The following is a 288,358-nucleotide window of genomic DNA, read 5'->3' on the forward strand; positions in this document are numbered from 1 at the left end:
TGAGATTCAGGCGGTTGTTGAACCTGATTTCCAAGATATATTCTGGGAACATCATCACCAGAGCAAGGAAAAATTTTCAGATTACTCAGCGATGCAAAATTGTTAACTCAAAAACGCATACCTAAAAAAACGATAAAAAAAAACGCAACCGTTTTTGCAAGGGTGCGTAACGTCGAATAGGGTCGAGTAAATGACGTCACGTGGCCTGTTTATCTTCTGATTTTTCGGCTCGGAACGATCATAAGCTGGGAAGTTTTTTTTTAGGTGAACGTTCTTAGAAAGTTTTGAGCAGTAATAAAGAACCATGCAGAGAACCGACGCTTTTTGTGGAGCCCATGATTGGCGCTTTGCAACTCCATGATTAGTAGGCAGATACGTTCAGAGCGTCTACTTACATGCACATTTCAGGCGTCCGTACTTGTGTAGTATTCGGAATATTTAGAGTAGCACATCCCCGAGGTTGCTTAACAGCGAAGATTCTAATCGTTAATTGGTCCGCTGAAACGTGCGTCGTCCAGGTCATTTTTGTGCATAGCTAAGTAGTTACTAAGTTACTAAACGTCAGCATCTAACTGAAATCAAACGGAAACAAAAGCGGTCGACTTTTTTCTGTCTAAGTGAAATGTTCAAGGTTAGCATGTTCAGGACGTTTCCATAAACCTAGGACAAAAATAGGACCATTCACTAAACTGTCATGCAATCAAGTAACCGTACACGCTTCGACGAAACGACTGTGGTCACATCGTTCGAAGGGACGGTACTCGTTAATACAGTATGTGCCCTTGGATGTTGTGTACCGAAGAATTACAAAATTATTCGTTTAACTCGATTAAACATCTGTTGTCTTTTTTTTTATTTCAGTAGTGTCCGGTTTGATATTACAGTGACCTAAGTACTTCGAAAACAGAATAAAGAGGGTCCGTGAAATCCAGAAACTATGAAATACCGTGGTTCGTTTACTCCGCCGAATAAACTTATTGGAGCAGCAGAAGCGCAATGTAAGGCAAAATCTTCGCCACATCATACGCCCCAGTGAAGGGAAAGCGCTGCCTTTAGAACCACAATCACATTTGCAATGCATGGGCAAATGCAAGAATGAATAAGCGCATCAACACTTCAATCAACGCGCTAGTGACACTTTTTATGAACTAATTTTTTTTCTATAGTCCTTACTGCAATATGATATAGTGTCCTTCTCAAATTATCTATGTCATCAACCTCACCATAGAAATAAAAATATTTATTTACGTTGTTCTTTAGAGTAACGTTGATTCTTCGACTGCCTCAAAGACGAAAAGCAGTCGTTTTTTTTCGTTCGCTGTTTGCTGTCAGCAAGGAGGTTATAGTGGACAGGAGGTGGCGTCTGTATTTTCTGTACATGAAGCGAAGTGTAACGAAAGTAGGCGTGACCACGATTTATTTCTTCAGTCTTGGCAAATGGCACAATACTTTTCCTGCGCTCTTTTTTTTCTACTAAGTTTCCCATCGTTTACCACAGTCTCTAGTAATTTTTATCGCAATCAGAAAACTCAGTTACTGAACGTCGCATTGTAATTTGGGGCCAAACAACCACGTTGACATGACATTGCCACGGCAACGCTGTTGAGGCGTTTTCACGAAATGTCCCTTAGTTTCTCAGTCAATGAGACGATAATTTTCCTGGGTCTTCTTTCTTCTACCAGGTTTTCTATCTTTTTAAAATCATCTGGTGGGCTAGTTGGCTAAACATAATGAGAAAATTAGCGCAAATACAAGGAAGGAAGGTTCAATATCTGCAGCAAAACAACACGTCTGTTCGCTATGGGTTTTCCCTGGATGTTGAAGACTTGTTCTACTCCATTCCGCACGTCAAGCTCTTCACAGCCGTAAGGGAATCCATCGAAGAAAACGGGACCATCTCCTTTCAGAATCAATGTGGCGTTCAGGTCGATTCTTTTTTAGAACTACTGAGGTTCTACTTGTCAGCCACAATTGTCACGTTCAATGATGCACTTTACCTGCAAAAGAAAGGTATATGCATAGGGTCGTGCGTGGCGCCTGTCCTCTGCGACATTTTTCTGGCCAAATGTGATAGGGCTATAGCCGACAGGTTCACTGACGCACATGTCTCACACATTTTTCGCTACGTGGACGATTACCTTGTCCTCCTTAAACAACGACCTGTTAGCAACGAGAAGCAGTTTTTGAGCCACATACGATCCACCTTCATCGAGCAAGCAGAGGGTCTTAAGTTCACTGATGAATCACCGGAGAATGCCACCCTCCAGTTTCTGGATTTGAGACTGTCGTTCCTGCAAGACCACACCTGTTGGATGTATTCCCCACGCTCCAAGAAACGACTTTTACCGTATGACTCTGCTCATTCTAAACTCATCAAGAGAGCTATTGTCACTGGATGCTTCAGCACGGCTCTTAAAAAGTCATGTCTGCATTCAGCGGGGGAGAGCTTTGACGCTCAAGTTCACCGACTGAGGTGTTCAGGTTTTCCTGACTCAATCTTATTTGATGTTGCAGAACGTCTGCTCACGTCACAGAAAAGACAACGAAAATCAGAAAAGACACGGCGTCCTGCTATTGTTCCCTATATCCATTGCTTGGCACACAATCTCAAGAGAGTAGCCTCCAAGTATGATGTACAGGTAGCACTTTCAGCACCGGACAAGCTCAAAAAACTTTGCCCAAGAATAAACAACACAAAAGAAGAAAATGTTCAATGCCAAACAAGACACCAACATAAGTACGTGGACTGTAAGAGTCATGTCGTTTATGAAGTACCTTTTTCCTGTGGAAAGGTCTATGTGGGGCAGTCGGGTCGCTGCATCAATGTTAGATTGAGAGAGCATGACCTCTCACTGAAAGCCTCTCCATCTGGACATCTTGCGGTGCATGTTCGTGACTGTCATTGTACCCCTTTGTTTAATCAGACGAAGGTGTTAAAACATCTCAATGACAAAAGAGCTAGAGAAATCTATGAAGCGTACAAGATCAAGAAAGAAGAAAGCAAATGTGTTAGTGCCCCGTCAGTCTTCCTTTCAGAGAAAGAGCTGAGATACCTCGACACGTGCCCCTGATATTGCGTCCTGCTGCTCGGTTACCGGCAACAGTGTCGCCACTTCATGCTGGAAGAATTTGCCGGTGTCCCGTGTGTGTGTGTGTGCGGCTACTGCAAGGGACTCGTGTGTGACCACTAGATCTGAGGGATGGTCACCGGCAGCAGTTCGCCTCTTCATGCTCGCAAAGGGTTTGCCGGTGTCTCGTGTGTGTGCTGCTAGTGCTGCTGCCTGCGCATTTGCCGATGCGATTCTGCAGATCTGCCTTTAATTTATTTTATTCTATTTTATTATTTTATTATTTTATTTTGTATTTTCACCTTAATTATTTTCGCTCTCTGTATCACTTCTTTTTTGTCAGTACTTTGTTCCCCTCTCCGGGTTTTGTTTTCTTTTTTTTTTTCACCTTATAATTAAAGCCAGTTGTAAGTAGCGCTCTTTCCTGTCCTAACGTTCTTCCTTCCTTGTATTTGCGCTAATTTTCTCATTATTTCTATCTTTTACCACAGCCGCGAGTAATTTTCGTCGCAATCAGCAAGCTCAGTTGATGAACGTCGCCGTGTAAATTGGGGGCAAACGACCGCGTTGCTATGGCATCGCCGTGGGAACGCGGTTGTTTGCCCCAAATCTACATGGCGGAGTTAATCCGTATCGAACAGGTGATATATAGAGCCGAACACTCGCCTGGTCAGCAGGAAGTCGGCGTGTGGCGGACGCTCTCGATACCGCACCGGGAGCGTATTCTAGAGCGAGTCGTCATAGCGCGGCTTTGGAAAGCTAGCGTATCAGTCGTCGTACGCACGAACGTTGAGAATGGCACTTTGTTGAGAGAGCACATACAAGCCACGCTTTTATCGGATGTTCGTTTCCCTCGTCCGCGATGAGAGTGAGCGTCCGCATCGGAACTTCTTTTGGTGCGCCGATCGTACTGAATAGAGCCACTAAATGGGTCTCGCGTAGTGTATCAGAACTTTATTCCCCGACATTGTTGTGGGCGCCGCCTTTTTGGTGCTTGTGCAGAGCAGACGGAACTGCCGATCGTCATGATTCAAAAGTGCGACTTCCTCAGCTTTAGATTTGGTGTTAGCAAGCTCATGTAATATTGCTTTGCTCTGTCGCGAACTGTTTAAATATTTGTGGAGGGCGGAGAAGCGTTTCCTGGCATTTCAGATAAAGCTTAAGATAACTTGCAACCATGATTTTAAGCCACGACATGGGTAAGTGTCGTTACTCTGAAGCGTAGCTTATTTAGTGGCGCTAGTACCACAAGCCAGCTGCGACAACGGGCAGCCAAAGCAGATTGCAGGCAAGTAGCAGACGTAGCCTAAGCCAAACGCAGCTATCCGAGCCGCGATCGGACAATGGGAGCTTGGATAAGAGCGTGTCGGTGGCGTCGGTGCGCAAGGCAGTGTCAGATTGAGGACTTTTTGCGGCGTGTCTATGAGCATCACCTTATTCCGGGTCCTGGGACATTTAAACGTCCTTGGCTGTCAGCTAATATCAGCTAAGGGCCGAAACGAAGTAAATCCAGGGAAAGGCTGAAAATAAACCAGACCGTATCAAAACCGATGCGGTAGCTTTACTAACATTGCCACGTGATTTTACCCGGTGACGTAGGAGAAAAGTTACTCCGGTAAGATTCGGAACGTAGCCTAAGCGTTCGGAGCGTGCTTGACGCCGCCATTACGTTAATTCTCAGGAGGTAGGCGGCAGTTCTACTCCGTTTACCCATAAGCGATGCAACAAGTTTTGTACTTCGGGTAAATACCGCGAACGAATCCCTGATGTTAATACTTTGACATGCGCGTTCGCTTTTCACCACACGCAGTAGAAGTTGTAGAAAAAATAAAGAAAAACAAGCAGCGTTCACTTCCTCAACTCGCAGCAAGAACAAGCGGCCATGTGATCAGGAGTCGATTATATGCCGCCAGTGTCAATCATAGCCGCGCGCTGGTGTTGGCAAAGCACAAGGACTCGCGCTGAGTTGCAGATATTGTTATGATTCGGCTATTTCGACATTGCAGCGGTTCTACACGGGCCACTACGCGAATGTTTGTTGAGATATTGATTATCACGAGCACAAATCGAGGGCTCACGTAATGCGTGGGCTCAATCTATGAACCGCATTAGAATGTCGTCCCTGGGGTCTCCAGCTAGTTCATCATGTTTTGCGAAGGAGAGATTGAAAGAAAACGCTCGCTTTTTTTCATTGAAATGACACCGTAACAAAGGACTTTCTTGGAGAGTGGTGTTGCGTGCGAGTGTACTTGGGTACCTCTAGTTGCGGTAAGGTCGCGTAAAGTGAAAAACCTTCCAAGCGAATATCGTAGCATGGCCCCTTTAAGGGGGATTCACCCGCGATTTATATGTAGCCTTTTTCTCATAGATGACGCAGAATGTTTCCGGAACAAATAAGTTTCACGCTCGCAGCTGCGCATGCAGTTCGGGCGTTCGGGGTGAGTTCAGGCCATGGGCTGGTCGCCGCCGATCTCGGCGAGCTAAGGTTTGTTCGCTGGGCGTCCGCTACCACCGGCAGAGGTCAACGGGCGGCGTGGAGCACGAGCAATGTGGATAAAAACATGGGTCGGATTTCCGACGGGCTCCGAATCTGGAACCACGTTCAAACTATTCAAACATATTTTGCGAGTACCCTATTTGCTGATGTGGTGCGCCGGTTGGCACTCAGCTTTTCAGCGTTTACAAGTGCGTCATTTGTGCGCAGATGAAGCCGCACACGCAACTGACGCCTTGACATCATGTATTGGCTTCGGCGGAGTACATCGCATGAATTTGGTTTCCGGCGAATACGTAGCGTCGTGTCGTAATATATTTTGGCAGCGCGAGTTTTGCTGTTCACCTTCGCTCCGCCGAGTTAAACCTTTAGATGCAAGCTTGTATTGATTAGCGCCGAATTATGCACGAGTCACGGCCGTAGCTAGAGAATGGCTTCTTACCGTGGTGCCATTTTCAGCGCTTGTGCGTGCGGTGCGTGCTTTGCTCGCTTTCGGAATCAACGTACACGTGCGCGCTGAGCTGTGAAGATCGCATGCTGAGCAGTGCGATCTTCGCAGCGCAGCGTTTTGCAAATGAAGAGCTTTTGGCCAGTGTGATCCTCAGCGCTCGTGCGTATTGCATGTGATTTGCTTTCTTTTTGAAACGACGTAAAATTATAGTTGTCTGGGCTGTGATTTTGTAGAAAGAGAAACTGTTTATGAGCATCTTTTGAGCATCTGTTCATCAGCACCACTAAAGCATAAAAAAAGAGACATAGTGCACCACAGTTCACATTTTATCAAAACGCTAACAATGATTCACTTTTGGCTTTTTTTTTTCTGATTCTTAATTTTATTTCAAGTTTATTGCTCGCGTCCATCGTGAGCGAGCGTGCTGAGGCGCGGGGCATTTCTGAAGAACTGAAAAGCTCGCTGGTACAGTTTAAAAAAAATTGGTTGTGTGTTAGTGGTGCAAAACTATCGATAAATTGACTATCGATACTATCGATAGTTTCTCCAAAGCTATCGATAGTGTCGCAGAACTATTGAAAGTTGACTATCGATAGTACTATCGATAGTTTTTCGATAGTCAACTATGGATAGTACTATCGATAGTTTTTCGATAGTAGACTATCGATTACTATCATTAGTTTTTTGATAGTTGACTATCGTTAGTACTATAGATAGTTTTGCAGTACTAGAGCGAACACAGTTGCCGCACCGCCGCTCGCATCCCTTTCTACTCTCTTCGCCCAAACTCCCGTCTTCGGCATCACTGAAAGCTGAACCAAAGTTGGGATGGTAAGTGCATGGGCTAGTTGGTGTCCCATTTGAAAAAAAAAATAAAGCGAGAAAAAGAAGAGGGGACGTCGCAAACTACTAGTGTCGCAAAACTATCGATAGTAAACCGTCCACAGTACTATCGATAGGTTTACGATTGACGACTATCAATAGTTCTCCGATAGTCCATTAACGATAATTTTCCTATATTCAACTATCGATAGTACTATCCATAAATTTCCGATAGCCGACGATCGATAGTACTATGGATAGTTTTTTGATAGTCGACTATTGACAGTACTATCGATAGTTTTTCGAAAGTCGACTATCGATATACTGTCGACAGATTTTTCTATCGATAGTCAGGTTTCTGGCGACTATTGATACTATCTATAGTACTATCGATAGTTTTGAATTACTATTTTGTGTATGTTTATACAGCGTAGAACTTAGTCTGCCTCAACGGGCGAATCGTCTCTTAGCTGTAGATGAGAAATTTTGCCACTGCAGTACAACCGCTAGCCCAAGGTCTTTAACGTGTACAACGTAGTACGGTTTGTTCGTAAAGCGCCTAAAAATACGTGGACACAATGAAGAAGAGACAGGACCAAGCGCTAACTTGCAACTGAAGGTTTTATGAATGCACACTAACTATTTGTACACAAATTCGGGCTCCCCGCACAAAAAGGCAAACTCTCGGTTAAGTGCATAACGGTGCGCTTACGCAGCTATCCTTTACATTTACCCTTATGCAGTAGGCCTCAAACAATTATTTCAGTTTTGTTTTTGTGTTTTCTAACTATTTTTGTTTCGTCAAGATTAGGCGCAGTGAATTGCTTGATTGCCCGATGGGGAGCTTCTAACAGATAGGGCATGCTCGCGTGCCCTGTCGTTAATGCACCTCCCCGTTTGACCTGCATTAACTTTACCGTAAGTCATAGGTATTAATGCGAAAGCATTAACTGTCTCATGGAGCAAGCTGACGTCATCAGTTTGAAGCGCGAAAACGGCTCCTAGTTTCCGCGATCCCAATAGGAGCGATTCGCCTTCGGCTTTATTGGCTGGCGTGCGTCGACGGGGCTCCCATTGGTCGCTGCGCCATGGCCTCCGAGATCTCGAAGCGCGTGCGCGGTAGTACGCAGCAGACGACAAAGGGAGAGGACGAGCGGCTTGCATGCATCGCATTCACAACTCATAAGAAATGCTGAGGTGTACCTCCAGCTTTTTTTCGTAGACAACTTACGTTGCACATTGAATGTACTGCCTGGCGTGTTGATTGGCGCAAGCCCCAGTTTTCTTTTGCTAACTCTTGAGCACAGCCTGCAAACATTTGACGGCGCAGAGAGCACCAGGGACACTTCAAAGTGTGCAGCAACTTTTTTTAAGGCTGTAAAACAGCCCGTGGATTGAGGAAATTACCACCGGTCTTGTGTTTTTGCCTGGTCGGCTGCCTTCTTCTCCGTTTCTTTTTTTTTTAATCCTTGACTTCTTTCAAAAAAACGCTCTGGATAGCCTGCCATTTTAAGGCGTCGCACCTCATCAAAAAACCTTTCGCCCATGTTATGCTTGCACGACTTGTCGAGCGAGCCTCTCATCAACAACAACACAATACCTCGTTTTACTAATTTTGAGTAAGCAGACGAAAATGCAAAAAGCCTTTTTTTTGACCGTAGGTCGTACTTCCAGCATACGTGGTCCTTGTTGATGTGCAAGTTTAAATCCAAGAACTGCAGCCCTTTTCACACCATAGTTCGGTGGGTGAAGGTGAGTCGTGTGATTTAGAGGAAAAAACATCTATCGTTGTATTTATAATGTCGTCGTTACAGACATGGGGATGTGGCACAAGCACCAGAAAAATCATCCACGTATCGGAAAACCCTGAGGTTCAGTCCCATGTCTACGCCCTTGGATATTCCTCTGTAAGATTCAGCTAAGAATATGTCACACAGCACTAAAGCGACTCGTGACCCGATGCTTTATCAAACGACACAACAGTTGAGAATAATACAAAGTTAGAATTTCCGTAAAAGTTTACAAAGGTAGCATTTCCAGACGACATTATCAATAGACGCCAATAGCTTTGGCCATAGCCTTTTATTATATGTGACTATGCACTGGCTTCATAGCCACAGAAAGTGGTGTCAAGCAGACGGTGTGTTGCTCGCGCCGTTTGCTTGAAACCGGTTGCGGCTGGGATCCGCTTTTCCCAAGCTTTGCCCAGAGGGTATGCTGGAGAACTTCGAGATTTCTTTGCCGTTTAAGGCCCCTACGCACAGTCGCGTTTGAGAGCGTTTGAACGCGTTGTGTCTACGAGAAACCAGGGAATTCCTGCTTCATACGTCGCGTGCCAAGATGATTCCTTGAATTCACGCTTCATACGAAGCACAGATGTGCCAGTGACTCGCTTTCTTTTCTCGAAGCAACGCAGTGAAACGCACTCAAACGCTCTTAAACGCAACTGCGCGTAGGAAAGGGCTGTTTATACTCCAACGCGGTCCAGCGCGCTCCGGTGCGCACTTCCCGCTGCGCATGCGCGTCGCCATGGCAACCGCGACATAAGCTGATAGTCTATTTTCGTTTCCGTTTGCATTCTGTCCAGATTTGTTCAGACTGGAGGAACCAGGAGGAACCATGGAGAGCCGATTCGCGATGTATTTATATCATCAAAGAAAGAAAAAAATTGCAGCGGTGCTTTTATGGCGCCGAATCCGGCGCCAGAGTACATGCACAATGTACTTACGAGACATATTTGATAAGCGCACAGTGTTTGGAGAATTTTACCCTCTAGCACAGGAGCTGCGCGAGTCCGACCCAGAATACCACTTTAAGGCCACGGTCGATAATCATGTCGCGTATCAGAGGGAATCAATTCTGTCGTTTCCTTTTCTGCAGGATGACGAAGTCTTCATTCGACGAACTGCTCGGCCTCGTCCACGGCCGTCTTCTACACGCGCTTACACATCGCTCTCCCATCTCTCCCGCTGAGCGGCTGGCCACCACACTGAGGTATGTAATGCCTTCATGTGCGCTTTGCTTGGGGGCGATAACATCTGGCCATTTTGTTTTGAACGCTTATTTTTTTTTCTGAAAGCGTGAAAGAGCGTGTCCCTGCACGCGCTCGTAACGCTGACTGTGCTGCGGCGACATTTTGTTTCCTGCGATTTCTTTGTGTTTGGCTGTGAGCGCGTGCTGTCGGCATCGGGTACTACAAACGATGGCATCACCAAAAACAGGACATTCAGGCACTCTATGCACTACATATTTCATATGCACAGTGGCGTACCAACTTATTTTTGACCGGGGGGGGGGGGGGGGGGGGGGGGGGGGGGAAGCAAGCCAGCCACTCCCCCCTCCCCCCAGGGACGTGGGGCGGTGCCTCTGGTATCCCTTGGGCGCCGCCCGCCAGTATTTGCCCTGCCCAGTGGCGGCTGTTTCAGGGGGGGGGGGGGGGGGCAAAACACCATGCTTTGCCCCCCCCCCCCCCCCCACTCTGATAACTGGGGGGGCGAGCGCCGCCTTGCCCGCCCCCCCCCCCCCCCCCCCCCCCCACCGCGGTTGGTACGCCCATGGATATGCACTTCCTTTTTGCGGATGGTCGATTGACTAGGTAATGCCTCCCTAGAAGGTGTGCTACCGCCGTCCTCACTCCCAACTCGTATCAAAATACCGCAAAACGGGAACTTATCCGCTCTGATCTACTCCAATATTTTCAGAGGCCCGGGCTCAAAAATGCCTTTCAAAATAAAGTTTTGGCTCTAAAATCGCCCGAAAAAATCAGGGACGCCACGTTTCAAGCAGAAACTTATCTCAAATGCTTCCTTTACTGGTCGAATGCACGCATTGAAATTTTAGGTCTCAACTCCTAGAAAAAAAAAAGCCTCAAATGGACATTCTTTTTTTTCGTACTTTAAATGTAGACTTCAATTTTTAATGTGTAAAGGGGACCAGTGAAGTATGTATTCGATATAAATTTCAGCTTGATAGGTTCAGTTGCTAATGTTTGACGGGTCAGTAGTGCTAGCTTGTAACTTTATTTTGAGAGACCCATAAGTAAGCGGATCAGCGTATTAATGTAACACTTACTACATCAAATACATATTTAACCAAATAAAAAAGGCGCTCCATTTGAGAACATCGGGCATTCTTGTTTTTCTTATTTTTGTTCTTAAGATTGAGACTTAAAATTTTAATGAGTAAGTCTGGTCAGTAAATCCCATATTTGAGGTAAATTTAGACTTCATGTGCCGATTCCCTGATCTTTGCGGGCGATTTTAAAATAGAAACTAATTTCAAACACCGTAGAACGTCAGTCGGGCACATTTAGTACAAAGTTACATATTCCGTGTATAGCAGTATAAGTCTGACGGAGCACTCTCGTACGTCATTCTCAACACGCGGTCACAAACAGTGGAAATAACTGACCAAAAAGTTGCTCTGAGTTAGGTACTAAGTCTCACAATTTTTATTTTACATTTCTACGTTCCTTGCATCACCAAGATCTCTGGGCCATGTGGCCATAAGTTACCGGATGGATAAAGCAACATTATCGGGGATCCTCCAGGAAACGCTGCCAGCCATCTGGGACTGCCTCTCCCCGTTAGTGCTACAGCCACCCACATCACAACAGTGGGAAGAGATCCGGAGGGGGTTCTGCGTCAACTGGAACATTCCTAACGCAATTGGATCAATAGATGATAAGCACGTTGCAATCAGGTGCCCATCAAACTCCGGCTCATTTCATAACTACAAGAAATTCTACTCGATGGTGCTGCTGGCGGTTGTTGGCGCCCACAACAGGCTTCGACTGGTGTACATTGGGGCTGCCGGGAACCAGTTCCATGGCGGTGTGTTGAGAGAGTCTAACATCGGAAAGGCGTTAGCTGCCAACACCCTCCAGATCCCTGTAATCGCACAGCCTGCACCACCTCTGTGCCTCCTGGGGTATGAAGCCTTCCCGTTGAAAACATGTACCTCATGCGACCTTTCCCCGGAAGAGGTTTGGACTACCTAAAAAAGATCTTCAACGACAGACTTTCCCGGAGCAGGCGTGCAGTAGAAAATGCCTTCGGAATCCTTGTGTCTCGCTGGCGTGCATCTCTGGTTCCGATGCATGGCACTGTTGAGCACTGTGAAAACATGATAAAAGCGTGAGTCTGCCTCCACAACTTCCTGACACGGGATGAAGCCTACTGCCCTCCTGAATATGCTGACAGTGAAAGGAGGGGGGGGGGATGGTCAGTAGCGAGCTGACATTTGGAATCTTAGTGTCAACAGGAGCTTAGTTGGAAATAACAGCCCAGCAGCAATCAGCATCAGGGACCAGCTGGCAGACCACTTCATCTCCCCTAGGGGAGCCGTCCTGTGGCAACACGACATAGTGACGAGGGAGTAAACGACACCACTAGATTGTTATCAACAATGCTGTTCGATGGTTTCCGTTTCTTGCAAAAACATAGTATATATTTTCTCTTCTCTGCTTGCTTAATAGTGTTGACCTGTGAGATATATTTTGCAACCCCTCGTTGTTTTCACCTTCAAAGAGCTCACCTGCCTACCTTGCTGAGTTTTGTTGCACAAGAAAGACCGGGGTAATTTCAGCTAGGGAGGAATATTGGTTCAAATTATGATTATAATGCAATTAAATGCAAAGGTGCAAACGAGCTGGACAAGAATGGCGGATTGGCCATCCATGTTTTCACTTGCCACTGTAGACACTGGAACGCATGCCAAATGATTGACTTCTCATTAAGTGAACCCGCTGGAATGTAGTTGTCGCTCACTTCAAAAATAGGACAGCTTGCGTGTTAATTGCAAAAGTCGGGTTCAGAATTTTCATTTACACTACAGAAAAGTAAAATAACATTCTAGATGCCCTTCCGATAAGCCTGCTTTTCTACTCGCATTTCTTTCTTTCGGAAGTATAAACAGGTTTCGAGCAATGCGTGCCACCCATGAAGCGAACGTAATGGTAGAAAGCATGTTTGATTACCGGTATTAGTGCAGGCTGTGTGTCTGAGTAGCAGATGATGCTATTATGTGCACTAGGCCTTTTGCTAATTTACACAAGCACCAAAAATCATGCCAGGTTTGTAGGTACACTCGTTGCGCTAGCTAGCGTCTACATTCGTGTGTACCTACATTCCCAGCCGCTTCCTTGGCGCTTGGGGTGAAGTTGCAAAATGTCTGAAGGTGTTTTTACAAGCTATCTTATGCGATAGGCATCCCTGCAGGTTGCCTCCAAGAACCAATTCTAAAGTCTTGCACTACAGAATTAACATTATTCAGATTAACGCAGACTGCTTCACAGATTAGGTTTTCCTCTAACGATGTCTGGTAAAATTTCATAAGCAGAGATTGGTCTTCGAAAATATAGTTCATATTAACAGGATGTGTATTTTTCAAGACATAAGTGGACAGATGTGCCTTCAGCTGCATAAAGGTCGGGGACGTTTTATTTCTGCTGAAATTTACATTCATATTCATACAACATCTGCATTACACAAGCCCTGAACTTCGGGCACTTGTCACCTCGTCCCAACGATCCAGAGATTGTGCTACAGAGTAAGCAAACGCCTTATTCTGTGTCATTTTGCTCCTTAAATGATTTCAAAGTTCTCTCTCCATTGTCTCAGCTTCCCTTCTGCGTGTAGAACGGAGGGGGAGGGAGGCGGAGGGGTGTCCTGGGCACCTTTGTGACTGGCCTGATGACCTCCTCGAGGTGCTTAAAATTGATTCACCCGAGGTGGACGGCGTGGCTGCGACAGAAGCCTCAGGGCTGCACTGCATATTGTTGAATTAACAGCGCAAATACGACAGGAAGGAGAGACAAGGGAGACAGGATAGAGCGCTGAACTAACAACTGACGTTTAATAAAAAGAGAAAGAGGAAGAAGAACCGAAGAATGCTTTTAAAACATGCATAATGAAAACCCGCAAAAACATATGCTATAGCTTAAGTTGCCTGAAAATGAATTGCTAAGAATACCAAGCTTTAAGCTGGTCGCTTAAATGACTTGTTGAAAACAATTGAGTCCTGAGACGACGTGAATAGAAATTCCGGTAGAAAAAAGAAAGAGGAAGTTTACATTTAAAATATTCACACAATCTAAGGACCGTTAAAGATCGCGACTTAAAAAGTAAATTTCTTTTTGTGACAAGGCCACGGACGGCGCGCTTATGCAGGCATCCCCACAGGACAGCTATAGCATATGTTTTTGCGGGTTTTCATTCTGCATGTTTTAAAAGCATTCTTCGGTTCTCCTTCCTCTTCCTCTTTTTATTAAACCTCAGTTGTTAGTTCAGCGCTCTATCCTGTCTCCCTTGTCTCTCCTTCCTGTCGTATTTGCGCTGTTAATTCAACAATATGATCAACCAACTAGCCCACCAGATGATCGTGATGCTGCACTGCAGCTCGTCTGGGGCAGGCTCGAAGTCAGTGGGAATGGCCGAGTCGTCAGGAGAATATTCCGCCATTTTTATTACTAGACACTGTGCTGTGTCGCCCACAGGGGGTGCCTTTAGGATGGTGGTAGCCCTGCAAGTGGGATTAACTGATGGGAAAGAAATTTAGTTAGGAAAGGAAGGCTGCAAGTTTTATTTATATACTTAATGGGTAGGACATGTTTCTTGTAAAACGACATTATTTCCAGGAAGGCCCATTGTTTCTTCCGGACGGAGCCACGGCTACTCCTTGTGGCAACTTCAACGGCGCGGATCTCCCGAACGTACCTGTCGCGTACATGCTTCCACGCTTTTTGTGCTTCCTCTCTTGAAATAATTATGTCAACTTCAGATCTCCCAAATGCAGACCTAATGAAAAAATAAAATGCTGAACTATTTGCCATGTCAGTTAAGCTGCTTCCACTGCTTTTTCATTTGAAGTCCTAAATAGCTAGAGCGCTTCAATGTCTTTCGCACATGAAGGCACTCTTGTAAAATAACCGGGCTTCATGCGGCAGGCAATGCGCACGGACTCCCAGGCATTCTTTTTTCGCTTAGAATTCCTGTACTTTAGAGAACCGATGTCGTAGAGACACTCGCGCTTTCTCACCGCTTCAATGAGCCGCTGAACCTTGTCCGTCGTCAGATCGCTCGGTTCGCACTTCACGGCACCTCCGTTTGCCTTTTTTTTTTGCGACTGACACTCGCGCGAGGAATTCTGCGTAACGACCGTCGTCGGCCGACGCCGAGATTCGAGCAGCGCCTACCTCGACGTGAGCTTCGCCGGCGAGCGCCGAGGCGCGTTACGTTGCGAGGCGTTCCACTTGTCGTCGGTGTATAAACTCTCCTTTCGCAGCAACGTCACGCAGAGCGGTCGGGCGTGCACGCCCGTCGACGTTACGTCGGAATATAAACAGCCCTTACCTCGACGTGAGCTTCCCTGGCGCGCGCCGGGGCGCGTTAGGTTGCGAGGCGTTCCACCTGTCGTCAGAGTATAAACTCTCCTTTCGCAGCAACGTCACGCAACGCGGTTGGGCGTGCGCGCCCGTCGACGTTACGCAGGAGTATAAACAGCCCTTTAAGGCCGGTTCAGGGTTTGAGTGCGTTTGACTGCGTTTCGTTGAGAACCGAAAGCGAGTCACCGGAACATATGTGCTTCTTATGAAGCGAGGAATCCAATTCAAGGAATCATCCTTGCACGCGATGTAAGCAGCAGGGATGTCCTGGTTTCTCGCAGCCCCAACGCAGTCAAACGGAACTGTCGGAACGAGACTCGAGAGAACGGTTTTAAGACGATGCATGTAGGACGTAGTGATGCCATGGCAACGCGCAATGCCTTGTTAGATGTGTCGCGCGGCCGTCTTTCACTTTCAGCAGTATAACGCCACGCTCGTCGGCGAGCGACCGCGTGCGTGGCCGAGTGATTTCGAAGCCAAAGGACGTGTGAGCATGAGCTCCGTCGGAGCGGGTTCAGCGGCCGTTGGCCGCGGTAACAGGAACATGGCTTCTGCCGAATAGGACTACCAAGTTATCCTGCCAACGCTTCCATCAGGTACAACAATTTTGAATACTGCTTTTTTGCACGCCGATATGACCGTGAGGCCATACCGTCTGGAACATTTTCGTGACGCCCTGGTTGGCCTGGCGCTGCTCCCCGAGGTAGTCGCCTTGGGGGCGTACCAGTACATTCACGTTTGGGCCGTCACTGTCAAGAGTGTCGAGGGCAAGAAAAAACTGCTCGCCGCCGGGGACTTCACAGTCAAGGATGGACTGTGCGTCGTTGTCGACCCAAGCAACCAGGACACGTGGCTGAAGCTCCACTGGCTGCTGCACCACGTTCCGGACGACGAAGTGCGAGTGGCCTTGGCGCCCTACGGAAAGGTGACGGAAGTCGCCAGAGACATGTGGCGGGCACAGGGGTGCGCCGGCATGGGGTCCACGACGCGCTCGGTGTCCATCAGGCTCAAGGGCGGACTAACCGTGGACTCCCTCCCTCATCAGCTGCGCGTCGCTGGGGACCTGGCGCTCGCGGTTGTACCGGGGAGGGCGCCGCTGTACCTCCGGTGCCGAGGGAAAGGCCACATTCGTCGAGAGTGTCGGGTGCCGCGTTGTGCTCTCTGTCGGCGCTTCGGCCACGAAGACAGCCAGTGCGTAAGGACGTACGCTAGCGTCACGGGGCCCGTGGGGAGTGAGGACACGTCCGAGCTACTCATGGATGTGGTCGAGTCCCAAGAAGCAGCCGGCGGCGAAGGTGGCGAGCCTTCCACAGAGGCGACGCCCATCGAGCTTTCCACCGGGGGCTGAGCCGACAGCGGGAGCGACGGTGAGCGACGCCGTCAGCCTGAGGCGCAGCCTGTGGGCGATACCCCTGCTTCGAAAGGTGTCACAGAGACCGCAGTTTCGGCTGTGGCGGCGACGCCCAGCGAGGAGTCGGAAGCCATGACCGTCGAGGAGGCAGGCTCCAGCGGCTCAGTCCCCAAGCGGGCTCGTGAAGACGTCGACGAAGGTCTAACCGTAAGTGCGGCCCTTCCCGAAGAACCACCCCGAAAAGCGGCTCCTGTGCGTCGGTTAAGCATCAAGCCTAAGCCCAACATATCCCTCCGGAGAGGCGACCGCCGGCGTCACCGCCCCCGTAGTTGCAAAGGCCCCCGTTTTTTTGTTGTTTTTTTTTGTCGGGCTCCTCTTCTCGATCTGGAAACCGACAGGACTCCGAGGGGACGATGTCCTCGTGCCGCCGCTTTGTGGACCGAACTTTCGGCGAACCCTCTCGTCGGACCCACCGGGCGGCACACCGGGACTGTGAGTCTGTCGCCGGTTTTTCGCGACTTGAGGTGAGCACCATGCGGCCCGTTTGATCTAGTTTTAGATGGCAGTAAGCCTTTAGACAGCGCTTCGCGTCGCCACGCTGAACGTGCGAGGCCTGGGAGCAAGGCGGCGGCAGTACCAGCTGAGCCGCCTATTCCTAGAAAACGACCTTGATGTAGTCGCTGTCCAAGAGACAAAGGTGGAAGGTGAAGAGCAAACGGACCGCATGGTGCAACCTTTCAGATCGCGATACAATATATGTGTGTGCCACTCCGTTCTTACATCAGGAGGTTGTGCTCTGTTTTTGCGTAATTCTTTGGGAATTGTAGAAGAAACAGTGATTGTCTGTGAATCAGGTCGCTTGATTGTTTGTGATTTTTCTTTTTCGGGGTTGCTGTGGCGAGCTATCTGCGTTTATGCGCCAAACCGGGAGAGTGATAGGAGAACGTTTTTCGAACGCGTTGAATTTTACCTAAACTGTGAAAGATTTGTTTTTTTTTGGGGGTGATTTTAACTGCGTCTGCGCAATAGAAGACAAGGCGCGACAGCTGCCGCTTCGGGACCAGAGTGCTTTATTTTTGAAATCGTTAGTGCAGGAGTGCAATCTAGAGGACGTCGGGTTTGTTTTGTCGAAGGCAGATTTTCCCCAGTTTACCCACTTCCAACGCGAGAGTCATGCGAGGTTAGACATAGCGTATATCTCCGCAGCCCTGGTTCCACTATACAAAAATTACGAAGTGAAACACGTTTCTTTCAGTGATCATAGCCTGGTAATTTTTTCCATCGGATCAAAGGAAACAAAATCGCAGTTCAACTGGGAATTGTGGAAATTTAATGATAAGCTACTGAGAAATGAGATCTTTATGGACGGGGTAAAACAAAGCATTGCGAAATTGCTGGAAGCTGAGTCGGGAAATGCTGTTGAACTGTGGGAGCACTTTAAAGACGAAGTCAAAATTAACGCGATTGAAAGATCGTGTATCTTACGCCGCCAGGAAAAGCAAAAAGAAAAAGAGCTACAGTGTCAGTTAGATTTCCTTTTAAGCGTTGAATGTGCACAACCCGGAAAGTTTACGAGGGAAATAAAAGAAGTTAAAAGTAAACTGGAGCTTATCGATATCGAAAAATATAGAGGAGCCGTGATAAGAGCCCGCGCCGAACGTCTGTGGTTGGGTGAAACGCCAACGAAGCGTTCACTTGGGGACGAGAAAAAATATGCGACGCAAAATGAAATAAAAGAATTAGAGCATGAGGCCGTGGTGACTCGCGATAAAAAGATCCTCGAACGCGCTTTCGTGGAATATTACCAAGATCTTTTGGGTCGCCGCAGACACGTGGAAGAAGGATTTGCCAGCGTCCTTTTGCCGCTCGTACCAAAATTAGATGATGAAATTAAAGCCGGCCTTGAGGCACCGATTAGCGTGAGAGATATAGAGAAGGCTATTGATGAACTGACTCCAAGGAAATCGCCCGGTCCCGACGGCTTAGGTGTCGCCTTCTACAAGGCTTTCAGAGCTGATGTGGCTGAGGTCCTGCACCGCACGATAACGGAGGCGTACGATAGAAAAGCAGTGCCTCCATCCTTCCGGAAAACGCATATAGTATTAATCCCCAAAAGTGATGATCCCGCGAGACTGTTGTCTGTTAAGTCCTACCGTCCCATTAGCCTAACAAACGTAGACTATAAAATCGCCATGAAGGTCTTAGCGCGACGCCCGCTCTGCCACCACTGTGGGGAAGCCGACCACATCTACCGCAGCTGCCCCTACCGTCGACTTGGGCTGCGATGTTTCCACCCGAACGATCCACGCCCGAGGTACGGCGAACGCCCTCGCGATATTGAGGAGTACCTCCGACGCTCGCCCTCTTCAGTGCCGTCTCTCCGCCGTGAATCTCGCTCGCCATCGCCACGACCTTCAGCGTCCCCAGCGTCACGACCCCGCCGAGAAAGCGTGTCTCCTCTGTGTCGCCGGGAAAACTAAGTGCGACAAAGCCTGGAGGTGGCGTTGCCGAAGACGACCGTAGTAAAGAGCGTCCAAGAACGACCGAGGACTCCCACTCTCTCGACGCTACGGATCACAACGACGTCCCTGCATCGGTATCCAGCAACCTAGACGTTATAATCGACGGCCACGACGTATCGGCACTTGTGGACACAAGAGCAGACTACTCAGTCTTGAGTGGGAGGCTCTCCCGCCGCCTTCGAAAAGTCATGACGCTGTGGGATGGACCTCAAATACAAACCGCCGGAGGACACCTCATTACACCCGTCGGGAGATGCACTGCTCGGGTCGAGATCCACGGTGAGACGTGCCCTGTGAAGTTCGTCGTTCTACAAGACTGTTCCAGAGACGTCATTCTCGGCATGGACTTCCTGTGTGCATATGGCGCCGTCATCGACCTTGGTGAGAACAGATTGACGCTGCGCAAGCCTCTTCTGCCTTCAGAGAAAACCCAAACAGCATCAGACGCCGTTTGAGTCACTGCCGACCACGTGAACTTGCCACCGCGATCAAGTGTTGTCGTACCCGTCGTGACCGATGCAGCTACCCGCGGCGAAGTTGTTCTGGAAGGCAACCTCCAGTTGTTTCTAGGAAGTGGAATAGGCGTCGCACGAGGAGTAGCTGAACTTCAGGATGGGCGCACTGTGGTCCTTGTGACGAACTTCCGGAATGAAACGCAACACCTCACAAAAGGTGCAGCCGTTGGCCACGTCGAGGAACTCCGAAACTCCGCCGAAATCGCTGCCATTACTGATGAATCCTCGCCACCTCAGCAAGACGGTACGTCGCCAGCGCAACTCGATATCGACCCTAAGCTTCCGGACCCGAAACGACGGCAGCTGATTAACCTCCTCGCCGAATACATATAATATAATAGTAATAGGTTTATTTCCAACAAGAAAGGTACAGTGTTGGTGGGGGCTTTGGAAAAAAGCTGTGTGTGCAGCTTGACTAGTCCTAAGCCCCCCTAAAGCAGGAGCTACAAGCAGCGTGCATGCAAAAAAAAGAAATACACTGAGAACACTAAACAAAAAAGAGATTGAACAGTTGGCAATGAGATATATGAAACTGAAGAAAATAAGCAGGCACTATAGCATAACGTCACTTGCTCATCGTTCAAGGCACTATAACAAAAAATACAATATCTAAGAGTAGACAAGAAATAGCACTGCCGCACATCGTTCAAGGAAAAACCAGAAAAATAGTCTACGTTAATTAATTGTACAATACACAAAACACAAGCACATTCCCCTTTACAAAAAAAAATACTCAGAAAATACACACAAAGGCACCGTTCAATCGTGGCCGATTTGCCCAGAGAGTATCATGTCCCGCAAGGTACCCACCGATAACGTGTCAAGTTCTATGTTGTGCATATGAAGGTGGTTAAGGATGGTCGGTAGTGTGTATGCTATAGTATAATGGCCATAATTTGTTCTAAAAAGAGACACTTGCCAGGGCTGCAGAATGCGCGTTTGGTACGAGTGTACTTTTTGCGTTAGATTCGCTAAATATTCAAGATGATGTACATGCATGTTTTTTTTCAATCATATATTTTGCGCAAAGGCAATATCTACACAAATCAAAAATTTTAATTACACCCAGTTGAGTAAAAAGTGAATCCATTGGACATTCGAGTGGGACTTTGCAAATACTTCTAAAAATCTTTTTTTGCAAAATGAATATTTTTTTACAGTTAGTAAAAGTAGTTGTGCCCCATACTAGATGACCATAGTTTAGATGGGAATAAAATAATGAATTATATATTAACAACTTTACCTTAAGGGGAAATATGTGTTTATTACGATATATCAAGCCAACAATGCTGGACAATTTGGATATAATGTGGTAACGTGATCATCCCATGACATTGTCTCTGAGAGAAAAAATACCCAATGTTTTAAAAGAAGAGACTAACTCAATTCTAGAAGAGTTTAAACATATGGTCTTGTTTATGTCAACTTGTTTATTCTTTGGGCGAAATAGAACTGCCTTAGTCTTATTTATGTTTATTTTTAAAGCGTTACATTTGCTCCATTTCGCTAGTTTTTCTAGCGTATCATTCGCGGTATCTATGAGATCTGAGGCGGTATCACCAGTAAAAAATAAACTAGTGTCGTCAGCATAAATGATAAACTTCGTTGATCGGCTGATATTTACAATGTCATTTACGTAAAGGTTGAATAAAAAAGGGCCCAAGAAGCTTCCCTGGAGAACGCCTGACCGAATAGATTTTATTGATGATGAATGACCATTAATATGTACGTATTGCTGACGGGAAGACAAATATGAACTTATAAGTAGTAACAGTTGACCACGGAAGCCATACATTTCTAATTTTTTAAATAGCAAATTATGATCAAGATAGTCAAAGGCTTTCGTAAAGTTAATGAATACACCGAGAGTTAGTTTTTTTTATTTTCAAAGTTCTTAAGGATATATTCTTTTTGTACAGGAAGAGCAAGCTCAGTGGACCGTTGTCTGCGAAAGCCAAATTGAGATGAACTTACTAGATTATGATTATCTGCAAATGAAGTCATTTGTAGTAGTAAAATTGTTTCTAAGCCTTTCGAAAACACTAGCAAAATTGAAACCGGTCTATAACTACCTAGTTCATCTTTATTGCCTTTCTTGTATAAAACCGTTACTTTTGCCAGTTGCATTCGCTTGGGGAACACGCAATTTTGCAAGGAGAGGTTGAATATATGAGTCAGACAAGGGGAAATAATATCTATCACATACTTTACAGGCTTTATCTGTCAACCGTCGGCGTCACAACTTTTACTGTTTTTTAATGCACGGAAGACAGATATTACCTCTAAATTAGTAACGGGACTAAGAAACATGGATGCACAATTTCGAAAATATATAAACTTGCAAGAATCTGAGTCTGGGTGTCTTTGACTAAACTCACGAAATAATCATTGAATACATTCGCTAATGCTTTTCCTGTCACTTCCTCACCATCCCATTTTATCGTTTCTACTTGTTTCGGGGTACATGTACGATTCAGGACGGAGTTTAGTTTTTTCCACAAAATATCAGTTCTATTACCACATGTCGAAAAGAAATGAACAAAATATGTTTCTCGAGCGTTTCGAAGTTCTCTGTTTAACTGGTTGCGATAACGTTTGAAAATTGAAAGTTCTTCTCTCTCCTTTGTTTTCACAAATTTTTGATATAGCGCGTTTTTTATACGAATTTTTTTCAAGTAATTTCTTTGTAACCCATGGTTTACGAATTTTTCTAGAAGGACTTATTGATTTATATGGAAAACAGCTTACATAGAGTTTTTGAAATCGAATCAAGAACATATTGTACGCTTTATCTGGATCTGTTTCATGAAGAACGTCACTCCAGTCCATAGAAGAAAGTTTTCGTCTAAAGTCATCCAGGCTATCTGACGTTATATTCTGAAACTTTACTACCGCCGGTTTATTCTGTCTTTTATTTATGTTTATCTTCACACACAAAAATACACCTAAGTGGTCGCTTATGTCAGTGATTACTACGCCAGATTTAGTTTGTGAGGGTTCAAAGCTGGTAATAAACAAATCAAGCAGTGTGGAAGATTCATTAGTGATCCTAGTAGCCAAAGATATTGTGTTCATACATCCGCCTGCTTTAATTAGCATATCCATCTGTCTTTTATCCGCAGTTTCTAGTAGCATGTTTATATTGAAGTCGCCCCCCAGGATTATATTGTATTTATTTTCATTTGCGAACTCAAGGAAAGATTCTAGGAAAGCAAAAAAAGACGAAATATTACCAGCCGGCGGACGATAGCAAACTGCGATAATACTGTGGCCTATCAATGCAGACAGAATCTCGTAATTTTGGTGAACACAGCAGTAATCAGTAAGCATCTCGCAGGACAGGCTCTCTCTTAGCAAGTGCCACGCCCCCTCCCCGACTTGCGGTGTGGTTTAAAAAACACGTATTATACATCGGTAACTTTAGAACGTCATTAGCATCAGAAAACCATGTCTCGGTAAGCATTATGATGTCAAAGTCAAAGCTGAATTGATGAAAAAAAAAAGTCAAGTTCGTTTGCTTTACTTCGTGCCGATCGAGTTTTTAAGTGAAAACATTTGAGGGAACCGTGACTGCTTTGCGACGTCGTCGAAGGTACGCCAAACAGCCGTTGCGAACCACCGCATCGTTACCGAGGACAACGCGCGCCCTGTGCATCGATCACCGTACAGAGTCTCCGCTAAAGAAAGGGAGGTGATCCAGGAGCAAGTTTAAGAGATGCTGAACGACGACATAATCCGGCCATCAAGCCGTCCGTGGGCCTCTCCAGTCGTACTGGTTAAGAAGAAGGACGGAACGCTTAGGTTCTGCGTGGACTACCGACAGCTGAACGCGGTGACGAAGAAAGACGTCTATCCACTCCCCCGCATCGACGACAGTTTAGACCGGCTGCGCCACTCTCGATACTTTTCATCGATGGACTTAAAGTGCGGCTACTGGCAGATCGAGGTCGACGAAAGGGACCGAGAAAAGAGAGCCTTCGTCACGCCGGGTGGACTGTACGAGTTCAAGGTGATGCCCTTCGGACTGTGCACGGCGCCAGCAACTTTCCAGCGTGTAATGGACACCGTACTGGCAGGACTGAAGTGGCAGAGCTGTCTCGTCTACCTCGACGACGTCGTAGTGTTTTCCGGTGACTTCGACGAGCACTTGCGACGACTCCAAGCTGTTCTTCAAGCCATACGGACCGCCAGACTCACCCTGAAGCCGTCAAAGTGTCGGTTCGCTTATGACGAACTAAAGTTCCTAGGTCAAGTGGTTAGTAACGAAGGCGTTCGCCCCGACCCAGAGAAGACTCGCGCCGTCGTAGCATTTCCAGCCTCGAGAGACAAGAAGGCCGTGCGAAGGTTCCTTGGACTATGTGCCTACTATCGGCGCTTCGTTCGACATTTCGCAAGGATTTCCGCACCGCTAACAAACCTCACAAAGGACGCCGAGAAGTTCGAATGGGCCGAAGAGCACAGGAAGGCATTCGACGAGCTGAAGCGACGACTGCAGACTCCTCCTGTTCGTGGACATTTCGATCAGGATGCGGAAACCGAAATTCACACGGACGCAAGTAACGCCGGACTTGGCGCGGTACTCGTTCAAGTGCAAGAAGGCACCGAGCGAGTTATCGCCTACGCGAGTCGGACACTGTCCAAGGTGGAGAAAAATTACTCCACGACTGAGAAAGAATGCCTTGCGGTCGTCTGGGCAATCACAAAGTTTCGTCCGTACTTGTACGGGCGCCCGTTCCGTGTAGTCACCGATTATCACTCGCTCTGCTGGCTTGCGAACCTCAAGGACCCGTCAGGACGCCTCGCTCGATGGAGTCTCCGACTACAGGGGTTCGACATGACTGTGGTCTACAAGTCAGGCCGCAAGCATAGCGACGCCGACTGCCTGTCCAGAGCCCCCGTCGAAACGCCTTCCGGCAGCAGCGACGACGATGACGACGAGTGCTTCCTAGGCGCAGTGAATACCGACGACATGGCACGACGTCAAAGAGACGATCCTGATTTGCGCGCTCTAATCGAGCACCTCGAAGGACGAGGGGGACTATCCCCCGTGTCTTCTCGAGAGCCCTGTCGACATTCGTCCTCCGACAAGGTGTGCTTCACAAGGAGAACTTCGGAGACAACAGCTCGCCACGGCTGCTGGTAATCCCTACCGACCTTAGAGCGGAGATCTACCAAGCCTTCCACGACGACCCGACGTCCGGACACCTTAGTTACAGCCGTACGCTGGCCCCAATTCGTGAAAGGTATTGCTGGCCCAAGTTGCCGAAGACCGTTCACCTCTACACACGATCATGCCACGAGTGCCAGCGACGCAAGAAACCACCGACGAAGCCGGCAGGGCTCCTGCAGCCGATTGCTCCCCCGACCGCACCGTTCCAGCAGATCGGAATGGATCTACTTGGTCCTTTTCCACCATCGACGCAAAGAAACAGATGGATTATCGTCACCACCGATTATCTCACACGGTAAGCCGAAACGAAAGCCCTTCTGCAGGGACTGCTGTGGAAGTCGCCAAGTTTTTTATCGAGTCCATCGTTCTCCGGCACGGCGCTCCCGAAGTTCTGATCTCAGACCGTTGATCATCTTTCATGGCCCAGCTAACGCAGGAAATCCTCCGTCTCAGCCACACCAACCATCCGCGCACAACGGCGTACCACCCGCAGACCAACGAACTGACGGAGAGACTCAACAAGACCATTGCCGACATGATCTCCATGTACGTCGACGTGGAGCACACGATATGGGACGAGGTGTTGCCGTACGTCACATTTGCCTACAACACGGCCGTGCAAGAGACCACCGGGGTGACACCCTTTCAACTGGATCATGGTCGCAAAGTAACGACAATGCTGGACGCGATGTTACCCCACGAACAGACTGTTGACAGAAGAGACGACTCCCAGGTGGTTGCCCAACGGGCAGAAGAAGTCCGCCAGCTCGCCAGACACCGTATTCAAGCCCAACAACGTGTCGACACTGGCCGCTACAACCTTCGTCGTCGGGACGTCCACTTCCATCCCGGAGACAGGGTGTGGGTGTGGACACCGATCCGCCGCGGTGGTCTCAGCGAGAAACTCCTGAAGCGCTACTTCGGACCCTCCAAAGTACTTCGTCGACTCGGGGATCTGAACTACGAGGTGATGCCCGACGGAACACGGACTGCATCACGCGCCCTCCACGACCGGAAGTCGTCCACGTCGTGCGCTTCAAGCCGAACTACGCGCGATAAGACTGCGAACTGTGATCTTGTGCAAAAAAAACAAAAAACGCCATCTAGTGAATTTTGGATTTGTTATCAAATTTCCGCCATATTGGGGGCTCCCGTCGCGATGGTTTCGCCCGAGAGACAATGGTCACGACAAAGTGGGATTCGTAGATCTAAAATATGATCACGGCAGGGCCGGATAAAGAGATTTTGGGGCCCTGGATTAATGCTGACCAGGGCCCCGAAAGCTAGGATCAAGATGATGATGATGATGATAATGATGACGACGACTATGATGATAATAATGTTGATAAAAAAACAAAAAAGTCAGCAAAAAAATAATAAAAGAAATTACTTTATTAAAACGTCCAGGCTTCGAATGCACAAAGTTAGCGCAATATATTATACGCATATTTACAATGAAGTTTTTAACCATACAATATATACAATAAATATCATACAGAATACAATCTTGTGTGTCCATTTTTTGTTTTATTTCATTCCAAGGGAAGTAATACCCATAGAGAAAACCATCACTTTTAGTTGTATAATACACCCCTTAACACATGCGTTCGCTTCCTTGCAGAGCAGAGTGAATCGGGAAGAACTCGGCGAAGGAAGAGGTCAAATATATGCAGAGACATAAAAATAATGTCTTTGAAATGACATTAAGCATGACATTTCGCATGCTTACAAGTGCCACAACGCTGATTTTATTATCGTAATTTTATATTTTTCGGTTTGTAATTAACCGAGTTCACCTCGTAGATCGCAGCCATCGGCTTTCCCGGTGTTCTGCGGGAAAGTAAACGCACGGGCAATTTAACGAATAAGAAAAAGCGAGAATAAAGAGAAAGTGTTTGTTACACACGTTTCAAGTGCCGTAAAACAGAATGAAAAGAACTCACAAAACAAAGGAACGCAAACAAACAACATATTAAAGCGGCAGCTTCCTTTTCTTCAAGATTAAAAATTCCTAGATTGTTTCATCGAAAGATATTTTACGCAAAAGGTCCCTATTGATACACATTATGGTGAGAGAATTCAAGTTTACCATCGCAGAGAGTGGAGCGAAGGCAATTTAAAATCAAGTGGAGTTTTGAAAAGGATCGTTCGCTCTCGCCGTTTAATACGGAGATGCACAGGTACATTCTATGAGCAATGGAAACGTAGGGAAAATGCTTTCAATTTATCTAACGCGCATCTCTTCTCCTCAACGTTTTTTTTTTCTTTGGCTTCGTGGTGGACCAACCATCACAGTGCTGATTGGATTCGGTGGAAGATGATGCAAGTGTGCTTGAGACATTTCCACTTCCATGGTCAGCAACCGCCTCCGATGCAGTTGCGTGCAGGCCTGGGGAACACTGTTGAGCACTCAGTTGGGGGGGGGGGGGGGGGGGGGGGGCTCCTTGAGATTGTTCTCCGTGGGAATGGCGGGTTGCTAGGTGCTTCGTGGCAGATGCTCACACGCACCATTGACCGGGCAGGATAGAGGAGACGGGATAGACTCTTCGCTAGTTTCTCTGGCCTGATCGATGGATTGTCCCCGGTTGTCAGTATTTAGACTTTCTGGTTATCCAAATGATAGGGTTTTATTTGGGAATGTCTTGGGGCAGCAGGTTTTAAATACTGCGTCAATATTGGCAGCTTTTTTTACTTTCCTTCTTTTCTTCAACTTTGCTTTTCTCTTAGATGCTCTACTTACATGCCTGTGACCTGGCATTTTTGCAAATTCCAAGGAGCTGTCCCACGGGAAATACCAGGCCTGGTCGTATAACGAGTTTTCAAGACTCATACCTAAGCAATAATATGGGACTGGTTCAGGCGAATAGAGTGATCTGGTTGACTAAATTCTACTTGCACTCTCTAGTTCAATAAAATCGGTCATTCAGAAGCAGAAACACAAAGCCCATGTTGTGACCGAGCAGTTCCCCAGGCAGCCTCAGGCAGGGCCAGGCGAGGACAGGAACCGCAGGCCGACTCTAGGCAGGGACATCAGGAGACGGGAGGGTGTCTCGCGATAAACTCTGTTTAATTACATATGTACAGAAGTTTCTTGTTCGTCGGAGAGCACACCTTGCGGCCTCTCGTTTGCTCTTTTTATACAGTCGCTGTTGATTTTCCAGCGGTTGGCAGCCAATGGTGGCCGAACTGCCAACGAACGTTATGTTCAGGCCCCGCCCCCACTCATCCTCTCGAGCGCGCACACACATACACGCACATACTGCAGCGTCGGACGGGCTTCCCAATCCGGCGCCGGGGCATTCTTGACCTCGATAAGCCGCGCCAGGAGTTGGTGACGAAGGGTCCGCTGTCAGCTCGTGAGACGTTGACCGTGATGGAGATGATCCCCTCATTATGCGGCGTCGTGGCTCGGGAAAGGTTTAGCGGGATAATCCGCAAGTGGCGCCGGACGAAAACTTGAGCCGAACGTACTCGGCCGGAAGTCCCGCCGCCGGCGTTGTCCCCGGAATCCTCTCCCGGTAGGGCAGCTGGTTCCTGGATGGACTGACCCCCGCAGCCAGAAAGAAGAGTCCGGCTCAGCTCCGCTCCCAGGTGTGGCGGCGTCCACGCGGCGCCGGGCGACGTGTTCTGTCAACAACGGCTCAGACGGCCGATCGCCGATCCTAAATGCGAAGGCCAAACCCCGCCGGGTGGAAAAGAAGGGAAGACGAAGGAAGGACGTGACCTTCGCCAAGGCCTATCGCAACAACACCTCCGCCGCCACTGAGCTCATCAGGAGGGCAGCAGTCCCACACTGCTGCGCTGACTCGATGAGTGCCTCGCTTTCTTGGGAGAGGGTCCGGTGATCATCTCCTGCCTTGAGACATAGGCGAGGGTCGGGCCCAAATCTCTGGAGTGGGGGACCTCAACTCAGGTCACAAGAGGAAGGCGTGGGCGAGACAAACACAGCAAGTCACGATCCCAGTAGCGACAAGTGCTTCGCTTTCCTCCCCCGATCCGCCAGACCAAAAAAATAAAGACAACCCCCCTCCACCTACTACCTAAAATCTCCCTCACTCGATACTCGAGCTCAGGCTGTCAATAAGCCCTTTTAAGTAAACCATGCCCCAAACCAGGCAAACAGAAACAAAAGTTATGGTAGCGTGCTTTGACATAAAAACACAATCACAAAATCAAGATGACCCTTTCCAAGGATTTGAAACAAACAAAAAAACTTTACAAATTTGTACAATCCGATCATGGAGCTCGTTCACGTCTTAGAAGCCCCGGCTTAGATAATCAGCGTTCCTCTTTTAGCTGTGCCCCTTTTTACCTCGCCTCGAAGGCTTACTACCGTGAATCGAGATAAACTTTAGAGCTTGCTAACACATCGCACAGCGGCTCAACAAAACGCGAAAACGGACTCCCGTGAAAAGAACACATTACGTACCGTTACGTAACTTACATAGGACATATCCCTATTAAATTCAAGCACCTCCTCCATAAGGCAAACTATACCGAGGATAAAGCCGCTTTAAAACAACTCTATCGCCGACACAACGAATTGAAGTCGAACAACATGCAAAATTCAGACTCCCGAAAAAAAAAAAAGCTGTTCATACCACTTGCTAAGCCGACTTCAGGAAAAGACATTCAAATTAAGCCTTCCCCTTTTCTGGCGGCCTCTGCCTCGTCTGCTTTCACTGGCGAGAACTTGCGCTCTAACCTACACCCAGTCTGTTCTCGGTGCCACTCTCACCAGAAAAGCCCTGGTCCCCAGACTCGAAAGTTTCCTCAAAGCCACAGTCAGAAAGTTCTGACTTGATTTCCGCATCTGACTTAATCTCCCGCTGAAGAACAAGCTGCGAGGCGAGCACGTACTCATAGGACCCGAGGTACTTGGACGAGATTGAGGATTTGTCCAGCAAGGTTCCTGCATTATGTTGATCATCTCTTCTCGTCGTGGAAGCATGAGACAAATGTGACGGCTTGACTCTCGGCTTCCTTACGCTGGGTGACTCCTCGCAGCCCTCGTTCTTCTCGTCCGAGCGGCTCTGTCTCCTCATTTCCGCATCTAGTGTAGATTTGCTGGTGTCGCCTCCAGGCCCGTTGCTCGCACTTCTGGTCTGGATCGATGGCTCCTTGTGATAGGTGTTCTGGCGTTTGCTTTCTTCCGGTCTCGAAGAGAACTTTCTGGAGTTGCGCGCACTGAGCCTCTTAAAGCGCCGCTGCTTCGAACCTTTTTGCTTTTTCAGCTTTGGCTTCCTAGCGTCACCGCTGTGCTCCTTGCTCCTCCAGCCGCTGTCGGTTGGTGCTTTCTTGGGGTGGATATCTTCACGATTTCCGTCTCCCAGCCCAGACGACGGCTTTCTCTTTCTGGAGTTGCTCCTCTTCAGCTTTTGGTGACGTTGTTGATTGGATGGGGCCGGGCCGGATTGGAAGGCACCGACCCTGCGCAGCCTTCTCTTCTTGTGTCTCTTTTGAGTGAACGGCCCGCTCATGTCGGCGCCTGAATTGTCGCCATCAGACTTGCCGTGCCATAATCGGGATGACCTCTCGGACCGCCTGCGCTTCGGATCCTCTCGCTTGCCCAGACTTAACTCTTCCTTGTCGCAGCCAAGCCCCTTGCTTTCGCAGCTGCTGTCGTAAATACTTCCTTGGGATGAATATCCGCGGGATTTCTGTGTCCCAGTCTCGACGACAGCTCCCTTCTGCGAGACTCGCCTTCGACAGATTCTCAAAACTGCCCTTCATCAGAAATGTCCGCACCAGGACGGAGAACGCTGATCTCGGGCTGCCTCTTCCTCCTATGTCTTTTCCGTCTGGACGGACACCCGATGTCGTTCTGCGATGGAGACGAGGTTTTCGAGGGACCCTGCTCCGGATTTTCCTCATCCAGCCTGGTTCTCTCCGCGCTCCCCTTGGATCCCTTTCTCTTGCAGCCGCCGCCGGCTGATGGATCCTTGGGATGGCTGCCTCCGCGCTTCCCCCTTTCCGGCCTGGACGACTTCTGCTTCTGGCTCGACGGGTCGCGCCTCCGTTGACGTTGCTGATCAGAATCGTTCGGAGCAGGACGGAAAACACTGACCCTGCGCTGCTTCCTCTTCTGTTCCTTCTTTCCAGAAGGACGGCTCGAACAGGACGCTTATTCTGAGCACCCTTAACTCTGGTCTCGCTCGTCCAGCCCCGGCTTGGTCTCGGAGTTCCACGGGGGACGGCCAGGACGACCCACTTCCTGCTCCGCCTCCCCATCCGCTGACGTCTCCACGTTGCTTTCCTCGAGTTGGATAGACTTCCGCGGCGGCATCACCATGCTGGCCTTGTCTTCGTCCCCCAGGAAGCAGACGTCAGATGCTTGAGAGGCCTCTTCTCTTCCTTCGGCGGGATCCCCTCCAACTTCCAGCGCTTCAGGTCTGGAGTCGGCGTTGTGCGGAACGGCGTCGGTAGTCCCGTCGGCACGAAGACCCTGGTCGTCGGTTAAATTGAACTCTTCCTCTTCAACCTTTTCTTTCTGACCCACCGTCTCTGCCGCTACCTGACGCGTTGTAGCTCCGCTTAGTGCAACCGCTCTTTCCCTCCTGGACACAAGGTCTTTTTCTCGTGGCTTCGGATCACCCTCGTACGTGAACCAGTGAGGAAATGTCGCTGCTAGGTACTTCGAGTCTGTGACCTCTACTACTACCGTTCTTCTTTGAGACCGAACTTCCTGCATCAACGTTTCAATCTCGAGCCTTTTCTCCGCCAATTCACGAATCCGCTTCTCGCGTTCACGTTCGCGCTTTTCGTCCCGCTCCTGCTTTTCAGCCTTCGCTCTTTGGTCCCGCTCCCGCTTTTCAGCCTTCGTTCTTTCGTCCCGCTCCTGCTTTTCAGCCTTCGCTCTTTCGTCCCGCTCCCGAATCAGCTCCCAAGCCTCCTGAAGCTCTACGTCGGACACTTCCTTTTCGCGAAGTAGCTCCATGATCGGCTTCCTTCGCTTTGCCTGCCCCACGCTTATACCAAGCTCCTTGCATACCGCCACCAACTCAGGAATGCGTAGCTTACTGACTTCCATGATCCCGAGTGTCGCAATCTCCCTCCCCTATCTAACTCAGTCAGCGTGAACTTCGCGTTTTCTGAGCCGAAAGGGCAGCCTTCTACTCGCGTACCTAACACTGAGCAAAAGGTCTGGCAAATCAAGGGAAAATTGCAAAGCACTCACCCGTACCAGGAACCATGAGCAGGCACGTCATCCCGCCGCTGCCAACCAGTTGTTGTGACCGAGGAGTACCCCAGGCAGCCTCAGCCAGGCCCAGGCGAGGACAGGAACCGCAGGCCGACTCCAGGCAGGGACATCAGGAGACGGGAGGGTGTCTCGCGATAAACTCTGTTTAATTACATATGTACAGAAGTTTCTTGTTCGTCGGAGAGCACACCTTGCGGCCTCTCGTTTGCTCTTTTTATACAGTCGCTGTTGATTTTCCAGCGGTTGGCAGCCAATGGTGGCCGAACTGGCAACGAACGTCATGTTCAGGCCCCGCCCCTACTCATCCTCTCGAGCGCGCACACACATACACGCACATACTGCAGCGTCGGACGGGCTTCCCAATCCGGCGCCGGGGCATTCTTGACCTCGATAAGCCGCGCCAGGAGTTGGTGACGAAGGGTCCGCTGTCAGCTCGTGAGACGTTGACCGTGATGGAGATGATCCCCTCATTATGCGGCGTCGTGGCTCGGGAAAGGTTTAGCGGGATAATCCGCAAGTGGCGCCGGACGAAAACTTGAGCCGAACGTACTCGGCCGGAAGTCCGCCGCCGGCGTCGTCCCCCGGAATCCTCTCCCGGTAGGGCAGCTGGTTCCTGGATGGACTGACGCCCGCAGCCAGAGAGAAGAGTCCGGCTCAGCTCCGCTCCCAGGTGTGGCGGCGTCCACGCGGCGCCGGGCGACGTGTTCTGTCAACAACGGCTCAGACGGCCGGTCGCCGATCCTAAATGCGAAGGCCAAACCCCGCCGGGTGGAAAAGAAGGGAAGGCGAAGGAAGGACATGACCTTCGCCAAGGCCTATCGCAACACCCAGTAACTAAGAACGACGTCCATTCGTTGTTTGTACTGCAGCATCCCTTTTCTTTATTTTTCCTTGGGGAATCTAAAGACATGCTACCATATGTGCAACTATTTTCCGGAGAGCTCATGGCATTTCTTCAGGTAGATCCTGAGCGCTTTCCGAAATCCGCGAGGGAGGGAAACTTCCGCTCCGTAGGACCCGCTCCGAAGCGACGAGCGGAAGATGGACACGCATTTTTAGAGCGACCCACCGACCCGGTCGGCAGTTCAAAATGACCGCTGCTTGAACTTCACAAGCCGACCAACGCCTCAGCCGAGTGATCTTGCCGACGACCAGTGACAACTGTAACAGCTTAGCTGCAGGAATAACACGCGACATGGGTCGGGCGAAAATATTCGTATCACGAAGCCCTTGTCACACATAACGAGGAAGACGTTCGCGTTCGCCACCCTCACAAACCTTTCGGCAGCCTCGAAGTGGCGGGGAACACACAGCGATTTCCGTGACTGGAGTTCAGATTGCTGGTACAACTTTAATGAACAAAAAGAGGTTACAAACCATCAATTGCACCGTGATTGCCTAATTTGTTCTTGCTTTATTGCACGAGAAAACGCCGGTAGCATGCAGTGTGAAAAAGTAAACAATCAGTAGTGGCAAAATGAACAGGCCTAAACTTGCGTCTCCCTACTTCCGATTACAGATGTCAGTCCTTGCGATTTCCCACGATCCAGGAACGGCTTTGCATCACTTGTCTACGCGAGGTAGAAGAGTTCTAGCCCTTAACATCCGGCTTAAACAGTTGACGCATCCGAACACATCGAACTTGACGGCGGTCCGGCGACACGTCGCCCATGCGCACCGCCGAGTTAAAACAAAAGACGTAGCGCGCTTCTGTCAACTTCCGTGTAGATCTCTGAAATCTCGCGGATCATGGTCGGTGGGGTTGGAGGCACTTCACGGGGCGGGCGGTGCTCGAGGTCTATGAGCTGAAGATGACCAACTTGAGCCAGATCGGCGAGCGGAATATGTGCGCTTCAATTAAAGCGCTTTTGGAGCGCTCGAGATCTGCGAGCGGAATTCACCATATGCCGAAGACCAATGAGGAAAAGAAGCTCGGCGCTAGAGTGTGCCTTCGGTTTCACTTGCAGTGTCATTATCTTTGGCATGCCTCTCTTCTTGAATACTGCTGGAATATTTCCAAAAATCTTATAATGGAAAATATAAATTTTGTTCTTCCAATTTTGATTTGCAATATATATAGGTATATATATATATATATATATATATATATATATATATATATATATATATATATATATATATACAGTAATGAAGTCGCACTTTGAACCGTTGTTGGAGTTTTAAAGCATTTAGTGAGTCGACGTTTCGGCCTGAGATAGGCCTTCTTCAAGACTGGTTGCCAGAGTCGGTTACAGAGTTGATTTCGGTTTCCACACCCCGTCCACGTCACCTGTCAGATCACGTGTAGAAATGCCCAAGTAAAAGAGCCCAAGCAAAAGAACCGCTGCTGTACACCCCCCCCCCCCCCCCCCCCCCCCACTCCACGCACGGCCGCAGCAGACGCCGCCAGCCATTGGAGCCAACCAAAGGCCACGTCAGATTTTGTGACCCCAGGAACGTCACGTGCGGAGGGCGCAGTAACGTTCCCATAGTTGAATTGGCCCAGATGGCCTGCAACGCACGCCACGGAGGGACGCAAAACCAAACAAAGCACAGTCACAAAAAAGGCAGGAATGTAATAAGCGCACACAGTCAATAACAACAAAACCCATAGAAAAAACATAGAAAAAACCCGGCATAGAGAAAGAAAGGGTGAAATAAGCACACAGAGAAAATCAACGCCAAAGCGCACAGACATTTCACCTGCATTGAAAAAAAGCCTAAAGAAAGCGCACACAGTAAATCAAGCAGCGCTCGGCCAAAGCGCATAAACAAATCTCCTGCACACGAAAAAAAAACGTAATTATAACAGTGTTAACCATGGTCCCAGAACATTCAACAAGGAGAAACAGGTGGAAGATGCCTGTTGAAGGTCATGATCCGTTGACTCATCGACAGGTTATACAGAAAGGTACACGAAAAAATTAAAGGGTTGAACGAATGAGATTGAATTAGCTGCAGTCACTCCGCTGCAGGGGGATCAAGGTCGATTGCATGCATAGATGACATTATACCTGGATCTTCATTAATACCGGCGCGAATTGAATTAAATTTGTAAATAAGATATGATTCTTTCTGCTCGTGATCTCGGTTGCTCTTGAAATTTGGATTGTAAAAATGTAACGTCCAGTTTTTCAAACGTGTGTTTGGGTAAAGCCATGTTTTGAAAGTGGGAGTTTGGGAAATGAATTTACATGCGCCCTGTGATTGTTAAACCTCAATCGGAAAGGTGTGCTGGTTTGGCCCACGTACTTACTTGGGCATTTTTATACGTGATCTGACAGATGACGTGGCCGGGGTGTAGAAACCGAAAAGAACTCTCTAACCGACACTGGCAACCAGTCTTGAAGAAGACCTGTCTCAGGCCGAAACATCGACTCACTAAATGCTTTAAAACTCCAACAACGTTTCGAAGTGCGACTTCATTACTTTATAGTCTTCGGCATCCTACGGTATATTTTCTTTATCTCTCTCTCTCTATATATATATAAACGAAGATGTGCAGATGAATGAACCGTACTTAATCCAATTAATCAAAGAATCAATGTTTTCAGGAACCCGCCGAAAGCCAAAAATCGGCGGAGCCAGGATTTGAACTCTGGGCCTCCCAATGTCCGGTCGGGTGTGCTAACCCAACACCACCTAGACAGAAGGCCTCCGCATGGTTTCCTCTTCTTCCATGAAACGTCATCACAGTCGGATCGCGCTCGGTCGGCTACTGGACCCGAGCCCGACCTTCGACGCGCTGATTGGCCATGAGCCGCAGCCGAACACTGACGCAGCACTCGTGCCCAATCTCTCGCCTCGATCGATCTGACTATGACGCGTGTGGAGGCCTTCTGTCTAGGTGGTGTTGGCTAACCTCTACACAACTCCACCTTGGCTTTCTGGTGTTTCCTACCTGTCTTATTAATGCACAAGAAACGAAATGTATCCAATCGGAGGTGTTCTGGAAACACACGCCGCCGCGTGGAACGCGGTACGACGCTTAGTGTCACGTGGTACGTGCTCGTTTGCGCTCCAGAAATCCCCCCCCTGTTTGTCTCGCCCCGTGTACATGTAGTATTCTTTGTTTATGAGCTTTAGAGTCACGGTATCAGAATCATCTGCGAGAATCAATAGGTTAGCAAACCCGACCGGACATTGGGAGGCCCAAAGTTCAAATCCTGGCTCCGCCGATTTTTGGCTTTCGGCGGGTTCCTGAAAACTTTAATTCTTTGATTAATTGGATTAAGTACGGTTCATTCATCTGCACATATTCGTTTATATCCTCCTCGGAGACCACGTACGATGGTGTGAAGTGCCCGTGTTGTATATTCAATAACGTGGCTCTTGATTCTCGCAGATGATGATGATACCGTGTCTCTAAAGCTCACAAACAAAGAATACTACATGTACACGGGGCGAGACAAACAGTGGCAGGATTTCTGGAGCACAAACGAGCACATAACAAGTGACACTAAGCGTCGTACCGCGTTCCACGCGGCGGCGTGTGTTTCCAGCACACCTCCGACTGGATACATTTTGTTTCTTGTGCATTAGTAAGACAGGTAAGAAACGCCAGAAAGCCAAGGTGGAGTTGTGTAGAGGTTAGCACACCCGACCGGACATTGGGAGGCCCAGAGTTCAATTTACGATGCACTGCATGGGGCTTCTTCGGAGTCGGGGGCCATGGGCTGCAACACCCTTAGCCCGTACCTTGATCCGGCTCTGGATCACGGGCTGCAAGTCCGGTACAAATCCTTCACACCACGTCTTCATTAAGGACCGTTCACTCACCTGGATGGACCAGTTCACTGCTTGAGTGACGATTCTTGCAACCTCGTTGCTAGCAACTCCTTATCGAGAACTTCGCGGACGTCTTTCTTTTCGTTTTTGAACAAAAAATCAACAGCAACTAACTGACCGCACAAATACGTTGTCCTAATATCATAAAAACAGAGCTAAATTCAGATGCCCCTCGTCCGCAGCTGGAAGGTGGGAAAAGTTCTCCAATATGCCGGCTCCAAATGGCATGATGATAATAGCTGGCATGCATTTTGCCTATGGCCTATTTTAGGTCACGTTTTAATCATGCGTCATAACGCTTTCATACCTTATCTCGAGGATGCCATGCAAAAAAAAAAAAATAACAAGAACATAAAAGTTGTAACGACTGCATATTTATTTTGCTGCTATTTTTTGTCCTCTCAGTCGCTTTCTACCACACATCGACGGGCGCTGACAGGCGCTTGTATTGGACCGTCACCCGTGCATGATGGAACGCTAGAACGTCGCTGTCATGGTCGAGCCTTGCGAACGTTCTAAAAGCTTTTATACGGGCGGAATAGCAGACGGACGAAGCCGAAAACGAAAGCCGCCGGGCAGCGTTCATGTCCGCGTCCTACGGCCATGGCAGACGACGATAGACTATGGCTAAATAGCAGATGGTGCCGGAGGCTCCCGCGCGTCTGCTCAGACAACTAGCAGGCGTTGTCAGACGCCAGACTAGTCGCACCGGATGTAGGGAAAATGAAGACAATATGCTTCCAAGCATCTTCAGCCGAGCAGCCAAGCCAATCCAGTAGTAATGGGTGTGGCTACTGATCTGTGGGTGGGTCTTAGAACGGGCCGTGACCTCCACCTAAATTGCGTCCATAGAGTTATTACAATAAACGCTAGAGGTTCAGGTGGCGCTAGTGTGCTGTTGCATTTTGAAGCCGACAGCAAGCAGTCAGAAATTGACTTCCGGTAATGCATTTCTATGGGAAAAAGCGAGCGCATTTTCTCTCTGCGCTCGATTATAAGAGCAAATATCACGACTAATTTGTACGTACTAGGCACATTGGAACATTTCTCAGTCATGCAGGCGAAATAATTGGTCAGTTACAGCATTTTATTTGAAATTCGTGGCATGAAAAACGGTGCTAAAACCGCTTCGTACGTGTATTTATGTGCACTGTCGGACACTGTTAGCTCGAACACGGCATCGACGCTTTCCAGGATGGGGAATATACGTGCCAAACGAAGGAAGGACATGTGGAAAACCAAGAGAGACGGCAAGAACTACGCAGTAACACTGAATAAGTAACTTCTTGTGCAAGCAGATGATCAAAATTAATTCAAAGCCACGTACTATAATTCGATTTGCAATAAATAAGTGCTGCTTTATTCTTTCTCCTCATGAATATCTGCGAAGATGCTTGTTCTCGGTTCAAATCATCACCTATCAGCCGCACGCTCCAAATCTTTGCAAATAGGGGGAGCCAGAGAGCAGGTGCCCGATAAAAACTGCCCGACAAAGGAAATAATAATAAGAGATACCTTTCGTAGCTCACGTGCTTTATTTTTTTTTTTTGCTTTCGAATGTTTTTTTAACCGATCGTAAAGATGCACGACGGAGACATTTTCATCCAATGACAGGACGGGCATATTAACATTATATAAGCACCACCGAAATGGTACCAAACTTTGAACACACTCTACATTCCTTTCGATCGTTAGTTTGCTTAGAATCGTCGCTCGTTTTTACATACCTTCCTTGCATCAGAGGTTTGGGCCTGAAATAGAGCGAAGTTTAACAGCGTTCAGTGGTAAAGAAAAATGCTGTAACTAAAGCAATTACACCTTCACAATACCAATAAAGGTACATACTGTCGGGTACAACCGAAATGACAAAAGTTATTCATGTTATTTTTCGGCGAAGAGACAAAATTCACGCGCGTTTTCGCATAGGAATACACAGGGAGGCTGGAAATGTAGACTGCATGCTGGCTACTTCAATTTGCAACATGAAGTCCCGTAGACACTAGCGCCAGGCGAGCCTCTAGCGTTTATTGTAATAACTCTATGATTGCGTCTAACGGCGTAAATAATCTACTTTCTTTTTCATGCAAAAGTTACGGAAAAATTACGTGTCCCAGTTCTTACCTTTATAAAAAAAAAAGAAACTTTGCTTTTCACTTTAGTGTTTTTCTTAAAGGTAAAAATTATATTATCGGAAGTTAGTATTATATTATATAAAAAATAATTACGCTGATTTTTTTGGTTGTCTCAATATATATTATGCACTTTCTTAAATTTGTCATGATGGTTGGCAGTCAATACTGGCTTTCAAAGGCTCGATACATTGAAGTTAAAACCAGAGTTGTTCGAATCAGAGCATAGAATGCCATAGATTGTAAAATAGATTTTTCAAGTGCTTGCAATACGAAACGTGGGTTACAAAAGTTACTTTCTTGAAGAAAAAAAAGGGGCCGAAATTGGTGCTCCAGTTACGCTGATTCTCGAAGAAATGAGTTTGCATTTCACGCAGCGGTTTTCTAAAAGAAAGCATCGTGAATGCAGCCTCTGAGCACTTTTCCGCGGAATAGACGTTCCCGAAAACCCTTCTCCCTGGTGAAAGCAAAGTCAGGTCCCTTAGCGTGTGCATGAAGGGCGGCGGCAGCAAAGGACTGGCTGGCTATAGAGCAACACCTAGCAACCGCAGTGCAGTGGGGGACAGCGGAGCGACTTGGGCAGCCGGCAGGGCGCCGCGAAGCGGCGTGTATACGGGTGGTCCAAGGTGGATTATATTTTCTCATGAGCCATCCGCAGACTACACTGGGAGGGGGCCGGGGGGGGGGGGGAGGGGGAGGAGGGTGTTAAAGGGTCATGCAAACTCTCGGCGTGTTCCGTGAGCGGCTCACAGCACCGTCAAAAAAGCTGGACTCTCTTTTCGTTTTTCTGCTTGAACATGACAGCGAGCCGTGTCGAGCCGTGGTGGTCGAAAAAGGCTAAGCGATGTGACTGGCCCACCCCCACCAATGGAAATGTCTCTGTCCACGTGCTTGGTGCGTGCTCGGTGCGTGCATCCCGTGGTTTTGTCATGGAACACGTCACGGGCAAGAGGCTGTAGCTTGCTGGAAAGTGTCGTGACGAGGAGTGAAGTCTCCCCGACCATGTCTTGGCGCGGATTTCAATATTATTGTCTTGAGGGACTCAGCCTTAAAGGGGCCCTGCAATCATATTTCAGCGTCTACCTTTTTTTTTTTTTTTTGCGGTTTTTATGTTTTTTGGCGTTCGGGCAAGCCAGCGGGCACGGAGAGAGTAACTAAATAATATTGCGTCATATTTTAACCGCACGACGCGGAAACCTCCTCCACCTATGGGGGCGACCCGCGGTACCGAAAGCGCGCAAAATGTAACGTCTTTGGTCCTGGGCTTACTACTGGTCAGAGCCGCTAAAAGCTTCTTTTTCGTCGAAATACAAAATATAAGTGGCGCGAACTGTTTCAATTATTTATAAAAGTAGTTTTTGTTCAGTCTTTTAGATCAGAAAAGAAACAAATGCAGTGTATAAAGCACGGAATACCGAATACATACCCGCCACCAAGCGGTGGAAAAGGCGGCGCATCCAAGAAAGGAGTAGTGGGGTCAGGCGTCGACACGGAAAGGTCCCGGATGTACGCGGCGGCACTGCGGTCGTATCGACTGGAGGATCCGACCTGCTCCGAGCGTTCCGAAGGCCTTCGGCGAGCAGCTTTGTCTTGCGGTTTGGTCGTTTCGCGGTATGGCAGCGCGAAGTCGCTCCCATTCTGAACTGATCTTTACCCCGTGTTTGCTGTCGTTTGTGGCCAATGAAGCGTCATGCCGAATTAGTGTTTAATCGCGAAGCAAATGCAATGAGAGCCGCTCTGGCTGCTCACTGCATACAGCTTATCCAAAACATGCTTTAGTGGCGCCCTCTCGCGCCATCGACACGGAGTGCGGCAGCCGTGGGCGCTCGCTGAGCTCACTACCCCTCCTCTAGTTGACGGCCACTCAAACAACCAAGGACGACATGAAGGAGGTTATTTTTTGCTTGTTTTTGTAATTTTACTTTGCCTATAACTTTTAAAACAAACCGAAATCCTACAAAAGAAACATTTCATTAAGTTACTACGTTCAGTGCCCTCAGGTTCGGTGCAAATTAAAAACCAATAGAATAGTCCTTGCAGGGCCCCTTCAAAGAAAAGCTGAAGAGCTTTTCGAAAAAAAAAATTAGTTCATGGTTGATTCTGACGTGCTTGTGCCTGCTGAGTCCAAATAGCACAACCGTTTGACCCAAAATAATCTCTGAACGCGAAAACGAAGCGAAGAAACCAGAAGCGATCGCCGCAGCGGCATGCAATTGGCTAGTGACGCGTGACGCGCCCCTACGTCATAAAATAACATCTTGATTCTCGTTTGCTCCGTCACTTACGGAAGAAGCCGGGCGCCGGGTCTTTTGCTCCTGTAAATCGGGTTCGGCTTCTGATTTTTCGAAATCTTTCGATAAATCCTAAAAAGGAATGCTGCCAGACCTGTGTTGGACAAAGTACTCAATAAAAGTATTTCAGTTAAGTTACTAAATACCTGCGTCATAAAGTATTTAAAATACTACTCAACTTACTTTTGCTGCAAAGTATCTTGAGTAGAGTTCAAATACTTAGAAATTTATTTCAGTTACTTTTGAAGATACTTCCACATTGATTAATTTGTATCGACGTCATTGACAACGACAAGTATGCAGCTACGCAAATCTGGGTTACCAGAATGGTTTATTAGCACGCAACAACACAAAACGGAAAAAAAAACGAAGGGCTATTTTACGCAGTCCGACTATAAAGAGCAAAATATTGTCACGAATGTCAAATGATGAGGCGGCTAATAACTGAAGAAACTAAACGCTTAATGGCGCGAACTTATTCCCAACACAAAAGAGAGAAAGGCTAGCGTCGCAGGCGTCGATGTCGGCGAAACAGCAGGATCGACCGCTGGGGCGAGACTGACTCCGGACCGCCGCTCGGAGCACTTTTTGTACGCGCGTGGGATTCTGGAACATTCCGCGTAGAAAGTTCGGCGCGTAGAACATTCGTAACTCAATCAGACGACGAAATTCTTGAACTTAACAGAGTTTCAAGTTGAAGAAATAATAATAAAACAGAAGTCCGCTTTCTGGTATTGAACCCGCGGAGCCCCCGCGCGATAGCCAAGCGCGGTAACCATTCGGCCACGCTGGGCAACGCACGTGGCAATATCACTGATAGATGTTACAAAACATTTCTGGGACAACAAGAAAGAGGTCGCTTTCATATGGGGAGGAGATCAGACCGTGGCGCCCCAAGCGGTTAACTTTTGAACTAGATGGATGGGGAACAACAAATACAATGGCTCAGCGCTCGGCTGACTTAACCGAACGCGGCGTCAGCGTTCGGCTGGAGTTCGTGTTCTCCGGTGAAGGAGAGAAGGGGATTTTGTGTTACCACTCCGGCCTGCATAAACAATGCAGTATGCACCCTGCCCAGCTGAGCACAAAAGCCCAAGTGGGTCAAGTTCGCATCCTCTGACGACTGCTTTCGGGGGAGATCCGGTGCTTAACGTCACTTCACTAATTGTTGGTATTTTTTCACTACACTATGCCCCGCGCTCTATTAAAAAAAGATGACACGAACATGCCCACAAGGCCTCTGGGTATGTGCATTGGCCTTGCGGATGGTAAAGACCGAGGTGTGGGGGTAACAAACGGGTCAGGGCGCTTCGCCAATAGTGACATCTCTGAATATCAGATCCTGCGGCGCACCTTAGACGCACCGTTTTACTAAAATCCATATTTCCTATACGGGGAGTTCACTATAAAAGAACTTAGGACACGGATATGAGTGAATGGATAACAAAGAGAACCCACATAATAGCCACGGCAGGGTTCGCGTCTTCTTGAAGTAGGTTGCGTTCAGACAGCAATCAGCGTTAGGGGGCGCTTTGTTGGGATCTTGAGAGGTCGTCCAGCTCGCAGTTCGTTTCCTGTACTGTTCTCTGCTTATCAATGTTCCCTTGCAGACAGTGTTCGTGAGAGCAAAGAGCGCCAAAATAACAGCACAAAAAAAAAGCTTTCGACGTTTTGCCTTGGCGGGGTCAAATATACAAAAAGCAAAACAAAAATGTCTACTTTTTTGTGCGTGTCCACTGCTCATTTTCTTCTATTTGTTATTTTTTGACACTTAAGTCTGCATTGTTCTCGTAGGTCGTTTCCCGGTGTGCTTGCGCCTACGGGTTGCATCTTTACTTCCCTAAAATCACACGTTTGGTTTGAGGATTTTTTTGGGGGGAAACTATAGAGACAAAAGGCGCCTTTGGGAAGGCGAGGGGAGAACCTTCATTGTACGAACTTTGGGCTGAAATATGAGTCACAGTCGGCCAAAAAGCGATATTTTCACGAGCTCAGTGAAAGTCACCGTAGCTATAGTCGGTTACAAGTCAAGAAGGTAGGAGAAGCTCCTCCCACAAGTGTGATGCGCCCGTTTCAAATCTCTTCGCAGTCGAAAGAAGAGTTCACTGGAAACGCTCCTTGTTCCGCTTCAATGGATTCCCACTTGTCTCCGATCCCACTTTTTAAGAAAGCGACCTTTGTATTCATCGAAGAGGGAACCGAGCCCCTGAAAGCAGCCTTTGTATCCAACGGGGGGGGGGGGGGGGGGGGGGGGGGGGGAAGCTAATCCCCGAAAGTCGTATTTGTTTCTATCGGAGGGGGAGAACTCTAATCTCCCTCTCGTGGCTTCCACAATGCTAAGGCAAAGTCGAAAGATAAAGCAAATATGTACAGAAAGGCGAGACCGTGACCTCGCGCGTTGGCCGCGACGTCACGGAAACGGTGGGACGCTGTTGGATGCAAAGGTGGCGGAGGGATATCTGATTCCCTTTGAGGGGCATTTGCCGCTACCTTCTTAACCTGTAACTGACTATAATCGGAGCTAGCAACAGGATTTGGTTGCTCGAAAGATGTTCACGTTAGCTCGTGCCACGCCCACCCCACTTCATACCGAGAAACTCGGAAAATGGCGGAATGTCAAAAATGTATCGGAGATAATGAGTACAAGATAGTCGGAATTGTAATTAAAATAGAGTATTAAATACTCTCCATAAATGGTATTTGTAAAATTCCAAGGTACTCCAAAAAGTATTTAAGATACAGTATGTTGAGTAGAGTATTTGAGATAGGCAGAAGTCTGGTCCAGACGACCTTCGACGTGACAAAGTACGCGTTCCAGCCGTTGGCAAAGTAAAAAAAATGTCCCCCCGCAGTAATAACCGCAGACACAAGGAACCGCTTGCGCGGACGTGACATGGCCGGCTTCATACCTTCAGGAACGTACTGACTGCTACTTGTTGTAACCTAAAATGTTAACAATAAACTGAGTGCTATTGACGGGACGCCCAAGCCGGATTAGCGTGACCCTCCCCAAAACGGTCGTCAGAGGACAAGAATTCTGCACACATCGGCCTTCGTGCTTGCCAGCGGCTGGACGCGTGAGCGTGCAGGCTGCATTGCTCATCAAGGCTGAAGTGTTTTGAAGGGATAGTATAATCGGTTTTGGGCGACGGGAGAGCTTCCCCTGAGATACAGTTGCCTAGAGAGGGATAGTTGGTTCACTCGGCCGCGAAACCGGTCTGGGCGAAGGTACCCAAAGACGTGGAAAAAAAGCAGAGGATAGCGGTGGCGCAGTAGTCAACTTTCCCTGAACAATCTGATCACCGGCAGTGAACTGCATGCCAGCGTGTTGCGGGGTCACCCCCAGTTCGCGGCCTTTCATTTAATTTAAGGAACATCTGCATTTTGATGGAGCAAACATTTTGCTCTTACAGAATTATGAACCCTGAGATGTTGAAGTAAAAGAAAAAGTGAAAGCTGCTTACAACTCCCTGTAACTCCGAATTAGAGCGCAGCTCTTGAGGAGGAGGAGGGAAGGGCACTGGGGGGGGGTTAAACTAACCAGGGGGGGTCACGTGACCCCCAATGCCGATGATGTCATCACTGACGTCACTGATGACGTCATCAGTGACGATGACGATGCGGGTACCGATGACGTCATTAGTGACGTCACTGATGACTTCACCAGTGATGATGACGATGACGATGCGAATGTCGGTGACGTCATCAGTGACGTCGCTGATGACGTCATCAGTGATGATGACGATGACGATGCGGATGCCGGTGACGTCATCAGTGACGATGACGATGACGATGTGGATGCCGGTGACGACATCAGTGACGTCACTTATGACGTCATCAGTGATGATGACGATGACGATGCGGATGTCGGTAACGTCATCAGTGATGATGACGATGACGATGCGGATGCCGGTGACGTCATCAGTGATGATGACGATGACGATGTGGATGCCGGTGACGTCATCAGTGATGATGACGATGACGATGTGGATGCCGGTGACGTCATCAGTGATGATGACGATGACGATGTGGATGCCGGTGACGTCATCAGTGATGATGACGTCATCAGTGATGATGACGATGACGATGTGGATTCCGGTGACGTCATCAGTGACGATGACGTCATTGGGGGTCACGCGACATCGGCGGGGTTCACGTGACCTCAGGGGAGTCCCGTGACTTCGGGGGGTCACGTGACCTCGGGGGTCACGTGACCTCGGGGGTCACGTGACCTCGGGGGTCACGTGCCCCCCCCGAGGTCACGTGACCCCGGTGGGGGGCTCGCGCGGTGCATTATGGGACATTTCCCATGATGCACCGGGGTCACGTGACCTCGGGGGGGTCACGTGCCCCCCACGAGGTCACGTGACCCCGGTGGGGGGCTCGCGGGGTGCATTATGGGACATTTCTCATGATGCACCGCGCGGTTACGCCGACGCCGACGGCGACGGCGACGCCAACGGCGACGCCGACGGCGACGCCGCTCAAGCCGGAAACGGGCCCCTAAGAGCTGCGCTCTAAAATGGACAAGGCAACGAATCGCAAACGCAGCTGGGGTTTTATTGACCAGAAAACGCGAGTTTATACAATTCAAGCAAGCTAAGGGGAGGGTGGGGGGAACACGTGCCTAAGTTTAGTGTGTCTAGGGGCACTAGTCCGCCTTGCTAATCCCATTCAAGGTTCACCAGACCACTGAGACAGAAAATAGGCAGGCGAGGACCTAACAAGGAAACATCCCCCAAGAATAACAGAGCTAACATATATTGCTACTTTTGACAGAATCCCCGCAATTTTCTTTTCACTGTAATCCTCTTAACATCAAACCAGATGTTAGGGCAATGAAGAGAAATAGATAAACTTAAGATAAACTCAAGCGTGTCTCCCGACGTACACATAAATACACGGTTCAATATGCTTGGCAAGGCACTTTCCGCAACGCAAACGTGTCTGTTTTGACCTACCAGAAGCTCGGGCCTCTTTTCTTCATGTTTATTGGGACATATTGAGTGATCTGAGGGATTCGTCTCTCCAGAAAGGATATATCACATCGGTCACCGGTGTCATCGTTGAAAGGGGAGCGGAAAGACAAGGTCATTTGCCGTGCTTCGGAGCTACTAGACTGGGTTAGCAATCCCAAAGAATGCAAAGCTTTAATAATAATAAAAAATAGCTGTTTAAAAATGCCAGAAAAAAATACAAAGAAATTCTGTTAGCAAAACGGGAAGTGTGTACGATTTGGGGCGGCGATGAAATAACTTCCACTTGAAAGGGGTTCAGGTCGTCTTCCACCGCGGAGATTTTGTAAAACAAAAGTCCACGGCCACACTCAGTGCTTTCTATCCCAGAGGTAATTGATTAAAATTCGCTCGTAGCAGAAGGTTCTTGCAGTTTTTATATGTAATTATCTGAGGGTACGTTTCTGTGGAAAGGAATCGTGCTCTTCGAATCTCCTAGAAGATAATCGAGACTGCTCTTTCTTCCCATCATCAAAACGCTTGCACCATGGTGTATTTAGGTATAAAGGAATTCTATTATTGTATGAACAGTAACATATTAAAGACCATTTTCTAAATTACGCAAGTGCCAAGAAGCGTGCACGTGCTAGCGTTTGCAAAATAACTTTTCAGAGCAAAGGAAAACAAAAAAAAGGTAAGGAAATACTTTGCACGCACGTTTTTCAACGGCTTATTTTGCTTATTTGCGTACTTTAAATATTTTATGCAGATAAGGAGAACGCACGCGTGTACTCGCATTACCAGGTATTCTGCTCGATATGGGTAGGTTGGCAAAATGCATGCACCTTCCAATATTTACAAGTCCTCAGCCGCACGTCCGATCTTCTCACCCCCGTACGCTCGCATGTTCGTCGCTTTGGAAAGCGAGCAAATCGCGCGCCATAGGCACGAACACTGAAGATGGAACCGTCCAGGGGCTCTTTTTTGAAAATGTCCTTCGTTAACAGAGTTAGGAACATTTTGGAACTTAATTTGGTTCTTTCAATGTTTGGGCTGGTATCTGGTTGCTAAAGCCCTTGAACTGTTTTTAAGTACGTCAACTGCAGTAAATTTTAATAACAAGTCTGATTCAGCGAAACAGTTCAAGCTCGCCTGCTTTTGCAGTGCTTTGGTTGCGCGTGCCTGCGCGTTCCCTGTTGTGTTAGCAAGGGCGGGAAGCTCGCGCTGAAGGCAGAGCTTCTAGTCTCAGCTTAAAGGCCGGTTCTCACATACAGCGAATAGCTGTTGCAGCACTTTTCACGCGCCATCAGCTACTTATCATCTGTCGTGAGCACCAGTTTTACCGTGCAATACAAAGCTGGTGAACGCTCCCGTCAGCAAGCGCATAGCGCAATTCGTGTATTGAGAGCCACTCGCTCACCAAAGCACCGAAATATTCGCAACTCCAGCGCGCCGCTCGCCCTCCCGCGGACGAACGGAGAACCAGAGGAGCGGGGACGGCAGCGGCGGCGGCGGTGCGAAAACGGTGGCAGGGACTGTCGGCCTTGATGCGTGAAGCCGTTTTAACAAAAAAAGTGAGCGCGTTAAAATAGGAATTCTTCTGCTCCGCCTTGCAACAGCGTTCCACGAAGGACCGGTATGTGTAATTTTATTAGGGACTTTTCGTGTATCGCATACGCTGCGGATTTCTGGTCTTGTGCATGGCCGCCAGCTCAATCTGTGCTCAACGTGACGGAAAACGCTCCCGCTAATAATGAAGAACTCTATAGTACGGTTTACAGAAAATCTATTCTTTGCAATAAGTAAAAGAAAACTCGTCGCGCAATGGTATGTCGAGCAATACAAATCGGGAATGGGCTCGCGTTTTAAGACTGTTACAAGGAACATGACCATTTATTCCAAGCACTCTAAAAAGACAGAACACCCGTACTTGCTTTCAGGTAATTACAAAGCAAATAAAGAGATGTTCGAAGCATTTCAAGCGCGTCTGTGTTAGCCAGCCGTTCGTGACGAGAGCTCGCAACGCGCAGTTTTGGCCAGAGGGACCGCAATGTTGCAAATAACACGGTACAAAAATGTACGATATATTAAAATATTTCTTTTTGGTAGAGCAATAAATAAAACCCCTAAACACGCCGATAATGTTAATAGGCAGTTTTTTCAGAGCGTACCACACTCCAAAACTTCAGTTGGACCTACAGCGCACTGACGTTCAACCGGCGCTACCACATTTCACGAGCGCCTTGATAGCCGAGTTGTGCAACTTATTAAAACAGCTTAAACAAATGCAAATGACTGCAAAAAAAAAAATGTAATCGGGGTTTTCGTGCCTTTCCTGCAAAACCACGCTGTTTTTTTTGTTTTTGTTTTTGGTGTTCTTTGATGCGTACTTTAGCTGTTTAATATCCGTTATTGCGCCGTCATCAAGCCTCTCGTAAAAGTTGAGGCCGTCAGTTTGACGTCAGTGGGCTGCACGGCGAACTGAAGTTTTGGAGTGTCGTATATGTGACACGGGTAGTAAGGACTACAACATATTTTTTTAGAGTGATGAGCACGGCAACGCTCCTGGCGCGCACTGAAAATTGTGCTTTAAAGGCGCAGCGCGAGCTTTCGGTTGTAATGCTACACCGCACGGTAGCCTGCAGTAACAAACTTTCTATCAATAACCATAGAGCAGTTTGATTACGTGTTGCAATACACTAAAACCGAGACGGCCAGCAGCGAGTTGTGAGGCTCTGCCGCGAAGACACCAATACTGTGAACGCTGCTCTTCCGAAGCTTGACGGTCATCGTTGGCGGCTCTCTTTCTAGGTCACTAATGGCCAGGCAAAGCGCAAACATACCTTCATCACCCCCGAAAATATTCTGCCACAACCAGTAACGTGGCCGGTGCATAAAACGCGCCCGCTCACCACAAAGCTTTGCAATTTGAGGTTTCTGGAATTTTTAAATATCAGCATGCTCGTTTTCGTAACGTTCATCAGCATCTCCGTCACCTGTAATATGATCTTTCCGTAACCGCTTCGCATTTGTAGACAAACAGACCATTTTTATCGCGCTGAACCGCGTCAGCGAGCTAACGCACGGGATATCCTGGAGAATATATCCCCGTCTCTTCCGCCATCTCGGAACTACCGCCCCGCCACCTACTGGGCGTTGGAGTTATGAATAGCGGATCGGCGTAAACGCGCTGCTTTGGACCGACTGCGTGAGCGCGCTTGTAACGGCGGAAGGTGCTACCGCGCTACTTTCCCAATTAGAGAACGACAAGCAGCAGCGAACGACGGGAATAATAGGCAGTTTTATTATACTCTTCAAACATATGATTCCGGAAATATTATTTTTATAAAAATATAATTAAGACGGCGGTCATCACACAGAGCTTTGCATGAATCAACGGAGCGAAGGCGGAGGGGCCGGAGAACTTCAAGCGAAGGCGGCGGTGGCGTCCTCTAGTAGCATCCACAGAAAAAGTAACCTCTCCGGCCAGCATGTGGACTCACTACTCCTCTCTAGTTCACTGTACCTGAGATGAGACGGGTGATAAGATAGGGTCGCCGTTCTGCCACCGCCATGTCCTAGCGCACTATGCGAATAACTGCGCAGAAGGTCCATCCTTGTGATAGCGGTAGCCTCTGCTGCGTTTAGTTTGTTTGCCGCAAACTATTACGCCTTTATACCTTTAGAAAAAACGGAGATGCGTGCCCGGAAGCTCTTAATTTGCTGTCAAAATCGTGAAAGCTTCCTGGGCCTCTACATTCGCATACTTCTACCAATATTTGTTGACTGCACCACATCACCACCAAGCATTATCATCGTCCGATCGCATTTCTACGGCACAAAGAATTGTTGCATGACACAAACTTTATACGGAAAACACTGCGTAATTTGTAAAAAAAGAACTGAATTCAGAACAGAAGCTCACATGCTTTGTAGTTTCACAAAGCTCTCCCGAAGAGAATATAAACCTTTGGAAGGAAAAACCGGAGAGGTGGCTTCCGGTTCGCAGAAACCGTGAATTTTCACATCCGGTTCAAAGTCAAATTGGAGGAATTCCGGAGAGGCGAATTCCGGTTCGCTCATACCGTGATTTTCCTAATCCGGTTCAAAGTCAAAGTGGAGGAATTCCGGACAGGCAAATTCCGGTTCGCTCTAACCGTGAATTTCCTAATCCGGTTCAAAGTCAAATTGGAGGAATTCCGGACAGACAGATCCCAGTTCGCACAAACCGTGATTTTCCCAATCCGCTTCAAAGTCAAATTGGAGGAATTCTAGACAGTGAAATTCCGGTTCACACAAACCGTGATTTTCCTAATTGGTTCGAACAAACCGTGATTTTTGGAGTCCGGTTCAAAGTACAATTGAAGGAATTCCAGACACACAATATGCGGTTCGAACAACCCATTCCTTGTCAAATTCGGTTAAAAAACAAATTGGACAAAGTCTAGACTGAAAATATCCGCTTTGCACAAACCATACTTTGCCATATCTTGTTCGAAAAAAAATCGGATCAGCCGCCTGATGCCGAAGACTTTCAAGCGTATGGTTGAAATATCAAGTTGCAAACAATCCATCCCAATACCGTACGTACGGGCTGCTGCGTCGATCAAAACTCAGACCGCAGGAGACAGCCAGCTGCTGCGGCGCCAAAAAAGGCGACATCACGGCGATTTTTGTGCAAGTCATCGCCATCTGATTTCATCTAGCATTTTTATGGACTCTGCAATACTTGTTCATTATTATGCTTAAACTACGTTTTGTTATCTTTTAATTATTTTTTAAATAATTGCTCGATAACTGTCAAATAAACTTTTTTTATATAATTTTTTCCACATGAAAACAAACAAAAACAAGAACTAATTCGATGCCACAGCTAGATGCACACACAATCGGAAAGTGTCATTTCAGTATCTTTGACAGCTTTCCTGCGGTCTCCTTGTTTATGCCTGCATGCTGAACATTCTATTATGGTGCACATGCAGGCAATTTCAGGGGCTTTTATCAATATAGGTACGCAAAGCAGGTATTTAAACCGGAACCGAAACCGAAAACCCTTTAGGAACGAAAATTTTCAGTAGCCGTAACAGAAACAAAGTTGTTATTTAAAATTTAAAAAAAAAAAAAAAAAAAAAAACGTCACCGTAAGCGTAACCGTAAAGTATTTACCGGTAACTGGTTTTAACCATTATTAGCCGAAAAATAAAAAAAAAAATTTTTTCTCATGCATGAATTGGAGGACGGATCTCGAAATATTGTGGCGATTTGACAGAGTTACTTTCAGCGAGTGGTACATCTGGTAATACAATTTCCGTTCAATCTAACTTTAGGATTAAGGATACTTGGTTGGAATCAGTAGTCGTGCTTATAATAAAAAAAAGTCTATTTCTAAATCTATCACACTCCTACATCGCTACATGTGTCAGTACTTGTCGCCTTCAGTGTAATAACTAATAAGTTCGAATTCTCAGATGTCCATCCAATTTGGTTCTATCAAAACCACCAATGTTCCTGACATGCAGTAGCCAGTATGAAGAAACGAGGTAAATTGACTGTCATGCAGAGCTGGCGGAAAAGAAAACCTGGTATTCATTTAGTCTGACACGTCGCTAGTGACGATTTTGAGACAACACAGAAAGAAAAAACAATGTGACAGGTTTGACATTGGCGTTAAGTGTATGTTTCATATTAACCGTGATCCAGAATTTATCTGAACAGAAAAAAATCCCAAAAATTAAAATTATTTTGTGAAGTGAAAGCTAATATATCCTTTGATGGCCAATATTTACATGGAAGTTCAGTGACTGAACTTCCATGTAAAGTACATGGAACTTCATGTTCCATGTACTTTACATGTCACTGAACTTCCATGTAAATACTGGCCGGCATCGGCGCTTTGGTGTTCAAGCTGGCGAGCCCCGTCATGGAAGATCCGTTTACTGACCGGCATCGTTTTATTTTTTTCGCCTTTTTCACTATGAAGTCAAGTCATTGAGATTCTGACAAACTGTGGCAATTCATGGATAGCGAGTGAAAATGTTTGCGTTGATCAATCCTTCCTAAATGACTGCCGACGCTAGGGTATTTTATCCCAGCATGGCAAGGCTGACGTGTTTTATCGCGAAAACGCAAGAAAAAACAATACAGTGAAGAAAATTAGCTGCAGAGGATTTGAAAATATGACCGCCTACGCCTTGAAAAATAAATTTTGCAACTCAGAACATTACTTTTTTCAGGAAGCTAGTTTAATTTTATGTACTATACTTAAGGTCCGGTGGTATACGCAAGTGTTTGGCCATGATAAAAAATAAAAACGGTATAACGGAGCCTAAAAATGAAGAAAAAAAAACGTGGCATGATTGAGCACCCGTTTTGAGTTACAAAAACAATAATAAACAACACTTTCCAGAGGCTAGAAAAGTAAGAGATGTGTTTATTGCTTATGACGCTACGAAATTGAGTGCGAAAATATGCTATTTCAGACAGGAATCAACTGCTTTCTGTAATAGTTCCGATTATCTAACAGAAATATTTCGAATGTTCCCATAGCCAAACGATATCTGTCGCTTTGATAACTTATGTTATACGACATACCGTACCAGAGGAACGCGAATATAAAAACTTATTTTTTTTAACGCAAACAAGCGAGAAACATTACAGCATTGTGGATGTTCACATTGCCGGGTTTGTGAATGTGACCCCTTGACGCTACGAAAAATAATTGTTACAACGTTGAACGATGCCATTTCTGAAAGCTAGTTTAATTATCCGTGCTGCACTTGAATCTCAGGCATAAAAACGTGTCTAGGCCTAATAAAAAAGTAAAACTGCGGAGCGCAACCTGTATAAATAAAACCTGGCGGCACGCGGGGTATAGCACTGATCTACCAGAACAATTTAAATACTACTTTCCGGAAGTCAGAATATTAAGAGATGTGCTTAATACGTGGCGCGCTATGAGCTCAGCTAAATTACTGCCTTAAAATGACGGTATTTTTGATTCGACAGTGAGTGAAGATGGCCGCTTTCAGACAAACTTCGGCTGCATTACTGTGGCAGTTTTACCACTTACACATTTTCCCATTTTGCTCTCAATATACTCATTATTATTACATTGCTTTCTTATTTGAAAGGACTTGTGCTGTTTGCCTACGGTTATGAATTATCCCGGCAAAACAAGAGGGCCACGGTTTGTGCTTTGCAACGATTCAAACTTAGGCTCGCACTTTTTGTTTTCATCTTCTCCGCGATTATTACCCTAAACAATGGTGCCGACGACTGCAAAAACATTGAAAATATTTAAAATAATAAAGTCTAATACAGAAAGGTGAGAAAAAATATTTAAAAATACAAAAACTAATACAAGAAGGTGAGAAAAATATTTTAAATAATAAAAACTAATAAAAAAAGGCGAAAAAAAATTAGAAATAATAAAAAGCTAACACATGTAGGCGAGAAAAAAAATATTTAAAGTAATAAAAACTAATACAAAACGTAAAAAAATATTTAAAATAATAAAAACTAATAAAAAAAAACAAATGAAGAAAAGAGTGTTTCCGGGATTGGAACCAACGTCCGCACGCTCTGCAAGATAGCGCGTTAGCAAACTAGGCTAAAGTCACCCGGTTACCCCAGTGTGTTTTCTGGAAGGATACATGTCTGCTGAGTTCGTTTCGAACCGTTGTACATTTAGTTTAGTATTTAATATTTTGCTACTTGTTCAGGACTAATTCATAATATTATGGCAATAATGACGTCTGCATTAATTTATTATTGCTGTGTCTTTTATGAGTTTTATAATGCGGTTTGCTTATCCTTTTATTTGAAACGTTTTGAACATACGAAAACAATCTCATCGAATCAACAGCCTATGTTTCGCACAATTTGCCGGCCGTATCGGCCGTGTGCGTTTGAATGCCTACGTTCACGACCGCCTTAGTTTCAAACGTGTCCGAAAAAGACGGAAGCGACTGTGAGAAGTGGAACTTCGTCAAATCGGCTCAACAGCCAAGATCATGGCACGGGAACCGAAGTAAGTTTGTTTCTTTGTACGTTAGGGCTACCTTATTTCCTGCGTTCAGAAAGCTTGTTATTGTCTGTAGATTGCTTGCTTTTACCAGTATTATTAATTGTGCGCGAATGGTGTTATGCGAGGCTGTTATTCTTCTTTTTTCCTCGATGCAGAGACTGTACTCGCTCAAGGTTCATCAGTAGCGGCGGAACTCTTTGGGAGACGGGAGGTGCGGGGGTGGGGTTCAAAGCAGATGGGGGAGGATTGCCTCCCCAAAGGCCTCCCTCTGCCGTATTGTTTACTGGTAAACTAGAATGTCTGGAAGCGCGCGGTGCAGTGCCCCTCCATCGCCGACGCCATTGCGTGCGGAGAGCTGGACCCGACAAAAAGCAGCGATTGATTGATCGAGCAAGCCCGTAGCTTCCACCGCCCAGTCGTCTCCAAACGATTTCATTTTCGCGATTCGTAATCAGAAAAGAATTGCCAAAAATTGGTGCCGCAATGAATTCACCCCATGGTTATTAATGCATAGCATACCACTTCCGATCGCAAAAATGTGTGCCCGCGAAATAATTTTTGACGCCGGCACTTATTCCTCGAGAAATGTCGAGCTCTAACTATCATTTGCTGTACACGTGTTTTGTATGATCCAACGCACGTGCAACGAATTTCACAACTCCAGAAACACTCGGGCTGCTTTAAATGGTGAAGCATTTATTCTTTTTTACTGCTGTTTTTTAGAGGCTATCAAGTATTTATTACAAGCGTCTAGGGAAATTTACAAGCATGTCCTGAATTAAGGTAGTGTCTCGCCAGTTTTTGGTATCTATATTTTTTTCAGTGTAAGTATATAGTGTTAGACATACCTCACCAAACCCCTGTTTTTTCGTTTGGTATTGCCTTTAGCGAATGGTGCAAGTTGTAATGGTTTTTAGTTGTTGCATGATTGTAGTAAGGTGGTGAGCTGGTACTAATGGAACATCTTGAAAAATAGTTCGCAAAAAAATCAAGCAGACAGGGAGAGTAACACGTAGACCTCATGCAAGCGCAAACTGAACTCGCATAAATCAGAGAAGGAAGAAATATAAATGTAGAAGGGCTCGAGCACAGGCCCAAGTGGAACGGGCTGATTTACCTGTTAGCAAGAGCCGATTAAAAAAAAAACAAAAAAAAACAAAAAAAAAAAACATAATTTTTATGTTAGTGAATGTAACAGATGATGGCTAGTACATAAACAGAGCTCAATCTCTCTCTAAAATCTACGATGGATTGTCACATACCTATGCACTGTTTACACTACTCGTGTATGTCATCCTTAGGAAAAACGTCAATAATTAGCAGATACTGTAAAAACAGAAGATAATTATTTTAGGCCTTTCTTATTCGTAGTATGGGGCAACCATTGATGTCCCCACATCCGTCGGTTACCTGAGCTACCGAGGAAATTGTTTTTACAGTATTATGCATATGGGTGAATTAGCACGGCCCACTTGGACCTGTTCGAACTTTTGTTAAAGCTCCTAATGCATTCTTTTTTTTTTCTTTTCTAATGTATGTATGTTGGGAGTCTGCACTCGTATGTAGTGTATGTATTGCTAGCCTTTATTCCTTGTTTTTTTGGGTACTATTTTTCAAGATGTTCAATCACAATGAACTCACCACTTTACTACATGGAAAGGCTGTTGCTAGTTCTAGAGTGTCTGTAAAACAATCTGCCTGACATCTTTGCCTCACATCCCGGTTCCTGAAGCTCACATTCTCCGAGTATAGCCTTTCTGATTTCTCTCATCCTGTTATTTTCTTTTGTGTACAATCAATCGAGTTGTGAATGTACACCAGTCTGCGTCCTACGTGTTCCTGTATTTTTGTCCTTGTCTTTTTGCGCACTTTTTTCAAGTTGGTCCATGATATTTTTTATCATATATTCTAATCTGTGTTTTCATCTTTGTACTTACTGCAGCCTTTCTCAATTAGATGTTGGCATTCACTTTCGCCATCCTGATGTGAGTGACCTGAGACGACACAAAATGACAGTCTCCTCTGCTGAAGTCCTGGCTTCATGAAAGACTGCCAAGGCTGTTCATGGTAAGGTTAGCAATATAATAGCAACTTATTGCTGCTAGGATTGTTTTTGACACAGACTGTATTTATGGGCTGGCCGTTGGCAATTCTGTTGCCACTCACGTGGAATGAAAGCCCTCAGAGAAACTGCGCATTTCATTCGTAAGCGGAACGCTGAGTTTACAACAGAAGTGAATTGCGTTGCCTTGCGTTGGGGGTCGATGGCCGACCGGTCAAGCGCACACCATTTGGGGCACGTGGAACGAAAGCTTGCGCTGCAGAACCCTGGGATCCTGGGTTCAGTCCGAACCCCTGCCCATTTCGATCTAGAAAGCATCGTACTGGCACGCGTATTACTACTGCGTGGTGCAGGTTGTAGATTCCAGGCGAGCAGTCATACTGCACTGGCTAAATTGCTCACCTACAGCGAGCAACTCATTGCAACTTTGAAATGGCTCACTAAAAATATCCACAGAACCCCAACAGAAGTGCGTCGCTAATTGCATCCAGTATTGCTGTGTGCTGTATCTGTATTTTGTATTTCTTTATGTAGTGTTCCCAATAATGGCTGAAGCCTTTCCATTGGTGCGCTTGTTAGTAGCAACACACAAACATAGTAGCAAAAACAAACACAAATATTTGGCATGTAAATTTACAAGCTTATCTAGATTGAAGGCAGCAAATATTTTGCCAGCACTCTTGGTACGCGTTTGAATTATATTGCGTTAACATAATTGACCCAACCTCTGACTTTTATTTGTCAGTACCTCTAGCGAATTGTGCATGCTAGGATTGCTTTTGTTTGTTTGTTTTACATAATCTACGGCACATTTTTACCTTTCTACTCAATGCAGCCCTCGCCGAACAGAAGCTAGCATCGACAAGGCCGAGGTTCAGTCCATGGCAGTGTGCAAAAGTTGTTGATGGGTAAGCTGCCTTATATATACAGCTGTGTAAGAGCAGCTTGTCTTGAGTGACCATTTGAAATGCATTTTTATGTTCCAGAAAGTGAAATTTGCATGGGCATACTTGCAATGTGAAACCCTTCCAAGCCTGTTCTGAACTTTCATCCTCTTGAGATTTCAATACAGCCGTTTGTGCTGCACACACACTGGCTATTTCGACCAAACAGAGACTTGATCCATATGAAGGTAAGCAGGCGAGTATCAACGGCTCAGTTCCGTCTGTGGTGACGTTCTCTCCTTATCAGAGGACTTACCACACTTGGTTCGCAAGGCATTTGATAAGGAAAGCAAGTCAGCTGCTGGATGATGTTCCCAGTACTGAGCAGTCGACTATTGCTTGTTCACCTTTGTATAGAACACGGCTGTACTTCAAGCTCGGCAAGTGTGACACTTATCTGATTCAGCATAGCAGTGGTGTGCTGAGCGGTATGTTTAGAGCTAGTTGACTTGTGTATAGACAGTGGCTATGCGGTATAAAACAGACCCAATTGGGAACTTTTATTCACGGCGTTTGTGGTGCAAAAAAGAAACGCGATGTAATCGTTTTTTGAGACTGCGTGTGTGACCTCCAAGCTTGTGTTTGTACGTTCTGTGCGGTGAAATGCCCTGTATAAGCAAAATTAGAGAATCCTTGAGCTATATGCTGCAAGGAGTGAAAACAGCAGTCCGCCCGCATTCTCCCCTCTTCTGTATACTGTGCAAATGCAGACGGACGCGCACTTTGGATGCTTTGCACTTAAAGGCCCCACATAAAGCACACTGCTTAATACGCATCAATTATTGTGAAGTGTTCGCAGATTTGGCTTTTAAATGTCATGCACATAGGAAGCACAATGGTGATGTAAAGTATGCCGAAATCGTAATGGTTCACTTTAAGGTTTTACAGGGTATGTTCTGCAAAATGCGGGCCAAATTGTTTGTGTCAAAACTTTACATCGCCCAAAAAAAGGTCTTGTGTTGTCCTAGGCCAGGGGCCTATTTAGAAGAATTATTACAAAACAATGTAGCTAATAATGTGTATATCTGCTGATTATTGTTTTTTTTCTTCCAATTACAGCATACACGGAGGGTATCTCCAAGGAGAAGGGGTGGGATTATGTAGAGAAGCTAGTGCTTCTCTATGGGTACAAAGCTGTCCGTAATAAAGTCGGAATGGAAAAAGCACCACCAAGTTCCGCCTGGTCCTGAGCAGCCACAACAATGAACATAGAATTCAGAAAAATAGTAATATGAAGCACCTAGGCAGGCAGCCACACGTTTTGAGTTCGCAATGACATTTGATTATGATCACAAATATTCCTGCTTTGCTCAAAGTCGCATAGTTTACACACCATATTGGTTATGGTTAGCGCAGGAGGAATATTTTTTATCAGACTTGAACGTCATTGTTAATTGAACAAATGTGGCTTCCGGTGTAAGTCCTTTGTGTCTTTACTTTTTTATTTGTGTGTTCGTTATTTCATTTTTTTCTTATGATTTAGTCCGGGTTTCTGTTACTTATGTGTTCAATATTTATTAATTTTTTTTATTAAGTTTTAGTTAAAAATATGCCTTCGTCATTTTCCAGTCCGGGAAACGGTGGTGACCTCGTCGTGTTTAAGGAGCAGTAATGAACTCTTTGCTTCCGGCGAACAATGGTGTCTGTGCGTGTGTGTTGGTCACAAGGGATGATTTCGGGACTGAACGGAAAAACAAGGCCAGCGAGGAGCGACTGGGGGACTTTGAACATCGCACGGTGCAAGGAAGGACTTCAACGACGAGGCTAGCAAGCAAGCTCATGTCAAAACTGCTGTGCTCGACCGGAGAGTTGAATCAGAACTTTACCCTGTGAGTAATGATCAACGACTTTGGAACTTTCGTATACTTTACAGCTTAATTGTCGCCTTCCTTTTGTTTTATTTTAATAGGAGTCTTTGTGCTATTACATTTTTAGTTTATTTAATGGTTGTTCGTGTGATATTACTATTATTTTTTCTTGAACGGCGGAAGTGCTTGTTTGGAATTTTGGCACTTTTATGTATAAAACTTTTTTTGCAAACCATATTATCTGTCTGCTCCCTCGACAACCAATCCCGCCAAGGGGCTGTGACTTTCAGACGTCGAATGATATGTTACAATGTTTGCTAACTAGCGATCGCCTGCATTTTATTTTTGTAGGATACATATTTGTCGGAATTACAAATTTCGAACCAGGCCAATAAAAATTGGTCAGTGGCCTATTCTGCCGATGTATCTACGTAAACACACATTTGGCAGTGTGGGATAGCAGTAAAATGTATATTTTGTGGATATTCATAGAAATGCATTATATGATCCCATGTCTGGACCTAAGAGTATGGTACCTGCCCCATGGCAATAATTTTAATGTGATGCTAGAAGGAGCATCACATGAAAATTGCTTTATATGAGGTGGGTATCCTATTTGCCAGGCCCAAACACGGGATCATATAAAGCAGTCTATATATGGTATATAAGGAATTGGGCAGATATGGCTGTATCTATCCATATACGGCCTGATTATGCATATGTGGTCATATCTGCCCAATTCCTTATATATCAATATCTGTATTTTCATTATAAGTCTAGCTATGACATTTTTGTAAGGGATGGCTTGTAGCATCAGCTGCAGTACATCGGAAGGTGAAACAGTAGGTGTGTCACTCTATTAAACTATTTCTATTATATTCAGGTGTTGCCTGATACAGTTTAACATACGGTTAGACCCACTCCGGTGAAGCTCTACGGATTGGCCAGATACGGTTCAGCTTCTGCTTCGACCAATTACGGTTGGGTTTCCGGACTGGGTATTTCCGGTTCATTTACGGTTTCTAGAAATCCGGTTTGCTTAGGGGCCCATATGAAGGATTAAAATTACGGATTCATTCCGGTTTATTTTTAAACCGTTTTTTTTTTGTTAGGGTCTAAGAAAAGTTTATGCTAAAACAAGTTGCACCGTGAAAGTCGCATTATAAGTTGCATGACCACTTATTAGAGCAAGCCCTCCTCTCCCAAGTGGCTGGGTAGCCGAGTAGATTAGAAGCAAAAAATAATAATCTTGGGCTACCCATGATTGTTTTCTTTTGTTTCGCAAATATTCCGAACCAGGGTCGGTCCGGAAATAATGGTCACTTCAACAATATAAGAAACCAACACTGAAACACTAATATAAGGCGGTTAACAGAAGAGAGCCAGTAGAAACCCGCTATTCGGCTAAATGATCGCGGCTTTTCTAGCACACTGCACAATTCTAATAACGTAATAGCTTTTTTCTAGAATAGTCGACCTACAAACTACAATTCCTACCTAGTTACGTTTCCTCTCTACTTGTGACTTTTAATGTGCTGAATTGCCTTTTTACCTTCAAAAAAGGTCGGCAGAACGTCGGGTTCAGACGAGCCTTCTTCGGACCCAAACCATGTACATTGTTTTCATATGCGCCGTCCAAAACATGTTTCGAACAAAAAACGGTGCATTGCTCAAACCCACCCACTTCTTTAAAATCTCGGTGACGAAGAGGAAAAGACGGTAAGCGGGAAGAACAACTGCAACGAGCGCTGTTCGTGAAAGTTGGCGGCTACACATCAGTACGGCATCATGCAAAAGCACGAGTCAGTTGGTTCAGTGCTACGAGAATTCTGCAAACACGCGAACAAACGAGCGGATAATCAACACGTCAGGCGATTGAGTCAATAGCACGACCGGTCAACGGATAAAAACAAGCGCTCTGCAGCGGCAGAACGACGACGGCTCGAAAAGCAGCCTGCGAGGAAAGCGCGGCCAGCCGCGGTGGGGTCCCGCAGCCGGTCCTTTTGTGACGCCGCCTGAGGGGCTTCGTCGTCTCTCCCCTTTCCCTCTGCTTCGGCGCTACTTTGGAGGCGCCTTTCTGGTAAATCCGCGCAGAAAACGACCAAACGAATACGATATTCGTGATGGCTGAGGTCTCATTAACTAGGCTCAGGTGTTTTTTCTCATATTTAAAACCGCTTCAGCTTCCCTTTAAAGGGGGAGATGGATATTAATATTCATACAAATGGGTGCTTAAATGCCATACAAATTTCATCTCGAGTTACTTTAAACTCTCCCCGCAGAGGGCACCTTTGAAAGCAGGTGTTTGGAGAGTGGCGTCTCCACGGACCCCGAGCCATGCGGGTTTGCCCGCCCACGTCTGGCTGTCCGTGGCTTTCCCGTGTCCGGGGAAAAGGGCGCCCTGGTGGTTGAGCCGAGCCCGGGGTAGGTTTGGACCCTTCGGGGCCCCCCGGATGAGGCAATACACCACTTCGGCCCCCGCTTCTCGTAGACGGGAGTCCTGGTAAGGCCCGGCCAGGATGATTCAGTCTAGTCGCCTTTTCTTCTACTATCCCTCCGATCTTTCGCTTTTACCTTTCCTGTTTCTTTTACTTCCTTCTCATTTCTTTTGCTCCTTTTTCACCCCTCTTTGGCGGCAAGGGCTAACCTTGGGTGGCAATAGACCTCTGTCTTGACCCACACTTGGGTATAGTTTCCCGGCAGCATTGTTAGCGTAACGTCTCCAGCCAAGCCCATCTTGTTATGGTGCGTTACCTAACCCCTTGTTGGGCTCGGTGGTGGGCGGTGCACCTCGGATTCTGAAGACACTTTGCCCTCTTATGGCGCCCCACCCCTCCGAACCCCGTTCAGGACACGCCCTTAAAAGGCGCTGCCCTGAACAAAAAACCATCGACAAAGAATGTGAAATAGAAACTTTTGCTAAGTTTTTCATAGTTCATTCGCTGGATGAACAAAAACCTGTTAAAAAGATCTCACCTTTTATTGTAGCAAAGGTGCTAGAAAACCTTGTAGGGTTTTCCTACAAGGCTAAAAAAACAGCACACTGGAGACCTTCTTGCGGAAGTGAACACAAAAAAACAAAGTGACGCACTCCTCAAACTGACTACCGTCGTTGATGTGAAGGTGTCGGTGAGCCCTCATCGCACACTAAATACTGTCCGTGGAGTCCTTTCTGAGGACGACTTCTTGGTTCTTGCACACCAATGAGGAAGAACTCCTCGAGGGACTCCAAGGTGCTGGTGTCGTCGCCGTAAAACGCATCATGTTTTGGAAAGATGGCGAACAAATTCCTTCGAGACATGTCATTCTGACGTTTGAAAGGCACACTCTCCCTGAGACAATCAAGGAAGGATACTTGAACTGCCGTATCCGCCCGTACGTCCCCAACCCCCAGCGGTGCTTCTGTTGCCAGCGTTTTGGTCATGGAACACGCAGCTGTCGTGGGAAGGAGACGTGTGCGAAGTGCGGTAGTCAAGGTCTTGTTTCTGATACTTGCGAGGCGGCTGTGGCCCACTGCGCTAATTGCGGGGGACCACATCCTGCTTATTATCGGGCATGTCCCTCTTGGAAGTTAGAAAAGTACATCCTTACCATCAAAGCAAAGGAAAACATACCATACCCAGAAGCCAAGAGGCGGCTCTCCTTTTTATCAAAGGGGAGTTTCGCCGAGGTGGTGCGCAGGGGCCCTGCACCACGCTCGGAGTCGAGGGCCACTCAGGTCTCTCCCGAGATCCTGGCGGCCGACTTCAGGGCCCCAGCTCCCCGACAGGGGCAGCAGCTGCTTCCTCCAGTCCCTGGCGGTAGCACGCGTGCTGCTCCTCTTTCCAAGGACAGGCCGGCAACGGCCACGCCTGCCCCCTCTCCTAGGTCCCCCGCTGGGGAGACGGAGCGAACTTCTCGGTCTTGCTCGCTAGAGAGGGCCCCCCTACCGAAGGAGCAGCATGGTGCCCATGCAGCTCCTGTGAAAGGAGGGGACCGGACGAGCTCAGACGACTCGTCGCCCAGCTCGTCTGCAACCCCCCCAGCCGGTCGTGGCCGGGGTTTGCCCCCCCGAACACCTGGCCGGACAGGTGCTGCTCATAAAACAACAGATACCTCTCAGGAGGTGGAGATGTTGACGGACGCTGACAATCTGTCCACTCCTGGGTCCGACCAGGACAATATGGAGTGGGAAACGCCCTCCAGTAAACATAAAAAGAATAAGAAGCCTGTAGTCCCGCCCAAATGATGGTCCCAATGTCTTCCACCTAGTTTGTGTTGACTCTACAATCTTACTCATTTTATTAGGTTAATTTTTTCACTAGCTTATTTACATACCTTTTATAGATGATTACGTTACATTTTATGCAATGGAACTGTCGCAGTATTTTAAGAAATATTGATGATGTGAACTATTTCATGGATCAGCTTCGGCCCATCGCTCTCGCCTTGCAAGAAACCCATCTTCACACTAATTCCTTTAATATTTTAAGACATCATCAGGTTTTTAGAAAAGATTACCCCTCTTCCACCCCTTCTGGTGGTGTTGCAGTGGTCGTGCAGAGTGGAGTTGCTTGCTCTCAAGTTCCGCTCTGCACGCCGCTGGAAGCTGTTGCAGTACGTCTCCTTCTGGACCACCTTGTAACAATTGTTTCTTTATACTTACCACCTAACATTCCTTTAAACCTTCAAGAGCTGCAGGGACTTATAGGACAGCTCCAGCAACCTTTTTTAATTTTGGGTGATTTTAACGCCCATCATCCTATGTGGGGTAGTACCCGTCAAGACTCCCGTGGTGGTGTGATTGAACGTCTTTTATTGTCTTCGGGGCTGTGCCTCCTTAACAGGAGAGAGCCAACCTTTTTTAGTGCGGCACACAACTCACTCACATCCATTGATCTTTCTATTGCTTCACCTTCATTACTTCCTTGCTTCTCTTGGAAGGTTCTTCATAACCCTTTTGGAAGTGATCATTATCCAGTTGTTTTAGAGAGTACCGTTCCATTGCCTAATCTTTTAAAGCGGGTCCCTAGGTGGAAGTTAGACAAGGCAGACTGGGCGCTTTTTAATCTTCACTCCACTTTAGATCCTTCGCTTCTTTCGTCTATGTCCCCTGAGAACGCTACACTTTATGTTACTGAGCAGATACTAAAGGCTGCTCAGCAGCCCATTCCACAGACATCTGGTAATATACCCAAAAAATGTAAACCTTGGTGGAATAAGGAGTGTGCCACAACCCGGGCGGACCAAAATAGGGCGTGGGGCAGATTTCGCAGATACCCCACTTCAAGCAACCTTGTTGAGTTCAAGCGACGAAACGCCAAGGCTCGTTGGACTAGGAAGCAGGCAAAGCGGAAGTCGTGGATGAAGTATCTCTCTTCTTTAACCAGCTTTGTCCCAGCCAAAGAGGCCTGGGACAGATACAGGAAAGTAAATGGGGATTACAGGTGCTTTGCCATTCCAACGTTTAATGCCCCTTCTTCATCACTAAAAGATATTGGCAACATACTTGGGGAACATTTTTATAATTCATCTAGTTCGGCCAACTACAGTGTTACTTTCGGACAGTTGCGGAACGACAAAAACTTGTCATGTCAGGAGGAAATTCAGCATCCTATAACCAGCCATTTACGCGATGCGAGCTTGAGATGGCTCTTAATCTGACAAAGCTTTCTGCCCCTGGTCCCGATGGAATTCATTATGAAATGCTGCGCCGCCTTTCTCCAGAATCCCTTGAAAACCTTCTCCTGTTCTTTAATCTTTTGTGGGAAAAGGCATGTTTCCCTCGGGCTTGGAAACACGCACATATCATCCGCCTCCTAAAGCCTAACAAAGACCCCTCACAACCGTCAAGCTACCGCCCCATTGCACTAACAAGCTGCCTTGGGAAAACATATGAAAGGCTTATAAACAGGCGACTGGTCTACATGTTAGAAAGCCAGAGGGTATTTGATAACAATCAATGTAATTTTCGCCAAGGTCGATCTACCCTTGACCACTTAGTTCGCCTGGAGACTGTGATACGTGAGGCATTTGTAAACAGGCAGCACTGTGTTGCGTTTTTTTTTTTTTACTTAGAAAGGGCATACGACACAGCGTGGAGGTATGGGATTCTCCAAAACCTGTATGCCTGTTATATCCGGGGCCGTATGCTGCGAAGCATAAAGGAATATCTGACAGACAGGACTTTCCAAGTTCGTCTCGGCTCAGCCCTATCTGATTCCTTTGTTCAAGAAAACGGAGTCCCTCAAGGGGGTGTTTTAAGTGTTGCTTTGTTTTTGCTAACAATGAATTCACTCGAACAACTGCTGCCACCCTCTATTTCATATTCTCTTTATGCTGATGATATACAGATTTCATCATCGTCTTGTAACCTTTCTAGTTGTGAGCGCCAGTTGCAGTTAGCCATAAACAAACTGTCCAAGTGGGCCGACGAAAATGGGTTCAAGTTCTCTGCTTCAAAAACGGTCTGTGTTCCCTTTTCTTTGCGACGTGGGCTCTCTTTGGATCTATCCCTGGAATTGAATGGAACTCCTATACCTGTTAGGAAAGAGCACAAATTTCTTGGCGTGATATTTGATAAAAAGCTTAATTTTATTTCCCACCTTAAAGCGCTGAAGCAAAAATGCCTTCAGTCGACAAACCTTCTGAAGGTATTATCTCACAAGTGTTGGGGGTCTGATAGAAAATGTATCCTGCAGCTATACAATGCCCTTGTACGATCCCGCCTTGACTATCGTGCAGTAGTGTATGGGTCGGCTCGGCCCTTTGCCCTTAAGATATTGGACTCAGTTCACCATATCGGCTTGCGACTGGCAACAGGAGCTTTCTGGACGTCCCCCGTCCTCAGTTTGTATGCAGAATCCAATGAGCTGTCCCTGAACAAACGACATACATATCTTAGTCTAACATATGCTTACAAGATTCTGGCCGACCCTCAGCATCCAACTTACTCTTCCCTCACAAGGTCAAGGTTCTATCGCCTTTTTGAAAATAAATCAAGCATTGTAAGACCGTTAAGCTTCCGCATTGAACATCTTCGCTCCTCGCTGGACCTTTCTCTGGACCAGGTCGTCCTCGTTCGGAAAGTCAACGGTATTCCACCTTGGAAAACACAGCGAGTTGAATCCGACTGGTCTCTCGCAAAGTTCAACAAACACAGCATTTCTCGTGCTGTAATTAAGCAAGAGTTCGGAGAACTGCGAAATAAGTATGATGGTTATCTTCATGTTTATACTGATGGTGCCAAGACCTCCTCTTTTGTCGGTTGTGCTGTGTGTTCTGAACGCTTCTCCAAGGTTCAACGACTTGATTGTATCGCCAGCATTCTTACTGCGAAGCTTTATGCGGTATCAATGGCGATTGAATATATTATCAATAGTAAAATACTGAGGGCAGTCCTGTTTGTTGACTCTCAAAGTGTGATTCTTGCAGTTTGTTCTCTTAAAGATACTAAAAATATGCTTATACAACAAATTCGATATAAACTTAACTCTGCTTTGCAAGGGGTCAAAATATAAAATTTTGTTGGGTGCCCAGTCACATTGGCATTCATGGCAATGAAGAAGCCGACAAACTTGCAGGGTCTGCTGGGAACCTTCCACAATCGCTCCCCTGTCTACCCTATCAAGATATTAAGCCCTTGGTGAAGCCCTCAATTCTTCATTCTTGGCAATTGGAATGGGGCATGGAGTGCGATAACAAGCTTCATGTTACCAAACCTACATTAGGAGTTTGAGAAAGCCCTTCATGCAAGAGCCGACTTCATGAAACGTTGTTGTGCCGCCTGAGAATTGGACACTCATTTATAACGCATAGCCATCTGCTTTCGGGAGAAGATCCACCTGTGTGTGATCAGTGTGGTGACATGCTCACTGTTTTGCATATCTTGTGGCTGTGTCCCGGCCTTCAGCCCAAACGCCGCATTCATTTTCCTGAATTTTTCCAATATCAGATCCCATTTCATCCTGCTCTCCTTGTGGGAGAGAATCCTCTAGTCTCTTTTGAACGGGTAATGAAACTCCTTAGCAGTATTGGCCTTTTACACCGACTCTAGCCTTTTGGTCCATCTTTTGTAAAACCTTTCCTTTAGTACAATGATCCTTACAACTAGTTTGGCGCAGATGGCCTCGTAGCTTTTGCGCCATTAACCCCCCAAAATCTCTCTACTCTAAACTCTGAGACATTAATTGATTTAATTATTTGTAATACCGAATGAACAAATGCAAAATCCGGAGTCAACAATTACCACCTAAGTGATCACCTTCTAACAGTCATGTGTTTATAAACAAAAAAATCACAAACAAAAGTATAAATAATGCGTCGTTCTCGTTTCAGCATATAACCGCCCAGCAGTAAAATGCATTCAAGAAAGTGGTCGAAGAGACCAATTGGAGTGATATGTTTTGCTTCTTAAAGGATGTTGATGAAAGTTAGAACAACATCTTGAAGTCTTTCAAGGGCATTTATAACCGCCAATTTTCGTACAACGTGTTAACGACATCTAAAAAATTTAAGAAACCATGCATAACTCCAGGCTTACATGACAAAAAAAATGTACCGTAAATTTGTCAAAACTACAGACCCCATCACGGGCTCTCCTTTGAGAGGTATCGCAGCCACTTAACGAAATTGCAACAAACGGCTGAAGCCGAATATCATTCTAGGGGCTTTAAAAGCAATGTCGGACAAAATACTCAACTAAAGTATTTGAGTTAAGCTACTAAATACATGCTACATAAACTATTTAAAATGCTACTCAAGTTACTTTCACTGTAAAGTAACCTGAGTACAGTGCAAATACTTAGAAATGTAATTCAATTAGTTTTTAAGATACTTCCGTATTGCGTAATTTGTATCGACGTCAGTGACAGCGGCAATTATACAGCTGCGCAAATCTGGGTTACCAGAATGGCTTATTAGCATGCAACAACACAAAACGAAAAAAAAAAAAGTATCGTAGGGCTATTTTATGCAGTCCAACTATAAGGAGCAAAATATTGTTACGAATGGCAAATGATGAGGCGGCGAATATCTGAACAAACTGAACGTTTAATGGGGCGAACTTGTGCCCAAAATGAAATAGACAAAAGCTAGCGTTGCAGGCGTCGATGCCGGCGAAACAGCAGGATTGACCGCTGTGGCGAAACTGAGTCCGGACCGCCACTTGGAGCACCTTTTGTACCCGCGTGTGTTTCTGGAACATTCGGCGCAGAAAGTTCGGCGCGTAGAACAGTCGTAACTCGATCAGACGACAAGGTTCTCGAACTTACCAGAATGTGAAATTGAAAGAATAAATAAAAGAGGAGTCCGCTCCCTGGTATCGAACCCAGAGCCTCCAAGCAAGAGCCTCCGCGCGAGAGCCAAGCGCGGTAGCCACTCGGCAACCCGATCGCTGGGCAAGGCGCGTGGCAATATTATTGATAGATGTTACAAAACATTTCTGCGACAACAAGAAAGAGGTCGCTTTAGCTATTGGGGAAAAGATCAGACCGTGTCGCCCCAAGCGGTTAACTTTAGAAGTAGATGCATAGAGTAATATACACAAGGTAAAGAGCGGACACTGCCATAGGCCCCAGCGGCCCAGAGAGACCAGTGACAGGTAGCGCTCCTAGCGGGCGGTATTAAGTGTAATCTGATTCCGTTTCCGGTAAAGTTAGTTTCGGTTTCGGTTTGGGCATTTCTGCCCCGGTTCTCCGGTACCCTTCTCTCTCTCTTTCCTCCCCGCCTCGCTCGGCTCTCGGGAGCTCCTTGACTCCCGAAGCCGCTGGTTTTTTTTTTTTGTTTTTTTTTTTTTTTTAATACTGACGCTCTTTTGTTTTACTTTTTACGATAGAGTCCGTGCAAAATGTATCAAACAATATTTCAACTTACTTCACAAAGCATAAGTATATATATTTCTTGTTCTTTTTCTATTGTAAAGCATTGAAGTTACACAATCGCCGCATTGACTCCTGGTTGGTAGAGCATTTTGGGGTCAACAACAGTAAGTGCTTCGAACACATTTTATTGGACCACATTCATGTATACATGATTTACTTCAGAAGCTCTGTATGTTTTATACGAAAGACATTGATACTCACAAAAATAAATGAATATGAAGGACTTCGGCATATCGTACACTTCGTAATAGATTCTTAACGGAACCAAGTTAACAAAACCTTTCCACGGAGAACATGCTGTATGATACATTCACTTTCACGCCGACTCGGGTACGGGAAGTAAGTGCAAAAATAAATAAGACATCGCTATCATTACCAGTCATAAGAGTATAATAACATTGCGAAGCACACGCCGGATAGTACAAATTCCCGATTTCCGGCAAATATAAAAAAACACCAATTTGCATACCCTCAAGCCATTAACAAACAAAGAGAACTCTATTCGAAATCTGACAAGATTCAACGTCCGTAAACATTCCCCGAAATTGTTCAGAAAAAAAATATGGCTTCAGAAAAAAGCGGCTAAAAGACTATGGACAGTGGATTCAAAAGTGGATACATTTTCTTTCAAATATTTTTAGCCTCTATACACTATTTTGTATCACAATTTTGTAGAAAGTGGACAAATATTTTTGTTAGGGAGCCGTGATACGCATTCGCTGGAAAAAGGGGAAACAAATATTTGGAGAGCAAGCTGCACCGCCCACTTAAGCACTTTTTGTTTTTGGTTTGGCAACCGCCTCTGTTAATACACTATTAACAGTTAAACCTGTCTCGTTCTTATTAACCACTGAAGAGTGCAACCGAACTTTGTCCAAATTCCGGTTAAGAAATCAAACATGTCAACACAAGCGTATTCTGCAAAACAGCTTTAAAAAACCCTTTGTGGTACTCCTCTGGGCAAAGGCTAAAACCACCCAGACCTCAAAGTGTGCTATACAAGGCGGCACAGACTCCTCGAACATGTGTCACACTCTCAATTATGGGAAGAAAGTCATTTTCTAGTTGCTGAATAAAATGAAAGGCAGCCTGTGATGGTACTACTAAGTTCCCGAAGAATTTTCCAGGCACGTGGTATGCTTTAGGAACAAGACAGTACTGGTGAGGCCTGGTCAAGTTATTAGACTCATCCGATAGCAGCTGAGAACAGCGACAGCTGTAAGTTGTCTGCTCAAGCAAAAGCTTGATCAAATAGCTCCAAACGTAATAAAAAAAGTGGACGAGTCATCAATTATGTTAGACCTGATGTCTGATGCCAGCTCAGAAATATACTCTATTGGCGGGAAGTTATCAATTGGAAGACATTCCACAATGTCTGAAATTAAACTTTCATGGTGCAAAGATATTTGCAACTCCTTTAGGAGGTCAGCCTTGTCATCCTCTACGTTTTCATTGTCCGACAGTTTGAACAGTTTCTTTATCCAGAGGTGTTTTAGTCCTGAGGTGAACTGATCCACATTTGGGTTTGTGTTGCAGCCCAGCATTTGTCGTATATAGCTCCAAAAACGTTCTCAAGTGTGTCTTGCTGCAGGCGTCGTGTAAGTAAGAACTTCAAGTCATGGCTGCTTGAAAGCTCATATTAGAGCATGAGGAAACTTTTTATAGTAACTTGCCTCCCAATGATGGCTTATGGCTGCCTCCTCCTTTGGAACTGCCATGCTGAAATCCATCCAAGTTACTGGTGGAAAAAATCAAGTATTTCAGATTCTCCCTTCAGGTTGGCATGACGCAACTTCTGCCCTGTCTTCTTGAATTTTTTAGCTATTTAGACAGTCAAAAAGTATGCACATCTTATCACAGAAAAAGGCTGTAGCCATGGCTGCCTCAGGAAGTTCCTTGGCATAAACAAGGGATATGATTGCAAGAAAGAGTAGACCTGTGGGGCACAATTTTTTTCATGTTACAGAAAGGTTCTTGAAAAAATGTTTCTCTCAGTAAGTTTCGGAGCCAATTGCAAGCTCATCTCATGGATAAAACAATAAAGTTCAATAAAGAAGACCACTCAATGACCTCATTTCAAATGCAAAGTTTGTGGGCTTGGAGATTGCTCTTGGTTGTTTTGTGAAGGTGTTTAACATCAAAGACAAAGTAAACGTGTTCGTTGTGAACTTCAAGAAATGGCTTATCCCCACACACAGCAAGCTGATGTTTGAAGCCCCCTAACCACAGACCACAGCCTTTGCTGTAAAGCCAATAGTCTTAAAGGGGCGATGCACTGATATTTTTATTTTGCGCAAATACCGCTTAGAACGAATCCCTGACATTAATGATCTGTGAAATACCCGTTCGTTTTCACCACACGCAATCGAAGTCGCAGAAAAAAATAAAGAAGAACGAGCAGAGTTCACCCCTCTACTCGAAGCCATAACAAGCGGCCCCGTGATCTGGAGCCGATTATATGCCGCCAATGTTGATCATAGCCATGCGCTGGGGTTGGCGAGGCACAGGACACGCGCTGAGTTCAAGACATTTTTATGGTTCGGCTGTTGTCGTCATTGCAGCGATTGGACACAGGACACTACCCGAATGTTTCTCGAGCTATCGATTATCACGAGTCCAAATCGAGTGTCCACGCCATGCTCGGGTGCAATCTATGAGCCGTATTCAAATATCGTAACTGGGCGGTACTGCTACCGCCCAGCTGCGTCATCAGGTTTTTCGAAGGAGAGATTAAATGAAAACACTCGGTTTTGTCCTCGAAATTATAGCGCAACAAAGGAGTTTCTTGGTCAGTGGCGTTGCGTGCGAGTATCCTTGATTCCCACTAGTGGCAGTACGCTCGTGTAAAGTGAAACACATTCCAATTGAATATCGTTGCACCGCCCCTCTAAGCTCCCGAATGAGAGAAATGAGGCGACTGCGTTAAACAGAAGACGTTGTTGGAGTGTGCACAACAGTGTATGCAAGGGGCTAAACGCACCTCCTGGAAATTTCAGACAGCATAACAACCAAGGCTCTATCTGCAATGTTAGAGGTTCGTTCAACACCGTCATCTGTAAACCCATGGACAATGTCGTGTGCTGGGTCGTAAGTTAAATTCTTTTTTTAAAACAATCTCATCGGAAATCAACATGCACACAGGTTCAAGTGCAGCCAGACAGCCCGGCAGAAAGAACAGCGCGAGAAGCTCGAACCGATCGGCTGCACGAATTCACGCCGAGCATGCGAGCACGCGGGCGGTCATGCGTCACATTGATTGATGCACAGTCGACCGAACATGATGCAGCAGAAAGCACAGATGGACGGCAAGCACGGCACAGACGAACGACGCAGGGACGAGCAAAGGTCATGCAGAATGATGCAGAAGCGACGGCGTGCAGGCAGGAAGGCCATGGCAGGCGCCATTGATCACGTGCTTTTTGTGACGTATATGATTTAAACTATTTAGCCGTTGTAAGTACTTTAAACAATTTTAAAGCATTGCCAATTAAAAAATAAATACTTTTCACAGAAAGAGTTTTAATTAATTTTAACCAAATTGCAGAAAAGCGCCACGTAGCGGAGGGTATGAAACGCACTATCTGGGCCGCGAATCGGCTCCTGTGTCCTCTCTTTACGTTTACTATATTACTCTATGGTAGATGGGTGGGTACAACAAGTATAATGTCTCAGCGCGCGGCGTCAGCGTCCGGCTGGAGTTCGTGTTCTCCGGTGAGGGGGAGGAGGGGCTCTTTTGTTACCACTCCGGCCTGCATGAACAATGCAGCATGCAGGGTGCCCAGATCACCAAAAAAGCCCAAGCGGGTCAAGCTCGCGTCCTCTGACGACTGCTTTCGGGGGAGATCTTGCACTTAACGTCACTTCACTAATTGGCCCCGCGCTCTATCAAAACAGATGACACGAACATGCCCACAGGCCTGTGGGCATGTGCACAGGCCTTGTGTTGGGTAAACACCGAGGTGTGGGGTGAGAAACGGGTCAGGGCGCTTCGCCAATAGTGACATCGCTGAATATCAGGTCCTGCGGCGCACCTTAGACGCATCGTTTAACTACAATCTATATTCCCTATAGGGGGAGTTTACTATAAACGAACTTAGGACAGGGATATGAGCGAATGGATAACAAAGAGAACCCACATAATAGCCACAGCAGTGGTCGCACCTTCTTCAAGTAGGTTGCGTTCAGAAAGGCAATCAACGTTGGGGGACACTTTGTTGGAATTTTGAGAGGTCGTCCAGCTCGCAGTTCGTTTTCTGTACTATTCTTTGCTTATCAATGTTTATTTACAGACAGTGTTCACGAGAGCAATAAGTGCCGCACAGACAGCACAAAGAAAAGAAAAAAAACAAAAAAAAACCTCGACCTTGTGTTTTAGCCGAGTCAAATATACAAAAAGCAAAACAAAAACGTCAACTTTTTTTCGTGTGTGTGTTCACTTGTAATTTTTTCTTTTGATTTGACACTCAAGTCTGCGTTGCTGTTGTAGGTCGTTTCCCGGTCTGCGTTGCGCCCCAGGGTGGCATCTTTATTTCCGTAAAACCACACCTTTTATTTGAAGATTTTTTGGGGGGAAACTCTATAGAAAAAAAAGGTACCTTCTGGAAGGCGAGGGGAGAACCTTCGTTTTATGAACTTCGGGCTGAAATATGAGTCACAATGGGCAAAAAAGCGATGTTTTCACGAGCTCAGTCAGTCACCGTAGCTAGTCGGAGCTGACAACAGGATTTTGTCGCTCGAAAGAATGTTCACGTTTGCTCGTGCCACGCCCAAGCCACTTCATACTGAGAAACTCGGAAAATGGCGGAATGTCAAAAATGTATTTAAGATAATGAGTGCAAGATACTCGCATTGTAATTAAAATAGAGTATAAATATTCTCGATCAAAGGTTTTTGCAACATACCAAGATACTTCAAAAAGTATTTAAGATCGAGTATCTTGAGTAGAGTATTTAAGATAGGCACAAGTCTGTTTTAAAGATGCCAATGACCGCACGAAGTTGATTTGTGAAAAACTTTATTCAGTTCTAGATCGCAGTTCAAGCCGTCAGGCTGCTGATGACATTGAACGAGAGGGTGTAAGTTTAAGTGGACTCTCTTTAGCCAACGCCTTCCATGAAAATTTAGCAAACTTAGTTACTGCAAACTGTAACTCCGACCTGCGCAAATACATTGGCAGCCGGAATAGGTCTGTATTTCTGGAACCTGTTACGAATGTCGAGATAATTTTTTTACTTTTATACAGTTAAAAATTCTCTAAGTTCGATTGTGACGATATACAAATACTCCCATTAAAGCACATTACTGATACACTTTCACCGTACCTAACGCATATTTTAAATTTATACTTTTCATCTGGTATGTTTCTAGAGTTATGCAGGCAGCAGAAATATCCGTTTTATATTTAAAAAAAATGTTTTAGCCATTGTCTACCAAGCTCAACCCAGAAGTTTTTTGCGCGACACAAGGGACAATCACGAGCGAGTAGACACGATTAAGCTTGTTCGTGTCTACTCGCTTGTGACTGTCCCTTGTGTCGCGCAAAAAACCTCTAGACTGCATCATGAACCAACTAGGCCAACAACAAGTTTTAATCTCAATCCTTCCAATATTTTTTTAAAGGCATAGAAAAAGTTATACATTCCCGTCTCGTACATTTCTCAAATAAGTATGATTTACTGTCATCATCTCAATTAGGTTTCAGGAAACGCCGTTCAACGGAGTTAGCTTTGTTACTTATAAAATAGCATGTACTTCAAAATTTCGAGGCAAGAAAACAGATAGCTGGCGTGTTTGTCGATTTTTCCAAAGCATTTGACTTTGTCGACGATTACATTCTACTTAGTAAACTCGATTACTGTGGTATTCGAGGTCTATCATTATTGCTCGTTAATTCATATTTGAGTTACCGCTTTCAATTTGTTAACATATCTGAAAATTCATCGGATCAGAAACGTATAATTTCATATGTTCCGCAGGGAAGCATAGTCAGGCGTGTTCTTTTTAACTATAAAATCAACCATTCTTTTATATGGATGCTCAATTTGTAATGTATGCTTACGACGCCAGCATATTTTTCTGCTCCTTGAACAGTGATGAGCGTGTAGAGGCTGTTAATTTTACTTTATTAAGGTTAAAGGCATGGGCACTGGATAACTGACTAAGCCATAACACTTATAAAACGCAGGCTATTATCTTTCGTCCTAAAAATAAACAAGTTTATACGGACCGGACAAATCTTATTTAATTAAAGGTTCATATAAATTGTAAAAAAAATTTTAAAACGCTCGGTGTATTTTTTTTATTTATATGTCATGGGACACTCATATTAATTATTTGATTTCAAAATTGCCACGAGTGGTCGGTCCGACGTACCAAAACAACTAAACTTTTCCAGTTGCAGTTTTTCTCCGGCCTCCCATTCACCAGATGTATATGAGGTGAGAATAAATTTTGTGTTGTAAAATAATTATTTATAATACGTTATTTTTCCCCCACGTAAGTTATTGCACCACTGTCTGGGGTACAACCACGAAACCAATTTTTGTAAATTTTATCTTCTGCCGAAAAAAATCGAAAGAGTTATCTACAATGCCCGTTATAAATCTCACCCTGAGACGATGTTCCATTTGTCTATTTATTTATTGATCCTTTGGGAGGGAGAATGGCACAAGGCCGCTGTGGGGGGTAAGGGGGTTGAGAGAGAGGGGGGGGGGTGTCTGGTTTTTACGGAAGTGGCATCAGTTTCGCCGTCTTTGGTCTTCGGTGTCTTATACTGCACCTAAGTCACGCAGGGTATCCTGGAGCAGTCGAAAGGAAAGAGTGAGTGAGCCTACACTATCGTGGTCAGACCGCTAACGCTACCAAAAGTGCCGAGAAAGTGTCTACTGGCTGGTTGATCGAAGAAGTGTTGAGCGAAAGTTGCATGGTCGGATCGAGGGACGTGTGCAGTCGTGTCCCGGCCTGCCGTGAATGCGGAGCAATCCCATATAAGGTGAAGGAGGTCTGCTTTCGCTGTCTTCCGGCAATGAGGGCAGCTCAGGGAAATAGTGAGGTCGAGGGAGCCATTTTTGGATAATATGCAGCGTTAGTCATGATTTTTTAAAGAAATACTTCTTTTGTGCGCGTGTATTTGTCGGTGGGTGAGGAAAAGGTTTTGGGTGTCGCCCTTTGGAGGTGATCCTTACCCTCTTTGCGTATACGCGTACGTAGATAGCGAAGAAAACTCCGAGGTGGTCATCAAGGTCAAGTAGGGATTTGCGAAGGGGACATTGGCAGCGGTGGCAGCGGAGGGAACGCAAGACTAAATCTGCCAATATACATACCAGGCCGCTTTTCATCGACTGAGGGCTCGTGTTGGACGACAACAACGCTGCAGTTTACATCCAGCCCTGGATACAACGAACAACACGCCGCAAGGGGACCGCCGCTAAAAAGGACTGCGCTCCAACGACTCGGCACATTGGCAGCGGTGACGGCAGGGGGAACGCAAGACTAAATCTACCGATATACATTCCAGGTTGGATATCACTGTTTACTATTATATTTCGTGTTCAAGTGAGCTGTATTTTTGCTGCTGCTGCTGCTGCTGCCACATTGTATATTTCTGAGCTTTCAGTCCTGTCTTTTTGTGCAGTTATATCACAGCGTTGTTTTTAGCTAATAGAAGTGTCTTGTGCTAGGGCTGACGGTTGTGTGTGTTGTGATGAGCCGTATGACAAAGATAATGTAATGCAATGCACAGAATGCACTTATTCTTATCACCTGGGAGCTTGTTCCGGTGTCTCCCAATCGACATTTAAAACAAAAGGTGCTGCTTGGCATAATGCGTGGCGCTGCCAAACGTGTAGAACAGCCAAGTTAAAGGGGCAGTCAAGTGGTTTTTGAGTTCGTGTTTTGATAATGACAGCTGAATTTAGACGCCTTAAGTATCCCTAAAAACCAAAAAGTATAGTCATACGGTGATTATTTCTTTAATAAAAATGTAATTGAAGGCCGCCAAACCTCGGATCCATCCGAAAACGAAACCACTCTCATTGGTCGTCGCACGCTTATCAAAAGGATCTCGGGCCAATGGCGTTGGACGACGTTCCGTCGCGCAGTGATCCCGAGGTAGCCGCATCGGCCGAACCTCTTTGTCATTCGAGCTTCGATCATGGCGGAGTTCTCTACGCTCGAGGACCTGACGCCGTTAGAGGTTGAAGTTCTTTGGCGGACAGCCGACCTGGGTATGATTTCCTATGACGCCACTCCGACGTGCGATGTGGACGATAGCAGCGCTTGGGAGTCATGTTCGGGTTCCGAGGACGACGAAACGCAGACCTTTTCGGGCGTTCTTCGATTTGCGGTTGGGGCAAGTCGTAACCAAACCAACGTTTGACATCGCAGCGTTACCTCTGGTACGTGATGTCAAACGATGTCGCCACGTTGACTTTCGCCTCGGGAGAACGGGTGGAAGGCTGGTTCAGACATGTGCAACGAGCACGTACCTACGACTGCGTCCGTTGCAACCGGAGCGACCGGAACGACCGCACTGCGCCGCGCGTACACACACCTGTAACCACTACAACAAGCGCAGCGGGTCGTCAGCACGGCGACCGCTTCTGTACCCCGCCGTCAGCTGTGTCAGCGGCCCCTCTAGAAAAGGGGACGCACTGCTACTCAATGCCGTAACAGAATATAGACATACAGTTTTCTAGTCTAAAGCTTTATTATTTTTTCTTGATAGGCATGCAGGGTACAGCGAATGAAAAAAATAAAACAAAAAGATGCAGCGCCGTCTTGGACGATCACGACTCTAATACACGACATTGCAATAGTACAAATATCGCCACACGCCTTTTTACGATTATAAAAGACAATGTAATCTTAGCAGCGATATAGTAACGTAGAAATATGATTTCGTGATCAGATAGACGTTGCGAGCGTTCAGGATTGCTAACACTAATCACTTTTCTCCGGTGATGAAAACGCGTGAAAATTCGTATCCTTTATACGGTACGTGCCAGTAATACCTTGAACTTGAGCACACGCATGAAATGCGCCAAATCAGAAATCCGGGCAATGTTCGAGGACACAAATGCTTAGAAAGCACCACTGTAGTCGAAGTAAACAAACACGACGGCACGGGCGTTTCTGCTATCTTGAGAGTGCCGCCACGACATCGCCGCACGAGTAGGTGGATGTTCCCTTCTAGTACGTGCTGGGTTATCATAGCGAAACACGACGAAAATTCACAGTCAAGGATAGCGCTTTTACGCGGAACGATGAGCTTTCACCAGGCCGTCCATTCCGACGATCACCACCGACGCCACGTTTGCGGATAGAAGGAGCCGGCCGGCCCGCGACCGGCACGACCGGCCTGCAACGCGCGGAGATACCTGCGCTTCCGCGCATCCCTGGGTAACGGGAAATTCACCCCCCGCGGAGGAAGGCAAATAGAAAACGTAGTCCCTTGTTTGTGAAGCGATAATTGCGCTATCGCGTATTCTAAACTAGAATCTAAACTAGAAATATATAGAAATATAGTCTTGAATCATCTGAAGGCGTTTACGGATTTCCACAGCGGTAGCATCTTCGGCCGTTGGTCATGACAGCTCTTCTAGAGCTGCGACGGAGTTTGTGTAAATTCGGTAGGTGCGCGTTAAAGGGGCACTGACACCCCAAAGGTCGTATTTATTTTTATTGTCTAAAACGATACAAGTTGCAGTCATAGACACGCAAAAAAAAACCGCATCGCGAAAAAAAATTTTCCCGCGCGCGCGCGCGCCTTTTGATTTTTGGCGTTTGATTTTCCCGCCTCTCGCCTCCTCGCTTCTTTTGATCGGTGACGTCAAAAATCAGGAAATTTAGAAGCTTTGTAGGCGAAATCTCTATAACATTTAATAACGGCAATCGTAAAACATGTTTTTTAACGCAATTGCGAACGCACTACGGCCCTTCTTTTTAAAATACCAAAAATCGGGAGTTCGTTGTGGTGCCGTCTCCTGGATTTGTATCCTCCAACGGAAAACAGGCGACACCGCTCAAAACCGGTCCGCCGCAACGCCGCCGCGGTCGCCGCTCACTCCTTTCCTCCTCGCTTTGGGTCGCCATGGCAACAGCAGGGAGTGGTGAAAAAAAGTCGACTCTCAGGTCGCCGCGATTTTTGACGTCAAGGCACCGGCGCCGATCGCGCGGGAACTTCGAATTCGGCATTTGGAAATTGTTTTTTTACTTCACAAATACTGAATTCCCAAATTTCAAATTTTGAGGGTAATGTCCCGGTATCGTTATCAATCGTTTCGGATAATAAAAAAAAAAATATGATTTTGATGTGTCAGTGCCCCTTTAACGTCTGTTCTCTTTGAAGATCAGGGAGGGTGGGAATCGAGGAGGTCCCTCCACAGATTACTAATAGTTCAGCCTGGTGCCTTGCGATAGAGTAAAAGCATAAGTGTCTGTGAGCTCAGGTCGAGAGGTGCCATGCCACGCTAGCCCGGCCCGGTCAGCCAAAAAACTGGCGTCCGTATAAATGTGGATGGGTCTATTATTTTCAGCATTGTGGTGCTGGTAGGCTATGCGGTTACGGAGGTGAGAGTTTTGTGTAGGTACTGCTTTGATGGGTTTTAGGTTGATGACGGGGCTATCCCACGGCGAAGCTTCATCACGGCCGCTCCAGACCACGTGACGCTGAAGGTCCCATACTAGGGTGCGTCGCCCTTGTAAGGTGTTTTCTAATCTAGAGGTGAATTGGCTACGTGCTTCAGCCATAATGACGTCTATCGGACGTATTTTCACCATAGCCAAGAGCCTGTCGTTGCGCACGTGTTTGGGCAGACCGGCGATGGTGCGCAGCGTGGCCCTTTGCAGTCGTTCAATGTCTTGTAGCAGGCTAGATGTGCAGTCGTAGGCTGGTGTACTGTATAGTATCCGGCCAAAAGCCGCAGCATGCGTCATTGTTTGACAAGATTGCTGCCGGGCTCCACCATATTTATTAAAAACCCGTCTAATGGTGTGTAGCAGTGGGGACCTGCGTTTGCGTAGATGTTTGGTCCACGCTTCAGTAATATTACAGCTGGCGATCTGAATCCCTAGGATGCGAATCTGGCCATTGGTCTTGCGAGACAACGTGGAGGGTAATTTCGTGAGCGGGTTTGTCACATGCTTGCCATCTACACTGAACAGTTCTGTTTTTTTTTCGGGGATAGCTGTAGACATAGCTCCTCGAGAGTTTGTGAGACGCTGAGGACGGCCGCCTGTAGTTCGATCTGCATTGTTTGACTGTCTGGGTAATCCGCTGCTTCAGTCCAAATTCTAAAATCGTCTGCATATATAGTAAAACGGGCTGCAGTGTTACATTCCAGCCGTTGGGCCATCCGTGTCATTGCTAGATTGAAGAGCAAAAGTCCGAGGAGGGAACCCTGGGGGGTCCCCCAATCCAAAAAATAGGTATTCGGAGTCCCTCCCGAGGCCTTTCCATTGAGTTGAATAGGTCGCTGTTGGAGGAACGAGCGAATCAAGTCTTGGGCTCGTTGGCTCCGGTAGCGCTGCGCTAATTCTTCGAGTATGGCCTCCTATGAAACGTTATCGAAATCCTTACGCATGTCTAAGGCTAAGTAATACGTCGGGAAGCGCTTTCCTACTTGGGCAGGTAATGACGTGGCGTAAGAGCCACAACCAATTGTGCGCCCCCATGTTAGGCCGGAAACCTGCCTGAGCCGGGTGCTAGCCGGGTTGTACATAGTCGAGATAGTGTTGAGTGCGAGTACGGATCATGTGCTCCATAAGTTTGCAAACAGTAGGAGTTAGACACGGAGATTTCGACATCATCCCCCCCCCCCCCCTCCGCACATTAAGTCATGAACAACCCAGCCACCTCAACCTCCCTCCCCCTCATCCCATCAAAAGTTCCTGGCTACGCCACTACTATCAACAGCACTCAATAGATCGTCAAAATTATCAGGATGAGTGAAATTTCCTTTATTTTATTCATCATATAGGCCGTGTTTCTGTCTTTATATTCATTGAGGCAAAGCATACACTTAAGACAATACTTCTGTGAAGGCTGTTTTCACAATGCAGTCCGGGTCAAACTTTCAAGGCGTTAGCGAATTCCACAAATTAAATTTTCAACGAAACGCGCTTGTTTTGCAAAACGCTGCCAAACTTACATTGCGTTTTACACCATTCACCTTTGTCGTCCAATAAATCAGCAGCCAGCGCTACTCAAACCTCAATGAGCTTGTCGTTTGCTTTCATGCCGTTGGGGCGATCGCTGGCGGTCCTGGCAGCGGCACAATTCTTTTTCAGACCGTTGGCTGCTGCCTCCGTGCTCGCGTAAGCGTTGGTCACTTTGTGTCAAGGTGAGGTTTTGAATCTTGACGCATGGCAAAGCTGAGTTAAGGTCTATTACCGTCTTCATAATCTCAGCAAGGCTGCCATTACCAGCCACAAGAATATTGCCACTTTCAAGCTTCATAACACCGGCACAAATAGAAGCCAAGTCTTGCATCTCGCCAAGTGTTGTATCGGAGACGTTGAACGGCAGCTCACCGTGCTCTTCGACCCGGTCCTGCCGCCGAATGGGCTCATACAACAGTACGAAAACATTCATGTACGCGTTGATCAAGTTACCGATCGCATGTCAAACCACAGCCGCGGTCGATCCGACGAGCATCGCGGGCATGTTCTTTCGAGTATATCTCGCCAAGGGTACAGCTGACGAGTTAAAACAATGCAAATGCTCAAGTGCATTCTCGCTCTTACGTCATTTTGTCGTCACAACCCGAACTCGAAAAGCTACTGTTAGCCGCAAACAGAGGCTTTCTAGTTTCACGAACGTTCCCATGGCAAAGAGCGTTGAATGGTCACGCGCAATGAAGCCAATGGGATAGCGAGGTACCCATGTGGGGACCTGTAAAGACGTAAAAGCTCTGTTTGTTTTTGCAGGAGTTTTTCTGCAAATAAGAAAGTATGTAAAAAAAACTGCCCAAGATTATGCGGTCGCGTCCATTTCTTCAATGCCGAAAGAAAAGAGCATGGCTCTTGGGGACTACCGTCGTAATCACTGCAGTGAGCAAAGGGAGCAAAGCATTATTAAAAGAGCCCGAAGAAACTTTTCTGCATCATCCACAGCATGTTCACAACAGGAACACTCTGCGTCGATCTCACGACTTGTCATATATCACCACAGAGTCGTCGTCAGCGCTGTGTTCATTTGGAGTCTCCTTCACAGGCAAACATGACATTTCATTTGCAGCTTATGTTCACGGCGGCTTCACAAAGGGTGATCGGTGTCGCAGCGTACCTTCACATAATATTTGCCTCTCGTAATGCCAACCGTATTGTGCAGAAACAGGGAAAGCAACGACGCAAGCGAGGCGCAAACACCACAGGTCGTTACCGCGGTTTTCGCCGTGTTTGTTTTGAATGACCGTAGCGAAAGACTTTCGAGAAAACAAGTTGATATACCTTCGCTAAATTCACTTTACGCCATAATTATTGAAATAATCTTTCGTATTTTATGAAAAGATAATAATATTTTTTTCCCCTCCATTTTCCGGAAGGTAGCCTTTTCTCCGTTATTCGCTCGTTCTAACTCCCGGAGGAAAGAAAGAAGATAAGGAAAAGAACATGGGGAAATGCGAGGATTTCTGGTCCCCAACTGCGTGGACACGTCATCGCGACGTAGGGGGATTGAGATTCTAGCTGACGGCGTGCGTGAACCCAAACGTTGGGGCGGCGCCTCAAACAAGAATCATTCTATTTTAAGGCTCCGCCCCAATCTTCTCGTTACGTCACTTTCTTGTTTGTGACCAGAATAGCACCCCAGGTGGATGTCCACCAAAAGGTTTACGTGAAAAGCAAAAGAAAAGAAAGTTGGTTAGGCGGGACATTGGCGATTTGCATAACTCCGGTAGAGCTGTGGTCCCGCAGCTGTACCGCCTAACCAACTATCTCTAAACTTGCCAATATGTTGACTTCTCCACTCTACGGTGTCAATTGAAGTCTTTTTCAGTCACTCACTCAAGAAAAGAAACCATTCGACCGTTCAAACCACGTTCGGTTCGCAGTATGGTCAACACTGGGGTCGTAGTTTGGGTCGCTGATGCCCTCGAATGTTGCCCCCTTGATCTTTGATGAAGGAGAAAGTGCCGCGACGTCGGGAAGGTGTGTTATGTCGGGTCCTGGTGCCTCAATCGCGGGACGGAGCCGGTTACGATGACGGTCACAGTGCTGAGGCCGGGACGAGAGCGGTTACGTTGATGTTCAGCGACCCTGACGCCGGGACGGAACCTGGTAGCGCATCACTCGAGCAGCCGACCGTCGCGGCTCTTGGTTCAGCTTCGAGTCCCGTCGCTTTTGCGATACCCGGTCGTCTTTCCCTTCACTTCTCTTTCTTTCTTTTTCTTTACCCGAATCACGACAGCTAACCATTTGGTCCGTGCTGGTGCGCGGATACTGGAGCGAGCTTCCAAAGCATTCATGTGAAACAATGAGACTGCTTTGAATCACTTGGGTACAAATTCTACAGTTTACAGAGCGAACCCCTGCCTTTCACTGGCGTCACTTTTTCGTTGTTACCAGCAGAGACTTTCAGTATGAAAAACGCAATGAGGAACAAAATTGCAAATAAAATATTACCTTCGAGAAAAAAATATTTTGATCCAATATTTGGGATACTATTTCAGCGATGTTTTTTGGTGTGTTTAGCAAATCTTCAGGCATATCGGGAAAACTGAAGAAATCGCCAGAATAACCCCAAACAGTGGCGCTTTTTTTTTAATTGTTGAACATATAATGTGAATTTCACACTTACTTAATTATTTTTTTTCAATACAGTATGAATTATTTCGTATATTGTGTACTGCCTGCACAAAGTTATGTGTACAACTCAAGGCTCGTCAAGCTTCATATTGAAGCTTTTCCCCTTCCCCTCCGCCATTTCTTTAAAACGAATAATAAACATTATTATTATTATTATTATTAAAAGGTGTAAAAAATAAAAAGGCACAAACAAATTAGACATTTTACAATTTCAAGCAAACACTACTGGCACGCATCTGAAATTTATTCTTTTATTCTATTTGATATGTAGTAGACGGTGAACCTCACAGGAAAGATTACGAACATACTTAACATAATCTTGAATCAGCTCCCTTCTAGCTACACAGGTTTCCCTGACTCTCACGTGTTTCCGAGGCCGGTTCCATTAACGAAAACAAGCTTCGTGGATCCAAAACTTTTCAATTCTTTTGCCGCAAGTTTCGCAGATAAAACAAAACTTAAATCAAGAGAAAAAATAAAACTGCTCCGTGGCCGTCGGTACGTTATCGCAACTCAAGTAATGTCTTTATGCAAATAAAGCCGCTCTTCGCGAAAAAAAGATTTCTCTCATCAGCGCATCTGCCCCCCACTATTTGCAGAGGGGACCCAGCAAAACCATTTCCCGCTGGGTTTTTGCGTTCGATATAGTTCTGCTATTGCGGACGTCTTTTGTTAGTAAAGCAGCACCCCTTCGATATGCCTAGACAGACAAAATATGGGAAAGCTGGAGATGGCTCGAGTATATGCGGGCTGTGATGGAGCCCCTTTGTGCGGCAGCCAAATGCTTTTTCCTTTTAGCCACGTTTGAAGGGCCGCTAAAGTCTGAAGGCCGTTTCACATAGAACGGGTGAGCGAAAAAAAAAAAAAAAAGATTGGTGTCATTTTTTGTTTTTACCGTCCCCGGTTCTTTTCGTTTTGCATCGTTGCAGTCTTAGAACGGTGAAAATCTCACTGCGACTGGACAAATATCGCACCATGTGAAAGGGCTTCAAATTATTTTAGAGCTTCAAATGCGGCGTCGCTCGTGCACCTCTCCCCCTGCCTCCACCCCCCTCAAAAAAGAAAAAAAAAAAGAAGTTTTTCAGCACGGGTGGAGAATGAACCGATAAACGCCTTTCCTTTCCTGTGTAATGCACACTTTGCGGCGCTATTGGCGCGAATAAGTCCATTTTTAATTATAATGCGATTAAATGCAAAGGTGCAACCGAGCTGGACAAGAATGAAGAAAATAATCCCTGGAGAAGGGAACAAAAGGGACAAAGGACAAACATAAATCTCCAAACACAGCTAGGTGACTGGTGAGCGTCTTCACCCTACTGAAAAAAAACATTTGGCGCCTGTATGAAAATAACGGGTCCATACCGGTAACAGATTAGCCATACCGGTCACCAGTTTGCCAAAGGGGTTGCACGTATGGCTCAAAGGGGTCCCCCGTATGAGCCATAACGGTCACCTATTTGGGCCAACAGGTCACTTCTTCGGCAAACGGGTCACTCGTCGGGGCAAATGGGCGACTTGTTTGGGCAAAGTTTTCGCACGTTTGCTCAAACCGGTGAACACGTTGCACAAGCGGGTGACCGGTGACCGTCAAACTGTACCGGTTTAATCAAACATCTCGGGAGCCCGTTTGATATTGAACGTACACATCGGCGGCCTGGGCACGCCTAGCTGTTTGAGCCGTGGCAGCCAATGTATCCGGAAGGCTGGGAGCGCCGGTTCATTGATTTCAGATCGTCCGCGTAATGCAAGTAATTGTATTTATATTTTAAGTGCGCTGATGTGCGCTTATACTGCAACTAAAACTAACACATTTTTTTCTTCTTTTTCTACGTAAACGCGCGACGTTGGTGAGCCGATATTTTTGACAGAACTTTAAAACTTTGTCCATCTTTTTTGCCTCAATTTTCTTATTCAGCTCGAATCTCTCTCGCAGAAGACGCGACCGCATGAAAGAATGCACTTCTAGAGTCCGTTTCACTTCATTTCAAGACGCTGCGAAGGTAGCGCGAACACGTGCCTGCAAGAACATCGAGCCTTGCGAGAGCACGCCCGCCGTTGCAGCAGTCAAATTACGAGCTCGTGCTGGGTGCTTTTTTGGCTCGGGCGCAAGCCGAGCTCATGGCCGACGCCATTTCCAGCGTGCCTGCTGAAATGCGCGCGTTTCGCCTGCTTTTCAAGGCTGCAAACGCGACGAGCAGTGGCAACTCCAAGAGAGAAGAAAAGCGCGTGTACAGCGGTCTGTGCACCCACTCCCCTAGCATTGACTGCATTGCCACAAAAAGTCAGCTCTGTCACGTGACCAGAGAGAGGCTAGGGCACGCTCCACGCTGATAAGCATAGCCAGATCCGGCTGCGCGCGCGTTGACAGTCGCTTGTTTCTTTGCTTGTTTTCCGTTGCAACTTCGTTTGTCCTGCCTGCTTCGATCTGCCGCCTTTCCCTGCGGTCTTATAAGAATGTCTCTCGACAACGTATGGGATGTGCACCAAATGTTGTAAAAGTCCTACGTGTATATCGGCAACAAGCGATTCTTCAATAAAGTCAGGAATTCTTGCGGTTTGGCTGGGTTCGGCAAATGACAGCTTGTGCGACGCGTCGTGTTGAAACTTCAACGAGCCTTCCTTCTCGTTTTCGTGTTTGTGTCGTTGTCCTGCTTTGACCGTGACTACAAATATCACGGATTACATCTTTCAAGTCCGCTATTATTATGGTAAGTGCACTGCAAAATACGTGTTGGCAAGGATTGACCGCTTTTCTACAAGTACTCTTCCAGGTTATCCGTAGAATTATGCGGCGCATATTCACGCGGCAGCCGGAAGAATAATTTCCCCGAAAGTCTAGCTGTATAGTCTAGAATTACCTCGGTTCTTGTTTGCTTTGCAATCTTCTCAGTTGTATAAAAGCTTAAAGTGCCTCGCGCATTTCACAGATCGCTTGCACGTTTGTACTTGCTGTCGGAAGAGGTAATAAACTTCGAGGAGATTTGAAAACAATCCTTTGTGTTTGTTTTCCTGACCATTTGCAAGCACTTACGCGAGCGCAATTGTTCTACGTGTTTCCTTCATGTTATAAATACGTTTATGAGTTTCGGGACGTGTTAAATAAGTTTAAAATAACCAACCTCCCAGACGATACCCATTTAGGGCTAGCGAATTGGAATGGCACGTTCAAACGTGTGGTCACGTGCCAGGTGGAACGGGCACCCGTATCAAACGCACCTGTGTCAAACAGACATCCGTATCAAATGGGTACCGTTTCGAACTGGTACCGTTTCAAACGGGTACCCGTATCCCTAATCACGTTTGATTCAAATGGATCGACAGGTTTGATTCAAACGGGTCGACCAGTTTGAATTTCAAATGTTTTTTTTCAGTAGGGGGGCGATTTAGTTTTAAGCTTTACATGTATGCTTAGAAAGGTCGTGAAAGCTAAATTAATGCGGTTTGTGCAGGCGAGTTCTACGGCCAGGCGTACGTAGTGTAGGGACCTAATCGTAACGATGAGTCGGATAATTAAAAACAATTTGTTAATCAACTTTTTAATTAGTGAAAATGAACGTATGGTTTCAATTAGCAACTTGCCGAGTCATTGAAATCCAGAAAATTCGCTATTTTTAGAAGGGTATAATGCAGGGGTAGCATTTTACCCGTTCTGTAAAAACGCTTGATTTGAATGAGTTTCTAAGATTCAGAGACCAGATTCACGAAGAGCTTCTTAGTTTACGACAACTTAACTAAGAAGTTCGTAAGTTAAGAACATCGTAAGAAGAGGAGAAATCGGTATTCACGAACGCGTTCTTAAGTGAGAGGAGGAAAACGACGTTGTCGTACGGAAAAACTAAAACTTACCGGTGCTGTTGCTATGGCGACGGCGTCTTCGGCAGCACGAACAACCAATCGGAGAGCTCGGCATTTGTTCGGAGCCGTTCGGAGCCGTTCGGAGCACGTGGATTTTTCATAACAAACACAGGCGGCCTTTCTGCCACCGCTGGTCTGGGGTTCGTATCCGTGCAGTGATATGTCGACGCTAACACGATTTAAATTCGCCCGAATGCCGAGGCCGGGATGCGTAACCACCCCCATTGACTGCTACGAACTCGATCGCTACCAAGTCAACACAACTGTCATCGTTGGTAAAAGACGGCCCGCAGTCGTTTGCAAAGCGAGCGACGTAGATGGGAACAAATTGCCGCGGCGTTTTTTGCGGCCTCGGAGATGCACGAGCGAGCCGACGTTAAAAAAGATACGTTTGAACTACGACAGTGTAAGCAAGAACCACGTAAATGCCTGTTCACACTACGAAGCGGACGCGCGCGTTTGATCGAAGTGTTGGATTTGCGCTGTTGGACCGCGAATTGATAAGCGCTTCGGGCCATGCTGACGAAGAAAGGTTGCACCGGCATTGCGACCCACGAACTGTTACAGCGATCGACAGTGAGGTGCAGTCGTGTCAGAATAAAATGGAATACTAATAACAAAGTGTACATACCATGTTGCGAAGGTAATCCATACGGCGTTTATTTGAGCTTGATATCACACAAAACAGAGATAGAATCGACGAGAGCCCCTTTTCGACGACAGCGTTCGTCACCGTTGCCTCGGAAAACAAGGAGATGACAAGAGGAAGAGATTGACCTCTTAATCTAAAATTGAGGTCAGCGATCAAACTATAATACGGGAAGGGTTCACAAGGGTCGCGCGGGCATATTCCACTCAGCACGCCATCCGGTCGTGGGCAGACGGTCTTCGCCAAGAACCGTCAGATCATCGCTGCGCCGAGTCGGAGTGCCTGCTAGGCCTATCTGCCGATCGGTCGGAGTCCGTACCCGTGGCCCTTGGAGTTTTTCCCGGGTGTCTGTGGATCCAGCGTTCTTGTTCGTTCGTCGTGGTCTGTTTCAAGTACTTTTTACTTGTTTCTTGCTGCTTGAAGTCGGGACGCGTGAGAAGCGCACGTGGCAAAATAAACATCCGTTGGTTGTCGCGACCAACTGAGCGACGCTGTCGGCCATGCTGATTTGATCGTAAGAAGTGCGTAAGACAGCTTCGGAGCTGTCGTAGAATTTCGTCGTAACCTGCGCAAAACTTACGAAAATTTCGTTTCGTGAATACGGATTTGTTCTTAAGTTTTGTCTTACGCACATTTTTGGCGTAAGATCGTTTCGTGAATCTGGCCTCAGTTTCTTATCGGAGCGCATCTCTGCGCCCCCGGTCCTGTTCCCCAGGGGCTTAGACGCGCAACACACGTGCGCTTTGCTTCCCTCCATCCTACGAGGGAGGCGAGGGGGTGGCTTTGCACTGCGGCCACCGGGCAGCAGGATCGTAAGGCGCAAAGATGCGCTCTGGTAAGAAACCGAAGTCTGGAAACGCGTCCAAATTGATTATTTTTTTTAGAACGCCGTAAAATGCTGCTCTTGTCTTATATCTTCACAAAGAAAGTCGATTTTGTGTGTTTTGACGATACTTAACAAGTTTCTAACTAAAACCATAAATCGATTTTCACAAATTAAAATTTTGAGAAACATATTATACTTAAAGGGAAGCTGATGCGGTTTTGCATTTGAGGAAACAGATTAAAATATTTCTTTTGACCTCCAGGATATCAAATATCAAAATTATTTCTCAATTTGGTTAATCGAGGCTGCATAGAATCATTTGTAAAGTACTGCTGGAGGCACTTCCCTGGAGAGCGACGTAACAAAAGCAGCTTTCGAAATCTTTGCTCCCGCATCTTCAGCGCCTATCAAAGCTATGCACACACATGATAGTTTTTAAAAGGGCAGAAAAATATGTCACGACTGGTGCCAGTGCGGGAGAATATACCTAGAAAACTTGCGATTGGACGCGCGGCCCTTAAGCGACACATGCTTGGCGGCCGAAAGGTCTTCTTACGATATCACTATTGGTAGGATGTTTTTTGTGTTTTCTCCCGTTTAGTTATATCTTTGTGGAAAGCAAACAGGATATTCAAATTCGCGGGATAAAACTACGCTAGAATGACCCTCCATCTAGTTTTGTGAAAGAAGTCTGGCACTTCTCTGTAATAAGCCGACTGATCATTAAAAATTAGCCTTTTATACTATGCCGCCCTGGCCATATAACTCTCGTGCACAGACCGCGTAAATGTAGCTTTTACGGCTTTTTTTTTAAAAAAATCTGTAAAACATACAAAAAAAACAACCCTGTAGAATGTCCCCCGATACAATACGATTGTACGGTTCCTTCCCCGCTTGTATCGTTCAAGAATGACTTGTGGACATCCAGCCTTTCATTGGAATGCTGGATGTCAGCGAGTCTCTACACCAGCGAGTGGTTTCAAACAAGCATGATGTTTGCACACCAGTAAGCTCTTATCCGAGGCCCTCCAGGAGCACTAAAAGCAGAGGCGAAATGAAGTGACCTGGTAATTTTGGTGGCAGGTATTTATTTTTAGAAGAATCGCATGCAGCAAAGTTTAACTTTGCTCAAAAGAAGATAATTATAAATTCAATACTGAACAATGGTATCCCTTGAGCTGTCAGACCGAACTCCCACTCTTTCCACTCAGGAGTTCCTAACTTGTGCGTAGAGGATCAGCACAACCCAGATTTGTGCTGCGAGCGCACCTGCAATATCAAAGTTGAATAAACATGATGAAAAATGAGACGTTTACAATTCTCTGTATTGTAAAGTAGAGCACAGATCTTGAAAAGGAGGATGGGAGGGTATGCCCCTCCTCCTCTTCTGCTCCCTCCCATTTAGCGGAAAATTTCCCTTTAATTTAGCCGGAAAATTTCCCCACTAAATTTAGCGGGTTAAGTTTCCCACTAAATTTAGCGCGGAAATTGATGTCACGTGACCTCAACACCAATGCAGTTTTCCCGCTAAAAGTAGGGGGGAAAATGACGTCGAATGACCGTGTCACGTCATCCAGAAAAAAACTTCAGTTTCTCAGCTACACTTAGCGGAAATATTAACGTCACATGACCTCAACATTAATTTAATTTTCTGCCAACTTTAGTGGGGCGGTAACGCCGAGAGCGACGCCGCGAAATGCGGAAAAAGGTGCCTAAGAGCTGCGCTCAAAAAACCAAATGCATCAGGTGAAATAAAGTGAAAATTAGAGATAAGACAAGGAGAAGAGAATCTAAGATGCCATTCTCAGGTCCTTCATTTTGTCCGTTATCAAATGTTTTGATTTGAAGACATGTTTATCTCTTTATTCATACCCAGGGAAACCCTCCCAGTTTCAGCATGAATGCAATAAATCAATGCAGACTAGACCTCTTGAACTATGATACACATGAAAATGAATGCTTGCCACATAGTCATGTATGAGTCGGTGGCTCAGATCTCCAAATACATTTGTAGTGAGGAACATTCCCGAATAAAACTTCTAGCTTTCGAATTCTACAGTTTGAACTTCTATAAGAAACACTGTATGGCAGATTTTTTTTGTGATAGATCAGAAACGGTACAGCACTCTCATCCTTGCATACCTTACAAGAATTTGCATTTTTTCAGCATGGCATGTGCTATTCTAACGCCCATACAGCCCCCTTTAAAAAATTCCTTTGTAGAGCTTTTTATTGGTTCTTACTTAACTCGCACAACAGATTCCATACCTTGAATTCTCACTCGGCATCAACAGTTTTATATATTGATGTAATAGCGAAAGACAAGATGTATGAGCTTGAGTACGGCTGAACAAGCACAGATGTTTGAAAAAAGTACAGTCGAAAACTTAAATGTCAAAATAAAAATTATGTAGAATGTGGATACAATTATGGATATGGTCATGAATACAGTTAGCAGATTCAATATGAAGAATATGTGTTAGACGCACGCTCAAAGAAACCTGTTGCATCTATATTCATCCAAATTGCTTTGGAGATCCCAGCGCTGCAGTCTCAGGTGGGAGTTCGCTGAATGAGTCCACCGAAAATGAGTGTAGACGGAAAAAAGCAGTTTGATCTGCGACAATGAGCATTGCATAAATGACATGTCAATATTACTGTTAGAGTGCCGAATGTTTCAAACTGTCTTTCGCGTCATTCTGTGAGTTCCCTTCGTACATGGCAGGGTTTGGCTCTTTCGAATGCTTTACGAGAAAAATGATAAACTGGAAATATCGGGCGTAGTTTTAGAAAAACTATTTTCAGAATCTTGTCTCTGTATCGTAAAGAATATAAAAAGTTTCTAGAGACAAGGTTAGTGCAGGATTTGAATAAACTAAATACTTCGTTTTGCGAAACCATCTTGCGGTAGTAAACGTATAAAGTTCCCCTAGGTAGAGCTAGTCATTACGGATGATTGTGCCCATTGCGTACCATAAAAAATTTAATTTGCGACCTACAATATTTATAGATTCTACTAACTCTGAATAAGTGGACCCCATGGCATTAAAGATTGGTCTCACCATGACTGTCTGCAAACATATACATAATAATTTCCATGAACCTATGTATTTCAACAAAATATTTGGTGCGAGCTGCTTAAAACACAACAGCACTTTTTAACACTAATAGAAAGCCTGTAGTAGGCCACAACTTAAGTAGTTTTTACTTCATTATGAAGAGCAATTACATATATGTGAACCATGAATGTAGGCCTGCACTGAATTGTTTTCTTAAATTGAACGTGCTATGCCCTGTTTACTATGTAAATCTTTGCACAGTTGACATTGTGCAAGTTCCTGTTTTTCTTTATATTTCACATCTCCCTACTGCTGGGTGTGGTAGGTGCATAAGACTGATGACACCAACGTAACACAATGATTATTTCAAGAATTTGTTTGGGTATAGCACGAGCAAAGCGACCTGCGTGAAGTTACTTCTGTGACACCGTCGAACCTACATCCGCGGACTTTAGGTTCACGTGTTAATCATGTCTGCAGACTCCGTTTTGAATTGGAAATCCATCCAACCCAAGATTTGAATATGTTTTTTGCATTTTAGGTTTAGTAGTGCTTTTGCTGTTCTAATAATAGGTAAGAAGAATGCTTGTTTCAAGTGGCATACCTAACACCTGGTGGCACGAGGACTCCCCTTTCGTGACGTTGATCGAAAGCCGCAGGCAGGGAGATACTGCGATGCTCTTGTTGCTGGGATTACCTCCCCCATGGTCCTGGCCAGACCACAGAAGAAGAATGAGTCCAAGCTTGTGGCCACTAGGATCTCCAGATCTTGAGGCTCCCAAGTAGATGAATATCAAAACAAATCACAATCAAGTACTTGGCAGAGCTACATTAGAATGGCTAGCATATTCTTTCGTGATCAGCACACAGATCCTTTTATTTTAGTCACAGTCACCCCCCAGGACAAGGCCACGTAGGCGTTAAAATCATGGGTACCGAATTAAGGTGAATGATCAAATGCATTCATTTAACCCTCTTTCGACCCAACCTGAGAGATTTTTGTCAAATATTCACATTACACTGTAAAGACTATAAAAAAACTACTACTGCAATGCAGAGCCATATAGTGGGAGAGTTTAGCCAGTGGCTGTGGCGACGAAGGCGCCGGAGAGGGGAAAAGGGAGGAGATCGCCGAAGTAGGGAGAGAGAAGGCAGCAAAGAGGCAAACAGGAGACGACCGCCATTTTGACGCAAAGCTGTCGGCACGGAGCACTGTTGAGGCTACGCGTCGATTGCTACGGGCTTATATCTTTTTTTGCCTGAATAAAAGTTTGCGTTCAAACATGGAGAAACTTCTTTCTTTAGGTTTTTAAGCCACCGAGGAATAACACTATATCATTTTATTGCCAGACCCTGCCAAATAAAAGGAAAGAACGGAAATTTGGATATCGATTCCATGCCGGGCGAATGAATGAAAATGGCGGCCCTCCCCACTCAGCTGGGAGCAGCCTAGAGTTCACGCGCATGCGCTCACGCCTCTCGCTCTGTGCCGCGGGCTGATTAGCTCACTCGGTAGGGAGACGTTACGGCAGGGAAATCACAGACTGCCAGACTCTCCCCATATATAGCACTGCTGCAATGGAAAGTTTTTCAACCCTCGTGCTCAGCGAGTGTCGACTGGGGATACAACTCCAGTCCATACACTCGCTGAACATGAGGGTAGAGTGTACGAGCAGAGGGCAGGTGTCTGGATAGAAAGAGTTTAGTTGGCGCATGAAGAGGCTAATGAATAAAAATGGGTACAACTCTGAGCAAAATGCCAAAAAAGCGTGGATCTCGGCTCGACACTAACAGCGGCAGACAGTATCTATTTTACTGACTGAGGGGTACTAAATCATTATTTTCAGCTACCTAATCAAACTTAATATTGTTCCCGGCTTGCTTTTTAGGAAAATCTCTAAATTTACAAGAACTATTAAGACAACGGCTAAAAAAAAGCAATGGCAAAACCAACAATCGAATTCGCCTGCTCTCCAGTAGTACGACATCTACGGCAGGCAGACCTGCAGAATGAGCAAGCAGTTTAAAAAACAGAGTATGTCCTATGTATAATTTTTTTTATGCTGCAAAGCAAGCGCTGGAAGGAGGTTTCACGACATTAACAAAATGTCTTGCAATCAGTTGAGAACAAGTTAGAGCAGTGAACTTGTCTTTGCCTTTGGCATAACGTTTTAGTGTTGCCCATGGAAACAAGGCAGGGAGACGTCTCCGTTGTTCCACCACCAGCCTGTCTGCTACCTTTGATGACGTTTCAGCGCCTCATGAGCCTGGAGCGAGCACATCTGACCAAAGCGGGGTGAAAAGCACAAGCACGTGCTGGAGGACGCCCAGCCATTCTCTATTTGTCATCGGCTATACTACATATTTTTAGTATGACATGTTTTTAAGTGAGAAAAAGTATAGCAAATATGCAGTCCACTTTTGACCATAATACAGAATTCTGATAAAGATAACAACAGTTGCCATTCACAATTTTCCAAAAAAGTGCTCCCATTTATGGGAACATCTACACATGTGGTGCGTGAGTGGGTTCAGGACTGAGAGGCTAGAAAACGAAGCGCTTACAAGGCTTGTCTGGCCCTTCCAACCATGCGGGTACATTCGTCGCAAATCCCCGATTTCTAGACAAAATGATTTAGAATGAGCAAATCTTGTCTACACCCGAGGTAGAACATTGAATTGTGATTCCCCCCATATTGTGCGAACCATCCTTCAAACTGAGGTACCACCTGCAAATGAACTATGTTGAGCTGCGGCACGTGCCCATGCTGCCTGCTTCAGAGCAAAACCACTGCTCGTGTAACAGACGACACCCCACAATGTACAGGCAACAATGTTTAACAAACTGAAACAAAATAGATATCATTCAATAGACACAGATAGGCTCACAAAGTGTCGACATCATGATTGTTGTTGTTGGTTTTACTCTTGCATACAAACAAAAGTGACTTCCTCTTCCCTCCGATGAACAGTAAAACCCCCTTATCTTCGTGGCCCCTATTTCTTCTCGAATAGGTCACAGAGGACATAATCGCAGCCACTAAATCCCGCAAAATTAAAGGCCGCAAAAATAAAGGTTCGCCAACATTAAGGAGTTTACTGTTCTTCCGTGTGTCACATGATGTTAATATTTCAAGGAGGCTGAAGGTATTGGTTTAAAAACAAATTGACCCATGAAAAAAAATGTCTTTCTCCAGGTTAGGCACGCGAGGTTCTTTTGCACTACCTATAAGGTGGCAAGTTTGTTTCGGCAGAGCTTTTGGTAAAACGGAATCACAAAAGTAGCTATACTTGGCGTCAACTATTTTGTGCTGCATTATAAAGCTAGAGGTATAGATTCCACAGTGCTTGAGCACAGCACTGTTTGTTCCGAGAGCGTATGTGGTTTAGTGTTGCATCCAATTTGCATTATCTAGAGAAACTAGCGCTGACAGAGTTGGAGCACTCCAAATAATAACAGCCAACTGTAGAAGCATTGAGAGATGCACACATGGGAACTGTGCATTTTTTAAAAGTGTATTCGAGGAAAGGTAAAAACAATATGTATACTTACGACGGTCATACCTGCCTTTCCGAAGCACGACCACTTTTCCCTCGGCAGCACCATCCAGTAAGAAGCACCAGCAACACGCCCATGAGACGCCGGCGACCCCTGGATTGAATGACGACCCGCCTGAGGTCTTGGAAGGAGATCCGGAACACTGCTTTAGGCTAGATGTTGTATCTGGTTGAGCAGGGACTAAAAGTAAAAATTAACAAATTTATCTGAGCGCTACATTGCTGTAAAATAGCAGTATTTTTTTAGGCCAGTGATGCGTTTTAATTAAACACAAATTGTTGGTTCATATCATGAACCAGCAGCCCCTATTTTGCTTAAGTGTAATTCAGTGTCTAACGTTACGTCCGACGGAACCCGAAATAAAAATAAAAGTTACGCCCAACGTAACTGTGAAGCATTCGAGTTACGTCCGACGTAACCCAATATAAAAATCAAAGTTACCGTATTTACCCGAAAATAGGTCGAAGCCTATTTATTGGACCCACCGAGAATAAAAAAAATAATTCAAATATAGGTCGATCTTTTTTTTATTTTTAAGAACAGTGAAAATTTTGGTCAAAAGATAGAAACAAATATTTATTTACATCACTCTTAGCTAAATCACAAGGGCGATGGCAAAAACTTAATCACCGTCAGAACTTCTGGACATGTCATCGTCGTCCGAAGCTTCGTCAGCTTGGTAGACATCCTCGCAGATTCGCAAGAATACTTACTGACACCGTTGTAAAATGACGACAAGAAGAAACGAAAGAAGGTGCGAAGCGACGAAAGACAAACTACAAAGACGCAAGCAAAGCCGCCGTATCGCCATGAGCAACACGCGAGCCGAGCGTTGGCCGAGCCACCTCAAGCAACACACAAAAATAACCTCCGCTTTTTTTTTTTTGCGCGTTTGCGAGGATGGAGGGCAAAGTGCATGGCGCATCGCGTTCCTCTCCTTCCCCGTTGCCCAGCAAGGGGAACGCTAGTGGCTAGAGGCGCGATGGCGAAACCAGATGCGCGCGATAGCGGCACCGACCACCGCGGGCGGGCCATTTCGGTTGTTTTCGTGCACCAAAAGCTTTTTGAAACAAGGCTCTACGGCAGCGCCGGCTCGGTGGCTCGATAGATCCATGCCTCTGGTAGGATCCCAAAATTTGGTCGTGAATGTAGGTCGAAATTATTTAATCACAATTTCCGAAAAAAAAAGTTGACTTCTATTCGAATAAACACGGTAGTCAGCCGCGCGACGAGACACACATTATGAAAGCGATTGGTGCGAGCGACCAAGGCGATGGGCGACGTTTTCTAGAAGCCCAAGAACCGAGCGGTGCAAGCAGGGACAATGAGAAATCTTCGTCGATCGTCGCCGGCACTCGTAGCTTGTCGTCTCTGATCGTTTGAGTGATCGCTATATTGCTTACATGCCGTTCAGAAAGGCGCGCTAAGTGCTTCCAATTGCATTGGGAGCAGCCTTGCATCCAGCCATACCCAGTTTTATTCTTTTTTTAAGCCGCCCAAGTACAAGTGAACATCGTATATCGTTTTCAAGCATGGCTCCTCGTTCATCGGCCCGATTTACATTTTCGGTAAATGAAAAACCGTGATTAAGCCCAATTAATCTAGCTCAAAATTGGCATGAACACTTGGCATGCATGTTTACACTGTAACGCTCCTAACGTAATTTAAAAGTAGAACGAAAACGGGATGAGATTCGCCTACCGCTTCACGGAAACAGACACCTTCGGATCCTAGGCCTGACGGCCGAACTTGGAAGTCGGACGAGTCGAGCCGGCCGCGCTGCGCTGACCGAGGCTGACCACGCCTGGTTGAACTATGAGGGGCGCCGTCTAGTTGAGGAGCAGAGACGCAGTAGAAACGGACCGCAAAGCATCCGTCCCGTAAACCGTAGAACGAGCCAGCGACGTGCACACAAGGAGGATAGAAGGGTAGGAGAGGGCATGACGTCGGCCGCGTAGCCTCCACAAGCCATGCTTCTTGACGCCTCGCCTCTTTCTCAATTTCCTCCTTACTCTCCTCGCTTACCACGCCAACGTGCTCACATCCCGTGACCGAAGCTAGCCTTCGTATAGCTATCGGGTACTAGAATACACCACAGGCTAACCTTCGATCTGATAAAACCTACCGGACGGAGCGCGCGCAAGCCTGTAAGGAGTCCTTCTACAATCAACCATTCATCTCACACGTGACGTGTCAGGCGCACCAATAGCCAGAGAGATCCACGGTCACGTTGGCCACAACGTCGTTTAAACTTTTTATGACTAGGCTTCACCAATATTGCAACGTGCCCCCTTCTAGTTCTTCTAACCTCATTGCGTGCACACCGCTACGTCGCCATCTCCGCGACAACCGGAAGCATGGAAGCCGGGAAGTTAGAAAAGCCGCGGCAGCGGTAGCCACTGGGCGGAAGCTTTGCGTTTCGGTTTCGCTTTTCTCCGACGCCGGCTACGGCTGCGGGCTGGGGGGTTTGCGGCTGGTTGCGACAACGCGAGGGGCCACGAAAAGACGCCGATTTGGCCGAGTACGAGTCACGGCCCATGATACGAGCAACGGGCCGTTTGCCGCTGTCGACCGGCGATGCGGTATCCGCGGCTTGGTGTCACGATCGGTTTGTTGCCGTGCACGTTGACTCACATCTCAAAGTTACGCAGTTCCGTTCCGGCACAAGCCGCACCACGTTTTCCGGTGCATCGCACGTGGAGGCCATTCGACGCATTCAGTGAACGTAAAGATCGTGCCCGCTGTCTTCGGTGCTGTGGAAAAAGCTAGGAGGCGGAAGAAGCATCAAAACCAAGGCGTTTAGGACTCTAGGCCGGGCCGCCTTTTCACTCTTAACGAGAGGCGACGTGTGTGTGCACGCTTTGAGAAAGCCTCCGCGTTTCGCCGCGTCAGACTTCGCCGATCGCGACCGGACCAACCGGACCCCGAGTCCGAGAGGCTCTTGCGCAGCCAGGAACGGCACCGAGGTAGGAGCAGCTCGTTCTGCGCTACCATGCAGTGCTCTACAGTGCTCGGAGCTCTCGGTGTCATTCGTGCTTGCACTGAAGCCTTTGTGACCCCTTTGGACGCGCAAGTCGTACTTCGCAAAGGTTTGGACGGGGCCGCCCTCACCGAGCAGCTCCGCTATATTCCACTTATGATCGCAATAAAAGCTTGCGTTTGTTCTCGGGAAAAAAATTGCGGGACCGCTCTCCGCGCCGCCGCCGAGGTTGGTCGCCGCCATGTTCTCAGCTGTTCACTCGCTCCCGCAGCGAGCGCCTTCCGATAATCCTCCCCGTTCCAAAATGCGATGCGATCTCCGTTTACATGGGCTGAATGAATGCGCACTCGCCATCTCGATCCACCTCTGTCTAGCGACTTTAGTGCGATGCGCTTTGCGCATTATGCCGTTTACATGACCGCATATTGAATGCGGCAACTGGATTCAATGCGACTAAGTCGCATTCATGTAAACGTGGCTTATGTTCTTTTTCGACATGTATTGTGTATGTAACGATACCGGTGGTAAACGATGGACGTTTTAGTTGGAAGATGGCGGTCGTCTTTCTGCATGTATGATTTGGTTATACCGGTGGTCCTGTGGTATAAGCGTTTTGTTGGAAATATTAAGGTCGCCTACGTCATCGGACGCAAAATCATACCAGCCACACCGAATCATATCGGCAAGCAAACTGGCTGCCAGTATAGACAGACCCGGAGGCATAGCGGTGCCGGTATCTCCAGTTATGCAGAGCGCCAAACCAAACTAGCTGCATAAATAATAACAAGAAATTAAGTTGGTGTCGTACCGGAACTGTACAAGCAGCAGGTTTGTTTCTTGTACATTTTCCTAATAGGGTTATGCATTCTTTACGCGGTCCCTGCGTAGTGTGTGGTGAAATGATGGATTTATGTCGGCGCATTGGCAGTAATTATCATTTCCCCGTGCGGTTGCTGTTTTTCCAAAGAGAAAATTTCGATGATGACTCAACGCGACAAAAATACTCGTATAAATACAAAACTTTCCAACACAATCTACTGGGCTTTCAATAATGTTAGAGTAAATTCAAATAATTCGGTTTAACAGCTGGGTCGTGCTCGTATGTTTTGCCCGACAGCATGTTTGGTAACAGTTCCGTAAATTGTTTACACACATTGCGTGGCTATATAGGAGGTCGGGGGATTTTCTCTACTCTGCTCCTGCCATTTTATTGAAAAAAATGAATTCTTATAACGTTACATAGAGGGTTCTAAATAATTATTTCATGCACAGAAAGGTGTTAGAATTACAAATGGCTCATACATACCATGTGAAATGGTACTGTGGTACATAGAAACCATGTGAGCAGAGAACATTTTTATTTATGATGACATATAGTGACTAAAATGATGACACAGTATGATGACATACTGACTAACAGCCAAACAGTAGTAGTAGTTATAGGACATACATCAATTTTTATATATACATTCACAATATTGGGTCTTACAGGTCTTACAGGCATTACAGGTGACGTGTAAGGTACTTTGCGCAGCCAGGGAAATTGCTCGGAACAGCGTCTACACATAGCACAGGCTTTGCAGCGTGAAGAACTTTCCCACCGAACTCCGCATGATACCGTTTCGATATCAGTCCGTCGGGGAGTGCTTGGCGAAAACGTGATCACTAGGTGGTAACTTGCGATCGGCCCTCGGGATTGCGCGACGCGACTGCTCCAGGCGAGTGCCATTCGATGGAGCTTTAAACAAGGACACTCGCTCTGCACACTTCCGGTACCCTAAATTGCGGTAGGGAACGAAGCACGTCTTTCCCAGCCTTATAGCATACCTCCTTCTTTTTCAGGTTAAGGCTTACTTCTTGCACGATGGTGGCACCTGTGATCGACACAGCACCAAAGCAAAACACGAGGCCAGCAACTGGCCGCACACCGCCACCGCACCACCACACCGCAAAAAAGGCGAGCACGCTACGCCGCCGACATTGTGGCCGTCGACAAGGGACCTTATTCCCACGGTGCTCGTTACTCAGCGCCCTCCGCGGTGGCGCGGAACTAACTACTCCTAGTTCGAGGCTAGCTCCGAACACGATCTGGTCGCTCGCTCCCCGCGGGAAGAGCGGCCAGAGTCATCACCTAAATGTTTTTCTTCCACCGTGGCTGGAGCTCCACAGCCAACGCTCCGGAATCAAGCCCTGTCGAGGGACTCCGAAGGACAATGTTCCCGTGATCGGAACTAAATCCCATGAGCTCATGAGCGCAGAAACCCGATTCCCCTACGATGTGGCGTGTACGCATACGCAGTGCCGACAGCGGCGCCACCGCAGTGGTGTGACGTCAGAGAGTTGAGGGCGGGCCCCGAGCACCTGATTTTCGCCCGCAGCCAATAGATTGCCGCACGAGTAGAATGAGAACACCGAACAACAAATCGCGAAGCAAGGAGCGTGAGCATAATGAGCCACACCATGTGGCTTTTATGCAGTCGGTGACCCTAGTACGACAAACACCAACTTTGTTCCTCCGACATACACGGACAGCAGCGTTTTAGCAAGTCGAGTGATACAAAAAAAAAACAACCTAAAGCCGAGTTACGCTTCTTATATATCATAGAAAAAGACAGTCTGCAAACAGATTCAAACGCGAGTCAACACGAGATCCGTGCTTCGAATGCCAAGTGGCAACGAGTTCAAGGAGAAACTTGGCACGCAGCATTCGAACCGCGGATATCGTTGTGAATGACGTCTGGCAGACTGTCGTTTGTACGATGTATAAGCAGCGTGACCCCGGCTAAAGTAGAAAGCGTAGCTCTGCAGTAACTCCTCCGCTTCGCACGCAGTGGACCCAGGTTTGATTCCCGCGGGCGGCGGACGATCTTTTTCAATGATTTGGAAACATCGACGAAGTACACTCCACTCTTCACTACGCCAAATACAACCTCAACAACTATACAACTACAGCATCAACAGCGGACGTTATTTCAAGTGTTGATAAGAGCACATAACAGCCATCGCTGTGATAAGTCAACGACCGATGCGCTGATCTATAAATCGGTATCTACGTTATAACTTTAGTTTACTGTTGAGTAACGCAGCTCCCGGCGGTTCTCGAGACTCGGGAAGCGCGTTGGAGCCGAAACTCGAATTACGACTTTCGACACATGACACACGGCCTGTGCCTGGGGATCTGAAAGTTTATCGTGGCGGCGGTTTTATTGCTCGCGCCTCAAATAAAGCGGGAATGCGAGTCGGGGATTCTCCGGGGGGGGCCTTTGTTCTCGGAATGTTTGTTTCTTGACGCCTGAATAGCGTTCACGAGGCAGCGATGCAGCGTGCCTGGACCCTAGAGCAGGCGCAAGAACAAAGAGGCGCGGAGCCCGCAGCCCCGTCCATAGGCGAGGCGTTAAACAATCAGCGCTATGCAAATTGGCTTACGGTTCGTCGTAGGCATCTTTCCTGTACTCCGTACACATCCCAAGCTGACAGTGCGGTGGAAGCTTACGTGCTTCTTGGACCAGCCGTGCGTCTATCTTTCGTCACGTGATCACACTCCAGTTCGTAGACTAGATGCAGATGGCGGGGTCAGGTGGTGAAATGGAGGCGGCTGATTGGTCCGGCAGGTGCGTAGCTCCCACCGCATTGCCAGCTTGAAGGTGAACGGAGCACACTCCGTTAGCGCGTCATTTTTACGATAGAAATAAATTGTGTTCGTCGCTTGTCTGTGAGCGTGTGAGCGTGTTGTGTGTGTGTATGAACGGCTCCGCCACAACTGTGACCTTTACATTCTACATACACTTCGGGATAGACGAACTTTCGAGGCGTTTTTGTTTTGTGGTGTTGGCACTTTTTTTTTTCGCCTTTTAATGGACGAACATGATTGAACACAGCGTCGATTTGTATTCGTTTCCCGCAAGACCTAAGTGATTACGCTTTCGTTTTCAATGTTGCCTCGTCAACATTGCTATTATTTCGTTTTTTTTTTTATATGAAAATCATTAAATCCAGAAATAACATTTTTTGTGGGTTTGTAATCTTGTGTGCGCGGGTAGCTAGAAAAGTCCGAGTATCTCTTTTATTTGCAGAAAACGGAAGAAAAGTTTAGACTCCCTGTTGCTGCTAAGGTGGGGGCTGCACTTTTAATGATGACGCATTAAAATTGCATAATTAAAATTTTAATTTTAATGACTCGGTGAATGGCGGTTTTAATTTGCAAGGGTTACAATAATAACACCTGCGAAAAAACCATGGAGATATTGTTTCATAAAAATAACATTAGTTTTGCGCAAGGGTACTAGATATTTGTACAATGCACATGTAAATCCAGTCAATGCAATCCTTGATACGAGCCTAGCGATGACACTCAGGAAGTGTTTCGTTTCTTAAGCTGCCATTTGCTTTGTCTACCGAGAGTGTAAAACGCGATGCTCAGTCAAAGCCGGACTAAAGTTTTCACAAAAACAAAAATGAAAATAAAGCTCAGCGGGTCTTATTCTTGGAGTCCTACTGTCAAAGAAACCATAAAGATCCCATACTATCACAGCAACGTTGTAAAAAGCACTTAGGTTTCGTTAGATGATATTGCATCTTTGTGCCATGTTCTAATCAAAACTTCGTTCCCCTTACCTTGTCTTGCCAACGTGGAGGGTAAATTGTTTTAAAGGATAAGCGTGTGTTTATTGTTCTTTTTTTTAGTGAATATTTCGCCTTCAGTCCTTCCTTCCCACTGTCTAATTACGCTGCTAAGATTTCATGCTTTGTGCAAGCATTTTCAAAGAAGTGCTGCTGCAACTCAACGGCTTGTTAACCGAAGATCACGTTTCCGCATTACTTTGAGACACAATATAATTGGTTACACCACTGCACGGTCGACGAAACCTGTACCACGGTGTGGCGATAGGCGACGCCACACCCCAAAAAAACGGGCCTTGACAAAAAAAAAAAAAAAAACACACCAAAGAAAAAAAAGAGATTTTTTTTATAGGGAGTAAATGGGACACGTATTATGTAAACTAATTTTTCTAGTAAAAAAAAAATTGTTTTGCGCAATATTTACACTTAAAGACGCAAATTTAAATGTTCGAGCGAGTAAGTTATTCATGTATCATCATGTGTAAGACATTTTTATTAATTCCTAATCATCAGCTGTAATTAAAAAAAAAAACGCGCAGGTTTTGTACGTGTTTGCAAATCAGAGCAGGAAATACAAACTGTAGATTGCTATCAAATAATCGCGACACGGTTGTGTTTCTTCTGGTTAAATAATGTTACGAGGAAGATTAACGCCTTTGTAGATTATGGTAATTTAACTCCGCTCTAGACAAAAAAAAAAATGTACTTCATAACTTATAAAAAAAACATACTCTAACCATTTGCTGAATTATTATAAATTGACTTCTTGGCGATTAGATCGCTAACCAACTATTGCACTTAAAACCAAGGCGAACAGGGTAACGAAAAAAAAGAAGCACATTATTAAAAAGTTTAACAAAGAGGTTGAGGGGTACAGAGAATAATAAAACAGACGCCAACAACGACCAAGGAAAAGCAAGAATTGAATAATCAGAATACAGTCAGTGAGCTAACGTTTCTTTGTATACATGCCAGGAACATTTCCTCTACTTTCAACAGTCATACTCACTACAGCACATTCCAACGGAAGGCCATCTGGATGTTAGAAGAAAGCATCCGCGAAAACGGACGATACTATTAAAAACCAGAAGGAGGCCGAAGTGCCTTTTCTTTTGCGGCTAAATCAAAGCCCAAATGAACAATTAGTGATCATAGTCAGGTTGGCGTGGCAAAGCGAACCCAAAGACAATGGCTGACGCAACAGAAAGAAAAAAAGAAAGTGTTTTCAATTAAGCGCACTGGGAACAATTAGATCGAGTTCCGCTTAACGCGAGAAAGAGTCTCGAAGCTCGACTAATTATCAACTTCCCTTTTTAGGCCTACTTCTTTTTTTTATGTTTCTTCCCAATAGGCGCGTTAAGAAAAAGAACGAACAAACAGGCTCCTTCCTGATTTACGAAAGCTGCATGCCATAGAGCCACTGCGGACCAATGCACTTTTTACAAAAGACAAGTCAACGTTTGCTCACTCCGAGTCTGCGCACAGCGCGTGCGCGGAAACCAGATTCGTGCGAAGTAAATCGTTTGCAAATGCGCCATGCCGACAGCAGCGCCACCGCAGCGACGTGACGTCAGAGCTGCGTGTTGATGCACAGTCATTGGCGGCCCGGACATCTCGTCATCTTTCCGGAGCCAATCAGATCGCGGCGTTAGCCGATATGGGACGCCGAAGAACGAATCATGCGGTAACGAAGCGCTAACATAATAAGGCATGCCCCGCGTTTCTTCGGATGTAGGCAAGAATTCTCGCTTCGAGAGCTAGTCTGGCCACCGTGGATGGAAAACGCTTTGCTTGGGCGCCAGTCTGGAAGCAGTGGGTACACCTCGGCAATGCTTGACTATCAAACTATCTAACCAACCAAGATGGCGGCGCCGAGATGCCGCACTTGCAAATGTCTATAGGACGTTTGCAAGTGTGGCCTCTGGGCTCCGCCATTTTGGTGCCGATGTGGATATAGATAGTCTGATAGTCAAGCATTGCCCAGGCGTACTCATGGTTTTCAGACTGGCGCCCAAACTAAGCGTTTTCCATCCACACTCTAAAAAAAAGGGTGTACACGGGTACTCCCTTCAGGGGAGTCAAGCGATGTCTCAGAAATAACTCCCCGGGCGAGTCATGTTATCCCCCTAAATCGGAGAGCTATAGTACACCCCGTTTTGCAGGGGTCATTTAGCTCCTTATCTGAATCCCCTTGTGCTCATCTGACACCCCTCACTAAGGGTGCTGCTTAATTCGTTAAGTAACACCTAGGGAGTCAAGTTATCCCACTAAACAGGGGTGTTGTCTGGCACTCCTTATAACTCCCGGGGGTTCACGTGACCCGTCTTTTTATCGGTGTTGTTTAATGCTCCTTTCAACTCCCAGGTATTCACATGACTCCCAATTTTGTGGGAGATATATTGCGCCCTTTACTACTCCTAGGGACTCGCAAGACTCCCCAGTCCAGTGCGGCTTCGCAACACCATGGGAGCTGCAAAACTCTTATAAATTGAGGATTCCTTTAACTCCCCTGGATACTTAATAGACACGCTCGTACAACGGTGCTCACAAGCACCCTTTGCAACCCCCTGAGATTCAGAGGACTCTCGTCCCATAAGGGGTTCCTTGGCACCATTTTCAAGTACCGGAGAGTTCAATGACTTCGCTTTTTTTCGGTGTTTGTTGATGCTAGCATTACAAAACGGGGGGTCAGATGAAACTTTTTGGGGGAAGCCTTTTTGGGAAGCAAATGCCCCAAACAACAGCTCACATTTCTTTGAAGCTGGCTCTGCTACAAGATTTCTTAGTAAAGAAGGGGTGCGTTCCAAGGCACCAGTTAATGCTCTCGGTATTTGCATCGCTGAAAGGAAGATGCACAAAATAGGTAATTATGGTTGAAATCTTTATTATGACAACATATATAAAAAATTACAAAAGCGTTTATTTGAGGTTGTAGGAGGTCATTTTCAACAGTTGATTTGTGTTGGCTCCTCTGGCCTTCACCGACAAGTGGGTTCAAAGCCAGGTTCCAAATGTCGTTTGGCTCGACACTTCCCTCCGCGTCGACGAACAAACCTAGATCCTTATCTTTGACCTGAAACAATAAAACGCGGTTATAAGCATTTCACAAAATAAGTCACTACTATCTTTCCAGCACTTCTGAACATTTAAGAACTACGTGCTGCAGGCTATTTGAAGTATACGATTAGCAAACGGAAGCTTGCACATCAAAGTCATAACTATACTAGGGTGTGCTTCCGCTCCCTAGCCTTGTACTGCGCTTATGCAATATGTTTTAAACAAATCCTTCATAGGGCGACATCAGGTTTTTACACAATTTCAGATTAAACTTTGGTTTCATACACTGGTTCTAAAATAAAAGTAGCTAGCAATTAGCAACAGTTTTTTTTATTACTATGTGTTCAAGATCTAGTCCGCCTTGCCCTTTACTTGCCCCTCTGTCTCCATCGCGTCATGTCGCGGTCATGTTTCTTCAAAATTGTTTTAAATCGTTTAATCCCTGTTGCAAAATCTCGATGATGGAAAGATGACGGAAAAGGCTCATACAAGCGTAACCGTAATATGGGACATCCTATACAAGCGAAAAAGGCGGCTCCAGTATAGTGGAATAAGGCGGAACGATACAGGTAGGCGGAACCATACAAGCGTGTCGTATTATGGGACATCCTATACCAGCGTAGTGGATATAGGCGGAACCATGTAAGCGGACGGAACCATACATGCATAACGTAATATGGGACATTCTATACCAGCAAAAAGGCGATACCAGCATGGTGGAGCCATATGGCTCCAGCGTGTTGGTTTCGCCTTTTCACTGTTGTACAGGGCGATTTAGTTTTAAGCTTTACATATATGTTTAGAAAGGTCGTGAAAGCTATATTAATGCGGTTTGTGCAGGCGAGTTATACGGCCAGGCGTACGTAGTATAGGGACCTAGTCGTAACGATCAGTCAGATAATTAAATACAATTTGTTAATCAACTTTTTAATTAGTGAAAATGAAAATATGGTTTCAATTAGAAAGTTGCTGAGTCATTGAAAACCACAAAATCAAGTTTTTTTAGAAGGATATAATTCAGGGGTAGCGTTTTATGCATTCTGTAAAAAGCTTTATTTGGACGAGTTTCTAGGTTTCAGTTTCTTATCAGAGCTCATCTCTGCGCCCACGGTCCTGTTCCCCAGGGGCAGAGACACTCAACACACATGCGCCTTGCTTCCCTTCATCCTACGAGGGAGGCGAGGGGGCGGCTTCGCACTGCGGTCACCGGGCAGCTGGACCGCAGGTGCAAAGATGCGCTCTGGTAAGAAACCGAAGTCTGGAAATGCGTCCAAATTGACCATTTTTTTATAACGCCATAAAATGCTACTCGTCTTATATCTTTACAAAGAAAATTGATTTAGTGTGTTTTGGTGATGCTTAGCAGGTTTCTAATTGGAACCATGGGTCTATTTTCACTGATCAAAAATTTCACGAACATACTATACTTAGAGAGAGGCTGAAGCAGTTTTGTATTTGAGAAAACACTTTTAAATCTTCTTCATTCGACCTCCAGAATCTCAAATATCAAAATTATTTGCTAATTTAATTAATCAAGGCTGCATAGTCATTTTTAAAGCGCTGTGAAAGCACCTCCCTAGAGAGCGACGTCACAACAGCAGCTTTCAAAATCTTTGTTCACGCATCTTCAGCGCCTATCAAAGCTATGCACGCACATGCTATTTTTTAAAAGGGCAGAAAAATGTGTCACGACTGGTGCCAGTGCCGGAGAATATACCTAGAAAACTTGCGATTGGACGCGCGGCCCTTAAGTGACACACGCTTGGCGGCCGAAAGGTCTTCTTACGATGTCACTGTTGGTGGGATGTTTTTTGTGTTTTCTCACGTTTAGTTATATCTTTGAGGAAAACGAACGGGATATTCAGATTCGCGGGGTAAAACTACGCTAGAATGAACCTCCATCTAGTTTTCTGAAAGAAGTCTGGCACATCTCTGTAATAAGCCGAGGGATCATTACAAATTAGCCTTTTATACTATGCCGCCCTGGCCATATAACTCACGTGCACAGACCGCGTAAATGTAGCTTTTACGGCTTTTTTAAAAAAAATCTGTAAAACATAGAAAAAAAACTCTGTAGAATGTCCCCCAATACGATACGATTGTATGGTTCCTTCCCCGCTTGCATTGTTCAAGAAAGACTTGTGGACATCCAGCGTTTCATTGGAATGCTGGATGTCAGCGAGTCTCTACATCAGTGAGTGGTTTCAAACAAGCATGGTGTTTGCACACCAGTAAGCTCTTATCCGAGGCTCACCAGGACCACTAAGAGCAGAGGCGAAATGTCGTGACCTGGTAAATTTGGTTGCAGGTATTTATTTTTACAAGAACTGCATGCAGCAAAGCTTAACTTTGCTTAAAAGAAGATTATTAAAAATTCAATACTGAACAATGGTGTCCCTTGAGCTGTCAGACCAAACTCCCACTCTTGCCACTCAGGAGTTCCTAACTTGTGCGTAGAGGATCAGCACAACCCAGATTTGTGCTGCGAGCACACCTGCAATATAAAAGTTGAATAAACATGAGATGAAATATGAGACGTTTACAATTCTCTGTAACGTGAAATTAGAGCACAGATCTTGAAGAGGAGGATGGGAAGGTATGCCCCTCCTCCCCCTCCCCTCCTCCTCTTCTGCTCCCTCCCATTTAGCAGGAAACTTCCCTGAATTTAGCGGGAAAATTTCCCCACTAAATTTAGCTGGTTAAGTTTCCCACTAAATTTAGCGCAGAAATTGATGTCACATGACCTCAACACAAATGCAGTTTTTCCGCTAAAAGTAGCAGGGAAAATGACGTCGCATGACCGTGTCACGTCAGCCATAAAAAAAATTCAGTTTCTCAGCTAGACTTAGCGGAAATATTAACGTCACATGACCACAACATTAATTCAATTTCCTGCCAAGTTTAGCAGGGTGGTTATGCCGACAGCGACGCCGCGAAACGCGGAAACGGGTGCTAAGAGCTGCGCTAAAAACTAAATGCATCAGGTGAAATAAAGTCAACATTAGAGATACTGTAAGAAAAAGAAGAGAATCTAAGATACCGTTCTCAGATCCTTCCTTTTGTCCGTTCTCAAATGTTTTGATTTCAAGAAATGTTTATCTCTTTATTCATACCCAGAGAACCCCTCCCAGTTTCAGCATGAATGCAATAAATCAATGCAGACTAGACCTTGTAAACTATAATCCACATGAAAATTAATGTTTGCCACATAGTCATGTATGAGTCAGTGGCTCAGATCTTTAAATACATTTGTATTGAGGAACATTCTTGAATAGAACTTCTGGGCTTCGAATTCAACAGTTTGTACTTCCATAAGGAACACTGTATGGCACTGATTTTTTTTTTGACACATCAGAAACAGCACAGCACTGTCATCCTCGCATACCTAACAAGAATTTGTATTTTTTTTTAGCATGGCATGTGCTATTCTAATGCCCATACAGCATCCTTTAACAAAATTTCCTTTGTAGAGCTTTTTATTGGTTCTTATTTAGCTCGCACGACAGATTCGGTACCTTGAATTCTCACTCGGCGTCAACAGTTTTATATATTAATGTAATAGCGAAAGACAAGATGTATGGACTTGAGTACGGCTCAGCAAGCACAGATGTTGAGAAAAGTACTGAAGAAAACTCAGATGTCAAAATAAAAATAAGCTGGAATGTGGAATTATGGACATGGACATGAATACAGTTAGCAGATTCAATATGAAGAATATGTGTTAGACGCACGCTCAAAGAAACCTGTTGCATCTATATTCATTCAAATTACTTTGCAGAACCCAGCGCTGCAGTCTCAGGTGGGAGTTCGCTGAATAAGTCTACTGAAAATGAGTGTAGACGGAAAAAGCAGTTTGATCTGCGATAATGAACATTACATAAGTGACATGTCATTATTACTGTTACAGTGCCGAATGTTCCAAACTGTCAGTCGCATCATTCTGTGAGTTCCCTCCGTACATTACAGGGTTTGGCTCTCTCGAATGCTTTGCGAGAAAAATGATGAACTGGAAATATCTAGAGTAGTTCTAGAAAAACTATTTCCAGAATCTTATCTCAGCATCGCAAAGAATATAAAAAGTTTCTAAAGACAAGGTTAGTGCAGGAGTTGAATAAACTAAATACTTTGTTTTTCGAAACCATCTTGCCGTAGTAAACGTATGAAGTTCCCCTAGGTAGAGCTAGTCATTACGGATGATTGTGCCCATTGCGTACCATAAAAATTTAATTTGCGACCTACAATATTTACAAACTCAATTAACTCTGAATAAGTGGACCACTTGGCATTAAAGATTGGCCTCACCATGACTGTCTGCCAACATCTACATAATAATTTCCATGAACCTATGTATTTCAAGAAAATATTTGGTGCGAGCTGCTTAAAACACAATAGCACTTTTTAGCAAGTGCTGATTGTTGGGCAAGTTGGTACGGTACGTTAGAAAACATGATTGTGCTTTGAAGACGGGGACATAGGAAGGACAGACACCACAGAGTGCTAACTTTCAACTGATTTAATTCAAGAACCTCGGCGTAGAAACACACTGCGTCACCGCACCACATCTCAACCAATCCGTGGCCCTGCCACGGACCGCAAGTACGCCAACTCCTTATCCGCCAAGTCAATTAATGCCACACTGACACAACACGTGCCGGAACTATTTATAGCATCAGCCTCCATAATCTCTCTAACAGTCATATCTTTGTGCCTAGCAAGAACAGTAGACTGAGCAAATAATGGTTTGCACTCGCAGTCATGATCTGTCGTGTCACTGTCATGACTGCGGGTGCAAACCATTATTTGTTTCGTCTATTGTTCTTGAGAGGCACAAAGATATGACTGTTAGCGAGATTATGGAGGCTGACACTATAAATAGATCCGGCACAAGTTGTGTCAGTGTGGCGTCAATTGACTTGGCGGATAAGGATTTGGCGTACTTGCGGTCCGTGGCAGGGCCACGGATTGGTTGAGATGTGGTGCGGTGACACAGTCCGTTTCTACGCTGAGGTTCTTGAATTAAATCAGTTGAAAGTTAGCGCTCTGTTGTGTCTGTCCTTCCTATGTCCCCGTCTTCCAAGCGCAATCATATTTTCTACCGCACTTTTTAACACTAATAGAAAGCCTGTAGTGGGCCACAACTTAAGCAGTTTTCACTTCATTATAAAGAGCAATTACACATATGTGAACCATGAATATAGGCCTGCACTGAATTTTTTTCTTAAGCTGAACGTGCTATGCTCTGTTTACTATATAAATCTTTGCAGAGCTGACAATGTGCAAGTTCCTGTTTTTTTTATATTTCACATGTCCCGACTGGTGAGTGTGGTAGGGACATAAGATTGATGACACCAACGAAACACAATGATTATTTTAAGAATTTGTTTGGGTATAGCACGAGCAAGGCGATCTGCGGGAAGTTATTTCTGTGACACCGTCGAACCTACATCCGCGGGCTTTAAGTTCACATGTTAATCATGTCTGCAGACTCCTTTTTGTAATTGGAATTTCATCCAACCCAAGATTTGAATATGTTTTTTTTTTTCATTTTAGGCTTAGTAGTGCTTTTGCTGTTCTATTAATAGGTAAGAAAAATGCTTATTTCAAGTGGCATACCTAACACCTGGTGGCACGAGGACTCCCCTGTCGTGACGCAGACCGAAAGTCACAGCCAGGGAGATACTGCGATGCTCTTGTTGCTGGGATTACCTCCCCCATGGTCCTGCCCAGACCACAGAAAAAGATTGAGTCCAAGCTTGTGGCCACTAGGATCTCCAGATCTTGAGGCACCCAAGCAGCTGGAAATAAAAACAAATCACAATCAAGTACTTGGCAGAGCTACATTAGAATGGCTAGCATATTCTTTCGTGATCAGCACATAGATCCTCTTATTTTAGTCATAGTCACCCCCCAGGACAAAGCTACGTAGGCGTTAAAATGATGGGTACCGAATTTAGGTGAATGATCAAATGCATTCATTTAACCCCCTTTCGCCCCAACCTGAGACTTCTGTCAAATATTCACATTCAACTGTAAAGACTACAAATAAAACTACTACTGCAATGCAAAGCCGTATAGTGGGAGAGTTTAGCCAGCGGGTGTGGCAACGAAGGCGCCGGAGAGGAGGAAAGGGAGGAGAACGCCGAAGGAGGGAGAGAGAAGGCAGCAGGGAAACAAAGAGGAGACGACAACCATTTTGACGCAAAGCTGTCTGCACGGAGCACTGTTGAGGCTACGTGTCGTCTGCTACGGGCTTATTTATCTTTTTTTGCCTAAATAAAAGTGCGTTCAAACATGGAGGAACTTCTTTCTTTGGGTTTTTAAGCAACCGAGGAATAACACTATATCATTTTATTGCCAGAGCCTGCCAAATAAAAGGAAAGAACCGAAATTTGAATATCGATCCCATGCCGGGCGAATGAATGAAAATGGCGGCCCTCCCCGCTCAGCTGGGAGCAGCCTAGAGTTCACGCGCATGCGCTCACGCCTCTTGCTCTGTGCCGCGGGCTGATCAGCTCACTCGGAAGGGAGACGTTACGGCAGCGAAATCATAGACTGCCAGACTCTCCCCATATATGGCTCTGCTGCAATGGAAAGATTTTCCTACCGTGCTCAGCGAGTGTCGACTGTGGATACAACTCCGGTTCATACACTCGCTGAACATGAGGGTAGAGTGTACCAGCAGAGGGCAGGTGTCTGTATACAAAGAGTTTAGTTGGCACACCAAGAGGCTAACGAATAAGAATGGGTACCACTCTGATCAAAATGCCAAAAAAGCGTGGATCTCGGCCTGACACTAACAGCGGCACACAGTATCTATTTTAGTGACAAAGGGGTACTAAATCATTATTTTCAGCTTCCTAACTAAAGTAAATATTCTTCCCGGCTTGCTTTTTAGGAAAATCTCAAAATTTACAAGAACTACTAAGACAACGTCTAAAAAAAAGCAATGGCAAAACCAGCAATCGAATTCGCCTGCTCTCCAGTAGCACGACATCTATGGCAGGCAGACCTGCAGAATGAGCAAGCAGTTTAAGAAACAGAGATGTCCTATGTATAATTTTTTTTTATGCTGCAAAGCAAGCGCTGGAAGGAGGTTTCCAACATTAACGAAATTTCTTGCAATCAGTTGAGAACAAATTAGAGCAGTGAACTTGTCCTTGCTTCTGGCATAACGTTTTAGTGTTGCCCATGGAAACTCACATAAATTTGAAAATAAAAACAAAAAAGACTAACCTTCATAAAAATCTAACTTTGGCAAAGAAAAGTTACCTTGGAAAAAATATGTACAATACAGTTGTACAGCGTGCATTTGTGTGCTTAACCAATTTTGAGGCAAATCGGCGACAGTGAAAAGAAGACGTTTGAGTACAATTAAGGGAAAGACAGAAAGGATGCATACCTACAACAAAAACATTTAGAACGACCACGGGCAGGAAACTCTGGTGAGGCTCTCGGAGTGACTCCCTCATATGGGCCTGCGCAGACCACAGAACAAGATCGGTCAGAGCTTGCAGCCATAAGGTGCTTCATACCATGAAGTTACAGAAGCGGGTGCAATTGGAAGCAAAGTGCATTTCATTTCTCTGAAAAACGAAGAGTTTAATAGGTAGCTTGCATTCATAAGGTGATACAGTCATGAATGCACAGACTTTTCAAAGCAGCGCTATATCACCAACTTGTTAACCATGCCGGGCAACACTAAAAACTGAGAGCATTATTTTAAACTATCTCAGCTTAAAGTTAACCACGACAGAAGCTTCAAGCCATCCTTGCAAATTCAGTGCACAAAGCAAGCCATGTGACCTTCTAGTTGGACGCCATGGTACGTCGAGCTTATAATCATGCGTCATGCTGTTTTTGCTGCAAAGGCTTGTAGTTTCAAAAGTGGTCCAGCTTAAAGAGACTAAAAGTATAGAAGTTTATGAGTGGGGCCCTCATTTAGTCTGCAGCTACATTGCGAAATAGGACGTTCCAACCGGGATGTTTGCTGCCTGTAACCACACGACCAGCTTGTGCCCAGCGATTGTTCGAGCTGAATACATGTCCTCGACAGTGCCATTATTTGACAAGCATTTCTATGACTGTTAAACATGACTGACTTACAGAGAGACTCCACCTCAACGACTAATGACTTGGGATACCTAACTGAATACTGATATATCAACTAAATGCAAAACAATTACCTGGCAAGCATTAAATTTTTCAAGAGGCTGGGTCGACTCCGCATTAAGTTGAAGGAGTCGATGCGTAATAGGACAATACAAACAAAAATATGCCTTAGAATTCCTTTTGCACCCCCAAAATGATGTGTTTTTGAAGGTAAGGTACACAATGTTCTTGATTTAGAAAGTGCCTCAGCTGTACAAATGCATATGCAATAAGGGCACTTGCCAAGCCTATTCTACTCAGCTCTGTGCAGGTTAAGCTAAGTTAGAGTATAGAAGTACATGCTCACTGACACCATCTGAAAGGCAGGGAGAAGTCTCCGTTGTTCGACCTCCAGCCCGTCTGCTACCTTCGATGACGTTTCAGCACCTGATGAGCCTGGAGCGAGCACATCTGTCTAAAGCGGGGTGAAAAGCACAAGCATGTGCTGGAGGACGCCCAGCCATTCTCTTTTTGTCATCGGCTATACTACATATTTTTAGTAAGACATATTTTTAAGTGAGGAAAAGTACTGCAAATATGCAGTCCACCTTAAAGATAACAACAGTTGCCATTCACCATTTTCCAAATAAGTGCTTCCACGTACCGGAACATCTACACATGTGGTGCGTGAGTAGGTTCAGGACTGAGAGGCTAGAAAACGAAGCGCTCGCAAGGCTTGTCTGGCCCTTCCAACCATGCGGGTACATTCGTTGCATGTTCCCGATTTGTAGACAAAATGATTTAGAATGAGCAAATCTTGTCTACGCCCGAGGTAGAACATTGAATTGCGATTCCCCCATATTGTGCGAACCATCCTTCAAACTGCGGTACCACCTGCAAATAAACTATGTTGTGCTGCGGCACGCGTCCATGCTGCCTGCTTCAGAGGAAAACCACTGCTCGTGTTGAAGACGACATCCCACAGTGGACAGGCAACAATTTTTAACGAACAAAAACAAAATTGATATCATTCAATAGACACAGATAGGCTCACAAAGTATCGGCACCATGATTGTTGTTGTTGGTTTTACTCTTGCATACAAACAAAGGTGACTTCCTCTCTCCTCCGATGGACAGTAAAACCCCCTTATCTTGGTGGCCCCTATTTCTTCTCGAATCGGTCACAGAGGACATAATCGCAGTCACTGAATTCCGCAAAATTAAAGGCCGCGAAAATTAAATGTTCGCCAACATTAAGGGGTTTACTGTTCTTCTGAGTGTCACATGATGTTAACATTTCAAGGAGGCTGAAGGTATTGGTTTAAGAAAAAATTGACCTATGAAAAAAATGCCCTTCTCCAGGTTAGGCACGCGAGGTTCTTTTGCACTACCTATAAGGTGGCAAGTTTATTTCGGCAGAGCTTTTGGTAAAACGGAGTCACAAAAGTAGCTATATTTGGCGTCAACTATTTTGTGCTGCATTATAAAGCCAGAGTAGATTCCACAGTGCGTGCTTCAGCAGAGCACTGTTTGTTGCGAGAGCATATGTGGTTTAGTGTTGCATCCCATTTGCATAATCTAGAGAAACTAGCGCTGACAGAGTTGGAGCACTCCAAATATTAACAGCCGACTGTAGAAGCATTGAGAGATGCACACATGCGAACTGTGCATTTCTTAAAGGTGGGTTCGAGCAAAGGTAAAAACAATATCTATACTTACGGCGGCCATACTTGCCTTTCCCAAGCACGACCACTTTTCCCTCGGTAGCACCATCCAGTAAGAAGCACCAGCAACACGCCCATGAGACGCCGCCCGCCTCCTGGATTGAATGACGACCCGCCTGAGGTCTTGGAAGGAGATCCGGAACACTGCTTTAGGCCAGATGTTGTATCTGGTGGGGCAGAGACTAAAAGCAAAAATTAACAAATTTATCTGAAGCGCTACATTCCTATAGGACAGCAGTATTTTTTTTAGGCCAGTGATTCGCTTTAATTAAACACAAATGGTTGGTTTATATGATGAACCATCAGCCCCTATTTTTCTTAAGTGTAACGCAGTGTCTAACGTTACGTCCGACGGAACCCGAAATAAAAATTAAAGTTACGCCCAACGTAACTGTCAAGCATTCGAGTTACGTCCGACGTAACCCAAAATAAAAATTAAAGTTACCGTATTTACTCGAAAATAGGTCGAACTCTATTTGTTGGACCCACCGAGAATAAAAAAAAAAAAATTCAAATATAGGTCGACTTTTTTTTTTATTTTTAAGAACAGGGGAAATTTTGGGCAAAAGAAAGAAACCTTTATTTACATCACTTCACAGCTTGGTAGACATCCTCGCAAATCCGCCACAATACTTCACTGATACCGTTGTAAAATGACGACAAGAAACGAAAGAAGGTGCGAAGCGACGGAAGACAAACTACAAAGACGCAAACAAAGCCGCCGTGTCGCCATGAGCAACACGCGAGCCGAGCCGCCTCAAGCAACTAACAAAAGTAACATTTTTTTTTTTTTTTGTGCGCGTTTGCGAGGATGGAGGACAAAGTGCATGGCGCATCGCGTTCCTCTCCTTCCCCATTGCCCAGCAAGGGGAACGCTAGAGGTGCGATGGCGAAATCCAATGCCCCAAGAGGTGCGCGCGATAGCGGCATCGGCCACCGCTGTTGTTTTCGGTTGTTTAACAAAAGCCTTTGGAAACAAGAAGCGGCGCAGCTCTACGGCAACGCCGGCTCGGTGACTCGATAGCTTCATGCCTCCGGTACGGTCGCAAAATTTGGTCGCGAATGTAGGTCGAAATTCTTTAGTCGCGATTTCCGAAAAAAAAAAAAAATAAATAAAAGAAAAAAAAAAAAGGTCGACATATATTTGAATAAACACGGTAGTCAGCTGCGCGACGAGACACACATTATGAAAGCGATTGGTGCGAGCGATCAAGGTGATGAGCGACGTTTTCTAGAAGCCCAAGAACCGAGCGGCGCAAGCAGCGAGAGTGAGAAATCTTCGTCGCTCGGCGCCGGCACTTGTAGCTTCTCGTCGTCACTCGTCTCGTTGATCGCTATATTGCTTACATGCTGTTCAGAAAGGTGCTCTAAGTGGTTACCATTGCATTGGGACCAGCCTCGCATCCAACCGTAACCAGTCTTGACTTTTTTTTAAGCCGCCCAGGTAGAAGTTAACATCGTACATACATCGTTTTCAAGCATGGCTCCTCGTTCATTGCTCGATTTACTTTTTCGTAAATGACAAACCGCAATGAAGCACAATTATTCTAGTTCAAAATTGTCACGAACACTTGGCACGCATGCTTACACTGTAGCGCACCTAACGTAATTTAAAAGTAGAACGAAAACGGGACGAGATTCGCTTACCGCTTCACGGAAACAGAGTCCTTCGGATCCTAGGCCTAACGGCCGAAATCGGAAGTCGCCTGCGGTCCGGCGATCGGACGAGTTGAGCCGGCCGCGCTGTGCTGACCCCGGCTGACCACGCCTGGTTGAACCATGAGAGGCGTCGTCGAGTTGAGAGCCAGAGACGCAGTAGAAACGGACCGTAAAACATCTGTCCCGTAAAACGCAGAAGGAGCCAGCGCCAAAAGCGCTACGTCTGGCTGCGTCGCCATCTCCGCGACGACCGGAAGTGTGTAAACGGGGACTGGCCGGGAAGTTAGAAAAGGCGCGGCAGCGGAAGCCACTGGGCGGAAGCTTTACGTTTCGGTTTCGCTCTTCTCCGACATCGGCCACGGTCGCGGGCTGGTATGTTTGCGGCTGGTTGCGACGACGCGAGGGGCCACGAAAAGACGCCGAGTTGGCCGAGTACGAGTCACGGCCCACGATACGAGCAACGGGCCATTTGCCCCTGTCGACCGGCGATGCGGTATCCGCGGCTTAGTGTCACGATCGGTTTGTTGCCGTGCACGTTGACTCAAAGCTCGAAGTTATGCAGTTCCGTCAGTTCCGTTCCGGCACCAGCCGCACCACGTTTTCCGGTGCATCGCACGTGGAGGCCTTTCGACGCATTCAGTGAACGTAAAGATCGCGCCCGCTGTCTTCGGTGCTGTGGAAGAAGTTGGGAGACGGAAGAAGCATCAAAACCAAGGCGTTTAGGACTCCAGTCCGGGCCGCCGGTCCACTCTGAACGAGAGGCGACGTGTGTGTGCACGCTTTGAGGAAGCCTCCACGTTTCGCCGCGCCAGACCTCGCCGATCGCGACCAGACCCCGAGTCCGAGAGGCTCTTGCGCAGCCAGGAACGGCAGCGAGGTAGGAGCTGCTCGTTCTGCGCAACCATGCAGTGCTCTACAGTGATCGGAGCTCTCGGTGTCATGCGTGCTTGCACCGAAGCCGTTGTGACCCCTTCGGACGCGCAAGTCGTACTTCGCAAAGGTTTGGACGGGGCCGCCGTCACCGAGCAGCTCCGCTAAATTCCGCTTACTTATGATCCCAATAAAAGCTTGCGTTTGTTCTCGGGAAAAAAATTCCGGGACCGCTCTCCGCGCCGCCGACGAGGTTGGCCGCCACCATGTTCTCAGCTGTTCACTCGCTCCCGCAGCGAGCGCCTTCCGATAATCCTCCCCGTTCCAAAATGCGATGCGATCTTCGTTTACATGGGCTGAATGAATGCGCACTCGCCATCTCGATCCACCTCTGTCTAGCGACTTCAATGCGATGCGCTTTGCGCATTATACCGTTTACATGACCGCATATTGAATGCGGCAACTGGATTCAATGCGACTAAGTCGCATTCATGTAAACGCGGCTTATATTATTTTTCGTCATGTATGATGTATGTAACGATACCGGTGGTAAACGATGGACGTTTTAGTTGGAAGATGGCGGTCGTCTTTCTGCATGTATGGTTTAGTTATACCGGTGGTCTTGTGGTATAGGCGTTTCGTTGGAAAGATGGCGGTCGCCTACGTCATCGGACGCAAAATCATACCAGCCATACCGAGTCATATCGGCGAGCAAACCGGCTGCCAGTATAGACAGACCCGGAGCCATAGCGGTGCCGGTATCTCCAGTTATGGAGAACGCAAAACCAAACTAGCTGCATGTATAATAACAATAAATTATTTTTGGTGTCATACCAGGACTGTACAAGCAGCAGGTTTGTTCCTTGTACGTTTTTCCAATAGGGATGAATTTCTCACCTACCTCTCGTAGTCTCATACAAAACCCCGCAGATCAGCGCAAAAGCCTTCTCCGCTGTGACGTCGTCGTTACGTGCACATTCCTATCACAACGCGGCGGAACTGATAAGTTTTGCCCTCGCTCGCAGCTGTTACCAGCTCCGCTCCGTTGTCATGAGGAATGTCGTGCAAAACGACAGCTCTTGCGCTGATATTCGCGGTTTTGTAAGCGTGCACTGCGGGATTGAGTTAGGAGGATTGAGTGCTAAATTAAAAGATGGATATATCGGAACACAGGCCGGCTTCAAGTTCCCAATATAAACTTATACCTTAATTACACTAATTCATAAATGTGTTATTATTTTTTGTTAATTAGAAAATTAACAGTTACGGTTAAACTTGCACATAGTGTCCGCCAAGGAGTATAACCTAGCTAGATTTCAAAACCTATTTTCAGTTTCTGTCCTAAACTTTTTTTAATCTGTAAAATTTAATTTTAAACACTTTGAATACACGTTGTACATTAGCTTATCTGAAATTTTAAACTTTTTTAGCATTGTTTGGCTGCGGTAACGTGTTCAACATGCGCAAAGGGAAATATAAGCTTCGGTAAAGCTGTACTTAGAAAGAGCTCTTTCGCGTTTTGCTTTTGTTTACCGTTTGCCATAAAATGACGTTGGCCTCGTCAAACCATCAACTGTCAGTCATTTGTTCACGCCCTTAGCGCCTGTATTTGAACAAACAGTCGAAAATAAAATTAATAAATTAATGAATGCATGAATGAAAAAAGAAAAACCTTATGGACGACGTCTCTGGGCATAATAGTGAAACTGTAGAGATTTTGAAGTTAAATAGTAAACCCATAAAACTGCGCTGCTTTTTTTTGAACGAGTCTACCCTACCTCACTTTAAGTCAGAATTGAATAGCCGGATATCTTGTTATCTGAACCTAATAATTTTGGTTCCAAAGCAGGACGAAGTCGTTCGGCAAAACGGGACGCGATCGCCGGATGTAAAGTTTCGTATCGCGTTGCTGACTTCTTTACTTTCTACTACTGTGTTGATATAATCAAATCGCACGTTAATTGCAAAATAGTTGGCAATTCATAACTGACCAAGTTTAATTAACGCCTCTATAAGATTATTTAATTAGACAAAATTGGGAAAAATGTTAACTAAAAATATTTCTTGCCTGTTTTATTAATAAACGCAGAGGAAGGCAAACTTAAGGAAACAATTACTATGTTTATCATGCATAATTCTAAATATTAGCAATGTTACTTCGTCAGTTGGTGGAAGCAGAGCGTGCGTGGCATAGACCTCTACCATTTTTTTTTTTTTTTTTGCGGGTGATTAGGACTTTAAGTACGCTCTCGATTCAACGTACGACCGATCGACAGACCCAGCAGTCATTTTGACATAACTTGGCTATGGCCCCTTTGGTGGGTTTCTGAGAAAAGCGCGAACAAAACTCAAAACTAAGCATAAGCAAACTGCTGACCGTTAAACGAAGTTTTCAGAGACAGGATATGAAATATAGTAACTTGCCTGAATGAGCAGCCCCTCGTTCACGAGGTCCTTGAACGGTGACGCTAGAAGCGCGTGGTGAACATCGCTCTCCTTGCGCATATCTTCTACTATGATCTTCTTAGTTGAAGTTGTATAGGTTACAAAGCAAGTAGCTGTTTCGCTCATCGTGTCATACATACAGCACTGTCCAGGCGTATCCGCACACATGCAAAGAACTTGGCATGTGCGTTGGTTCAGTTCAAATGTATTTCAAAACGTTTACTAAGGCTTAACACACTGGCCGCGATGGAGAGGGCCAACCGGTCTACCCATCCAAATTATCCCCGTATACGTCCGGTAGGGGGACGCGGTTGACATTGCACGCCGTGGAGTCCGTCGTCCAGATGGCAGCAATTACCGACAAGCTGGGATTCGCCCTTGTGGCGCGTGTCGAATTGGCAGCGTCTCTCTCTTTTGTGTTCCTTGAGACGGGCGATTCTTCGTCTACCCGTCTCACCGATTTAAGTGGCGTCGAGTCTCCTCTCCACAACTTACTTTGTGCACTACCTTACTTCGGGAATCCGGAGGGGTGCCCTCCCGATGTCCGGACATTTTTGCTCGTGAAGGCCTCGGGGTCTCGGCGCTGTTTCCCCTGAATTCCGACCGTAATCACTTACTGCTGGGACGGAAAGGTTGAAACAGGAGCTACCTAAATATTTCGTCTATGTTTGAAAAGTTCGTGAGCTGCTGTAGAATTTCAATTTCAACTGATGCTAAGAGCTAATTTCCCATACGTCGGGACTTTGATCTCTTCCGGTTGACCATTGCTGAAAAATGAACAGGGATTGTATTGTGGATAATAAAAATGGTTTTTGTGAGAGGTAAAAGGTTACGCCCTATATAAGAAATAGTAATAATCTAATTATATATCTGTTGTGGGTACGAGTTAAGAACTTATTCAAAAAGACGGGATTTCGATTTTAAATAAATCAAAGGGGGACATTGGGAACTGACCCTTCCACAGAATGGTCGAAAGGTTTCTAGGAGCCGGCGACAAGTCACAAAAAGTGTGACAAGTGATCGGGCAGTCATTGAATGAGGTTGTTTATTTTTCTATTTCGTTGAAGCAGCCAGCAAGCGCCTCAAAGCCGCCTCTGTGGGATTAGCGTGGCTGTCACAATCCTGGAAAAACTACACATTGGTAAAGATTAACCTTATTGATCGCGTCTTTTTAATAGACAAGTAGATACACTAATCAGTGAGTTGGTTTGCGAAACAATTTATTAATTGTTCTGATTCAGTGTTGTACACGTTCCTCAAAAGAAGGAACGAAAGCTCGTTCCTTCCGACTTTTGGAACGCGTTCCCGTTACAAGTTCCATTTGTAAAAAAGAAACTCGTTCTCGTTACATTAAAAAAATTGAACGTATCGTTACATATACGTTACATTTGTATTTTGATGATTACCACATCTATTTAGATCGAGGAAAGTGTTTTTTTTTCTTATCTATCCCATTAAATAGGAGCAAACGAATCTGAATGCCGTGATGGAAGGGCACCAGGAGAAGAAAACAAGAGGAAGCAGGGTTTCGTTCGTTGATATATTCACCTTTAAAAATATCAGCTTTTAGTCATATTCATCTTTGTGGTGGGCGATTCAGACTAGCCAAATGTGCTGTTACCCCACACTGCCACGACCGTTTTCAGCAGCCTCACAAGTTTCAATCTAACGAAGTCCCTTGTTCGAACTTAACAACAGTTTTTTCTCGACGTTGCTGTTCACGCAGGACGAGCAAGTGAAGAAAAGAGTAGGGCTTTTCGAAGGTCAGTCTTGAAAAATACAAGTCCCTCTTCGTAAAGGTTGGATTCGTTGTTCAGTTTAAAGCTGGGGACAAAAGGAACAATGAAGAAAGGTTACTTTTGTGTATATTTTAAGTGACAAATGTTCGGGATACAAGGGTGTGTTCGATGTCATGGTAACCTGTTCTTTTGTTGGAACTGTATGTCTTTTTGTGGAAGTTCAATGATGAATGTGGTCGGCCTTAGGTTTCTGGGTGTATGAGGATTCGTGGAAGCAAAGAAAGTAACCGAGTTTGACACTTGCCTGTTGCTGTGGCTTTTCCTTCGACTAAAAGTTTTGCTTTTTGTACCAAGGTCTCGGGCACCTAGAAAAGTATCAATGTCCACTAGTTCTCCTGCACCCGACTGTTAAAAAGCGAGGACCACACAAATTAAACCCTAAGATAAGTAACCAAAAAGTAAACGAGATCCCGGTCTCTTCTTTGAAATGAAATGAAAATTACCCCACTGGACAAAAAAAAAAGGAACGCCGTTCTTTTCTTAGCTTTTGTAAAAGTGTAACGAGTTCCAGTTCCACCGATGCAAGATGCGGCGGCGGCGTTCCTTCGTTCCTCCTAAAAGGAACGCGTTCCAGGAACACCGTTCTTTGGAACGCCGTTCCGTACAACACTGCTCTGATTATGCTAATAATCTCAGAGAGGCACGAAATGTGTTGTGAATGAGCAAGGCACAGGCTGTGTTATGTTGCGAGAGCCATTATTTGCTGGAATTGGTTAAATTTGCTGATCTGCTAGGATTTGTCAAGCTTGTTATCACTGTGTCGCGGGGTACCTGCCGTGCACGACATGTGTCTAGATAATTTACAGCACATTCTATACCTCCTCGAGTTCATCAGAATGATTAAGACAAGTGTAAACTTTTTTTTTTAAATGAGGAGTCCGCTATTTAAAGATGTTTACAGTTATTTTGGTTCTAAATAAGGTGCGGGCAAAGCGTTCAGTTTTACAGGCCCTTGGATGAGGCTCTTGTGATAACTGCAGAAGAAGGAGGCAGCTTCTCAAGAGTAATTATTAGACGAGTTGTTTGCAATTACTCGAAGAAAAAGAATCAAGTCTGTGACGCTCGAACGTGGCACCCGAGCGTGGTGATCGAGCGTGGCGGCCTAGCGGTAAAATGGATTTAAAGTTGTTTTAAAACAAAAGCTAGGCACTGCCACAACTGCGATTTGTAGTTCAAATTCAGTTTTATGCCTTACAAAACGAGTACAGAAGCGTTGCATTAAAGTCAACGACAGGTGGATAAGCTTAGGACGAACACCCGTCCTGTAACTCGTGGTGGTACCAACACTGTCAAATGAGAAAGAAAGAATGCGTCCAATTCTTTGAGTCCGTAACATTGAGAAATTTGTTATTTATTGAAAATAGCACTTCGGGGACTGGGACACGTGAAAGAGAAAATATCGGTTCCCAAACAGAAAAAAAAAAAAGAAAGCTCATAGATGTTTTGCCACTTATACGGGTGGCGTTTTCAGCACACTCTGGCAAGGATGGAGGGGTAACCAGTCTACCCGCCAAAAATATCCCCGTCTGGTTGTCTCTGAAACAAGCTTCGTCCCAACAATTTTTGTTACATCATCAGAGCACAGAAACAAGATGGAGACCTAGAAAGGAAAACGCTAACACACAACTACCGCCAGAAACTCTTCTTTTTTTTCCTGATCGCTCGCTACGACTCGACGATGTGGCAGCTGTGCACAATTTGCCTTCCAAGAAGCTGTCTCTAGGTCACGTGAGTTTATTATGAAAGGTCCGGAATTTTGCTGTAGCTCAAAAAAAAAAAAAAAAAAAAAGTTCAGAAACGGGATATCGTTGTGGAGGCTCAGGAGAGATTGCGTCACATTTGATATCTCTCTCGTGCCCATCGGCGCAGAGCCGATTGTCAGCCCTGTCGGACGCCAGAAACGCTCGTACGAACCTGAGTGGTGGTGAGCGCGCATGCGTTGAGTGATCTCAAATTGGACAGATCTATCGTGATCCTATTCGCCGATAAATGTAAAGGCACTGTCTTGTTAGACCGGAAAGATGAAAACGCGAAAATGTACAAGGTTTCGAATGATAGTTTGCACTTTGTCTCTTTGAGCTTTGATCTAAAGGCGAGGTCTGAAAGGCACCTTGTTGACCCTTTGCGGGCGTTAAAGGGCCCATGAAACGAATTTTGGGTTGGAATGAATGAGTTTAAATTGAGACTTTACTAATCGCATATCGTTTTGTTGGCCAAAAGAAAAAGGCTAGAAAGTCAAAAGCCAGCTTTTCGGTACGAACATTTGAAAATATAGCGGACTATTTTGTACCTTCTTGCCTTCGAAAGCTCTCCGCCTTTTCACTATGATACATCCGCGGTTCCAAAAGCGCGTCACCGGCGCCAAACTGATGTCAGCAGAGCCCAGCTCACGCATTGGACACGAGAACTGCGTCACTCGGACGTATGCGCTCGTCAACAATCAATTCGTTGACGAATATTTGGATTCGCGTTCGTGGCCAATGAGTGCCCTGACGGAACTTATCGTCACTGGGGAATGACAAGTTCTATGGTGTGCATAAAAAGCACGGTGGAAGCTAGGAGTCATCGCACCGGTGCCGAAGGAATGTCACGACCACGTGATTTCACAATTCGCATTTGAGTTGAGGATTAAAGCTAAGGAGGAAGAAGTAGGAAAATCGTTTCATGACCCCTTTAAAGACTAAAGGACGTCTCGGTAAGACATTGTACCGCCGGCTTTGTTCGACGGACGGTTAGACGTACTGGCTGGCCCATCTCCATCGTAGCCAGTGCATACTGATCTGTGTTGCGATGCAACAATTTTTTTTACTTTGCGCAAATACGGCTTAAAGGAGCGGTGCAACGATATCCAATTGGAATGTTTTTCACTTGACACGAGCTTACTGGCACACCTGGGACTCAAGGATACTCGCACGCAACGCCAGTGGCCAAGAAACTCCTTTGTTGCGGTGTAATTTCAAGGACAAAAGCGATCATTCTTATTCAATCTCTCCTTTGCAAAATTTGATGACGTACCGTGGGGATCGCAGTACACCCAAGTGACGATATTTGAATGCTGTTCATAGATTGGACCCGAGCATTGCGTGGGCACTCGACTTGGGCTCGTGATAATTGCTACCTCGAGAAGCATTCGGGTAGTGACCCGTGTCCAATCGCTGCAACGACGACAACAGCCGAGCCATAACAATGTCTGGAACTCAGCGCGTGTCCTGCGCTTTGCCAACCCCAGCGCGTGGCTATGATCAACAGTGGCGGCATATAATCGGCTTCAGATCACGTGGCCGCTTGTTCTGGCTGCGAGAGAACGCTGCTCGTTTGTCTTCAGTTTTTTTCTGGGACTTCTATTGCGTGGGGTGAAAAACGAACGCGTGTTTCATAGGTCATTAACGTTAGGGATCCGTTTTAAGCGGTATTTGCGCAAAGTACAAAAATTGCTGCATCGCTCCTTTAAAAGAGATCCCTGACGTTAATGAACTATGAAACACGCGTTCGTTTTTCACCCCACGCAGTAGATGTTCCAGAAAAGAATTAAAGAAAAACGAGCACCGCTCACCCCCTGAACTCGCAGCCACAACAAGCGGCCACGTGATCTGGAGCCGATTATATGCCGCCAATGTTGATCATAGCCACGCGCTGGGGTTGGCAAAGCACAGGACACGCGCTGAGTTCCAGACATTGTTATGGCTCGGCTATTGTCGTCGTTGCAGCGATTGGACACGGGCCACTACCCGAATGTATGTCGAGGCATCGATTGTCACGAGCCCAGATCGAATGCGTACGCAGCCTTCGCGTCCACTGTTTGAGCAGCATTTGAATATCGTCACCGCAAAGCTCGATGACGTATTCCCGGGGATCGTACTGTTGCCATTGTCCCCACAGCTCCGTCATCAAATTTCGCGAAGGAGCAAGAGGCGGCTTTGAAAGGAGAGACTGAAATAAAAGCTCCGCTTTCATTGCTTAAATTCCGCCGCGACGAGGACGCTTCTTGGTCAGTGGTGTTGCGCTCGAGTATTCTTGGGTCCCACTAGTGCCAGGAAGCTGGTGTAAAGGAAGAAATATTCCTACCCAATGTCGTTGCACAGCCCCTTTGAGCCGGAGTAAACTTTTTGAAACATGACTTCCCCCCGGCTTTTGGAATATAAAGGTACTTATCGAAAATTCGCAAAGAAAAAAAAAGGTACAACGATAGGGATAAAGAAATCATATGAACTACAATGCGTGGGGTGTGCACGCGATCCCGTCGCAATTGTGTTGCCATCAGCACAGGAAATGGCTTTTTAGTGTTTTGAGCTGACTTGAAATCAAGCCGTTTATGCAAAGGGACTGAACCTGCAGCCTTCCTTTTCAAAATAGGTGACTGTGTGATTAGCTTTTGCAAACACGTTTGGCCAGAGACGAACAATTTGAGCAGGGTAATCAGGCGAAACATGACTCAAAGCAGCCAACGTTGAGTCATTATTAAACTTATAAACACTGTGTAATGTTATCAATTGTTTACGTATATTGCCGAGTTGCCTGTATCGTGAATATCCGGGGGGGGGGGGGGGGGGGGTGCGTGGGAAGTACCAAGCTATTTTTTGTCTGATTGAAACAGGTCCCAGATGGGTGGTTGACGTCCGTTTGGGACGGAAACCGTATTTAATTTCATTTCTTCATTGAAAGTGTCAATAATGGCCGACGCCTTTCCATTGGCACACATGTTAGTAGCCATACACAAAAACAATAAAAACCAAAATTGATTTCTTTCGTTTAATCCTTTTCCAAAGTGCAAACTTGAAAATGACAGGGCATAACTATTAGCTACACACATATCGCAAGCACTTTTTTTAAATAGGCTGAAATATTTGTTGAAATACATAAGTCAAAACCAAAATTCTAGATGATTGATGTAGTTCTGAATACGACCTGAGGGAGACTGATAATGAAAATTTCTGCCGGGTGCATAATTTTTATAAGCGGAAATGGGAGATATATTTACACGCGTAGAAAACTATTAAGATATGATTGAAACATGAAATAAATGGACGGTCAAACACGGCTCCCATTACCGGCAACATTTATTCACCTTGATGCCTGTACTTGCAGACGAAAAGGAGAGGGGAGTGGTAGAGAAGGGAAGAAGTGGAAGGGTCAGGTCAGTACGGGTGGGTTAGGGGGGCATCCCCAAGGCTGACCGGTTTACGGACGTCATGGATCGGGAGACGGCGGCGACGGCGGCGACGAGCTCCGGCTCCGGGATAAGAAAGTTAATCTCTTTTCGAGATACACTGATGGGAGGGGGTACATGATAAACACCTCAATATTTTCACTTCCTCTCCTCGATCTGTGTCCACCGATCCTGGTGCTCGAGGGGAAGTCGTCCGAGCAGGTTCCACATTCCGAAACGTGCTTGACAATGGGGGGGTAATTTTGCTCCGCGGCGTGGGCTGCAGCTTTCCCTACGTCATTGTCACGTTCTCAGAAATGATCATTGAGGCAGCGCCTCGTTTGTCCCTGCGCCGCAGGGTATAGGGATGGAATACGAGCATTTCATGTCGGCGTGGGTTTCTGGAATGTTCCAGAAACCCACGCCGGTATAAAAGGCGCTCCGCGTGACGATCCGGGATCAGTTTTCGCCCCAGCGTTCGGCTCTGCTGTCACTCCCACTTCGACGCCCGCGACGTTCTGCTTTCTTCTGTTCCCTTTTTATTTTCGGGCACAAGTTCATCCCATTAAACTTTTCAGTTTCCCCAGTTATTCTTTGTTTTACCTTGTCATTCGTGACAATATTAGTAGAAAACTATTAATTGTGAAGCAGATGTGATATAAATAGGAAATGCAATAGCAAGCCCCCACGTTCATTGGTGACCATAAACATTTCTTATAAATAACTAGATAATTAACAATAATAAAAATGAATAAATATTAGCTGGATAAATAATATAACTTTGTATGAGCTGGTATCCGGCCCGCACAAAGCGGAAGTTATTCTCGTAATTCACAAGGGTGAACCGCCAATCTTTGCGCGGGTGGCGCAGATTTAAGCAGCAACTGAAAGAGTCGCTCTTGTCTTGAAGACGGTGCGGGTACAAGAGTTTTGTAGCCATGCTCATTCGTTTAAGGTTGCTGAAACAGACTTGTTCGAACTACCTGAGCCTGGGAAAGAAGCCTCATGCCAACGACTAGACATGTATCTCGGGACGCATGTGTCCCCGGGGTGCGAAGTTTTATTTTATTTATGCGCTATCTAATCCGGGACCACTTTTTTGCATGTAGATCTGCGAGTGAGCATGTATGAAGGGCTTGTTTAGGGGGTAAATAAAGTTATGTCTGCACTTCTTCACATTGTCTATTACATTTGTACTACATCGAGAGGTGGTCGTTATAAGTTATGTAAAAAATATAATAGAACACTTTATACGTTCAAACTTACTTTATTAGGCATTTATTAAATATGTAATTACCATCGAAGAAACGCGTTCCAACAAACATTTAAATAAGCGATTGTGGCGTTGCAAGCTCAAACAGACTACCCCTTTCTTTATCTTGTATCAAATACTCACAACGTTATTATTTTCATCCTTCTTGACATTACTAGGTGGTCCTTCAGCAGCTCGGCTAAAACGTATAGGCTCAAGGACTCACAAACAGAATAACGCAGGCGCGCACCCCCTTTGTATAAAAAGGCTTTTCCCATGAAAGGATGGAGATCAAGTCGGAGGAACGATGGTAGCGCCATCTTTTGCCAGGTCGCGAAATCTTTCGGGACAGTTCAGGGGTCACGCCACCTGTGGGCAGGCGTTCGAAGCTCGTCTGGAAGTGCAGAAAGGAGGAGAAGAACCAACCAATGGGGAGCCGGCGTCCCTCTTGCTTCATTGTTGGCGTGACGGGAGTTCTCCAAGGTTCTTGTTTAGCCCCCCTCTGCTCCCTTCCCCAGCTCATTCCCTCGTAATAAGAGAGGAGGTGCGCCAGGAAGGGGTGCTGCTCCTCGTGAGGGGTGCTGAGCACCTGCTCGACTCCCTTCGACTCCCTTTTTTTTTAGAGTGCACGGTGGCCGAACTAGCTTTCGAAGCGGGGCTGCTTGCAAATCGTCAGCAAGTTTCAGAGTCGCGACACTTGAGCCATCGTTGTTGCCAGTTATGCGAACCCTTACTTTGAAATGACAGGAGACGTTTTGCGTCCTTCATATATTATAAAGCAGTAAAAAAAAAAAGTATATCGCTTGATCTTCCTTGCAGCGCACCCAAAGCTCAGAAAGTCGCATTTTTCAATCATGATAAGATATAATAATTTCGCCCGTTCTGCACTAAGCATACGAATGACTGTGCCCACAAGGTAATAACGGAACTGAGCTTGGCTCGTTCATTTGCTCTAGTGCGCGCCACGCAGAAGCTACAAGTGCAAGCTTATATTCCCGGATGACGCTCGAACTATACGAGCGCTCGCGAATGATCGCCGTGAATGCCCTTTAGTGCGCGATTCACCAGCAACATGGTCGAACATACACCCTACACCGTCCGTTGGTAGCCCGAACTGAACTCAGGCACTTCGTCGAATTTTTACGCATGAAATGCCCGATTTACATGGTGCGATTTTACTTGCAATTTAATTGCTGCAACGTCGCTCGTGTGCAAAAAAAAAAAAAAATGCCCGGGGAAAGTTGCGGTGCTCGCAGCTGCGAATTCGCATTCAAAATTGCACCATGTAAACCGAGCTTCCCACGGGCACCCTTAACCGGAGTTAAGTCGCCTTTAACTGCTGTTACGCGTCACCACACTTACTACACTATGTGTAGTAAGAGGTAGGGATTGTGTGTGCACAGCTTTGATGGCTGCTAAAGATGCTCAAGGCCACGGGCGTCCATAGCTTTGAGTGCATAGTCGTGGAATGTCCGCAACAACAGTGTGGTAACTGTGCCTTAGCATAACCGTAGTTTAGTTTGCCATCTTAACGAGAGCATAAAGAACGGGTCTCAAACTTTTCTAATAAGCTACTAACAGCCAGTGACCAAATTGGCTTTCCAAAACTGGCTGCCACTTTAGAACTTTTATGATACCTCCGGATTCCATTAAAGAAGCCATGAGACGATTTTTTTCCGTTGTTAAATATTCTTAGAATCACTCCCTAACATTAATAACTGAATAAACTTGCCTTATTGTTTTCTTTCTAGGCCTTAACAGTTGTCTAGAAAGATGCTCATATTTGAGAAATATGAGCATCGTTCATCCCCCCAACTTGGAACCAGAGCAAGCGGCCACGAGGCCTTGTGCCTATCCCATGCCGCCAACGTTAATCATTCACACGCGCTGGGGTTGGAAAAAAATGAAAAATAAAAACAACACGCGCTAGGCTAAAAAAAAAAATCTAAATTTGTGTGTGTATGTTTATAAAGCCTGAACTTAGTCTGCCTCAACGCGCGACTTGTCTCTCAGCTCTAGATGAGTAATTTAGCCAGTGCGGTACAACCGCTAGCCTGGAATCTTTAAAGGCTGGTTCACACATTAGCAACGCTTGCGTTCGCATGCAACTGAAACAACCGTAGAGCGTGTTTCACATGCAGCGATTTTGGCCCTAAAGCGGCGCGATTTCTGCCGTCGCGGCGCTCGTGCCGCAGAATTGCTGGTGCTGGCCAGAGCGCCGCGACGGCAGAAATCGCGCCGCTCTAGGGCCAAAACCGCTGCATGTGAACTAGGCTTAACGACCAAAACACCGTAAAAACCGTGATACATAAATGGCTTCGCGAAGCTACCTCTTGCATGGCTTGCCACGCTGTGTACGACGAACACTGGTCCCGGTGACTTTTTCGCTACAGTCGTTTCGGTTGTATGCGAGCGGAACCGTCGCAAATGTGTGAACCGGCCTTAAAGGGATACTCCACTGGTTTTTTCATTGTCTCCGATTTGCTTGAAATTTTGCTAAACTAACCAACAAATATCGTGAAAATAGTATCCCAAATATTAGGTCAAAATATTGTTTTTTTGCAAAGTTATTGAATTTACAGTTTTGGTCCTCACCGTGTTTTTCAAGCTCGAAGTCTCTACTGGCAACAATGAAAAAGTGACGTCAGTGGAAGGCAGGGGTTCACTGTTTGGGCTGTAGATTTTGTTTTAAACTGATTCGAAGCAGTTTCATGGTGTCAAATGAATGCTTGGGAAGCTCGCTGCAGTACCCGCGCTCCAGCACGGAGCAAATGATTGGCATATTCTATTTTTTGGCTGCTTGCTCGACTGGCAAGTCTGCCTGCCACTGACGTCACGGCACTGAAAAGTGCGCGAATATTTGAATGTTGGTTTTTGGATCATTTTCATTTGCCGATTTCACAATACCTATTATGAATTTCGCGATTCTAAATAGCATACCGGAGAGAGTAAAGGCCGGGGAGTCAGAAATTATAGTTTGTTAAGGTAGCTCAAAAAATCGGTGGAGTACCCCTTTAACGCGCACCCCGCAGTGGTGATATACAACCGCGCGCCGGTACGATGGTTATCCAGATCATAGCGGGCAGGGCGGCGTGGGGATTAAACCCAGGATCCCCATGTTCTGCAGTGCGAGCTTTAGCTCCACGTGCTCCGAGCTGGTGTGCGCTAGACCACTCGGCAACCGAATCCCAGCGTGCTGAGCTCCTGGCTTTATCAGAGTTCGGCGATTCTCACCACCACAGTGGTTGGACACGAGCAACTACCCGAGTGTCCGCCGAGGCATTGATTGTTACAAGCCGAAGTCGATTGCTCACGCAGCTCTCGTGTCCAACCCACGAGTCGCTCTCGTGGTAGTTTTGATCCCACAATTACGTCATCAAGCTTCGTGAAGCCAAGACTGATATAGACGCTTTCAGACAGCTGTGCATGGGCGCCGCCATAAGCGACGTTCAGTTTTTGTTTCCTCTTAATCCGTTCGCTTCACTTGATCATTGCTACAGCAGGACAGGTTTACTGCCACTTTACGTGCTACTGTGTCCTTCTCCCCTGCATAGGCCTTTGTGAAGGCTTGTCAACGCCCGCTTCAGTGGCTCGGCATCTCGGTAAGACACAAGAACGCAGGCAGCACGCCGACATTGGGCCAGCGTCGTGGGAATATTGCGTACAATATTGGCCCAGTTTCATGCTTTACACCACCACCCATTATTGGACCAATATCGGTTAATGATCGTTCAAAAAGTCGGCCAGAATTGGCGATATCATTCGAGTTCCGGGAAGAGATGGGCGAATATCCGTTAACATGGCCGCGGCCGTTGGGGTGTCAGCACTCAGCCGACTTGGTCCAAGGCAACGTTACTATTCAATAAACCGATCAGTTGGAAAACTGCCATAGAGCCTGCTCTGAAAAAGAGGCACCTATCCGTATTTGAGAACCCAGTTAATGCAATCGCAACACCACCATTTCTCCCGCACCGGCCACTTGAGGAACTGCACGTGACTTATATTTTGGGGTTAATCGGCCATTTTGGCTTCGAAGCAGATACGGTGGAAGGGGTTTCAAGGGTGGCACCCCTGACTTCCAAGCGGACGCGTTGGGAATTACTGGCGGAGTTAGGATGCGCCTAGGTCGCGACGCGCTACCTGAAATCACCGCTGAGACATTGTTGTTTAAAGAAACAATATTAATTCTGCCGCAAATCTTGTAAACTAAAGATTTCAGAAAACATCACCTGCTCCCCGTTTTGTACTAATTTCCGATAAAAGTGTAATGGCTTGAGCCGAACAGATCGCGGTCTTGGTTGCGATTGGTAGGTTTTACTTTGCTGATCCGATAACAAACAGATAACATGGTTGACAACCAAAACACGAAGTCCGCTAAACATAGCGAAAACCAGTGAAACTTGTTGCTACATTACAAAAAGTTACTACAAAAAGAGTTTTTTTTCGTTTATTTGTACGGAAAAACCCAGTTCCCGCCACTGATTGCCCGGCTCGCCCTCGGCGCAACCCGTGGAAAAAGCGGCGGCCGCTGCGATTGGCCGGCGCGATTGACCGCGATTCAGTATCGTTTTAGAAACGGTCAAGAATTCCTGATACCGGCCGATATAGCCGGTTCAGACCCGACAAATCACCGGAAAACGGCGCTGGATTCTGTATATCAGCGTGGCGTTGGCCGACCCAAGTGATGTTCCGTCAACATCCCTGCTGGAAAATCTCGACGATGGAATGATGCGGAAAAGCCTCATACAAGCGTAACCGTAATATGGGACATCCTATACCAGCGTAGTGGATTATGGCGGAACCATGTAGGCGGACGGAGCCATACATGCATAACGTAATATGGGACATCCTATACAAGCGAAAAGGCGATACCAGCATGGTTGAGCAATGTGGCTCTACCATGCTGGTATCGCCTTTTCACTGTTGTACAGGGCGGATTAGTTTTAAGCTTTAAATATATGTTTAGAAAGGTCGTGAGAGCTAAATTAATGCAATTTGTGCAGGCGAGTTGTACGGCCAGGTGTACGTAGTATAGGGACCTAACTGTAACGATCAGTCGGATAATTAAATACAATTTGTTAATTAACTTTTTAATTACTAAAAACGAACAGATGGTTTCAATTAGCAACTTGCCGAGAGTCATCGAAAACCACTAAATCAACTCTTTTTAGAAGGATATAACGCAGGGGTAGCATTTTATGCGTTCTGTAAAAACGCTTTATTTGGATCTGGTTCTAGGTTTCGGTTTCTTATCGGAGCGCATCGGAATGCCCACGGTCGTGTTCCCCAGGAGTTTAGTTGTGCAACACACGTGCGCCTTGCTTCCCTCCATCCTACTAGGGAGACGAGGGGGTGGCTTTGCACTGCGGCCACAGGGCAGCAGGATCGCAGGCGCAAAGATGCGCTCTGGTAAGAAATCGAAGTCTGGAAACGCGTCAAAATTGACTATTTTTTTGGAACGCCGTAAAATGTTGCTCTTGTCTTATATCATGACGAATAAAGTTGATTTTTGTGTGTTTTGATGATACTAAGCAAGTTTCTCATTGAAACCATGCATCTATTTTCACAAATTGAAATTTTAAGAAACATATTATACTTAAAGGGAAGCTGAAGCGGTTTTTCATTTGAGGAAACACATTAAAATATTCCTTTTGACCTCCAGGATATCAAATATCAAAATTATTTCTCAATTTGGTTAATCGAGGCTGCATAGAATCATTTTTAAAGTACTGCTGGAGGCAGTTCCCTGGAGAGCGACGTCACAAAAGCAGCTTTCGTAATCTTTGCTCACGCATCTTCAGCGCCTATGAAAGCTATGCACGCACATGCTATTTTTTTAAAAGGGCAGAAAAATATGTTACGACTGGTGCCAGTGCGGGAGAATATACCTAGAAAACTTGCGATTGGACGCGCGGCCCTTAAGCGACACACGCTTGGCGGCCGAAAGGTCTTCTTACGATGTCACTATTGGTAGGATGCTTTTTTTCTGTTTTCTCACGTTTAGTTATATCTTTGTGAAAAAAGAACGGGATATTCAGATTCGCGGGATAAAACTACGCTAGAATAAACCTCCATCTAGTTTTCTGAAAGAAGTTTGGCACTTCTCTGTAATAAGCCGACTGATCATTACGAATTAGCCTTTTATACTATGCCGCCCTGGCCATATAACCTACGTGCATAGACCGTGTAAATGTAGCTTTTATGGCTTTTTTTTTAAATATGTAAAACATGCAAAAAAACACCCTGTAGAATGTCCCCCAATACAATACGATTGTATGGTTCCTTCCCCACTTGTATCGTTCAAGAATGACTTGTGGACATCCAGCCTTTCATTGGAATTCTGGATGTCAGCGAGTGTCTACACCTGCGAGTGGTTTCGAACAAGCATGATGTTTGCACACCAGTAAGCTCTTATCCGAGGCCCTCCAGGAGCACTAAAAGCAGAGCAAAAATGTTGTGACCTGGTAAATTTGGTTGCAGGTATTTATTTTTAGAAGAATCACATGCAGCAAAGTTTAACTTTGCTCAAAAGAAGATAATTATAAATTCAATACTGAACAATGGTGTCCCTTGAGCTGTCAGACCGAACTCCAACTCTTGCCACTCAGGAGTTCCTAACTTGCGCGTAGAGGATCAGCAGAACCCAGATTTGTGCTGCGAGCGCACCTGCAACATAAAAGTTCATTAAACATGAGATGAAAAATGAGACGTTTACAATTCTCTGTAATGTGAAATTAGAGCACAGACCTTGAAAAGGAGGATGGGAGGGTATGCCCCTCCTCGCCCTCTCCTCCTCTTCTTCTGCTCCCTCCCATTTAGCGGGGAAATTTGCCCACTAAATTTAGCGGGTTAAGTTTCCCATTAAATTTAGCACGGAAGTTGATGTCATGTGACCTCAACACCAATGCAGTTTTCCCGCTAAAAGTAGCGGGGAAAATGACGTCACATGATCGTGCCACGTCATCCACAAAAAAATTCAGTTTCTCAGCTAGACTTAGCAAAAATATTAACGTCACATGACCTCAACATTAATTCAATTTCCTCCCAAGTTTAGTAGGTGCGGCCGGTTACGCCGACAGCGACGCGGCGAAATGCAGAAACAGGTGGCTAAGAGCTGCGCTCAAAAAACGAAATGCCTCAGGTGAAATAAAGCAAAAATTAGGGGCAAGACAAAGAAAAGAGAATCTAAGATGCCGCTCTCAGATCCTTCCTTTTGTCCGTTCTTAAATGTTTTGATTCCAAGAAATGTTTATCTCTTTATTCATACCCATGGAACCCCTCCCAGTTTCAGCATGAATGCAATAAATGAATGCAGACGAGACCTTGTGAACTATAATCCAGATGAAAATGAATGTTTGCCACATAGCCATGCATGAGTCGGTGGCTCAGATCTCTAAATAAATTTGTAGTGAGGAATATTCTTGAATAAAACTTCTAGCCTTCGAATTCAACAGTTTGAACTTTCATAAGCAACACTGTATGGCAGATTTCTTTTGGTGACTCATCAGAAACGGTACAGCATTCTCATCCTTGCATACCTAACAACAATTTCCATTTTTTTTTAGCATGGCATGTGCTATTCTAATACCCATACAGCCCCCTTTAAAAAAAAATTCTTCGTAGAACTTTTTATTAGTTCTTACTTAACTCGCACAACAGATTCGGTACCTTGAATTCTCACTCGGCATCAACAGTTTTATATATTAATGTAATAGCGAAAGGAAAGATGTATGAGCTTGAGCACAGCTGAAGAAGCACAGACGTTTGAAAAAAAGTACTGTCGAAAAATCGAATGTCAAAATGAAAATTAGGTAGAATGTGGATACAATTATGGGTATGATCATGAATAGAGTTAGCAGATTCAATATGAAGAATATGTGTTAGACGCACGGTCAAAGAAACCTGTTGCATCTATATTCATTCAAATTACTTCGCAGAACCTAGCGCTGCAGTCTCAGGTGGGAGTTCGCTGAATGAGTCTACCGAAAATGAGTGTAGACGGAAAGAGCAGTTGGATCTGCGCCAATGAGCATTACATAAGTGAAATGTTATTATTACTGTTACAGTGCCGAATGTTTCAAACTGTCAGTTGCATCATTCTGTGAGTTCCCTCCTTACATTACAGGGTTTGGCCCTCTCGAACACAGTGAGAGAAAAATGATGAACTGGAAATATCTAGAGTAGTTCTAGAAAAACTATTTCCAGAATCTTATCTTAGCATCGTAAAGAATATAAAAAGTTTCTAAAGACAAGGTTAGTGCAGGAGTTGAATAAACTAAATACTTCGTTTTGCTAAACCATCTTGCCGTAGTAAACGTATAAAGTTCCCCTAGGTAGAGCTAGTCACTACGGATGATTGTGCCCATTGCGTACTATAAAAATTTAGCTTGCGACCTACAATATTTACAGACTCAACCAACTCTGAATAAGTGGACCACTTGTTATTAAAGATTGGCCTCACCATGACTGTCTGCCAACATCTACATAATAATTTCCATGAACCTATGTATTTCAAAAAAAATATTTGGTGCGAGCTGCTTAAAACACAAGAGCACTTTTTAACAAGTGCTGTTGTTGGGCAAGTTGGTATGGTATGTTAGAAAACATGATTGCACTTTGAAGACGGGGACATAGAAAGGACAGACACCACAGAGTGCTAACTTTCAACTGATTTAATTCAAGAATCTCAGCGTAGAAGCACACTGCGTCACCGCACCACATCTCAACCAATCCGTGGCCCTGACACGGACCGGAAGTACGCCAACTCCTTATCCGCCAAGTCAATTGATGCCACACTGACACCACACGTGCCGGAATTATAGCCGGATTTATAGCGTCAGCCTCCACCACTATCTCTTTAACAGTCCTATCTTTCTGCCTAGCAAGAACAGTAGACGAAGCAAATAATGGCTTGCACCCGCAGTCATGATCTGTCGTGTCACTGTCATGACTGCGGGTAAAAACCATTATTTGGTAGAATCGTACATGCATCGTTTTCAAGCATGGCCCCTCGTTCATTGCTCGATTTATATTTTCCGTAAATGACAAACCGCAATGAAGCACAATTATTCCAGTTCAAAATTGTTACGAACACTCGGCACGCATGCTTACACTGTAGCGCGCCTAACGTAATTTAAAAGTAGAACGAAAACGGGACGAGATTCGCTTACCGCTTCACGGAGACAGACGTCTTGGGATCCTAGGCCTCACGGCCGAACAGGGAAGTCGCCTGCGGTCCGGCGATCGGACAAGTCGAGCCGGCCTGACCCAGGTTGGCCACGCCTTTTTGAACTATGAGAGGCGCCGTCGAGTTGAGAGCCAGAGACGCAGTAGAAACGGACCGTAAAACATCTGTCCCCCAAAACGCAGAACGAGCCAGCGACGCCAAAACCGCCAAAACCACTACGTCGCCATCTCCGCGACGACTGGAAGCGTGGAAGCCGGGAAGTTAGAAAAGGCGCGACACCGGAAGCCACTGGGCGGAAGCTTTACGTTTCGGTTTCGCTTTTCTCCCTATTGAAAATGCCATCAAGCTACGTAATTTGGGACACTGACTGCCAGTCAGCAGCCTTAGTGGAACGTGATGGACCATCAGATGACGTCTGACTGCCACTGCCAAGGGAATTTCATAAACAAGGGCAGCATTTATATAAGAGTGAAGCTATACGCACTCATAAATACCGCCAAATGCCTCGATAAAACAAAATGTTGGAGAGAAAAAAAGCAGGACCACCGCGGATCGATCTGGCGACAACTTGCGTACAAATCCGACACCTTGACTCCTATGCTATGCCACCGCTGTACAAGCTGGATTTGACTATTCATTTTATACAAGATGCTTCGGCTGCAAATGCAGTTAATCTTTCAGCATGTTATGCAAACCACTCGTACATCACTCGCCGTACTTCAGTTCTACTCACCTGCCATGTAGAGTACTATCGCGTCGTAGAACGATCCTTTTGTTTGCGCGTCTCCGGCCCAGTAGACCTGGTACACCTTGTCGTCTTCAACTACACCGCTAAAGTCACTTACATCGTCGGAACTCACAAACGGCTGGGTCTTGTCGAGTAGAAATTCTATTAAAACATAAGACACTGTAGAGCCCGGGCACCATCGACAGCTTGGAGCAAGTGGGCAAACAAAACGAGTCGAGAGCGATCGTTCATGAAAGCTCGGCGGAGCCTCTATGGGCGAAGGGAAGTGGCGTGTTCGGCCGGTCGTGGGTTTGACGCTTCGGCGGGCTTCTGATCAAGGTTGTCGGTCGGCTGCGTGTCATATCTCTAACATCAAAGGTTTTATGGGCTCACGTCCCGAAATCGTTTTCTTGTGCATAGATTATTTTTCGTATTCATAGATTTGACGAAATAGGGGTATCCGAACGAACTTTACGTCCTTTGACTGTACGTCTGTCTGCACGTCAAAGCTTTTTGACGTACAGTCAGAGACAATCGATGTACAATCAGAATCGCCACCAAGACATCTTGATGGAATTTCGCGGCGACCGACTGCCACCAGTAAACCATCAGAAAGCCGACAAGTGCAGTCTGACTGGAGTTTGACTGTCGGTCAGAGTAACTTGTTGGCCAATCAGACATGCTTGGCCTACAGTCAGGAACAGTCAGCGGTCCACTAGAAAACATTGACTGCCAAACAGGGTTACATTGATGGATTTTTCCTTCGGGCTCCGACGCCGGGTTTGCGGCTGGTTGCGACGACGCGAGGGGCCACGAAAAGACGCCGAGTTGGCCGAGTACGAGTCACGGCCCACGATACGAGCAACGGGCCGTTTGCCGCTGTCGACCGGCGATGCGGTATCCGCGGCTTGGTGTTACGATCGGTTTGTTGCCGTGCACGCTGACTCAAAGCTCGAAGTTACGCAGTTCCGTTCCGGCACCAGCCGCACCACGTTTTCCGGTGCATCGCACGTGGAGGCATTTCGACGTATTCAGTGACCGTAAAGAGGGTGCCCGCTCTCTTCGGTGCTGTGGAAGAAGTTGCGAGACGGAAGAAGCATCAAAACCAAGGCGTTTAGGACTACAGGCCGGGCTGCCGGTTCACTCTGAACGAGAGGCGACGTGTGTGCGCACGCTTTGACGAAGCCTCCGCGTTTCGCCGCGCCAGAACTCGCCGATCGCGACCGGACCCCGAGTCCGAGAGGCTCTTGCGCAGCCAGGAACGGCACCGAGGTAGGAGCTGCTCTTTCTGTGCTACCATGCAGTGCTCAACAGCGCTCGGGGCTCTCGGAGTCGTTCGTGCTTGCACCGATGTCTTTGTGACCCCTTCGGACGCTCAAGTCGTACTTCGCAAAGGTTTGGTCGGGGCCGCCCACACCGAGCAGCTCCGCTATATTCCGCTTAGTTATGATCACAATAACAGCTTCCGTTTGTTTTCGCGAAAAAAATTGCGGGACCGCTCTCCGCGCCACCGACGAGATTGGCCGCCGCCTTGTTCTCAGCTGTTCACTCGCTCCCGCAGCGAGCGCCGTCCGATAATCCTCCCCGTTCCAAAATGCGATGCGATCTCCGTTTACATGGGCTGAATGAATGCGCACTCGACATCTCGATCCACCTCTGTCTAGCGACTTTAAAGCGATGCGCTTTCCGCATTATGCCGTTTACATGACCGCATATGGAATGCGGCAACTGGATTCAATACGACTAAGTCGCATTCATGTAAACGCGGCTTATGTTCTTTTTCGACATGTATGGTGCATGTAACGATACCGGTGGTAAACGACGGACGTTATGTTGGAAGATTGCGGTCGTCTTTCTGCATGTATGATTTGGTAATAACGGTGGTCGTGTGGTATAAGCGTTTTTTTGTTGGAAAGATGGCGGTCGCCTACGTGATCGAACGCAAAATCATACCAGCACACCGAATCATATCGGCAAGCAAACTGGCTGCCAGTATAGACAGACCCGGAGTCATAGCGGTGCCGGTATCTTCAGTTATGGAGATCGCCAAACCTAACTAGCCTCATCCATAATAACAAGAAATTATGTTTGGTGTCATACCCGAACTGTACAAGCAGCAGGTTTGTTTCTTGTACGTTTTTCCAATAGGAATCGGCCACATCATGGTAATACTGGCCCGATTTTACGATCCAGCGCCGATATAGGCAGTATCAGAATGATATTGGCCCGATTTCTGCGATCCGACGCCAATATTGGCGCAATACTGTGGTCTGCCTGGGAAGGTAGGCAATGGCGGCTTAATCAGGCGCGTGTTTAAACTGTCTATAAATAGTCCCATTTTATCCTAGCAGTTTCACCGCGATAAAGAAGCTTCTGAGGCAGTGGCGGTCTGTGCCAGTATAGTCGGGCCAGACTAGGACCAGTACGCGTCTGCAAAGTCTTGAGCCTTCCAACTCGGTATCGTTTTATAACCCCTTTCCACTGGCGTAAATAAAAATATTTCCCTTTATTTTAGGCTAATTGATCTGGAATTTGGCGCCAGCAATGAATATATAAGGAACTTAACTCCAATTGCGTGCGTTCACTCTCACCTTGTTTCTTTTTCGCGGGTGCAATTTTATAAGCAGGTATAAACAGCCAATAGCTATATTGTGATGGAACACATAAAAAATAGGTCCAAAGTTAAATTACCTTCTGGGTAGCTGGCGCATTTTCGGTGCAAATTAAATTAGGTAACGCAAATGGGAGATACACAAGCGAGCAATAGAGGATAGGTGCTGTCCTGTATTACCTGCTTGTCCTTGTGTCATTTGCGCTATTTCATTCGTACCAAAAAGTCTTCAACATCAAGGGAGTACCTGTACGCGTAAAAATGCATGGCACAAATGCACATAATTATTCGCTGTCCGTACTTGAAGTATGCTGAAACAGACGAATAAAACACTTTGCTAATTCCTCCAGCGATTACAATGGCGCACGTATCCCTCATTTTTTCTAACATCTTTGGGTCATTATTTTCATCGCCCGATGCAGGTTTCGCAAGACCTGCACTCCTTGTGATTCGATCAATTTTCTACCTCTAGGACGGAAGAAATGCAATAAAGGTTTTGCTGAACGATAGAAAGTACGAAGAAAGAAAAAAACGGAAAGAGACGGAGAAATCCTCAAGAGGCTCAAGAAAAAACACAAAGAAAAGAAAAATACAGCGTAGCAGGGAGTCGCGTTGCTACCAAAATAAATAAACAGCGCCATCAAAGAAACCCCTTGAGCATTCCTGCACCCCCCCCCCCCCCCCCCGTTTTTTTTTTTTCTTTTCCAGATTTTTTTTTAGGCAGAAAATGTACTATGGAACCAGTGTCTCAATAAGAAACAATTTTCTTCACTGCCAGATTGATGCTTGGACCAGAGATCAAAATCTGTCGAACCGTCATACTTTATATGCTTTTTGAAGATTACAATATTTTTTTCGTCCATGAGTAGATGATACAAGCAAATGGGTTCACAAACAACAAAATGCACCAAATCTTTCAGCCCTATTTCTGATTAAACCTTCAGGTTGGTCTACAGATAACACCGATGTAGGCTACAGGTTGCACCATCTTTAGTTTAAAAGAAGGACAGTCAATCTTCTTACAACATTTCTGAATTTCCCTCCTTTGAGCCGCGTTTGAACTGCAGCGAGGGCTATAGGGGAAGGAATACGCGCGTAGACCAGCACCCACTCATTCCAAGTAATCAAATTAAATTGTGATTGATTACTTTTGAGAGTAGTTTTGTAATCATTTGAAGGCGTTCATTAGGAAGTATTCACGAGAGTAATATTATTACTTTTTGAAAATAGTAAAATTACCCGTAACAGTTACTATTTTCCCATCCCCTTTTTGATGGCGTGCTTTGTTTGTACAAGTTTCCCAGCGACGGATACTCAGACCAAGCTAATACTTCGCAGCGCACAACAGACAACACACCATCAAACCAGATACACACAAAGAAACAACACTCACGCAGCGCTGACTGTCAACTCTCGGATATATTAATCTTCGTTCTTATCTTTCACCCTTACGCACTAAAAAAGAACTAAATGTTAACCAAGGAAGAACAGCGAAAGAAAAATAAATAAAAAGAAAGGGGAAAGATTAATATAGGAAAGAAAGATGGAAAGAAATGGAAGAAAATAAGATCTAGTCCTACTACAGTAAAATTACTGAGGAGGTTTTCCTAAATAATATAACTCTTTTCTTGATAAGCTAATCGACGGGGTACTAACGCATACTCCGTCTAGCAGGTCTATGCTCGCGGCTTCGATGATTTCTCGAGTTAGTTTGTTGTTGCTTCGTCCCAGTACTGTGCAATTGCCCAGAAGGGGGGAACATCCACAATCTCTACAATGAATGCCCAGATGGCCTGAGTTAGCGTTAATGGCGTTGCAGTTATGTTCCCGGAGCCTGTCATTGAGACAGCGCCCCGTCTGCCCAACGTAACGCTTCCCGCACGTAAGAGGGAACGAATATATCACTCCCTCTGCACAGGAAACGAACTTGGTCTTGTGATTTTTCGTGCAGCACTCTGTTCGAATAGGCTGCCCATTCACCCGCTTGCACAGGCTGGAAAGTCTCTGCGGAGCTGAGAAAACCACGTCGACGTTGACTCTGCTAGCTACTTTTTTAAGCTTGTGTGACATGTTGTGAATATAGGGCACTATAACAGGCCTTGTAGTGCGTTCTCTTTTTCGGTAGTTAGAAGCTTCGGCTTGCTTGACCTCCTTAAGTAGGCATTCAGAGACTGAAATTAATATCGACAAAGGGTATCCTGCTGAAACCAAGCGAGTTGTTTGCGTTTTGAAGCTCATGTCGGTCATGTGCACGCAGGATTTCTTGAGGGAGTTTTTTAGGCAAAGTTTTGCAATGCCTCGTTTAACAAGTTTCGAGTGTGCGGAACTATGATGAAGTAGTGGCTTTTTTGCCCTCGGTTCATAAGACCAGCAGATGTGACAGTTTTTAAGGAACAAACGAAGGTCTAAGAATCTTATGGAATGCTCGACCGGAAGTTCGTGGGTAAGTTTTAACGGATCAAGGTATTTCTGGAAGGTAGAAAGAACATCGGCCACCAAGGTGGGGAAGGTGCGACTGTTACTGTCAAGAAAAACCAAGTAGTCATCCACGTAACGAAAAACACGCACTATTTTTGAACTGTCTAAGTTTTGCTGTAAGATTCTGTTGTGGAATGCCAGAAAGAGGTCGCTGAGCACAGGAGCTATACAGGACCCTATACATATTCCTGTTTTTTGTAAATATGTTGATCCATTCCAGGTGGCAAAGGTAGAATGCAAATAGGTCGATATTAGGTCCAGGAAACCCTTAATGGACACCCCTGCTGCATTTTGGAAGGCTATTACACCAAAGGAGTCAACACTGTCCTCTATGCACATCAGGAGCCGATCTTGAGGTAGGGCATAATAGAGATCCTTTACATCAATAGAAAAAGCCATGAGTCGTCTGTCCTTTGGTTCTTGAAGAAATTGCAAGACGTCATCCGAGCTTCTAATCAAATACGGATCATTTATATCAAGAAGGTTTAGTTTTTCTTGAAGGAACAAAGCGATGGATTTTTGCCACGTGCCTCTTTCAGACACAATCACCCTGAGGGGGCACTCGGTTTTATGTGTTTTGGCATTGAAGAAAATCTCAAGGCTAGACAGTTTTTTACGGTCAATGGATGAAGCAAGTTGCTTCAGGTCCAGCGAATTACATAATTGCTTGGCTCTGCTTTTGATTGTACTTAAGGAAATGTCATAATGGCACTGAAAAACGGACTCTACGGCTGCACAGGCCTTAGTGCCAAACTCGCTTTTATGCATGAGCACGAAACCACCTTCCTTGTCCGCAGGAAGAAGAGATAGGCTATGCTCTTTTAAGTATGCTTCGACCTTCTTTATGGACAGTGGTCTTGCCGGATGTTTATGATGTGAAAGAACGTCTACACCTTCTGAAATGCACCGATCAACGTCAGTGAGAGAGGCTCTCTGAGATACCTGCCGGACCAAAGATAACAGCTCAGGTGCCGACTTGCGGGGTTCAACCGCAAACTTAGGGCCAAAGCTGAGTACCTTTCGCACTCCTGGAGGCAAGGAGATGTCACCAATGACATGAAGAGGTAGGCTTTGGGTTCTTGTCTTGCGAGGAGTGATAGATCTAAGATGCTTTAGGGTGAGTCGCCACAGAGACTCAGTTGTACGATCCGTCAGGATGGAGTACTCGCGCCACACTCTTCCTCCATAGGGTGGACTCGCTTGGTTGTGCAAAAACACGTACAAACTGTTCCTATAAAGTCTTGCCTGTCGATACCACTCAGCTTGTAGAATCTTGCAAAGCCTTCTGCCGTGGCCTACGGATGGGGTAAAACCTCCGAACAGGACCTTGACTTCTGGAGGTAGAAGGTGTACTCGGAGGCAATAACTGAATGTCCGCGCTTGGCAAATACCAATAGCAATAAGGGTGACCAGGACGTTGGGATGCAAATGGTAAAACTGAACGGAGCCCGATGTACTAGAAATGAACTTGGTCAATACTTCAGCTTGGGCGAGTTGGTTAAACATGCTAATACTTCGCAGCGCACAACAGACAACACACCATCAAACCAGATACACACAAAGAAACAACACTCACGCAGCGCTGACTGTCAACTCTCGGATATATTAATCTTCGTTCTTATCTTTCACCCTTACGCACTAAAAAAGAACTAAATGTTAACCAAGGAAGAACAGCGAAAGAAAAATAAATAAAAAGAAAGGGGAAAGATTAATATAGGAAAGAAAGATGGAAAGAAATGGAAGAAAATAAGATCTAGTCCTACTACAGTAAAATTACTGAGGAGGTTTTCCTAAATAATATAACTCTTTTCTTGATAAGCTAATTACTGAGGAAAACCTCCTCAGTAATTTTACTGTAGTAGGACTAGATCTTATTTTCTTCCATTTCTTTCCATCTTTCTTTCCTATATTAATCTTTCCCCTTTCTTTTTATTTATTTTTCTTTCGCTGTTCTTCCTTGGTTAACATTTAGTTCTTTTTTAGTGCGTAAGGGTGAAAGATAAGAACGAAGATTAATATATCCGAGAGTTGACAGTCAGCGCTGCGTGAGTGTTGTTTCTTTGTGTGTATCTGGTTTGATGGTGTGTTGTCTGTTGTGCGCTGCGAAGTATTAGCATGTTTAACCAACTCGCCCAAGCTGAAGTATTGACCAAGTTCATTTCTAGTACATCGGGCTCCGTTCAGTTTTACCATTTGCATCCCAACGTCCTGGTCACCCTTATTGCTATTGGTATTTGCCAAGCGCGGACATTCAGTTATTGCCTCCGAGTACACCTTCTACCTCCAGAAGTCAAGGTCCTGTTCGGAGGTTTTACCCCATCCGTAGGCCACGGCAGAAGGCTTTGCAAGATTCTACAAGCTGAGTGGTATCGACAGGCAAGACTTTATAGGAACAGTTTGTACGTGTTTTTGCACAACCAAGCGAGTCCACCCTATGGAGGAAGAGTGTGGCGCGAGTACTCCATCCTGACGGATCGTACAACTGAGTCTCTGTGGCGACTCACCCTAAAGCATCTTAGATCTATCACTCCTCGCAAGACAAGAACCCAAAGCCTACCTCTTCATGTCATTGGTGACATCTCCTTGCCTCCAGGAGTGCGAAAGGTACTCAGCTTTGGCCCTAAGTTTGCGGTTGAACCCCGCAAGTCGGCACCTGAGCTGTTATCTTTGGTCCGGCAGGTATCTCAGAGAGCCTCTCTCACTGACGTTGATCGGTGCATTTCAGAAGGTGTAGACGTTCTTTCACATCATAAACATCCGGCAAGACCACTGTCCATAAAGAAGGTCGAAGCATACTTAAAAGAGCATAGCCTATCTCTTCTTCCTGCGGACAAGGAAGGTGGTTTCGTGCTCATGCATAAAAGCGAGTTTGGCACTAAGGCCTGTGCAGCCGTAGAGTCCGTTTTTCAGTGCCATTATGACATTTCCTTAAGTACAATCAAAAGCAGAGCCAAGCAATTATGTAATTCGCTGGACCTGAAGCAACTTGCTTCATCCATTGACCGTAAAAAACTGTCTAGCCTTGAGATTTTCTTCAATGCCAAAACACATAAAACCGAGTGCCCCCTCAGGGTGATTGTGTCTGAAAGAGGCACGTGGCAAAAATCCATCGCTTTGTTCCTTCAAGAAAAACTAAACCTTCTTGACATAAATGATCCGTATTTGATTAGAAGCTCGGATGACGTCTTGCAATTTCTTCAAGAACCAAAGGACAGACGACTCATGGCTTTTTCTATTGATGTAAAGGATCTCTATTATGCCCTACCTCAAGATCGGCTCCTGATGTGCATAGAGGACAGTGTTGACTCCTTTGGTGTAATAGCCTTCCAAAATGCAGCAGGGGTGTCCATTAAGGGTTTCCTGGACCTAATATCGACCTATTTGCATTCTACCTTTGCCACCTGGAATGGATCAACATATTTACAAAAAACAGGAATATGTATAGGGTCCTGTATAGCTCCTGTGCTCAGCGACCTCTTTCTGGCATTCCACAACAGAATCTTACAGCAAAACTTAGACAGTTCAAAAATAGTGCGTGTTTTTCGTTACGTGGATGACTACTTGGTTTTTCTTGACAGTAACAGTCGCACCTTCCCCACCTTGGTGGCCGATGTTCTTTCTACCTTCCAGAAATACCTTGATCCGTTAAAACTTACCCACGAACTTCCGGTCGAGCATTCCATAAGATTCTTAGACCTTCGTTTGTTCCTTAAAAACTGTCACATCTGCTGGTCTTATGAACCGAGGGCAAAAAAGCCACTACTTCATCATAGTTCCGCACACTCGAAACTTGTTAAACGAGGCATTGCAAAACTTTGCCTAAAAAACTCCCTCAAGAAATCCTGCGTGCACATGACCGACATGAGCTTCAAAACGCAAACAACTCGCTTGGTTTCAGCAGGATACCCTTTGTCGATATTAATTTCAGTCTCTGAATGCCTACTTAAGGAGGTCAAGCAAGCCGAAGCTTCTAACTACCGAAAAAGAGAACGCACTACAAGGCCTGTTATAGTGCCCTATATTCACAACATGTCACACAAGCTTAAAAAAGTAGCTAGCAGAGTCAACGTCGACGTGGTTTTCTCAGCTCCGCAGAGACTTTCCAGCCTGTGCAAGCGGGTGAATGGGCAGCCTATTCGAACAGAGTGCTGCACGAAAAATCACAAGACCAAGTTCGTTTCCTGTGCAGAGGGAGTGATATATTCGTTCCCTCTTACGTGCGGGAAGCGTTACGTTGGGCAGACGGGGCGCTGTCTCAATGACAGGCTCCGGGAACATAACTGCAACGCCATTAACGCTAACTCAGGCCATCTGGGCATTCATTGTAGAGATTGTGGATGTTCCCCCCTTCTGGGCAATTGCACAGTACTGGGACGAAGCAACAACAAACTAACTCGAGAAATCATCGAAGCCGCGAGCATAGACCTGCTAGACGGAGTATGCGTTAGTACCCCGTCGATTAGCTTATCAAGAAAAGAGTTATATTATTTAGGAAAACCTCCTCAGTAATTTTACTGTAGTAGGACTAGATCTTATTTTCTTCCATTTCTTTCCATCTTTCTTTCCTATATTAATCTTTCCCCTTTCTTTTTATTTATTTTTCTTTCGCTGTTATTCCTTGGTTAACATTTAGTTCTTTTTTAGTGCGTAAGGGTGAAAGATAAGAACGAAGATTAATATATCCGAGAGTTGACAGTCAGCGCTGCGTGAGTGTTGTTTCTTTGTGTGTATCTGGTTTGATGGTGTGTTGTCTGTTGTGCGCTGCGAAGTATTAGCATGTTTAACCAACTCGCCCAAGCTGAAGTATTGACTCAGACCAAACCTCAGACAGGAAAATGATTCACCGAAATTAGTGGATTAAAAAGATAAGAAGTTCGTAATTAGGTGATTCTAATTAAGAAACGGACAGTCCGAAAGGCCCGTTTTCAATCCATAAAAAAATGTGTCGTTTCAAACATCTAAGGAAGCAGGAAAAGTAACAGTTACTTTTTCGAGTGACGGTCAATTTACTTTACTCCTCAAAGGGTCGAGTAATTTGATTGAATACATTATAAACGAGAGTAATTGTAATTGTAATCGATCCCTTTTTTTTTCAGTAACGTGTACAAGATTGCACACGCAATATATATTGTATAGACCTACTGGAAAAAGGAATACCAGGACGTAGTATCTACACAACGGGCGGTGATAATGAAAAAATGTGCCCCGCAAAGCACTTATTGAAAAAAAAAAATCTGCAGCGCAATTCATTGCTTTCACTGTGGAGGGGTGGGCTTACGAGCATCCAGTGTTGGCGGTAACGCGTTACAAGTAACGGCGTTATCGATAACGCTTCAATTTTTACGGTAACGTAATAACCTACCAGCAACATTTTCAAAACGGTAATGGAGTGCGAATTTACGTTACTTATTTCGAGTAACGTGTCTCGTAGTTACGTTACTCGTTACACATTTTTACCAAGTCGGGAAAAAAAGTACACGTAATTATTTTCTTCCTTCTATACTTCCCTTCACACTTAAAGGAGCTGTACAACGATGTTAACGTTCAAAGAATTGGCATCTTCTACTTTTGACATTGTTTACCTTGTCACAAAGGACAGAAAACGCACCTCCTTCTTTCGAAATGTTGCGATTCCGCGGCGGAATCCTGAGGCGAAAATTCGAATATTCCCCGTCCTGCAGCCGCGAGCGGTGGCCATGAGAACCACGCGGCAAGACGTCGATGGAGGTCTTGTAGAAAGATAGCAAGTTGTGCGATTACCTGCTCGATAAAAGGCAACTTTTCCCTAAATCTTGTCGTTCCAACATAAATATAAAAGCGTCAAAAACATATTGTCATCGACAAAACTTTCCTTATACGGAGTTTTAGTGGCGCCATCTATCCTAGGTCCACAAAACCGTCAGCTGTATCTGCTACTGCGAACAGCCACCAGAAGCCGGAGGGGGACGGGGGCAGAGCCGGAAGGGGATGGCCGGACCCGGATGAGACTTTCCTCCTTTCACCATATTGTTCGCGCGGCGCCAGCACGTGGTCACACGGTCGCGCAGACCCCCATTGACGTCGCAGCGCACGTGACTCGGAAAATGGTGAAGTAGTTGAGAGGCGCCGAAAGCCTCAATCTTAGTCCATTTTTAAAATAAAAACTAGGACATGCAGGCAAAAGCGTTTTTTTTTTGTTTTTTACTTCAGAAAGGTCGACACACCAACTCCCAAATTATTTAAGGAAAGCACTGAAATCGTTGCACAGCTCCTTTAAGATCAGAGGCAGCCGACGCTACGAGTTCATGCGTCAAATCAGACAGCTCTAAAAACTAACCATCACGGCGTTCGTGGTGTTTCAGTATGTGTTTAATCATCGCTGGAACAATCATAAATGTAAAAAAAAAAAGCCTAGTGACTTGCATTTTTGACGCTGCTTGATTTGTCCCAATAGCTCGAAGCGTCGGCTTCATATGAGCGCCGTCATTAATTATAGCACTCATTCCTCGTGCCTTCGGGAAAAAACAATTGCCTGTCTTTTCCCAGCGAAAGAAGTCCCACTTCAGAGGAACATCGCCCACGCACTTTGTCGCAGTGTCTAAAAACGCTGTCGCCACGAAATGTTCACCGTCAACTCATAAAAAAAGAAGAAACGAACGCATAAGTAATACAAACGTAACATTTTATCGGTAACGGTAACGCGTTCCTTTTATTTGGGAGTAACAAGTAACGTATTTGGTTACTTGTTTTCGGTAACGCCTACAACACTGCGGGAATCTCAAATGTCATTTAGACGAAAGACACTTAAAGAAATCGGCGAACCAGCGCACGTCGTGCGGAAAGAGTGAATTGCGAGCTGATTTGCTTGTGGCTGGAATGGTATTGGGTTGAGTGCCGTCGGAAATGGCCGTGTGAGAGAGGTATAGGCCGCTCTCGAAAGTCACGTGCCGATCACGTGTCAGTCGTTCCGCCATTCTACAGTCGAAACCACTATAGAATGGCGGAACGACTGACATCGGGGAACGTGCAAGTCATTCCATAAGATACCGAACGAGCCAATCAAACAGCGTCAAAAGTACAACGTCACCGCACTTGCACTTGTCACCGTTTTGCTGTGGGTGTGTTTTTGGCTTCTAATGCAACCAAACGCCTAAAGAGTGCCGTGACGTTACGGTTTCGGTCCGCCATTTGAGCAGGGATTCCAGAGCTTCAATAGAGGGCAGTCTTTTGAAAGGGGTCTTTTAGCCTCGTGACATCTTTCTAGTTTATTTCACAGTGTCTCTTCCTTGTTCTGGGAAATTTTAAACAGCGCCTTCTAGCTCGAGTTTTTGTCGCTGTTTATAACTCAGCGTTTTGTATTTTCCCCGTGTTCATGCGCTGTCGGCATCGGGTGCACTATACTTTCGCTTTATGTTGAGTTCGAGTATAGCCGACGCTACAAGACCGATGGGGCCGGCGTCATTGACTGCAGGGCCAACCACTGAACATCAAACTTGCAACGTCATGGAATTTGTCATCTTGATAAGCAGCTAGGATAATCGGCAAAAACCAAGTGAGCTCAGCGCGAATGTGCCGTGCCTTTGCACGTTTTTTACGTGTGTCCATGTTTGTATACGTTTTGTCGCCTATCGACTGCGCGCTTAGTTATAGTTATCCTAGTATAAAAAACGTGACACCAGACTAAGATGAAAAGACGAAGGCGCGCTCCGGGGACCACGTCGTTTCGACTTTCAGCCGACTGCGAAAATTATAAACGAAGCATACGGCACCATCGTACTTTCTAACCGCGAATTGCGTACTCTATATTTCGTTTCACTCCGAGTCAAAGCGCAGCCGGTGCTACGAGCCGATCTTGCCACCCAAAGCGTGCCAGAAATGCGACGTACCACAATATTTTTCATCTTGTCGAAACGTCTTCTATAATCGGCTAAACCGATCGAGCGAATGGAACGCAGCGTGACCTGGAGCTTTTATAGAGGAGTGTTTTAGGGAACCGTTTTTGCATATCCGATACGGCATACGATGTGCCCTCCGGTAGGAACTGCCCATATATGCGAGTCTTCCGCGGTAGCGCATGCGCAGTTGGTACCGAAGAGCACACCGTATCGTATCGGATCTGCAAAAACGGTTCCCTAAAGAGAGCTGTAGTCCGTTGCAACTCAAGAAGGTAGGGCGAGGGTAAGACGGGCCGGGGAGGAGGAAGCAGACGGAACGCTAGAGAGAGGAGGAAGTTTCCCCCTCTCTTCTCCAGCGTTCCGTCTGTTTCCCCGTCCCCGGCCCGTCTTAACCTTTGCCCTACCTTCTTGAGTTGCAAGGGGATATAGCATGCGTGCCGGTGACTGTGCGTCTTCTAATCCTCTGACCTCGCTCTTAACTCATGGTGAAACAAAGCGCCGTTTCACTCTCCGATCGCAGCCGATGCTACCAACCGATAGGGCCAATCACGAAGCACCACAAGTGCGTCGTAATAGTTTCGACTGTTTACTATCACCGGCTAAACTAATCACGCAGGAAAAAAAAAAGACAAAATAGTCAAGCATTCACTGCGCGCGACTTGTCGGTATTAAAGTGAAACCGAGTACGTATTGATAGTGGTGTTGAAAACACCGTGAGTGAAGGTAACAGGTGGAAGGGGCCTTCTCCACATCCAGTCGCATAACATCGAACAACACGCTCTGGTAATGTATAGTTGGAGTGTTTTGTATAAGAAACCGCCAGCAACGTCGCTCACAAAGGCTGCGTGGCAAATAAAACGGCGATTGTGAAGATGAGAGACGAAAGACGGCAGAAATGCGGAGGGTCTCTCGTGGATTTACAGCTTAACGGTGAAAAATCCAAGCTTAGAGGTGAAAGACTGTTGCGGTAAGGGTCCGTCAAGTGGATAGAGAGCGCAACTAAACAGAGCGAAAAAAAGACGAAATACGGCCACGTCAAGAACTAAGAGGAGAGGAAATTTCCCAGGAGGAAAGGAGAGTTTCTGTTTTTCTTTCTTTGGTCTCGGATCTTATCAGCTTAGGGACGTGAAAACCACAACGTTGCACGGGCTCTGGTGGATTTTGGTCTGAGCTGTAGACTCGGCAAGTGCTTAGGAAGAGGCGTACCTCTTGTTCCGGAGCAGAAGCCCTTATCGGGAGGCGATTACACGTCTTCGCTGGGCTCAAAGAAGCTTTCGTTTTGTTCCTCCGCGCCCGCGTTCACACAAAACTACGCCGAAGCAGTATACGTACTAAGACATTGTTTAATCTCCGTTGGGGCAATATAGAAATGGGTTGCAAAACAGGGGAACTATGGCATTTCCCCGTAGGCTTCTTTTTCTTTCGAAGACATCGTATTTCGTGCGTGTGGTACGAAAAAACAGAGCGGACGTCTATCTCGCTTTATTCGCATCTTATTTTTGACGTAAAACAACGTCTTTCAACGCGCTAGGAAGGGGGTGCGAGCTGGGAAATCGATGTCACGAAAACTTCGTCACGAAACTGACGTCACACAGACAACACCGGAGTGTCGATAGACTCCCTCCACTGAGGTCACATCGCATACTTTTGATCACCATGTAAAAGGAGGAGTGGGAAGCTTCTTTTGACTGGTAAATCTTTCATAATCTTCTGGGAGGAGAACAGCGACGCCTGGTGCAAGTCCGGGTGGCACAAAAGAGGATCCTGATAAGAGGGGAGCTCCTTCTTCCTCTTCTATGGAGGTCATCGGAAATGACGTCATGTGCAAACCGCGTATAGAATCGCCGTGCCTGCTGTCGAGAACAGCGCAGTGCGGACGCGCGCGTCCTTTTAATGCGACTGCTTTCTTTAGCTACCTCCCTCGGATTCCTTGGACTTTCTGGCCTCCTAATGCGCAGTAGGTATGCGCAGTAGACCGTTTTAGTAGGTATGCGCAGTAGACAAATTGTTTCGTTACATTTCGGTTTAGGGGTTAACAGCTATTTTAGTAATTAAAAAGCATGCTTATTTGCGATTTTACGGTTTTTGAGTACCATGCACGCCATATGTTGGTGCAAAAAATTTTAAATAATATATATAGATTTTTATATATGCACCGCACATAATTTAGGGTTGTTAGAAAATGGCTTGCGATTCCTTCAGCGTTCTTTTTTATTTTTTGTTATACAATGTATAATAAACTTTCTGAAACTTACATGTAATCACTATAAATGGAGCTGTGCGAATAGTGCAATTTCAACTTGAATCGAGTTCAATTCGAATAATGCCAAATAGTGTCCAAAAAATCAAGTCAGATCTAATAACCCCCCCCCCCAAAAAAAAAAATATATATAAAAGAATGAGCGAAAGAAAGAAAGATATTCGCAATTTTTACAAGACTATAATTAAATCACATAGACAACAAAAAAAGCCCTACTGTATATTTTCCTCCAGGTACTTGGAAAAGAGAAGAAAGCGCTAATAAAAAGGGTGTTAATTACCACACTGCAAAAACAAACTTAAGACGCAGCCAACAGAGATGCCCACCCATTCACGTGTGGATAGGTAGCGTGCTGGATATGAGTGGACGGATATAGATTCATCTTCTGAACCAGGTAATGTATTGCACCACCTGGACTTGACACTTCGGTCGATGCAGCGGTGAGGGACGGTTAGCGCAAAAAGCGGTTCATTTATTGCTGTTCTTTGTATTTTGATAATAATATTTCATATTATGGACGTAAGAACCGATATCAGGTTTAAAGTGCACAAAGCTGGCTCAATATCCCCTCTAGATCTTTCCGGAAAGATGTGGTGCCCCCAACGTCTGCTGTACGCATTCTAACGTTGAGATGTACGCCACGGGACATTGTCCAAGAAGTGAAGACGATGTTAACGTTGGTTAAACAATTCTTGATTTCCGAAAGAAGTTTTTATCGGTTCGGTTCCGGTTCACGGCTTTTGGTTCAGTTCCGGTTTATTTCCAGGAAGCCAAAAATACGGTTCAAACCGGTTCAAACCGGCTCAAATCGACTGGTTTGAACAAATTTCAACCGCTAAATTAAGAATTATCTTTCGCGTTTTTCTGGCAATACCGATACCATTATTTACGGCGTGAAAGGATTAGATAGATTTTATTTTCTAGCGTTTATGCAATCCACTTCTATTTTCAGGTACCAAAAATATGAAACTTTCTTATTTCATTTTGACACAACAGTAAAACAAAATCTAGATTAACATTTTGCATCCTGTGCTGAATGCTTTTGTTATTCAGCACATTTTCTTCTGTGTAATGTTATTTTGATGCGTTTGATTTTCTGCGTTAGGTCCGAAAATGTTCTGTGTACCACACAAAAGGCCATGAGATGTTTGTGGACACAGAAAAAAAAATAATATTAATAATAATAATATTAATCAGACAATCAATCAATATTTATTATAGTGCCCAGGAACAACCTTGCGGTCTTGGTACTGGCACACCGAATGGCAATGAATACATAAAACAGACAAATACAGAAGAGCAATGCACTATACAGAAACTGAATATAACCATACACGACATACACTGAGCTGAATTATAACTAAATACAATTTCTAGGCCTTGTGTACAATGAAAGGAAATTGCAGTAATGTAGAAGCAAGTTTGAGGGGCACTCAAAACGAATAAGATACGAGTCAGTAGCACGAGCACAGACCCAATAATATCTGTGCTCTCCGAAGTCAATCTTACCAGTTAACCACAATCATTATTCACCCGCCGGGCCGGCCTTCAGCAGAAATAGCAAATGCCCTGTAGCACAAGTTAAAAATATCGAGGTTCTCAGAGTACTGGTTATAACACTCAGTCAGCCTAATAATTGGGCTTAAAAGACTAAATTGTTTGGAAATATAAAAGATGATTGATTCCGAGTAGGCACACGTGGGACCCTGAGGCACACTTCAGACAAGAGGCTGGATAAATTAATTGACCCATGCAACGTTTAAACAAAAAACTATAGGTACGCCTTCTGCCGACGCAGGTGCAGGCTCAGCAAGTCAACACGCTCTAACGTTGCGTCATAAGTTGAACAATGAACATCCTTCGTAAGGTAGCGATATTTAAAGATGAAAATAAACTTTTTCTGAACTCGTTAGATTTTCAATCAGTTGGTTTTAGAGATTCCGTTCCACACAACTGAGGCATATTCTAACTGGGGCATGCATAACGAGCGGTACAACGTGAGAAGCGCAGAAGGTTGCTTGAAGTCTCGTTAGGCGAGAGGCAACGCCCAGCGTGCGCAGAGACGATTTAACGAGCCTAATAATAATAATAATAATAATAATAATAATAATAATAATAATAATAATAATAATAATAATAATAATAATAATAATATATTTATTTCACACAAATTGGAATTCATGTACTAGATACGGGCATATCAAAGCCTGCAGAGGGCTTGTATGATGACGCCCATAAAAAAATTCAAAAGACGATTATCATGATTCCACAATGTAAGACAGAAAGTCGAACTATAAAACACAAAAAAGCATGGAGAAGAAAAAAAAAGCACCAAGAAAAAAAAAAGCGAAAAGCGTTAAAGGAAAAAAAAAGAAAGCACGAAAGAAGAAGAAAAAAGCACTTAGAAAAAAAAAAAAAAAAAAAAACACGAAAAGAGTTAAACGAAAACGAAGTAAAAGGGGAAAAAGAAAATAAACAAAAGGCGAAACTAAGTTAAAATTAACTTAGCTAATAACAGTTGAAGCTCGAATCTTGCAGACACAGCAAAGAGATGCTAGATGAAATCAAAGTTGGTGCACTTGAGTTCTTTCTTCAGTTGTTTCAGTGATGTAATGTCAATGAAAGTGTCAGGGAGGGCGTTGAACAAACACGGAACGTAGTAATCCCGAGTGCATTTACCGTACCTGGTCGAACAAACTGGCACTACAAAACGTGGAACGTGACGATGTATTCGGGGAGATTGAAATGGTGTTTTAAACTCATTTTTCCAAAAGCTACGCAGCACTACCGTTTGCATAAAAAGAGAACGCAAATTAGGCAATTGAAGACTTCGAAAAATATCGCTGTTGCAGGAAGAATTCGAATTGTATGCAACGCGTGTCAGGATTCCTTTCAACAAAGAATTAACTTTGGACTGCCAACGACCCGAACAGTTGCCAAACACCGTAACACCGTATCGAAGGATACTGTAAGCAAGAGCCTGGACGATTATTATTCTGATACCGACTGGCATAAAGAATTTAGTATTATAAAGCATACAAGACACAATTCGTAATTTGCTACAAATATATGACATATGTGTGTTCCAAGACATATCAAAATCGAAATGTACACCCAAGTATTTTACGTGATCGACAGACTGGATTGAAGCACAATTGCATTGAGCACGACTGGAAGGGTGAAGCAAAAACTTTACTTGAGCCTGGCGTCTTTTAAGAGGGTTGTGAAAACACATCAGTTTTGTATTAGAGCGGTTTATGTCTAGGAGATTATCGCCGAACCAATCCATTATATGAGAGGCGTTTATTTCGAGTGTGCGAAGTGGGGGAGTCAGAGAAATTAATATGACGTGACACAAGGAGAGTGTCATCGGCATATTGGTAAATTTTACACCCGTTGATAACCTGGGCCATGTCGTTCACAAAAATATTGAAAAGTAGAGGAGAAAGAACAGAGCCCTGAGGCACTCCCGCCAGTAATGAAAGCGGAGAACTCTTAAAGTTTCCAATTAGGACAAACTGGGACCTTTTAGATAGAAAGTTTTCCAGTAAAGAATAAAACGGGCCACGAAAACCAAGGCGATATAATTTTGCTAGGAGCAACTGATGGCTGACAGTATCGAAAGCCTTGGACACATAAAGAAAAAGAGCACATGCAAACATATTACTTTCGAATGTTGAATATATGTAATCAAAAAAATCACCAAGGGCCGGTTGCGTGCCTTTTCCAGTAATGAATCCGTACTGAGTAGATGAAAATATTTCGTTCTTATCTAAAAAAAACTGTTGATCGTCAGAAATAGGTGTTTCTCTCTAGAATTTGTCCTAAAATAGGTAGAATCGAAATGGGGCGATAATTTGCAACATTGGATCGTTCTCCTCCTTTGAAAAGTGGCCGCACAATAGAAGCCTTGAGCTCATCAGGTATGCTGCCAGACGTAATGAAGCCGTTCAGCATAGTGAGCAGAACGTTCTTAATATATGTAAAATTCCTCTGAAGATCATACGCTCGAATACCATCAATACCGGGAGATTTGCTGGCTTTGAAACTAAATAAAAGGGAGTGCAGATCCTTCTCGTCCAAGCAAGGAAGGAACGCTGACGCCAAAAATTCATTCTTTAGTGTGCATGAGTTCACAGCAGGCGTTCTTTGCACGCCAGAGTATTTAGCAAAGAAGTCGTTAAAGTCGCCTGGTAATACTGAGGTAAGTGACCCGAAATTTCGTTCGAGGGTTTGGTCAATAGAATTTCCAGGACCAGTTCCTCGGAATTGATTAATCAGTGACCATGTTTTGGCTGAACTAAATCTGAATTTTTCGAATTGTGATTTAAAAAAACTGTCTCTTTGCAGAACGAATGACAGCGTTTACTTTATTTCTTAACTGCTTGAATTCATTTTGTAAATCTTTGTTGTTTGGAGATCGGCGACACCGACTCCAGAGGACCTCTTTTTCTTTAATAATCTTAAGTATATTACTGTCTAGCCATTGACGATGAGGTCGTCGCTTTTTCAAAGTAACAGTCCTACTGGCAGCGGCAGTAAGCGAACGAAAAACTTGAACAAAACTTGAGTATAAGTCAGCGTTTTTAACTGTACCTAAAAAGGCCTGCCAGTCATGACAGGCAACTGACTTGTCGAAAACAACATTGTCAATAATTTGGGCCTGTCATGAACTTTCGCATTTATAGTTTGACGCCACTGTGTGTGTTAGTTGACACCCCACGAAGTAGTGATCTGCTAATATTTCCTGAATTACAGCAGATTCCACAGAGACACCTTGTGTTCGTATTAAAATATGGTCAATGCAGGAAGTGACTAACTTTGTCCCTAAAATTTCTTCTCTGGTTGGAGCATCAACAAAGCATTCTAAGCCAAGGTTCAACAAAATGTTAAGATAGTCGCATACGATGGAATTGGCTGCGTTCAGTGTGTCTATATTAAAGTCGCCCACCAAACAAAGTTGCTGTATAGAAGATAATATGGAGAGAGTTTTCTGCAGCTCATTCAAAAACATTCGAACATTTTCTGAAGGAGGCCTGTAGAAACATAACAGAGCAGGTGAGAAGGTGGAGTTGTCAAGTTTGATAGATACATTTTCGACGTGATAAAAATCTAGATTAGGGGAGAAACTTGCCACATTTGATGTACAAAAACCGCTATGCCTCCGCCACTACGGTTTGAACGCGTGAAACAAAAGTTGTTATAGTCTTTGAGAGTGATTTGATAAAGCGTAGAGTCCGAGACATTAATTTCCGTAAGTAGAATTGCATCGGCGTGAAACATAATATTTTGTACTATTATAAGAAAATGATCCCAATATTTTCGAAGGCTCCGGATATTAACATGCAAACATGTAAAAGTCGCACCTTTTGGTTTATCTAGCAAGGTTTGAAAAGACGAAAAATTATTACATTAGGAAAAGGTGGCTCTCATAGCTTAAACGATTTTTGCAATATCTCCTACGGAGTTGATCCGTAGGAGAGTTGAGCCTTCACTCTTTCTTGCATAGATGTTTGCATGTTTTACCCAGATATACTTGTAATGACTTTCTTTTCCCTTGTTCCTCGCCATCCAGAAAAAAAGCTCACGGTTGGAACGAATGAAATTGTCATTAAAAAATAGCTTGGGCTGACTGCCAACGTTGCTGAGCTCTCTTAGTCGTCCACGGCATCTCATCCATTGCTCCTTGAGGGCAACGGACGCCAACCTGACCAGTATCAATGGAGCAGTGTTTGGTTTGTCTGCCTTCTTCGGAGGTAGACGGTGGACGGACAGAACATCCGATGGCGTAAACTGTGACAGGCCGATGTTAGAGGCCAAGTCGCAGAGAACCATGTTCAGGTTTTCTTTTGGCGTGGAAGGCATGCCCTGAATTTCCATGTTAGGTAGGCGATGTTGTTGCTCGGTGTCATTCAGTTCTGCTTGAAGCAGGTGAATAGCATTTGCCTGCTCCTTTACTGTGTTTTGGAGTGACTGGACTTCCGCCCCAAGGTCCTTGGTTACTTTTTTTTCGCTCAGTGATTTCAGTGAGAACCGAGTCGTACTGAGCACTCAGGAAGACAACGGAATCCTGGACCTCTTGGACGGTTGTCCGCAGCAACTCAACGGTGGGTTTTAAGGTCAACAAGGCATCGACCTTCGCTGGAAGCGTGAGAAGCGAATCAACGCTCTGTTTTAACGACAGCAGCACGTGTAGCTTTTCGTTGACGGATGTTAGCTGGGCGGAGAAAGGGTGAGGTTTATCCTGAGATGTAGCCTCCACGTTTCCAGCGCCCGTGCGGTTGTCCCTGCTGCGATAGGTCTTGCAGCGCCACTTTTCTCGTTTGGCTGCTCCCATCGTCGTAAAGGTAGCCTTGGCAATCCCGGCATATTGGCCCAAGTGAAGAGAACTATGGCACTCCATGCACTTCATACATCTACCATCCGTCGGCACACACACGCCACACACGCCGCAGGCAGGAGGTGGGGACATAATGTAGAACGGGATACCCAGTTGACAAGAGACAGCGAAGAGGAAGAAGATGCAAAGGTTGGAATATGAAAGTACGGGCTCACCGGAAGAAACCTGAAGGCACACAACTACGCATGCAGAGACTACAACACAAACATTGATGAAGGCGCCGATGATGATGCGTAGAAGTCTGGTTGAAGATGAATTCAGCGGAGAGGCGTATGTGCTTTAGTCCGCAAGTTGTCTCGCCAGGATGAGACCGACCATCGGCAGAATAACGGTGGACTTGCAGTCGACTGAGTAGTCGCCCCAGACGATCTCCCCACCTGGTGTAGATGGACGATTGTCGCCAGGAGCCTCAATTCGAAGAAGCCACAGAGAGACGAGGCAAATATTTCACAGCGGTGAAATGGCCTTCCGAACCATGAGACTTCTTCCTCTTATTAATAATAATAATAATCAATCAATCAATGTTTATTAAAGTGTCCAGGAACAACCAATCGGTCTTAGTGCTGGCACACTAAAAAAAAATGAGCAAAAACACACACGTACAAACACGCATACACACGAGTGCAGAAGGAGAACGTAGTTCTCCAGTCTGAGAATAAAAATATTAACAAGTATGAAAAACACTCAGATTAACAAGGGAAATCAAAAGTACAAAACAGAGACATCACCAGGTGTGAGAGCAAAAAGCAAATACTACATCAGCGCTTCAACTGATCAGCCCTTTTCCTGCAAGAGGAAGATTTGAACAGCATTTCCGAACTTGCTCCCGCATGAGTTAAAAATATCAATTGTGTCAGAGTAGCGATTATAACACTCCGCCGATCTTTGGATCGGGTTTAGGTTGCTAAAATGTCGAGCTATATAAAAAGATGATTGGAGCCGTGTAGGCACACGTGGAACTCTGAGGCTCACTTCGGACAGAAGGCTGGGACAGTTAATCGAGCCGTGCAGGGTCTTAAACAAAAACAACAAATCTGCCTTCACCCGACGCTGCTGGAGGCTCAACAAGTTGACAAGTTGCGAGTTACACACACCGTTCAGACAAGGATCACCATTCTCAAGGTAACGATATTTAAAGATAGAAATAAATTTGTTTTGGACTCGCTCGACAGAGACAGATGAACTGTTAGTTTTGGAAATGCCGTTCCAAACAACCGAGGCGTACTCTAGCTGGGATCTAACTAAGGAACAATAGAGCGTAAAAAAAGCGGACGGGCTTTTGAACTCCTTCGTTATGCGAGACACGGCACCTAACGTGCGCAAGGCCGATTGAACCACTTTGATGACGTGAGTGTCAAATCTCAAGGTTGAATCAAAGACAACTCCAAGGTCCCTCAGTTCACTTACACGTGACAGCAGTTCGCCATGATAACTATATGTAAAGAATATATCATGGGTCTTGCGAGAATATGTCATTATTTTTGTTTTAGAATGATTCAAACGGAGGTCATTGTCTAAACACCAACGACCGAAGGAATATGCGTCATTCTGAAGCGCGATGCAATCCTCTAAGGTCGATATTTTTTGTAAAGTTTTATATCATCAGCGTACTGCAGAAATGAAGAATTTAATATAACTCGAGAGACATCATTTACAAAAATATTAAAAAGGAGGGGGCCCAAGACAGATCCCTGAGGCACTCCAGAGCTTGCCTTGTACAAGGACGAGGTAGTATTGTTGACGCGGACGTAGGCATGCCTATCAGACAAATAGCTTTTTAACAAATTGTATACCGAACCACATACTCCGTACGAAGAAAGCTTGTATAAGAGGATGTTGTGGTTGACTACGTCGAATGCCTTACTCAGGTCGAAATAAAAAACGTCAAGCTGACCTCTATTACAAACTACTTCAGAGGCAGCAGACATAAAAGATACGAGATTGGTGGATGTCGATCTGCCGGACATGAACCCATGCTGATTAGGAATGACTATACTACAAAACTTGAAGGAGAGAAATTGATGGATTACCATTTCAAAGAGTTTGGAAAAAGAAGAGAGAAGAGAAATCGGTCTGTAATTAAGAACATCACCACTATTTCCAGATTTCAGTACCGGAACAACCACTGCCAGTTTCCAGTCGTCAGGGAATATCCCTGACGTCAAGGAGTTATTGAAAATTGTGCACAGTATAGGCGTAAGTAATTCATGATAAGCCTTAACAATTGCAGCGGGTATCCCGTCATGACCTGCAGACAATGTGGGTTTCATTTTCTTAATACATAGCCTAACACATTCCTCATCGACAACCACAGAACCTAATGAGTCGCCAAAAACGTTCGAGTGAGGCAAAATAGATGAGGAGCAGTTATTATTATTAATGTAAACTGACGCAAAGTGATCAGCAAACAACTCAGACATGCCCTTCGCACTGTCGCTATGCTGATTCAAGACGATTTCGGACTCAATATTCTTCCCCAAGCGCGATTTAGCGTACCTCCAAAATTTCTTGGGATTTTTAACAAGATCTGATTCCACCGAGTCAGAATGCGCCTGGCGATCACGGTTTAAAATTTTCTTACATCGCTTTCTGCAAATTTTAAATTCAACTTCCCACTTTGGAAGACCACTTTTCTTAAACCTCCTGTGCAAAAAATCTTTCCGTTTTAAAAGCGTTCTGAGTTCACGAGAGCACCATATAGGGAAGCGAGATTTTTTAGACGTTTTAAGAGGGATATACATGTCCATAGCCTCCTGAACAACAGTTGTGAGGAGATATACTTGGCCGTTGATATCAGACGACTCCAGGATAGAAGCCCAGTCAACACCCGAAAGATGGTGATACATTCCAGTGTAGTCCCCCGCTGAATACTTATATGATATGTGTGGGGAAGGACCATTAGAGGGACTGAGGACCGGAGGATCAAAAATAGAAAGAACTACATCAAGAGCAGGGTGATAGCTATCCTCAGGAACCATAGAAAGTTCACTTCGAGCCACATGTATACCGTCCGTGTTTGAAAAGCATAAATCTAAAGCATTACCTTGGTCGTTTAGATGTTATTGTGCTGTCTAAGATCTAAAAAGGAAGTAAAGTTGAGGAGATAGTTGCACTTTTGTTTACAATAAAAGTTGCCAGTAAGGACATTGAATTGTGTCCAGTTAATCCCTGGAGCGTTAAAATCCCCCAAGATTAAGATATTGCTCCCCTGTGAATCATTAATAGTATTTTCAATGTCAGCAAGACATCTTTGGAAATCATCTGGTGTCGTCTGAGGAGGAAGGTAAAACAGACCTATTAAAATACGTTCTCTGCTAGAACACTCAATTTCAACCCACAGAGACTCAGGAAATCTCTCCAGATCCTCACGTCTTCGTGAACTATATTGTTTGTTAACCGCGACCAATACACCGCCTCCTACTCGGCCCCGGGAAGAGAAATCACGATCATGACGGTAGACTTCAAAACAAGGCGGAAAGTAGTCGGAGGAACTAACACTAGGACATAACCAAGTTTCCGTTAAGCAAACAATTGAGTAATTAGATAGAGTAATGTTGGCAAAGAAACATTCAGCTTTCGTCCGCAGGCCACGGACATTCTGGTAAAACAAATCGACGTTACTCATCTTTGTATTTAGTGTTGGGCTTGTGGGCTTCTTCAGACGAGTGAAGGAGTTCTTGACGAAGAGCGCCTCTGAAAGGTTTAAAAAGACAATCCTTCGGCCACAAAGCAGGGTCAGAGAGTTTCTCAAAGTCTTCGGCTGCTACAGAGACGTGAAAAGAGGCGTAAGTGTTGTAGCGAGTCTTCAGTCGGTGGCACTTCAAGTTTTCCACATCGAGGGAACACAGATGCCCAACGACGCCAGTAGAGGTGGTGACCGGATCCAGCTTGGTCACAAACAATGCCCTCCGGCGGGAAGATGAGGGGGCAACGCTCAGCTTGCACGCCACGGACGCTCCGGCTTGCGCGGGGATTCGAGACTTCGGGCTGATCGGATTGGGCTTCACAGGAGGTGGATCATCTACCGACGCCTCGCTCGCCAGCGCAGAGGCCGGTGCCTGCGGGCTCATCGGGTTCGGCTTACCAGGCAGCGGATCATCTTTCGTCGTTCCGTCTGCTGGTGCACCTGCAGGCTTTGCAGAGAGAGCCGAGGCAGGAGGGAAGCGCAGGGCTGCAGCAAATGTTTTTCCTCCACAGGGCCCTGCCTGAACTTCAACATCAGTTCTTGCACGCTTACCAAGCACATCGCGTAAGCTGCGAACTTCCGCCCGGAGACAGGCGATGGAGCCTGCCTGGAGCTCCGCCTGCTGTCTCTGCTCACGACGGAGACGCGCGTTGTCTTCACTGAGGGAAGCAACCTCCTCGGTGAGGAAAGAAATTCCTTCCAGCGCGTCGAGGAGAAGGGACCGAAGGGACTGAAGGCTGGCGTCCCCACGTGCGTCGAGGCCATCGGGAGAGGAGGCAGGCAGCGTCGCCGGACGAGTAGGGGAGGCCGATGGCGGAGGAGGAGAGCGGGCGAACTGGTCGTCGGGGTCACCGGAGACCGCGCCGCTGACGTTAGGCCTAGCTCCACCGTTGATCTTGGCACAGCTTTGGCAGACAAATGAGCTCACCTCACGCTGAAGAAATGTGCGTTCGGTCTCCGGAAAGCATACGCACTTCGTATGCGCGCGAAGTTGGCACTCAGTGCAGCGAAGAAATCTTTGTCGTCCGTAAAAACAGCGAGAGCAAATCAGACATGCATCCTTGCTGGGCGGCATCTCCGCAGCGAATAATAATAATAATATTTATTCACGAGAGAAGAATTACCAAGTTCAGCTTCGGACCTGGTCAAAGCCGGCAAGGGCTTGTGGGACCAGATCCAGCAAGAGAAGAATCAAACAGCGAGCTCGCATATTGTCACACATTATGTAAAAATAAAAGAAGAGAAGAAAATTACACAAAAAATTGTCATTGCTGCCGCAGGACGAACGCAGTTAGCCGCTGGGCCAGCAGATCAGTCGGAGCACTAAATAAAAAAACGGCACTCATCGGCGGGCACACACACACACACACACGTACACTTGTACGTCCGTATTGAAGAAAGGCGAAGCAGAACGTCGGGACGAACAGACCAAGACTGTAGTTACAAATAGTGTAGGGCACTAAAAAAAGAAAAGCACCAACGAGAAAAAAAAATCAAATAAAAAAATCACTGGGCAAACTCGCAGAGGTCTTAGGGCCTCACGATGATGCAGATAAAACAACAATCTACTTCAGGACGAAATTGGGAAATGAAAAGGAAAATAATATCGCAAACAGAATAATCAACGTTTCACCGATATCATATGAAGCTCACAGTCACTGTCGCGATACGTCAGAAAATGTTGTTTTTAGAGTTTTCTTTAATTTCTTGTTTGAGGTAATGGAAAATATTGAGTCTGGTAAATCATTGAATACTTTCGGCACATAAAAAGCGCGCGTACTTTCACCATATCGCGTTCTCACTCGTGGTATATCGAAACGAGAGGTAGTCCTTAGTTCCCGCGGCGAATCTGATGTGACCTTAAATTCGCTCTCCCAGAAGTGGCGCCAGATCACCGTTTGAAGAAAGAGGGAGTGGAATGAGGGCAGTTCAAGCGAACCAAACAAGTTAGCGTTTGACGAAAATGGTGTGTTATACGTGACGTTCTTGAGGATTGCGTTTAGAATTCGGTCAATTCTCGAATGCCAGAAGAGTGGACAATTAAAAAAGATTGTGATCCCGTACCTTAGTATACCGTAGGCCAGAGCGTGCACAACCCTTTTCCTGATGGAGAAAGGTAGGAATCTTTTTATGTTGTATAGCATACAAGACACTGACCTCAGCCGTTGACAAAGATGCGTCATATGAGTAGTCCAAGAAAGATCGCAATCAAAGTAAATGCCTAGGTATTTGATCGAACTCACATATTCTATAGGATCACACTGAGTAGACAAGCAACCGGAGTTGTGGAGAAATAGGGGATAGGTCAACCTTATATTCTTTAAGGGATTGCAGAAACATATAAGCTTTGTTTTAGAGGCATTTACTCGAAGCTTGTTTACCGAAAACCAGTCCATGACGCTAATTACATCCAGTTGGAGCATGTCCACTGCACGCTGGTACACTAGATGGCGAGAAAGCAAAACAGTGTCATCAGCGTACTGAAACATTATTGAATTGGTAATGGATGATGAAATGTCGTTCACAAATATGTTAAATAACAGTGGTGACAAAATCGAACCCTGAGGGACTCCAGATCTTAGGAGGACCTTTGCACTATGGACATTGCCTACCGCTACAACCTGTGTGCGATTTGTAAGAAAACATTTGAGCAGTGCGTGAAATGGGCCACGAAATCCCAATCTATACAGCTTGTCTAGGAGGATGTCATGGTCTACTGTATCAAACGCTTTAGCGACATCGATAAAGAGTGCACACACATACATGTTGAGTTCGAAAGAAGAGTGAAGGAAGTCTGAAAAGGTTTCTAGAAGATTGGTGGTACCACGACCAGCGACAAAACCGTATTGGTTTGGCGATATTACTGCGTGTTTCTCAAGAAAACTTGACATAACAACAAAAAGATGTTTCTCCAGAATCTGTGAAATACAAGACAGTATAGAGATAGGCCTATACGAGGAAATCTCGTTTCGTACACCACCCTTAAAAAGCGGAACTACCAGAGCTTGCTTTAATTCGTTGTAGACAATGCCAGAATCCAGAATGTTATTTATCAGAACGAGAAGTACGTCCTTTAACGAGTCATAATTCCGGCATAGGTCACCTACTGCAATGCCATCCACACCGGCCGACCGGAAACGTTTAAACCCAAAAAGATAAGAACGCAAGCCTGGCTCCGTTAAAGAAGGAAGAAATGCAGATTCCGTGATTGACGAGGCTGCGGGCAATCGATCCCCAGCACAGTGAGATGCGACAACGCCTGCGCCTGCGAAGGAGCGATTGAACTTGTTCACAGTAAGAGTGAGATCAGTGCCGAAATGTTTAATTAGACTATCGGCTACGTTCGTTTTCAGGCAGCCACGAAATTCATTGATAATGGACCAAGTTTTCCTGACATCAGAACCAGCGTCAGAGATCTTTTTAGCAAAGTAGGACCGCTTCGCTGAACGAATGAGAGCGTTTACACGGTTCTTGTGGATCTTACAATCCAGCTTGAAAGCGGCATTGTTGGGAGAACGCCGACTCTTTCTCCACAGTTGCTCTTTGAGTCCTATGGCCTCGAGTATTTCAGAAGTCATCCAGGGCAGTATGGGCCTGCGTTTCTTGACATGCACAACCTTCTTTGATTGGCCTCGAAATTTTTGTATAAAACTCGTAAAATTTGTATATAAATTTTCGCCGTTGACAGATGACAACAAAGCTGCCCAGTCATAACCGGCAATGAGCCGATCGAACATTTTCAAGTCAAGCTTCTCAAAGCGGTACCTTGCCTCAGTCACAGGAACTACCTTAGTAAAGATACATTGACAAGCCACAAAGTAGTGGTCGGCTAGTTTTTGAAGAATTACGGCGGACTGAATGGAAGCATCAGAAGCGCGGACATTAATATGGTCAAGGCATGCAGAAACAAGATTCCCATTTAGCACTTCCTCTCGCGTTGGGCTTTGAATGGTGGATGTTATACCATGATCCGAAAGAAGAGATAAAAATTCGCAGACGTGTGATTTGGAACCCTTAAGCGTGTCAATATTGATATCACCTACTAACCACACATTTACTTCATTAGTTAGTCCCCGCAAGTGTTCTCTCAGCTCATCTAAGAAGCTATTACAGTTTGAGGAAGGAGGTCTGTAAACTGCTAGCAACAATATTTCATGGCTGAAGTTAGAAATCTTAAGAGCCAGACTTTCTGAGTTCTTAAACGAGACATCGATTTTAGTTACTGACCACGAGTCCCTGACAAAGACACCGATCCCACCTCCTCTAGTATTGACACGATTGTAAAAAAAAAAAAAAAAATTGTAAAAAAAAAACAAAAAAAAAACACGATTGTAAAAAAAAAAATAATAATAATAGTAATAATAATAATAATAATAATAATAATATTAATAAATTTATTTAATAGTAATAATAATAATAATAATAATAATAATAATAATAATAATAATAATAATAATAAATTTATTTCATAATAGTAATAATAATAATAATATTTAGTCCACTTTCATGTTTGTTTTCGATATTTTCGGGCCTGTCAAAGCCAAAGTAGGCTTGTGGTACATGGCCCGGAAGAAGTAGTACAGGTACATGTAGAGACACACACAATGCACACATATAGATATATACATGCCACTGACAGAGATAGTCAATCACAGTCAACCAGTAGAAACACTATAGAAATATATACAGGTAAAATAAAAAGGTTCCGAAAAAGTTGTCAAAAAAAGAGAAAAACGTAAGAAAACATTAACGAGTACGTAAGGTAGAGTCCAATCAATTAGGAATTTTTTTAGTTGCTTTTTTGAGGTAAGCGTAAATACGTCATCAGGAAGCGAATTAAATATTTCGGGACATAAATATCACGAGCAGCTTGTCCGTAGCGAGTATAGGAACTTCCACATGGCGGGAAAGACCTCATTCTTTATGCAGTTGTTAAAAATCTGTACTAGAACAGGAATAAATATGGCACTGTATGCCTTCAAGAGGACTGACGGAATACCATCATGGCCAGAAGACAATGATGGTTTCATTTTTTTTTACACAATCATGCAGTAGCTCCTCGTCAAAGAGTGCAATAATAATAATAGTAATAATAATAAATTTATTTACGCTGTGTTAGTTCAAAACAGCAGAAGGCAGGTTCGTCTAAGCCTACAAGGGCTTGTGGGACTGAGCCTAAAAGTTTTCGTGATTCACAGGAGAGTTTCAGGAAGTAATAGAAAGAAAGAGAAAAACACAAGGCAATAAAAAAGCACCAGTTCAGGGTCACACTTCATCAAAAGTCAAATTTCAAAGGATCAAGTTCATGTCAAGCAGATTAATAGAGTATTAGAAAATGAACACGAACGTGTATTGCAGAGAAGCTAAAGTAGTTACTCGTATAGCAAGACGTTAGAGTGTGCCACTCACATGCAAATAAATGTGAACGATAATTGATAGACAAGATAGTTTCTGCACGAAACAATAAAAATTTACAAAAAAAAATATCACTTTGTTTCTTATATAATAATAATAATAATAATAATAATTTTATTGCATCTCTTTTGCATGATCAATACATGTATGCGGGTCCGTCGAAGCCAAAAACGGCTTGTATGACTGGACCCGGCAGTGGCGTAGAAATGTGGTACATAGAAACATTCAAAAAGTTACATGCAGACTACCATACACGGTGTCTTGGAGCTGAAGTGCAGCTCACGAAACAAATGACTAATGACGTAAGAAATAAAAACCCAACAGAGCGCTTCTCATGAACAAAAAAATGTATAACAGCATAAGAGGAAAAGCAAATGGGCAAACACACATCTCAAACGCAGAACTAAGATTCGAGAGTATAAATTGTTGCGTCGGCATAGATCATATTGACAACAATAAAAGATGAAAAAAGAAACAACAAAAGCATGTTCGAAAGCATGTTGGCAAACTGAATAAATAAATAACCGGAGTAAAAAAGAATCAACCTTCGCTTTCAAAATCCTCAGCCGCACAAAGACAGACAGAGGGAGAGTTAAATTCGCGGAAAACATACCCCTTTTCACGCCAAACTGTACCGGAGGCCGGTGCCACGGGCCGCCAAATCCAACCACAAGCCAGCCCGCAAACACGCCGCAACCGCTCCGCCGATAGTTACATGGCGAAGCAGCCACCACGTGACCCCAGGCCCGCCAACAGCCGGACCCAGCGGCCCGCAACCCCGGCACCAGCCCAGCCCAGTGCGCGACGAAACACGGCTAAACTCGATCTGAGAGAGCAGAGCATTAACAAACGCTATTTAAAAGCCTTTTCAATTGACGCCTTGAGCTGGCGTGGAAAAACAAGGGAGGCAAACAGTTAAAAAGTTGAGGCACATAGTAAGAGCGCAGTCGCTCTCCGTACCTCGTGCACACACGTGGCACCGCGAAACGCTCGCCCTCCCTTAGGGTACGTTGGGCGACTCGAGGAATCTTGTAAGGACTCTGCCAGTAGTGCTTAGAAATCACACATCTTTTGAAAAGCGCATAGAAACTCGGGAGGCATAGGTATGAAAACAACTCGTCACTTGGCACACCTGTAGGGCTGTACGCGACACTTTTCAAAATTCCCCTTAAAATACTATCAATTTTACTCTGCCAAAATAAGGAACAATTGGCATACAGAGTTATCCCATAACGTAGGAGGCCGTAAGCCAAGGCATTTACGATCATTTTTCTGACTGAAATTGGAAGAAAGGTTTTGGTTGAGTATAACATGCACGATATACTTCGGAGCTTTTTAGCTACATATGTAAGGTGAGAGTTCCAAGATAAATCATTGTCAAAATATATTCCGAGGTACTTGGTTGTATTAACATATTCGATAGGTGAACACCTGCAGTGCTCACAATTTGATGGGTGCAATAAAAAGGGAATATCTAGACATTTGCGCTTTAATGGATTAGCGAAGCAGATAAGTTTTGTCTTATGAACGTTAATATTAATTATATTTGCTTCAAACCAATCCATAGCACGAATTGCATCAGCTTGCAGCAAACTAGTTGCACTGTGAAGGTTTATATGTCGTGACACTAGCAGGGTATCATCCGCGTATTGAAATATGTCGCAGCCCGATATAGTTTTAGCGAGGTCATTCACGTAAAGATTAAACAGAAGTGGGGATAACACGGAACCTTGTGGAACACCGGATCTCAAAATTGCCCTTGTGCTCTTTATACCGCAAATCGAAACTTGTTGTGACCTCTGTGTCAAAAAATCCCTGAGAAGGTGAAAAAAAGGCCCTCTGAAACCATAATCGAACACTTTTTTCAAAAGCACCTTGTGACTAATAGAGTCAAAGGCCTTTGAGACGTCTAGAAAAAGAGCGCAAGCATACTTGTTCCCTTCAAAAGTCGCGTGTAGCGTATCGGCAAGATCCTCCAGTAACGAGTCTGTGCCCAGCCCTGGGACAAAGCCATACTGCGACGGGGACAACACGTTAAATTTTGTAAGAAACGAGGTCATGGTGTTCAATATATGTTTTTCAGGCACTAAGGCTAAGCACGGAAGGATAGATATGGGCCTGTAGCTTTCTACACTATTTCGTGTGCCCCCCTTATAAAGTGGTCTCACAAGCGCACTTCTGAATAAAGCAGGAATCGCTCCTGAGTTGATAATTCCGTTTAAAATATAAAGAAGAATATTGCTGAGAGATCCAAAATTTCGCCGCAGGTCCCCGACAAAAATATTATATATTCCGGGGGCCTTGTTTGGTTTAAAACTAAATAAAAACGCGTGCAAGTCAGCGGCAGTCATGCTGGGTAGGAACGCGGACTCAGAGACAGGTGGTTCAAAGTTAGTGGGCGTGGTAAATTCATCGCGTGATGTACTCGAAAACGAAGCGAAGAAGCGATTGAATGAGTCAGCAATTGATTCTATATCGAACCCAAAATTTTTTGTTATTGTGTTATCAATAGACGACTTGTTAGAGCATCCCTTTACCTCGTTCACCACGGACCAGGTTTTCGCAACGTCAAAGCGTGAAAGAAAAAACTCATCTTGAAAGTACTGACGCTTTCTAAAACGAACCATGGCATTCACTCGATTTCTGTAGACTTGGTATTGTAATCTCAGCTCGTCGTTTCGCGGAGCACGACGACACTTTGCCCATAAAATGTCTTTTTCTTTAATAGCAGAAAGCACATCCGAGGTTATCCAGGGTTGATTCTGCCTACGCTTTTTCATCCTAATAGTTGTCGTACTAATTGCCCTGAGATGCGAAAGATTATCGACTAACTTTATATAGGTATTCGTGTAATCAAAATCTGTTATTATCGCGTCCCAGTCATAAGCGGTAATCACTCTATCGAGTTTATTGAAATTTACTACTGTTATTTGCCTTTGCTGAGCTGTTACTTGCGACTGGACTTTGAAGCCTATTCGACAGCCAACAAAGTAATGGTCCGCTAATTTTTGCGTAACAGTCACCGATACTGTAGGCATGCCGAAATTTCTTACGTTTATATGATCTATACAGGATATCGTCATTTTCTGGGAAAGGAATTCTTCTCTCGTAGCGGCAAGAATTGCGCTTTAGAAGCCATAGCTGGAAAGAATATTCAAATAGTCGCACACGACAGCCTTCGAGGGTTTCAAGAGATCGATATTGAAATCACCCGCTAGACAAAGCCTGTCAGTCTCCGGCATATTTCCTAAAATTGCATTAAACTCGTCGAGAAACAAACGAGCACTTTCTGAAGGAGGCCTATAAAATGATAACAAAGATACTGAAACATTAGCATTATACAATTTTAAAGACAGACACTCCGCATACTTGAAAGTTAAGTCTAGCCTGGCTGCTGACCAAGCGGTTTTTACGTAGACGGCTATTCCGCCCCCTTTTGCTGCATTACGTGTTAGAAAAAAGGCCTGAAAACCGGGCAGAGAAAATTGCTGTTGCGAAACGCCTTCCTCCACAACGTTAATTTCTGTTAAAACAAATACGTCTACCGTATCTTTCACTGATTCAACGATAATTTGGAATTCTTCCCAATACTTTCTTATACTTCTTATATTTACGTGTAGGAGCGTAAGCGCGCTAGCACTTGGGGTAGCAGATCTAAAAACGATGGGAAATCTGAAAGTACAACAGTGTCATTCATTCCTAGACTATTTTTTCCAAGTCCCTAGCGCTAGAAACGCGAACAAGTGTAGCGTTCTCATCTTTTTTTGCGAAAATCGTGCCGTTTTTTACCCAGACAAACCTATACGATTTTTCTTTACCTCTGGTTCTGGCTCGCCAGAAGAGCTCTTTGTTGGTACTTGTTAAATTGTCGTTGAAATATATTTTTGGTTCACCTTGCGAACGAACGAGTCTGACCAAATTCTTGCGGGCTTTCATCCAGTGTTCTTTGACAGAAACAGACGCAAACTGAACTAGTATTGGCGGCGCCCCGTCGCGTCTAGAACGCAGACGGTGGCAGGCCACTACTTCGGCAGGGCTAGGGATCTCGAGATTCAGTTTGCTGGCTAACCCGTTCAAAGTGACGCTGAGGTCTTCATCAGTCGTAAAAGGCACACCATGAATTTCCAAGTTACATCTCCGGCTGTATTGTTCTGTGGCATTTATGTTGGTTTGGAGATTTTCAATTAATTCGGTCTGACCAGACACTGTTCCCTGTAGTCTCTCAACTTCGTTCGAAGCAGTTTGACCTCCTTGTCGTTTTCTGTGACAAGTGCTACGATAGAATCGTATTTTTTCCATTGATGCTTGAAGGGCACAGATCGTTTCCTTCATCGCATCCATTGATGTCTTCAAAGACAGAAGGTCATCTACTTTTGCTGGAAGGTCGCAAAGACGGTCGACATTTGCCTTCAACGAAAAAAGCAATTCCAGTTTCGCGCTTATATCCGCAAGTTGCGAAGAAACCGTGTCGTCATTTGCCGGGGTCCCAGAATCGCAGGGACCACCGACACTTAGCCTACTTTCTCGATTCCTGCAGGTGCGGCAGTTCCATTTTTCACGTTTTGCGTTCCCCATCGATTTAAAGGTTGCCGGAGCAATGCCGGAGCATTTTTCCAAATGATAAACATGATTGCAGGAAAGGCATTTCATGAAGCATCCATCAGTAGGAACTGACTTAAAACACACCACGCAATCAGTACACATGATTTGCTGAATGGAAAAAAAAAAAACAAGACGAAGTTTGAAACGTACAAAAAGAAAAGGAAAACCTTTTGAACAGGCAAAAATCAAACAAGAAAAAAAAAACACTTGGGGCAGTCGACGGCGGGAAAAACGTTGTTAAGATATGACTGCGAAAAACAAACTCTCACCTGCCAAAAATGACAGTATTAGCAGTCTGCAGAAGCAGGCCGCCGACTGCACCGAGGAAAGGCGTGGGAGCTGTTCTTGAAGGGTCGAGTCCGGTTGCCCGGATGACGCTCAACCACGTGGCCCTCGGGTAAACAGTCGATGGACGCTGAGTCAGGCTGCCCAGATCTTCATCAGTTTGGCCCCTTCCACCAGTGGCCGCGAGCGATGGTGACGGACTCAGCAAAAAAGCATTCGGGGCCTGCCAAAAATGACAGTATTAGCAGTCTGCAGAAGCAGGCCGCCGACTGCACCGAGGAAAGGCGTGGGAGCTGTTCTTGAAGGGTCGAGTCCGGTTGCCCGGATGACGCTCAACCACGTGGCCCTCGGATAAACAGTCGATGGACGCTGAGTCAGGCTGCCCAGATCTTCATCAGTTTGGCCCCTTCCACCAGCGGCCGCGAGCGATGATGACGGACTCAGCAAAAAAGCATTCGGGGCCTGCCAAAAATGACAGTATTAGCAGTCTGCAGAAGCAGGCCGCCGACTGCCATATGATAATAATAATAATAATAACAACTTTATTTACACAAACAATCAAAACACAATACAAGATACTGGTCTGCCCAAGCCAAGTGAGGCTTGTAGGGCAAGGCCTGGCAAGTCGCGCGGCGCAAGGAGAAAAAAGAAAGAGAAAAGGAAAGGTCAAAAGGTAACGAAACAACCAATACTACTATATAAATATCAAAAATCCGATACGGCGATACTACAGTGATATATTTGTCAACATTTTTTTCAACTTTCTCCTCGTATTTGCATTGAAGATGTCCTCGGGAAGCTTTTTGAAAATAAAAGGCACATAATATTAGCGCACTCTTTTCCCATAGCGCGTAAAACATTGGGGGGTCACAAATCGCGCAGTATGACGAAGACTTCTATTACGGATGAAAGGGCGGTTAAATTCGTTAGACCAAAAATGGCGGAGCACAACACTTTGCACAAAAAGGGAAGAGAAATTTTGCAGTCGTAAAAATGTGAAGATATCGTCTTCACATGAGGTCACCAAATTGTACCCAACGCTCTTTAATAAAACCTTCCAAATACGATCAACTTTGATGTGCCACAGCTCGGAGCAGTTCGCAAATATTGTAATTCCATATCTAAGAATGCTGTAGCCAAGGGCGTGCGCAACAGATTTCCTTATAGCAAACGGCATATAGGTCATATTATTAAAAAGAATACAACTAACGCTTCGAAGTTTCCCACATACGTAAGATAAATGTGAATTCCACGACATCTCGGAGTCAAAAAACACTCCTAAATACTTTACACAATCAACATACTCTAACAAAGTGCATGCGCAATTGACACACCCTGACCTGTGTAAAGTAAACGACAACTCATGGTCCACCTTTTTTAGAGGATTTCTGAAGCAGATTAGTTTTTTTTTTGTGTTAACTGTAATTAAATTTTCGGCGAACCAGTCCATGACCCGCGCGGAGTCGTGGCTCAGCAGACGGACGGCTTGATCGTACTTTAGATGAGGAGAGATAAGGACAGTGTCGCCAGCGTACTGAAAGATGATTCAAGTCAATACTCTTGATGAAATGTCGTTTACATACAGATTAAAAAGTAAATGTGACAAAGTGGTTCCCTGCGGGACGCCAGCTTTTATTGCTACACGCGTACTTTTAAAGTTTCGTACAGATACCATCTGAGAGCGACTAGAAAAAAAAATTTTCAAGTAGGTTAAAAAATGGACCGCGGAAGCCGAAATTATACAATTTCCGATGGAGGACTCTGGGGCTCAGTGTTTCAAACGCTTTTGCTACGTCAATGAACATGGCACAAGCAAATATGTTATTATCCAACGCACCGTGTATTAGATCGTCGAAATCCTCAAGAAGCGGCTGGGTGCCTTTTCGAGCCACGAAACCCATATTGGCTGTGCGATAAAATGTGAGACCTCTCAATAAAGCTAGTCATCACAATGAAAAGTTGTTTTTCTAAGATTTCCGCAATGCATGGTAGTATCGAAATGGGGTAGCAGTCTAACCTCTGCGGTGTTCCTCCTTTAAAAAGCGGTTTAAGGAGCGCGGTCTTCAGGTCCGGAGGAATTCTACCGGACGAAATAAAGGCATTTAGCATTGAAAGTAAAACCTCTTTAATTGCATCAAACTTCCGACATAAATCGCTGACACGAATGCCATCGATACCGGGTGACTTGATACGCTTGATGCTGAACAGAATGGAACGCAAAGCACATAAGTAAAACGGCGGTAGGAACGCAGAAGCGGATGTTCTATCATCACGACCTGAATCACTTGGCACCGGTCCACAATCTCTGGCAGTACCCGATGAAGCCGCAAAAAGTTTATTGAAGTCATTGACCGTTGATTCTAGGTAAGCGCCAAAATGCTTTCGTACAGAAACGGAGATTGATTGCCGAGATGGGAGTCCTATGAAAGTATTAATCAGCTCCCAGGTATCCCGCGGATTCGACCTTGTCTCGAAAAACTTTCTTTGAAAATAGCGTCCTTAGCAGACCGAATAATCGCATTAACTCTATTCCTAGCACTTCGAAAGTCTGCTTTCAACTGTAGCTTATTTGGAGCACGACGGGAACGTAGCCACACCGTGTCCTTATATTTGATTGCGGTCATTATATCAGCGTTAAACCAAAGTTTATCTGAGCGCTGCTTACAGTGTACCTCTTTTTTGGAGTCTCAGTAGAAGGACTGAAATACCTCAACAAAGGCAGGGTAAGCCGCCACAGGCTCAACAGAAGTCAAGAGCGCATTCCAGTCGAAAGGGGCAACCAATGCGTCGAACTTTGCTGTATGGATGTAACAAACAATGAAACGACGCCGCCTGCTTTCCCTCAGCCCGGCCACCACTAGGCGGCAACCTATGAAGTAATGGTCAGACAGTTTCTGCGTGATAACAGCTGATGTGGATGTGGCATCGGGAGTCCTGACGATAATATGACCTATGCATGAAACCCCCAGTTTGCCAGACAAAATCTCTTCGAGAGTAGGGAGGTTAATTATACTCTCAATTCTATGCTCCGCCAATAAATTTAAGTAGTCGCAGACCAGAGGTTTAGTGGTCCTGAGGGTGTCAATATTTAAGTCGCCGACAATGCAGAGATCTCCTTCCGAATGAAACTGTTTGAGTACCACTTCTAGCTCTACAAGAAAGAGTGATACATTTTCGGATGGAGGTCTGTATACCGCTAATAAGGTTATGGCGAAGCTAGACAGGGAGATATTAATAGCCACTGACTCGGCGTGAACAAACGAGACACTCAAACTTGAAACAACCAGTTGTCCTCCACATAAATTACGATGCCTCCTCCCCTACCACTATCACGCGTGGAAAAATGGTCTTTGTAACCCTCCAAAGTGAATTGATTGCATTGCAATGCAGAGATGTTAATTTCAGTTAGAACAAATACATCTGCCGGAGGCGTGAAGTCATTTATTAAAGCACGAAATTCGTCCCAGTCTTTGCGCACGCTCCTAATATTAACATGAAAAATAGTAACAGAAAGATCAGAAACAGGCTCAAGAACCTTACAAAAAGTACCAAAATCGGTAGCCGAAAAACAAGGTGTCATTCCTCAAACGAGCTTCTCGAGGTCACCACTTGAGCTTATGCGGACCGCGGGAGCGCCTTCGCTTTTTCGTGCGTAGATTTTAGCGTTTTTGATCCACACAAATTTGTATCCACTCTCTTTGGCCTTGAATCTTGTTGACCAAAAGAGCTCTCGATTTGTTCGGGTCAGGTTATCATTGAAAAATAACTTCAGTCGGTCGCCAGGTCGAGAAAGCCCCTGCAGCTGGACACGGGCAGCCATCCAAGCGTTCTTAATGCCGACAGCAGCAAACTTAACCAGAACTGGTGAAGTTGAGTCACGTTTTCTTGGAAGACGATGAATTGCAATTATGTCTGACGATCGGAATGGCAGGATAAGTCCTCGAGAAAGATCTTCCATTGTCTCTACGGAGGTTTCCTCCAGATACATAAGGAAGGCCGTGCACTTCCATGTTGTAGCGACGACTATACTGCTGCGAACTGTTTACCTCTCCTTTTAGCCGCAAGATTTCCCGTGCCTGTTCCTCTAGAGTAGCCCTAACCTCGCAGACGTCGTTTTGAAGGCCTTTTACCGATTCTTCGTTAGTGGAAGCAAGGGCTAGCACTGATTTATATTTTGCGCCAAAGGAGTCAACTGGGGATTGGAGGGTTCCAACAGTATTCCGAAGTTCATCAACGGCAGGCTTAAGGGCCAGCAGTTGGTCAACCTTTGCTGGAAGGGGCAAAAGAGCCTCAACGCTAGTTTTTAAAGGAAGTAGCTGTTGAAGCGCGACATTGATTAAGGCCAGCTGGCTAGCGACGGAGGCGAGGCTAAGCTGCTCCTGCTGACTGTCATCAGTGGCGCTACTGCTCTCCGAGGCAACGCCGCTGTTTGCTCCGGTAACGGATCGGAGCTCGCCGGTGCGGCAAGTAGCACACTTCCACGTCTCTCTCCTCGCAATGGCCAATCCGGAGAAAGTGCTGTCAGCATCTCCCGAGCAACGTTTATCTAGATGGTAACCATTCTGACAGAGTGAACAGGTCAGAAATTGCCCATCGACCGGAAGGGGGTGGTTGCACTTCAAGCACTCCATAACGATGTAGAGCAAAATAAGCACACACAATCGGCACAAGTGAAACACGTTGCAGTCGGCGGCAGACAAGATGTAAAACAAGACAAAGTAGTTTTATGTACTACCTGTATAGAGCACACTGGTTAGAGCCCGACAACGTTACGCCGCCGACTGCAGAGGATTCCGCTCAGGGAGCAGCTCTTATAGCAGGCAGGCCCAAGGCGACTGACGTGGCGGCCTCCAGCGGTTGATCCTCGGTGAGGCGACACCCGGTGACGCTTGCGAAAAAGCACGGCCACGTGCAAGGTCAGTAGGTGAGGCTAGAAGATTGTAGCGAGCGGGCCATGACTTGCTGGTAGCTCGTAGATGCCGTAATCTTCCTGTATAGAGCACACTGGTTAGAGCCCGACAACGTTTCGCCGCCGAATAATAATAATAATAAGAAGAATTAATATTCTTATTCTTATTATTCTTTTATGGTTCACCAGGCTCACAAGAGTAATTCAGGAGGGTATGGACAATATATACCATTAAGAAAGAAGTCGCAGAGCTAAATTTCCTTACTGGTTTTTAGCTGAGTTAAGGGCACTCTTCAAGAGAGAAAAGTTTCTGTACCGAAAGTTGAAGAAGAGTGGTTTTCTTAAATGAAAAACTGAATCCAAGCAGTGCCTGAAAAAATGTAAAATATCATTTCATCGGGATTGCAATGCGCATCGAGAAACAATAGAAACCGATTTAACTGAAAATCACCAAACATGCTGGCAGTACGTCGGATCGCGTGCAGAAAGAAGAAATATGCCAAATACAATGTTTCTAGACGGTGTCTCTCCGAATAATACATAAGAAGTATTGGCTAATCATTTCAGCTCTGTTTACACTGATCACACTGATTTAACCTTTCCCGATTTTCATCCGGAAGGACTTGGCGACCTGCTAAACTTGACTTGTGTAAACGAAAACATTGTTGCGAAATGTATTAGGAAAATTAAACCTAAGCTATCATCTGGTCACGATGGAATGTCAGCAGCTCTGATTTAAACATATCGTGATCTATTCACCCCTGTAATTTGTGAAATATATAAAAACTCTTTAAAATCTGCATTATTTGCTGACATGTGGAAGCTCGCTGTAACTGTTTCGCTGATGGCGATGTTTCCAATTATAGATCGATCTCTTTTCTTAGTTCCTACTCGAAGATTTTCAAAATGGGTATTTAAAAAAAATTTTATCCTTCTCATTAGGGTATGCAATTATTACTAGTCAGCATGGATTTGTTCCTGGAAGGTCGACAACAACAAATTCGGTTACTTTTACGTCTACAGCATTCCGCATTGAGTATAAGCAAGCTCAACTTAACGTAGTTTATTTTGACTGAAGCAAGGAATTCGACCTGGTTGACCATTACATGTTACTATCTAAACCGTCTTACTACGGTGTTGGGAAAACGTGATCGAGTGGTCTGGATTTTACCTGCTGAATAGGAAGGTTTTTGTACGAGTTAATGATGTGACATCCACAACCCTTAGGATTAGCTCCGGGGTGCCTCAGGGATCTGTTTTAGGCCCTCTTGTCTTTTCTATATCTTTGTTATATCCCTCTCGTTATATCATCGCCATCATTATTTTTTCAGTACGCCAATGACTTTAAAATATACCGTGAAATTCAAGCTTTTGACGACCGCGTAAAACTACAGGCAGACGTGAACAGTAGATCAGTAGTTGGTGTAGGGAGAACAGGCTCCGTCTGAACCGTTCAAAAACCAAAATATTGACATTTTTTGGAAAAACTCAAAAGGTCAGTTTTCCTTATCAAATCGAGGGGGCCATATTGACTCCTGTAACCGAAATTTGAAACCTCGGTGTTGTGTTTGATTCGGACCTAAGGTTTGATGTTTACGTGGGCAAAATGATTTGCGCATCGTTACGAGTGCTTACTGCTTCTGTGTCGCCTGACTAGAGAATTCAAAAATCCACGCACGTTTTTAATCCTTTACTGCTCACTGTGCCGCTCGCAGCTGGACTATGCGCCGGTAGTGTGGAACGGAATCTGTAAAACCAATTTACTAAGAATTAAACGGGTGCAGAACAAGTTTATCTCAATTTTTAAGTATCGCTATTGGCAAGAGTTGAGCAAACTTTGGATTATGAAACCCTTTTGTAGCGTGTTAGATTACCTGACCTACATCGACGTAGGGAAAAAGCGGATTGGGTAATTTTGTTTTAAACTCTTCACACTTAATTTATACTCCAAGTCTCTTATCTGAAGTGAAAAGTTAATATTTGGATTCCTAGAGTAACTACAAGACTCAATTCACTTTTTTTGCACATCTAGAAAATTTAGCAATTTGTGTCGAATTCCCAGCTTTAGTGGATTGTTACAACGATTACGCTGAAAAACGACATATTTAGCTCCAGCCGAAAGAATTTTGACCACCCAATCAAAAACTTGTTCCAATTAAGGCAGAGGTGAAAGGTACTGAGATGTTACCGTGAATCTCAAACGAATATTTGTGTTTCGTTCTTGCGACTTTGTCAGCACGTTGTTTTACTCTTGAAGCTCATTAAGGACATTTTACTATCACTTTTCAACTACTTTATGATGATTATAAATGATATCAGGGCTACACGGCCACTAATATTTGCAGGAAACTTCGCCAGCTTACACCTTTCTCTTCTTTCTGCGTGATGTACTCCCTCGACTATACACATCATCTTCACGGCGCTTCAACGTATGAACTTCCAACATAAATATTTGGCTTCTAATTTTGTGTCGCAGATTCTGTTTGTGTGTTTTTGTCTGGTAATAATTTTTATGTTTTATCGTGTAATGTGAGTGTGCTCCTTGTTTTTAAGTGTTTAAATGTCCGGTGTGCCAGTACCAAGACCGAATGGTTGTTCCTTTACACTTAATAAAATTCATTGATTGATTGATTATTACTCGAAACGTCGTGTTTATACGACTCAGCAACCCTTCGTTTATCAAAGTTGCGTATATTTTACCTGAATTAAAATGTTGTCACGAAGTGTGGTAGTTTATTTTATTTATTTATATATTTACACTGTACTTTTATAGTCACGACAGCGTTATTGTTAGATGTACTTATTGCAGAAAATAGAATAATTTGTTATTTATAATAAACATGTGCCTAAAATGACTAACAGTACCTTGAAACAAGTGCAATAACGCTATGTCACATACATCATGAAACATGCCAAACAGAAGTAAGCAGAGACTGCAGCACATCACTATTAAAATAGGTGCAATAACCAAGAAAAAACATTCCATCCGAACTCTCAGTGACCACGTGCTCTGGCAGTATTAAAAGTTAAATCGTAGTTCCTCGAACTAAGCAAATAATTGCAGTGCATAAAATCATAAAATGGGCGCCTGGTCGCCATATATACCGTGAACTATGGTTTGCGATATACGTTTTACAATATCTAAACATATATGTATATATATATATATATATATATATATATATATATATATATATATATATATATATATATATATATGTGTATGTATGTATGATGACACAGCTGCACTAGAAGCAATAACATTTTCCAAATGTCACGAAAGGTTTAGGACAGGCCGTTTCAGGTTACTTTTTATAGAAACACTGAGAGGAAATCACAGCCCTTGTTTTCTTTACTAACATTGCTTACATTGAGCATCGCGATGCGGGCGACGGACCATGCACAAAGAAATAATCAAATTCGATTCGTACTCGGATCGAATTTGGCATAAAATAGCGCTTACCAAAGAGAACATTTTTTTTATACAGGATGAACTGACATAGCCTGGCCGTTGAGACTTGTTCTTGACAAGATGCCGGTCAATTAAATTTACAAATAAGCAACCACCCTTCCTAACTGTTTTTTTTTTAAATTTTTTCAGATGGAACAATGTGCTCTACCTTACATGGCAGCTACTAAATGTGTCACTTTCTGAAGTCTTTAGTGCGTAATCGACATAGTTCCACCTCCCACGCGCCCCTGTGTATTTTTGTTTTTTGTCCAGCCGCCAGACAGATAAAATGACTGTTCATCACATAAAAGGAGCACTAAGAGACTGGTATTAGTTTGAGAAGTTATATATGTGTCAAAAAGACATAGGTATTTAAGATAGCTTTGAAACCAGGTTTTTTTTTAGGCTTTTACAAACCACTTATACACGTGCTCATCGAAGATAAAAACCCCGAAATAGATTTGCAGAGCATCTTTCAGATAATTTGGGGGTGCATTTACTAATGGATATATCTTCAAGGTGATTGGCATTTATTTATGTTGTTAAACCTGCAGACAGTAATTACATTTTTTTTTCATCAATTATGAAGTTCACAAAACCGCTTGAGGCCGACACTGGAAAACAATACTCGAAGATACGCCATCTCTTGAGTCCGTGGAAATGTGTTTTTTTGTTCTCTGTTTGGCATTGTTAAATACCGAGTTGAGGGTAGGCCGAAAATGACCTTCTGCTCACATAATAGATCGGAAGGCAAATACACAAAATGTGCAGAAAGAAGGAAATGATAAATGAAATTTTTCTGATTAATTCCATACACAACCCCTTACTCCAGAAAGAAATGCATAGGAATGCATTCAATCATATTTCCTAATTATACAAAGATAGCGCGAAGGACGACCGAAGTCTCTTGAAGTTAGAAAAATAAATCACACTTGGGCATTAGCTTGCATGAGCTCGAAACTTCGCGAATTACTGCTTCGTGAGGCTGTTATATTCTTTTCCGTCCGCTTGTTTCGGGCCCTCACCTTACAGCTATCTGATTTTTGAGTCATGCGCTCTAACATTTCATTAGGCTGCCGTATATTATGCGAGACTGCTATATATACTGAACAACATTAAAATTCGGACACCCTTTGCCAGAGTTGCGAACATCCCGTTTCACGAGAAAGCTGAGTGGTTTAACATGCTTTGCACGTTACGTCATTGCACCATATGCTGGCGGTCATTGCGGTTTGTTCTTGCTGAGAAAATTATATCGGGGGTGTGCAAAATGCACGCTGCAGAAGGTTCGCGCTCAGTGCAAGTTATGTGTTTGAAAAGCACTAATTCATCTTGGTGCAGCGTCGTGAGGAAAGGCGCTAGCATCTGGCACCACGAAAACGCGCTTCCTGGCAAGAGTGTTTTTGCAAACAAAGAAGTTTCCGGGGCCACGTTTTCAGGTTTGTGCCGAAGATGCGGGTCAGAGGCACCCTCAGAACTCAGTATGTTTCTGAGACTACACTCCACCACCCTATTTATTTGTTTTAATTTATTCTATGCTCCTCCAGAGAATATATTTTTTTATTCCTGAAGGACTGCCTCCCCTGTTTGGGGATGCTAATTCGACGATTATATTTGTGTCAGTTGTTAAAATTAGTCGTACAATACTTTTCTGCGCCCAACCGTAAAGTTTAAACAAGATACGGAAACAGTCGAAACTTAGGTAAAAACTGCAGCTTTCCCCATGAGGCCACTAAAACCTTTCTTTACAGGTATCCCTCCCGTACACACATGAAGCTCTTTGTAAAGGCGAATTAGTAAGTCACGCTTAGTCCTTTCAATACTTCCATTATCGGGGACGACATTCTGAGGCAGTTTAGCAACAGCGAAAGCATGTTTGGGTGGCTCAAACGATGTGTACATGCAAAATGGGTCGCGTAACAATTTTTTTTTTAAATTTCAGTATATACCGCAAAGAAAAATACCCTGACGTTGATAACTTGCAAAAACTTTCATTAGTTTTCACCTCCGCGAAATGGCAAAACACAGGCAGAATAGAGGAAAGGAACAGCTTTGCCCTCTTCTGCTCGCAATTAGAACAAGCGATGACGGGATGTGACACTAATGATATACTGTCGGGGGTATCGTAGTGATGAGCTGGGGTTCGCAAAGCATAGAGCATAGGTTGAGTTTGACATGTTGTTAGTAGGGCTATCAGCATCTTCAATTGAACATGAGCCGTTACTCCAGTGGCGTAAGCAGGGGGGGGAGGGGGCGGCTACGAATGATTTGAGGGCCTCGGTTGCCGGATGGCCTCGCGATCCACTGCGTTACCCGAATGTTTGGCGATGCTGATGGCACTTGGCTCGGGGTCATGAAAATAGCGTACATCACGGTGTAACGTGACTCTCGATACGAAGTCGTGATGTCATGTTACGTCATAGTGTCAACTACGTTCATAAATGCGTTGACGTCCTCAATTTAAGTCGACTTGACACAATGAGTTTCGTGATGTCACGGGGTCACGTGATGTGCCAATACTTGACAGCATGACTTGACACCATGACGTCACGTGATCCCATGACATATAAGAAATTATAGTGCCAATAATAAAAACCGCAATGAAAACCTACAATTTCTCATGCATTGCAATTTTGTAGATGACGATTTGATCAATACATAGAGATACAGCTGCCAATTTTTTATTCGTAAATATTATTCATTTTGTGATGCCAACAACAACAAAAAAATACACCGTGAACCGTTTTGAACTGGTTACCGTTATATATATATATATATATATATATATGTATATATTTTTTTTTTGCGGTTCAGTTTTATTCTAGTTGTAAGATGGCAGCGGAAATTTCAGTTCGTTTCAGTTACGGTTGGGCTAAAAATAACGGTTCGGTTCCCATTTCGGTTCGGTTCGGTTCCGGTTCGACACCCTGGTTCTGAGCTCCTAACGGTAAGAAAAAATGAACCGCACCGCTACCAGAATATACGAAGGGTTCGAGCCGGCACGAGCATACATCTGAACAGCCCCACAATGGACCTTTTCCAACTAGCGAGCGCAGTCTGATAATTGTCTGCGAAATACAAATGAAGGGTAGCCCAACATTCCTCCCTCCGTCAGAACAGAAGATGTTGGCGTCGTGCCGTTGTATCGGTTTTCAGTGTGTTTTATACCCCATACTACCGATACTAAAATATTTTCAGACTTTTCACTTTGGTGAAGAAGGCAGACCAGCGAAGTTGTACTATGGTGGGAATGAAGTAATGGCCGGCCGCAAGTCGGCAAGCAGGTGTAGAAAGGCCTCGAAATGTTACTACCATCTATGAAAGACAAAAGTAACCAGACAACCAGCAAGCAGGTTGTCTGGTTGCGGTCGTCGCTTATAGATGGCGGTAGTTGTACAAAGTTCTGTGTCATCATTTGTTTGCTGACGGACACGATCCTGGGGAATCTAGCCCTTAATAGCTCCGCTGTAAAAAATAAACCGTCAAAATAGACTAGATACGCGAGAAGATACATGATGACAATGCTGGTCGTGAGGGACGGTGCCCGGCGAAAACGGCGACAGTGGGAAGGTAGGCGTAGAGAGAAAGTGAACGCATGCACAGAAGTCTACTGGAAAAGGGTCCATTCCCCTGATTGCAAGGTCTCCTGGGGTTTTCCGGATAGGCCTATTGGCCGGCTGCAAGTGACGCAAGACATTCAAGAAGAGGAAAGCATGACTGTTTCATTCAATAAACAAAAGAAACAAAATTTTTTTTTTAATGGTTTGTTAGTTCAGGTTTATGGCTGCTTGCTTAATTTAGAACCATCATATGCCTATGAAGATTACTTCTTTATATGACCAGTGGAGACCAGAATAAAGTCGAATTTTTGTCAGCAATACTATGACATTCGATGTGTCAAATTATTCAAAATTTGGGTATGAGGAATCCAAAAGTCGAATTGAATTATTCGGACAATCACTATTCGAGCCGAGTTCGAAACTCTAATATTCGTACACCCCTTCCTTATTTTGATCAGTCGTGGAAGTGCAATGATCTCAACATGCATTGCGAAAAGTGCAAGGTTTGAGTTTATATTGAGGTTTTCCGACCAATATAATTTGGTGTTAGGTTTTTAGAGCGGAGCTGTTAATGGCTACTTTCCCCAGTGTCGTGTCCGCGGACAAGCGGCGTGTCGACGCATAACTCTAACCAGCTACCGCCATCCATGAGCGACGGCGGGAACCAAACAACCGGCTTGCCGGCTTTCTGGTTCCCGCCGTCGCCTATAGATGGCAGCAACCTTTCCAGCTTTTCCACTCTGGTGAAAACCAGAGTGGAAAGGCTGAACTACTTAGGCGTCGCCTTAGAAATCGTCCTCGAGGTCGTCCTAGAAGTCGCCCTTGAAGTTGTCCTAGACGTCGTCCTTGAGGTCGTCCTAAAAGTCGTCCTTGAGGTCGTCCTTGAAGCCGTCCTTGAGGTCGTCATAGATGTCGTCCTTGACGTCGTCCTAGACGTCGTACTCCAGGCATCGTCCTAAACGTCGTAGAGATAACAGCTTCGCTGGTCTTCCATCTTCACGTGAAGTGGGAAGTGCTGTACATTTTCTTGTTGATACTGTACACATCAATATATACAAACTGGAAACGGGCAGTGAACTCTTATTTTGAATATTCAGGATACGATATGATCGTTAAAATAAAAAATAAATAAATTAATGAATGATAAAAAAAAATCACGAAGCTCCCAAACCGAACGAATGAACTTTGCGAGCAATTTGGTCCTATTGATTGCTCAAGCGTTTAAAAGTCTACTGTGTTTCAAGGCACTCCAGTAGTAGAAGAAAGTATGGGGAGCAGGGAAAGGAAGCTCAGTACATGAAAAGCGTAAGCCCATTTCGTTGGTTAAAACAGCAGTAGCAGATAATGGCAGATTGTCTAACTTGTGGATGTTTGGTGAATTTCTGGAAGGAGCTGTGTAAGGTTGACGACGTCCGCGCTTCCGCCATCAAAAGGGTTGCGCTTCGTTTATTTATGTCAATTACCATTAACGCCGTTTGTTTCTTTTCAAAAACGAAGCCAATAAATTGCTTCACTACGTTTTATTTTATCTTATTTTCCAGTCATACCACGCATATGGTGATTTTGATAGTGTTTCTTTAGCTCTCAATAGACCTTTGTAAAACGAGCTCTCTGGTCGCCGCCATTTTGCGGATCGAGCGACCCCTATTAGCCAGAAATTTCTGCCACCCGCCTGAGCTGTGGAAACCCGGTCAGCGTGACTACCGACCTGCACTGTGTATTCGGAGTACGCCGGCTTTTCTTGGAAGATTTTACTTTGTTTGCCTCTTTGGGATGCTTACATTTTGTGTGTTCTCTTCCACTGTGAGAACCATGGAATACCAGGGCTCGTAGCTTGCTCGGCCTTCGCACGAAACAAACCAAGAGAGCGAACGTCAAGTAGACCGCGACGCAGGCAGTTCGACGTTCTTGAAGGATTATTTCTGTTGATATAAACTTCAAAAAGCCTTCCCGGCTATGTTCCGGGTCTTCGCGAAAAATAGCTGATATGGTCAGGTCCCGGGTGCAGGGACGGAATAGACACGTTCGTTTACTTGCTTTGAAGCTGCGCAAAAAAAAAATATATATATATATAAACAGCTCTTTTTTACATGCGCATCAAAACACGCCAGATTCGGCTCGATCGTCGTGAAGTGACTGTCGTCGACACTGTATATTGGATAGGCTGTGTTATATGAGACCTTTCTCAAATCCTGTTCGGATAACGCGGCACCGTGGGGCACGTACAATATATGTTGTTCGATTGATGAGACTCATTGAATTTCATGTTGTCGGTGAGAAATATCCATGCAGTTCGGATATTTAGTGTTGTCAAATATTTTCGGCGGTTAAGACCTTTGTAGATAGACACGGCTGAGTGTATGGTGCCGTAATAAGATCAATCTAATATAAAACAAACATTCCAGTCGAATTTGTTCTGTCGCGCACGGACTCACCAAAACAGCTTTCGTTTCTTTGTTTTTGTTCCCAAAAATAGTACAATGCTTTCTTAAAAACCCCGAGAAATTCTATTTGCCATAGAACACAAAATAGAAAATAGAACGCGGTAATTTACCGTCGACTTCACACACCTTACTCAAACTGAGGGGCCCCTCCACCTGCTCGAGGAAGGCGGGAGGGCCGGCGCTGGCCAATCGCGACGGCGGATCCGTCCTCGCGATTGGCCAGCGCCGGCCCTCGCGCCTTCCTCGAGGAAGTGGAGGGGCCCTTCAGTTTGAGTGCAGTTTGAGTCAGGTTTCTGAATTCGGCGGTTCAGCCTCCACCAGCGTCCGGAAGTGCGTGTACGCAGTCTGCCACTGCCTACGGACTAGAAAACCCACAGCCCAGCGCAGTCGGGCAACACTGACGTACCCTCTCAAAACCAGGGACGCGCGCAGTGAATCACTTCGTTCGAGACTGCCGCTGGAAAGGTCTATAAGTACCATTCTTTTTCTTCCAAGACTTAAACAGCTTTCACAACTTTCTCTCTTTATGTGTCACGACCATCTGGGCCGGTTTTCTCGATGCGATGGTAAACCCATTTTAGTAAACCACGGTACCTAGGAAGGAAAAAGTACCTAGGTACTGTAATAAACGGCGGGATATAAAACCACAATAATTATTTTTGATTGGGCAGTAAGATGCGTCATCTATCGGTGAAACAAGCCAGTCAGTTTGTTTATTCTCTCTTTCCGCTGGTTGTTATCGCTCTAGTATGGTATTTTAAGTCAAAATGTAGTAATGTTGTACTTCAAAACCAATTTATTTGCTTTAGGTGCTACGAAGAAATTTTAGCTACCATGCTAGAGTTTGTCGACGAATATTTGAAAACGTAAGAAAAGTTTTCTTCAATATGTTTAGCCATAAACAACGCATAACTTTCCCGTGTCCTCTCCAGTCTGGCAACGCCGCTGCTGTAGTCTCGTTTTTGTTCCCTGCGACGCACGTTTCTACGATTCCTGCTGATCTCAACTGTTTGCCCACTCTTCCGTTTGCCGAACCGATCCACCGATTAGCCCACCGACCGACTGCGGACTTACTAACAACTGATTTCCGGACCTATTTGTACTTTGATAACGGAAATGATGTCGACCGGGACGAGGCGTCGACGTCGACGAGACCGCGCGTACGCGCAGTACGCTGTCGTCGTGTTGGGACGACAACGTGTGTTCCGGGACCGCCTCGATCCGCTGGAAGAATTCGACGAGGATGCGCTGCAGCAACGATTCCGGTTTGGTGCGCGGGAATTATGTTTCTCGCGGAGACGCTGCGCCCGGACTTGGAGCGGTCGACGCGTCGCAGCTGCGCCCTGTCCGCAGAGCAGCAGGTGATCGTCGCTCTGCAATTCTACGCCACAGGCAACTTCCTCATCACTGCAGGCGACTACGTCCACGTGCAAGTCTCTAGTGCTTTACTGTCCGTGAGGCAGGTCACCGTAGCTCTGGCACGTCGTGCAAGGGACTTCATACGTTAAGACTTCATACGGTAAAAAGTTCCTAAGCGTTCCGAGTCAAAAAAAAAAAAAAAAAGTCAGATTGTGTTGAGTTTGTTTATAAGTAAAGATATACGCGCTCCGCCGTGCACCTCGGCCGGAAAGGGCTATACGCACTACGCGAAACTGCCCTCCAGAGAAAAGGGAAAGAAGGAGCTACCCTCTTATCAGGATCCTCCTTTGTGCCTCCCGGATTTGCACAGGCGTTGCTATTCTCCTGCCAGATGATTAGAGAAGATTAACCCGTTACTCAACATTCTTACAAAGGCAGTTTCCCTCTCCTCCTTTTACTTGGTGTTCAAAAGTATGCGATGTGACGTCAGTGCAAGGAGCCTATTACACGAATGGTTACAACGTGTAACACCGTGCATAGGGGGGTAAGGTGTCTGCTTTATACATAAGTGGACACGGGTTCGATCCGCGGAGTGGGCCCACTTTTTTTTCTCAAACATTTTGTTCTGTCGAGGCATTTGGCGATATTTACGGCATTTCTTTTTTACGATGAACACTGAAAACAGAAAAAAAAGCGAATGTTGTCCGCTAAACTTCGCAGAAATGTGCATGCTAGGGTATTGTGCTGTAAATTAACTTGTGAATGTATTGGCAATGCAGGTGGCCTGACGTCGCAGAGAGTGCTGCCTTGCAGAAGCAGTTCTTTGACGTAGCCGGGTTCCCTTGTGTCGTGGGTGCTGTTGATGGCACCCACATTCGAATCCAGGGACCGCGCGTGCACGAGGAGGTGTACGTGAACCGCCACCTGTACCATTCCATCAACGTACAGGTGGTAGTTGACGCATCCTGCCGCATACGCAATGTGGTTGCGAGATGGCCAGGAGGCACGCACAACTCCCGGATTTTCACCGAGAGCACACTATCAGTCAAGCTGGCCGATGGCGTCTACGATGGCCTATTGCTCGGCGTCAGCGTCTACACCTGCCAGCCGTGGCTGATGACGCCCTTCCTGTCGCCATCATCAGCAGCAGAAGTCAAGTACAACACGGCGCACACCACGACAAAGAGTATTGTTGAAAGGTAAGACAAGGTCACGCATCGGGGTGGGTTACTGGGCTGCTATATTGAAAATAATGCCACTAGACAACGTAACGTTTCGTTGTCATAGCACAGATGACACTGCTAATTGTAACGCCCCTACATACAGTTTTGTGTTCTCTAGACCAAGCAGAAAACAGTGGTTCCACGGAACCTAAAGAGAGAAGAAAGAAAATACTATCCCAAGAATATATATTTATTTATTGTACTTTTCCAGTGCCCCTATACAGCCCGAGGGCCTGCGTAAGGGTGCACCGTAGACACATATATGCACTGTTGCATAGAAAGCAGATACGCAAAACGCATGCATAGTATGAAGAAACAAAAAACGCGAAATGTTTTCCAACATATTTTTTGGAGAACATATCACATTGTTCGTTCCTTAGGGGCAGGATTTGTTATATACGTGTGAAAGGAAATATTTTGGTTCAACCTGGGTACAGAAGAGGAAAAAGATACAAATGCAAAGCCGTGTTTTTTTTTTCCGGCCCCACGTTTGCAGAAATTACACACCTACTTGTCATACATTCTAAAATACTCCACACTGCTGGGACTCGCCGTAAAAATGTGACAAATTGCACCGGGCTCGGGTTGCTATAGGGAAGTCGTTGACAGACATCTTCGGACTGCTAATGTTAACGACTGTTTGTACGAAACTGTGTTTCGCTTACACTCGGCGATGTGGAACATTTGTCGAGGGAAGTTTAATATGGTGTACATGTAAACATACTGTTATATATCTGGGCAATGATAAGAAATGATTGCCGGGTTTTCGGTAGGCTACAGCATTCAGAAAGTATGAAATAGTCTCAGCCCTAATATATTAGTGTAATTTAAATAAATAAGACTCACTCTGTCCATATGTTGCACGCAGGTTCCACTGCCTGCACACCGAGCTGCGCATGGAGCCAAGCAGATGCTGCGACATCATCGTGGCATGCTGCGTGCTCCACAATCTCGCCAAGAGATACCCCTGCGCGATGCCAAGGACTGCCATCCCGCCTGAGGTTCCTGTGGAGCCCTTGGCAGCCGGCCGTGGAGAAAGCAACGAGGCCCGGCGTGCCCTTGTCGACCAGTTCTTCTGTTGAGCGTAGGTATGTGGGTATGTGGTCCTTTCAATTCAAACTGATTTTCTTGAATGCAAGAAACATACAGAGATATTGTCCTCTCTGTGTGTTTACCAGGCTCCGTAAATGGATAGCCATAATAACAAGTTGAATGTGGCATGCGATTTCATATAATAAATTTTTTGAATGCTTCGTGGCATCTTTTGACTGTGGGTTTACCAGCAGCTAATATAAGGGGCTTAACCAACCCCAACATATTCCTTGGAGAACATACATATTTTAAATCTTTATTAAGCACTCTTCATGTATGGTTTCAATACGAGGGTAAACAGGCTTTGCGGAATTCACTCGTTGCAAAAGAATGGAAGCGTTGGCAGATATTAGAGCAAGCAGATGTTGTGCTGCGACTGCTATCTACCTTTATTTGCAAAAGCGTTGCTTGGAGACGATGCAGCGCCCGTCGTATGCCGCTCAGGCGTCCACCCTCATATTGAAGACGTCTGTACCCTTTCCTGATTCCGAACATTGTAGCAGAAAGAGTGCCTCAAGCATTGCAAACCATATTGTCTCGCAAACCCTCTTCATTGCAGCATGTTTTTTGTTGGTTGCAACAATGAAATGCACTTAAGATGTAATGTGGCGGTGTCCAAACAAGGTAACTCTTCTGAACAGCATTGCAGGCACGGATCAGAATCATTCTTGCCTCATCCAGTTTGGATATGTAGTAACAAATGCCCAAAGATTGATTGACATATCTTGCAGCGTACCTCATTGTAAAAGGTTAGAGTTGGTCCAGCAGCATAATTGTAACTGTGTTTAACAGTGAAATTGCTGCATAACCCATGGAACCACATACGCAAAAGTCCTGCAGTATATTGCTGTTGTGTGCCTCGGTCAACAGTGCGTGCGGCTTTTGTGTGAAAAGCTTCGGTCCACTTCTGCGTGTTGGTCATCGTGCTTGACTTCGTACTACAGGCTATGCGAACATCAATACCCTCAGTGCGAGTAATTATAGGGGTGAGCGAAATAATAGCCCTAAAAATAATACCATTTCAATTTATTGCGCCTCTGTCCCATAAGTTGGTACCATTATTACCATATTTAAAAGTATTCTACAGGTGAGAGGAGTCAACCTGTATGCGTCACAGTAGTGGCCTGATTATAACAGCCACTAATGGGTCATGTACATAAGAGGAATAATTCTGTCATTGGTTATTTCACTTAGTAAAAGAGTAAAGGGTGTATAAAATCACTGTCGAACAAAGTTGAAGTATGGTAATGCCTCTTTACTTCGGGAAGTGAACAAAGAGAGTACAGAGTTTCTGAACGGTGTAAATTCCGCGACACACTCTCCTCGAACAAATCAGGCACACCGAGTGGTCACACCAGTAACCATGCATTTAAACGCATAATCACTGTTTGCGCCGTGCAGGCACTTTTTAGGTTATTTGCCTACTTGCTGTTTTGTTTTGTGCAGGGTAGAATTGTTAAGCTTCTTTACTTAGCGCCCAACAATGATGTTTTTGACGTGTCGACAAGCTTGCGCACATGTATGGAAACTCAGCTGGTTAGATTGTCGCTGGTGTCGGATACCAATGTGGTACTCTGGAATACTGGGGAGGCGATAAAAATATTTAATTATTCGTTAAAATTACTTGCACCATCTTACTGGCTGTCGCATAGGGTCGAGTGTCTTCCTCCAGGGACGACTACCCCATAACATACTGAGGTTTTCACAAATCCTTGCATTTCAAAATGTACTTTATTATTTCACATCCGCCCTTGCTTCGTCAATCTAAAAAGAAAAAAAAAAATAGAACTTAATGCCCCCCCCCCCCCCCTTGGTCTGTTCTGATTACTCCTTTCCCAATTGTTTTTTCAAAAGCTCAATTCGAAGCTCAGCCTGCAAGGTTTGTAGCCTTAGCATTTCAGTGTAATACTGTTTAGCAGCATCTGCTGCAGCGATTTGCGCATTGGAGGCATCTATGGCTCTTTTTGTTGCCTCCCTATCCAACAGGAGGTTCTCCGCCTCCATCCACTGCTGGTCCTCAGCTTGCTGCTGATACCTCTGCGCAGCTTCCCGGCACCAACGTCTCGTCTGCAAGACACGGGGAGCTGCTGCCCACTCTTCTGCTGCTGCCAACCCTTTGGCCGCTCCCTGACGCCCGAGGCTGCGGCGCTGCCGTTTGCCTCAAGCTATCGCTGTGACAAATGGATATGCAGGAAGTGATTTGCTGTAATTATTAGAAGTGTGGAGGCAACATACGTATAACATACAGTGTTTGTAACCCCGACATGTTGCTGGAATTTTGCCACAGTGGACTTAACTGTAGAACAGAAACTCTCTGATGCTTCAAGCATCTCCGAGTGGACCACACACATGGTGCTCATGCAGAAATCTATGCTCACCGTAATATCCCGAGAAATTGCCCACCCAAAACTGAGAGCACATTAGGTAAAAATAAGGAGTAGGCTAACATTCGGTGTTCACAAGGTAGCTCAGCTTGAGCCATTGAAAGATAGAAAGTCCTGCTACAAATCAGGATGGGCTATCTGTTGGGGATGGGTCGTCTCTGGGGATATTACAATAATATTCCTTGTACCGGTTGCAACTTTCAGTATTTCATTACCTTTAGCTTCCCTATAAATTTCTTAACCTTGCCGTTTATTTCACCTGAGGACGTTGTGAAACCAAACATTCAAGTCTCGTTGTTTACGAAATCCACGATGCTACAAAAGAGTCTTCGCTTGGCTATGTATGGAGTCAATCTGGCTATGGCTTTCGATCCTCCTGTTAAACCGATAAGTGATGCCATCAACGCTACCTCTTTCCTTTTTGCGTTCCGCACTAGTTCGTCACAGCATAAACAATGAGTTTGTTCACTCATTCAACAACTCATCAAATATCATGCGTAAAAACAGGGGTGTACCTCTTTTTTTTTCAAAAGGAAGCATATTGTCTTACATGTTGCACCTGTTGGTTAAGCGGTTAGAACTAAATATCACCTTGCATTCCTTCAATTATCAAAAAGTTTACTACAACTCTTCTTTGTTCGGATATCTGGCTTTGGTACATCGGTAGCTCTGTTGTCTGGTTGTTAGCTATGTTAGTAATGACCAGATTTTGCTGCATATCCTTCTGTGCGTGTTTTTTTGCAGGTTGTTTGTAAAGCAATTATGCAGCCGTATGAGTAAAATGAAGAGAAATTCACGATTACATGCTTGTCAGAAGTGACCCAAAGGCAGTGCAGTATGTCCGCTAGCCTGGGCCCCCTATCCCTAACCTGCATCACGCAGTAGTGATACATGAAAGTGCGCTGATTTCCAATTAGATATTGTGTGTATGGCACTATGACAATTTTTACAATCTCCCTTTTCTCACATCAGTTTCTTAGGGTCCCACCATTAATAACAGAGCTGTTCTGCATGCCCGGCACCCAGTGGTGTTGACTTGTCATAAAGGCTGATGTAAGAGTAATCCACTCTCTCTTCCGTGTCACCCTCAATGACATCGAGCCCACACAGGTTCCGCGAGTCGACGGCGATCACGTAAAGAACTGCCTGAATTAGGGGCGTCAGTTCATGGGGGTTCGGGCCGGCACCTACCAAATGAATGCACATTATTTTCATTCCGTAGTCACCCGGGCCCCAGAGGCATTGCAGAGTGGAGGGGGATCAATAACCAACTACCAAGCTAGAATATAAACAGAAGAAATCCAACGGCATTATGAAGCATCAAATGAAAACATAGTAATTTATACTGTGCGACAGAAATGTAACTTCTTGACATTGCAGTGGAGCGATCTCGCAACCGTGACCTTCCTACATGCACATTGCTGCGTGCAATTGTGCTGCAGTCAACTTTGTACATAGTGCTTTCTGTGTGCCTTGAAGATGCAGTAGTGTAGGGAATTCAGCGACGTGTGCGATGAACAACTATGCCCTAAGTTTTAGGACTGTTTTCTTAAAAACAACAGAAAAGGCACAGTTTAAGTGGTGTGCTTTCAACATTGTGTTCTCCTCTGTTTCAGGTCTACCACACTTTTTGCTGTTTCATGTGTGTCTCGGTTACTAAAACACGGTTAAAGGAAATTTCAATAAATTGTTTTGAGATGTTGCCTCTTTTGATTTTATTACTGTTTTCGAACAGGGACAGGAATGTAGTGGAAAGTTACACGTCAACACTCACTTTTATAACTGTGATCAGTCATGCCATAAAAAAATTAAATGCTAACACGGTATTATAATCCATGGCAGAAAATGTTCCGTTTATTTTTTTAGTACCTGCCCCCCCCCTCCCCCCCCCACCTGTCTTTAAAGCGAACAATTGAAAACTAGTTTGTTTTTCGAAATATGCAAATTCTTCCGACTCACCTGTGCGCCCTTCATGCTTCTTGTAGGCGCTGTAGACCTTTCTGCATTTTTTCAGGAGGTTTTGCCACGCCTCCTTCAGCTGCTTTGCGGTCCTCTGAGCTCACTGCTCATTCATTGCATCGGCAATGTCGAGCCACGCCTGCTGTCTCGTGTGTGCAGTTACTGCATTGCCGAATTTTCCCATAATTTGTTCCCTTCTTGCCCCAACTTCCCGAATTAACTTCGATCTCTCGTCTAATGTCATAATTTTTTGCCTCTGTTCGCAAGCCCTCGATACTGACGTCTGGTCCATTTTCAACCGACGTTTGCGGACAGGACACTATCGTCTGCTACCTTGGTTTCTCTACCCGCACACCTGCGTTTTGCTATATACCGCAATAAGACGCAAGATAATCTTAATATCACTTTTAAAAGCGAAAAAAAAAAAAGCGAAAGAATGATCTCGTCAACTTTCTTTGTGGTAAGTGTTTGTTTATTTCTCGTTTCTGCGACTTCTGCAGATGACGTTGGCAAGGTTGATTCGTATACCGCGCTTTAACTATCTTTTCCATTGGTGGATGCATCGACCGACCGTCGCGGTCAGAACCAGACGCAGCGGCACTGCTTCAGCGTAAAGCTAAGGTTCTCGTCACCGTTGAATTGCTGGCCACCGGGGATATGTAAAAACCTCGATGCTGTCGGCATACTGTCGGCGCACTGCGAACAAAAAAAAAAAACAACAAAAAAACGGTACAATGTCTCAGCTGTTCACTCGGAACGAAGACTTTATCGACGATAACCCCCTTTCTCCGCAAAGTAATCGCTGCTCACGAGTTGGCGTGCATTGTGTAACAAATTAAACCTGTTTGTATACCAACGCTTGTTCGCAAAACATTTTTTACTCACCATAAAAACACTTGCAAGGCTGATGTACCGTCATATGTCCTGGGTCCCGCACTGGTGAAGAGTGCTGCGTTCGCGGTATGCTGCCGTCGGTTAGCTTAGTTGTCCCTCTGAACTACCGCTTTGCTTGACGTGCTAATAGGTTGATGGTGCGTCATTAATATAACAGCCGGATCGAAATGAATGTTAGGCAGAACCAAGCAGAACTATTAGCCCTCCTTAAGCGACGTCGCGGCCATTTTGCTTGTAGGTACTGCTTCTCCCTCGGCGTCCCTGCTCGTCCAGTCACGTGACCTAAAATTCCCCGTTCTAGGGACAATAGTTAACTTTAAACCACGGTTTGCATTCGAGAAAACGGGCCCAGGTGGGCTAGTTTGTTGATCATATTGTTGAATTAACAGCGCAAATACAACAAGGAAGGAGAGACAAGGAGACAGGATAGAGCGCTGAACTAAAACTGACCTTTAATGAAAAGGAGAAAGAGGAAACAAAGAACCCAAGAATGCTTTTAAAACATGCATGATAAAAACCCGCAAAAACATATGCTATAGCTTGGGTTGCCTGAAAATGAATTGTGTATGTATGTTAGGAGGTCGCGTCTTTCCCCCCCTCCCCCCCCCCCCCCCAAAAGGGCACATTTCGCCTAATCATTCTTCATCTAGTCCGCCTAGACCCCCCCCCCCCCCCCCCCGTACTCCTCCTGAAATTCCTTGTCAACCATTTTTACGCCTTTTTGTTTTGTTTGTATAATAAGATATTGTGTATTTTACACCGTCCATCTTATCTGTTTCTTTCTTTTTTTAATTTGTTATTTTTCTCTTCTTTCTTCCAGTCAAACCATTTTGGTGTCTCAAACGAAAAAAAAAAAAAACACTAGTCCATAAAAAAAAAAAAAAAAACCTGGGAAGCGTCAGTTTCTCAAATTTTTGGTATAAATTATTCCGAAGTCATTTGGAAGCTCACTGCGTTACTTCTGAAGTGCCCTGTTTCATTTATGTTTGTTTTGTCACTTTCTATACAAAAAGTGTTCAGGTTACACGTGTTTTATGAATTTAAATAAGTCCCCAGAAACAAGAGGCGGTTAGTTTTAAGTTGAGCTGCTTGATAGTTTTATTGCATCTTTAATTCAACACGCAAGCCCTTGTCTTGTTCATTCTCTTATACATTATCTCCAAGCTTCTAAATTATTCTTGAATTTTCACATGACCCTAAACACACACAAAAATGGTTGAAATGAGTGAGCTAAAACAACAAATCGAATAATCGGCGATGAAGCATATGCAAATTCAGCAAGCTGTCTCGAAAGCAATGAAGATTTATGAAACACAAAATAGTGAGAAAAATATACCGCGTGGAACACCTGCGAGGCGGTGCGTAAATTGCGGTTTTTTTATTTCCCCTCCCCCCTTCATCCGCCAATTTGCAAAAAAGTAGCTTTAAAAAACCGACCATGCGGTCGAAGGTTCTCAATAAAAAAATAAAGAACAAAAAGAAAAAAGGGGCTTGCTATTCTGAAGCTGAGTCAGCATTCTTCGCTATCTTCGCACCACTACTTTTTGATTAAAAAATAATTGTACGGCAAATTACTAGGCAATTGTGCTGGATATCTGAAATCTTTTTGCATAAAAAAAATGCTTAGCAATGCACTGAGCTTGTGCCCACAGAGTATGACGAATGACGGGCTGCGGCCGGTCACGTGTCAATTTCCCTGCTAAATTTAGCGGGTAAACTAAATGTGTGCCTAGGTCGCGTGAGGTTAATTTAACTGCAAAATCTAGCAGGGAAACATCAGTTCTTTCGCAAGATTTAACGGGAAAATTTAATTTGTGTATAGACCACGTGACATGAAGTCATGTGACATCATTTTGCCCGCTAAATATAGCGGAAAACCTGAATTGGCGTTGAGGTTACGTTTCGTAAATTTTTTCACTAAATCTAACGGGGAAACTCAATTTGTGTACAGGCCACGTGACACGAAATGAGGTAACGAGATTTTCCCGCTAAAAATAGCGGCAAAACTGAATTGTTGTTAAGATCACATGACGTCAATTTTCGCGCTATATTTAGCGGGTGAACTGAATGTATTTGTAGGTCACATGACGCCAATTTCCCCGCTAAATCTAGCGGGGATGCTGAATTTGAGTATAGGTCACGTGACATCATGTCAAGTTACGTAAATTTTTCGCTAAATTTAGCGGGGAAACTGAATTTTATAGGTTACGTGGCATCGTGTCAAGTGACGTCAATGTTTCTGCTAAATTTAGCGGGGTAACTGAATTGGGGTTGAGATCACGTGGTGTCATTCTCCCGGTTAAGTCTAGGGGGAACTGAAGTGGTGTATAGATCACGTGACACAGTGAAGTGACGTCATTTTACCCGCTAAATTCAGCAGGGAAACTAAATTGGGGTTGAGGACACGTGACGTTAATTTTTCCGCTAAGTCTAGCGGGGAACTGAAGTTATCTGTGGTCACGGGCCACGCATTTCCAAAATCTGCTTAGCTTAATCCGGATTCACTTGATCCGCCTTCAATAGTTGCGTCTTCACTATATCTGGCTTCACAAAATGCGGAGCGAATAGCCAAAGAACGTTTAACTTTAAAATTAAGAAGTAGGAGGAGAGTAATTATTTTACTAGCATGCTATTCCGCGAATGAGCTAAGGTGTCTAACATTCTTAGGATTTTCACCTAGTCAATGCTTGATGACTAAATTTCGCTGTCCCTTGGAAATTTGCACGCGAACATCAAAATATACGCAAAATTTAAAAAAAAAAATTTATGCGAAGCATTTCGTTATCGAACAGTGACACTAACTGACAATCGGATTGTTTCGAAGCATGATACTCATGCGTATCAAAAGCACACACAAAAAAAAAAAATCAGTGGCAAGGGAAAGGCGAATTTGGGGCGAAATATGTTTGCTACCAAATAAAAGGATGCATTTCCTTCTCGAGCCGAATCGTCGCCGTCATTTGATAGGATGTTTTCCCTTGACAGACGGATAGGCGTATAAATTGAGGTAACCGGAAACAAACTCACCTGACAGAAGCTCACCAAACAAAGGCTCCCCGGACAAAAGCTCACCCGTTTTTTCACAAACCCAATCAAAAGCTCACCTATCCTTTTTTTTTTTTTTTTGCTTTTTTTTGCTGCCCGGACGAAACACGGGTTCGAATAAAGTGCGAAGGCGATGAACATTGCATCATTTTTAGGAGAACTGGCATCCCAGCCGATGGAGCGGTGTCGACAGATAAGCCATAACAGGCAGAGAAGCAACCATTTGGGACCACAACTTAGGTCACTGAAACTGAATCGAGCTGATGAGATCAATCTTGCTTGACTCAAGGTATGCCGGAGCACCCTTGTGCCACGCCCAAGAAACTTCCTGAACCGAAGGTTTTGAACCCAAAGAGTGACCGAAGAAGCGAAGTCACCCTTCGGTGACCTCGGTTTTTTATTGTTCTTATGTCACGCTAAACGCGCACATAAAAGTTAGGCACAATGTCTCTTGATTACTAATGCATTGGTTTTCTCGGTGTTCGGGGTAATCTTTGAAGTAAATGGTAAGGAAAATAAAATTTTCCCGTCATTCAGTGGTTTAGATGTATTTGAAATCAAGAATTATCTCAGGGTGACGTGAAAGGGAAACTGAAGCAAAACTGTAATACAGAAACCATTCCGTTGCGAATTTGTAAAAATATTTGGAGGAACAGTGGTTGGCTCTTTTGGACAAGTACAAGACAAATGATCATTTTAGAAAGCTGTGCGGGATTTTGGTTAGGCTGGCGTTTCTTCCACCACCGCTTCTGCCCGAAGGACTAACCCACATAAGGAAAAAATCAACCGGTGACATCGGGGACCTGCTGGACTACTTTGTTTGCGCGTATGTCAACGGCCCCTTCTGTTTTGCTTCTGCTCCTTCTGCGGCTGCATCGAGAGCGAATTCTTCCCTTTGCCTGACTGTGCGCCGACGACGACCGGAGTTTCCCCCGGAACGTGGAATATGTACGACGCCATTCTTCAAGATAAAGACCGGACAAACAACACCTGCGAAGGATAGAATACCGGGTTCCAGAAGCTTGTCGGCCACACCTATCCAAGCATCTGGAGGCTGATTGAATGCCTTCAGGAAAATCAGGCGCTTGTTACCACGGCATTCACACAAGCCCAAGGAGGTGAACCCCCAGAGAAGATGGTGCGAAAATCCACTCTGCGCCTGCAGAATCGTCTGAAAAATTTTCGAGGGGTTCCAGATACACCCAGATCTACCAAGAGCGCTGGAGCTAGTAAGGTACTGCATTCGCTTCCAACCAATCCAAAAATAAACTTGTTTTTACTCCAATAAAAATAAAAAAGGGACTTATAACCAGACTCTTCTTTAGACTGTCTCTTATCGTCTGAAAATTTTACGTATTGGTGCGGGTCGTATCTCAGTGAAAAAGAGCACTAAACTAAGGTTCAATGAAAAGAAAAAAACGTAGATCAGGCTAAAATGCAGTGCCCCACCTCCAAAAGAAGTAAATGCTTTAAAAGGCGGGAAAACCAGATCCCTGGATCATTCGGAATTCTCATGGTGTACGATTCGAAGAAATACTTCGTAAGTGATAATTTCCTTGAGTGTATTAGATAGACAGACACGCTAAAAACATACTCGTATTTCGAACATAGTAATTCACCTAGAGTAGAACCGCGAGTAGACAACCTATATAACGTATGCTCGACGGTGAGCCTAATGTGCCCGGGAATCGCGCAGGTACTCGTCTTAAGCGTGTAGTCGCAAAAAACGATCCCTTTCTATACCAGAAACAAGGCGTACGCACAAACTGACGAGACTTAACTTTCGTGGAACTTCCTCACGGGGCCGCTTCTTAATCTGAAGCTTGCTTCATCTAGTCATTGAGGAGGAGCACCTCGTCGTCATTTCACGGTTCGCCGAATAAGCTGGAGCGAGGTATAAACAGCAGTATTAACTTCGAAAAAAAAAAAAGAAAAGAAAGAAGAAAAGCAGCAGCAGCATAAAAGCGAGCGCGAAAACACCGTCCGGTAAGTACACGGGGAGCGGGTCTCCTGCAGAAGCCGCGAGTTCTAAGGCAGGCTCGTCGGCTCATCATCGCTCGTCCAAATGGCCTCTTTCGAAGCTTCCTTGATTTTATTTCGCGTCTATCTTTATTGTTACTTTCTTTTTTTTTTCTTGTCATATCGCTCATTCCGGCTTACTGCGGAAATGTGCCTCCGGTGCTTAGTTTTGCCGAGTTGGTTTGCTTGGTTTGGGCCGGGACTCGGAGATGATGCCTCGTGATTGTGATAGATTAAAAAGCAATGTTGACGCGGTCGGAACATGTGTTCGCGAAGCCCGGTGACATTTTTTTTTCGAATCTATTTTTGTATTTGGGCTGTCTGCGTAACGCGTCAGATACGCTGGAATGTTTCTGAACGTTCACTAGGGGCCTTTTTTTTTTAGTAACGAGCGCTGTCTAGGGGGTTGTCTGCGAACAGCAAATTAAGGGCAGACTAACACGCCGCCACCCTCCAGAACAGAACATATTTGCATCGTACCACTGTTCCTGTTTTCATTGCTTATTATGCCCAAAAAATAATCTTCAAAAAAGGAGAAATGAACGCGAAGATTGATGCTGAATACGTCGATCGTCTGGCACGATGCCCTCCGAAAATGGCGACAGCGGGGAATAGGGCCCGGCAAAAAATGTATGCGTGCGCAAAAAAAAAAAAAAAAGAAGCTTCCATCAAAGACTTTATCTTTTTTTATATGCGTCGGCGCTCTTACCACGAACACAGAGTCCTGGTGTCTATTACGAATCGTTCAGTTGTCTACGCATTGTTGTGAAAAGGACTTAAGACGTCAGTTCTTTTTAAATCCAATGAAAACATCGAAAAAAAAAATATATCCACGCAAACGACCGAGCACATTGCCATTTCGCAAATAAAAAAAAAGGGTCAGTTTATATTATTGACTCTTTAAAACTACATTTGCAAAAAGACAAATGCATTGATTACTAAAACATTAATCGACGGATTCTATCTGATAGTGTTGTAATGTTCGCTGAGTTCCCCTTGTCTTTCGTCTTGTTCACGCTGTTTTTAATAGTCAATTTGCAAAACCAACTTCCCAAGACTTCTCCCTATTCAATAAACGCACGTGAGACGGTGCTTCTACAGTGGTCACCCTGTTGTTACTTTTTTAAAGAGAAAAACAATGTGAACTAGAAACTAACGCCATGCATGTAATGAACAGTTAATGCCCCAATAATAGCCGGATTTTTTATATCTTGACACCCGTTATAGAGTTGGCACCTCCGGAACTAATGTCGAATGTTAATTGTATAAACTTAGATAACGGCGAAGCTCAGCGAAATAACACGAGGGTTCGCGCTCCAAGGGGGTCATTTTTAAGTCACGAAACGTTGGCTGGAAATTGGATATCAGCTTCCTGTTAAATAAAAGTAGGCATTCCAATTGAGCTAATATTGTACCAAATAACGTTTGCTAACGCGTGAAAAAAAGGGTATTTAACTCCTACGCCTCCCGTTACCACTCTAAAAAAAGTACCAAAAGCAAGAAATTAAGACACAACAATCTGAAGATAAAGAAGGTATATAGCCCGGATTCCTGCACGGCTTTCAGGGCTATTTTGTTTAATCGCTGTCTTTATTCGGCCATTCGTCACGCCACCAGTTACCAATCCGCGTTAGCGTTACAAACTGCTGGTATGTCCTTAAGACCTCTAGAACAATATATTTGCCGTGGCCTTATTACTTAAAAAAGAAAAAAAAAAGAGATCGTACAAAACTATATTTTTGTAGTATCTGTGCAGTATTCCAGAAACCACTTCTCCCGATTTCTCCTCCATAGTGGCCATGTAGTGAAACAGCCGGTCAAATCGGTCTATTAATCAGTAGCTTCACCCGGTTCACCACTAACTTGACGCGTCAGTGGAAGCTACGCTCTCGCCCGACCAATCAACCACTTCCCTTTCATCGCCCGAACCCGTTTTCTTCGCCTGAGTATGCTCGGAGAGCGTGATCACGTGGTTGGAAAACCGGCGGTTAACTGGTCCAACAAGCATGATTGTTTGCGCCGCTTTGTCGGCTTAGTTGTGAACGAATATGAGCTTTTCTGTTGCATATACGCGATATAGCACATTTTTACCAGGGGTCAACGCTTAACAATCTTTCTTTCAATCCTTTTGGTCTCGACCCAAAGTGCCATTATTTGTTCCTCTTTCGGAACTCGGAACCAATTTCCGCCGGATAGTGGATATATATTCCCCAGTCGCGAAGACTGCCTGCCCTTCAATGAATGCAAATGCTGCCCTGCACCTCTCCGCCGATTTAGGGTGCGATCGCTGCTCCCACTGTTTGCTTCATTTTATCTTTCCTTGTTTTTATTCTTCGCTTTGCTGTCTCTGCTTCGTCAGCGAATTCTTTTAAAACTCCAATTCTCATCGCCTTTGAAGCGTCTGTAGCACTGTAATCGATACGTCTACGTTTTCCGGAGAAGTCGCCCTTTTTATTTTCTCAATAAGTTTTTTTCGTAGCGTTTGCTGCTGCCGTTAAAAAAATATTAAAGTTAACAGAAAAAAGAAACCTTTATTAGAATAGGGGAAGCGTATTTCAAGCCTACGTTTCTTTGTATACGTTTTGTGTATTGAGTATGTTGCTTTCCTCTCAAGTGTTTTTTTTTTTTTTTTTGGCCTATTGTGAAGAATTGGACCATTTTTCTTTCCCGAGCTTTTTAATAGAACAAGTTTGAGTGATTCTTTTACCAGAACGGTTTTTATATATTTGCAGGAAAGGCTTGCATTCTTGTAAATTTTGCGCTGATTAGCTTTTGTGTATCTGAATAGCAAAAATGAAAATGGTCTTGTTTAATGCATAGAATAAAAAGCTCAATAAGGAATATCGAAAGTCTGTTCGCCCTTAAGTTATTGCAAAGGTGCCGACGAACTGCGTGCCAATTCATCGACCATTTTTAAAGGCTGTCTTGACCGGGTAAAACTTTGAGTTAGTTAATGCATGCAGCTAAGCTAATGTTCAGTTAATATTTGGCGTAGTATGTTTTAAGCTGGTATAAAAATAGCAGTGTTCTCACAGTTTTGTACCTTTGTTGTTTTGCTAGATCTATGTAAATTTTTGTTTGAATCCTGGACCATAGGATTGATATCAAATATTTTTTTTCACATAAGCCTTATTTACTGAGTGTATTTAAGGTTTTGTTTTTATTACCGTAAAAAAATGAAGCGCTAAAACATATAAACTTTAGGTGTTGATAGGGACTGTAACAAACCATTACCGTGTTTCGACTACTGCACTACCGGAGCCTTTGAAGCATGGTTTTAAGCGAGCGCCCGGGTGATACCGTGACCGCAGGGTGCGCGCTTTAATAGAAAGTTTTAGGGAACCGGAACAAAATACGATCGGTAAACAAAAACGATCGATACCTTGGATCGGGCGAGTCAACCAATCGTGTGCCTCTAAACGGCTTTGGGGGAACCGTATTTGCAGACGATAGCAGACGATTGGTACAAGTCGTGCCACCTGGCAACGGCAACCTTTATCGGCCTCGTTGAGAATGTAGAGATTGCGTGTGTTTGTACAAATCGCAGAAACCGAATTAAATAAAAATCGCATCCTAAAGATATAGAGAACCTAAAAGAAGTTATATCTACTTATACTTATAGTCTCGTTTTTTTTACTCGAATGAATGCGCTTCCGTAATACAAAACCTGGCGCTCCATGGGGTGTCGCCACTGGCACTGCGAAGTTCTAAAACGTTCGTCTGCTAAAGGAGCAGACAAGCTTTTCGACAACATTGGCGCTCGACCTTTTTGACGATGACTTGGAGTTGGCTCTATTCGGCGAAAACAACTTAGAAAAAGTTATTTTGTACGACTGTCTGCGCACTAAGAGAAGGCGCTTGTCGGCGGCAAGGCATGGGACGTTCCACTTGGCGTCGATGGACGAGGAGGACGTCCGTACGGCAGTTCAGATTAACAAAGGAGGATCTGTCTCATCTCCGATCGGCGCTGCGCATCCCAGAGACGTTGACAACGAACGGCTGAGTCCGGTTGTCAGAGGACCAGGTCTTCGCGATCGGGCTGAGGAGGCTGGCCTACCCCAACCTCCTCTGCGACCTTGAGCTGATGTTCGACCACCACTCTTTGACGCTGTCCATCGTTTCCAACCAGGTGCATCGCCCCATCGTGCACACGTTCGTTCACCTGCTCAGGGATCTGACCGCACACAGCTGGCTCAACCCTTACCAGCTTGACGTTTTGTGCGGAGGTGAGCAACAGTATTCCTTCTATATAAGAGGGCAGCTCTAACTGCAAAACACCTAGATCTCGCGCGTGCATGCATAAGTGCTGCGAAACGTTTAATAACTTGTGAAAACAAAAACATATGTCCCTAGAAGGTTTAAGCAGCGTGAAAGTTGTAGCAATCGGCACGACATCCCACGAGAAAGGGTTCTCCGCGGGGAAACATCCTTCGGAAAAACATCAGCTAGCGAGGGACGACAAATGTTTTGGAATATAGAAATCCGAGATTTGAACTTAAAATAGCTATCAAAAAATATCCAATAAAAGGCAGAATTGGTAAAGAAGGGGACAGGCAGGATGATATATCCCAAAAAGAACTTCTCAGAACTCTGTATTTAATCAAAATTATTCATATGCGAATGATAGGTTTTTACTTTCAAGTGGATTGTGGTTTTGGGGCGAAGAGTTTGTAAATGAATATCGAATAGGTTTCTCTGAGTCTTTCACTACTGCACCATGTCTAAAAAAACCCAGCTGAGCTTCTGAAGGAATTGAACCCAAGCTTTCGCATGTTTATTTCTGAACGAAGTGATTTTTATCTAACTACCCTGTTGATCGCGGCAGTTTATCCCCGTTAAGTGTGCGTCTTTCCGAGCACTCGTGCACTGCGGAAAAGCAACACCCATAAAAGCTAATTTTGCAGTGAATCGATGGTCGGTAAGAAGCGCGCTCAACGGGGTGAACGTGCCGCAATAACGCTTGAAAATGAGGAATTTCGCAGTTCATATCGAATCAAATATCGAATAGCGTAATATTTAGGACTACTATTCGAAAAAAATTTAATACTGGCACAATCCTAATCACAAGACGACCTCTAGTCAGAAACCCTTTGGGCGGTCTTTGAAATGCGTAAATCGCTTGACTATCACCAATATCCTATTTAGTAGTCGGGTATTTTTCATTGTCCACTTTAAGTGCAGCAAACTGAATGAAAATGAGGGGCTAATTTTTCGCACTGGGGTGTCGCTCGGAGTATGATCGTGTTGGTTTAATGCAAATGTAATCAATCATAAGATGAATGAGAAAATGTGGGTAACCAACAGAAAAATGGCACTGCTCAAAATTTAGCATTATATTTTTACACTCGTCACTAGGTCAAGTAATAATGTGATAGGATGTTTTTGTCACATATTTTTTCTGTGATCTGCCTAGATCCCTTCGTAAGCACAATTAAACATATCAGCAAAACTATCTCGAAAGAATCACTTTATTTTTATTTCAGGCCGTCCACAACCAGGGAGCTCCATTGACCAACTGCTGGGGATTATCGACGGAACTGCCAGGGCCGTGTGTCGGCCGATGTGGCACCAGCGGAAGTTTTTCTCGGGACACAAGAGGTACCATTGCACCAAGTACCAAGCAGTCATGTGCCCCAATGGCATCGTTGCCAGGCTGGATGGGCCGTATTAAGGGTGCAGGCACGATGCGGGTGAGGATTTTCTGCCACTGCTTTCGTTCCACTCACTGTGGGTTTCTGTGGAACTGACATTTTCTAAAACAGCGCAAAAGCCATTCAATATGTTTGTGTACCAGTACAAAGAGTGACACTATTTGATGATGATGATGATTAGGGTTTTAGTGGCGCATTGACAACGGAGGTCGTATTGCGCCCATTCAATGTTGTTTAGCTGGCACTAAACAAAACGGCTTAAGATAACAGTATAAAAAATTACAACTGGTGTAGGTAGCCAGTTTTCTTTACGTAGTCGAGAACACGGTGAAAAGGCACTAAAGGGAAGTCACTAAGTAAAAACATTGGATGAAAGGGAAGATAACCTCTAAAAAGTTCAGGGAAGCTAGACCGGCGCAACTGATGGTGAAAAGGGCAATGCCATAAAATGTGTAACACTGTAAGGCCTTTCCCACAATGGGCACAAAGCTTCACATTTTCGTCACGAAAAAGGTGCAAGTGCGTCAAGCGTGTGTGGCCAATTCTTAGGCGGCAGAGCAGAACCTCTACACACCGTTCCCTGTGAAACGAGCTCTCCCACAGGGCCAAAATGGGTTTTATGACATGAAGCTTATTGTCGTACTCTCTGTCCCACTCCAACTGCCATGACATCATGACACCAAGAGTGATTTCTTCAAAAACAGCTTCAAATCTTGATGAGGTAATCCACAAGTTGTTACTAAATTCTTGGCAGATGCAGCCAAGCTATCGGCTTTCTCATTCCCTGGAATCCCGACATGACTCGGCACCCAGCGAAATTTTAGGTCATGTCCGAGTCGGAGGGCTCCATATAATTTACCTCGTACATGTAGGGTAAGCAGATTCTTTGTACGGAGCAGTGAGGACACAGCCAGTAATGCGCTTTAAGAATCAACAAAGAGAATAGCTTTCCTTATATTGTTTTTTAGTATGTGATCAACAGATAGTAAAATGCCATAAAGCTCTGCAGGAAAGATGCTTGCCACACAGCTAAGTTGAAGAGATTTCATGAAGGAACCAGAATATACTGCGCAGCCAACAAAAGAAGAGGATTTCGACCCATCGGTATAGAATTCAGTGTAACCTCTATATGTCTCCTGCAATGAAAGAAACTCCTGCTGGAGAACTCGTGGGGAGGTAACCCGCTTACTTTATTTTGTAAGTGTCCAGTCGCAAACGATTGGGACTTCGTCCCAAGGAGCAACTATGTCCCTGCAATTTAGCACGGCAACATGAAGTGGGACATGAAGGGAAGCACTAAAATTTTGAATGAGAAAGTTGAGTGGCCGTATAATGCTCGGCTTGTTTTCAAAAAGTCGAGAAAAACGACCGGTATGAACGGCACTGTAAACTGGGCGTTGTGGATTAGAATAGACCCGATAAGCATAACAAAGACTCAGGTACTGTCTGCGTTTCTCAAGCGAGATCTGATGTGTATCGGCATATAGGCTTAACACAGGTGATGTGCGAAATGCGCCGGAGCCAAGTCTAAGCCCTAAGTGGTGAACGGGGTCTAGCATCTTCAAAGTAAAGGATCGTGCCGAATCATACACGACTGCACCGTAGTCAAGGCGAGACCGAACCAGGGAGTTGTATAATCGTATGAGGCATCGCCTCTCCGATCCCCATGAAATGTGGGACAACACCTTTAGAACATTTAAAGAACTTAAGCATTTGCGTTTCAAATTTTTCAAATGTGGCACAAAAGAAAGCTTCTTGTCAAAGATTACACCAAGAAATTTGTGTTCCTGTTGAACAGATATGTCTATGTTATTGCGATGCAAAGTGGGGTCCAAAGACAAACCCCTGCGCAATGAAAAAAGAACAGAAACATTTTTTCGGAAGAAAACTTGAAACCGTTTTCATCCGCCCATTTGCTCATCCTGTTTATAGTGAGTTGTAGTTGCCGTTCACAACTGGAGAGGTTACATGAAAAGAAGGAGATCTGCACGTCGTCTACATAAAGGGAATAAGATGCCAATGGCGGTATCACCCTTCCAAGACTGTTGATTTTAGCAGCAAAAAGGGTAACGCTTAAAACTCCTCCTTGAGGGACCCCATTTTCTTGGCTAAAAACATCTGACAGTGTGCCACCTAAGCGAACCTGAAAGGTTCGCTTGGTTAGGAAGTTTTGTATGCACTGAAGCAATCGACCACGCACACCGCAGTTGTACAGATCTCGAAGGATTCCATACCTCCGTGCGGTATCAAATGCTTTCTGCATATCAAAAAATACCGAAACACAATGTTGTCGGTGCACAAATGCCTCACGAAAAAGGGCTTCAAACGAAGCAAGTGATCTGTGGTTGATCGTCCCTCTCGAAATCCACACTGGCTAACATCAAAAAAGTGCTCAGCCTCCAAAAAATAAAGAAGACGCCGATTAATGAGCCTTTCATATGTCTTCCCCAGGCAACCAGTGAGTGCGATGGGGCGGTAGCTTGTGGGGACAGATGGGTCTTTTCCATGTTTCAAGAGAGGAATAACATGAGCACATTTCCAGCACTGAGGGAATGCAGCTTGTTTCCATAGGTGATTAAAAAATGTCAGCAAATGGAAAAGTGATTCAGGGGACAGGTGTCTAAGCATTTCATAATGAATTTTATCTGGGCCTGGTGCAGCCTGCTTTTTTCTAGCAAGTGCTACTTTGAGTTCACCCATAGTGAATGGTTTGTTGTATGAAACAGTGCCAGACCCTAACATGGAGATTAACTGCTTTTCAGCAGTAGACTGCAATTTCTTAAACTTTGCGCTGAAATTTGAGCAACTACTGATAAGCTGACAATGTTCGCCAAGGATGTTTGCTTGATCTTTGAGTGATACAGAGGAGGAGGAAAAGAGAGGAGTTCGAAAGGATTGGTAATCTCCTCGGACCTTCCGCAGGCGGTCCCACACTTCTTTTAGCGGTACAAAGCTATTTAGGGCTGAAATATATTTAACCCACGATGTCCTTTTGGCTTGTTTCCTCGTCCATCGAGTTTTGGCTCTGCTTTTTTTTTAATTCTATCAAGTTAAGAGGCGTCGGATATCGGCGGAAGATTCCCCAAGCCCTATTTTGTTTCTTTCGAGTGGCTGTACACTCATCGTTCCACCAGGGTTTGCATCTCCTGGGGAGCTTACCAGAGGTTTGTGGGATAGACGATGCAGCAGTATTAATTAAACATTCAGTGACATAAGTTGTCGCCTCCTCTGCAGACATACTAGTAAATAAAGAGGGGTCAAAAAACAGCTTCTGAACCAAACAGAGCCCAGTCGGCCTTCTCATACTTCCACCTTGGAAGGCGGGTCGAAAGTGAAGGAAGAGGTATAACTGTTTCTAAAATTATGGGGAAGTGATCGCTTCCAAAAGGATTATTTAAAACCATCCACGAAAAACATTGAAGTAAAGATGGTGATGATATGGAAAGATCTATTGATGTGAATGTGTTATGAACAGAGCGAAAAAAGGTTGGTTCTCCCTTATTCAAAAGACTGAGTCCAGATAGCGATAGGAGCCGTTCAATAACTCCACCGCGGGAATCTTGACGAGAGCTTCCCCATAAAGGATGGTGGGAATTAAAATCACCTAATATTAAAAAAGGTTTGGGCAGCTGATCTACCAGGCCTTGGAGTTCATGGAGATGCAATGGACTGTTACGTGAAAGGTAGAGCGATACAATGGTGATGAGGCGATCAAAGAGGACACGAACTGCCATTGCCTCAAGTGGTGTTTGAAGAGGTACTTGAGCACACACCACCCCATTCTGCACTACTACTGCAACACCACCGGAAGGAGTGGGGGAAAGGCGATCCTTCCTAAAAACTTGGTGATGACGTAAGATCTGTGTATGATTGTCATTGATATAAGTTTCCTGTAAACAGAGTGCCACTGGACGGAGCTCATCAAGAAACATGTTCACGTCATCAGTATTACGAAGAACGCCGCGACAGTTCCATTGCATGACGCCCATATGTTTACTCATAGCAATAAAAAGGTAAAAATAAAAGAAAATAAACTAAAAAACAGAACGAAACATAAGATGACATCACTAAGGTTTAAAATCAATTTTTATACGTGGAGCGTTTTTCTTTTTCGACGTATCTGCCGGCCTCCCAGTGGAGTCACTGGGGGCAGAAAAAGAGAACACTGATCCTGAGGAGGGAGCCTCCTCGTCGGATCTGGGCCCACTCTCGTCTATGGGCTCCTCATGCGTCGCCGACGGCCGCCCCTGGAGGGTCGACTGCCGCGACGGCTCACCAGGTCTATTCGGACCAGAGGTGCGGGGTGGCCGGCCGCGACCAGGGCGGGAGGGGGGGGGGGCCTTCCCCTGCTCTGAAGTGGATGCTAGTGAGCCAGCATCCACCCTGGGCTTGGGACCCGGTGCCAGTGGCACCGCCCCTGTGGGTTTAGGAGGGGACTTTAACGAGAGCCGCAGATCATCCGGAGACGTCTGGGTTCCCGTCGATGCCGTCACTGGTCGTGCCGGTCCCCTGCGCACGACCTCGGCATATCCACCCTTCGATAAGAAAGAAAATCGTTTTTTTGCTTCTACGTATGGTATGTTTTCTTTGGCTTTCAGCGTCAGAATTTCTTTCTCTTGTTTCCAGAGAGGGCAGGAACGCGAGTATGAAGGGTGGTTACCTTCGCAGTTAGCACATTTTGGCTCATTGTCACAGTTGTCGGCAACATGTTCTTTGCTTGAGCACTTAGCACATGTGTCGGCCCCCCGACAGCTACGTGACCCATGGCCGAACCGCTGGCACTTGAAGCACCGTTGGGGGTTCGGCACGCAGGGTCAGACTCTGCACTGTAGGTAGCCTGCTTTTACAGTCGCAGAGAGAGTAGTGCTGTCAAAGGTTAGGATGATGTGCTTTGTTTTTCGTTCGTTGCCATCACGACGAATATTGATTCGTCGCGCAGCGAGAACTCCTTGGCTAGAGAGGCCCTCCACTAATTCTGTGTCTGATGTGTCTAGCAGGTCGTCCTCGGAGATAACTCCTTGGACAGTGTTCAATTTGCGGAGCGGAGAAACAGTGACTTTGTAGTCCGAAACTGAGTTGAGAGCAGGAGGGCATCACTCTGCTGTTTTGTACTGATCTCTACAAGGAGGTCTCCGGATGCCATTTTCTTCGCATGAAAGTTCTGACCAACAACGCCTTCCAGTACCTTGGCTACAAGGAAGGGGGACAGTTAGCCCAGTGGCTTTTCACTTTCAGAATGTAAAACTAGAAATCTCGGAAACTTTTCGGAAACAAGGGACATTTCAAATTGAAACGGTACTTCGGTGCGGACCCTTTTCAGGGCCCGATCAGGAAGTTTTTTAGATTGAGAACCCATATAAAGGGAGAGGGTTTTCGGAAACTGTGTGCGCCGCCCACCACCGAGCCCAACAAGGGAATAGGTAACGCTCCATAACAAGAAAGGCTTGGCTGAAGACGTTACTCTATTAGTGCCGCCCAGTCTCTATAACCAAGAGTGGTTCTCTACAAGGCGTCTGTCGCCACCCAAGGTTAGCCCTTGCCGCCAAAGGAGTTGAAAAGGAAAGAAGAGAAATGAGAAGAGTGAAAAGGAGGAGAAGACAAGGATGAATGTAGAGAGGGGATAGTAGAAGTGGCGACTAGACTGAATCATCCTGGCCGGGCCTTACTAGGACTCCCGTCTACGAGAAGCAGGGGCCGAAGTGGTGTATTGCCTCACCCGGGGGGCACCGAAGGGTCCAAACCTACCCCGGGCTCGGCTCAACCACGAGGATGCCCTTTTCCACGGACACGGGAAAGCCACGCACAGCCATACGTGGGCGGGCGAACCCGCATGGCTCGGGGTCCGTGGAGACGCCACTCTCCAAACACCTGCTTTCACAGGTGCCCCCTGCGGGGATGTGACACTATTTAAGTAAAATTATTTTCTTAACTAATGCATGGATATTACAAATGGGAAAAACACAATGAACTCCCTGAGAGTATACACCAACTCATGTTTACAAAAAAATCAGAGCGCCCCTAGCGGACGCCACCGGCGCCGCGCATGCGCGGTGGACGGTGGGCAAGAAGCTCGCCGTCGCCCATATACAAACCATTTAACAGCGTCGTTGTCGGCGTCGGTGTGAGTCCCCGTGCTCTTTTTCGTGTTGAAATTGTTCATTCTACGTCCTCCTAACAATGTCTGACTACTAGGAGCGGCTTCAGCAAAATTAACGAGACTCGTTACACCGCAAAACTTTGACTGAATAATGTGACGTGCGGCGATTCATTTCACGTGGACGCCGCAGAATGGGCGCTAGAGCCTGACTCCCACGATGAGATTCTGCTCGCTACTTTTAGTCGCAACGCCGATCGGGCTGCAAAAGCGTGGACCGTAGTGAGATGGTGGACGTCGATACTGAAAACCGCAAGTAGAATCGGGCATTACATGTTGGTAATCGCCACTGGTAACAATGATCAACATCTTGTGTCTACTGTTTACACATAGCCTACTTACTCCAACCAATTTTCAAAAGTGTTTTGAAACCTGCACTTACTTCTTATCGCAATTACCGGGTCAACGTTTGGTTTACAGGCCGCTGTCATTTGAACGAGCTGACGACAAAAAGCAGACAAGTTTGAAAGAGCAGACGACAGTTCGAACGCATGCGCAATGGAGTGCGGGCAAGAAGCACCGCGTCCCGCGCCAACAAACCATTAAAATGTCACGTTGTCGGCGTCTGTGTGAGTGTGCATACTCTTTTTCGCCTCATAGCAATATCGTAGCACTTTAATCGCCTAAAAAAATTATCAAGGCTCGTTACTCCGCTAAACCTTGCGCAAAGAATTTGACGTGCGGCGATTTATTTGCATGAACGCCGCAGAATGAATGCCAAAACCATGATGAGATTCTTCTAGCTATTTTCGGTCACGACGTGGCTCGCGCTGCAAAAGTGTAGAAGGTAGTGGCGATGATCGACGTCGACACTGAAAATCGGAAGCGGGAACACACCAAGCGTAACAAGTTGGTGATGGCCACTGGCACCAATGATCATCATCTTGTATCTACTGTTTACACCGAGTCTATTTGAGTCCTTTAAAGCCTGCAATTACTTCTTATTGCAATTACCGGGTCAAAGTTTGGTCTACGAGCCGCTTTTGTTTTAACGAGCAGACGACAAAAAGCAGACAAGATTCAAAGAGGGGACGAAAGTTCGAACGATCAGGCGGCCGTGTGAATTTGAATACGCACTGAACCTGCGGGTGGTCCGGACAGCTTGGCGCTTTTCTCTCGTTCATGTTGGAACAAAACAATTACATCTTGCGAGTACAAAGTGTTGCCCGCACAAGCAATCGTAGTTCGACAGCGTCTGGTTTGCTCTTTTCCCGGCTACTATCCACGTTCTCGGACGAACGGAGGGGGCAGAAACACATAAAAACTGATCTTCAAACCTTTACGGACTCGTTTGATACATCTCCGTCGCAGCATTTTGACGAGAAGGTAGGTTTTTTGTCTGGTTTCTCCCAAAAGAACACAGGAATGCATATCTCGCACGGCGACTTCTGCCCACCGCCCCAGACCGGAAGTGCGCCCGACGCGCCACCACCGCGGCGTGATGGAGCAGAGTGGACTACGTGTTTAGAGCAAAATCATCAACACTTAAATAACAGAACATTCGTGCACTGCGGTGGAATCATCATTTATCTTGGGAAAATTTTTAAATAACAAATCTTGGAGGACTGTGAACTGTCCACATGCATATGAGGAGGTGCTTCTTGATAGTGCATGCATGCGGTCCTCCAAAACTTCTCAAGTAATATGACATTTAATATGACGGAAGTGACCCAGCATGAGCACGTAACATTTTATATCAGCCTAACTTATAGGCACTGCGCTCCAGAAAGAGGCCATGACCAGGTTCGTGCTGCATGCCGCCCAAGGAATCTTGTGACAGATAGAAGAATTAAGCATGTCGTTAGCGTGAAATTACCTCAACTTGGGGATTCTAATCATAAAACATAATAAGAGATGCCATATTACCATGGTACAAAAGCTTACATCATCCCTATTGTATAATTTAACCATAATTTTCTTGGTTCTGCAGGCATCTTGAGGGATAGTAAATTGTACAGAGAGTTGGAGGTGCTCATGAACCCCAAGTCTTTTGTTCTTTACAGGAACCCCGCCTGCCCTCACCGAGAGCTGCTGCAACGCCCTTTTGGGGGCGCAAGTCTCAGTGTGGGGCAGGCTACATTCAATTAACAGATGAGCCGAGTTCGATTATAGGTTGAGTGGAGCTTTGGGGAAGTGGCCTCTGAATTAGCTTTTCTTGATTTCAAAAAAATCAAAAGTTGTTTCTTCAGCAGTTGTCCATCATGTACAAAATAGGCATAGTCATGACGAACTGCCACAGCCGTTTGTACGAGAGTCAAACTTCGATGTCCTTTTCTGTCGCTCCTCCAACACCGGAGGAGCACTTGATTGTGTAACATATTTTATATGCTATTTTAATACTATCAGGCAATACTTGATATCATGATAATTTATTCAGAAGCTACCATTGGCAATGTACTATATGTTTTCCAAACTGACTCTTCAGTGACCTGGGATGACCTGACAAACTGCCATTGTTCTTTCTATGGCAGTGAAACCTGCACATTCGATTTTGGTTTTGCTTCTTCTGTAACACAGTCGGAGTTATGTGTAATGTCTCTTGACATATTTAATTTTATTATTTAGAAAATGAGTCTTTTTGGACATAATTTATTTCATTATTTTCTACTAATGACATTGTACATAATTTTCAAGCAGACTCGACAGCGCACTCCACGGTGCTAGAGCAGGGGACACATGAGCGATGACGAGTAGGACAGCAACAAATTAAGACAGTAAGACAAGTAAGACAGCAACAAAGCTAGTGCGTTCCACTTACACAATGTCTCACGGTGCTCTTACTCTTTCCAGGTTCGACATACCTAGAAATGGTAGTCATCTACCTATTGAGTAGGCAGCTGAAGGTTATTACTCCACAGCAAGTAAACAAACAGGAAACAAAAAAGTAGAAATACGGTGCGATAACAAAAACAAGAAATGGTTGCCAAATGTACACACCTTAACTAAATTGATAATTCAAATTAATCATCAAACAGAAGGCAATTCACACATAAGAGTAAACAAAAATATGTTACTACACAACTTTACTTCAATTAAAAGGTAGCATTAGAAATGGTCTTACCTCTTTAGGTCATTTCGTCAGTGGTGTGGCCTCGGAATATGAAGTCCAAATACACTCGGACTCAATAGCCCGAGGCCACATAATTACATATGCAATTTATGCAGGAACAACTTGTTTGCTTTTTTTATTCTCAAACGCCAACATTATTGTGGTACAAAAAGGGCCTCCGCAGAGAGGCGACCTTGAGAATCAAAGCTGCACGGAAAAACCTGGTTTTTGTCCAAACTCATCATAAAGTGCTACACACTCACGCAGAAGGCGTGCCTTTTCATCAGATTGTTCTTCAGTTCCTGATGTTGAAGTGAAATACATGCCTGCTGCTTTAGAATATTTAGAAAAGTTTTTTTATTAGTGATACGAACATCATTGTTCACAAAAGAACACTGAAGCTATTTTGCCTTTCTTATGATAAAAACATTTGGTGTCACTAAAAGAAAATGAACTAATTTTGGACTAAAACTTTTATTAAAACATGCCTCTAGACCCTAGGTTTGATCAGTTAAGCACGAGACGCACAAGTTTCACCTTCAGAGAATGTGTGGCAGCACACATGCAACTTTTCCATCTAACCTCTTTGCAGTGTCTAACTCAACATGTTATGAAAAAGCTCATATGTCTACTTATCACGAAAGCATGCATAAAGTCCTTCCGCATTACTTCCATACATGAGCAATGTGTCAGATCAAATTTCTGGCAAAATTAGGAGTCCGAGGCTGTATATATCAAATGCAGTTCAGAAATCTAATCTAGAAAACATTTCAACTCCAAATCTGATCTGTGCTATTTTCTCTGTTTATCTGCTTCCACCAATTGCGACATTTGACTCTCTACATACTCATATCCCATTGAGATATGAGGAGGTACTCATTAAGAGAAGTTTATGTAGTGTTTTACCTTATCCACTTTAACCACCATAAGTCGTTTCTTTACAAGTGTTTAGACCAAACAACATTTACTTTCCCGAAGTAAAAAATTGTGAAGAGCTTGTGAAATGCTCATGAGATCAGCTACAAAAAAATCTTGAAGCATATTCTAGATAAGAATCTGATGCGCAGGTAGCAAACCGAGAAACAACTGGAGGTTCAATGCGAAACACCATAACGAAAAAAAAAATGTAATGATAATATAGAACCATGATTTGAGTGCTATCACATGCAGTAAACGGGCAGCTTGCACAGAGCGATTTTTAATTTAAGTATCGTATGTAGAAAGTGTAATTTGCAGGCATTCCACCGGAAACTCACTATTAAGCACGGATACCAGAAGTGAAAGAGAAAAATATAGACCTCACCTAACTTTCTATATATTGAGTTTAGGCATTACTTAAAACTGTAATAGTTGAGGAGACAAAATATGTAGTAAAAGTAAGGCTGTAAAGGTCTGAGACATATGCGGCGTGCAAGTTCGTCTCCTTCTTTTGCAGGGATTGTGGTGATGTCAGAACGCCAAGCTCTGATTGGCTCCGACTGAAGATTAGTGGGTAGAGCTCAAAGCAAGCTGCCCTGAGGTCTAACCGCTATTCTTCAATCAGAGCCATGCAATCAGAGATGGGCGTCCTGACGTCCCCACAACCCCTGCAAAAGAAGCAGACGAACTTGCACTCCGTATATGACACAGATAGTTGTTGCTAAAACTTCTAAAACTCTCGGTCTGGCGGTAGTCAAGGTGTACTAGTGAATCATTCAGTGTACGTGGAAGCGTAATTCATTGGATGCTCTGGCAGCAAATGCTGTTTTATTTGTGGATACTGGCGTGGAAGCTTTGGTTAAAGCAGACTTATTCTCGCACTAACCCTGCTTTGCCTGCCTGTAAGTGGTGCTCCTCTGCAACAATTTTGAAAAGAAGCCACTGATAAGGAGGACGGCACGCTGCTGAAAGTTCTTTAGTAAAAAAAAAAAAAACTGTCATACCACGAATGATGTGTGGCTCATTTGCCACCGCCGTTTCGGCGTTTTTCTTTCAGTTCACCACATTTATATCCTCGGGGAATAAAATAAAGCCTCGACCACACATTGTAACTTATTGTTTTCTAATGAGTCATACGTTCTCCAAGGGCAAGCTTTGGTGTTTTACATCAACCAAATATGATGTTTAGACCAACCACATCCTGATATGCTGAAAAGTCGCCGACAGCAAACTCGATTTGGCACACAAATAAAAACCCGCTCGCGCGCGCTTATCATCAACATTCGGAGTAGTCTGCTATCGACTGTCTATTTCCCTCGAGGCCCACTGCAGGGTCGAGTATTAAGAAAGCTACGGACAAATAAAACTACGAATATTAAATAGGGAAGAAAATACAAAATTAACCAAAATATACTCACTTTCTCAAGTTGAGGCGGTCATTTTTCTTGTACAAAGTTACGAGGAGGTCAATCTGCTCCTTCGCTCCTCGCAAAAAGAAGTTTTTTTTGGACTCCGCTTTTAAGCCTTTAAGAACGTCATTCCAAAGGGCTGGGGTAAAAAAAGGATTAACGCTTAGCACCTCCCGAACAGGGTTGTAAAGTACCTAGGTAAAAGTAACTGTAAATCGGTATCTTGGTACTTTTGTTGTACCTGAGGTAGAAACCTATGTACTTTTATTTCTCAGTATCTGCATCAATTTTGAAAAGAAGCCACTGATAAGGAGGACGGCACGCTGCTGAAAGCTTTTAAGTAAACAAAAAAAACTGTGATACCACGAATGATGGTATCTTAGGTACATTTTCCAGTAACTTGCAACTAACTGAAGTTACTTTTTATAGGTATTGTTCTATTCACTTCGTCAAAATCGTAGGAAATACAATATAACATATAAGTGAAAATAAATTATAATTACAGTCGTAGAGCAATTTAACATCACGTAGTGTTTCCACGCAATAAATCGAACTCAAGGTTTGCACTAAACAAAACTAAAAATTTTGTAAAGAAAAAAAGACAACAACTGGGAGGACGATTAACCTTCTTCTTTAAGAGTTGAACGCGATAGGGTTATCGGGCCCCGTTCGCATAGCCTTCTCAATCGCTTCTCATGCTCTTGAGTCACACAACGACCTAGTTCTTATGATACAACACTCCCGGCGCGATCGAGGAGCTTTCGCCGGTGCTTTGATGTCATTTTACCCCTCAAGGTATATTTATGCGTTTACTCGGCATGCGCTCACAACACTCGATGCGATAATGCCTTTACCCTGACACAGACAGACATCGAGGCACTCTGATGACGGCAGGATCGCAGTGCCATTCCCAAGCCCTCCGTTGCCTAGTCGGTAGCATGTCTGGCTCGCAACCGAAGGGTCGTGGGTGCGATCCTGCGTAAATTCTTCAAATTTTTCTTTAAGGCAAATGAATTATTTTATTAGGTGGGATCATTTGAAACATGCAGCGACCATTAATTCGTATGTCTTTAAGCACCTTCATTCCACGCGTGACGTCACGTTTCACATGAGCGCTGTGGGTTGTTTGAAATTCCCGCGCGAAGTCATGTGGCGCTGACGTCACGACCCTATCGACCATTCAGAAATTTCCCGTGACGCCACCGACGCCACCGACATCCGACAGATTTTCTGTGACACGAGCTCCTAAACGCGCTCGCGTTAAAATATTCTCTTACTTCCTAAAAACGAAAGAAAAAACGTGAAAGCTTGAAGACTTTTGCTCGTCGTTGCGTTGCGAAGGTTAGGTGCGTGTGTACTCGACTCTTTGTTTCTCCATGCGGCCGACGTCTTCTGGGAACGCCGATGGCTTCGCTGCCAGTGCTGGCGCTGAAGGGCAAGCCATGTCAACAAGCGAGTTTGAGCGGGACGTCGTAAACAGCGGAAGCTGTGTCCTCGATAAGCCAAGTGGAACGAGATAGTAAGGCACGTGGGGACTCAACTCCGATGTGGACATCTGTGCAACGCCGTCACGTGCCTCGCTCCAGTGACCTTATTGGCCCCCCGGGCCCTTTTGTTTTGCCATTTGCCAACTTCTACCGAGTTGGAGGCTCCTCCGGTGGCTGTTTCTCGACGACTGGCTCCGCCCTGTCTGGACTCTCGGGAGCTACTATCCGGGCCCGGGCGCCCGGGCGCCCGGGCGACTCGGCCTCTATGCTAAGCGTGCCGCCGTGGCGAAGAAGAGCAAAAGAAAAAAGAAAAAAAGCAAAAAAACAGAGGTCTCTCGGAAACAACAACAACGAAGGCTACGTGGCCACGTGGCTACGTTACGTACTGCCTTCTCTGGTCGCGTGTTGAGTCGGTTGAGTCAGCCCCATTGTCTTTGGTTGCCTGGTTTACTTGCGGGCGCAATTTGCCTTCATCGTCATGTCTTCGATCATCAATGAGACGGCCATCGTCAGTAGCGTAAAAGAAGGCGAAACAGACGTACCATGGCCCTTTTATAGGGATGATTTTAAACTCGTGAAAACGAAAGAGAATAAGAACATTGATGTTAGGTGTCTGAAGTGCGCCCCGAAACCCGAGATCATCTCGGCGTCCGTCACTAGCACGTCTAATGTCAGAAAGCATCTGGTGGTAAGTGGTTCATATTATATGAGCGAATGACGTTTTAGACTTTAGCGAATAAGAATCACTTGAGCGAATGGACGTTTTCGCGAATGACGTTTTAGCGAATAGGTTGTTTGTAGCCTGTAGGGACATGGGGACGTTTCGTCGCAGTGTGTCACTGGGTCGCGTGTTAACACATGAGGACCACCCGTTTACGCCGCCTCGCGGCGACAGACAAGGTGGTTCATTAAAAAAAAAAAAAAAAAGCTAATCCGAGCTTTCGACGTAACTGCTCAGTGCTGTTCGTTTGCGGCGGCACGTTGTAGAAAGGCTTCGTCGCGCGTATATCGCTCGGACGCGTGCTAACATACTCGAACCCCTTGTTTACGCCGCTTCTCGGCGGCAGAGAAGACGTCACCTTAAAAAAGAAGCTAATCCGAGCTGTCGATGTAACTAGACCCATTCCCTAATATTAAAGGCGCTATTCGTTAAAGTGTCACTCGATAAACGTCGTGGTTCCGTTTTCGTTCGCTAAAACGTGGTTCGATCAAGTGAATGAGCTTGGCCGCGTGTCAAGCGCAGCATCTTCTGAGCACTGAATTTGTGTTCCTAAATAAAGTGTTTCTGCTCCACCTCCCGAAAGGACTCCATGTACAAAGAGATGGGCCCGTTCTTGGCCGCTTTTGGATAGAGGCCCGAAATACGGCCTAGTAAATTCATAACTCGCTTTCCATCCTGATCCCGGGATAATGAATTTTCACTCATGTAGCAAATGTAAGTCACGTGATCAAAATGACGTTAATCAAATGACGGAATAAGCTTATTTTACGCATTAATCTTGAGTAAGTATGCTTATAACGTAGCAACGAATGTCGCCTCACTTAAAGGACCCCTCTAATTATTTTTTACTTCCGCTGTGACTGACCCCAGACAACGTAGGAACAGGGAGAGAAATTGTTGTAGCAGAATTCGCGTTAGTTCGGCATTTATAAACAAATTAAAATCACTAAAACCGGCGATGCATACGCCACAGTCATTGCTAGGCGCGAAGCGAGCTGGTGCACTCGGAAGACCGACCGGTACCGTACCTCTATGGTGACTCTAGCTTTGACAAGTCTTACAGGCCTCCCCCTGTCTTGAAGAGGAAGAAGGGGCTCACAGCCGAACCCGTTTTCAAAATGCCACCGCCGTAGGATGCAGAACTGGTGTTGCGCCGCTACTGGCCTCTACGCTAGATGGCGGGCTCAAGGCGTTCTTCCACTTTTCGAATTCCATTTCTTTAGTTTCTAGCCCTCAAACCTCAGTAAAATCTACTTTTATAAAGGATCAAGATGGTGAACACAATCGTACTTATTATTTCTCGGTCAGAGAGATATGTTTGCCGGTTCTAGCTAATTCCCTTAAACGCCAACCGCGCGCGTTTAGCACCCCGCAGCGCCGCATGTCTCAAGAGGGACGTCCATTATATGCTTCAACGTGTGTAAGGTTTGTTATGCTCCGTACTATGTGCGTTTACGTCTGTCAGTCGGCCAAGAGATTGACGTTGTGTCGCACGTCAGGGTAGCAACTTTCCGTCCGTACAATACGCCTGCTACTGATTTCTCGTTGTTTTCAACTGCGGATGTTCGGTAACTGGGACTTAGAACTTTGCAGGACCCCTCGAAACCGTTGTTTAAAGCCTGTTCCTGCGTCAACTCACTCTTCGTTTTCGACGTGTTTCGACCCATTCACCACTCTGACTTCACCTATATATTATATATGACGAAGTTAAGGTCCCTCGGTAGAACAACGGAAGCTTTATTTTGGACGTTTCAACCGGGGTCCGGTCTTCGTCAGGAATGGGTAACAAAAAAAGGTTTAGTCATACTTACACAAAATTACGGTGCAGCTCCACTTTTCTGGGCATATGAAGTGACGGTAAGAAGTCGTTACAAAGATGTCCGTGTGCGCTAGGTAAACTGGGCTTCCGAGAAAATGAACCGACCCACAACAATTATTTGTAAACTGCATTGTCATTGGTAAATTAGGTATCGTCTTCATTTTAAGTTTACTGAAAGCAACCACTTTTTCCCTTTTCGCCGCTGTTGACCACCTTTGGCGTCTGGCAGAGATATCGTTTTCGTCTCAAGTACTAATGCTGAAACCTAGTTGGAGTAGCGTCCTGCGCCGCTGAGCTGTTCTGATACGGTGCAATAAGTATTAACTAGTCATGCTTTGCTTATTCCTGAGGTCTCACAGGGAGGCACTAAAGAGTGTCGACAAGAGCAAGACGAATGTCGCCGGGGTTTTAAAACGGAAAGCCGCGGAGCCCGAGGAAAGACCTGAATGTAGCACAGGGCCTCCACAACAAAGAATAGCAGCAGTCGAGCCATCAGTGGCAGACTACATCAGGAGCTCGAAGTCCCCGTTCGGCCAGAGTACAAGTACTTAGATTATCTGCCCTTGATGTTTGTATCCTTCTACTGCTGCATTAAGTTTTGACAACAAAGCCTGCCAGTTTTGTTGTGCTTAATTATGTGAAATGAACATTTACATATCTAAGGTCTACCAATACTATTTTCCGCACGTAATTATAACTGTGACTCTGGAACTAGTATTTGTAGGGGGTGTTTTAGAAACCAGGAGGGAGTTTCTTCAGGCGCAGCCAGGGGGTTGCCGCCCCTCTTCCCCTCAAATCTTGTTTTGTTGGGACCTCCTTTCTCCCTCCCCTACCTATAGCAACTTGTCATAGTCGCCCCCCCCCCCCCCCCTACTCCGTCCGCCCTCCCTCCCGCAACAAGATTCTGGCTACGTGCCGGAGTTCTTTAACATAATTGAGTGTTGACAGACGGAAAGTTGTCTATAATACGCTCTAAGATACATTCGTACTGCTACCGAAGAGCAATCCTGCATTTGTTGAATGAACTGATATTTGGTTTTCAGATGCATTCGACAAAATGGTTCAGGAACTGGTTGGAAATGCCAACCTGCCGTTCTCCTTCGTGGAACACAGGAGCTTCAGGCATCTGATGCAGTTCGGCTTCTCTGGCCGTCACGTGATGAGTCTACCCAAGTTGATGAGCGAAATCAGTAAGGATGCGGCTGAGACGAAGGAAGTGATAAGAAAAAAGCTTGGCGATCTTCAGTATGTTTCTTCTACTGCGGACTGCTGATCACTTCATAAGAGGTAACTGTCGTGGTTACTCTTCATTATGCGGTATTCTCAGTGCCATAATTTATTTTGGTGTCTCAAGGAGTTACCTTGGGGTGACAGCAGTTGGGATCGACCCAGGCACGCTGGAAAGGTGTTCTTTTGTGCTGGGCTGTCGTCGCATTTGAGTAAGGCACACATTCGATGTTCTTGCATCTACGTTAGAAGGCGTTTACACAGGGCACGATATCCTCGACAAACTAACCTGTACCACCAACGGACAGCGGCTCCAATTTCATAAAGGCTTTCAGGTGAAAATGAAATCCAGAATCGATGTTTATTTTTTATTTTATACAGCCATTTTGGGCGGCAGTATGAAGACTACAGAGACACATCATCGGAGAGTGATATAGAGGTGGAAATTTGTGCACCTGTTCCAATCTATAGCGTCCTCGAAGCTCCTGACCAATCTGATGGGGTCTACTCACTTCCTCACCACCAGACCAGCGCTGTGTGTGCCATATGCTGAATCTGGTCGCCGCAAAGGTAAATAGGCCAACTCTTACAGCGGCAATCGGTTCATGTTACTTCTAATTCTGCAGGACGTGGAGAACGCTGAAGAATCGTCGCCGCAGCTGAAGAAGCAAATAAGGCAGACTTTCAGCTAGTGCTCGGCATTATGGAAGAAGCAAGCGAGGTCTAATGTGGTTGCTGACGCCATCTCTTCAAGCTGTGAAGGATATTTGCCCACGCCTGTCCTCACGCGGTGGAACTGTACATACGATTGCCTGAAGTCGCTTCACGGAATGCTTGTTCACAGTGAGGGAAAGTTGAAGGAAGTTTGTGAGAATTTTAAAATTCCGCGATTCACGAAGTCAGACATTGACTTTATTGATGAGTATGTTCAGGTATCTACACCTCTCGCACAATCTATAACTCTTCTCCAGCGCGAAAACAGCATGTTCATTGCATATCTCTTGCCTACAGTGGCTTCACTTCGCACAAAAATGTCCGCGCTGCTGACGGAGGACTTGAGGCACTGCCGCCCGGTGGTCGAGAGCTTAATCGCGCCGATCAATAAGAGGTTTGCAGGTACGGAAGCGGGCCTGGGATTATCTAAAGAACGAACTTATGGGAACATGAACTATAGAAAAAGCGTCGTCAGGTGAATAAGTGGTGATGACGAAGAAGACTGTCAGCACTTCTTTAACTTCGAAACATCGTCATCTGCTTCATGGGAGCAGGAGTTTTTTGCAGTACACCGAACTTGCTCCGACAAGAAGTCTGGACTGTCTCAAGCACATGCTGCTGCGGAAAAGCGCGTTTAAATTTAACACAGGGCTTCCAAGCAGTGCGGCGGTGGAGCCCGTTTTTAGCATAGGAGGAGCAATTGCTACCAAACTGCGATTGAAGATGTCGGATGAACATTCGGAAGAAGTCCTGATTCTGAGGTCAAATCGAGCACTCAAGTGAAAAAGACAAAGTCTTCGAATGCTCTGGTGAGAGCGTTTTGCCTTATTTCTCCCATTGACACCAATAAAGCACGTTTATCAAACTTGTTTTTGTGTATATCACAGTATACAAAAGATTTACTTCAATAATAATGTGACAAATTCTAGAAAAATACTTGGACGTGAAAGTAAAAAGTACCTTTGAAGTAACTGTACCTGTACCTAGGTACATTTTTAAGCGAGTAGCTAGATACGCACCTAGGTACATTTTCGTACGAGTAACTGTAACTGTATCTTAGGTACATTTTTGAGTAACTTTTACAACCCTGCTCCCGAAGTAGGAAGCTCTCGTCTTCCGCTGAAAACCGCTTGCGAGGAGGAGGCGGGGGGACGGAGGTAGATGCGGCTATCATGTTGTGGGCTAACAAAAATTCCTTATCTCTTATGGTACAGATGCCAGACGATCACGGTCTGACGATCACGGCCCGCGAACCAATCGTTGCGCCGTGTACGGTACAATCACGAAGAAAAAAAAAACAAAAAAACAACCTGTAACCTTACTGGTGTGCACTTATTAAAACTATCACCGAATATTCAAAGGGCTCGTTTTATAGGATGTACGTAATTAGCATTCGTACACAAATTTTTAATTCATGCAACATTTTTAAAGTGACAAGTATCCAGAGCCTGGACTCTGAAGACTGTTGCTCACACTCTTGCCACTACAGATAACCCTCATAGTCATAACAGCAGCTGTAAAAACGAGAGATAAGTGCTCGAAATGCACATCCGAACGTTTCTACAAAAATTATATATATATATATATGTATATATATATATATATAATAAAAAAAAGTGTAAAGGTCAAATGGCTTCAAACTCTCCATTATCGCTCCCCTACGGGCTCATGAAACTGGCGCTTCAATCCATTGAGCTACTTCTTTTTTTTTTTTATTGAACACAGAATGCAGCATATGAATGCTAAGTCAATACACACACAAACCACCCAAAACTTGTGGGCTAACTAAAATTCCTTCATATTTTTCAGCGACTCAAACAAGTGCGCCCAGTCGTGCGTAGTGTCGGGAGACCTGCAGTATACAGACTGTACCTGCGTTACCAAATCAATAAAATAAAGCCGCGCAGGTTTAATGTGCAAGTTTGCATGATGCACTTCCATCCGGGGTTTCTACAAACTAAAAAGGCCAAGTACCATAAATAAATCATAAGGAACCGCGTCTCCTTCTCCGACTGGCAGAAAACGAATAGTTTCATGGGTTAAAGTCAAGTCCTTTTTCAACGTCCTCTGTAGAATGTCCCACAAAAACACCGCGTGCCAACAATGAATAAAAATGTGTTCGGTTGTTTCTGGTGCCTTTCACAAAAGGCGGTCAACCGACCAGGGAACAAAAAAACTCTTTCCCTCAACCACGGCTTGACAGGTAAATTGTCACTATGTAATTTGAAGAAAAAGGACTTGACTGCGGGAGGGACACACATTCTCTTACGCAACACAATACCTTTTGCCCTGGACAATGGCTGTAAACAGTGCAATACAGGGGCGCGTGAAAAAGCATTTCAATAAAATCTCGTGACAATATTTTTTTTCTTTACGCTTTCTAGGTACTCCATAAAAAATCATGTTTGTCGAAAGGAGTCAGCATTTTTCACTTTCATAAAACCAAACAAAGACTCAAAGGTTCACCACAGTCGCTTGTTACTAACATAGAGGGCAGTGCGTTCGCCATTTTTATCTGGACAACAGTTCGCAAGAAAGGGTGGGTCTGGTTTCGAGGAAAGGCAAAACGTGAAACCAATTGTCTCACAAACAAGTGTGTGAGTCCCAGTCCACCGGTTTTGACACGGCGGAAAAGGTTATCCCGCCGCGTCCACTCCCAGCTGGAATTCCAGACAAAAGTGGCGAATATTCGTTGGAACTTTTGTATGCTCGTACGCTTGCATGCCAGCACCTGCAACACGTACCAAAGTTTTGCGACGAGAAAAATGTTGCACACTGTGGCACGCGTAAATATCGATATATCACGGTTTGCCCACGAGGTTGGCTTTGATTTTAAATCCCCTAGAACTTCGGTCCAATATGGCGTGCTATTTTTGTAGTGTTGTAACGCACCCCGGCATAGGTGGTCGGGGTGTCGGTCCAATTTATGCCTGCAAAAGACTGAGGTTTTGAGACCCGATTCCCGTGCCAGAGCCCGCAACACTTCCCCTGATTAACTGCGGCCCCGGTGACATCACATAACTCTCTTGTTATCCGCGCGGTTTCCATTATGCTTTCTTTGTCGCAGCAAACGAATGCAACATGATCAGCATACGCTGACACCTTGACTTGGACCGCGTTTAGGGTGAAGCTTCGGATGCCTCTGCAAGCTGCAACTTTCAAGCAGAAAGGTTCTTGGTAGAGCGAGCGAGGAACGGAGACAAAGGACAGCCCTGCCGCACTGATGTTTGTACTCCTATGCGTTCTGATGAAGAAATATTTATTATCAGCCTCGTCCCACAGTTGTTAGAAGCCATTGTCACGCCCCTCAAAATAATTTCGTCAGATAAAATACGCGTAAGAACGTCATGGCGCCCTTTATCAAAGGTTTTTTTCAAAATCCAACTGAATCATAGCTACGTGGCCTCTACCTACTCTTTCCAGAATGCTCCTTGCGACGTGTATCTTGGTTTGTATTTGGAGAAGCTCACATCATAAAGATGATGTGAGCTTCTCCAAATGAGAGAGGTAATCTGTGTTTTTGTGTATGCTTCTTGAAATATTGAAATTAGCAAAGGGCTGAGAGATGTTTTAAAGGTTTGATAAAATTCTGCGCAGAGACCATTCGGCCCCGGTGTCTTCTGTCGTGCTAGCAAATCTATAGATTTTCAACCTATCCTATGGTGATGTCCCCTTCCAGCCATAATCTCTCGTCCTCACTTAGCTGAGGCATGAGCGCAAGATAATTATCGAGTTCTGCGAAACCTTTGGAAGTCGGCTTTTCGCCAGAAAGCTTAGCGTAATAATTGACGAAGCATTGCTGAATTGTTTTTTGGTCACTACTGGTTGCTCCGTTGAAATTTACTTCACGAATCTCCTTCGCCAAAGCGTACCTCTTTTCGCCTGACAAGGCCCGCTTGGTGTGTTGTTCTCCCAAAAGATATTTCTCAGACAGTGAGTGTATGACAGCTCCTCTGTACTTCTCCAGGTATAATTTGTCTAGTTATGCTTTAAAGGGACCATGAAGGCAGTTTCGAAGTTTTATTCGACGATTGAAATGGATGTCAGGCACGTCTCAGATACTGTTGACTAAGTTCTAGCCCGAAGAGAAGTTTGGGTGCCGCACCAATCGAGCAAACAGGCGCGGTAATAATAGCGCCGGGAACGATGCCTGAGACCCCGCCGAGGCGGCGGCAGAGAGGTGAACTAAAGTGCGCCGTCGAAGCGTGACGACAACGGGCTCATCGTCTGGCGATTGGTTCAAACGATAGACGCGCTCTTGGTTTCGATTTCGGTGGTGAGATGTGATGAAAAAATTTTATTTGAACTTTGGATAATGTTTTAAAGTTGTAGTTGGGAATTAATAGGTTTCATACCGTGTATAAAGGCATAATCCGAAGCGATCCTACCGTTTGTCACTGGTTGAACGCATCACGCACTGCTACCTCGGGCGCGTAACAAGCATCGAGCAACCATGGACAAAAAAAAAAAAACAGAAAAAGAGGTACGAGCGCTGGGGGCGGCGGACTTTTGGTTTTGGTTTCGTGCGTCGTCTCGTGTTCGCTTTGCGAACTGGTGTCTCAGCAATCATGCCGCGTTTATGTGCAGTAGTAGGTTGCGCGAAAGGTCGGCTAAAGACGTGCGGTCGATCGGGCGACGTTAGTCTGCATAAAATGCCGACCGATGCAGCAATGCGCAGCATTTGGTTGCGTTCCATCGTCTTGCGTAGAGCTGTTCCCGCGTCTTTCCTCAGACGCGGGAACATGAAGTTCCCGCGTCTGAGGAAAGACGCTATTCCCTCACTTTCCTTGCGCAAGGAGCCCACACCACAGCATCTCCCGTTCAGTCGGCGTGATGTCGCTGAACGGGAACTCAAACTCGTTTGCGAGCGCGGCGTTGTAGTCCAGTTCTTCCAGGTTTTCTTCACAGACCGCCGTGCACTAGAGCTAAAACAAGGGAACCACACTGAGTGTGCACTAAATCCTACCGATGTCGACAGTGCTCCCTGACGTCACTTCTCTTTCCAGAGGCGAAAAAGGGAATAAATCTTAATGTTTGTTTTGGTTTCGCAAATATATTTGCAGGTACAAAAATAAGAGTCACAACGTCCTAGAAAAAATTGTGTGGCATGCTAGGACCCCAATGCTTCCAAAAACACCTTTTAAAAAAAGAAAAAAAAATTATTGGCTTCATGGTCCCTTTAATGTTCCGAATATCACCCATGCTTGTTCCAGGGTTTTGGTTTTCTAATTTGTGAAGTGCATCTAGGTTACGTTTTAGATGTTTTTCACGTCTCTGCTTTGGAACTGAATGTTGCTAGACCTTTCGATCGCTGCCAATTTAACTTCCTCTTTAAAAAGCTCCCACGCCTCTTTTAACTCCCCTTCTGTTTCACTCATATGCTGCAACAGTTCGGTAAGAGTGTCAATAAACTGTTCATCCTTTCGTGGAGTTCTGTTCATTTTCCAGAGGTGCCACTAAAACGTTAAGGCTGCGCTTTCCTTTTTCCCTATTTTATCCGTTACCAGGCAGTGGTCAGTGAAAAAAATGGATTGGACGTCATAATCATGCGCTTACTGTAACATGTCGCAGGATATATAAATGCGGTCGAGACGGGCATTGGAGGAAGCTTGGAAATGGGTTCACTTCAAGCAGTGTGGTGGGGCGCACGAGTTGCCCACGTCGTCTAGGTTGCAAGAGACAATCATATCTTTCAAAGTGTTCACGCTATTGTCGTTTACTCCAGTGTGAGAGGACTTGTCGCCTTCATCGCAAACGCAGTTGAAATCCCCCATCAGCACAAGTGACCTTTCACACTCTACGCAACTGGTTAGAAACTTAAAAAAAAACTGTTCTCGGTCCGCTGCATTAATCGGGGCATACACGTAAATAACCCGCCCCTGAACATTTGCCAAAATAAAATCATATGAGGTAAAGCGAGACCCCGTTCATCTAAAGTCACATGCAGATCGGAAAGATTAACAGACTTTCAAGAAAAGAAAACATACCGCCGAAAAACCTACCGCGTGGCTAACGCACACTTCATTGAAAAAGAAATGGCTTCATCGCGACAGCAATGTCGTTATCACTTTCCATTTTTGTCCCCTGCACAGCAAGAAAATCTTGCTTCGCGTGAGATAACAAGCGCTGCAGCTGATATCGCGTCTTCCTCGAGTTTAACCCTCGAACATTGAGGGTTGCCAAACTGAGGGCCATCTAGCGAAAATTAAAAAGAAATGCAAGATCGTGCAGCGGTGGTGTCCATCTGACGAGAGAGAAAAAAAAAAAAAAAAAAGGAACCTCACTCACAAAGCGGAACTCTCCTTGCTGGAGGCTTCACCGCGGGTCCTGTCGAGGCTTGTCTCTGGCAGGGACCGGAAGTCTTCCGTGGTGCTTGCCCCTGTTGGGCGTAACCGCCTTCCACCTGTCCTGGACCATCTCCTGAAGACCCATCGCATGGTCGCCATCCTGTGCGTCCCCAGGTGGAACTTGACGGTGCTAGCCACGACTTCCATGGCTACGTTGCCTTTCTCGGAGTCCGCGCACTGGGCAGAGTCAAATGACACCCGGTGCAGGTCGTGATCCTTGCCTTCGGGTTTCTGGGGTGGCGGGGGACGAGTAGGCTCGCTGGGTGGTTCCCGTTTCGACCCATTCCCAAAACAACCTTCCCGTTTGTACCTTCACGTTTCGACCCGTCTCAAAACGACCTTCCCGTTTCATCCTTTCCCATTTCGCCCTTTCCCGAAACAACCTTCCCGCTTCGGCCATCGTTCGGTTCGTTTGTATTGTTCGTTAACAGTTGATAAGGTTCAAGTGTTCAGTGTCTGTTCTCCTTGCTCAAATTACTTCTCTCTCTCCCGAAGCAACCTCGGAGACATGGCACCGTAAGATAAACGCTGTGTCAGGGAGGGCTCACCCGAACATTTACAACTTCATCGACCTGCAAACGGGATGATCCGTGAGAAGGATATCGCTGCAGCAGCTTGCAAATGGTGGTGCCGTGCGGACCAGGTGACCGCCGCGAACTATCACAATTGGAGTGCCACCTTTCTGATGGCGCGATTTTCCTTCTCGACTTCCTCAACCAAGGCGACAGCATTTTGTGGTTTATGACTTTTGGCTGTGTACGCGACGGTTCTGTGTTTGAACTTGTAAGGAAATGAAGTCGCAATCATATGCCCGTCAGCCTGTCTGATTTATCACTTCTAAAAAGTATCCTGTTCACTATAAGGAAGTTTTAGAATAACGTACGTAAGCGCTTTGGGTAACCTAAAAGTAGCGTCGCGATATGAAAACTTAGGCAACGCTAATTTTTGCTTACTCAAAGTGCTTGACTGCGTTACTCTAACACTTTATTAGGGAGTTTTCGTAGACCGCGTTTCCCCTTTCACTAAGCCCTCCGCAACGAAGAAGCCGCTACTGCGCCTGCGCGCCGATGGCCTTGACTGTAGAGTTCTGGGTATCGTAGCGGGTTGCGGAGGAGCGTCGCGTGACTTCGAAAACGGTGTACGAAAGCTCCCTGTTATTGTACAGAGCGCGAAACCGTTAGCGCGAACAAGCGATTGTTGGTTTTAGCTGTTTGTCTAAAAAAAAATATCAGAAGACTGCCATCAATATTATAATGTGATTGAAAGTGCTCATCTGGGCCACTAACCTAAGCGGTAAAATGTGGTACCTTCTAATATCATTTCGAAGTAAAATTCGAAAAATCGCCAAGATCGTGTTCGTGGTAACGTTGTCGCGCAGTGTACATAGCATTTCGTAATTACACAGTATGGGGAACATCTTGAAAGAAACATTTTAAGTGGTTCAAATAGAAATATATTTCCTTGAAGCTTGTCTGAAAGTATTGCATATTTGAAGAATACGTTTACAAGCAAAAATATTTCACAACATAACTGAATTGCTCGCCTGCACCTTTGCATTAATTGCATTAACATGATTTCGGGACATATTCTTAAGCAGAAAAACTGCGCAAACCCGGATTAGAACGATGGACACTTTTTGTGAAGAGGATGAGATGCGCAGGGTTTTATACCAATTAACGGGTTCAAACGGGACGAATTCAGACGTAAAATATGTCTTGGCTACGGGTTCAAATATGAAGGGCGTTTCGAGAACGGGTTGAAACGGGACAGGTTCAAACGGGAAGGTTGTTTCGGGAATGGGTCGAAACGGGACGGGTTCAAACAGGAAGGTCGTTTCGGGAATGGGTCAAAATGGGACGGGTTCAAACGGGAATTGGTTGTTTCGGGCTACACCCGGCTCGCTGCCCTCCGCTTGTTGCGTCGGAGCGATGACCACCGGGGCCTGCGTTTCCGACGGAGGCTCCTGGGGTTGGGCTGAGGTGCTCGCTGCTGTTCCAGCTTGACAGCGAGGCTCGAGGTCGACGCCGGTCCTGCCGGCCTCTCCCGCCGCCGCTTCCGCCTCGTCCTGGTCCATGATGTGCTTCGCCAGGTCGTCGTTCACCTTCGCGTGGGCCGCGTCAGTGTACGTCTTCGCACATTCGCTTCGGTTGTGTCCGTAGTTTCGGTAGCCCTAGCAGCGAGTCGCGCGACACTTTTTCCGAATGTGCCCGGTCATACGGCAGCGAAGGCAGAGTGGCGCTCGTCCTGGTGCTAGAACCAGCGTCGAGCAGCCAGAGAGGCGGAGCTGATGAACCAGGCGCTCGACGGTGACGTTCTCCTTCAGGGTTAGCCCCACAGTCTTCGTGGTCGACTGGACTCCTTCGAATCCACCCACATGCCAGGTTTCTCTGGAAACTACCTCGAATTTGCCGTAGTGCTCCAGAGCTTTTTTCACGCAGTCGTGTGGCATGTAAAACGGGATCCAGTGCAGCTTGAGGCGCACCTCTGCCCTGTCCGGGTCAATAATGGCGCTCCGCCTGCCTTTCACCTCGAAAGATTTAACCGTTGCTAACTTCTCTTTGGCCGCGGCAGACTTGAGCGTCGCGAGCCACACGTGGTTCATCTGGAATGACCCGCACGCGGCTATCTCCTTGAGCACTCCTGCGCTTTCTAACCCGGCCTGGAAGCCTTCAATCCTGTATGGTCTCGCTCCGATGTCGGCATGTAGGAAAACGGAGTTCTGTACGTACTCGGCTGTCGGTATTGGAGGTATGACAATCCGATAATCCTCGTTGCATTGTTCGTCCTTGTTGCCACGGCTCTTAGCAGCCGTTGATACCGCTCCGGCGGAGCTTATAGTGACACGTCTCTTCGCTTCAAAAGCAAAACGACGAATCCTACTGAGCTACTGAGGAGACGATTCTTCGGTTTGCTAAACGTTAATCTACTTCTATTGAGGATGTCCTATTGCGCAATTTACTTCTATTGAAGATGTCCTATTGCGTTTTGTTCTTTATTTTTTTTTTATTTGCTGACTCCAACTTTATGCACTTGCTGTCACATATGGCGCTCCTGCCTGGCACTGCCACGAGTTATTTGATTTACGTTTCAAGCCACGAAACGCACTTTCCGCCAACGAAATAGCCGTTTTGCTAACCAAGCGAAACTGTCCATGCCGGCCATTGGTAGTGCCGGTCGTTCCTTACGGTTCGAGCAGCGCATTACGGTAAGATCGCAGAAGACAAGCGCATGCGCAGTTCGTACCGGAGGGCCTATCCTACCGTACCGGATCTGCAAAAACGGTTCCCTAAAACTCTCTAATATCATGCTTCTAAGGCTTGGATAGTGTGGTACGCGGAACGCGATAAAGGTTTACTAAAAGTCCAACGAATGAACTTGCACAGGGTTTTTTGCGCATCCGTTTTTTCCTACTCTCGCCAAAGCTTTGTTGTTAAAATTCAAGTCGGTAAGACACATTAATAAAATTAAAGGAAGATTCATTAGTGAATCCTTAGGTAATGCGTTCGGATGACCCTTGTAAAACGCCACACACGTCCACCTTGGGAAACGCTACCGCTGACCCCTTCACTTTTCTGTTTTGGCTTCCTCTTTTGCTTACGCAAACTGTTGCTGCCTCTTTTTGACTTTGTTATGGGGTCAGCGTTAGCGTCTCCCAAAAGGGGACGTGTGTTGCCTTTCCCAAGAGTCGGGCTAACGCATTTCCTAAAGATCCACCGACGAATCTTCCTTTTATTATTTTGCCGCCTAGTTGGACCAGCGGTAGTAGTTGGTTCACACTCCATTTTGTAGCCCAAACCAAGGCATACGCTCTCCCCACACGTGCAAGTTCAGATTCACAAAACATACAGGACAGGTGGTAACGGACAGCGAATGTTTATTGACCGATTCTGTCTCAAAGAAACTTCTACACACACACACACACACACACACACACACACACACACACACACACACACACACAAACACACACACACACAACCACACACACACACACACACACACACACACACACACACACGCGCGCGCGCGCACACACACACACACACACACACACATACACACACACATACACACACACATACACACACACACACACACACACACTGCTTCATCTTATCGTGAAAAAAGAAAAAAAAGCTCAACCGAGAGTGATATTGCGTAAACACGCAGCGGGAAGTTATTTCTTTCGATAAACTGTTACCTGGTAAGGCGAGATACACGTGAGTCATGGGAGGGCGCGAGCTCAACCGGCAATGGCTAGATTCACGTAAACTTACAAAGACTAATCATCGATAAACTAAGAACTTTTTAGATCCTCGTTCATTAGTAGTACGGGGGGAAGACTAATACACGATTCCTGGTTCCGTGCATTTATTTTCGACGCCTCAAGGAACTCCCTTAAGGCTAGCCCGCATGGCGCGCTTTTCTCCGCGTCTGCGTAGCGTCTGTGCCTGCGCTTTGACGTCACTTCCGGCGCCGGGAGGAAACGCAGCGTTTTTTGGCGCATACCGGCGTATCTGGAGGAGCCAGATATTTTGCGTCCAGGCGTCGCGTCTCGCGCTGCGTCCAGATGGCAACAACCAATGAACGGCCGTGTTCACTAGTTGCAAGGAGCGTTGGAATTTTCTCCACTGTTTTCGCCACTGTACGACTGTAGTTTTCGCCACGGACCTTGCGACAAAGGCGATCATAATAACAATAATAATTTTTATTTGCACAGATTGCGATACCCCCTCGGCAGCGTGCAAGGCTAGGCAGAAAGGTTGAGACCCTTACGCAGGTGCACCTGCTAGCCCACCGCCAAGTAGGGAAAGGGATACGGGAGAAAAAAAAATGAATACAAACACTCAAAACAGAAAGATACACACACAAAAAGAGTAACAGCCCTGTGCCATTCCAAAGCAGAGCGCACGCACACACGCACAACCGCGCGCGCGGAGTTTACAAAATTTGCTCGCTCGCGGCCTTAAATAAAAACGGCTTTTAGTCCCCGCCCACACTCGCAGCAGGGCGAACATGGGTAGTTAGTAGTTACGTCCTTCCCTCCGCGGATATCAGTTTACCACACCTTTTACGCAAGTCCAGGGACTACTCCCTGCTCCGCGGGAGAGGCTACGCTCCTTCAGCGGAACAGAGAGGACCTAGCAAAGTACAAAAGCGTCCTGCACTCTGGCAGGCGAAATGTAAAGAATACAAGGACACCGAGAGACAAAGATAGAAAATTAATACTACCGGCAACAACCGCAACAACGCAACCTCTGTCGCCTCTGTAGCGGCCAGCGGCCAGCTGTCAATGTTTTGGCGCGGGCGCGGACGATGGTGATGCCGTATCGAAACGTGGATGAGGCGTACACACTAAAAAAGATGAAAATGAGTGAAATTGAGCTTCATTGCAATTGCTGTAATAAAAATGAGTCCTTACTATTACTAAAATTAAATATTACGGCATGTAGCCATCATTTAACGCGCGATTTCTATTTAAAATTTGCTTTTGTTTCTTAAGCGCGTCTGGCTACGTTGGGCGGACGCTTCGGAAACACAGACGCGAAGCGCGCTGCGTGTGGTTTGACTGGGCGCACGCGTCTGGCTGAGCGCGCGCGCCAACCCGAGACGCGCGTCTAGACGCACTGAAAAGCGCGCCATGTGGGCTAGCCTTTATTGTCGCCGGCGGCGCGCCTGGAGACGTCGCGGCGGTAGGGGTGAATGCGGCAGGCAGCTGTTTTGCTGCAAGTCGCTCTCCTGCAGTATGACAGTCAACGAGGTAGAGGGGCTTAGAGCGATAAACCGGGGTTCCGGTCTGCACTCGAAAGTGACCCCCATAAGGAGGCTGCCATTGTACGCAAATTTGACCACACGTCACATGATCAAACCAAATTCGTGACGTCACAGGAAAGATGGCAGCGCCCATGCAGCGGCTGGCCCCAGCTGGGCTGGAGCTTGTCGGATGCTTTGTTGGTTGTCGTTCGTCTCGGCGAGTTGATTTCAGACGCGGAAGCCGTCATATGAGGCCGGTCGAAAGCGAGTTCAGAGTTCAGCGTGGTGTTTGACGTAGGTATAACGTGAAAATACGGAGAAATGGTGTGCATTTCGCTGGTGACCGACCGGGATATTGCCACGGAAGAGACAATCTGACCTACGTTGCTCGGACCTCGGATTGATTCGGATACCGCTAGGATAAAATTTAAGGCGACGTTTCTGTGCTCTCGTTGACCATCGGAATCTTCGAGGTTTGCAGTGAAGCGTGTGCAATATATTTGGGTACACAGTTTAGCGACGGAAATTGCGTGAGTCGTGCTCGGCGGTGTGCAATCGTGGTGCAGCTTCGATCAAATGACCGAGGGCTCACTTCGGTTGTGCGGCGCACCGGAAGGCTGCCTTGAAGCTGGTAGTTCCCGTGCCGTGCTGAATGATGCTGTGCTGCTTACAAATTGTTCCGGCGTAGAAGTGCACTTTCACGGAGCACTGGTGTGCGGCGCACCGAAGAGCTGCCTTCAAGCTGGTAGTTCCTGTGCCATGCTTTAGGTGATGCTGTGCTGCTTCCGAGATTGTTCCGGCGTAGACGTGCACTTTCACGGAGCACAGGTGTTGCAGTTGGCATTAATCCCGCTGGTCTGTCGCACGTTTCGTCAACACAAACGTTTCATCCACACTCGTTACGCGAATTGCAAGCTGTCCGGACATTTCACCGAGCGTGTTACGTACCCAGCTCACGCCGCTTTGTGGCAACAGTCTGCAGTGGCTCATTACCAGAAAAGTGGTCCCACATCCATTTCAGTTCAGTTCGTCCACGGCAGTCGCCAAACCCCGAAGGAGAGGATTTATTCGGACAGAATGCCACTAAAGCGCAATGCAGCTTCTTCAGTGGTCAGGATAGATTCTCTTCTGCTAGTTTTGTTATACTGTCACGGATCCTTGTTCCAGTCCTATCTTCTATCAATATTCACTATTCTGGGACACTGCAGGTCATGCTCAGCTGTAATCGTGTGTTCAGGTGGAGGTGCTGGGCACTTTACCCGTAGCCCTTCACTCTGTGTGAACCCGGCGGCTCTTCAGCCGAGTTACCCGATAATGGGACACGGCTGGCGGACTATTCTGCGTCTTATACCCCTGTCGAGCCGTAGACAAAGTCCTGACCCGAGCCTGGCAGAACAACCGCAAGACGACCGAGTACCACAAGGAGTAACAGCGGAAATAAACCACGAAGCACCTGAAATCCGAGCCAGTTGCTGCTACCAGGAAAAACCACCGGAATTCGGTCTGCTGTCAGAAAATCCGAAGCTGACTAAGCCAACAATGACAAACCTGTAGCAGCAAACCGTGTCCCCTCCCACCATTATTTGCATGTCCGTCGCAAATCACACTCCGACGCTTTTTCACGCAAGCTGTATGAAGACGTCAAGGACTGGATTGAACAATATGACAGTGTCGCCCGCCACATTGGGTGGACAGACAACCAGCTCCTGCAGAACCTATACTTCTCGTGGAAGCAACTGCCGGCGCTGGTCTGAGAACCATGGATCCTCCTTAACGTCATGGGAAGTTTGCAAGATCAAGCTGAAGCGCGCATCTGTCAGCCAACATCAACGAAAGAGAGCCGCATTCTTGATTCTGTCCAGGACACTGCCCCAATGAGAGCGCCATCGCACTCGTGGAGGATGTTTTGCGCTTGATCGAGCGCCCACGCCCACGCCGACCTTGATGCTACAGAAGACAAGAACCTAAGAATCCCATGCGCCCCACGTGAGGGACAACACCTTCGGCAGCCTTGTCCGCAACCCCCCAACAACAGTCGAAGTGTTCATATCACTGAGGCTTCCAACATAGAATCTGCACTGCATGCCCGAGCCTGCCACTATGAACAACTTCCCGGCGTCTCGACACTCGAGTTGTCCAGCTACTACTTCGACGCCAGCCTCCCAGGCATCCACGACATCACCCACGACGTTGTCTGGGAGGAGATCAGGAAGCTACTTCCTGCCATCAGTTGCGCGGCTTTTATTTTGATTGCCGAGATTGTTTCGGAACAAGTTTGACAGGTATTTCAACCGAGACTTCTGCGAGCGAAGCGGCATCTGACAAACCAAGGGCAACTTACACCACAATGGCATGACGACCGCCACCGGCTGCCCCTCAGTATTCAATGCCAATTCAATGAGACACTCTAACGCCGAAGCATTCCCGACATCGTGTGTAGGACTGTGCTCAACAAAGTACACCGATTAAAACGTAGGTGATGCGAATGTGCAACCGAAAACCACTTTGCTACCACTGCATGAAGCCGACCATGTCTACCAAAGCAGCCCGTACCAATGAAGTGGTCGGCGAGGGTTCGTGCCAAACGACCCTGAATTACGTCTCAAGGAGCGACCACGGGAGATTAAGGATTACCTTCGGCGACCTTTGTCCCTGATGCCGAAGGTGCTGAATCGAAGATTCTGAATCCCTGATTACCCCAAAGCTCCTCATGTCCATCGCCTCAACAAGAGGTAAGCACGACAAAGCAGGTGAGCGGCGATGCAGTGACAGTGGATTTGGTGTCGGTTGTCGTCCAAGGACAATACCTAAAAATTTGCTGACACCAATTTTCTGTGTCCACTCCACGAAGCACACAATTTCAAACTTTGAGGGAGAATGCCCTGAGTGACTTGAAGGAATAGAATGGTTGGTTGCTCTCAAAAGTGAACTGCAAGCATCACCAGACTTGGATAGCAAACAAAAATTGTTGCCAGCTTTCAAATCAACGGTACAGCAAAAGGCACAGCCACGTAAGCAATACATGCCCGAGCTTGCTACATTAATGCCGAAAACTACCAGGAAAATTTTCGGATTAGAAGCCAGCCCTGCAGCTTCAGTGCACATGACGTATGATTACAAGACAGCATCAGTCGGTCAAAGTTGCCACTCGACCAAACTGAACACCGACGTGCCAGGAGCGTCATCCGACAACAAGGTCCACAGGTACTACGACTGAACGCCTGACACGAGACTGTCGCAGAAAGAACTCGTTATGGAACCATTTACTAAGAATCAATAATTATGTAATCAAGTGGAAATAAACATATTTGATACACTAACCAGATAAACATATTTCCGCTTGCCTTCATGCATTGAGAGTCTACACACCAAGAATTGTGTCCATTGCACGCTCTGAACCTTACGAGGACACTCGCTTCTCTGACCCTTCAATATTAATTAAGGGGTCATACCAGACTGGCAGACTTCTTGCAAGGGGCTGCACTCGTTCAACCTTTCCTGAACATGTGGTGCATCCGAAAACCAACTCCATTGATGTGAAAATGTTATTTATTAATTTATTCCTTCCAGGGGCCTTCGTAGGCATTGCAGAGAGGATACTTAAAACTACACACATGATAATAACATTAAAGCACACTGCTGTAACTTGTTAACTGGAGAAACAAACACACCTCTGAGCATATATTTTAATAGTATGTGTTGATGCATTGTTATATAGCATGACACTTCCTATATGTATGACACACTAGACCCTTCGCAGAACCTTATCAAGCAACGCAACCGTCACCATTTTTTTCGGCGCAAAGCACACGAATGGGCTCCAGTTCACATCGAACGCCAATGCAGCATTCGAGTCCAATAGGTGCTGAGCCGAATTCACAGGGATGGCGGACATAACATTCTTGTCGAACAAATACCCAAAGTATGAAAGCCTGGGGTAATTACAGTAGTAGCTACTGTAATTTGTTTCATCAGAATTTGGCAGACGGCAAAGGCTACGGTCTCGGTGAGTCAATACACACATTGGAGAGAGGCACATGACAGCATATCACCAGAGTGCTCGTCTGCACAGATTTGTCACACACCTTCGCTCCGTCTCTCTGATTGGCTCGAGGGGGCTGTGGCGGTTGGCCTTTTCCAAGTTACGGTGATGCGAAGTATAGACAGCCCACACTTTTAAAAAGAGTCTATTGAAGAGACCGAAAGGAATGGTAGTCAACGTTTTTCAACAAGACTGTTCTCCAGGCAAGGGATGAACACAAATATGAATCATCTTATCCAGGTAATTAGAACAATTAAAGAATTGACCGACTAATACAATGCACTCTTGATGGAAAATAGTATAGCTGCAATAAATCCTACAAAACAGAAAAAAATGCGCAGTTAATCTATGCATGCAACAAAACAGTTGTTCTTATAGCAAGTCGAATAGCTTTGAAGCAGGTGCCTGCAACGATTTATTCTTCCCCATACTCAATAAAACGCAACCTCGTAGCTGAAAATAAGAGTGCACTTCGCACTCACACACACAAAAAAAAAGGGAAGAAAAGCGATCGAATGTAGAATCGTGGATTAGCACAAAAGGTTAAAATCGCAGGAGCTTCCTCGCTAAAAGTTGCTAAGGTTGTTCGGTGACGGAGGGCTGAAACAACTTCCCTTAGGCCCTAACGTGACGTGTACATTTGGCGTAGATTCTTAGATATTTCAACGTTCAAACAAAGCTAAGAGAATGCGAACATTTCATGTTAAAAGCACTCAAAGTTCTATCGATCCTCGGACACATCCCGGAATCCAAGCACCGGTACGGCGATGCAGAGCTGATGCTGTCTCACAGGCGTTAATATCCAGATGATCCAGAGCGATCTTGCGCAAAAACGGTATAAAGTCTCATTCCTTCATATTTTCACATTATACCTGCGTCAGCGAGCACGAAGAAGCCCGAAGTCGTCGGAAAGCAGCTGCACATCACGGCTACCGCGCGCCGAACAAACCCGCATCCGCCAGCTCTGGGCGCTGCCATCTTACCTGTGACGTCACGGCTCTTGGGAGGTCACGTGACGAGTGGTCACATTTGCGTAAAATATGACGGCAACCGGGGGGGTGCCACTTCCGAACTTCCGGTTTATCACTCTAAGCCCCTCTACCTCGTTGATGACAGTCCACCGCAGCGTCCCGTGGTAGCCGGGACTCCGCGATGACAGCGACACCCGTGTTTGGTCGTACCTTTTGCCAGCATTTCTACTAACACCAACCGCCAGGTTCGGGACATCCCGACAGGACGACACTCCGGCTTTTGTGAAGCACGTCATTTGTTGCCTTGTCGCTTCGGGACAAACGTTTGATCTATGGGCGGGACGTTTGATCTATGGGTGAAAGTCACCAATCGGAGACGCGTTCCAGGCACTGCAGCTACGGTGTCGCGTTGAAATGTAGTGGACTTGCTTACGTGGACCGTGCTCGTGCGACGCCACGACGTCACATAGTACCGTGGCGTCAAGTGACAATGTGACACTGACACCATGACGTCACGTAATACCGTGGCGTCAAGTGACAGTGTGACACTGACACCATGACGTCACTTCACACGGTGACGTCACGTGACTCTAAATTCTGGCGATATTTGGCTGAAACATTTCCCCCATAAATTTAGCGGGAATTTAGTGTCACGTGACCCCACTACCCCGAGCGAATGCACGCACGTGATTCGCTGCAACACTTCGCGAGTAGCATCGGTCGTCGTGAAGCGAGCAGTCGTCTTAGGATCAGCGCGAGTCCGGGAAAATAAGTTTAGCAAACGGTCCTCAATTTCGAAAACGTGCAAATAAGAATGGTGCGCAAACCACGAATGACAAAAAAAAAAAAAGCGGGGGTAATAAAACATGAGGAAAGAACATAAATCAGCTTTCGCTCTGGCAAGTATCTGACCATGCGGTACTCAGGGTCCGCGAGCCACAAAGTGCACGCTTTTCTCGACTGATCTCAACAGCCAGTTGGGATACGCCACCGCTGCATCGAGGTAACTTTAGTCGTTCTGTATGAGCAAAACCTGCCGAGATCTCTGCGCTTGTAGAAAAAGCCCGAGACGGCACGAGCCTTCTTGTTCCCTGCTTCCTTCCTTCTATGAACTAAAGTTACAGCGGCGTCACGCATGCTTCGAACGCTAGGTGAGATCGGTCTATTGGGGGCGAAGGAATTGACCGCCCATCATATTTTCTAGACCCCGGAAATGTTTATTTCTTTGATCGAGTTCATTATTTCTTTTGTTTGGGCTAGGCTTAAAAACTCTGCTTTCCCGGCAAGAATAGGATGCGTTTAAAGAAATCCTTGAACCTGAGGAGCCTAGATGTATATAATGGCGTCCAGTAAAAGAAAAACAAAAAAGCATGGAGGCTCTTCAAAACATTAAAGTTCGGTTATGCTTACGGAACTAAATTTTTTATCGTTTCTTTATTTTTTTGAGGAGGGGATTTCGGTTTTTATAACCTTAGTGTTCACCCAAAAAGGGTTCGTTTCAGTTCCAGTTAGAGGTCAAAAACTGACCGCTAGAAGGTTACCCCTTTAGCAACAATAATGGTATTTAAATACTCTATTACTCGAAACTACGCAGGTTTGCACTTGACGTCACTTTCGGACACACTACCGACCACCGCGTTTGGAAACTAAAAATTCAACTCCTGAAATTAATAAGTAGATTCTCTATGGGCTAGATACACCGTAGGCCGAGTAGAGGTAACTTAATTAAAATATAGGTATACACCAAATGGCGGTTCTGTAGTGTACTGCAATGTAAAATTTAAATACAAAAAAACGCAGCTAGTGCGTCTGTTTTGTGAAAATATCGAAATTATACCTTTCTGAATCGAAAGTTTCAAAAATACAAAAAAAGGAAAGAAAAAAAGCAACAGTGTTGCCATCGGAAAAAAAAAAAAGAAAGAAAGAAAGAAGAAGATATTTTTCAATTTGCGAATGCAAGAGCCCGATAGGGCCATTGCACTTGACGTCCCTTTCGGACAGGCTTCCAACCACAGTGTTTGGAAACTAAAAATCCAACGTCAGCAGGCTGTCTAGCTGTGGCGCTGCCGGTGACACTTTTCTCTTTTTTTCTATTCACATGCAGCCAAGAGATTCTTCGTTAGCGTCGTCTTTGACGTTGGTAATACGCAGAAGCAAGCAGACGGCTCAGTCGAAGACAGAACTGAAGTACGCTCGAAGATGTATTTAAGACGCTGAACCCCACGCTTTCTTATTTTTGCTCCTTTTTGGAGCCGCCCGGGGGCAACTGCAGAAAATATTTTGCCCGCCTACGAGCCGGCTTTTCGAGCGCCGAGTCGTATGAAGTTTGAGTAAAAACCCGATGTATACAAATCGAGTGCCAGACGATGCTCTTTTATGCTGCCTATCACATAGGATGGTGCAGTCGATCGCGGCGCGAAAGGACTCCAAACATCTGGAAAGCACTGCTTTTGTGCATAGTATAATAAATTAAAAAGAGACGTAGCACGGAAAACACAAAAATGTCACCGACATGGATTACGTCAGAGTTTTCGAGCAGGAAGCAGCGTTGCATCACTGTCTCATGCAAGCACCCTGTTGGCGGTTATGTAAACTACACCGTGTTTTTCGACCTTCGTACATAAGCTGCGCATCGGAGGATATTGAAACTCCGTGAAAATGTGACTCTATAACGGTTAGGATAGAACGCAAAAAGTTTGAGAGTATGAGGTTACCTAAATCAAGATATTAAAGAGAAAAAAAAAAAACCTTTTTCTACGAGCCGACGTCAACCTTCGCCTGATATCATCAAAACAAGAAGTGTCATCGCGGGCCTATTTAAAACTTATTTCAGTGAAAAAAAAACAAAAAAACACACACACACAAGAAATAGCTTGTCCGCAAGAAAGGCCTTTAGGACCAAATTTTTTCACTGTATAAGGTCGTAAAGACACCAGCCATGTAATTGTTCTTTTTATAATATCAGACCATCTTTACTCTTTATTCAGTAATTACCCCGCAGTGCCGAGGTGCCTTACATCTGGGTAGTTTATAGAGATGAAGAAACAAACAAAAAACAGCTTCATTCAAGCAGCGCACTTGTTTTTCCGCGAGTCAATTTTATGTGCAATCGTTCGAACAAACACAGAATTGGCAAACATGGTTGTCCTAGCGTGATACTCTCTAATTTTTATGACTATATTAATTCCGACTAGATACATCATAGGTAGGGTTCGGCGTTTTCGGTTTCTATTTTTTCAAAATTTGGCGTACTTTTTTCGGTGTTTATTTTAAAATTCAATTTTCGGTTTTTTTCGGCGTATATTTTTTACAGAAAAGTTTATCGTTTTTTTTTCGGTGAATATAAAATAAACACCAACGGACACCGGATCAGATTATCCTTGCACGTAGCTCTGATATTTGTGATCACTCAAAGAATAACGGCACACATACATTGAAAAAGAAATGGACACTTTATTTGGCAAATGTATGCAACTGTAAAGAATCAATAAAAAAAAACAGAAGTACAAACAAGTCAGATATGAAGCCTATGCCCAAAAAACATGGAACTTCACCTTCTGTACTTCAGGAATACGTTATCTCATCATAGTACGCACAAATGTACTTTCAAAGGTTCTCCCCCTTGATCCACACTCTTTTTTTTTCTGTTAATATGACCCTGAGCTTCGCGAACGCCCCCTCAACGCTAACACTGCACACTGGCAGGCTGAGGAGATGAAGCGCTGCCTAAGCCAAAATTTGCCAATCAACCAATTGTGATCGCCGAAAGAGACACGGTGCGACGTTTTGAAGCACAACACAACATGCAGAGCTTGCATCAAGTCAGACTTCCTTACAACGAGTTTGAAAACACGCTCGTACATGGCGACGTCATGGGGCAATTCGAACTTTACGTTCCGATCGATGATGCGCACATTAAACCAAAACGTCATGATGCCGTCCGTGTATCCCATACATTCGGACACGTTTCGATAGACACTGTCGTTCCACTTTTTCGCCACGGCTCTGCGGTACGACTGGAAGGTCAATGTGACCTTTTCCGGTTAAAACTGAATTTGAGAAAATTAATTCGACGAACTTTTATCAGTTTTATTCAAAAATGCCGAACCTAAAAACTGACCTTTTTCGGTTAAAACCGAATTTCCGAAAATGGATTCGGCGTACTTTTATCGGTTTTTATCGGTTTAAACCGAAAACTCCGAACCCTAATCATAGGGTTGTTTTAAGTAAGTCTCGCCTTTTATTTCTGTTTTATATTTGGCTATTGTGAAAGTAAGTTTTAGTCGCCATTTTTCGCGACGCACGGAGAGTGGTTCCCAGTTTAACACTTTTTTTTCATATCAGTGCACGTTTCTTTCCTCCCACATCTTCCGAGTATGAACCTAGCCGCCCTGTTTTTGTTTTTTTCTTCAGGTTATCTGTTAACGTTTTCTGGGCTAGGTCCGAAACGGCGCACGTGTACTTTAGAATGGCTCTAACACATGCCAAATAAGAAGTTGTGCTTAAGTTGGGTTGTTAACATTTTAAGTAACGTTGAATAAAATAATTGGCCTGCGAGCCTTTATTTAGAATTACTTCATCTCTGTGAGCATTCCACGAACAGTCCGAAGAAAATGCCACACCTAAATACGTATCTGTAAGCTGCTTAGTTACTGGATTATTAATAATAAAATACTGGGATTCGATTTTGCTTTGTGGAATTAATACAAATATACTGTTTGACAATTCAGATTCATTTTTCACACTGAGCACCAAATATGGATACGATTTCGGCCTACTTCAAATGGGCGGCATCATCTGACCTTTTAATGTTCTTACGCACAACACAATCATCGGCAAAAAAACGTACAGGAAGAGATTCGAAGAGCGATATCATTAACATTAATTGAAATTAAAAGCGCACCCCGTACAGAGCCCTGCGGAACTCCTGATATCATACTAATAAAATCAAAATGTTTGCCGTTCAACACCACACATTGGTGATGCTGAAGCAAATAATTTTCAGTCAATCTAAGTATTCTCAAATCTATATTTAACATTGTAAGTGTATTAAGAAAAAGCGAGTGCGAAACCATGTCGAACGCCTTTCGAAAATTCAAAACTACAGAATCTATTTGCCCTCCTTGGTCAACACCAGAGGCAAGTTCATGGCAAAATAATAAAAAAAATTAAAAAAAAATCCGTAGTACAAGAACAACCTTAGCGAAAACCATGTTGCTTGTTAATCAATAAGTTGTTTGTTATTAAATGGCTGATTACCTCTGAATATAAGATATGCTTGATGACTTTGCATGAGATTGAGCTTAAGAAAATTGGCCTATGATTTAAGACATCTTCTTTTGGTCTGCCTTCATGAATAGGAACGCCGTGAACGATCTTGTAGTCATCGGGCAAATGACCCGTGTCCATCGACTTAGAAAATATAAAATAAAGTTAGACTGAAATTGGATGAGCTCAGCATGAGCTTATACAATTTAAGACTAACTTTATTTCAGTCAGTATGAGCGAGCAAATGCCATCCGGCCTAGTTGCCTCTGTTTCATACATGTTATTTCATACAGCCTCACTACCACTCACGCTAAGATCGACTGGCTGCATTGATTTTAAACCCTGCTAACAATAGGTAGATAATTGTTGTTGTGCTTGAGCAAGAATGCAGACTGAAAGCAGTTATTTAAGCACGTTGGTTTTTTCTGTGTCATTAGCACTTGTATAACGATTTTAAGTATTTTCAATTATTCTGGCTGTGTCTCAGCCAAATCCCTTTAAGTGCTCCCAGAAAAGTTTGGAGGTGGTATTTAACCTGTCGTTCAGTTTATTAAAATGATGTTCCTTCGCAGTATTTATATTTAATTTGCATTCACGTGTAAGCTCAACCAGTTTATGCAGGTGCTTATTACTTTTTTTTTTTTTTCAAATCTAACAAATGCTAGCCTTCGCTTTTTTATTATTTTGAGCAAACTCGAAGTTACCCATGTTTTACTTCGTTTTCAGAGCCTTTTAGTATATATACTTTGGAACATATTTGCCCCGTAAGTTAAATCACCTTTATCTTAAAAACACAGCATATTTGGCGAACATCATCTTCTGGTTCTGCTCTTGAACTGTCGCAGCATAAAAAATAAGGCCGACGACTTCTCTTCTTGCATCAATAAAACCTAGCCTAGAAATTGGCACCGTATCCTGGTTGGATGCTTCTATTACTAACGTGGAGGTTTTTCCATCTGATTTGTCTGTCTATCGCAAAGACAGAAACACGCATGGCGGTGGGGTCTTTATCTTGGTTCATCACGGCTTGCAGAGCACTGGAATCAATACTAATAACAGTCGTGAGTCAGTATGGTGTATAGAGTAGCACTTAAAAATGGTGCATTTTTGGCGGTTGCTTCATTTTACAGACGCCTGAGTTCTAGTAGTCAGTCGCTGCTAGAAATATCAGACACGCTGTTATCTGTTTGCCCTGAATATTTGATTTTAGAAGATGATTTCGACTTTCCCGATGTGGAATGGGAATCTGGTCTTCCTCGAATGACTAACACGTCTTCCCTTTATTCTTCATTCATCAATTTTATTTCAAGTTCCAATCTTCACCAATACTTATTATCGCCAACAAGAGCTAGTGTCCAACGGGCCAGTGTGCTAGATTTCCTTTTTACGAATCAAAAAGCTCCTATGTCTTCTGTATCGGTTCTGCCAGGAATCAGCGACCACGACGTCGTTATTGGTAATTTGAAATGCCCTCAAGCTAAAACTTCTAAATCCGTTCCCAGAAGGGTTTACTTTTATGACGAGGGTGCTCACTCTAGCCTGACGGAAAAGCTATTTTCCTTTCTTTTGGAGTTTGAGGAACTCAGTTTATCTTTAAATAGAGATGATCTTTGGAATGAGATCTCATGGAAATTAACGTATTTAATTGATATTTGCATACCATCAAAAATACTACGGTCAAGGCAGCGCAAAGATAAGCCCTGGATAAACGGAGAGCTGCGGTCCATCATAAACAAAAAAAGGCGTGCTTACTTATGATATCGTAAAAGCCAAACCACTGACAGTCTTAGACAGTTAGAGCAATTAAATAGTATCTACAAACAGCAGCTAAAAACGGCGAAACAAGGCTTCCATAATTCTCTGGAACAATGTCTAAAAACAAATCCCAGAGCTGTATGGAAATATGTTGGGAGTAACAGAAAAGAGGATGATAGAATACCGCCAATTGACAGTAAGGTACAATAGTATCTAATGATTGCGAGAAAGCATTATGCTTCAATAATTACTTCCAATGAATTTTTTTCCGAACCAGTGACTGACGTGACCCATCATTTTCTGACTGAGTCACTCTCTCCAATGTCGAACTTAGAAATAAATGCTGACGGAATTCGGAGCCACCTTCTAAACTTCAACATAAATAAGGCCACTGGCCCTGACGAAATCCCAAATCGCGCTTAGAAGTAATGTGCTGACTTGGTTTCATCTCATCTCTTTATTCTCTTCACAAAATCCTTGTCATTCTCAGAGCTACCAGCAAAGGGGAAGGTAGCCAGAGTTGTGCCTGTGCATAAAGGTGGACCTAAGAGTAAAGTAGATAACCACCGGCCTATATCCCTTCTATTGGCATGCTCTGAACAGCTTGAGCAGATAATACATGGCACTTTAGTGAATCATCTGAACACGAACATCTATTTTTTTCCCTTCCAGCATGAGTTTAGACGCGGCTTCTCGTGCGTAACGCAGTTACTAGAATTTTTTTATGATGTGGCGTCCTCGTATGATAGAGGTTCTCAGGTGGATTGTGTTTTCTTGATTTAAAAAAAAAGCGTTCGACTTTGTGCCACTTGAATTAATTGTACGTAAACTATTCTCATTAAATATTTCAGTTAATGTGTTCTTGTGGCTAAACAATTACTTTAGTGAGCGAAAGCAGTGCGTTGTAGCAAACGGTAAAAAATCTACATATGTGGACGCCATTTCGGGGGCCCCGCAGGTATCTGTTCTTGGTCCGCTTTTATTTCTCATTTTCATTAAAGACATCACCATGGGCATAGAGACACGTATTCGTCTTTATGCCGACGACTGCGTGGTATATCGATCTGTTCAGAATTATATTTATAGCACTGCTTTGCAACGGGATATAGACTGCATTTCAGACTGTTGTGAAAGGTGGCTTATAGATCTAAAAATTGATAAATGCCATCATGTGCGTTTCACAAGAAAAACTAAACCGACGCTTTTTCTGTACAGCCTGAATGACACTACACTAACCGTAACTTAAAAAGTAAAATATCTTGGAATAACCTTTGCAGAACGGTTATCTTGGCAGTCCCATATTAACGAAATAAGCGCTAAAGCGACTGGTATGTTGTTCATGATTTAGAAAACTTGAGACTGTGGTAAAAGCTGGGAAACTTGGTCTAAAAAGAAAGACAGAAAAAAAAACGTCTCAATTTTTTTTTCATTTTTCTGTACTTCCGACATAAACCTCCCTCCACGTGAATGCGTAGGTCCAGAAATTGTAGAATACCATTGTCCGCCTTTTCTAAGGTAAACTTAAGTTCTGGCGCCGCTCCCCCCACTGTCCGTTCTAACTGGAGTGCATCCTCTTCGCGAAATGAGCAGATCAATATGTCATTGACTTGTCTTTTTACAAAGCCCGTACTCGATGAAATGCATTTCAATTTATCCGTTAAGGCAGCATTCATGTTGTAAAGGTATATTTCTGCTACCATTCGAGCAACCGATGAACATAATCATACGCCATTTCTTTGCACGAATTTGCGTTCATTGTTCTCGACTACCGTTGCCTGGAGATACAGATCCAGAATTGACAGAAAACTATCCACCGTTATTCCTAAGTTGGATTGAAAATGGACCAAATTCAACTCCAAAGCCTCACGAACCCTCTGCATTACAGGTGCCTTCTCTAGCGAATAATACACGTCTTTTATGTCCATGGAGATTACCGAACATCTCTTCCTATGAATTTTTTCCAGGATACTGATCAATTCATTCGACTTGTTAAGGGCTACATTTATTTGAAGCTGCACAAGATTTAACCCTTGTTGAAGAAACCGCAAGATGGTGTACTGCCACGTTCCATTCTCGTTTACCACTACACGAAACGGCATGGCTACTTTGTGATCTTTTAGATAAAAAAACATTACACTTAACCTCATTCCTGCTTGGCTCATAACCTGTTTTGCCAGTGTGTCTAATCCATCTTCCTTTAAAACGTTGAGACGTTCTTTTCCCCTGTCTTTCTCTTCGACCAAGTTCCCAGCTTTTACCACAGTCTCGGGTTTTCTACATTATGATCAACATCCACCAGCCCGCCTGCGCACTAACTGTCTTTTCATTGGTATGTTGTATTTCTTTGGACAGAACTTTAGAAAAAGCCCTCCAAAAGTTAAGGAGACATTGAATTTGACAAATATAAGGCCCATTCTTGAGTATGCTCGTGTACTCTGGACCCCCAGATACAGTATCTCTGTGATGATCTTGAAAGGGTTCAAAACAAAACTGCGAGATTCGTGACTGGAAATTATGATTATACTGTAAGGTCTAGTCTCCTAAAGGACTGTCTTGGTTGCCAGCCACTAAAACGCCGAAGATTCGCTTTACGTTTAAAACTTTTCAATAACATTTATAATAGCAAAACGGGCATAAACGGGATCGTTTCTTCAGCTACCTCACTTCATATCACACAGGGTAAATAATCAGATTAAGGTTCGCGAATATTCGTGCCGCACTAATATCTTTGATCACTCTTATTTTTCTCTTTACACTCATCAATGGAACTTTCTACCCGAGTCGCTTCTCATGATATCATCCAACGATGTCTTTTTTTAAGACTTATTGCAGAGTGTTTGTACCTTATCTCGTGGTTCTGGCAAATGTGTTAATAATTGTAAAAAGCTTACTATTCATATTGTTCTTGCCACTAGCAAACTTTACGTCACAAACCTAGAATTCGTTTATTGTTTTTTTTCTCGCTGTATGTCCCCCCCCCCCTCTTTTCTTTAATGCCTTTGGGCGTGTAAATATATCAGCTTGAAATTTAGAATTAAACTAGAAGACAAAGAAAGAAAGGACAGGATAGGACACACAGCTGTGTCAAATGTGTTCAAGCTGTTATATTTAAAAGTATGTACCAACAAGCTCAACTCTTAACCGTAATTAAGTGCCTTTGGGCGCTGAAGGGTGTATTGAATAAAGAAATCATAATCCCCGGTAAGGCACTCAAAAACAGGCAAGTGGTTAAGAAGCTCCTGAGAAATGCCAGAGTAATCACTCTTCTTAAAGAAAAAAAGCTCTTCTTGATGCGCACAACTTTGTGCAATAGAACTCAGTTGTGATGTTTGCTATAATACCTTGACGATTACTGATACCTAGAATAAAGCTAATGGCGCCGACTAGGTAGACAGAGCTATAAAACAAAAGGTATAAAATTCTATTATTTCTTGTTGGCCCATTCAAATACTACAAGAGTCAAAACGTATCTGCAATGTTTTTCATCTCAAGGTTTATTCGGCCACAAACTGCACACAAGAGTGCCGTACCACTACTCTGAATCTGGCAGATTGAAGTCTCCCGCCAGAATAATTGTTCAGCTTGAGGCCCCGGAAAGTCTAGTATATATCGATTGTTGTATGATAAGTCTAAATTTTTGTGGTTGCTAAAGCGCCCCAACAACATATGAAAAGTTATCAGGTAGTGTGGTTTTTCACAAGATTGATTCAACAGTGTTATGACCAGTGACGTAGTAAGGGAAAGGGGGGGGGGGGCGCCTTGGTCTCCGGGTACCAGGCGTCCCAGTCGCGTGTGTGGGGGGGGGGGGGGCACCTCTGGTGTGTGCCGCTCCCCTTACTCCGCCCCCCCTTTTGCTGTTTGCTATCTCGGGGAGTAAAGGAGAGGAGAGAGGGGAGCTAGGAAAGGCCAAAGGGCGTCGGGTGCCAAGGCCTAGCTACGCAATTGGTCATGGTAAAGATTGAGTATGGATGAGCTCAGCGATGAATGAACCAGCAGAAAAACGCCTCCGCCGAATCGCGACTTATCCTTTCGATAAACAACAAGCTCTTTAGGATAGATGTCACTATCACTAATGAGAGGGTTTAGCCAGGATTCGGTTCCAAACACCCCCCAATATCAGCCTTTACACTTTACAGACTAGATTAAACTGGCAAATTCGTCATCTTCTTTTGTGAGGCTTCAGCAGTTTATTAGAACGGCATGATCACGACGAACGCGCTTTTTTTTTCTTTCTTTGAAGCATCAATATTTTCCGACAGGAAGAACTTGCTCCGTTTCTTTATCTCACATAGAAGCTTTATCATATAGAACTACCCAGGCAGCACACCAATGTTGGACCTACATTGGGCCAACAATGACAAACGCTGGCTCCGGAGGTTGGTCCAACATTGGTATTCTGGCCGAGCGAAACTTATTCCAATGTTGGCCCAGCCATTGGCACCAACCTTGGGCCATCGTTCAACCAATGTTCCAGCCATCATTGGCACCAACGTTGGGCCATCGTTCAACCAACCTTCCAGCCGTCATTGGCGCCAACGTTGGGCCATCGTTCAACCAATGATCCAGCCATCAATGGCACCTTTTTTAGGCCATCGCTAAACCAATATTTCAGCCATCGTTGGCATCCACACTATGTCATGGGCTATGCCAATTTTGGCTCTCACACTAATTCAATGGCTATGCCATCATTGGTATACAAGTTCAATCATTGAATAGGCCGTTATCGGCAGTCAAGCTGATTCATTGGCATGTCCCAGTGTTAATGCCATATCTTTAATGCTGGCTATGCAATGATGGCAATGTGTTTAAATCCTGGTTATTCCAACATTGGGTTTTAAGAACCCCTGGCCTGTTTCTGATTAGCAGCCCACTGCAAGAAAAACATTCTGGGCACAAATGGCAAGGTCCTCCTATGCTTTGTCTGTGCACTATTTTATCTGGCGAGCAAATGACTAATTCAAGATAAATCAATACTTTTTTCGGAACTTTTATTGAAAGGGGCTAGGGAGGAAGCTCAGCGGGGAGCCTATGCCTGGTCCTGGGGAAGGTCCTGAGGCGAGTCCTGGGGCTGGGGAGCCATTACGGCTTCCGAACGCCTCTTCCTGCAGCCTCCCCTGTCGCAAGACCCTGGCAGTCACTTCAGCACCATTTTTAAGCTGCCGATTCTTCAATTGTTGGCTTCGCACTGATGGCATCTACGAAAAGATCCAAAGGTCAAAGATCAACGCTTTCAAACCCACATTGGTCTTAGTAAAGCACACTCCCAAGCAGCACTTCAACAAATGTTAAGGTTTGAGTGTCCCCTAAAAAGTCCCTCGCTCACGACTTTTCAGTCCTCGCGGCGTAGCACCCGTGGTAGCCGATGATCACGGGTCTACGACGTCAGGGCCGAGGTGCGGACGTAGTGACGAGGCAGTTGACCGATGGCCGAAGGCTTGAATCAGGCCCCGTACGCCGGTTGCAGCCTATGACCAGGTGTCCGCCAAGGTCTGGGCCGAAGGACGTAGCGACGAGGCAGTTGGGCGTTGCCCGAAGGCTTGAGTCAGGCCCAGAACGTCTGTGGCACGGAGTGGCAGCGGGTGTTCAACTGCGCCACGCATGCAGTCTTGTCTACCTCCGGAAGGTTGGCACCCGGACTGCGTGAGAGGTGGGTTTTGGGTCGGGCCTCTTGACGTCTGGTCACGCCGACGGAGGTCCGGCCTGGTCGCGCCTGCACCGTCCTTTGTCAACCGCCCGAATCCCCTCTAGCGCTCCTCGCATGCTCTCACCTCGTTTTCTTCTTTCTCGTCCTCTTCGGCTGGTTGCGGGATCGCTCATCACACCAGACTAAGCCAATCAAAATAATTGAGGGGGTTATGGGGATATTTATACAGCGTGTAGTTGGTCTGCCATTAAAGTTGCGACGAGTCACACGCTGTAGATGAGCAATTTAGCCAGTGCAGTACAACTGCTAGTCTGGGGTCTTTAACGTGCACCACGCAGTAGTGATACACGACCGCACGCCGGTACGATGCAAATCCAGATCGGAACGGGCAGGGGTGGGGCTCGAACCCAGGATCCCTGGGTTCTGTAGCGCGAGCTTTCGCTCCACGCGCGTCGAGCTTGGTGTGCGCTTCAGCCCACTCGGCCACCGATCCCAATCAATTACCAACGTTGGTAGGCCACTGGCTAAGACAGGCGATTGGTGGCCAGCTTAAACCAATCGATTGCCAACTTTGGTAACTATTCAGTGGTGGTCTATTTACATATTATTTACAGGAGAAGACTGCCGAGATCGGAGGTGAGCTACGAGCCCTGCGAACATGTCGCTAGCTCAATCAGGAACAGTGCGTGAGGCGTGGCCCGTGCTGAGGCCGCGCGTCTTGCCTATTGCAAAATGAAGACGACGAAGTCCCATCGTAACACTTCCCCCTTCTCGATAAAACTAATCAGTTTCTCGAAAACGCACTGGTTTGCTTGTAACGCGCTTGGGGCGTGTTCTGGGTAGTATGTCGGCTCAGTATTCGGCATAACAGAGCCCTGTCCCTTGATGATCGGTGTAGGCTCTGGAAGTGAAAACGCACCAGATGTGTTCGCTGTTGAGAATTCCGTCTCTGAAGATGCCTGGCCTGAGGCACATACAACTTTTTGTTCATCGGGATCCGAGTCGAAAAGTGGATAACTTGAAATTCGAGACGATGTTGAACTGCATTGTTCCGAATGTTTGGCTAACCGACTTCGCATGTCGTCAATGTGTCTTCTTTGTATTCTTCCATCTGAAGTCGTTACTTCAAATGACCGGGAACCAACCTGACGGAGCACCTTAGCTTCTATCCATTTCGGTTGTCCCGCGAATCCCTTAATAAAGACGGCTTGTGAATTGCTGAACTTAGCGTCTTTGTAGCCTTCTTCACCTTCCTTACCCCGTGGATGAATATAATCCAATGGGCAAAGCAATTGTCGTCCGAACATCAACTCTGCTGGTGTTTTCCCAGTTGTTGAGCTTGGTGTTGTATGTTGCTTATACAAGAACCGTGCCAGTCGGCAGTTCAGACTTCCTTCTGAAAGTTTGCGGAGCGACTCCTTCGTTTCCCGAACCATTCGTTCGGCTTGGCCGTTGGTTGCTGGGTGATAGGGGGCGCTTGTGATGTGCCGGATGTTATTGGCTTGCAGGAATTGATTGGTTTCCTTGGCTACAAATGGCGTGCCATTGTCGCTGCAGACGACTTTCGGGATGCCAAATGTGGCAAACATGGATCGGAGGGCGTCAATGACGGTGGCAGCGGTTGCTGACGCGCAGATGTGGACTTGCAACCATTTGGAATACGCGTCAACAACTATCAGAAGCATCTTTCCTTCAAAAGGACCGGCGAAGTCCATGTGAAGTAGAGTCCATGGCTCCTGAGGGCGTTCCCAAGTTGGGCTTGGTGCTGGAACAGGAGCACGTACTTGTTGCTGACACTTTGAGCAGAGTTGGACGCACCTGTCGATTTGTTTGTCGAGGTCAGGCCACCAAAGATGACTTCGTCCGCAGCGTTTCATGGCTGTTACTCCTGGATGGTTTGCGTGCAGGAGTTTCATGGCTGCTGGCTGTGCCTCCTTCGGAATAACGACACGTGATCCCCATAAGACGCATCCCTTGTGGGTCGATAGCTCGGTAAATTGCCTCATATAGCTTGCGAACTGTTTTCCGGTCATGCATTTGGAGGCTCCGGACTGGACGGCTTGGTAGACCTTCGCCAGGAGGGGGTCCTTTGCCGTAAGACGGGCTATGTCCTTTGCTGAGAGGGATGGTGTCTCGAGCGCCTCAATCATAAGGATGTCTGCTGGACCGTGTGGTTCGTCCACGTTGCTGGGCAGTGGAAGACGGCTCAGGGCATCCGCATTTTGATGGAGTGCACCGGGTCGGTAAACCAGGTTATAGTCATAGGTTTGGAGATGCAGGCACCAGCGTAGCATCCTCGGGGACAGTACCAATGGCATCTGCCTGTCTGAGTTGAGGATGCCTAGCAGGGGCTTGTGGTCAGTGTATATTGTGACGGACCTTCCAGCAATATACTGATGAAAGTGTTTAACTCCGAACACTATGGCCAACCCTTCTTTGTCAAGCTGGGAATAGTTCCTTTCACTCTTACCGAGCGTTCTAGACCCGTAAGCAATGGGAGCTTCGCGGCCTTGGTTGTCTAGCTGGGCAAGTACGGCTCCTACACCGTAGGGAGAGGCATCGCAAGACAAGAAGAGCGGCTTATCAGTATTGTAGTGCGCCAGGACCTCTGCTGACGAGAGCAGGTCCTTCAGCGCTTGGTAGTCCTTCTTATGTCGGGACTCCCATTTCCATGGCACATTTTTGTCGAGCAAGCGATGCAAGCTTTCGGCCACAGTTGTTCGATGTCTGAGGAACCGATTGTAGAAGGCAATCATTCCAAGAAATGATTGTAGTTCCGACTTGTCTTTTGGCTCTGGCGCTTCTACAATCGCCTTGACTTTTTCTTGTGTCGGCCGGATGCCTGCAGCATCAACTCGGTATTCGAGGAATTCAACCTCCGACATGTCGAAATGGCACTTTTCTTTCTTGACCTTGAGGTTAGCTTGACTCAAACGTCGTAGAACTGCTTCGAGTCGCTTTAAGTGCTGGTCCTTGGTGGAGCCAATGATGAGGATGTCGTCAATGTATGTGGCGACGCCCGGTAGCCCAGCAAGACATACGTCCATAAATTTTTGAAAGATAGCCGGGGCTACAGATACGCCGAAGGGTAAACGCTTGACGCGGTACAGTCCCTTGATCGTATTGATGCACAATACCTCAGACGTAGCTTCATCGAGTCGAAGCTGCTGGTAGGCTTGCGCCAAGTCAATATTTGAAAAGTGCTTTCCTCCACTGATTGTGGTAAGGAGCTCTGGTACAGTCGGCAGTGGGTAGGTCCCAGGCTTGACAGATGCGTTGACTGTGCTACGATAATCACCGCAAAGTCTTAGCGATCCATCCTTCTTCCTCACTACCACTACTGGAGTTGCCCACTGAGAAGATAGGACAGGTTCTATTATTCCTTGTTCTTCCAAGCGATCCAGCTCCTTCAGCACAGAATCCCGGATAGCGAATGGAACTGGGCGGCACTTCAGGAACTTGGGTGGTGCGTCCGGCTGCATTGGAATAGATATGGGTGACCCTTTGTGACCGGTCTGTAGTTCAGTGAAAACATCTTGGTATCTATCCAAGACGTTCTGCAGTGAGGCGGAGGCCACGGCGTTCACCCCAGAAAGGGAAATGCCCAACGGTGCAAACCAGTCCCTGCCGAGGAGACTTGCTCCTTGTCCTTTTACAACACGCAGAGTGAGTTGGACTGGCTGCGTTCTTGCGGTGGTTGTTTTCAGGACGTTTACCTGAATTTTTCCGAGAACTGGCAGCCTTTGCCCTGACCAGGTGTACAGTTGCTTTTCTTCAGACTGAAGCTTCGCTGTTCCTTTAGACCATAGTCTGCGAAAGGTTACTTCACTGATGAGCGTGATTGCAGCTCCCGAGTCAACTTCCATTTGCAAAGTTTTACCTTCGATGGTGAGGGTAATCTGAAAATGGGGTCGACTTGGTGATTCCTCATACGTTTTGTAGAGGGTGTAAAGTTCTGCATCATGGTCAGCACTCGACTCACTCACTTAATGAGTCTTCTTGCTCTCTCCTCGTCTTTTCTTTGAGATACAAGCCTTCTCAAGATGTCCAATCTTTTTACAGTAATTGCAGGTGCTCTTGCGATGGCGACAGTCCTCCGGTCGATGATTATCGTTGTTGCACCTGTAGTAGCGAGTTTGGGCCCGATTTTTTGGCTTTGCCGTTGATCCAGAATCGCGTTGTTTGGAGGAGTTTTGATGGATCTTGTCGACATCGTCTCTCATTTTCGACTGATGAGTTGTCGTTGATTCCATTGCCTTAGCCAAATCAAACGCTTTCTGGAAAGTAACGGCTCTTTCAGAGAGTAATCGCTGCTGGAGGTGAACGTCTCGAAGGCCACATATGAAGCGGTCGCGTAGCATAACTTCCAGTGGAAGGACTGTAGATGTTACTAACTGGTCCACCGACGCTTGCTGCATGGTGCTCCCGGCGCCACTTGCCGATTGTTGGGTAATGGAGCCGCTCGGCGCTTGTGCGGTTGTCGTGGCAGATGCCACGGTCGTGACCGTTGTTGTGCCGAAGTTGCAATCTTTTGCAAGAGCTCGCAGAGCATCGACGTATTCGGGAATGGTTTCGTGAGGCTCCTGATCACGCTTGTGAAATCGCCATCTCCCGAGTAGTTCCGATGGACCAGACTCGAAATGGCGTGATAGACGCTGCATAACGTTGTCGTAGGAGACCCCAGATGGCACTTGTGGGTGAAGCAAATCTCGAACCTTGCCGTAGGTTTCCTCCCCACAGAGGCTGAAGAGTAGCGCTCGCGTCTTTGCCGGGTCTGTCACGTCGTTGGCCTCGAAATAAAATTCGAGCCGTTCCTTCCAGGACGTCCAACTCGTACCGGGAGTGTAGTCCGGAATTCGACCTTGCGCCATCCTCGCTGAACCATTCAGGTTTATCCTCGTCGCCAGTATTCAGTGGTGGTCTATTTACATATTATTTACAGGAGAAGACTGCCGAGATCGGAGGTGAGCTATGAGCCCTGCGAACATGTCGCTAGCTCAATCAGGAACAGTGCGTGAGGCGTGGCCCGTGCTGAGGCCGCGCGTCTTGCCTATTGCAAAATGAAGACGACGAAGTGCCATCGTAACAGTAACCCGTTGGCTGTATTACAGCTTATATTTCTGAGGGCGTTGTCACTACCGTAGTCAGTACTGCAGTTGCCGTATTTTGTACGCACTTTGAAGTCATTTTTGGGCAAGCAGGCATAATGCTCAGCTTCTTCTGTTGTATGTTGCGTAATAACCTTTCTTTGCAGATTGAAATGCGCATCAGCTTTATGTCACCTCCTACCTCAAATATAGAGTGTTCGAGATGTTAATTTAACGCAATTTTTTATTCGTGAAGACATGTAATTGCTTAATCAGTCGCTGGATATTTGTTTAAGGTTTTATTTTTTTGCTAAAATTATTAGTGCTTTTTATTTATATTTTAATATTGTCCGGTTCAGTCTGAATTATAGGCCGCGTTTTGCGGCTCAGCAAAGCGGGTTGCCTTGAGATTTTCAAGGTCACATACAGCTGACAATCCACCCGTGTCCTAGGTTGGGGAGGCGGGTGGAAATTTCGGGGTTGAACCCTGCCCCCCCCCCCCCCCCCCCCTCTTTGGAAAGGTTTCCCGGCTGCGTCGCTAAATGGGCATAAGAGAAGAGGTACTACGCTTTTTGCCGTATAAACATATACACAAATCGAAGGAAGCGTGCATTTTGTATTTCGTGTGGAATTTACTAAGCATAACTATAAGTTTTGGGAAGACGCGTGTTAGTTATAGTCGGTGACAGGTGGTAGAAGCTCCTCCCATCTCTTTCCATATTTGTAGATCGAAAGATCAGGAGGAGTCGACCTCCTCCCTAGCGTTTATTTTTAACCTGTCACCGAACACGGTTTTTTTCTGCGTGGACGTTCAAACTTGCTACAGCTCGCAATGCATACAGCGTTCTAATTCAGTTGCTAACTTGCTCTCCGTGTGAAAACAGAAGAATATTCGTTCCCCCTGGAGGCATAGCTAGACATTGTTCTCAGCGTGCGCGATCAGCACATTAAAAGAACTAAGCCAATTATATATAACATTGGTAAGCCACTGGCTAAGACAGGCCAATGTTGCCCAGCCTAAGTCAATCGATTACCAATTTCGGTAATTGTTTGACTTAAGCTGGCCAACATTGGCCTGTCTTAGCCAATCGATTACCAATGATGGCAACTCATTGGCTAACATAGACCAATGTTGGCCAGCCTAAGCCAATTGATTACCAATGTTCGTAACCAATTGGCTAAGACAGGCTAATGTTGGCCAACCTAAGCCAACCAATTGCCAACGTTGCTAAGCCGTTGGCTGAGGTTGGCCGATGTTGGCCAATCTCAACCAATCTATTGCCAACGTTGGTAAGCCATTGGCTGAGGTAGGCCAATGTTGGGCAGCCTAAGCCAATCGATTACCAACGTTGGTGAGCCGTTGATCAAGTCAGGCCAACGTTGGCCAGTATATTCCAGTGTAGCCCCAATATTGGTTCTACGATGGTCACATTAGCCCAAAATCGGACCGTTGGTTGGCAATTAAATACCAATGTTGGCCCGACGCCGTGCACTATCTGGGCAGGTTCCCAGGCAGCACACCAATGTTGGTCCTATATTGGGCCAACAATGGCCAACGCTGGCGCCAGATGTTGGTCCAACATTGGCATTCTGGCCAAGCGCAACTTCTTCCAATGTTGTCCCAGCCCTTCGCACCAACGTTGGCCCATCGTTCAACCAGTGTTCCAAGTATCATTGTCACCAACGTTAGGCCATCGTTCAACCAATGTTCCAGCCATTATTGGCAGGAACGCTGGGCCATCGTTCAACCAATGTTCCAGCCATCATTGGCACCAACGTTGGGCCACCGTTCAACCAATGTTCCAGCCATCATTGGCACCAATGTAAGGCCATCCTTTAACCAACTTTCCAGCCATCATTGGCACCATTGTTGGGCCGTCGTTAAACCAATATTTCAGCAATCATTGGCATCCACACTATGTCGTTGGCTATGCCAATTTTGGCTTTCACACTAATTCAATGGGTCTGCCATCATTGGCATACAAGTTCGTTCATTGAATAGGCCGTTATTGGCAGTCAAGCTAATTCATTGGCATGTCCCAATGTTAATGCCACATCTTTAATGTTGGCTATGCAATGGTGGCAATGCGTTTAAATCCTGGTTATTCCAACATTGGGTTTTAGGAACCCCTGGCCTGCTTTGTATTAGTAGCCCACTGCAAAAAAGCATTCTGAGCACAAATGGCAAGGTCCTCCTGTGCTTGGTCTATGCACTATTTTATCTGGCGTTCAAATGACTAATTCAAGATCAAATAATATTTTTTTTTTACTTTCATTGAAAGGGGCTAGGGAAGGAGGCTCAGCGGGGAGCCTATGCGTGGTCCTGGGGAGGGTCCTGGGGCGAGTCCTGGGGCTGGGAGCCATTACGGCCCCCGAACGCCTCTTCCTGCCACCTCTCTTGTCGCAAAACCCTGGCAGCAACTTCACCGCCATTTTTTGGGCTGCCGATTCTTCAATTTTTAGCTTCGCGCTGATGGCATCAACGAAAAGATCCAAAGGTGAAGATCAACGCTTTCAAACCCACATTGGTCTTAGTAAAGCACACTCCCAAGCAGCGCGTTGTGAATGGGCCAAGGCTCTACATAAGTTCACTTGTTTCAGTAGCATCGCGATGTTCTGAAGAGCTTGGCTGACAATGGACTAAAAGTTCTTCCTCAACCCCAACCAAGTCGTCGCGAAGTCAAGGATGACTGGCCACCATTAGCTCTTTCTGAACTATGTAACTGAATATATCATGCACAAGCAAATGAACAGACGCGATCAAGCCACGAAAGGCAATGCTGGCTGATTTGCTCTAGCAGAAGCCTAGCCGCGGCATCCCTCCGCTGACAAATGCGTGCTGAAATGAATCACTCTCGAGCTAGCATCTGACACCCATGCGAATTATTCGTTAACCCTGAATGGGTATTGTCTGGAAGGTTGGATATTTCAAACTCATTTAAAACGCCCCGAACTGAATTAACCTATTTATACACAAAGGAAACGCGTAAAAAAAGTACTCGCGTATGAGTTTGTAAACAGGCAGCAAAACAGACACAAAATATTATCTTAAAATTCCCTAGAAGTTTATTATACACAGCATGTTACGTAGATTCGTACAAACGTGCAAGCGATCTGCGAAATGCAAAGATTTACTGCTAAGCTTTTATACAGCTGAAAAGATTGCGAAGCAAACAGAACCGGGGTAATTCTAGGCCATATTGTCTGTTCTCCCGGCAGCTGTAAAATTATTTTCCCCAAAATTCTCCTGACAGACGCCTATGATTGGCGGTGGCATCGGTTCATCGAATGACGTTTCATTGACAGATCGTTTTATTGACACGCTGTTTCATCAGCAGATTGTTTTACAAAATATTATGATTAGCTTTTTTTTTTCTTGTAACAGGTTACCCCAAATTGTTGCAGCAAATGGCATGTAGGGTGGGACACGTGGGTTAACATTCTTGTCATGAACCGTCGCAGAACGTCGCCGCGAAGCTGCGTGGACGGTTCTGTCGGCCGGTGACAAACCCGAGAAAAAAGGAAGTGGATATTCTACCGCCGGCACAATAGCCCGGGGGAAAAAAATGCCGGCATATTTGAGGAATTGGGTCTCGTATAAAACGAATTGTGAAAACAACTATTTGAGGCTGTAGGGTAACACCCTAGTAGGGTGTCCGTCTCTTATGCGGCGGGACCCTGGTTTAATCGTCAGTGTGAGATTACTTTTTTTTCTTCTAGGCATTTGGCGATACCTACGACATTTCTTTTTTACAATTAACACTGTAAAAAAAAATTAATGTTGTCAGCGAAAGTTCGCTGAATTAAATGGTATGAGACTCCCTTTCGGGGGGTGAATGGAGGACAGCGAAGCTTGTACCGCCGGCGGGCCGCTGGGAAGCGGCGTGTAGAGGTGGGACAATTGGATTAATATTTTTCTAATGAGCAGCCGCAGACTGTTATACACGCGTCGTCCGAGTAATACACGCGCCGTCCGAAACCGGCGGAATTTGTTTCCCTCGAGCTACGTTCTCCGTTCATCCCCGGGAAGGGCGCAGTCCCATATCATTTACTTCAGCGAAGTTTCGTGCACACCATTCGTTTTTTTCAGTGTTAATCATAAAAAAAAGATGTTGTAAATATCGTCAACAGCTTATAAAATGTTCGAGAAGAAAAATAAGACCACACTGATGGATTGACTCAGGGTCCCGCTGTGTATGAGACCGACACCTTACCAGTGAGCTACTCTATAGCTTCATATAGCCGTTTTCACAATTTGTTTTATACGAGACCCAAAATGGGGTCTCGTATAAAATGGGTCCCGGGCTGCCGGCAGATTATCCACTTCCGCGAGAAAACTTCCCCGCAGCGTGCGATTCGCATAGCGAGTGTCGGTGATATGTTAGTGTCGACAAAACGTGGCCTTGAAACGTGTGTTCATGAAAGGTTGTCTATGAAACGTGTTTCCACGAACAGCCGGGAGAACAAGAAAGTCAGTATTCTACCTGGTGTTGCATGATTTCATGCATGCAGCTGGTGGGAGGGGATTCTGGGTAGAATGTCGGAAAAATTGTTCTCCCGGCTGCCGGGAGAATAGACAGTGCCTACTTCTATAGATAATCTGGAAGAGTACCCGTAGAACAGCGATCACTCTATGCCAACATGCAGGTTGCCATGCACTTACCGAAAAATAAGCGGACTTGAAAGATGTATTCCGAGATATTTGTCGATATGGGCACTGGAGAACAACCACGTACACACACGAACGAGATGGTAGGGCTCCGTGAAGATTCAACACGACGCGGTACAAGCTGTCATTTGCCGAACCAAACCACATCACGAGAATTTCTGACTTCTTCGAAGAAATCGCTTGTTGCCTATATAGGCGTAGGACTTTTCAAACACTGAGCCACACAGGCCGCAGCTCAGGGCCAGGGAAAGGAATGCTGGTAGGGTGAAGCAGATGGGTTGCTGGAGAGGTGAGGAGGAAACATTCCCCTCCCTCCAGCATTTCGCCTGCATCCTGCTACCTCAAGGTCCCTAGGCGGGTGCGCCCACTGAAGGCTTATCTTCGAGGGTCATCCGAACAATGAACACAGCTAGAGGATTTGTCGGTGGATACTTTTTGTGAGTTCGTCCCAAAGTTGATAGTGCAATGGATGCTATGTGAGTGCTCTACCAAGCAGTGTACTTCAGGCAGGTGCCGTGCTCTGCCCCTTGTGACCCGCTTGGAGACTATAGTCACGTGACCGTAACCGGAGACACGCTTGGCCTAAAATACGCATAGCGTCTACTCTGCTGTCAATACCGAGTGAACAGGACAGCAGCACGACCGCTACTCGGCGACAACTTTTCTTGGCAGTGCAGTGGAAGATACAGGCCCGCGCTCCCGCTCTCATTTTGAGCCCTGAATAAAGCTGTGCGCGGGCTCTCCTCCTTTCCACTGCAATGCCAAGAAAAGTTCTCGCCGAGATAGTTTTTGGAGTCCCAAAGGAACTGCCCTTCCCATATGTTAACCAAGAACGGGAGGTATGAAGATGCAATGTTTTACGCCGTAAAACCCACGCTCTAAACTAAAATGCAAAAATAACTGCGTCTTCTTTCTGCGCACGATGTCCCCAAATAAACTGAAATCATAAAGACAAAAATATTACTCAGAAATAAGCTGTGCCGTATATTTCGCAGCACGCTAAAACAGATTTTTTGTTTCCCGAGGGTTGTGTAAATGTAACAAAAACTGTACCATTTCTTAAACCATGTAATCATAAATTCAACACAGATGCAAAAAAAAAAAAAAAAAAACGCGAATTTGACGAAACGATTACAGTACATGGAGGGGTTTTGGGCTCGAAAGTGCTAACGACTTATATCGCAGAATAGCAAAAAAAGAAAAATGTCAGGAATAGCGTCTGCATATTTGAGGAATTTGCTGTACAGTGAGGTAATACACTTAACGAAAACTAATGCGTTTGAAATATACCACATTCTAATTTGAGTGTATTTGAAATACAGTTCATAATTGTAATTACACGAAAAATAGACCAAAAATATAAACTTCTTCTTTTTTTTACTTAGTACAAAGATATACTTCTAAAAATCATTTTAAAATACCTTTACTTAAACTACATTTGAAGTTACCTTCATGCGTTTTGAGATATGTAAATACTAAATTAATAGGAACAAAATACCTTTCACATATATTTCTTGAAATGTTTATTTAATTCATGTAAAATATACTCTAACCCTAAAAAAATGGAGCAATCAAAAATACGTGCAGAATACTCTTAAAATGCCTGAAAATCGTAAGTACTGTTATGTTATACTCTAAGTACCTTTTGACTGCAATACTTTGGTAATTTGACTTAAACTACCAAAATATTGAAAAGCTCCCCTTCTAGAAGTTCACTTCAAGCAGATATGGAGTACACTGAAGCGCCTAAATATAACATTTGATTAGTTTGTCAACTGAATTGCGCAGCATCGCACTGATAAATCAGCCCAGTTTATGTTATTGTTTCCATTTTTCTATCAAGAACACACCTGATCAGTTCCTCGCACAACAATCACAAGCGGGGTTCGGGAACCACAACCACAACATTTGCTGATGCTGGAAAGCTTCAGCAGGTGTTGTGAACAGGTACGTTTGGCGTGGTTTTGTTAGCACAATGTTAGTTCACTGAACGTGTATACTCACCATTGTACGTGATGTGAATAGTGACTTTAATATAGTGACATTAACTACCATATTAAGTAGTCTACTACTAAAAAGGAAAGGCAAAATAACTACTGTAAAAAACTTATTTTTCGCGGGCTCAATATTTCGCGATTTAGGTCAAAATTGGAGTTTTGGAATAATTCGCAAATTCTAATTTTCACGACGCGCTGGGATCGCAATATAGATTTTAATGTTTTCACATTTTGCCGGAATTGTTCTCGCGACCTATTTTTCGGAATTGTAGGCGATTCGCGAACTTTGCGAGAATTAGGTCCTCACGAAAATAGTCTTTTACAGTATTTTAAACTGAAGAAACTGCCTTGATTCGCTTCGTCCTGAGTGGTGCTACGCAGAGAAGCAATAACATGTGTTTTATGAGCCATTTGTGTGGATATTGTTTTAGGGACTGCGCCGAATTGTTATTACTTGTACCAATGCTTGTTAATAAGAGATGTCGTCCACGAACTTCAAAACACTGTTTCCCCTTTGACAGACTCCTGAGGAGAAGATAGAATACTTGGAACCTTAATAAGCGCAAAGGTGGTCACCGAAAAAATGATTACCTTCAATATGTAGGCTATATAAGGCTCTAGAGCAGTCAACTGGACTGTGAATGAGCTGCTCAGTGCGTCATGGTGTTTGTGTTTGTGTTCGTTTCTAACGCAGCTTTGTGAGATGCATTTAGTAGTGCCTTCAAATACCACAGGGACACCATATGCTGACAAAATCGAAAATAAAAAAAAACTGTGTAACCGGTTTTTAATGCACAAATGGTATCTTGAGTGTGAAGGGATGATATTTTTGGTATATCTAAAATATTTTTTGATTTATATTTATATTGTATTTTGAATACCTTACGCGCGTATTTCGAGTGCGGCCAAAATAATACAGAATAAATACAAAATGAATATTCGTATTCAATATATTTCAACTTCGTTTGAAGTACGGTCTCTTTTCGCTAAGGGTCGGACGTCTTTAAGGTGGTAAAATATTCGCGATTATGTAATTAAATATTTGTTTCGGGTGTTAAAAGTGTTTTTAATCTATATTTTGTCGTTATCGACGTTGGCACCGAGGGACATAGCGCCGCTGCTTGCGCCCCTGTCGAGGTGAGCACTACTTTTTACACGTTGTAACGACACTATATCGCGCTATAGACTCGTGTATTTGGCCCGCATGCAGCCTCGAGCGAGCTGCTTTGAATGTTGGTGCAAGACAGAGCAACGGCGTAGCAATCGCGACATGAGAACCGACTGCGCCTCGATCTGGCCGACCGCGCTCGCTCTGCTCCAATGTGAGCGTGGGAATTCCGAGCACCGTTAGCTCACTGTTGTTGCAAGAGGCTGCTTTGTCGTTAAGACCTTGCAAACGCCTGCGGACCGCAGCCGTTCCAGTGCTTGGCGCATCTCATGCGCAGCATCGCAACCTTTTTGGCGCCTGATAGGCCAACAGAGTCCGGAGCATGTGCTGCGGTTCATTCTAAGTTGAAGCAGAGATGCCGCGAAGTACGTGAACCGTTGCGACAATGCGTGATGTTGAAAAATAAACATAGAAAAATTATCCCGCAGGTTTTTCCAGTTTCAAATGTGGCGATTTGAGACATGAATGCTCGAAATGTCATGGATGGATCAATTTGTCGACACTATTATTGCGTTCATTCGGCTTGCTCTCTACACTATTGAACTGATCTTTTGATTTTCGAGACTTGCGCTTTTCTAAAGAGCTTCGTGACAACGCCAGTCGTTCCTTGGCGCACTGAATCCTGCAAATGGATTCAGTGCGCCAAAGAACGAATCCTGCAAATGGATTCAGTGCACCTGAATCCTGCAAATGGGTTCAGTGCGCCTGAATCCTGCATCCTGCAAAGCAAATAAACTACACTCAAAGCCACTCCGTTGTAGTTCCGTGGAAATATGGGGCCAGCGAATACAGTGAAGCGCCACAAAAGTCTTAAATGTTGGTGGCCGCCCGCCTGTCTACTCTGGTCGGCTCGGACTAAAAAGAGACAAAAGGCACGAAGCAAATCCCTTCCCTGGCAGTTCCGTGTAATTCCGGTGCCCGGAATATACAGTGAGGCGCCATGCTGGCACTTCTCTGAATTCACTGGGGAAACGGCCCATAGAAACCTACCGCAGCGCCGTGACCCGATTGTGTACTCGTCTGCTTGCGGGTGGCTTGCGGGTACTCCCTATTTGCGACAGATGGCGCTGCGGCGAGAAGAAAAAAATTTGAATCGAATTTGCATTCCGGATGGGCGGTCGCCAGCGTTCACCCACCCGGAGTGAAAGTTCGCGGTGCTCCACATAGATGGCGCCACAGAAAAAGAGAACACCGAGGGGGACACAATCCGGTCGCCCATTTGGCTCTCGTTTCACCACCTGTCTATCTTACACCCTGGTCCCGGTCCAGATCTACTACGGCCAAGGCCCAATCTTGGCCCCATAGCTAGTCTAAGCAAGTGTGCTGCCTGGTGTGTACCATGTTGTAAACTCCTTCATCAGGAATCTATTCAAAACACGACTTTCCAATTGGCACCTTTGCCCTAAAATAAGTATCTAATAAAGATTGCCAATTAGATTTAATTCATGAATAACTTATTCAATTACAGCGTCTTCCTAGCAACCTTTTTATCAAGACGCCTTCTTACAACAGTGATTTTCATTGCCTAGAGTACTTCATTCGTTTTAAAAGCTCGGTTCCAGAAAACGAGGCACCTTGATATCTTGCGCCAACATATTTTCAATGTTGGTAACCCATCGGCTAAGACAGGCCAACGTTGGTCAGCCTAAGCCAATCGATTACCAATGATGGTGAGCCATTGGCTAAGACAGGCCGCTGTTGGCCAAACTAAGCCAATCAATTACCAACGTTGGTAGGCCACTGGCTAAGACAGGTAAATGGTGGCCAACTTAAACCAATCACATACGGCTGACAAAGCACCCGTGTCGTAGATACTGGGGAGGCGCGTGGAGCTTTCGGGGTTGAACCCTGCGTCCCCCCCCCTACCCCCCTTGGAAACGTTTCCTGGCTGCGTCGCTAAATGGGCATAAGCGAAGAAGCACTATGCTTTTTGCCTTAACATACACACAAATAGAAGGAAGCGCGCATTTTGTATTTCGTGCGGAATTTACTGAGCATAACTATCAGTTTTGGGATGATGCGTGTTATTTATAATCGGTGACAGGTGGTAAAAGCTCCTCCCATCTCTTTTCACTTTTGCAGAGCGAAGGATCTGGAGGAGGCGATCTCCTCCCCAGCGTTTACATTTAACCTGTCACAGACTATGGCGTTTTTCTTCGTGGACATTCAAAATTGCTACAGCTCGCAATCCATACAGCGTTCTACTTCAGGTGCTAACTTGCTGTGCGTGTGAAAACAGAAGAATCGTTCCCCCCCGGGAGCCACATCTACAGACTGTTCTCAGCGTGCGCGATCAGCACATTAAAAAAACTAAGCCAAATAAATATAACGGTGGTAAGCCACTGGCTAAGACAGGAAATGTTGCCCAGCCTAAGTCAATCGATTACCAATGTTGGTAACCCATTGGCTAAGACAGGCCAATGTTGGCCAGCCTAAGCCAACCGATGACCAACGTTGGTAAGTCAGTGGATGAGATTGGCCAATGCTGGCCAGCCTAAGCCAATCGATTGCCAAGGTTGGGAAGTCGTTGGTAAAGACGGGCCAATGTTGGCCTCACATGCCAGTGCGCCACCAACAGTGATAGCGCGGTGGCCTTATCGGCCCAACATTGGACCAGTGATCGCCGATTAAATACCAATGTTGGCCCGACGTCGTGTGCTGCCTGGGTTATCAAACCATTAACCTCCACCCGGTTTCCTCTCTCTGCCTTTTTAACTTTTGCATACTCCCATAGTTTCTTTCTATTTTATCGAGTTTTAGGAGGACAATCTTGGTCTGCGCTGCAGTTCGACCCTCTAAATATTTTAGAGTTCGACAAAAATTCTTGTTTTTCTTTGTAGGAAGCAAAGTTTACAATAATTGGTCTTTTAAGCTTTTCCTTATAACGACCCCCACGATGCGCCATTTTGTACAGTTTTTAGATCTATCCCCAGACTACATTTGAAGATAAGATTTTTATAATCATTCCAAGTTTCCAAGCTATTCTTGTTGTCTCCACCGTACAAAACAAGATTTTTCCTACGACTTCCGTTTTCCAGATCAACATTCCTGGTTTGCAACTCCTTGATTTGTCGTGCGAGGGGTTAAATTGACCTTGCTTTTTCCGTAGTGAATTGACTGACGACCTCGATCTATCCTTCCGTTAAAATAATCTACTTTTCTATTTCCTTGATCATGTTTTGATGCTTCGTGAACCTGCTGTCGAAAACGTGTAGCTTATTCATGATGGATGCTCGACATTTTTGAAAACTCTTAGCAGATAAATTTTTTCTTTGTCGAGAGGACCAGGGTTTCTTTCAACGTTTCTAGAAAGCAACAACAGGAGAACGAAGTAAAGAACACGGTTTGCAAAAAGGTGAAAATATTTACGGGACAGTCGCAACCAGATTCTTCACTACACATGACAACATCACTTGAAGTGAGAGGAGCCGGAAATGTACACAGCACCTTTTTAACATGAATAGGAGAGTACGAAGTAACCTGCGTGTTCGACAGTAGCTTTAGTTGCATGTCGACAAGCGTGCCGGCTCCAAATCCCACGTAGACAAAGTGCTACGCGCTCATGTAGCCTTTACTGAAGACACGTGGTTCCACTTGCTCGAGGAGATTCGCAGATTCATGCCGACGACGGGCTTGTCGAAGGGACCGTTGTGGTCGTTGATGGCTGGCAGATCGTTTTTGGTGATGTTCGTTGACGCATGCCATCCGGTAGCAGCAGTCGAAGAAGGTTCGGGAAAAACGAAAAAATTCCCTTTACTGACTGCGTTACCCAAAAATATGGGTTCAAGGGCAATAAGAACCTGCGTGATCAACTATAGCGTTAGCTGCATGTCGAGAAGTGTGCTGGCTCAAAATAGTTAGGTGTATACATCGGGCCCTAAAAATATATGCTCTTTTTTATTTTTGATCCAGGTAACGTCACGTCGTAAAAATTTCACGCTCTATCACAAAAACTAGCGTCACATTCTCACTGAGTTTGTTTCCTGCAATAGTTTAAATACACGAGTCATAAAACATGGTTCTTTTTCTGAAGAACGCCCGGTGCATCACCCCCGCTCCGCCTTCTTTTCTTTTTTTGGCTGACACGCTTCGTTTGCCGGTTACGTGAATAAACAATCTAGCGCAGGGATACGCCATCACCATGCACGGCCATGGTTTGCAAAACTTTAGTTTTGAGAGAAATTTGCACATGAAGAAGCTTCATTGGCAACAAAAAATAGTTATTTTAAAACGTATGATTATTCTTGAGCACTTTCGGAAAGTTTCTATAGCATTTATTTGTTCCTCAGTCAAGAAGGTCGTACAGCACCCCTACATGAGAGCAAATTTTGTGCTGATATGCTGTGTGTACCCAAGAGACCATGCTTTCGGTATTTTCGTGAGAGCAGTCTTCATTGATTATTGAATAATTTGATGATGTTCACCATTTATTTCAGGCACATTTCTGAGCATTAAGGCAACGTTTTGTTGACAAAAATACTGGTATTTAATGGTCGCTATTTGCATTAATGTGTGGCCACGCACAATCACCGACATTTCGGCGCACTACAACCTCGTCGTCGTCTGCATCAGGGAAGCACGGCCGCGCGCGACACAGGCACGCGGGGCACAGGAACGTCCTTCCCGTCCGCATGCCTTTTCAGCCGCCTTAGAACAGACCTTACTGGGTTGCCCGTCGCGACGAGAAAGATTTCAATCTACACGTGAAGAGGAAGGACGTCCGCGTTTCTATCGACCGGCTGAAGCCAGGCTATAATCCTTTCGGACGAATCAAACAACCCGAGTGCATCCTCAAGCGTCCAGCCAAATCCCCCGACACCGCAGCCCGCTCCAGTCGCTACACGCTGTGGAGGTCAAATACGCTTCCGCGGAGTGGAGGGCCTGAGGGCTCTCCACTCCGCGGGGGGGGGGGGGGGGGGGGGGTGATGTGGCGACACAGAATTCCCACCATTTCGGCGCACTACAACCTCGTCGTCGTCTGCGCTTCGGGGAAGCACGGCCGCGCGCGACACGGGCACGCGGGGCACAGGAACGTCCGTCGACCGCCGCCGCCGAGCCAATAAAACCGCCGCTCCTTTTTCTATGTTGGGATTCGCTCGTCACTACGACAAAGCATGCCACAAATGCAAATGCAGCGAAATTAATTGAAAAAAAAAAAAAAAAAAACGTAAAGGGGCGAACAACAATGCACATAAATACTTAAAATACAACGGTATAAAATGCTTTACTCTCCTTCGTTTTGACGCTTCAGCATTAAAAAATAAACACAGAACCTGAAAATTAGAAGAGACATGAGGGTCTAGACTTTAATGTCGCAAATAGTTTTATTATGTTTTATTTAGTTACCCATACTGTGGCTCTCCATTGAGAGCCATTGCAGGAGTGGAATCGATGGCAATTACGCAGAGGAAAGTTTGGGGGACGCTTAAGCTACGACTTTCTCTAGTTAGTAGAGTCACGTTTCACGTGACGTCACGTGTGACGTCATGTCACGTGACGCGTGACGTCAAACGTGACTGTGACGTAATGACCCTATCGACCCGCTATATTTAGCGGGAAGCTTTCCGCTAAATTTGACGGGAACATTTTCTGCTATATTTGTAGGGAAAACTTTCCAGCTAAATTTAGCGGGTCGATAGGGTCATGACGTCGCAACCACGTGTTATGTCACACGCGAGACGTCACACGTGGCTGCGCGCGTTGTATCATGGGATTTTTTGGTCCCACCGACGCCGACGCCGGATTCTCTTGCATACGTGCTTCTAAACGCTATCGCGTTAAAATACAGATGAGCATTTAAAAAAGTGGTTTAAGAAAATGTATCGTTAAGTGCAGTGGTAAAAAGTTCAATGGAAGGCAGCGCTAGAATACCATTTTCTAAGTGAATTCCAATCTTGTATTGCCTGAGGGAAAAATGAATATTTTAAAACATTGTTTTTAAATTTGTTTTCTTTATAGTTCTAGTTCTGGTGTGTTTGATCCTGGTCAATCCAATGAATGAAAAGGTGAAAAAATTTCAGCTTTAATGTTAAATTTCACATAGAGGAATGGATACACATATTTTAGTCTATTTATTGTTGCCCTAGCTTCTAAAAATTGAATGTTTGCTTATTTAATCCTGTGCGACACAGATATGTTGTTACTAAATGCGCTGATAATGAACCTAACAATCGTTTTTGAATGCCTTCCAGTTTGTTCAATCCTTCCGCCGTCTGAGGAAGCCAAATGGTATTACCGTTTTTCAACACAGGCCTAATTAGAGTCTTATAGGCTATACGTTTTTTTCACAGTCTGCAAATTCAAGGGTTCGTTTAAGAGCAAAAAGTTTATTTCTGGCCTTGCATTCAACATTATAAATATGTTGGCTTCAAGTTGGTTTTTCATTAAAGACAACGCCAAGATATTTATTATGTAGTTTTGTATATTACTTCCGTTCACTGAATAGCTAAATTCTAGGGGGCATTTTTTAAATTTTTTGTAAGTTTCACCGGTATTTTAATAATTTATTTGCATCTGCCATCAGCTTGTCCAATCCTCGAAATTTCGTAGGACACGATTAAGCTCTCATTGATCCTGCTGGAATAAAAGTTTGGCATAAATAACGCACTAATCTGCAAAAAGTTTATTTGGTACCTGGTTGTCTTTTACAATATCGCAAAAAAAAAAATTAAAATGGGCTACGCCCGCTCCCTGAGGTACACCTGAAGGGAGACGAAGGTGTGCGGAGGATTCGCCCCTAATTTGGACATATTGGGAACGATTGGTGAAGTAGGAGGCAAGCCAATTTATTAATTGTTCGTTTTTAAAAATTGATGTGAGCTTGAGCAGAAGTTTTGATCGTGAAACGCGGTCAAAAGCTTTCAAGAAGTCTGAGATGATGACATCTGTTTGTCGCCTGTCATTTATTGTGCTAGCGAACGAATGCATTACTTCTGCGAGCTGTGTAACACATGATAGGGATTTCCTGAAGGGATTTTGAGACGCAGTGATAATAATATTGATTTCGAGATTTTCTATCACGTGTTTGAAAATTACATGTGAAATAGGTTTACAGCAGGTACTGGTTAAAGAAGCCGGTCCGTAATTTGCTGGATTATTACGATCACCGAATTTCTGGCTGGGGATTATTTTTCCCGTCTTCTAATGTGTAGAAAAAACCGCATATTAAAGAGAAACAGTAAAGAAGATGCAAATATATTTCGATGTCCGTTCTGCATACCGCTTTAAGAACTGGTTAGGCAAGGGTATCGGGCCCATAACTTTTCTTTGGATTAACATTATAGAGGAAATTAAAAACCCCAGCTTCCGAGATTCTTATGTTCTGTACACAAAGAAAAGTTTTGTCATTAAACCCAGGGAGCAAACCGTTGTCGTTCGAAAAAAAAAAGAAAAAAAAAAGAGTTAACTTCACCGGAAGTAATGGCAGAAAACAAACTGTCTTTTTTCGCTAGACGCGACATCACGCCAGAACGTCTGAGGCGCATTTGACAAAAGTTACAGCAACGTTACGTTGATGAAAAATTGCTTCGATTGAAAAATCCTGTCTTTCAATTGGGTGCTTAATCTCTGTATAGCCTCTTCCTGGTCAGCTGTTCTCTACTGTTTAATATTTTTTTTCACTCCGGTAGTTTTTCGCTTGAGGTGGAGTAGTAGATCTCCAGTAATGCATGGGTTTTTTACATTCATTTTCTTTTGACTAAAACGGAACATATCACGCGACACAAGTTTGAACAATGTCCAAGAAACCAGCCCAGATTCGACCAGTCTTTTTATCACAAGTACTGCAAAATGAAGGGAAATTATCCAACGGCGTTTCCAGGTACTCGATGACTACATCATCGGCCGCTTTGCAATAATCGGCACAGTAACCACGTAAAGGTCCGTGTTTTTTTTTTTTAATTTTACCTAACGGAATAGTGATTGATATTATTTTGTGGTCTGAGAATCCATCATAAATGTTAAATTGATAATCACAGTTAGATAGTAGAATATTTAAAAACACAACATCAAGTGTAAAGCGAGAGGTAGGATTCTTGTAAAGTCCTCAACGACCTGTACTAAATTAAGAAAAAATCATAATATTCAAAAGGACTTCAGCATTGCGACGATCAACACTGCTAACCGACAAGTCTAGCCAATTATTATTTGGCAAATTAAAATCTCCTGCCAAATTATAGTTACCCTGAAAATCGCCAAACTCTTCTAGGCTATCATTCAACTTTTGAAGTACATCTAACGAAGTATTTGGTGGCCTATACATTGCACACATGATAAGTTATACTCCGTGAACAACCACCTTGCGGAGTACAGCTTCCAAGTTTGTCATATCTCTTAAATGTTCGTAAGATATCTCTCGGGAACAAAAAATAAAAACGCGACTCCCCCTCCCATACTCCCTCGTAATGATATATCGTTTCTAAAAACATTGTATTCAAAAAGACATATTTCAAAGTTAGAATGTTAGAATTCAACCAAAATGGGGAAACAAACGCCAAGCAGTATATAAAATTTTCATGTTATCTTTTTACCTAATAATTTTATAGAATATCTAAAGAAAAAACTATGTTTACAACCTCTCACCTGAAGCACAACTTTTTTGTTTTGAAAGTGAGATCTGAAACGCACCGAATATTATATAAATTTAAAGCACAACGCGCAGTGCATTAGAACTGAAAAAAAAATTAAATTATGGGGTGTTTCAATTGAGAAGAAAAAACGAACCTTAATACTCGATTAATTCTTGCCATCCGAATTCCACGTACTACTTAATATGTCATAAATAAAAAAAAAATATTTTAGGTAAATTACTTCGACAACCTTATTCTTCCAAGATCCCCAATTTCGTAAATCTCAGACAACACGCACATACAAAAAAGAAAAAAAAAAGATGGTGGTGGTTGAAAGCTGCGTGTTGCTGTTTCTGCCTCATAACATAAATCCCTGCGTTGCGTTGCTTATGCAAAACTGTCATAATGTATCGTTTACTCGTTAATTTGTGTCTCGTTGCAGTTCGTCTAAATATCGCTTTTTGTTGCGGTTTTCAAAATAGTTTAGCTCTTTGGTGGTTTTCGGCTTGTGTTTCGGTTCAGGTTTTTGTCGATGCCTCAAAGGGCATTGTGCATCTCGCCGAAAAAATATCTCATACGAGTAAATGATTGAACATGGTTTCTTAATTCTTTTGTCTGCTCTCAAATTCGAGTTTTGAGGCAACATAATAAATACGCTAATTTGAGGACGTCAGAGAACAAAGTGCAAGTGAAACAGGTGACAACAAAACAGACTGGTGGATTTGTAAAATTCTACTTCGCTATTCTTAAACCCCGTTCACGTGTTTAGAAAACTATGTATTGATAAAGGCGTCAAATGCGCCACATGTCAGATACGCTGTTCTTAGTATGTGTTGGTACACGTACCAAACGCCTTTGTAAGTTAGAATTCAAATACAGTTGTTAAAAAATTATGTTGGACAGAAGCTTCCCTACCCTTCCACGAAAGGTATTGTAGTATGTCCCTTATATTTCAGGTACCTGGTAAAATAGCCATAGCACAAATATGAAAGCGAAAATGTCAAAGGAGTATGCTTACTAGAAGCCCAAACTGTGGGCGGAAAGATCATGAGGTCAAATTGAACCCCTGCCGTGTCCCCATTGGACACGGTGTCGCAACAGCCTGCTTTCGTGCAGTGCACCTTATAAAGCTAACCATTTATGCTCATGTGCGAACAAAAGGCTACGGCCTTTAGTTCTGCGTGCACGTGTGGCGAGCGCATGTACATAGCTTTCAATCGCTCGCAGATTGATATGCTGGCTTACACGACAATGAACGTGCTAACGCCCAGAATTGGTCCTGACGTGAGAACATGGTGAGGGGCGAGGGGGGGAGGGGGCAGATATCGAGAAAATTTGCTCCCTCGGGTGGCTTTCTTATCTGTAAACTAAAAAAATATCGGCTAATAAAAAATAAAAAAAACTGGTTTAAATTGCTTTGAAGAGGAAGGGGGAACAATCTCTGCAAGTGCACTAGGTTTCCTCAATAAGCCGATCTCACCAAGCTGCCAAAACTTTAGTTCACAGGAAGCGAACGGCAGTGCACGAGAGTGATAATGTTTGTCTCGATCTCCTCACGCATAGACATAGCCTCCTCTATACTGACAAAACCTGACAGATCGACACGAGACGCGGCTGCCGAAATTGGAAAAATAGAGCGGCAGACAATGGATGAGAGGAGAGTCACGTGACGGGCGCCCCGCTGCGGTGAGACGCCGAAACACACTTCTACCGAGCGATGAAATGTCCGCTCGTGGTCCTCGCGTTCCTCGCGCTGCCGCTTCTTTTCTCGTCGGGTTTGATAACCATGTTTCGGGTCCTCACAACTGCAAAGGCGGTGCGCTGACGACCAGGTTCCCCGAGAAATGCTCTGTGCTACAAGATTCTCGGGCTCCAAATCTGGGATCGGGCACTCTCTGGCTTCGTCGTCAAACTGCCAGGCTTTGTGAGTACAGAGAAGGCTATGGCGCAGAACTCCAGCGAGGTGGTCACACGTGCGGAAAGACTAAAGTGCCATCAATGCATTGCCGCATTACTGTCGTGGTCATACTGGCTGGCGAAATTAGTCTACTGCTACCTCACAGTTATCAAGAATCGCAAAACCATAGAACATTGCGCCGACAGTTTTTGCCATTGTACACGGAGGCAACTTTTTTTATTCTCATTTCGGAAGAAGTTGAAACCGCGCGAGCACTGCTCTGATCGGTACTTAATCTGCGCGAGCGCACAAGTACCAATATATTTGGCTCCATTGCCAAGAAGACTAGTCATTTTCTACTCATCCCATACAGTTTTCGATGGTGAATGATTGCTGCACTACCGTGCGTACGTACGTACGTGAAATCTGCGAAATATGATGCCAGGTAAAGACCTTAGGTTGTGTCAAGTTAACAGTAAAAACGACTCTTTCTTAGCGGATAGACCAATCGCCATTATTTGAGCCACGTTACATGCGCGTTTTAGTAACGCGTGCGCCCATTTTGTCTTTGGCAGTGTAGAGTCACTGACAACTTAAAAGAACGCAGGGCGTACCGAACATCTCATTATCGTCTCCTAGCCAATGCGATTGCGGCATTAGCCGACAAAGTTGCCAAAGAACCAATCACGGAGCAAGAAGCGTGAACGTAGTAAGTCACACCCTCCGTTTCTTGACATAACAGTGACTATACCATTAACAAACAAATTCGCTGCAAAAAAAAAAAACGGATTGGTTTTATTATACGAAAAAATGGGATAATAACTAAATAGTAAGATGAATCGTTTCGCGTGTTGGGGCAGCCGGCACGGCTCGAGGAGATATTCTTTATTTTTCGCTTGTCAGGGGAAATGAATAGCGACGGAACAGCACAGCAGCCCCTGTCTAAGTTGGAAGGTTAACGTCCCTGAGAACTGGCGGCGAGACAAAGCCCGAACTCGAAAGATTATGAAGAAAGCCTCGAATAAAACGTCTCCTCCAGAAAACGATGACTAATTAAAACTTCGACTGAAGTGCGAGTTTTCGATCGTCAAGTTGGATTGTGAGCAGTGCGACCGGGTCGATATGGTTCTTTTGTTCCTTTCACTATTTACGCAAAAGGGAGATCGATGCTAGGAAGGGAAAAAGAAAAGAAAACAATTTGAATGTGGAGTTTTCAGTAGGAATTGGGATGGTCGCACTCTTAGTTGGAGAATAAAACTTTCGAGAGCTCGGAAGTGATAATGCGATGATAGCAAAGTTCTGTGTTCGCTTGCCGTGTACTTTAACGAACTGCAATAGTGGTAGTGGTATTAGTACTAGTAGTGTTTTTTAGTAGCAGTAGTGTTCGCTCACATAGCCTTTGTGCAAGTATCTAGTTGTTGTTGTCTGTCTTGTTATTGTTTACTATTTTAACTTGTATTTGCCAAAAGTATTTTGTTGCTTTTAATTCCCCCCCCCCCCCTCTTTAGTTTGGGTGTTTGCAGACCAACTGGTAGGGGCCTTCGGCTTTTCTGCTGTACTCCCGACTCTACTGAGCCAAATAAATGAAATGCAATGAAATGAAATGTTAGTAATAATAATGATCACACTAGAAGTTCTGGGGGGGGGGGGGGGGGGTAGTGGAAGTAGGAGTGCTTTTGTAGTAGTGGAAGTAGTAGTAGTAACAATATTAGCAACAACGCTTTCATTTGCTTTCCCTCTGGAATAGGGTTACATTTTTTATTTTATTCCTAAAATATTTTTTAGGCATAAAATAAAAAGCGCAGAACTTCTGCGCTCTCGCAGTGCGACGTCCCAAGCTGCTCAGTGTTCCCAAAGCGTATTGGGGCCATCTATTCTGAAACTACCAAATATTTCAATGCATCTCATAATAAAGACTCCAGATAATGAAAATAGAAATATTTTAAATTATTTTGTTGTAACATGTCTCTGAAAAACAGAGAGAAATTCAAGTAATTTTAATGACAATGTAAATCGCCAATAAAATCATTGTAGCCTTTTTTCTTTTCAATACTGAACAGTACCCGACTTTCTCGGGTTAATGTTTTTAACGTATGTAATCATTAGGGTGTCAAATGCAACAGCCAAATATTCATTGATGCTGAGATGGCAGTCATCAGCGACCCTATCTGGGAATTCGCTATAGATTACAACTAATCAGTATTGAAACACAAGTTGTGGAAGAAAAAAAAAATGTCACATGCATTGGCGTTGCGTGTTATGGTCATTCCAGATTAATTTTGCGAACTGGTTCGGCAAAGCGTATCAGGGGTTTTATTTTGTTGTTTGCGTATCATACTAAACGTCACACAGAAGGCACCTTTAAACCCATCTGGTGAACTAATGCGATGAAAAAGACCAAACTAATTCTTGCAAGTTCTTTATTTAGAAAATAGTAATGAGCTAGAGTTCTAGGAATTTGAGATATCCTTTCTGAAACAAAAGAAGTTTTGAATCAAAATCAATGAGTGATATTGGTCTGTGTTTTGTAATTTCAACTATGGAGGATATCATTATTCATGGGCGATCATTAAGAAAATATTATAAATATAATAAATCTTACAGTACTATATTTCTAATCTCATATCATATTCCATTCATGCATGAACCAGATACGTTAGTAAAGTCACAATTGCATCGGGTCAGTTTTAGCTCCCAGATCTTTTTTTTTTTTTTAATTCAGGCAGGAAACTTGCTTAACGAAAGACTTAACCTTCTTATTGTATTTATTTATTGATACTGTCAGCCCTCAATGACGCTTTTACGGGGTCGGGTGAGTACAAAGCCAAGCAAAAATAACAGTCCTATGCATACAGCTGCACAAAGTAAAATAAAAGTACGCCAGCATAAAATAGAACTAAAAAAAAACGCAAATTAGAACACAATTGAGCAGCTGCAATGCGATTAAATTGGCTGACACAACACGGCTTTAAGCTGGCACAAGTATAAGTGCAACACAGCAGGCAAAACCGAATACATCAAACGTGATCAGCAACACAAATAGACAGTTCATAATTCAGATAAAAAAGCCCGTGCGTCTACTTTCCCGCACAACACTCGGAAAGTCAATCACCGCAACTTAAGGTGGTAGCTCAGCGAATGACGATGCCGAAACATATGCTTTGACAAAAAAAACGCAATCTGACTTTGACATTAAGCAATGCAAAATGTCACGCTTGCATTGCTTAATTGCACAACTCAGGCAGCGCTCTTTTTATCCAAACATGTGTTTTGGAATCGTCATTCGCTGAGCTGCCATCATAAGTTGCTGAGCTGCCACCGTAAGTGATTGGCTTTCCGAGTGTTGTGCGGAAAAGTAGACGCACGGGCTTTATTTTTTAACGATCCGCCAGGCTTTGTCAGTATAGAGGAGGCCATGGCACAACGCATTTCCAAGCTAAATTTAACAGGGAGAAATTCCCCGCTTAATAGAACGTGCTGATTTTTCAACTTAACATAACTGGGAAATTTATCTTCGTAACGTCAGGTGACACAATGACGTGACGGCGTCCTAAGCGCTTTATATTTTTAGAGTGTATGGCTTATGGTGCCATAATATTGAGGAGCACGACACTCTCCACAATTTTAAAAATGTCATTCACAAACGCCAAAGTGACTGTGTCGAGTGGCAAATACATTCCTTTCTTAATCGTCCTAGGAAAAGTTTTCTAAAGAAATCGGTTTTAGCTTTGGTTATCTCATATACATACTATGACGGTGCCAAGTACATTGATAAATGGGTATAATCTTGTAATTATCGTTATTCTTTCATTCTATCGTGAAAAAACTAAAGACAAAGCTTCAGGCGATCCCACTGTTTTTACTTCAAGAGCCAAGAGTTCAGGAGGCCTATATTATTCTGTGAGGGAAGGGGTACGATTATATTTATTAGATGTAGATCTTGCTGCAAGTCGCTGAAACCTTTTTTTTTTTTTTTTTTGTTTTGGTTAGGAGGAATTGGTCACAGTGGTATGGGTCCCAATCTTCGTATACTCGAGGACTGGTCTTAGCAAAACCTTAAGGGCTCTGCTTTTTTTATTTATTGCAAAGCATTTGCTAGATTTCTCCTAAGGTACCCAGGGGCATTGCTGGCCTTTGTAAAGGCGCTTTCAATGTGAGCGTTTCATCGTAAATCGTTCGTAAATGTTAATCATTTATACTTATATTCACATACATCGCTTAGTTTGGTTTCATCTACAAAACATTTGTAACGCAGAGTTTGCTTTCTTTTTCTTGTTAGTTTGAAATATAGTGATTTTACTGGATTTAATATCATTTACACATATTGCACCATTGTTTGATTTTATGTAGGTTATCATTTAAGTCGATTTGATGGTGTAGATTTTAATTTTATTGTGCAGGTCACTGTCGTCAAAAACTACTTAATTTCGAACAATATTTTGTAGCTAAGGTCATCTGTAAATATTAAAAATAGTGGCCCCAGCACACTACCCTGTGATTTTAAACTGGAGTGACGAATATAAGGCTGGACGTACAATTTCGAGACTCAACACACTAAACTCGTCAAGAAAAATTAAAAAAAAAAACGAAAAAAAAAAAACTATTGGTAGTGTTTTAAATTTGGTATTCATTTTAAGCAATAATTTAGGATGAGACACTTTGTTGAATACTTTTGCGAAATTTGAAAGTATGAAAATATTACGTCAGTTTGGACGCGATTGTTAATAGTTTGAACAAGGTCATGGAGTCCCTAAAAGTTGCCTGGTCTTAGTTATAGTAACTGGATTGTGGGAAAGCAGCGCAAAGCTCCTCGTGTGGTCGCCATTTTGGCCCTTGAAATGAACAAATTGTTCTGGACCTCTGTATTTTTGGGGAGCCGATTTAAATTATCTGGTGACGGACAGCTTAATAGACACGTTTCTTGTATACCGAGATTTTGCTATCCACACACCGGCGAAATAAGCGTACATCTTTGTACCACCCCACATGCGGTGCCGGTGCTTGGAAGCATTGAAAAATAATTTTCCTGTTTTGAAATCCACAAGAACAATATAATTGTAAGAGATCCGTGGAAATGAACACGATAGATGAGTTGATTACATACACAGTGCCAAAGACGCTTATATCGGCGAGGAACACCTTCAGTACGACTATGCTCCCTGGTGATCTTTGTGCGATTGGATTAGAACGACCCTCTCGAAGCTTCGATGATTTGAAGGGGTCAAAATGGCGGTTGTCATGGCAACGGAGAGAGATTTGCCAACCGCCTTGAGAGGCTTTGTTCCTCTGTATGTTAGTATTGGCTTGTGTTCGGTTAGCAGGCAGGGAAGGCAATGGCGCTATTTTCCCAGAATGCAGTGACTTTTGTCGTAGTGAGGCCTTTGCGGAAGCCGTTTCGGTACTCAAAGTATGTTGTCTGTTTGTCTTTCATGTCCCTCTTTCGTTATTGTAAATTAAAAACCAACACGCTCAACCATCTACATTGAGTAATGTTGAGATATGTCTTAATACTATGTGTTCCAGCAGTTTGGAGCATGTAGTAAACTAATTAGAGCTATAGGACGGTCGGTGGCGACAGAAGAAACCAAACCAGATATATGAATAGGTATAATTTTTGAAGTCTTTCGCGCAGTAAGCAAGGAACCATTTTTTATAGCAGACTGAAAAATAAAATTAAGACATTTGGCAACCCTTTTAATATGGATTAAGATCATCTGGTGGGTTAGATGGTTGTACATATTGAGATATGAAAGCTCAAAACTACGAGGAAGGAAATACGTGGGAGACCGGAACGAGCGCTCTTAGTCGTCTACCTCGTATTTACCTTCCTCGTCGTTTCGCTTTTTATCAAATCTCAATATGCACTTTCTCCGCACTTTTTTAAGAACGCATTTGGAATTTAACCAGGACCGACCGGGCTTTTCTTAACGTGTATATTTTGGAATAAGCTCAAAATTCCATCTTCGTGTATTTTATATCTCTAATTGAGGGGTAATAAAAAAAAAATATATATATATATATATATATATATATATAAACCGGCAAATTCTTTTGTATCTCCTGCAAATACCGATAAAAAAAATTTAAATCTTTAACACGTTTTATATTTTTGCCTCAGACACTTTTCTGATTAGCACAAAAAATTAGCATTCAGCCAGACCTTCGCAATAGCGCGAGTAAGGAAAAAAAACTTTTTAAGTGTAACGTTCTAAAATTTTTGCCTTTGAATATTTCACAAGCCTTTTCAGGCTTGTTAAAGATTCACAGATTTACTCAAATTTGGTTTTAGCACAAGGGGTTTTCTAAACCACTTTATCTTTTCTTAAAATTATTAATTTTTCTAGCATTATAAGGAATTTTTTGATCGTTTTTGTATACGAAGTTACAAACCGATTAGTAGAGTACGTTAGCCCTCCAACAAAATAATCTCACAGAATTGTCAGTGTCGGCAGATGATTTACAAAGGAACTGGAAATTACCGAATACGTTTTCTAGATATAGTTTAAAACACTAACGCCATCAGCGGCTTTAAAGTTGATTAATGATTTATGTGAACGGGATTAAGTGTGGCGGGGTACGTGTTTACCGTCGACCCTACAATCATTTTGTGGACCGACATCTGCTCTACAAGCTCATAATCGAAAAGAAACGAACTTTTATTGCTGGAAATAACTATTACGTCAGAGAAAATACTGTGGAAGACGTTTGTGTGTCTGTGACTACCTGAGCATAACAGAACACAAGGTGCAATAGCTGGTCGCAGCTAGCAGCGGCATCTGTTCCAGTTGAAAGCGCCTGCCAATCTATACATTGTAAACTAAAGTTGCCCACTAACGAGGTGTTATCATTTTGATGTCGTGCATTGTCCATATAATCTCTGAGTTTGACTGAAGTATTTGGCGGCCTGTATATTCCTGGCAAGACAACGATTTCATGATTTCGATTTATACGGTTCTAGAATGCTTCAACGCCTTCAACCTCCTCAATCACCGTGAATTTAATATTGCTTTTTATTAGACGTGCAACACCGACATTTTTTTTTCTGTCTTTTCTGACTATGCTGTAATTTACGGCCGCATTTTTATTGTCTAAAATAGTATGGCGAAGCCACGTCTCTGTGATTATCATAACGTCAGCCTTGTGCGATTTCAATGAGGAGCGCAATTTGGTTTGCCTCCTTTGCAGGGGTTGTGGTGGCGTCAGAACGCCGAGCCATGATTGGCTCTGATCGATGGAGGGTGGGAAGACCCTAAGGCAGCTTGCTTTGAGGTCTCCCCACTATTCTTCCATGAGAGCCAGTCAGCGCTCGGCGTTCTGACGTCACCACAATCCCTGCAAAAAGAAGCAGACGAACTCCCGCTCCGCATAAGGTCAACCCTGCTTAAGACGCTTCGTGCGTTTATGCTAATTAGTCTGAAGCGCTTTTTATTATGATGCCATTGGTAATAGTTATTAGGTGATGTAGCACACTTCTATTTTTCACAGCTTCGTTTGAAGCATAGAGAACGTTGATTACCTTAACTTTATCAAACAATAATTTTACTTTTGCATTGTCCTTCGGTTCATCTACGGTAAAGTTCAATTCTCTTGTCCAGATCTCAACAACTCTTTTACAGTTGTCTTGGTTGATAGTCAATTGGAACCCTTAAACTTAGACCGATTATCTACTATTTTTTATCTCGCAAATCGGCAATTTTCGAAATAATACGCCAAGAAAGTGAGGGAGAGGAGGAGAGAAGAACGCGCGAAGACGTCAGAACGCCGATCTTTGGTTGGAATGATTAGTGGGTAGGCTTAAAGCTGGCAGCCTTTGTCTCCGCTGCACTAGTGGATCGCGTTAGAAAGCGAAACAACGTCTGGCGTTTGGCTCACACATTTGAACGCGTTCGACGAGTGCAGTGGATACAAAGGCAGCGTTTAAGTCTACCCACTAATCATTCCAACCAGAGCTCGGCGTTCCGACGTCCCCACGTACTCTCCCTCCTCCTCTCCCTCAGTTTCTCGGCGCATAGATCGAGTTCTATTGGGCATGGGTCTGTGAATTTTGTGAATCCGGTCAATCGAATCGACTTTCTACTTTCACTTGCAGTATACCGCCAAACACCTCATGATTTGTTCGCCTCAGTAGTACTTCCTGATTTTGTAGGATTGTTTCTTTAATTCCTGTCACGACGAGGTTGCTTTTAAGTGAACGATATTAACAACGTCGCTTTGTCTCTTGAGCGAACTAATCTGTTACTGCTTCCATCCACTATTTATAGATTTTGCTCAATAGAAAAGACTATTTGGCAGCACATCTAGATTATCTTCTGAAATGATTTGTTTATTTTGGATTTCACTAATCTTTTTCAAATATTTTTTTGTGTGTTTAGAGCATTTCGGAAAACATGGCATCAGTTATTGGCCATGGTGTTTTTTCAGCATCACCAGAAAGCTTGAGTAACAGACCTGCTAATGATAAACAATCATTCACAGATTGCACCAATACCCGTGGAAACGGCAACAAAACTAAGTCTAGACAGTTGCTATGGAAACCATATTTACAATCAGCAACCTGCGTAAACATGATGGGGTGCCTGTTAAGCGATGTTGCCATGGCGAAATTGCTGTATCCACCGAACGAAGGGGGCGCTGTCATTCACCTTATATGCTCGGATGGTGCGGGTTTTTCTCACGACGTCAACTTGCGCGTGAGAGTTGCGATGTAGATGTTGGTCACGTGCATCGGGATGATCACCTACTGCGTCAGATCCGTCGCGTGGTAACTGATTGTTGACGACGTCAAGTCTTCCAGCTGAAAGGGCTGCCCAGAATGATGAGGCACTCAGCACGCAGACGAAGACGATCTGCGTAAACATAAGGGGTGCGCATGTTAAACAATACTGCCACGGCGGGGCGTTGTGACCATTGTTTATCGCTAAATGAGCCGTTCGCATCGAAAAGATAT

The 288,358-nt window shown here is 45.0% G+C and overlaps 1 pseudogene; it reads left to right on the forward strand.

The window, feature by feature from the left end:
• Positions 1-15,711: 15,711 nt before the first annotated feature.
• LOC120840921 lies at positions 15,712-16,566 on the forward strand (annotated as a pseudogene).
• Positions 16,567-288,358: the final 271,792 nt, after the last annotated feature.

This window comes from Ixodes scapularis, unplaced genomic scaffold (assembly GCF_016920785.2).
Source record: "Ixodes scapularis isolate PalLabHiFi unplaced genomic scaffold, ASM1692078v2 PGA_scaffold1__304_contigs__length_218370807, whole genome shotgun sequence".
Taxonomy (NCBI): Eukaryota; Metazoa; Arthropoda; class Arachnida; order Ixodida; family Ixodidae; genus Ixodes; species Ixodes scapularis.